We start from the raw sequence: 266673 nt of genomic DNA, 5'->3' as shown, positions 1-266673 counted from the left end.
TATGTTAATTTTTTGTCTCGTCCTTACGATGTAGGTAATATATACATATGTCAATGGTAAAAACCGTAGGTAAGTACCGTGATTTATTAGAACATTTCGACTAATTGCTGCAGCCGTAATCTTAATGTCGTTGTTAAATAGTAGTAAGTACATTCACTTTGAAAAATAACTATTTTACTTATAAATTAAGGAATGAGTGGCCATATTGTGGCTAGAGACATTAGAAAACTTTTTTTTAATTAGCCTCTTTTGTGTCCCACTGCTGGGCAAAGGCCTCCCCTCGCTTTCTCCACTCGACCCTGTTGTCGGCATTCTCCCACCATTTTGGGTAGAATGCGTCCAGGTCGTCCCGCCATCTAAAACTATACGGAGTTTAATAATATTAAATACATACATTCATCAGGCATTCGTGGCTAAGTTAGTCATAGCGACTGCCCCGGCAGCATCGGCAATTCATTAGGTCGCCGGTTCCAGTCCTGCTGAAGGAGCAATTTTTTCAAAAATTGAATTTGAAATAGATTACTGTTCAGAGATTACTGTGGGATATCTTCCTTTCGTACCTTTCAAATAAAACCATGTATACGAGTAAGGTGTGATTCAAAACTGTCTAGCAACACAAAACATAATATTATATAGTTATGCAAATTCTTAAACATACTCTTTAGTGTTTTTTTGAAATGGTATACTTACAGCTAGGTATGCGAACAACAACAGGATGGTGCCACAATAAATATAAGCATTCCTGCAAGTGACGCAGTGTTTTTAAGTATGTAATCACCTAATCAGTCGAAGAATCTGGAACAATTGGCTACATCCGTCGAAGCAATTGGCACTACTCTATTACGCCCTTTACATGTCATATAAAAATAACATCTAAATATGAACTATAATAACTAACTATGAATTATAATAAAACCGGCCAAGAGCGTGTCGGGCCACGCTCAGTATAGGGTTCCGTAGTTTTTCGTATTTTACTCAAAAACTACTGAACCTATCAAGTTCATTCGCTCTCCGACGTTCACTAAGATAACACTACAGTGCATCACTTTTTCATTTGCTAGTTAAATTAAATAACTGCCAAAGGACTTTAATACTTGTTTGCATTCGCATTAAACTGACAACAGATCAGCCAGTTACGAATCACTTATACTGGTTTGCTACTAATCATCGTTGCGCCCAGAGATAAGGAAGCACAGTATATGCACGAGCAACAGATCAAAATGTCCGCTTTTGGAGGACGTTCACCACCTGCAGAAAAAGCATCGTCTAACCCTGATTTATCACTTAACATGGAGACTGCCAATGTCAATATGAGAAAACGTAAAGGACATACGGATCTGGACGACATGACGTCACTCCAATCTGAAATTAAGAATATGCTGAATGGCTTTAAGGCAGACAGAGAAGCCGAAAATAAAAAGTTATTTCAGACGATAGAAGAGTTAAGGGCACAAAACACGGAGATAATCAAGACTAATAACAAAATTGAAAAAATTTTGGAACAATCGACATCATTGTACAACAACTTAAAAGAAAAAGTTGACAAGATCTCCACAGAACATGAAGACGCGCTTTTGAAGATCAACAACCTTGAAATACAAGTAGAAGATTTGCAGAGGGCTCAAAGGGCTACAACTGTTGAAATAAGAAATATACCTGTCATTGAAAATGAAAACCTGCATGACATATTGAGCAAGATCCATGACTCGCTGCAATTACCATTGTCACCAAATCATATAAAACAAGTTAAGCGATTGAAGAATAAGCAAGACACCATCATTGCGGAGTTTGAAACAATCCAGCAAAGCAATGCGCTGTTAAATACCGTTAAGCAATACAATAAATTGCATCCCGAAGATAAATTCAATACGGGAAGCCTGAACCTGGGTATGGACAAACTACCGGTTTTCATCTCAGAGTCCCTAACCCCGCGTGGACGGAAATTGCACTTTATGGCTCGTGATTTGCGTAAGAATTTCAACTACAAACACTGCTGGACCTGGCAAGGAAAGGTGTTTGTGAAGAAAACGGATAGCTCCCAGATCATCTGGATTAAATCGGAACAACAAATTGAAACTCTGAAGTCCTCTTCTAATCAATGACTAGTATATGCCATTTACTGTAAGTTTTTTGTTATTTTACATATTACATTGTTTAATATACTCACACTACACACATTTAACACATACATCACACACAAAAATATGCCGATTAATACACATACATTTTCCAAGCAACAATCCGTAAACTGCAGCTGCTTCAGAATTGCCCATCTGAAAATCATCCACTTATTAAAACCTTTTCAAAATGACAGACATCAGTTTATTATCATCTGATATAGACACTGCTATCAGTGTCGGTAATTCTGTGGCAGTAGATAGTCCGGAAAGTTGCAAAAAACTGTTCAGTGGTTCGAACCATCAGCTTAAGATATTAACACAAAACATAAGAAGTCTTAATCACAACTTTGATGAACTGTTGGTCCTTTTAAAACGTGTTGATATGGAATTTGATGTGATTGTTTTAACCGAATGTTGGCTTGATGATGGTAAAGGAGTACCCCTCATACCCAATTATACAGTTACCTCTACACAGCGTAACTTTAACCAAAACGATGGCGTAGTTGTCTATGCTAAATCTGAACTACCGTTTAAATTTACTGAACCTGAAGAAATAAAGGATGCAAACTGCCTAGTTACAACTCTTGGTACGGATTTCGCCATTATATCTATGTATCGGCCTCCTTCATTTAGACGACCAGATAATTTTATCTATACCTTAGACACATTACTACACAAACTTAAGCGATACAAGAATATTGTCCTTGTAGGTGATATTAATATAAACATAGCTGAAAACAACCAAGACACCTTTTCATCTGACTATTTAGATATGTTGGCTTCCCATGGACTATTATCATCCCATAAACTTCCGACTAGAGGTAACAACTGTCTGGACCACTGTATGGTAAGGACTAAACTTCCTACTATGACAGTGGTATGCGACACTACAATTACTGACCACTGTCCTGTTATGCTGGTATTCTCTAAAGTCGAAACACAAAGGCGTGAACCACTTCAAGTTTATAAAAAAGTGGATTACAGCTCGGTTATAGCGGAGTTAAACCAAGTAGATTGGGACTCTGTAATTCGAGGACCGGATGTAAATTTTGCTACGAACTTGTTTCTGTATTTGGTTAATAGGGCCCTAAAAAAACACACAAAAATAATAAAATTAACGCATAGAAAACGAAACATAAAGCCTTGGATTACACCAGGTATTATACGATGTCTACGACACCGAGATAAACTCCATCAAAACTTAAAACGTGACCCCAACAACAATATACTTAAAATATCTTACAAGCGCTACAGAAATACTTGCAACCGTATGCTCAACGAGCTTAAACGAGCACATCAGAGATCGATGATTAAAAAACACCAAAATAATCTTAAAAAACAATGGTCGATTGTAAAACAAATCTGTAACTTTCATGATACTACTGACAACGAAAAACCTCTTCTGACATTAAAATCTTCTCCTCAAGAGTCTGTAGATCATATAAACACATATTTTATCAACGTTGGTAAACAATTGGCAGACAATATCATCAAAGACACAAATATTTCTGAGGCTGATAGGGTAAAAAATGTCAAATCGGATGTAACCCCATTGCTTTCTATGACTTTATTACCGACAGACGAACAAGAAGTAAGGGCCACCGTTCTATCACTTAAAACTAGTTATTCATCAGGCTGGGATGGAATTTCTTCTTCGTTCTTAAAACTCGCTGTGGACGTGCTCGCATTTCCTATCACTAAGATTTGTAACCTCTGCATTAGTAAGGGCAAATTTCCAGGTGCTCTAAAAAAATCTGTGGTGATCCCTATTTATAAATCTGGAGACAAAAATTGTATTTCTAATTATCGGCCAATATCTCTATTACCTACTCTAGCCAAGGTCATAGAAAAAATTGTGAATAAAAGGCTAAAATCTTTTTTGGAAAAAAACTCCCTTCTCAGTTCCAATCAACACGGTTTTAGGGAGCATAAATCGACCAATGACGCAGTATCGCAACTAACTAATTTCCTCATTGATAAACTTGACAAAAGCAAAAAAACTTTAGGTATATTCCTTGATTTAAAAAAGGCTTTTGATACAGTTTCTGTCCCAATATTGATAAAAAAGCTAGAGAATATAGGAATTAGAGGATTACCTTTGCTGCTGCTTGAGGACTACCTTACGAATAGGAAACAGGCGGTTAGAGTAGGAAACTACCACAGCGAGGAACAGAACATTAATTACGGAGTCCCGCAAGGCAGTGTCCTTGGGCCAACTCTTTTTCTAGCCTATATAGATGATCTTTGTAGAATGGTACTCAAAAACGCTCAAGTGGTTACGTTTGCTGATGACACTGTACTTCTCTTCCATGGGCATTCCTGGTCTGATGTTAATAACATTGCTCAAGAGGGTTTTAGTAAGGTCACAGAATGGTTAAGCACTAATTTATTAACATTAAACCTAACTAAAACAAGGTTCATTAATTTTAGTCTAAGAAATAAAAACAGACCACTAGAAGGCACTATTGCAATTAAAGCTCACTCAAGTCAAAATTGCGCTAATTGTGACTGCCCCTTAATCACTGAAACACCATCCATTAGGTATCTCGGAGTTCAGGTGGATAGACATCTTAACTGGCAGGAACACATTAGTAGTCTTACGGGAAGAGTGCGTAAACTAACCTACATTTTTAAAACATTGCGACATGTATGTGATACGAAACTACTATTCTCCATCTACTACGCGCTGTGCCAATCAATTACAAGCTACTGTATAAATATTTGGGGTGGTGCGCCCAAAACGACACTACTAAAACTGGAGAGAGCTCAAAGACTTGTACTTAAAGTTATGACATTTAAAAATTATCGTTATTCAACGAGGAGCCTCTACAACGAAACTCCTTTTCTAACTGTCAGACAGCTTTTTATTAAGCAATTGATTCTTACACAACACAAAATTCTACCTAACTTTCCTGAATCAAAACGCAGAAATGATATTGTATACTCCATTCCAAAGCATAGCACTAAGTTTGTAAAACGATTCGCTGTAATTCTCGGCCCAACAATCTACAACAAAATCAGTAAGACCACATCCCTAAGAACACTCACATCATATTCCTGTAAATCTAAATTACAAGAATACCTAAAATTACTGAACTACGAAACCACTGAACAATTAATAAAATGAGTAATTGGCATGCACAAACACACACACAAACACCCACACATACACCCCTCCCCCCTTCCACACACACACACACACACACACACACACACACACACACACACACACACACACACACACACACACACACACACACACACACGCGCGCACGCACACACACACACACACACACACACAGACAACTTATTCACACCTAAACACATGAACACACACGATCCTATTAGTAAGGAAACATTAGGTTAACACAATACATGCGCATAATTAGTTTAAGTCTCAGGTATTATTATATTATATACCTAATAGTTAGGTTAAGTACTTTAAGTATAATGTTTATAACACATAAATCTCATAACAACTACTACATTAAAAGTTACCAAGTAGTTACTAATAACTAAAATCACAAAAAGATGCAATTAAGTGAATTCAAGAATAATCTGTTTAGTTTGCATATACTACATGTTTACACTTATTGCAACTAGCATCGGAATGCGGCTCGTTTTTGTCAAGCGACACACGTGTACCGGCAGTATTTAATTTAACTGGTAAAAACAGATGTTAAGAAGCACATAATTATGTTGTTTATTGTCAAGACATTAAGTACATTTTAAAATGTGGATAGCGAATCCTGTTTCCTCCGTGATACAGTTTAATACTAGTACGGGGAACAGATGTAGCTTACTACACTGTTATTTAAATTACTGTAGGTAGGTATTTATTTACCTTCTGTTTACAAAGCATTTTAATATTGCACCTTATTAATCTTATTATAGCAAATCAGGGGCTGTGATCGAGCGGCTCATAAATGTATGTATAACCTCGTCCTGCCCAATGTGCTTAATTTAGGACATATTATATTTTTGGAGTCACGCACACTGGGTATGCAGGGGCAAAACGAGGATATACCTATTATGTTTCTGTAATTATAATCATAATATAATACTACTAAATACATAGCTAATAAACTATATCTATAAGATAAGTAACTTTAAGGTTACCTAAACTAGCCTTAATAGTAAACATATACCTAGTGTAATTGTTGTAAGCAATTATGTATCCTTGATTTTGAATAAATAAATTTTATTATTTTATGTTTATTATTATTATATGGTTCAAAAAAACATTTATAATTGTTAGCTTTGATAAAACCTCGTAAGGCCCATTGTACATTACAATGTAGGTACATAGTTGTTGCAATCCAATTTGAATCTTTCACGAACCAAATGAAGTAGAATTTCCATTGTTACATAGAAATATAAAGTCATACAAAGTCTTACCAATTTACCTATAGAATAAGGTTCAAATTTAAAATGGGAAAACTTACTATGGTGGGCCTTAGGAAGTTAAATATTTAAAGTCCACCGCCTTGTTACTAGACGAAAGGTTAAATAAAGCATGTTTACAAAAACAACATGTAGAGATTGTAGAGGCACTTCTTCAATTAGCTCTCCTCAAATTTGATGCTTTTTCGTTTTTGATACTTCATAAAAAGAAGCTTATTTGGCTAGATGGAATGTAATCCGTTTTCTTGAAGTATCTCTTAAAATACCAGCCATGACATCATAACCTCAACCCGATTTGACTCCACGAATCACATGCTTCCAATGACATATCACGAGTGTGCAATACAGTCAATTGAGACAAAAGTGACAAACAAGTTGATGTTCATATTTTATTGAAGTAGGAAGATGTTGTGAGTTGATCGGATGAGGCATTTTCCTTATACGTATATGGAAACAATCAGGAATCTACATGGATAGTAAATGGAGAAATTGGGACTTTTAAAACATTTTGAATGTCCTCGATTGAATTGAATTGATATAGATGTTAAACTTTCGTGAGACATATTTTTTATATAATAAATGAGAGTAAAAGTGTGTTTTTCAATGTTTGGAATTGAATGTGTCATGCCAAGCTAAGTTGGCAGCGATTTTGATAGCCCAATCCGGCAAATTCTAATATGAAATTATGACGTCGTAAATCGTGTACACTGTACAGGCGGGGCTCATTATGAGATTTCATTAGAATAGGAAGATATGTTGTTTCATGATTTGATGTGTCACCTTCCTTATACGCATATAGGATAAATCGGGTAATTGGATAATGTATTACTTCGTTAAAACGGAATACTTTTAGGGCTTTGTCAATGTTGTTTTTGTCAGAGAGCCTTTTGTGAAAAGAGATGTTTCCTCTGTGTCGCACTTGTAAATTAGTATCTACGTATGTGGCTTAGATACAGTACTATTTAGATTTTATTAAAACAATTTTTATAAATAGATAGAGATAGTCACGTGAAGGAAGAAAGCCGAATAAAAAGGACTGTGTGAGACATGATATGAAACTAAATGCACGTGAATGATGAGATGACGAGCGATAGACATGTATAGAAGAGGAAGACATACTCGCGAGAACAATCACCAAAAATATATTTTCTAAGGTAGGTAAGGTTTATGTTTTTCCTACTCAGAATCACGAGCCATTTTGATCTAGGACAAAAAAACAAGAGGGCATTATTTGAACTTGCGAGTTTTTTTAACACACGAGAAGTAAAATACATTTGCACCCGAGTGTAACACAAAACTTTTCCCCTCACTATCTCACCCTAAACGCCAGTAAAAGTTGTTATATCCCATTCTCAAAGACCCCAGCTTCCTCTGCTCCTTCCACTCAAAACCTTAAAATACACTGCTGTGGAACAAATTCTAACTGCTCCTGTGAGTCCATTAGCAGATGCAGCACTGTCAAATATCTGGGTCTACTATTAGACGAAAACCTCTCTTTCAAACCACATCTAAAAAGTCTATCTAAAAAAGTGAGAAAATTGATTTATGTAGTAAAACGACTTCGTAACTGCTCTCCTTTATCTGTTCTCCACGTAGTCTATCATGCTCTTTGTCAATCGGTACTACAGTACTGTATCGCTGTCTGGGGTAGCGCGGGTAAAACCGCATTTATTGAGCTTGAGCGTGCTCAACGAGCCGTCATCAAGGTAATGCTAAAAAAGCCTTTTAGATACCCCACAGATCTGTTGTTTCGTGAAACTGGGTTCCTAAGAGTTAGGCAGTTATTTATTCTTAACGCAGTTATTAGAGTTCACAAACACATAAATAAACCAGAATTTTTTGACCACATCATGAATTGACGCAGATACAGAGTTCCAGTACCCACTGTCCACACGACATTCGCTCAACGTTCTGGTTATCACATTCACCCATTTGTATACAATGCAGTTAGCAAAGTTTGCAATATAAAAGGTTGTACCTTGAGGATTGTCAAATCTAAAGTAAAGAAGTGGTTTGCTACCCTATCCTACAATGACACTGAAGACATTTTAACCCGGTCTTATGCTTAGATCTAAGAATGGCTTAACTTTAATTTACTCGCACCTATAGCCTCACATACACACACACATACATACACACTCACACACACACTCATACACACACTTCATTATCTTTTTTAATTTCAAATTATTATGTAATCAATTTTAATTATCTCCATGTTATTGTATCACACGGTGGGCTACAAGATACAGGCCTAGCCTAGTTTGCAGTCCACCGGACAATGCCTATGTTCATGTATAACTTTGTGTTTTTTAAATTAATAAATTTACTTTACTTTACTTTACTTTACTATAGCGAGGAAACTACAACACAAAAAATGCGTTTATCACTGCTTTCAGTAGTTCCACAGGTGGTAAATCATCTTTATTACTAGATTCATCTACTTTTATCAATTTTAAAGCAGTTAATTTGACTTTATTCAAGGTCAAATTACTTGACCCACTAGTGGATAAAATGCGTTTTTACTCGCTGGTATTAAAGGACAAAACACGTGTTTCCGAGCTAGTGAGGGGAAAATTGCTTTTGACTATAAATGAACTATGCATAGTCCATACGTCTCTGCAACCCAAACCAACTAGGTATATGTCAAAATACAAAACAGGGCCGTCGCGACCAATAAGCATTCAATTGTCTTCGATGACAATGGATGCAGTAAAATGCGAGGTGTAAATCAACAAACAATAAGCAAACATGCATAAATTATTGTGTACTCATTTCCGTCTCCTAATGATATTGAAGAAAAAAACACAAAATATTTACAGACAGCATACCGCTAACACAAAGTTGTGAACAAGTTGCTGTCACACCAGTTAGGTTTTTTTTTTAATTATCCCGTGGAACACTATTCCACCGCTGGGCAAAGGCCTCTCCCCTTGATTTCCACAACTCCCTCTGGTGTGCTTTTTTCGGCCAGTCACTCATAAAGGTGTCCAAGTCGTCCCGCTATCTTCGCCTAGGCCCGCCACGTCCCCGCTTCTTTGTCGGCATCCACTTGGTGGTTATACTAGCCCACCTATCCTGATGCATGCGGCAGACGTGGCCTGACCAGTCCCTCTTCAGCATGGCGGTCTTTTCCCCTACGTCAGCTATGCGAGTTTTTGAGCGCAGAATAGTGTTTCTTATGCGGTACATCCTTGTGACATTTTATTAATTAAGTAAAATAGAAGATGTCCTAGCCGAAGTCACAATCGTTAAGGTTACGATTACATAGCGTAAGCGATTGTACCGTTGGCTAAATCTAAATACTCCAACAGGAAACACAATACATTTCCTACAAAAATATAACAACAATGTATCGATTCCGTACCAAGATTGCTCATAATTATAGGAACTTTATCTCAACTCAATTCGATTCTAAAACGGCTTAACTCAACTTATGCCCTTTTTGCATGACAAGGTAGACGTTGAAAGGAATTCGTGCAAAAACCGATGCAATTTACTTAATAGACGATCATAATTGGATCGTTTGTATATTGGTGTGTGGGCGCGAAGTTCTTCCTAACGTTGGTATTGTATGCAGATGTCCTGTAGGGTTTTAAAAAACGCGTTATAACGTATACTTTCACATAAGTTTAAAATAATACTATAGCTATGAAAACTCTTGTTAAAATTTACTTATTAACATCACACGTATGTGGTTTTTTTTTTCATGTTTGTTCCTAACTCTTTTTATTCTATTCGCATATCGCTTATAAAACCATAATCAAAACCTTGCATTGTCAAAATCCGGGTCATCCGGAAGACCGGAAAAACCAAGTATGCAATGCAGTCATCACGAATCTTATTTTGTTCACTGAGGGAGTGTTATTGTTTGACCTGTAGTTGTAAAACGGTGTATGCTATAACATAATGGTCGACCAATTAGAACGGTGCATGGCTCACTGCGTGTGCATTTATAGGGTTACCAAAAATATCATATTCAAATTACTTCGTTCTGACACTTTTTGGGACCGGCCGGAAAATCTACCTGCCTACCTAAAACCTACTTATATTCAATGTAAGTAACATAATTATGACTCTGCGACCCAACATTTTTCAGTATAGATGGTGCTTTTGGCTACTAGTGGGCAAAGTGGCTCATTTCTTGTCAGGGCGAAACTTCGGAGGGCCATCTGTACTGGAAAGGAAAACGTCGTACGATACGTGTGCCAAAAGTACTATTTTCGCCCCCGAAACATGCTCTCGTCTTTTGCGCCGTTTATATCCCAGAAACTGAAATGATGACATTGATGACAATTCACTGAATGAATGACAATTCACTGAATGAATGACAATTCATGGACTATAATTTCAGTTTCTGGGAACAACCATAGCCATTAAGCCATAGCCATTGGTCAATACCAATTTCAGGTTGTTCTAAATGAAGCGCGAATTTGACAAATATAACATTTAATGGCATGGCATACAACATAAAGCTTAAAAAGCTAAGCAAACTCAGTTTTTCACGGTTAAAAGTTAGAACGATTGACGAATTTACGATAACGAATAGGTGAAGTGTAGGTTCATGTTTTAGATAAATAACAACAAAGAAAGATTATTTTCAGTAAATAAAAGAAATAACTTTTGCATCAACTCATATCAACTTCGAAACGTGTCAATAATTTGACATTTAAAATAATAACCCTTTATTAACAAATGGTCTCAACGGGCAACCCTGCAGAGTTGCAGATGATCGTGATCCGCGATTCATGACCATGTTACATCATGGTCGCTCCACATCCGACGTTAGGTCGCAAGTGCATCAAAATAGTTGTTTTATAATCTCTAATAACATAATAATTATTATTTATGTGAAATTTTAGTACTCACAATGATACTTGTCTTGAAATTGTTCTAAGTTTGGTCTCACTTTTGATACAGTTCCTCTTTATCATCCTACTTCTATGGATTCATGACACATTGTTACTTTCTCCTATTCAATTGCAAAAATGTCATAAAATTAAAATTTGGATGAAAATATTACGTTTTTAATGACATGACTCTCACTTTAAAATCATGTCATAATTTACACCGAATATGATCCCTTGCCCTTCTATTTGTACTTAGGTAACACTAACCCCTTAGGCCCACTTGCACCAATCGCTTAACTCAGGGTTAGTGGGCTGTCATCTGTCAAATTCCATATAAAATGGTGTGTTAACCCCCGGGTTAACCCTCCATTTTCGTTGGTGCAAGTGGCTCTTAATAGGCTAGTTTCCTATGCTTAAAATAAAATATTTTATGCAGTGCACGAAATAAAGCACCACGTATAATTAGAAGAAAAATATGGACAATAGATATGTTTAAACATAATTTCTATTTAATAAGTCAAAGAGTACATATAAAGTAAATGAAATGACCGTGACGTCACTCCTCAGTATTTCATAGTAATTCCATATTAGAAAATCGTTTTGACAGTTCTTAAAAAGAAGCTGATTTGACTAGTAGGAAACTAGCCTATTGCTAAGAACGACACTGAAAGTTGAACAGTTCCATGCCCCTTTTCACGCCCCTTTTGATAATACAGGCGTGTTTATGTATCGTAGAGGTCCGAATAATGACGGCTGCGCTGATCCTTCAAAGAGATTTAACGTAGTCTGACAACTCCTTTGGAGGTTGCTTATGTTGCTGTCTTGATATTCATCTAACTTATTTCACAACTAGGAATTAGGTAGCCCGCAATTAGGCAGGTTAGATCACAATCCACATCGTAATGATTAATGGTGGCTGATCTAAAATCCATTGTAACTGATAAGAAAATACAATGTCATGGCGGTTACATCATGTGAACGAGCAAGATAGCTTCGATCTAATGATAGTGTTTTTAGTTTTCACTCGATTACGCTAGGCTGAGTATAAACTACAATACATAACATACATACAATCACGCCTGAGAACACATGAAACAACTCAAGTTTCAGTGTCACTCTTGGCAAAGAAGGGGTTGAAAGAAAACGAAACTGTGACACATTGCAGTGACAGGTTGCCAGACTCTCGCCTACGCCACAATTTAACCCATATGCCACAGTCGACTTCTATGACAACCACGAAAAGAAAGGGTTTGGTGAAATTCTTAACCCGACACGGCCGTCACCACATGAGCCAAAATACAATACTTGCCCGCAATTAACTAAATAAATCATCAAATAATAGCTTAAAATGAAATAATATTTGTAGACGCCTACCTACTTCTTTAATTATTTCTATTAGTCAGACAAGAATGTGTGCTGTGTGTTTGCTCCCCAACCCCCTCCCCAAAGAATAAATGTGAGAGAATGAAAGATATCGCCAAAGCTCCTAATTTCCGATGAGCTGAAAGTTGTAAGAGGTCGGTGTTGTAGAACGACTACTGATAAGATAAATATAGGAAAGAAAACTAGGAAGAACACAACCTGCATAATCATGATGTTACACCGGAAAAGTTCAGTATGCAGGACAATTTGTCAAGCATAATATTGAACTGTTAGGCATAAATGCATATGCAAATCATAATGAATATGTTACATGATTGGGTCGCTTCTCTCCTTGATTCAGTATTTCAAGATCCTATAATCTTATCTGGCTTGTCAACTCTATTGAGATTCGTATTGGCATATCTGATATGAACTGATACAACGGAAAACTAGTTTGCAATTCTGTGTGCAACATTTAATGAGACACGATTGCCAAATATAGAATACCTAGATGGATATTTTGTTGCTTGATGATATTTTTGTTGTATAAAGAGATAATGGTGATGGCATCGGCGGGTGCATGGGCCAAAATATTGTTACCTAGTACATGGAACAGAGGCCGCTTTCAGAAGAAAGGTATGTAAGGTGACTTGTTGGGTGGAAGTCATCCGGAAGATTGTGGGGGGTACCTACTGCCAGATGAGATTGGCTTAGGACCGGAATAAGCGTCAAAATTGAAGAGAGGCATTGGAAGCAGTAGCCGACAAAAGGCTGATTTGCTGTTGTAGATTATATTTGTTACCTTGACCCATTAGCACTCTCTTAGACTTGCTGACTGTCTTAATTATTCATGGATTAAATAAAATTCCCACTAGTTACTAACAAAAGGTAAGCCGCTTTTTGAAGAGCGCTGTTTAGGTATGTAACCACTTAAACCACTATAGATTGTCTATCAGAAATACCAAAATACTTACGAACCTAGAGAAATTATCATTATTATCATCTATATATGTATGTATAATATATATTTATGTATAATATATATTTGTTTAATATATATTTTATTTTATTCCGAATATGTATTTATTATATGTATGTATATAAGTAGGTTTATTGCGATAAGTATGAATACTGACTTGTGTTAATTTTCTTATTTAATTTTTAAAATCCTACACCAAACTAAGCTTTCTGTTTAGCCCAATGGTTGACTGGTAGAGAATGCCTCAAGGCGTTAAGTCCGCCATTTGTACTCTTTTTTTGTAAATTTGTGCAATAAAGTTTAAATAAATAAATAAATAAATATATGTACTTTCTGAGAATTCTGGTTTGGATATACAGGGTGGGGCCTGTAACAAAAGCAAAAAATTAAACCGTAGGCTATACTCCTTAAACTGACCAACATTTGTTCAGCAACTTTTAAAAATTAAGACGTCTTGAATTTTTTAATTTTTCATACAAAATAAATATTAGCTTCAATGTACGCCATTATTGTTGTCATTGACGTTATCTGTCACGCTTTAGACTTAACATAATTCGCAATACGTTAACTCTTAGGAAAAACTTTCAAGGGTGATAAAAATCAAAATACACGTTATTTTTAAAAGTTGCTGAACAAACGTTGGTCAGTATAAGGAGTATAGTCTACAGTTTAATTTTTTGCTTTTGTTACAGGGCCCACCCGGTATAGACGACATCGCCAAAGGAGTATGTCACATAATTTGGCATAGCTTGTAGCGTGCTAAAAGAACCTTGTTACAGACCTTCGTATCGAAGGATGTACGCATGGGTGCGCCGCAGAACCACATACAATATGGACATTATGCTATGGAGGTAACGGAGGAATTTGCTTGTTTTTGCCCTTGTTGACTTTATAACACACGCATATCTAACGTAATTGATGAACATAAGATTGGACGTGTCGTGTTTTCATTCCCAGAAAACTTTAATGTCAATGGAGATGAAGTTAAAACTGTTAAAATTCGTCGGATACATTAGAACTTTGACAACAGGCCCCGTAGCCGAATGGCATTTCTGCGACGCGAAACGAAATCGAAACGCCGCAGAAAGGTAGGTACTCTGGCTCTGTCGCGCCAATACGCAAGAGCGATAGAGATAGATAGCTACGAATGAGATATTATCGTGAGCGTTTGTGCATTCGACTACGCACACAGGACTCTCGACATCGAAGCGTCAACACAATGCAGCAATATTTATTCGCTATGTGTACGACTAGTGCTGCCTTCATTTTTTGACCTTTTTAGGGTTCCGTAGTCAACTAGGAACCCTTATAGTTACGCCATGTCTGTCTGTCCGCCCGTCCGTCCGTCCGTCCGTCCGTCCGCGGATAATCTCAGTAACCGTTAGCACTAAAAAAAAAGATGAAATTTAGTACCAATATGTACATCAATCGCGCCAACAAAGTGCAAAAATAAAAAATGGAAAAAAATGTTTTATTAGGGTACCCCCCCCCCCCCCCTACATGTAAAGTGGGGGCTGATATTTATTTTCATTCCAACCCCAACGTGTGATATATTGTTGGATAGGTATTTAAAAATGAATAATGGTTTATTCAGATCGTTTTTTGATAATATTAATAATCGCTCCTAAAGGAAAAAAAGTGCGTCCCCCCCCCCTCTAACTTTTGAACCATATGTTTAAAAAATATGAAAAAAATCACAAAATTAGAACTTTATAAAGACTTTCTAGGAAAATTGTTTTGAACTTGATAGGTTCAGTAGTTTTTGAGAAAAATACGGAAAACTACGGAACCCTACACTGAGCGTGACCCGACACGCTCTTGGCCGGTTTTTTATGTTAAATCTCATCTCAAATAATCTGCATTAAATCTCAATCATCTAAGTAATAAGTCTTAACAGCTACCGATAACATACAATGATCGCGCAGCGCAACATCTTCATCATGTACCCTGACAATATAACCCTAGAAGTCTCAATGTGTAATGCTCCATAATCGATCTTATAAGACCTCCTCTCTACTGGTATTATTTATTGATTATGTATCTGTGTTAAATAGAGCGAGACAGTCCCGGGTTCCTCGTGATAGTCACAGGTGGGTGCGCACGCGCCGCTCGTCACTGTCAAGCGGGATCTCACTTTTTACGTCGATAACGTCAACTGTCAATGTGGAATTTTTATTGGTTAGGCTCGTTTATTAAATGAAACCATTTTTTCAGTACAGATGGTGTTCTTTTTACGCACTAGTGCGAGAAGTGGTTCATTATATGCCAGGTCAAAACTTCGGAGGGCCATCTGTACTGAAAAACGTCGTACGATACACGTGCGAAAAGGAAATTCGTAACTCGTGTCGATTTAAAACACTCCCGTCGGTCGTGTTTCAATTTATCGCCACTCGTTTCGAACTTCCTTTTTTACGCACTTGTATCGTAATGTACTATTTCGGAGGATACAATAACTATCCGCCGTCCGTATCGTGACGGGTTGAGTTTCACCTCCCCCTTTCTTCCCGTAATGGGTGTAGAAGAAGTACTGTGGGGTAAAGGTTTAATTGTGGCGTGAGAGGCTGGCAACCTGTCACTGCAATAATGTCACAGTTTCGTTTTCTTTCAACTCCTAATTTGGCAACAGTGGCACTGAAACTGGAGTACTTTCATGAGCTCTTTCCTAAAGCTAGGAACATACTACGCGGACGTCCGTCGTAAATCGACCGCGGACGGGAATCTGGACAATGAAATTACACATAACCGTGCAAACTATCGGTCGACGGACGTGGACGTGGCCTTGAGCGCATGGACGTCCGATCGAAATCTGGCTCGCTGGATGTTTTGTTCCGTGCACACTGATCGGTCGCAGTCGCGGTCGATTTACGACGGACGTCCGCGTAGTATGTTCCTAGCTTAACCCTCTATGGGATACAGGGTATGTAGCCAAATGGCACAAACGCTCACGAAACGAAACACTCGTAGATATCTATCTCTATCGCTCCTGCGACAGAGCCAGACTGCCTTTCGCGGCGTTTCGTTTTCGTTTCGCGTCGCAGAAATGCCATTCGGTTACGGCACCAGCACGGGAAGCATGGTCGCGCGATAGACGATAAAACATCAGGCCGTCCCTATCGCACTTGTGTGATTGTATGTATGTAACCATGATGTATGTACTTACAATATTCTTTCGTTAGTTATAAAAAGTTTTAAATTACTATGTTAGGGCATAAATTAAGATTTTGGGAGATCGAGTGCCTAACCCATCTTTCTACCACTAAGGCGGAATAATTATACAGGGTGGCGTGGCTATTGGGGCAAAATTAGTACAATTTATGGCCTTAGGCTTGAAGTACCTGGGACAATTTAATTATGATGAGTTCTCTAATTCTCTTCTTTATCCTTTTTTAACCCCCGACGCAAAAACGAAGGGGTGTTATAAGTTTAACGTGTCTGTCTGTCTGTCTGTCTGTCTGTCTGTCTGTCTGTCTGTCTGTTTGTCTGTCTGTCTGTGTGTCTGTCTGTGGCACCGTAGCTCCCGAACGGATGAACCGATTTTGATTTAGTTTTTTTTGTCTGAAAGCTGAGTTAGTCGGGAGTGTTCTTAGCCATGTTTCATGAAAATCGGTCAACTATGTCGTAGTCGGGGGTTTTTTCAAAATTTTAATTTTGTGGTTAGGTTATCATAAGTCAGAATTACCGAATCAGAGCATTAATAAATAATTAATTAAGGCCTGTCATGTTTATGAATAACGCGATTAAGAAATGACCAAAAACCAGAAACTAAATATTAGATTAATATTCGCGATTCGCTTTTACTACGTAAATTACATAACCAAAGGAGGCCAGATATAGTTGACATAATTTTCTTATACGGTTATTCTCATAGACAGAAAAAAATATAGACGGAACGGAAGGTTTTAAACAGGATCTAAATAACCTTAATACCTTGCAGGACACTCCAGACATAATAGAAAGCACAATGGGATTACGCCTATCTTAGGCGTTTAGTGTCCACCAAGTTTAGTAGATATGTCATCCTGTACAGACTCATGAAGACTCATAAACTGAAAGATACTGATATAGCTACACTGCTCGATCTTTAATCAGTACCGTAGTACCGTTTTGTCTGCCAACTTTTTTTTTGGTAAGCAACTGGCTATCACTTTGTGTTGCCATGATGACATCATACACGCGTCATCTAGGGTTTTACAATCTATGGCTATTCTAATACCGTTCCATAGACTGGGCACTAGCCTGTAAATTAGTCAAGCCTGAACAAGCAACTGTGTTGCGGATCGGAACCTAGACCTTTATGTAACGGGTATACTTTTACTGAGCATCTGGCAGAAGTTTTTGAATTTATAATACATTACTCAATGGCGTGAACGTCACGGTAATTGACATTGTATGGAGAATGTGAACAGCACCACTGGGTACGCAGCCAAATGCAGAAGCCATAAACGCTATACAGATGTACTCTAGAGAAAAGAGCTTTTCTTTCGTATTTTTCCGAAAATGTTCGTACCTATTTGTCTTGCTAGTTCAGTCCGTGTCAGTACCTCTTGTCCTGAGACTGACTGAAATAGCATGACACATTCGTACGTTTCCGTAAAAATAAGAAGGCAATTTTCGCACTACATTTGTAAGCAATGTACGCTCTTCCACGCACTTTCGTATTGGCGCGACAGAACCAAACTGCGTTTAGTTTAGATCGAAGTTTAGCGTCAACAATTATTATCATTTTGGCTAGGCCGGCTGAACTTACTGAAATAGGTATTTTATATTTATTTATTATTATTTATTTATTCATAATAAACAATTACACTTATGCTGTACAATTAATGCGCCAAACGGGAATAACCAGTTTGTTGGCGCTGCGCTCAGTTCTAACTTTAATCCTTACTGGTTGATAGGTAACTGTTTACATGTTGTGTCTTATGTGAATACTATTGTTAGTAGAGATAAAGCATGCAACTATGTTAGGACAATATTTTGAACTAAAGTGTTTATAGCTACTAATACCTATTAGTTACATATTTCGCTTAAAGTTATTAATTTATTAACTAACTGGTTGATAGGTAACTGTTTACATGTTGTGTCTTATGTGAATACTATTGTTAGTAGAGATAAAGCATGCAACTATGTTAGGACAATATTTTGAACTAAAGTGTTTATATGTTTTTTAGCTTCCACTTACAAACACCATAAGGACTTATTTTGCACCTTTTTGTTACTGACCTTAAAAGGACTTGGTAATTCAACCGTAAAGGGGATAAAAATGGTCTTGAAACTTTTTAACAACTTTTTAAGGAAGGCAGCAAGTACAGCAAGTATATGTATAATATAAGTATATAATATTATATTGTTTATATATTAGTCATATTATTTGGCCCGTGTGGTGACGGGTTAAGAATTTCACCACCCCCTTTCTTCCCGTGGGTGTCGTAAAAGTCGACTATGGGATATGGGTTAAATTGTGGCGTAGGCGAGAGGCTAGCAACCTGTCACTGCAATGTCACAATTTCGTTTTATTTCAACCCCTTTTTGCCAAGAGTGGCCCTGAAACTTGAGTTGTTCATGTGCTCTGCCTACCCCTTTATGGGATACGTGATTGTATGTATGTATGTATGTTGTATGTATTATATTCAGTACAACAATCCATTTAAGTACGCAAATCATCCTCTATGGTAAAGGAAAGCCTGTCATACAGTAAAGTCCATACATGGTACAGAGAAACCCACTATTCACTTTCGTTCGAGAAACTGCATATATTATTGTTTTTGTCACAGGTGAGTGCATACACTATAAACCTATAGGAGAAACGCTAAAAGAAACTTGGCTGAATGGTCGATGGACAAGAAAAAAATTAACCTAGGATGTATACTCTTCAACTAAGACAATGTTTTGTTCAGCGACTTTTAAAACTTTCGAAATCTTGAGATTACAAATTAAACATTGTTTTCAAGGTACGCTATCACCTGTGGTGGCTTTGTTTGTCAGTCTAAACACGTTATAATATAGCAAATTATATTGCATTCTATCATATTATTTCACAATAATGTCAAGTTATTTTGAAATTGTCTGACTAAAGACTATAAATATTGGTCGACTTGTGGATTAAAGTTTGTACAATATTTTTACAAGACACACTCATCACCTGATTTCATAATTTCTGTGCTCATCGCAGAGTTGAGTCAAAACCTAAGTATACGATTTACGGCGAATTCGACTTTTCTGAGGAACTATTGCTATTAGGTATTTTAGCACAAATAAAACTGACCTGTTAGAATAACCAGGCTGCCAATAATTCGAATCTCATAACATAAAAAAACCAATCTAAGCAAAAACTCCATCTAAGTATCCAAACATCTTACGCCTCGAGGTCTGTTTACACTAGTTTAGTAACTGGACTATCCAGTGCAACCACTGGAACAGCAGGTACAGTACTGGCTAGTGGCTACACGGTAACCTAAAGAAGTAACCGTTAGCGATCAAACGGAACTATAATCGGTACGTGGGAAACGGATTTACATAGAACTGTACGGTTTTGATTTGAAATTTACAATGCCTTCTTTCTTTTCAAAAGAGTCTAGTCAGATAAAGAAAATATGTACAGAAAATCGACTGTGTTAACACTTGAGGAGTGCCCCAAAGATATTTTTATTAGTGTCAAGTGTCAAAATGACATTCGGTACCTATACACAAGATAATACAAATACCTATAATTACTTTAATATGAATTGTGAACCAGCAGATAACTTTGACTAGGTAGGTCGTCTTATATCAATCTTTTCTAGCCAACCTTTGCGTAGTGGAGAGGTGACACAAGAACTATAACGAATAATTTAACTTATAATGTCGTAAATACTATGTATAATTACGTATAATTAGGTCATCATAGTAGCAGACAAGCATGGTCGCACGATAAATGATAAAACATCAGGCCGTCCCTATCTAACTTACAAATAGTGCGGTTCCTATATTCATTTAAAATTCCTCTGTTCATTTAAATGGAAATAATGTAGTCATCCCACTTCTGATACTGACAACATGTTTAACAATTCAAAACATAGCCCATCAAAACTAGTTTCTTCTTCTTCGTCGAAACCTCATGACTGAGGGTCGTGACCACCATAAGTCGCTGTACGTTGCAGTGCTCTCCACTCAGGCCGATCTTTTGCCTTCCTAAAGGAACCCTGGAGCCCAACGCGCGTGACCTTCTTTATTGTGTTGAACCAGCGCGTGGGTAATCCGGCTCTTTTACGATGGCCCTCCACTGGTCCGACGATCAACGCCTTCTCAAGGCTGTCAGGATCTCGTCTGGCCAAATGGCCAAAGAAGCCTATAATTCTCTAAAACTGGTTTACGAAGCGCCCAGACATCAAAAACACGTTGTAAAAAAACTGATATTTTGCAGTCTCAAGTTATGTAAGAAGTGATAAAATTAATGACCAATATAAATTTTTATTAACACAATCAGCGACAAGGGGAAGGAAATCAATAAATTGTATTATAGATAACATCAAAATTATAAAACAACTTTCGTTGAAGCTCGGGCAAATATAAACCAGTTATTTTTAGAGAAAATTTACATAGATGATATGATATGATAAGCTACATTACGTATTACTTAACACGTCAATTAAACCTCCAACTCGTATAATCTTTAGGTACTTAACTTGTAGTGTTAGAGTCCCTTAGAGTCTTTAAAGATGTCGGCACATAAACAAACACATATAACTTTATATGTTGATTATTTTAAACTTCGTTTAGGACTTACATGTGTTATAATAGGTACCTACAAAACACTTTGAAAGCGGTTAACTTTCTTTGAAAGCTTGAAACAAGTAGGTACTCACGACTTATGGTTTTACAATTTATAGTACATCTTGTGGCGACAATATTGAGTCTAGGGGAAATAGTATAAGGGATATTACCAGGTTGATGATGAAAACTATTACTTGTAACACTTTTACTTTATTCGTTAATTACAAACATAATAACAACCAATTTACAATAAATATTTCAAGACTTCTTCACTGCAACTCGTCTGTACTCGAACTCGGCCCCGTCACTGCATGTCCGCCATTTTTATAACAATCCAAGATGGCGGAAACCAGTGACTAGTATGAGTCAATTGATATTCTTTAATACTTTCATCATAAATAACAGTAAGATAAATCACAATATAAGGCATTAATAAATAATTACTCTTACAATAGAAAGCGAAAATTAAAATGATAAAGTCGGATCAAACTAACCTTCCATAAACTTTGCAGCGTCAGAGTGTGAACGTTTGCATATAACACTGATTTTCACAGCACTTGAGAGGAAATTATTTATTATATATTTTAAATACATAATTTATTATTGTAACCGGAAATATTAAACAAATAAAGTATTTTGGCATAGAACAGAGAAATCCTACTTTGATCGCCGCGGTCCTGGGTTCAAATCCCGGTAAGGGCATTTATTTGTGTGATGAGCACAGATATTTGTACCAGATATTTGTAGAGTCATGGATGTTTTCTACGTATAGTAAGATGTCCCCCAATTTATTTGTTTTTGATCCTAGTAGGGAAGAAATTTACTACTTTGATCCCTAACAAGGAGTTATTTAGGGTAAACTCGCGTCATTTGGTGACACGCTTAATTCGGTAAAACAACCAAAAATCGTCTTTCGGAATAGTGCTTCAAAGCTTGTATCACCGAATTAGGCGTGTCACCGAATGAGGCGAGTTTACCCTAACCTCTGTTCGAAACGTTAACGTGAAATCAAATGACACCATATTGACTCGTTTCTTTCCCACGAAACATGTTTCTCATGACAGCATGATCAGATGCCGTGCTTACTTTAATATTTATAAACAAGAGTCACTTCTAAAGAACGGCCAAGTGTCACTGTCGGCCGACAATTTTCACTGTTGTGAAATAGGCCACTGGTCATAAATTTACAAAAAGGATATTGTTATAGCATAGGTAGATATTATATGATACCAAAGAGGATCGAGTATTATTATTATAGAGAGTTAACTGTCAAAGTAAAATGTGTAATCACAGTGCATAGACTGCCATCTCGCACCACAAGCTTAAAACTTTTGAACCTCAGTTTTGACAATTTGGCCCATATTGTTAGCTTGATGTGTTAAAATGTCAAATATTAATATTAGCTCGCGCCATCTAGCCGAGCGTTCCCCAAAGGTGTAACGCCACCTAGGCCACCGTACCTTTTACTCTATGGCTTTGAGGTACGTTTTTTCTTAGACTTTATCCGTCTATACGGAGTTACATATGTCTTTGATGATACCTAAATCTAACTACACGAGTTCAATGACCTGTGCAAGTAACCGAAACTGGTTTAAATTATCCGGCCACAAAAAACGTTGCGAATTACATTGCATGAGTAATGGACTGGCTAACTTTAAATTCCTAACAACTTTGTAACTGATAGGGAAAAGGAAATTAAAAATTCTTACACTAGATAAGTGTGTTAACCTGTTAACAATCATAATAGACTTTTTAAAAACTATAGTATGTACCTAAATCATATTATATTTACGGCAAGAGCGTACATTGGAATCTGATTGTAATATAATTTTAATATCGATTAATACATATATTTAATTTTCAATCTCAATATAAAAGACGGTTAAGAAAATCTGAAAATTTTAATTTTAAAAATGTGCCGGGCGTTCCAAACCTTGACGTTGGTGGAATCATCTACGAGCTATCATAAAGACGTTTATTCGGATTCCTTAAATACTCGAACTTTGGATGGATTTTTCACTTTTTATTTCCTGGGTGGCTAGCCGAATGGCACAAACGCTCACGAAACGCTCACGAAACGAAGCGCTAGTAGATATCTATCTCTATCGCGCTTGCGTATTGGCGCGACAGAGCCAGCGGCGTATCGCTTTCGTTTGGCGTCGGAGAAATGCCATTCGGCTACGGGGCCTGCACGTGACACTAAATATTCTACAATGGTATTCTATTTTATTGTTTATAAAAAAAAAAACATGCATAACCGCCGTCGCTATTGGTCCGGGGGCGGAGTTGTAAACACCGCTTTACCTTGGTATGCCTACAAAGTCTACAAACGCTCAACAGTTCAGAATGACAAAACACTGGCAGTCACTTAGGCCGGAACCAGACAGTCTGAAAAATTCACAAGCTGAATGGGTATTTGTATGCACTGAACTGAACTGAGAGGTTGCATGTACAAATCCCAATTTCAGTTTACGAATTTTTCAGACTGTCTGTTGTTAGTTTGAACTGACAGGTTGCATACAAATCCCCATTCAGTTTATGAATTTTTCAGAATGTCTGTTGCCGGCCTTAGGTTCGCAAAAAAAAGTAAATTTAAAAAAACGCGTTCCGTTTGGCAAGGCGGACATTAATCGCGCATTTTTCCGCCGCTTCTAAATAACTTGATGCACAAGACTTTCGTGTGCGAATCTGCTAATTACTCGGTAGAAAGTCATCGGCTACGTTTTTTAAACGCTTCCGAGCGTTGATTTTTGTACGATACTTTATATTTTAGTTGTTTAGTCGTGCTAACAAGACGAAAGTTGAGCATCGAATTCTGCGCATTCCGTTGCAGGTTTTCTGAAAGTGTATATTTCAGTAGATTTCGTGTCTAGATTTTTGTGCGCTAATTAGGTAATAACTTTTTGTTGTCATAACCGCGAGAGGAAAGTATCATAACTCCACAAATTGCTTGACGTGCGAGACTCGCTCATCATCGCGCTTTTCTCAAGGAAATCTGGCCTACTGACGATCGCAAATTGCTGACATCTTTCTCTTTTCCTCCAATTAAAACTTAATTAGTCCGACAGGGAAAGACGCCCGCTATTTAAGAACTTCGGTACTCCTGGTACAAATACTACAAATAAAAACAAACACAATAAAGTACTTAAAACTAAAAAAAAATACCTACCTAAATCGCCATCAGTGGGCAAGGCACCCAAAAGGCTTGAAAATCGTTGTACCTATAAGTAGTTGACGCGCACTTGGCTCCCATGGCTCCATGTCTCAACGCCAAACGCCGCAAAGATGTAGCTGGTCTAGGTACCAGGCTTTGCGACTCTTGAAACTTTCATCCGAAGATGCCGCAGCGCCAGTAACAATGCTGGTGACTGGAACATGGGACGGCGCCAGAGTATCAACGCAAGTAACATCATCAAGGCACCAGCGTCATTCCGTCAGGCCTCTTGCGGCATATTTTTACCAGTAACAACGCTGGTGACTGGAACTTGGGATCGCCCCAGAATATCTTATCAGCGCATCAGATGGCGGCCCCAACTAGCGACTGACCGCTCTCAAAGGCACCAGCGCGTCATTCCATCAGGCCTCTTGCAATCGTCTCTGGCCATCCTACTGGGTTGGGATGAACTGCCGGCATTAACAAGAGCCCGGCGGATAACATCATTTATAAGATCAAATGACATATTTATTTATTTTAAAATCATGATATCACGTCAATACCTACACATTTTGAAAAAAATTAATTCGTATGCATCATAGTAGTTATGATAGTATTAGATGGCGCTAAAAAATCGAGGTACGATTCTTATTATGAAGTAAGTAAATCCTATATAAATAATCCTTGGTGATATCAACCTAGTAAATCAGCACAAGAAGAATATCTAACCAATTTATTATCTTTTTCAGTTCGTTAAACTAAACAGCTATGCCCGTGTTATATGACGCCTTATTATTACAATCGTTATAATTGCCAGAATAAAACGCGTATTATGTACATAGTTCTAATTAGTTTCATAACTCGGCCTTGGCGGTCCATCAAAACTGGCGTCACTTTCACTGTGGTGTGTGCTGAAACGAGATTTGCTTTCAGATTGCATTTCTGCAATTCAAGGAGTAGAAAATGAACAGAGTAAAGTTTATTCCAATTTTTTTAAGGATATTTGAGGTAAACACGCTGACATAAGGATGGATCTTAAACATTCGGCAAAACTAGTATGTAGTTTTCTATGTATTTGTATATTATATACAGGATGTAACATTAATGCCGGTGATCCATTTAAGAGCATAACCGGTATCGAATAGCGGTTACGAATACCACTTCCTTTTTTAAAAATAAACACCATGAAAATTAAAGGTACTATAGAAGGTAATGTATATATAAGCCGTAGGATTTATCTTCGGCAATTATGTTACATAGTGTATATCGCTGTCTGAGTACCCACAATACAAGCCTTCTTGGGGCTCAGTCAATCTGTGTAAAAAATGTCTTATGATATTAATTTCTTTCGTATTTTTAGTGTTAAAAAATATATGTATGGTTGTATTGTCTGAGGCTAATCATTATCGGAAAGGAAATTAGGCTGTTTTTATGAAGTTCTAAGGAAAATAGAACAGTGTGACACTCAATTAAGGCTGAAAATATATTTTTCATCATACCCGCACTTTAAATGTGCTATTGCACGCAGGCAGAGCGTGAGTTATAGAAAAATCGTTTTCCCAAGGGAATAATGAAATTTCTTGTACCGTACTTCGGCTGCCCTATGCAGAAATCAAGTATCTGCTTTTTGCCAAATTTTACAGTAGAGCGAAAAAACGATTTTGTTTTATTTTTCCTGATTATATGCTTATTAATTAATTGATAGCCTTTTAAACAGACGAACTTTATTATACTAGATATCATTAATAGTGTACTATAATTTTTTCTTCAAAATGGTTAGCACAATCATTTTAAAATACAAAAACAGCTTTCTGCGTAGAATGCGATAAGAAAATTTTAAAGCTTTTCTACAAGAAAGCAAGTATCTTGAACTGTTTTCATTTAGCTTTGGTAGGCTTCTTATTTTTAACTGTATCTAAAACAAAAACTACAGAACGCATTTTCATGCGGTTTTCACCAATAAATAAAATGATTCTGCGGAAAGGTTTTGGTATATAATTTGTTGAGATCTTGTTTAAATTGGTTGAAATATCTCAATTTTTGCTAATCAAGTCGGACAAAATTCTGCTGGCTGAGAGCTTTAATCGAAAACGCTGCCCAAACTGTTTGAGCTGTATCAAAACAATGTATCGCGAAATTGTGTATCTTTCATAGACATACAAAAAAGTCAGTAATAGCATATGTCTATCTTTTAAGGATAAATAACTATAACTATTTTTATGACAGCCCCGTGCGCAGCCGGGGCGGGCCGCTAGTAGATAGGTACCTATATGTATACAATGTATACATTTTAGATAGATGCCTTTAATGTAGTGTATGTCATGCTTGTGTAAATTAGGTTTTAATATAAATGCAATATTGGAGTAATACACGGAAAAGAAGCTCTGGTTGTGTTTGAATGCAAGTTGTTAATCTTAAGAAAGATTATAGGTTTAAGAGATTTATCTGTCACGAAGAGTTCAAAAATACTCCTGAAACTTAATCAAGTACTTACGTTGTGGGAGACTATTTAAATAATAAAAAAACCTCGAAAGCGATTTCCCGTGGAACGCACAATATTAATTAAGTACAGTAGGTAGGTGCCTAAATACTCGGAAGACAAAAAAAATAATGAAAGTTATAGTCTTCCTTAATTATAATATCTAATAGGGAACTTGATTGTAGTTAAAATAAAATATTTTATACCATGCACGAAATAAAGCATAAGAATTATGAGATAAGCCAGGGTAGAAATATATGTATAAAGTTACTGAGTTGACCGTGACGTCACTCAATTCAATGTCATATAAATTCCATTATTAGCAAGTCTTTCAAATTCGTTTTGACAGTTCTTAAAAAGAAGCTGATTTGACTACGAGGCTAGTAGCCTATTTATCAACTAACCAACATGCAATAATTATGTAAACGTGTGTTCGTTATATGTATTTTCGTATTTTGTATAAAAGAAGTTACATATTAAATAAGACAAGTTCCTTGTGCTTTTACTGTTTAGATACATCTGGTTGTTTTTTAATACTAAGACAATTTCTACCCGAAACCCAAATTAATACATGTATTAGTAATTACAAGCTTTTGACATCATAACAAAATGATAGACGCCGAAGTCAAGTAACTTCGCAATGAATATAAATAGTTCTACGCTGAAGTCAAGTAACTTATCAATAAATATCAATATTTCTACGCTGAAGTCAAGTAACTTCGCAATCAATATCAATATTTCAACTCTGAAGTCAAGTAACTTAGCCATCTAATATGAATTGCAAGTATCTTTCGCAAGATACTCGATTTCAAGATAGAAATAGGGTAGATACTTGACTTTAGCGTAGAATACCCCGTTAAAAAAAGATACTTGAATTTTTTAAAGTTCTGTATTTTGAAAAATATACATTATAAAAATTTCAAAAAAATACTAAAAGATGTATTTTGAAAAACTGAATCGAAAGATGTAAAAAACCATTTTTTGGAAAATTTTGAGATACTTGATTTCTGCGTAGGGCAGCCGACTTAACTTTTTCACATCTATTTACATATTGTTTACATTGCGAGTGTGATGAAAAACATTGTGTGTAACTCGGGGAGTATGAATATTACTAAGTCGAGTCTTTAAATCGCTCCGGCTAGCCGTCGCGATTTAACTTACTCTCGTTAGTAGGGATATTACAACCATTTCAGTCGCAAAATCTTCAAATCAGTAACTAACTGTCAAATGTGACATAACGCGTGGTAACGTCGTGCAAACAATGCGACCGTATTGATACAATAACAAAATGTAGTCGTCGTGTGCACTCGTTACGGTAACAAAATGTGTACGAATTTGTGGCTGTCAATGTCACTGTCAGAATGACTTTTAACGACACTTTATTAGTCGACGTTTGCACACATAACGGTAACAACATGTGGACGAGTTTGTGGCTGTCATTGTCACTGTCAGAACGGTTTCTGACAGTGACATTGACAGAATTTGTACACACATGTGTAGGTCTGATTACCGAACTGCTCCTAAACCACTGTATCCGCAAATGACAATCTGAAATACGAAGGTTTCTCAAACTGCCTTGTGAAGTTGTGGACTGGTTGCTTTGAATCATTTAAATATGAGCGAATTAAATAATAATAAACGACGACGACCATTTAAGCACTCTTCGACATTTTATAGAAATGTGGGAAAGTTAAGAAAAGTGCAGAATGATAATACAAATATGTAGATAAGCACTTTATAGTTACTTAATGTATTAAATATATAATTTTTAATTCTTATTGATAAAAATGAAGTGTAGTGTTGCTTTACACAATAAAAGTAGGAATCAAATGAAATAGAGTATTTACTGTGATACTAATATAATTTCTGTTGCGCAATGATAGTTTTTTTTTCAGTACAGATGCTGCTTTTTTTAACGCAGTAGTGCGAGCAAAGCATGCAATGATTCATTTCTTGTCTGGTCGAAACTCTTAGCTTAGATTTAGGTACTGAAAATCGTCGTACGATACACGTGCGAAAAGGACATTCACAACTCGTGTTGATTTAAAACACTCCCTTCGTTCGTGTATTAATTTATCGCTACTCGTATCGATTTTCCTCTTTTCCGCACTCGTATCTACAAGTATTTTGTTTGGGTTACAAAAAAAACACATTATTTACTCTACTACGTTTTAATTATGTCTCTTTAACATTACAAATTTGTGGACACTTATCTATACAAAAATCTTGACAAAAGAAGTACAGATCGCTGAAATTAATGTTGATAGTAATATTAATGACGACTACTTCAACAAGTGTCAATTGTGAAATGCCGCAAAATACTAGTTGCTCTATAGGGGCCATTTTTTTCAAAGTTGTCCACCCCGTTTTTGGCTTGTCCCATACTTTTGATATAATATTTAGCGTATTTAAAGAGTCTAAACTAATGAAGACTATTTTTTATTCGAACCCAAATTTAGTTGACAGTAATTTACAATATTCATTTAAATTTTTATTATAATTATGTATTTGTTAAAAATTATAATGTGATAAAAAATGGGCAATTTTTTGCTGTCCCACGTCAAATATCGTTTTTGTTATGGATTTTATTCTATAACTAATTGTACTAAATATTGATGACGGCATAATTTGAAAAGATTGAGTTATACGCTATTATGTTATAAAATATTTCATGTTAATAAATAAACGTACTATTTAAAATTAAGTATAATTTGCCGAGACGGAATCTGGTAATTGTGGAATTTTCCATTCCGAAACCGCAGAATGACTGTTAAAATTAAAAGAAAGTTCCTAACATTTGGTAGCATTTTATTCAGCTTGGCAAAATTAATTTAAAACTACTCAATACCGTCATCTTGCATTTGCCAGTTGCCGCCAAACACGCATCAAAGTAGCTCGTACTCAGGGGTAACATTTTCTCATTCCACCTCCCGAAACCAAATTTGCGGGTAAATACGTAATATGCAACCTTTTAACATCGATTCCTAAAACAAAGTACTAATATTGAAACCAAATAAGCCAATGAAAAACAAGATTTGTGATTATTTAATAAATAATTAAGTAAAATATCGCCGGAGGTAGCGTTCCGTTACTTCCGATCCGATACTAGATCGTTGGTTTCGTATAGGCGGAAAGAAAAACGTATCGGAATGGAAGTATAAAGCGGTATTCACGTGGTTTTAATGTGATGTTTTAGTTTCATTTGATTGCGGGAAATAAAAGAAAAACGTATGGGATTAAAACTAACTCATCTAAAATATGGTAATCAATCACGGATTACACACTCCGGTTGTTTTAGTCATTACTCGCGATATGCTTTGGAGGTCTTAGGTACCCACGTTCAAGTGTAGACGAGACCTTATCTTTCATCCGTTACCCATACAGTCAGATCCGTTACTGTCCCATGTTTCAAATAGTTTTATTTGCAAAAATTAAATACAATTTGTTATTAAACTACGTTTCCGTTATTTTATATTGAAATAGTAACGTTTAAACTATTGATTACAAGTGATGGCAATAAATAAACTTGTGAAACAGTATAGTAATCTTAAAAATTCTCCTCTATTTTGTACTGAAAGTAACGGAACGGATATATATATGGGTTTTAAAAAATAGTAGTCCGCATTTATGTGAAAATGAAAGTGTAATTTCTTCATTTGTTATTTAAGAATGAATAATAAAAATATTGTAAAATTCCCAAACCTTTTATATTTACATTATCTGCGATTAAATTTGGTTGCGGAACGGAACACTCGCTTCCCCTCAACTCAACAAAAGTCAAGTGAACCTTCTATATTTTATATAAATTTATTTATTAAAGAATCTATAAAAATAGCTTTTAATAAATTTCTATCGGTTTCATTTTCATATCAACTTTTTTCGGGGTGGACAACTTTGAATAAAATGGCCCATAGAAGACCATAATAATATGATCCCCGATCCTTTACAACCCAGCAGCTCGGTACGCACGTTACAATTTTTTTTAATCTTCTTTAGTGAGGGCAACTGAGTACGACAGCATATTTAATTGTTTATAAAGTTTGAGGATACCTGGAAAAAATGAATATAAGAAGCCATTTTGAAAATCCAATAAATATTCACTGCTTTCGGTCACGCGTGTACGCTGCGACCATTTTGCGACCGTTTGTCGACCGTTTGGTGACCGTTTGGCGACTGTTTTTTACATGGAATATTACCGTCTTAATCCATATTTTAACAACTTTATTGGTTTTCTAGGCATTATTTTTATTATTTCAGTATAGTATATGCACCGGAGCACTAAAACTTCACCAATCAATATACTTAACACGCAAACACCGAGTAGTCAATAATATTATTAACTGGTTAAACTGAGGTAAATTGATGGCGCGTTGATAAATTTAGACTTATTTTATGAAATCACTCGAGCAATTTAATTGGCCATGGTAATTAGCCCACAGTATATTACAAATGCAAACAATATTTATCTTTAACAAATTCTTACGCCATTGCATTTAAATGTCAAATGATTTTATTTCTTTTTTACTTTGACGTCTCTGACAGTCGCCATTTGAAAAGAATGAAATGAACGAATGATTTTGGGAAAGTAGTCGCCAAACGGTAACAATGTGTGCACGCGTAGTGCACACTTCTGTCACTTCTGTGACCATTTGTGCCTGTTACCAATCGTCCCCATTTGGGTCGCCTCGACTAAACGTCGACCGTACTGCGACTAAGCATTGAGACCCGAAGACCTGTGTGTACACAAAATAGGAGGATTTGCGTAGGAACGGCGACCGATTATGGTTATATGGGATTCAACTTCCTCCCCTTGTTGCACAATGTACTATTTCAGTACAGATGGTGTTTTTTTACGCACTAGTGCGAGAAGTGGTTCATTATATGTCAGTTCGAAACTTCGGAGGGCCATCTGTACTGAAAAACGTCGTACAATACACGTGCGAAAAGGAAACCCGTAACTCGTGCTGATTTAAAACACTCCCTTCGGTCGTGTTTTAATTTATCGCCACTCTTTTCGAACTTCCTTTTTTACGCACTTGTATCGTAATGTACTTTTTTTTTTTTTATGGGATAGGAGGCAAACGAGCAGACAGGTCGCCTGATGGTAAGCGATCACCGCCGCCCATGGACACCCGAAACACCAGAGGTGTTGGAGGTGCGTTGCCGGCCTTGAAGATGGGTGTACGCTCTTTTCTTGAAGATTTGAAGGATACCAGGTACTATTTTGACATTTTCTCATATTAAAAATAACTCAGCGACGCGCTCTTTCTTGCTACTTGCATTACATTATTTAATTTGACTTAATAATCGATCACGATAGAAAAATACACATTTCAGTGGCTTATTACACGTTATCTTGGATCTTTTTGGGATAACGATAATTTCCAAGGAGTTGAGTGGAGTCAGACCAAGTTAATTCTGCATAACATTTGGAATGACGAATGACAAAATGTGTCAATTTCTATCAAAATATATTAACACATAATGACTCTACCTAACTTCACACTACGCGTGCGCATGTTTTCTTGCAATGCGTTTCTTCACTGGATAACGTGTTACTCTGCTTCGGTTCTTTACTCCTGCCCATGTCAAATTCGTTATAGCTACTAAAAGACTACAGTTACGGCCAAAGGTAACATATTAACAATACAATACAAATATGTATTCTTTATTGCACACTTCGATAAAATACAATAATTCAAAATAAAGAAGCAACACAAACAAAGGTAAACAACAGGCGGTCTTATCGCTAAAGATCGATTTCTTCCAGACAACCTTATTTATTTGTAGCCTTTGTAGGTAACATTTGGCTTGACCTACAGATGCGTCCCATCTAACTTTATATGTGGAGTCAGTCATCCATCCGTCACAAAGTAACCTGTATATAATATGTACCGTATGTTATTTTATTATTTTATTTTAATATTATTTTAATTATTTTATTTTATATTTATATTTTATTTTATTTTATATTTATATTTTATTTTAATTTTAATCTAATTATAATAACTTATTTTTGACATGTAAATGAGATGTACATTTATCAATAAATATACCTGAATCTGAATCTGAATGTAGAAGGAGATAATAATATCAGGTAAGTATTAGATGGTGCGACGACCTGGAAAATTTTTATCCCAACTGGTGGGGAAATGCGAGTGATAGGGTCGAGTGGAGGAAGAGAGGGGAGGCCTTTGCCCAGCAGTGGGACACTAAGCGCGTTTTCACATTATCCGATCCGATATCGGATGTCGGACTGATATCCCATACATTAGAGGCGCCATCTTGGATTTTTCCATTGAAATCCTTCCGACATCCGATATCGGATCGGATAATGGGAAAACGCACTAACGCAGGCAAAAAAAAAGTATTATATTAAGCCGTTAAACTCCGCTATCTTAATTTGCAATTGTATACGAAAAACGGTTATTTGTGGGACCTTCGCTTAGCCAAAATTATTAAGGAGACATTACAGGATAATTATTTTTCATCACACTTGCTCAGTAAATGTGCAATTGCACGCAGTCGTAGCGGGAGTTATAGAAAATACTTTCACCCGGTGGAGTTGCGAAATTTCTAGCATAATCAACAAATTTTAATATTTTTTATTACAAACGCAATGAAAAATTATTGCAAACTCGAGTCTTTAGATCGTTTCGACAAGCCGTCGCGATTCAAAAGTAAGTATGCTCTCGCAAAATTCAACTTACGCCCCATGGTGCACAATGTACTATTATTTTTAGCATCTTAGGTATCACTTTACGCTATGTAGAGCTGAATCTAAAGGAATGTGATAAGGCGAGCCCTTTGGACAGGGCGGGTCAGTAATATATTACCTACTACACTCTACCTACGACAACCTCTATTTACAAACTATGTACATAGTTTCTTTAAAGATATACATAGTTTTTGTGTAGGTCCGAAGGTAGGTATCCTATCTTTTTGTAAGTGTTCAGTGGGTAGTTCTTATTGTACACTATTAGTTATTTGTTATACAAGGGGGCAAAGTTGTATTTTAACGCCGAGTGTGGAATTGAAAAACGAGCAAGTGAAAGGATTCTATAGTTGAACCACGAGCGAAGCGAGTGGTTCGAGAATAGAATCCTGAACTTGCGAGTTTTTTAACACACGAGAAGTAAAATACATTTGCACCCGAGTGTAACACAAAACTTTTCCCCTCACTATGGCGAGGAAACTACAATGCAAAAAATGCGTTTATCACAACTTCCAGTAGTTCCACAGGTGGTAAATCATCTTTATTACTAGATTCACCTACTTTTATCAATTTGAAAACAGTTAATTTGACTTTATTCAAGGTCAAATTACTTTACCCACTAGTGGATAAAATGCGTTTTTACCCGCTGGTATTAAAGGACAAAACACGTGTTTCCGAGCTAGTGAGGGGAAAACATACTTATGACATATCGCAAATAGGTACCTAATACTGTTGAGTATGCTCATATTGCTCATAAACACAAAATATCGCGAAATATTTCAGCTCTTTCTTACTGAAATTTCACCAACACTGTAGATATTCTCCAAATGTTTCTAAAAAACAAGCCCCTAATTGTTTAATTACAGCACAGAGTATTTGTTAACTATAACTTACCTATCAACACTGTATCCGAAAATCATTCAAAATCATAAAAAAAACTTCACTCCGTTATTTTTTTTCGAATCGTTCAAATATCGAACGTGTTCGCGCGTCCGGAGCGGCGGCGGCCGGCCGACTGGCTTTATATTTATGAGTGCGTTTGGACGTGAAAGAGCAAAAAGTTTCACTATTGCGGTTTGTTTACAGCTGAGAGCATAAAACACAGTTTTACTTGTTTTATTGCGGGCTGTTGAGAGTTTATGCTCAATGCGGCACTTTGAAATAGTCGATAAACAGAGCAAATAAGGTTTAGTTGGGTTTTTCCTTACCAATAGATAGATGTTGCAAACAAAAGTAAAATTACTTTATGTTTTGCTGTTAAGTAGTTGCTGTTATAATAAGAACCCGAAATATTACATATCAAAATTCCTTCCTATATCTCAAATAATAATATTTTGCAATCGGCACGAGCATTCCGACATTATAAAGAAGGCGACTGTGACGTGCTTTACCTGGACACCATCCCAGGAATGGGATGCTAACAATTTGCAAACTTCGATGTTCGCGAAAGGTAGGTTCCCTGAGTTGTAGAAGGACCAAAATTGAAAACTGACAACTCTGAGTCATCACACGTTCCACAATATGCATCCTTTTACTTGACATAGAACCACCCCTTTTGTTATAAATCCTTCGCTATAAATGTATCCGTAAATTATTCGCTGCACCAGGGGAAGGTCACTAAACTTCACCCTTTCTCTCCTTTGCACAGAGCGGGAGTATATGCAGCGAACGTGTTAATTCCAGGAGTATGAGAAGCTGAAACATTCAAAGACGTAACAGAAAGATTTAAACTGGCGCCTTTTTCACTAACAAAGTGGGTTTGCCAGAGAATAATAAAAAGCATACCGATTAATGTTAAACACATTTTCTGAACGAAAATAAAACGTCACTATCATGTGTCAATGTCACGTTTATGTTTTGACGTTTTCCTTATAAATTGCTCAAGGTCATAAGACTAGAATTATATTAAGTTTCATCATTTTAATTCATGAAATTCATCGTATTCTTGCGATCTATGTAAACATAAAATTATTTATACATTGAGACCAGGAACCGACCATGAATGCCTTGTCATTCATAAAGTCGACCAAGGGCAAAGTGATAATAGCAACCGTCGTCGCTCTGCACATCACGATTTATGTGGCGAAACCTTCATTCAAGACCGAAGCGGAGAAAAAAGTAATTGCCGAACCGCCGAAGTACTTGCCGGGACAGTGAGTGGCCTCGGGGCTCTAACGAAGCCTGAACGCGGAACTTTAACAAATAGTAAATGTTTTGGAAGAGGTTATCGGTAGTGAGTAGTCTCGTTCAGAACATCGTGGTGATAAGTCCTGCTAGAAACATGAGCAACGGAAAGCCTCTCGTGTACGTGACGCGGTCTGATATGCCGCAAAGTGGCTTGGATCTGCTGAGGAAAGAGTAAGCATTTCTTAAATAAATTAAAATATTTTTTTATTTTCTAATTTGTTACCCAATATTTCCGTATTTGGGCTGTTATGTAATTAGGTTACTTTTAGACATGATATGATTGTGTTGGTTAAGCTAATCCTAAGCTTCCGAGAGCCATGGCAAGAAGCCAGGTCAATACAAGGAAAATGTAGTAGATATTATTGCCACTGAGCTTTATATATTAGTAATTTATTAATAATTCCTTATTAGATATTCGGTCATTATTTTTACTATATTTACAAAAACATCATGTGACATTCCACTGTATCAAAGACATATATGTCTAAGAAGTGTGTCGCGAGATGGCAGTCTGCACTGTGATTACACATTTTACTTCGACACGACATACTTAGATATAATAGTCAATACTCTTTGACTGTATATAGAAATTGTATTTATCAACAATATGAATAACTTGTATCTTAAATATTCATAACAAATTATTTTTTTAGTTTGTTTTATAAATACTAACAACCACTCATTTATGCTTATTATAGATAATAAAGAATTAAATAAAGACATGAATAGTATGTATATTCCATGTACATATATGTAGGTATATTATTTGTTGTAGTCTTTTTAAAGTAGCACCACCCACAATTTTTCTGCTTTGCTGTAAAGGTTAAATAAATAAATAAATTTAAACAACAGAAAGAAATAACCATGACCATTCTAATCTTGTCATCATCATTAACCTTTTTAAAACTTTCCACAACTGTATTTATTACACCATAATTTCAGGTGTGAAGTAAGAATTTGGGAGAAACCTTCACAAGTTCCTCGCAACGAGCTCCTAAAAGGTGTTGCCGGAGCCAGCGGCATCTTTTGTGCGCTCACCGAGAAGATTGACAAGGAGCTGCTAGACGCCGCCGGGCCTCAGCTGAAGGTGGTGGGGACTATATCCGTGGGGCATGACCACATTGACCTGGCTGAGTGTAAGAAGAGGAGCATCAGAATTGGGTATACTCCAGATGTGCTGACGGATGCTACAGCAGAGTTAACTGTAAGTTTTCTTTATAGACTTGACCTCCCCAGTGTTCAAATGGATTTTATTTAAAAAAAAATGGTAAGCCATTATTTCGTGACACTGTAAAAAAAACTATGGAAATTGGTTAATTTCATAAAATTTGCATACAAACTTATCTCAAAGATTTTTCTACATAAAGTACAGTGCTTTCATATTTCGCCAGTTAGTAATTTTGGAAGGTAATCAAACTTTTGAATATGCACTTTCTGTGCAGTAGAAGATAAAAGTTTTGTGAACACTTTAATTGTACCATTATAAGACAAGATAAGAAAAGCCTTTATTGACCAAATAATGACATTTTACAGTACAATAATATAATATAATACAATTCTCATTTTATTTTCTTCTATTAAAAAAAAACCGGCCAAGAGCGTGTCGGGCCACGCTCAGTGTAGGGTTCCGTAGTTTTCCGTATTTTTCTCAAAAACTACTGAACCTATCAAGTTCAAAACAATTTTCCTAGAAAGTTTTTATAAAGTTCTACTTTTGTGATTTTTTTCATATTTTTTAAACATATGGTTCAAAAGTTAGAGGGGGGGGACGCACTTTTTTTTCCTTTAGGAACGATTATTTCCGAAAATATTAATATTATCAAAAAGCGATCTTAGTAAACCCTTATTCATTTTTAAATACCTATCCAACAATATATCACACGTTGGAGTTGGAATGAAAAAAAATATCAGCCCCCACTTTACATGTAGGGGGGGTACCCTAATAAAACATTTTTTTCCATTTTTTATTTTTGCACTTTGTTGGCATGATTGATATACATATTGGTACCAAATTTCAGCTTTCTAGTGCTAACGGTTACTGAGATTATCCGCGGACGGACGTACGGACGGACGGACGGACGGACAGACAGACATGGCGAAACTATAAGGGTTCCTAGTTGACTACGGAACCCTAAAAAGTATACCATTATATCTGATGTTAACTGTACATGTACTAATTTAAACACAAGACATGGCCTTCAAGGAATCCAGAAACCATAACAAATGAAGTTCTAAACCGTGACATGTTAATTACCATAATCATTACAATAGCAATCAACCTTGCCATCATTGATTGATTGTTACCATAGTAGGATAGAATTAACTTTGCTAAAACTTATAATGGATAAACAAATGGGATGGACAGTTTATCATCTATCTAGGTATAAGTTTGTGCACAGGCTATATAGGATCAAAAATCTATTTACATAAACAAATTTAAAAGTGGTTTATTTTGCCTCGTTTATTCTGGTTTATTAGACCTCTTTTTAGGGTTACTAGCTTTATAAACAGATCTGCGATCCAAATACTGTGAGTTCTCTCCCAAGGCAGAGATTTTCCACTTTTAGATTTATTCTAAGATCTCCGAGCTTAGTTTCATCGATTTCAGACGTTTCTGCTTGTCAATAAGTTAAAGGAACTACTTATAGAAACTAAGGGCCAGTTGTATCAACCAAATTTGACAGACACATCATCGTCACGCAGCAGATGTCTATGGAACTTCCCATACAATACAATTTAACGAACGCTTTAACTGCAGACGGTTTGATGCAACCGGCCCTAAAACTAAAGAAACTTTATATCTAAAATGAGGCATCAGGATTTATTTCTAAGAAATATGTTTAAAAACCTCTCACTTTCAAATAAAACCCTTACTTAACCTTTCAGCTTGCACTGCTGCTGGCTACATCTCGTCGCATCCCCGAAGCGATCCACGAAGCCCGAACAGGCGGCTGGGCGCAGTCGGGCGCCTGGGCCCCCGTGTGGCTGACCGGCCCCGGGCTGGCGCGCGCCACCGTGGGCGTCGTGGGCTTCGGCCGCATCGGCCAGGCCGTCGCCCGCCGCGTCAAGGCCTTCGGCACCAAACAGATACTCTACACCGGCCGCACTGACAACCCTAACGCTAAAGAAACTGGCGCTGTTAGAGTAGACTTCGATGACATTTTAAAGAAAAGCGACTTCGTTATATGCTGTACCGCTTTAGTCCCAGAAACTAAAGAAATGTTCAACAAAGCTGCTTTTGAAAAAATGAAGAAAACCGCCGTTTTTGTAAACACAAGCCGAGGTGGAACGGTTGACCAGAATGCGTTGATTGAAGCATTGCAGACCAACACTATTTGGGGAGCAGGTTTGGATGTTACTACACCGGAGCCACTACCCCTAGACAGTCCGTTGTTCAAGCTTAAGAACTGTGTGGTTTTACCGCACATTGGCAGTGCTACTGTTGAGACGAGGAATGTAATGAGCGAGTTGACTGCAAGGAACATTCTGGCAGCTTTAGCTGGAAGCGAGATGCCTGCAGAAATAAAGTGATATTTATAAAGTATTTATTTTAGTACAATTTTACTGCTAGTTGCAAGCCCAACTGCTTTATATTTAAATTCTGTGACTTTTGCAATGTCTGCTAAGGAACATTAAATGTTCATACAATTGCATACATCAAATGTATATAAATAATACAATATTTATAATATTTGTTTCATGCCATTGGTTTTGTTTCCTTGTCCCCACCACTCCCAGCAGTTGTATCATTGTCATGTCAGAATTGACAAATTTTAACATGATAATGCATTGTGCAATAAAAATCAATACACAAATATTTATTTCAAAAATGAACCAATAGGTAATTCTGCAGATTGGTTACCCTTTTTAATCTTGTTTTAGAAATGAAGATATTCAGTTTTGTAACTAATTTAAATGATAAAACACAATCAACATAAAAAACAACTTTATTCCACTTAAACATAAATTAATCATTATGCTCATGCTGAGCCTCCGACTCCCGCCAGTTATTTTGTACCATCTCGACAATCATGCGCCACCATTTTGACAGCATGAAGTAATACACTGAACATATTATGATAAACAACCATGACAGGACTAAGAAGTAATCGGTCTCCTTCTCGACTACACTTGAAACGGGCCCCTGAAAGTCCTTAGATGTCACTAAAAGGACTTGTGGATGTAGACCCGTTATTGCATGAACGAATTTACTGAAAGAATGAATGTTATACTCGGTCCCATTGAACTTTCCAACTGGTCGGCCATTATGGAACATCTTTAGAGTAGGAACACCAACAATACCATATTGTGCATTGATTCCATGATATCTCAATGCATCTAACGCTACCATTTTTACATTTGGATATGACCGAGCCAGTGCATTGAAATGTGGTGCGGCATGAGCACTAAATGGGCAAGCCCTAGCATAAAATAGGACTAGAACGCAATCTGCTTCAATGTCGCGACTGGTTATATCAGGTTTGACTTGCAAAAGCTTAGACAAACTGCTGCCATTTATAATTTCAACTATAGGCTCAATTTCTGGGTTCTGCTCATCATACGTTATCTCTTTGCACTTGACAAGCTTCCTCGTCTCGTTCACTACCTGAGTTTTGTTCTCAGCGGTGACATTAGCGGACGTAACATGGTTGTAAATGTTGATTAGCGTCTTGTCGACATCCGAAACTACGTTCGATAAAAGTGACTCGGATTCGTCGACATTCGGCACGTCTGGTTCAAATTCTTCGAACTCTGGTTCCTTAGCCACCTCGGCCTCTTCTTCCACATCAATTTGCGTTGAAAACCCCACTGAACCTGTAAAATTTTACAAAAGGTAAGTTAGTGGCTACCGGGTCCTAGATTCAACAAATTAGGAAGCATGCATGGAATCACTTACCTAATAAAATAAATACTGTAAAATACAGTTTTGTTCTGCTAAAAAATATCATTGTTAGCGATGTATTTTTTCTAATAACTTTTAACGAAAAATGTTGATCATGTATTGATGTTTACCTATTATTTGACTGACACTGACATCAGTGACATCTGATTTAAAATGTCAAATAGCGTTTCGTTACTGTAAGAGAGAATATAAATAAAATTATATTTTATTTGATATTTTGATAACCTTCATAATAACCAACATTATTTTGTAAAAACTTATGAGGAAACACACGCAATAAAAATAGAGTAGAATTGTATTACAATGAAGGACAAATAACAATAGTCGTATAAAAATATTTTTTCATCACATTTGCTGTTTAAAGGTATCATTGCGTCTACGTGTACTGAAGCATAATGTACTATTTTATTCCCAAGGGAATAATGGATTTAGTTTTAAAAATTAAAACAATCCGTACAATACTTCAGGCAAAGGATGTTTCAATCTGCCAAGGATTTTTATTGCACAACCAAAATTTTACTATTAAGCTGTAAAATATATTATACGGTATGAAAAATACATTTTATTTATGTTTTACAATTTTTTCAGTGTGTTTTGCATTTATTTCGTAAAATTTAACTCAGATAAATTGTTATAATTTACAATCTGACAATATGCTCTCTCTCTACTCGCGCTTGACCGCGGGCGTACGCGAGGCACCCACCGTTGCCTAGCAACGGAAAGTACAACAGATCAAAATAAAGTACAATTTTAGTTCAATTATATGATTTATATGCTTTTTTGAACATTGCATTTAATTTATATGCAGTATTTTTCGTGTTTGTTTTCGTTCAAAAAGTGTTTGTTATCAAAAACAATGGATTTAATATGAATAATCTGATGTAGATCAAGATACACTAGGTACTGGTCGCGCCACCGGTTGAAGGTTTTGCTTTATGACTGTTTCCTCTGTATTTTTCTCTCAAATGTGATGAAAAACATTGTGTGTAACTCGGGGAGTATGAATATTACTAACTCGAGTCTTTAAATCGCTCCGGCAAGCCGTCGCGATTTAACTACTCTCGTTAGTAATATTCAACTTCCTCCCCTTGTTGCACAATGTACTATTGGTACAAAATAATGCAATAACTAAACTTTTTTACCCCACTTTTGGATTGGATCTCAAAATCCTTCAGTTGAAATATTTGGATCAACCTTAAAACCAACACATCCGAAAACTTAAACATTTTTAGTTACTTAAAAGTTAAATCCATTCGATTTAAACTCATTTTGAAACCACAGTTACTCGTATCCAGGAGAATCCTGTGCAACCCTGATGGGTTACGATTAAGGCGATATATTTCCGTAGACGCTGCGCGCACTCGTTTTTTGAAGCCGTTAAAAACATAGGAAAACGCAATGGAAAAATCTGAAAACGATATATGTTAAATTTCAGGATCTGGTGAGTATGTTATGGAGTTGAACAACATGAATGTTACAATTTCGCTCGATAGAAAATGACCCCAAAGTTACCTCCTCTTTTAACAATATGGGAACAACTATGGGACTAATGCTGATTATCTATTTTTTTATACATTTCGACTGTCATAATGATACAGCTCATTTCTATGGAACATCCAATTTTTTTTCGTATATGTTTCAGCATTGGATATAATAAAAGTTGTTCATAATGACCTCAAAAGTCACTATGCAAAGTTTGAATGGTCCTTTTTATTTCACCCTGTCGATCTGTAGATAAGTGCGATTACTAAGAAGTTCGATAAAATTGATTGTCCTTTAGGTACGTCCTTAAAAGCTCCGACAACGCTGACCAAACACACTGTAACTATAAATCATTAGTATTACTTACACAGATGATGAAACCTAATAAAAAAAATAAAGGCGGTGATCGTTTACCATCAGGCGATGAGCTGTTCATTTGCCTCCTATTTCATGAAAAAACTAAGAAAGCCCAGTTAAAATACGGCGATCATTATGACTGCGATCCGTCTGTGTCATGCTACCGCGCGAATTTGAGTCCCCGTGTGCGACAAGCGAACATCGCCGCGCGGGCGGGGCTACCCGGACGCCGCGCACCTCACCCCCTTGGATTGGTTAGTTTGACAGATCATCTCGCCTTAAGATGTACGACCCCCATCGACCTCTAGTTGGTATTGGCGTTAGTGTACGGAGATAGAGGAAGTAAAGAAACATTTTACATCTTCAAATAAAAATAGTTCAAAGTATTTACGATTATAACTTTATTATAATGCTATTCCAAATAAATTAATAAAAAGCTCTCAAAAAAAAAACGCGCGAATACCTAAACTTTCAAACAGTAAGTATCAGTTACGTATTTTGTACTATTGACATTTTGCAATTGAGATTCGAGTTATTTGACTCATTTGTTTCAGTTAATCTACCATGCGAGTGAATCAGTGTTATTTGTAAGATATGACGACGCAATCGGAGCTTTGTATTAGCAAATGCATTACGGCCTCGCGACAAGCGAAGCGATCACGCCAGCAGTCTTATTCTGTATGGACGTTGAAAACTGATTGTTCTGCAATATCCCTCACTTTGTGTTATTTTTATTTTTTACCCCTGTGGTCCCGGTAAGGTCCCGAACCCACAGTTTCAAACACAAGCAGCAACTTTGTTACCGAAGGTTTATTATTTATTACATTGCTGTTGAGATGTATTTTTCGTCTTTTCGACCAAGGATTCAGTAGCAGAAACAAAAACTATGGTGCTTTCAATATAGGATGGCACCATGGTGCCCGTGTGGTGACGGGTTAAGAATTTCACCACCCCCTTTCTTCCCGTGGGTGTCGTAGAAGGCGACTGTGGGATATGGGTTAAATTGTGGCGTAGGCGAGAGGCTGGCAACCTGTCACTGCAATGTCACAGTTTCGTTTTCTTTCAACCCCTTATTTGCCAAGAATGGCACTGAAACCTGAGTAGTTTCATGTGCTCTGCCTACCCCTTCATGGGACACAGGCGTGATTGTATGTATGTACCATGGTGACTACACAAGATAAGCACCCCAGACTAGTCAACATATATACTCTAGACACCATCATGATTCCATTACGCCTTTTTGCCATCGACCCTGGCCAGCAGGGCCGGATTAAGGGTAGAGCGAGTGGAGCAGCCGCTCTAGGCGCCAAATGGTAAGGGGGCGCCAAAATCGAGACTGGAAAAATCCATACAAAAAATTATACGTTGCGTGGGCGCGCACATATCACAAAATGGCGAGAGGAGTCGGAAATGAATCCACCTATTGAAAATGTAGATTTGTAATCAGATTAAGTGAAAAGTTGCACCACATTTCAATTTATAATTTGTATATAGTAGTGTGACTGCTTGAAAAAAGAACAAATCAAAAATATTCAATAAAATAATTTGATTTGTTCCCTAGTTGTACCCCAAAATATGTCAAGGACCGCAGCTCTGCACACGATAAAAGCTTGAAAGTTCGCGGATTCCCCGCTGGCGGGGAATAATTAACATACACCGGTTTCGCGGGGGCAAATCTGTACTGACGTTTAATAGTGCGAGGACACATTAAACTAATTTTATTATTTGATATCGATAAAAATGTCGTACAACCGTTGTGTAATTTCAAGAATTTGAATGAAGAAGAAAACTACATACACAAAAATAAAGTTTTTGAGGAATTAACTTTCTTTAATATTTAATATAATTTTCATAATATACAATCAAAATTGTTTCCACATTTTCTACATTTTCGTGACATATGAATTTTACATTTCTTACAAAAGTAAGTCGTACCTTTATCATCTATATCTGAATGGTCAGGTTTCCAGGAAGATGAATGATCTTTTTTCTTGCGTGGCATTTTTAGCCGCCTTAAGAAACAAAAAGGTAGATTTAATTGATCGGAATGCAAAATAATATTGTTGTAGGTACTAGATGAATTATTCAACGATTCAATGGTTGTCAAAAGTGACTCGACACAGTCAATGTCAGATATCGGTTGTTTATAATAGTTGCGATAAGTATAAATGAAATAGGTTTGCACATAGTTAAACGTATTCAAACTTAGCCATTAGTTTAGTTATGATAATGATGGTTAAAAATGTATTTTTATGGATGTCGATAAACTAAGTCGATATTTAATGAATCACTAGCACTGGTACATTTTTGCCCCCGCGAAACCGGTGTTTGATAATTAATTGAGTCAATAGGAAAAAAAATCGCGCTCGCTTCGCTCGCGCTTACTATTTATAATTATGTTCTCTTTTACTTAAAACAAATTCCGAATCTGCTTTCCTGACTTGGCCACTATAGTGCACCATTTTGCTTGTTATTTCACACGTAACTATACTAGGGTGCGACTACGAAAGTTCAACCATTTGTCCCTTTCGCACTCTGTATGATGAAATCCATAAATCCTGTATTGCGTTAATCTTCAAATTACGGCATTACTATGAAAAAATTTTCGCGCTCGCTGCGCTCGCGATTTATTTTCCTGCGTAGTGAAACTTCTTTCCAAGGGCGCCGAAACTCAAACTCGCTCTACCCTGATCGAGTGCACGGGCCGGCGCTGCTGGCCAGGCCCTTTAACTTGAGGACCACTTGCAGCTTGATACTGACAGAGGCCTATCTTTCGAATGGCGTCGTTGATACTGGCGTGTATCTTCCCTACTACGACAGTAAGAAGTCGTCGTGGCAGTCCAAACTGTCTACCGTAACATCACAGTTTATCTCTTGACTGGTGACTGAAAAAAGTAGGTACCTACTTCGAGAAGGTACTGTAGGTATTAACTAATTAAATGATAACAACTAGTATCATGTAATTACATACTAAACAGCCAGTCTTAAATTCATAATCCGTAATTAAATCCGTATACAAGTTTTATTACTGCACAAACACTAATACAATTAATCTATAGATATCCGAATGGCACAAACACTCACGAAACGAAACGCTCGTAGATCTCTACCTACGCGGCGACGCCTTTCGCGGCATTTCGTTTTCGTTTCGCGTCAGAAAATTCAGAAATGCCATTCGGCTACGGCACCAGGTCAAAACTGTAACTGTATTAATCTATAAGTTTAATATTTTGGATATAAAAGCAGGCTTTAGGTCCCTACGCCAGTCTTCGGGAAGTTAAACTGCATCAGAATACCTCCCCAGGTCAAGCGCACTGCCAAACGAAAGCTTTAGCCCATCGATACGTGGATATATTTTGAAATGCGTGACGCTGTCTTGATATTCGCATCGCCACTAATTTTAAATGAACCGGCAATCAGTGAATCTGAGATCCATTAAGGACTCCACAGGTCTTGCCTTGGCCTGTTCCTGTGAGCATTTCCGACGAGCATGGGTACATCGGTAAACAGTGTGGACCGCGAGATTTTTCAAAGGCAACTGCTTTTTATGAGCTACCTAGTATCCCCACTAATAAGAAATAAGAAATCAAAATACATATTTATGACAAAAAGAGCTACCAAACTCGCTAAATCGTGCGGTAATTGAGAACGGTTGAGAAGAGAAGTGTGACTTGTAGAGGAGACTTCTTTTCTCCTGACTGTACAGACATAAGACATTTTTGAGGGATCACACTTTATACTGGCCGATCAGAGGAGAGAGGCGCGTTATAAAGCGATGGAAACAACCAGCCAGCATTGGTAGTCGGTTAGTAAACGCTACATGTCTGGGTCACCATTATCCACACCGATTTGAAATTTTCCAAAAAAGATTCCGTAAAAACTAGCTATTGATATGACTCACTAAATCGTGCGAGAATAGGTTGAGAAGAGAACGTTACTTACCTGTAGAAGAAAACAGTCAGACGGACATAATTACGAAAGCATTTTCAAAAGCTCACACTTTATACTGGCAGGTGAGCGACAACGCGCACGTTATAAAGCGATGGGAACAGCCAGCCAGCATTGGTAGTCTAGTCGGTTAGTAAACGCGACATGCCTGGGATCTCCATATCCCCACTAATTGGAAAATTTTCTAAAAAAACATACTTACCTACGTCAAAAAGCTTTGGTAAGTATTTAACCAAGTACTTACCAATCGAACTGACTCACTAAATTCTACGAGAATCTGTTGAGAAGAGGAGCATCACTTAAAGAGAAGAGTCAGACAGACAGACGAAAGCATTTTCGAGAGCTCACACATTATACTGGGCGATCACAGGCAACGCGCACGTTATAAAGCGATGGGAACAAGCAGCCAGCATTGGTAGTCGGTTGGTAAACGCGCAGTGCCGCGGCGCGGCCAGTTGCCTCGCGACCGCCGCGCCCGCCTGTCTGTGTTGCCACAATGGCGTACTCGTGGGACAACAGGGTTACGTTTGTGGTTCGATTTCTTTATGGTGAGTGGGTGTTTTTTTCGGTTATATTTCAGTTTTTTTCTTGGTAAGTTTTGGATATATGAAAAGTTTGGATTAGTTTGTGTTTTTATTATTTAATACTTGTTTAAATGTTTAGCTGGATTTTTATAATATAACTAAAATAAACTGGATCTGATTAGACAGTATAAAAACTAAAGAATGATCATAGTTTGTCAGTAGAAAATTGTTATGACCTTTATATTTTTTTTAATTTTCCGCCGACAGCTTTAATGGCTTACCTTAATTTTTCATAATTGCAACTTTTCAAGTTAGGTTAGTCGGGATAAACCCGATACTCACTAACCATATGCCGTTAAGTTTGAAACAACGGTGCAGATATCAACTTTTTAATGCAAAGACATGATGTTCATATCCTCAGTAGCTAACATAGTTACATACTTATCAAGATAAATAAACTTTGAAAACATTCAAACTCTAGCAGATTTATGAACCTTACGAATTTTATCATTAGGTACAAGGTACAAATCTTTCAACACTTTAAAAGTTTCAACACTTTCAACTTAAGTGAACAACTCACATAAAATTAGTATGTATAGGTAAGTAAGTAAGGTAAGTATGTATATCTGCTTCGTTTACAATAAGTATTAGCTTTAGGTACTAGTCGAAATCTAGTAATTTTCATGATGCATGGGTCGTTTCTCACCAACTGCCAAGGAGCTTTATTTGACAGGCATCTCAATACCAATAAAAATGCTACTTTGTTTCTAAATGTAAACATGTTTTTTGAGGGATCTTTTGATAGAAGCTAGTAATCACCACTGTAATGTACCTATGTTGTCTCGATGAATGTCGGATCCCTGCGCAGCCAAGATCTAGATCCCACACATAAATCTAATACCTGCCATCAACTATCATCACTCCAAATATTCTAATACATTGTCACTACTATTCCTACTCAAATGCCATTGCGTGTGATTGATAATCGAATTAGATGGACCATTAAGGGAATAATTGGCAGTTGTGGCTCCGTACATTGTTTACACACGTTTACTGCCAGATCATGTGGCCCTGGTGGAGCGGCCAATTGAAATGTGATAGTTGACATAAATCCTAGTAGCTGAAGGGCTTGGAATACCTTTGAAGACTTTGTAAAAGACTACCACATCAATACGAGTACGTAGACGTATAATAAGTACCTAGGCAATTACGCATGTCTAAATGTCAAAAAGTTTCTTTATAAAATCGTGCAGCATAAGCGATATAGCATCATAGCAATGACTAGAGTTGACCATCTTGTCCAGCATACCCACGTTACTCAACGTCTTATAAAACATTGATGGTGTACACTCAGGTCAGGTGTCAGGTCCCCACTAGGTCAGGGACTTCCATACTGTTTAATCCGAAAGTCGTGCATGCATCCTTATTCTGTTTATTATCCGGATCAGGTACCTCTTTAATGCAGTAGTTAATTGATTCAAAACTAATTTTATTGTCTTGTTTCTAACCATTAAACCACGCTTGTGTTTTTGTCTTTTATCAAATTAAGCAATGATTAAACTCTTTTCGCAAGCAGAATCCCATGGCACCCACGGGTCATAGCTTCACAGCTGCCCCCACCTGTTCTAGATAAAAAAGATACAAGGGCCGCATGCACGTTCAAGGATTATAACTACACTTAACGCTGGTCTGGTTTTATTAGCGTTGAACCCCGGGTTGGTGGCTAAACCTGGAACGTGCAAGTAGCCACCTTAAAGACAAAAGTGCATCAAAAAACTCATCGAGAATAATCAGAGCACAATACATCTCTGAACAATGTTGTCCCAATGTCCTTGAACTGCCGGCGTATTTTTGTATTACAATACGATATATCTGTCGTCGGGTGTTGGGAAATGTTACGAAAGTAGCTCACTCCAATAATATCTAGCTCTATATCTAACTATCGATACTACATTTTACTACCAATAGACCGTGGCTGCGTAGTATATAGAGGTTACTTTTGAATGAAGACTTAGGAAGTAAACTAAACGATGGTTGTTTTGATTAATTATCTTAGAAATGTAAACATGTTGAATAGAGGAGTGGAAAACTAGATTTCATGAAATCATGGTTCTTTGTGGACGTTTACAGTTAATAAGAATCTTTTATGAGAGGCATGACGATTCATAAACCGATTACTTAACAATACAATAAAGAGTTATATGCTTAGGTACTTATTTTATTTGGTAATTTTGTGATGCGCGGAACATGCCATGTTTCAAGTTTATCAAAATTAGGTAACTTCTTGTTTATTTACCCATAGCCTAACTTAACCATCACGGATTTGGTGATCTTGAGTGTAGTACTTATGCAAAATAGAGGTTCCCTTTTTTAATTTATTGAAAGCTATCAACTTCAGTGATTTGTTAGTTTTATAGTTTTGGACATATTCAAAACAATCTGAAATAATAGGTAGCAATTAAATCTAGTTTAAACGAATCACTTTCGACTTCACAAATAACGCGAGATATTTTTTAGACATATTTACAGGAATAGGATCCGAAATCATCCAACATATGCAGTGTATGCAGACTGACATTAGCGTGCCAACATGTCTAGAATTCTAGATTACACTCGTCCAGGCTGCCACTTTAGATTATTGAACTAAAGCATGACGCAATTGACGCATAACCAATATGAATAAGATATTAATAAGAAAACGTTCAGTGATAGCCACGAGACTTTCGACATAGTAATGTGCCCAAACACACAAAGCCAGTTTCTTAACAGCAGTTATATACTGTACTATCAATCGCAGGTGAATGGTGTTTTTCAGAAAAAAGTTACGAATTAAAAAACTAACTATGCTGATACTGTTTCCTATAATGGACCTAATAATAATAATATGCCGAAGTTAACGGAATTCAATAAAAACACGGTGCAGTTAAGCGACTTGAACTTGACTTGAACTTAAATTGAGGAAAGGCCAATGAGGAAGTACTTGTGTTCAGTGAAACTCCTCAGCTGCAGCAACAAAGATTTCCAAGGTCACATGGGTTAGATTATACCTACTTGAAAAATTGAGAGGAAACCTTTTCAGCATAAAAGTGAGCGAGCAAGCTAGCGAGCGATTTCCGACATATTTGACGACCGGTCTGGCGCAGTCGGTAGTGACCCTTCCTGCTGCGCCGCGGTCCCGGGTTCGAATCCCGGTAAGGGCATTTATTAGTGTGATGAGCACAGATATTTGTTCCTGAGTCATGGATGTTTTCTATGTATTGGGTTGGCACAAAAGTAATGACAAAAGACAAAATTCTTCCGATTGTCCGACGTCCGATATAGTCCTGTTCTGATGATGGAATCCACAAGCAATTAAGGGAACTTCTCAATTTTAATAGTGTAATTATGGTGATCTCGGTGCTTTTTAAAGTAAATCATAAATTCTCCAGAAAACCAGAAATTCGATGTAGTGCTACTTAGCCTTATCACAAGTTTGAAGCTACATTTTTACCAACGTTTTTGTATTTTCTTTTTCGTAATACAATGAGGAGGCATAGGCAATATAGGCATACTGACATTTTATCCCGCCGGGCGGCGCCTGTGCAAGTGTCTAGGCATGTCACTGTCATTCATATGTGAGAGAGAGAGAAAAACATCTTCTTCTCGACTAATAAGGTGGCGCCATCTGTCAACCCTACCATCTGTAACCTTTGAGTGTGCCTCCTCAAGTCATTCCAAACGGTGTGTATAAAAGAAAAAAAAAAGCCCAAAATAATCTTTGGGTTTCTTGTATTCCGGGTTGTACCTACATGATTATTTCTTTCACCGAAACGCTGCTGTCATACGTTATTTCATACTTAAGTTCCAAGAAACCCAATGGCTAAAGCCAGGATCTTGATTATTGCAGTGCAGTGACAGCACAGAATATATAATAGTACAAGTACAGAAGGCCCACTGCTTTGATGTTCCCGAAATGCCGCCTTTATAAATACCTACAAAATTCATACAAAGAAACGAGACGCACGTGCGCTGCGTCCGGTGATAGGGTTACCAATGGATCCAATAAAATGTTACACTATTATATTCAAGTCTTGGGTACTTTCTAGGTATACATGCTGTATTTATATATTTTTATTCAAGTTCCAACATCACAAGCCTTATTGAAATTTTCTGTAGGACTTAATCAATAGTAGATCTGTGTAAGAATGTCTTATGGAACTTATTTTATTCAATATATCTATTTTACTAAGTATTATTAGCCATTCCACACGCGGACATAGCTTAAAAAAACCTCGCGTCGTAAAGTAACAATAGAAAGTGCGAACGTGCATTCCGTAAGAATGCGCGCCACCCCTGAGTAGGCCGCGAACTCGCGGCCGCCGGCATGTACTTGTAGCGCGGCGATAGAATCGCGGAGTGAGCCGCCCCTGGTGACAGTGCAGTTGGTTGCAACATATTTTCGTTACTAGGTTACCTAGGTAGGTATGTATTTTCGTATCTGCCGGAACGTCGAATGAAAATATTTCGACTTTAAGTGCGTTTTCTCATCCAATCCGAAATCGAATGTCGGACCGATATCCCATACATTTACGCCGCCATCTTTGATTTTTTCCTTTGGAATCCTTCCGACTTCCGATATGGGATCAGATAATATGAAAACACACTAATACGGCTCAAATGCATGATATGGGAATCCATCCATGATTTCCAAATTATACAATAACTAAAAGGTATCTATCTAGTCGGTAGGATCCTTACCTATGGTAAAGTACAATTTTGTTGTATCTATACATCATAATTATTATGATTTGAATAATTATCAAATAATTTTTATTATCAAATGATAATTATTATCAACCTTTCACTTGTCCTTATCCTATTCAATTGGGGTCGACGCAGCAAGTCTTTTTCTTTCATACCTCTCTATCCAGCGTCATCTTATCATTCACTTGCTTTGGTTTTGTACACAGGCCAGACATTTACTTACTTCGTTTTTTTTTTCAAATGACTTCCCTCCACGCTCCACATAGGTAATTAGGTACATATTTAGGTAACTACTTCGGTAGGTAACTCATCGGAAGATCAGCGCTAGATGTCACTAGCAACACGCCATTTCGTGGCACTTCATTCCTTTCCGTCTTGTTGTTATTATTTTACGTGTATTTTGTCTTGCATGTGTTCACGAAATGGTTATTTGTTATACAAGGGGCAAAGTTGTATTTTAACGCCGAGTGTGGAATTAAAAAACGAGCAAGGGAAAGAACTCTATAGTTGAACCACGAGTGAAGCGAGTGGTTCGAGAATAGAATTCTAAACTTGCGAGTTTTTTAACACACGAGAAGTAAAATACATTTGCACCCGAGTGTAACACAAAACTTTTCCCCTCACTATAGCGAGGAAACTACAACGCAAAAAATGCGTTTATCACTGCTTCCAGTAGTTCCACAGGTGGTAAACCATCTTTATTACTAGATTCATCTACTTTTATCAATTTTAAATCAGTTATTTTGACTTTATTCAAGGCCAAATTACTTTACCCACTAGTGGATAAAATGCGTTTTTACCCGTTGGTATTAAAGGACAAAACACATGTTTCCGAGCTAGTGAGGGGAAAAAATGTTTATTCTATTCTTATTCCACTTTAGTATAATTAATTACAGGTTGTTATTTTTTTATCTTTACTTTATATTTTAATTGTATTTTTTATGTAAGCAATCAAGTTTTTATTTGTCGACTACTTATAATACTTCATTCACGTGTTCTACATGTAGGTACTTTCAGGAAACAGCAATACATTCAAATGTAAATATCGTTACGACTAGAAGAGCAATAAAATTACTAGTCATAAATTCGGTTTATGGCTTTCAGACGTTCGTAGGAATTTTCATATTCGCCATATTCGACATTAAGTAGTCGGGCTAACCCCAATAACACGTTGAAATGTGATGTCGTTTAATAGCTTCATCAAGTTTTAAATACCTCTCTTACCGTAGAGAAGTTTATGGAATTGTGAATGTGCCAGTAAAAGTTCTCGGTAGGCATAGATGATAATATTGATAATAAACACCAGTGTGTACTCAAACAGCAAATGTAGCGATCGTCAAAATAAATCCTAATTTTAAAGAGTAGATATGTTCTGATGTTCTCAATTGAAACGAACATGAGAATTATCTCGAGCAAATTTCCAGTAATTTTCCGGAAAGTTTGAGAATTTTCCGCAACTTGTACCTACATTGCGAATTGCTCCACGTTGCAAGAAAATCAGTCTCCAAAACGAGAGCACATCACTTTTCCCAATCCGATTAGATAGGTATAAAAAATAAAAACGCCAAAGCGCAACCCTGGATCAATCTCTTTTGAGTCAGTTCAGTAAATGAAACTTATTCAATCGCCGTGGACTTTTCAATGGCTTTCTCATTTGTTTACAATCTAATTTGGTTAAATATTGAATTTTTCGCAACATTCCTTTTCCGTGTGGTGACGGGTTAAGAATTTCACCACCCCCTTTCTTCCTGTGGGTGTCGTAGAAGGCGACTGTGGGATATATGGGTTAAATTGTGGCGTAGGCGAGAGGCTGGCAACCTGTCACTGCAATGTCACAGTTTCGTTTTCTTTCAACCCCTTATTTGCCAAGAGTGGCACTGAAACTTAAGTAGTTTCATGTGCTCTGCCTACCTCTTTATGGGATACAGGCGTGATTGTATGTATGTATTCCTTTAATAAATGAAAGTTGAATTTACTGTAGGTAGGTATTAACAGGTATCAATGATTACAAATGTATGGCCCCATCTAATTGAATAGTACAAAGAGCATACGAAATATTAAGAAAGCCGCTTTCATTTTACATTAAATTATTTATATGGCCCTCTGTATCAATTTCGTTGAAAATCACAACCAATTTGGTAATCAACTTGTAGACTATTATATTACCTACCTACTTACTTATTAACTATGAACGCAGTAGCGTCAGGATATCGAAGCTATATTTAATAGAATATTCATGCAACTACGAATTAGCTCCTATGTTTCATGTTCAAAGAAAACTAGGTGAGTACCTATATCAAACCGAATTCTACAACATAGGAATTAAAATGATTATCAACTAGTTTTTTCCCGCCGCTTCGCCCGCGCTACAAAGAGACAAAAAGTACTCTTCATCCCTTCAACTATCTCCACTTAAAAAATCACGTCAATTCGTCGGTCCGTTTTGCCGTGAAAGACGGACAAACAAACAGACATACACACTTTCCCATTTATAATATACTAGCTTTTGTCCGCGGCTTCGCTCGCGTTAGAAGAAGACAAAAAGTAGGTAGCCTGTGTCACTCTCCATCCCTTCAACTATCTCCACTTAAAAAATCACGTCAATTCGTCGCTCCGTTTTGCCATGAATTAGTATGAATAGGTAGGTAATCAATTACCTCAGGACCTTAATTTTTTGTAGATAAGCATGATTATTTCAACACTGAATTTAATCAAACACTTTAATACAATACAATAACCGTCGATAACGTAAGTTTTTATGCTTATGTTTTTTGAAGGTAATGAATTTTAGCAATGATTCTGTCATACCTCAAACAGGTGAAACAAATTTTTGCAATATTTCAGCAACATTGCCCGCCGATTGGCATAAATCTCTATCTCGACCGCGCTCAATCTTCAGTGTCAATTATCGTCGGAGGTTCCCAGGGTCTTGGCATGGACGTACTGTTAGATTAATACATCTATTGTCCACCCCGCCAAGTGGCAGACCAATTTGCGCGCCGTTGCGACACTGATTGTGCTGAGCCAAATTTTGTTTAATTGTAATAAGATGATAATTAATTTGAATTAGGTGGCGATGATCGCAATGTATCCGATAATGCTATCGGCTACATTGTGCTCCGAATATTTTTATAGTGTACTAGCATTTGCCCGCGGCTTCGCTCGTATTAGAAAGAGACAAATAGTAGCCTATGTCATTCTCCATCCCTTCAACTACCTACACTTAAAAAATCACGTCAATTCATCGCTCCGTTTTGCCGTGACAGACGGACAAACAAACAGACACACACACTTTCCCATTTATAATATTAGTATGGATTCTAAAATTACCTGAGTTACCTAGCCTATGTCAAAAACCGGGCAAAGTGGAAAAGACTGAGCCAGGAAACCGGACCGTGGCGCTAGGCCGGGAAAACGCTACGCTGAAAAAGAAGAATATGCTAAACATTTAAGATTAGGTAATAGGTATCCTCCTTAACATTTTCAATCTATACTAAAATTGTAGCTCTAGCCAAAACTATACCGACGTCATTACTGATTTCGATTCACATATATAGTAGCACAGTAATTTGGAAAACTAGAGAGTATTTTTCTAAATGTATTTAAAAAATTGATAGAGTAATGTTGGAAGACCCTGATAAGTCTGTAGCGATTTTGATAAGTAATAAATTATTCAAACCTTATTTTAAATGTCAAAAATTTTGTGTACCTAACTATGTAATTAATAACCCCTGTTCAGTATTTAAAATTATAATCGGAGATATGACTTAACTCTATAATTAAATCATTAGTTGCAGTATCCCAGTTTCCCTATATACTTATTGAAACTATTAAAAGTTAAGTGTGTGCGTGATGATTTCCTGACAGGACTATATAATAAATCATAGATGAAAAATGAGCTCACTGTGTGTTTCATATATTATTATGTACCTTGTTAAACATAGCTGTACTGTTTATTTATAACTAATATTTTCAAAGTCAATAATATTTGTTCTATTTAAATATGTAGGTATATGTTTTCTACCTACCTAAATCTTTCGCCGAGTATTTATTGGAGAGATCTGCTGATTGTCTGATGGCAGGGCTTGGCAACATTACCCGCTATTATAATAAACATAATTGTTATCTTGAAACTTCCTCCTCCAACCAGAATTGAATTTTGGAGAACTACAAACTTCTGTGTAAGATGTCCCCTATTAAGTATTTATGTTATTTATTTAAGTATTTAAATGATTAGATATGTTTACAGTTCCATTTTATTTAGAGAATGCAAATAACTCGAGTTTAGCTTTGACAACGCAAAGTCAAGTGAGGCCATTGAATAAACGAATAAAAAAGCCTTTTTATTATATTTAATGCTGCCAGATGGCATTCCGAAATATTAAAGAATACTCCAATTATAAAGCCCTTTCAGTCATAACAGTCATTAGGAAAATCATACAATTGCTTAGCTTTTGTTTCACATTTCTGCAAAATTTGAAGAGAAATCTTTACGTTAAGGACTTTATACGCATGTCTCGCTTCCCCTATAGGCACTGGTCCCACCACGAGCTAGTAAACTATGAGCTATCGGCTATAAAAACGAACAAAAGATAATCACTCCCGTGTAAATCAAAGAGACACGGCGATGTTTATAGCTACTCGCCCAGCGGTGAACTATTACTATCTTTTGATTTTAGATTTTATTTATGACTGTCAAAAAGTAAAAAAAGTTATCAGATCTCATGTATAAACGTAGAGCCAAACATTTAACCCTACACACGAGACGAGAGACAAGCTCTTACTTTAGACAAAGTTTACACTTTAATCTCCCATCCTTTCGGTCACCTGGGAAAAAATCCAATAAAAATGGAAAGTTTCTGCCGGAATATAGACCGTGATTACCTTTTTGATTTTTCTCGAGCTCCCGATATTTTCGTGATCATGATGCATGCAACTGCGTTGAAATATCGGGAGCTCGACAAAAATCAAAAAGGTAATCACGGGCTATATCCGGGTCAATATAAGTCTAATAAAGACAGAAATTTTCCGCTTTATTCTAAGCTTGTCATCGATTGTCGTTTCTGCTTATTGAAAAGTATTTTATCTTTTTCCAGACATCGACAACAATGGCTACCTCGACGCGCACGACTTCCAATGCCTCGCGCTGCGCTCCTGCGTCCTTGAGGGCAAGGGTGACTGCTCGGCAGCTCGCCTCCAGAAGTACCAGCACATCATGCTCAGTCTGTGGGAAGAGATCGCCCAGCTGGCGGACTTCGACAAGGTTCCTGACTATGTCGGTTGCCCCCTCCTTTACATACGCTACGCAGACAACAAGGCCTTTTAGGTTAAGTTGGGGAGGAAATGCTTTGGGCTAGATTTGATCAGACATAAATTGTTAACATTTTGCACCCCAAGTGGGTATAAGTTGGAACCGCAGGTCCAACGCTAAGGAACGATATATCGGTCACGGACCACATATAATATTTAAATAAAGTTTGATTTCGATGTTGACCCTTTTGAAGTCGGAGTGACATCGTTTGTATTTGATATGACGTCCTGTAAGTACCAGGTTTCATGACAAAATAAACTTCTACTCGTAACAAGTTCGAAACATTTCCCTCCCCGTATCACACTCCACACACAGTCTACTCTACTTTTACTCTCCCTTCTTCCAGTAGTTGCATGGACTAATTAAGTGTAGAATTTCTTCTTACATATATAGTAGATAAATTAGTTGGAACTAACTAGTACCTGTTGTGTTACGATGGTACTTACTACTAACATATCACTTAGTAGAAAGAGAAAATCAGGTTCATTGTGGAATTTTCATCAAAGGAAGGCATGCCAAGAAAAGTGGCTTGATGAACCCCAGCCCTAAACCAGGGGTTTCCAATTTTTTTTTAAACACGCCTCCCTGTTGCCTAAAAGGAAACGTCCACGCCCCTGCGACCAATGGACACATTACACATTATCGAACTTACACATTACACATTAGTCGTCACGTCACTTGTATCACGACCCCGCGCTCCCTTTATAATGTTGCACACTATGACAACCCCTGCCTTAAACGTAATAAAATAATTACAGTCGCGTTTTCTTCTTCACTTTATATTTTGGTCGTTTGTGTTCTTAGGGACCATCCCCACTCAAGAGACGTATGTCCTGAGGCGCGGAACGGACGTCAGCGCCACGCCGCCCGAATGTAATTTAAAAACGTCTCCTCAGTACATTTTGTATAGGAAGGACGCGCAAGGGACGCGCAAGGGACGTCGCTTGGCGCGCCCCAGGCGGCGGTGCGGAAGGAGACGTTTTTTAAATTACATTCAGGCGGCGTGGCGCTGACGTCCGTTCCGCGTCTCCGGACATGCGTCGCCTGAGTGGGGATGGTCCCTTAGTAGGCAAGTACTAAGTTTTTTTATACCCGTGAAATTTTTCCGTTGCTTTTCTATGTACCTAAAGTTTAATAAAAACCGGCCAAGAGCGTGTCGGGCCACGCTCAGTGTAGGGTTCCGTAGTTTTTCGTATTTTTCTCGAAAACTACTGAACCTATCAAGTTCAAAACAATTTTCCTAGAAAGTCTTTACAAAGTTCTACTTTGGTGATTTTTTTCATATTTTTTAAACATATGGTTCAAAAGTTAGAGGGGGGGGACGCACTTTTTTTTCCTTTAAGAGCGATTATTTCCGAAACTATTAATATTATCAAAAAATTATTTTAGTAAACCCTTATTCATTTTTAAATACCTATCCAACAATATATCACACGTTGGGGTTGGAATGAAAAAAAATATCAGCCCCCACTTTGTACATGTAGGGGGGGTACCCTAATAAAACATTTTTTCCCATTTTTAACACGCTTTTATTAGGTCGTCGTGTATGTAACTATGTATGTAATGGAATCTAAGGAAGCTAATTTAACCATCTTCCAGGAGTCGTAGCGTAATGAAAATTGGCAGCTATATGTAGTTCCGATGACAATACAATAATATGGTACTGTTGAGCTGATCTGATGATGGAGTCGGAAGATATGAACTGGAACTACATGATGGAACATCGTATCATAGCCGTTTTTGGGTTTCTTAGAAAAGTCTTGTAATGAACTTTGACTACAATTAGGTTTCAAGGTCTGATGATGAAGCCGAAAGATATGAACTGGAACTACATGATGGAACATCGTATCATAGCTATTTTTGGGTTTCTTAGACAAGTCTTGTAATGAACTTTGACTACGATTAGGTTTCAAGGTCTGATGATGGAGCCGGAAGATATGAACTGGAACTACATGATGGAACATCGTATCAAAGCTGTTTTTGGGCTTCTTAGGAAAGTCTTGTAATGAACTTTGACTACAATTAGGTTTCAAGGTCTGATGATGGAGCCGGAAGATATGAGCTGGAACTACATGATGGAACATTGTATCATAGCTGTTTTTGGGCTTCTTAGAAAAGTCTTGTAACGAACTTTGACTACGATTAGGTTTCAAGGTCTGATGATGGAGCCGGAAGATATGAACTGGAACTACATGATGGAACATCGTATCATAGCTGTTTTTGGGCTTTTTAGAAAAGTCTTGTAATGAACTTTGAATACGATTAGGTTTCAAGGTCTGATGATGGAGCCGGAAGATATGAACTGGAACTACATGATGGAACATCGTATCATAGCTGTTTTTGGGCTTCTTAGAAAAGTCTTGTAATGAACTATAACTACGATTAGGTTTCAAGGCCTGATGATGGTGCCGGAAGATAAGAACAGAAAAAAAGGGGGGGGGGGCTCGAGGGGGGGAAGCATGAAAGAAAGATCAACGTAGTATTTAAATTAAGTTGGGTTAGCGTTTTCTTGTGACCTTTAAGAGCAAACAAAGGGGGCTCGGGGGCGAAGCCCCGCATAAAAGAAAGATTAACGTAGTATTTAAAATAAGTTGGGTTAGCGTTTTCTTGTGACCTTTCAGAGCAAACAAAGGGGGCTCGGGGGCGAAGCCCCCGCATAAAAGAAAGATCAACGTTGTAAAAAGAAAGATCTACGTAGTATTTAGAATAAGTGGGGTTAGCGTTTTCTTGTGACCTTTAAGAGCAAACAAAGGGGGGCTCGGGGGGCGAAGCCCCCCGCATGAAAGAAAGATCTTTAGTATTGAAGATAAGTTGGGTTAGCGTTTTCTTGTGACCTTTAAGAGCAAACAAAGGGGGGGGCTCGGGGGGCGAAGCCCCCCGCATAAAAGAAAGATAAACGTTGTATTTAAAATAATTTGGGTTAGGGTTTTCTTGTTACCCTTAAGAGTAACGAAAAGGGGGGCTGGGGGGGCGAAGCCCCCGCATAAAAGAAAGATTAACGTAGTATTTAAAATAAGTTGGGTTAGCGATTTCTTGTGACCTTTAAGAGCAAACAAAGGTTTTCTTGTGATCCTTAAGAGTAAAGAAAAGGAGGCTCGGGGGGCGAAGCCCCCCGCATGAAAGAAAGATCAACGTAGTATTTAAAATAAGTTGGGTTAGAGTTTTCTTGTGACCTTTAAGAGTAACGAATCGCGACTTCGCATAAAATAAAGATAAACGTTGTATTTAAAATAAGTTGGGTTAGGGTTTTTTGTTACCCTTAAGAGTAACGAAAAGGGGGCTCGGGGGCGAAGCCCACTGCATGAAAGAAAGATCAACGTAGTATTTAAAATAAGTTGGGTTAGCGTTTTCTTGTGACCTGTCAGAGCAAACAAAGGGGGGCTCGGGGGGCGAAGCCCCCCGCATAAAAGAATGATCAACGTTGTATTTAAAATAAGTTGGGTTAAGGTTTTCTTGTGATCCTTAAGAGTAAAGAAAAGGGGGGCTCGGGGGGCGAAGCCCCCCGCATGAATGAAAGATCTACGTAGTATTTAGAATAAGTTGGGTTAGCGTTTACTTGTGACCTTTAAGAGCAAACAAAGGGGGGCTCGGGGGGCGAAGCCCCCCGCATGAAAGAAAGATCAGCGTAGTATTTAAGATAAGTTGCGTTAGCGTTTTCTTGTGACTTTTAAGAGCAAACAAAGGGGGGGGCTCGGGGGGCGAAGCCCCCCGCATAAAAGAAAGATAAACGTTGTATTTAAAATAAGTTGGGTTAGGGTTTTCTTGTTACCCTTAAGAGTAACGAAAAGGGAGGCTTGGGGGGCGAAGCCCCCCGCATAAAAGAAAGATTAACGTAGTATTTAAAATAAGTTGGGTTAGCGTTTTCTTGTGACCTTTAAGAGCAAACAAAGGGGGGCTCGGGGGGCGAAGCCCCCCGCATAAAAGAAAGATCAACGTTGTATTTAAAATAAGTTGGGTTAGCGTTTTCTTGTGACCTTTAAGAGCAAACAAAGGGGGGCTCGCGGGGCGAAGCCCCCCGCATAAAAGAAAGGATAAACGTTGTATTTAAAATAAGTTGGGTTAGGGTTTTCTTGTTACCCTTAAGAGTAACGAAAAGGGGGGCTCGAGGGGCGAAGCCCCCCGCATATAAGAAAGATTAACGTAGTATTTAAAATAAGTTGGGTTAGCGTTTTCTTGTGACCTTTAAGAGCAAACAAAGGGGGGCTCGGGGGGCGAAGCCCCCCGCATGAAAGAAAGATCAACGTTGTATTTAAAATAAGTTGGTTTAGGGTTTTCTTGTGACCCTTAAGAGTAAAGAAAAGGGCGGCTCGGGGGGCGAAGCCCCCCGCATGAAAGAAAGATCTACGTAGTATTTAGAATAAGTTGGGTTAGCGTTTTCTTGTGACCTTTAAGAGCAAACAAAGTGGGGCTCGGGGGGCGAAGCCCCCCGCATGAAAGAAAGATCAACGTAGTATTTAAGATAAGTTGGGTTAGCGTTTTCTTGTGACCTTTAAGAGCAAACAAAGGGGGGCTCGGGGGGCGAAGCCCCCGCATAAAAGAAAGATAAACGTTGTATTTAAAATAAGTTGGGTTAGGGTTTTCTTGTTACCCTTAAGAGTAACGAAAAGGGGGGGTCGGAGGGCGAAGCTCCCCGCATAAAAGAAAGATTAACGTAGTATTTAAAATAAGTTGGGTTAGCGTTTTCTTGTGACCTTTAAGAGCAAACAAAGGGGGGCTCGGGGGCGAAGCCCCCTCATGATAGAAAGATCAACGTAGTATTTAAAATAAGTTGGGTTAAGGTTTTCTTGTGATCCTTAAGAGTAAAAAAAGGGGGGCTCGGGGGCGAAGCCCCCCGCATGAAAGAAAGATCTACGTAGTATTTAGAATTAGTTGGGTTAGCGTTTTCTTGTGACCTTTAAGAGCAAACAAAGGGGGGCTCGGGGGGCGAAGCCCCCCGCATAAAAGAAAGATTAACGTAGTATTTAAAATAAGTTGGGTTAGCGTTTTCTTGTGACCTTTAAGAGCAAACAAAGGGGGGCTCGGGGGCGAAGCCCCCGCATAAAAGAAAGATAAACGTTGTATTTAAAATAAGTTGGGTTAGGGTTTTCTTGTTACCCTTAAGAGTAACGAAAAGGGAGGCTCGGGGGGCGAAGCCCCCCGCATAAAAGAAAGATTAACGTAGTATTTAAAATAAGTTGGGTTAGCGTTTTCTTGTGACCTATAAGAGCAAACAAAGGGGGGCTCGGGGGGCGAAGCCCCCCGCATAAAAGAAAGATCAACGTTGTATATAAAATAAGTTGGGTTAGCGTTTTCTTGTGACCTTTAAGAGCGAACAAAGGGGGGCTCGGGGGGCGAAGCCCCCCGCATGAAAGAAAGATCAACGTTGTATTTAAAATAAGTTGGGTTAAGGTTTTCTTGTGATCCTTAAGAGCAAAGAAAAGGGGGCTCGGGGGGCGAAGCCCCCCGCATGAAAGAAAGATCAACGTAGTATTTAGAATAAGTTTGGTTAGCGTTTTCTTGTGACCTTTAAGAGCAAACAAAGGGGGGCTCGGGGGGCGAAGCCCCCCGCATAAAAGAAAGATCAACGTTGTATTTAAAATAAGTTGATTTAGGGTTTTCTTGTGACCCTTAAGAGTAACGAAAAGGGGGCTCGGGGGCGAAGCCCCCGCATAAAAGAAAGATTAACGTAGTATTTAAAATAAGTTGGGTTAGCGTTTTCTTGTGACCTTTAAGAGCAAACAAAGGGGGCTCGGGGGCGAAGCCCCCGCATAAAAGAAAGATTAACGTTGTATTTAAAATAAGTTGGGTAATGGTTTTCCGGTGACCCTTAAGAGCAAATAAAGGGGGGCTCGGCAAAAAAGAAATACTTAAATTTTGTTTGAATTAGTTGAAATGTGACAATATTTTCTAATCGAGTCAAACAAAATCCCACTAGCTGAGAGCTTCAAAACAATGTATGGCGAAAGTATGTCTCTCTAAAGTCTTCAAAAAGTCCGCGATGGCACATGTCTATATTGTCTATCTTTTACGGATAATTTACTAGGTATAAACATTTTTATGATAATACCGTAATAAGAAGGTAGCCGCTAGTTATTATTAAGTAGCAATTAGCAATAAGTACACGTTAAGCCACAAATGGCATGTAAAATCCGCCTACTTGAAATAAATTTATGTATAAATGTTAAAAGTATTTCATTATTAATGACTAAAAAGTATAAAATAAATTAATAGTTTGAAAAACACTATAAAACACGCTTTTATAAATGCACGTAAAAGCCAAAAATAAATTATGGATCGTTCAAGTTGTCTCTATTTGTGAGCTGAAGTTTAAAAACTATGTGCTTTTAATTATAATATTTGATTGTAAAAGCGTGGGGCGCTGGAACAGGAAAGACTTTCTTGTAAACAAATATACTAATCCGAACTTCCTGGCGAATGAAGTTGCATAAGAACATAACGTTTACATATGCCGCCTAAGGGTTACCAAAGAGAACCAAAGATATCTCGTCCACGAACAAGAACTCTGCATCCTGTCACTGTAGACACTTTCCCCTTTTGTACTTTGATTACCGGAGAAAAGCGGCGTTCTAAGTGTCGGTGACTGTCGACTCTCCTCGCTACTAGCGCATATTTTGTCTGAGTTCGACAAACTGGTACCTACTTTGAACACTGACTTTTAATTGATTTGACTGTTTAATGTAGAACCTACTAGTCATGCTGCAACTCCAGTTAGCGCGTCAATCTGTGTAACCTCTTTCCCGTAACATAGCATAATTTGATTTAGCAGCAAGTTATACAAAAAGTCTTTCCTGTTCCAGCGCCCCACGCTTTTACAATCAAATATTATAATTAAAAGCACATAGTTTTTAAACTTCAGCTCACAAATAGAGACAACTTGAACGATCCATAATTTATTTTGGCTTTTACGTGCATTTATAAAAGCGTGTTTTATAGTGTTTTTTAAACTATTAATTTATTTATTTTTGCACTTTGTTGGCGTGATTGATATACATATTGGTACCAAATTTCAGCTTTCTAGTGCTTACGGTTAGTGAGATTATCCGCGGACGGACGGACGGACGGACGGACAGACAGACATGGCGAAACTATAAGGGTTCCTAGTTGACTACGGAACCCTAAAAAACATGTGAGTGGGTAGTATATGGTTCGTTGTAATGAAAATGTACCTACCTCTATATCATCCTATATAAAAAAATATTGGTTATAATATAAATATAAAGTCCTTAGAGAAGGCAACGCCTGTCAGCCTTATGCGAATTGAGACGTACATCACCGGAAAAACTATAGTGAGGAAAAATGTAAATAGAAATAATGCTACGCGGAACTAACGCGTTTGGGGAGTTGAGATACTCTGGGAAATCACATTTCGAGATTCGGTACTCGTGGTAGGCTCTCTGGGATGTAGGTAAAGTAGATGGTGGAGATGTCATATCGTCTCTACACCTATATATTGTCTATTGTTCTTTGCTATGTTTTACGTATGGTAGGTAATTATGTACATAATGTATGTTACATTCATGAATTTTTTTTACGGCTACATTTATAAATCAAAGGACATTTTTTTTGTGTATGCCAATATCATCTTATTACATGGATTAAGTGATGTGCCGTTCCCGGGAATATTCCCTAGGTGGGAAAATACCCAGAAATATTCCCGGGAATATTCCCTCAGTAAGGAAATATTGGGGAATTTTGAAATTGAATATGTTTATATGTTATGTTGTCGAAGATTCTATTGAAACATTATAATAAATATATATACCGAGACATTAACTAGTGTAACTCGCATACAGAAGTAATTTCCCAATGTTCCCCGGTAAATTCCCATTCTTCCCGGGGCTTATTCCCAATGTTCCCGGGTAAATTCCCATAGTTGCTGGGAAAGTTGAAATAAAACCCAATTTAAAAAAAAATATTTTTTTTAATTCACTAAATTAATACAAATCATCACAGTTGAATTTAAAAATCACAGTAAATTATGTGCCTTGTTTGTTTTTGTAACGGTGTAGCACTAGCACTTAAATTAAATAATGAATGCCGGATCTGGCATTATTTTGTGCTCGCAAATCGCTCTTGCAATAGCTTCGTGGATTCCAACCTGAACAAAAAAAGAAATCATGTTATGTTGGTCCTGAAAAACACGTGATGGTAATTTTTTTATAACAGTGGCAGTGCAACATGTGATGTTTAATTTTATAACTACTGAATAGCGTAACATTCTATTTACATCAAACGACAATATTATGTTTATATATAATAATATATCATGTCTATACCCTCCTGTACGATTGGCATGTTTAGCTAGGCTGTTAATGTTAATTTAAGGAATAAATAAAGAATATTGTATTATTATCTCGTTTTTAACACAGTTAAATTACCACGTGTTGCACTGTCGTGGACATTTCGGTCATGCAATATAATATATAGTATATATTCTATTGTAAACTTACTGTTTCTGAAGTGCTCATGCTGCTCATCGATGTACTTGAACTATCTGTGATATCGATCACAGCAGAGGCTTGGCTTGTCTCTCGATTTTGACTGCCGGGTGGTGAAGAACTCGATTCACCGTACGATTCACTAAAATCACTGGTGGACTTAGGTCTTTCACGGTTTTTAAATAAACACAACGTCACAAGGTGTTTTGGGACATTTGCCTAAATGGCACGCGAATTTTGTAGCGTTTTTAAATAAATACACATTATTGCAGTATTTACAACAATACGTGACTTTATTGTTCACTGTGTGAGTAGTAAAATGTATAAACACTTTACTTTTCGGTCTCATGGTTTGAGCACATCTACGCACGTGTTACAAGCAACAGATATATTGGATAACTAAATAAGTGCAACACGGTAAATGCTTTTGGAGGAAGCAAGATAACCTATATATCGAAAGAAAGAGATAGAGACATGAAAGCTCTAGTAACAAAACAAAGAAATATTGCACATAAGTGCATCACGAAAGGGAAAAATTATTTTATGATTGAACAAAAACTTATATTTAATTATGTATAATATTAAAGACGTTGTTTTTAATGAGAGTCAGTTAATAATTGAACATACTATTAATTTTAACAATTTTTTATTTATTTTTAAATGTATTTAACTTCAATTGTATATTCCCCTGTTTTGGGAATATTCCCGGAAACAAGGGAATATACCCGGGAATATTCCCAAAGGGAATATACCCATTCCCGGGAATATTCCCATGGCACATCACTACATGGATACCTCCATGAAGACATGAATAGATTTCAATTATATTCTTGCCATATTTCTCTTCCTACCGCGTCCGTAGGTCACCGCCATAGTAACAAACTAACACAACGCAATAGCTACTGCACAGTTTACTTATTTATCGGGTGAATATTTGGCGTTTTTACAGCATTTTTCGTCATTATTCTCAACAGAAAATAATGTTTTGAAAGGGAGCATAAAAAAAATTAAAAGAATCAAACATATCTTTTGATAACAAGTTTGTTGAAGCTTTTCTCTCGTCTCGACATCGCATCGACTTGGTAATGTTTAGTACCACAGAGATGAACGTATTTTTTATTTTGACGTTTATTATAAAACAAGCCCAACCCTGAGCTAACTTTTCTCCCAAGTCTGAGAAAAGTTAGCTCAGATAGTGATGTGCAAGTTGCGGAAACTTTCCAAAAAAATCATAAACTTCTTGAAAAATTCACGAAACTTTCACGAAAAATAAAGGGAATTTAAATTTATGAAATGGAAAGTTTCCATCCATACAATTGTCCATACAAAGTATGGAAAGTTTCCGAAGTTTTCCTATGTGAAAATTTCAGAATTTTGGAAACTTTCCGTCGGCACATCAGTAAGCTCAGATGAACTCACCGCCTCCTACTATATTAAAACCATACTGTTGAGAACAATGTCACTAAACGCCGTTCAAACGCTGAATCATTCACCCAACCACCACCCACTGACAAGCTTAAATTTGCAGGACGGTACCATCTCAGTGGACGAGTTCAAGCAAGCAGTCAAGAACAGTTGTGTAGGGAAGCGGTACGAGGACTTCCCTCAAGCCATGAAGGCGTTCATTGAGTCCAACTTCAGGATGATTGATATCAATGACGATGGGGTTATGGGGGTGGAGGAGTACAGATATGACTGCGTGCAACGGATGGTGGTGGAGGATATCAAGGTCATCGATGACGCCTTTGACACGTTATTAACTGTAAGTATTGAAATGAAATTGTCAGATTTAACACCAGCACTACCAGCAGGGTAAGCACATGATTGTCGAGAGAGTATAAATAAAATAAAATAAATAAATATTGGAGACACCTTACACAGATCAAGTGAGCCCCAAACTAAGCACACTTGTACTATGGGTGCTAAAGCGACGATATACATACTTAAATAGATAAATACATACTTATATACATAGAAAACATCCATGACTCAGGAACAAACATATGTGCTCATCACACAAATAAATGTCCTTCGGGACCGGGATTCGAACCGAGGACCGTGGCTTAGCAGGCAGGGTCACTACCGACTGAGCCAGACCGGTCGTCAAGTAAGTCGCCGGAAGATAGATCAGACGTCGTCTTCTAATTGTATTAATAACATAAGGACGGGTAGATAGTGCTGACGATAGGTCTGGATTAGCAGGGTGTCTAGTCTCTAGTCATCACAATCGCTTAATGTTTTTTATCGAATGAAACGCAACTGTCTTGTTACTACAATAGACAAAGAGAATACTTTTTGTCTCGTAGTTCTGAATTTATCTAGGTAGTTGGAAATAAAGTTTGGTTAATATCTGATATGTAAACAGGTACCTCAAATTGTAGATACCCTTAACTAAGGCAAAGTTTTTAAGAGTTATGTGCAAGTTATTGGCAAATTATCATTGCAACAGTATTTCCGAGATAAACAACATTTCATGTAGGTGGGAGAGGAATCTTTAAGTTTAAGGTCATGCCTTTTGGTTTTTGTGGTGCGCCGGAAAAAATAGCTTAATAATAAATTCAAATCAGTCCGCCTACTTACTACTTAATTGTTTACTGCGTTACACTGATTACGAACACTAGCTGTAACATAACATCCTTACAAAAATCCATGAAATTGTACAAATAACACGATAATTACTTCACTAAGGTATCATTAAAGAAAACCAATATACCAAAAGTCATTTCGTATATAAATTACAGAGTTCCGCTGCCTGAAAATTGTTAAAAAACGTTGTTTCACCGTATTCCAATGTCTTACGGTAAAAGTTCGTATACTTATTTATGGTCGTAAATCCACAAAACAAACAAAGTGTTATACGTCACTTATAGGCGTCTTATTTGACAAATGATGGTCGAACGATAATTATACCTATTTTACTTTGTGACAGACAGGTGATAGTGTTCCCTACTTTGTCAATTGGCCTTCTGCTTGTACGACACATACATTTTTGATGGGGTTTCCGCTCGGCTATTTATAAATTTACACTGAAAAACATGGAGCGTAATATGGAGTGACTGTGTTGTCAAAGGATTATGAAGATTGGCATTAAAGAATAAGATGTTCACCACTGCCACTCTGAGTTTTAAATGTTTTTATATTGAACATACATATATAAATATAACTCACGCCGTCACGCCTGTATTACAAAACGAGGTAGACAGAGTACATGAAACTGCTTAAGTTTCAGTGCCAGTTTTAATAAATGAGTAGGTTGAAAAAATGAAATTGCATTATTGTGTTTTTCTAAATAGGAAATTGACTATACCTAATCTTATTAATTGTCTGACGGTCTGTATTCAAATTTCAGAATAAGTACAGGTATCTATACTTATAATAATCTATATTCATCAAAAACCAATAAAAATTACCTAGATTTAATAAAAACTACACTTTTCCATGTACACCAGTCTGTTCGACTTGTCAACATGACAAGCTGCGACATCGTCACGTATTCGGATTTCTTCATCCTACATTTTAAACAGAAATCCCCACATACCAAAATGCTGCCTTATATCTCTTTAAATATAGAAACATTTCTAAATCCCTTTTAGACGTAAACTAGAAAACATTGAGGCTAATCAGAATATTTTACACCTATCACAGTTTTGATCGGAGTAAATCTTCTAATCTCTTTGATTCTACCCAAAGCTGTCTACGTAAATCTCATGATTATATTATTAATGTGTTTATGTAATATTAAATTAACGTGGGAATGCGTGGTAGGTACTTGCTAGAATGTGACGAAAACACGTTTTTCACATTTACTTGAATTTGTACTGATCGTTATGTTGAAACTGAATTTTGTTTACAAACAATCTTGATGTCTTCTAAATGCTACTTGCACCAACGAAAATGGTGGGTCAACCCTCGGGTTAACCCACCATTTTATATGGAATTTGACAGATGACAGCCCACTAACCCCGAGTTAAGTGATTGGTGCAAGTGGGCCTAAGAAGAACAAGTTTTTTAAAGGAAGACAGTTTTACTAGGTCGTTAGGAAAGTCTTGAAGTACATTGATGTTTTTAGTGTTACAGTTTTTTGAAATCAACCTTACGCGCTCTTAACTATTTTTTATCGACCAGTGTGCATCAACAATTTTTTTTATTAGATTAAAAGAAAAATGCCTCATTGGCTCAGTTGGTCCCAGCGGCTGAACAAGAAAGTCGCAGGTTCGAGTCCTGTCAGAGGTGTACATTTTTTTAATTTTTCCTTTAACTTAAAAATATTTACTCCCGTAAACAAAACAGCACGAATCGGTTTGTTTTATGCCTCGCACTTGCCCACACAGCTATGAAAATAACAACCCAGGAATAGGGCGTTTGGCAAGGCTCGAAGTAGATTGATGTCAATGACGACGCACGGGCGATTAACACTCGATCGGCAGGATTGATCACTTGTGTGTCGCAAACTATAGCAGAGCCGAATCTAGACCTTTTTCGAGCGCTAAAAGTAGAAAGTGACGAATTTGGTGACCCTTGGATTTGACGAATTTCGAATTTGGTGGCGGTAAATTGTTCCAACATTTCGTGGCAGCACATCGGAAGCCGCCACGAAAAGCGGCCGTACTATGTTGCGTACCAATAAGTCTAAAAGCACCTCGTATATTAGCCTGTTTTTCGAATAAGTAAGATACGATACGATACGATAATTTATTAATAAAAAGATATTTTACATGTTATATTTATGGTACAAGATGGTTATATTTATGGAATTACTCCAAAAAGTGACGCAAAATGTAAGGTACGTTCTGGCGGCCATGTTTAAATTACAGTTCAAAAATGGTGTGATGTGTGAGCGAAAAGGAACGGAGAAACAAAAACGGGCGCAAGCATTTTGAACGCGCTGTATATCATGCTGATAGGCGATTAACGTTCGATCGGCAGGATTGATCACTTGTGTGTTGCAAACTATGGTGGACTTTGGAATGCGATGAATCGATGGCCCCTTGGTCAACTCCTTCCTTAGTACTTGTGACCAACTGACTGTTTTTTATGACTCACAAGACTTCGCCCATGTGGAACGCTTATCTAGTTTGACACGCAGCTAAAACCGAACTAGAAAAGCTTCACTGCCATTATTTGTTCCTTATGTAAATAGTAAAATAACAGTTTTGAATCCACGTTTAACCTAAAAACGTTCCTTTCTTTTCTTTGTAATAAGGTTGAGTAAGCTATACGAAGAAAGTGAAAAAACAAAAGAAGTGAAGAGTCGTATTTGCTCGAATAAGCCAACGTAAGCACAAGAAAAGAGGGTAAAAGTAATAAGGACAAAGTTTATTTAGAAAGCAAACATAACCCCACTTCACATCAGCAAATACGTTGTGTTTGTTTTGACGAGTTGTATAACTTCAAACCCTTTTAAGCGACAAAATTAAGCGGTCGAAAGTTAAAACGAGATGAAATTGTTTAAGTATTCAAATTGTTGTTAAATAATCAACCTCTCCCTGGGGAAAACTTATTAACTTAAAGTACCTATTCATTTATTTATATGTAAGTATAGCCCTTTATTCTGAACATGTCTGCTGTGTAGGTTACATGTGAAATTGTACATATACTATGTAGGTAAGTACATACTAAACTTACTATGCCAGTGTACCGTTGGCAAAAGCTTCTTCGTTTTTCCAGGTATTCTTCTTTCTTAGCACCCTTGACCAGAGTGGTCCTATGTCAGCCACCAGAAATCAGAAATATTAATTGCGAACCAATTATTTAATAACCTAAACCTAAGTATAGTTTTAAGATTGATAAGGTTCATATTCATTTCAAACACTATTTCTTATGCAGAGAGGGTAAAGATACACACATACAATATTTACAATGTATATTAAAGTAAGTTACTATACATTGTAAATATTGTAATACTTCCCTACTTTAGCATAGCAACAAAGATTGTTTACTCGACGACCAACAATCGAATTATATCCTGAAAATATACATTATTTACATAATAAATTTCCCAAGTGACGCTCATGTTACGTAGCTCCCATGTTGATAAAAAAACAGGCCCATTCAAATTATACACTGACATCAAAACGATACCTGAAAGATATTATTTAGTTATCATGCATCTCGCCAATTGAGCCACCAGGCCAGCCAGCGAGAGGCCGTGAGTTCAAGCTCCACCCAAGGCAGTACTTTTTTTGTAGTGGCATCTATTGCAGAAGGCAGACGTTTCTGATTTTCAAAAAGTTAAAAAATACTACTAGAGTCTATGCGGAAAGTGAAGAGACAACACAATTTATAGGGACTCCTATATTTTCACGACTTTGCTCTTTCCGACCGAGTAGACTCTACAAGAGAGTACTCGTACGAGCTAAATGCACGATATTTGGTTGATATCTTTGTCATAATAACTATTCAGGTTAGTTTCGAATTGGTCTTAAAGCAACAGAATGAAGAATTCTATTAAAACAGTCCCGCCTACCGGGTTCAGAATAAAATGCAACAGTCTCGTTGGCCGCGCGCCAGACGCGATGGAATCAGCTTTCTTTAATTATGCGGTAATAGTAATCAATCTTTCTAACTAGCTACCTGATAATAATAAAGTTATCTCATAGCAAACAATTAAAACTCAAGAACGTGATCTAAAAAGACTAACATTAAATCCAAATAGAATCATATACTTAGGTACTGATTTGTTAGATTAGTCGGTATAACCTCCGCAAAACCGTTTTTTTTTTAGAAATATCTGGATATTTTTCAGATTTTTCACGGTGATAATCAGTTTTTTTAGGACAAAGCGTCTTTTATGTCTTTTTTTGTGATGTGTTATAAAACTGCTTGTCCAAAAGTTCCCGCGACCTTCGTCAGGTCGTCAGCCCACCTCGCCAATAGCCCACGTATGACGTACCTACACTACACTACCTACTACCAACACCATTGACTCATTCCCGTTTGTCACTGATGACGCCAAGGAACAAATGATGAACAAAATTGAACTTTCGACAACTATCATCGATAGAGGACGCCAGATACGTGGGTGACGAGTACACCCATATTTTGAGAACGACGGTCGCACAAAAACTCCGTTTTAGTACTGCCAGTTCGTGGCTAGTTCTTTGTCTATTGCAATTATCTGTTAGTCAAAAAAATGTTTTCACTAAAATGATAATAAACAGCGGATAACTGGAGTATGCTAGGAACTAGATAATACATCCAAAATACAATCCGTGACGCAACAATCCTCTTGTAGGTGGGCGGATTAGGACTGAAAGAATGCTTTTCTTTTGGAAACTGTCGTCTAGTTTTCGTGGCTCTATTGACAAAAACATGAAGCAGCATCGCTTATAATTAATATCGACTTTAACATATTTTGTTAAATACTACATGACTTACCTCTTATCTCATAATTCTTATGAATGTTAGAGTTACTTCGATAACGTCCATCAAAGCTGAACCGTTACCGTTAACGTTCATCAAAGAGAGTCCATGGTGAATACTTGGCCCTTAATTTGACACAAACAACTCATGGTCCTGCGTTCAAGCCTCTTCGCTACTAAATAGTACTAAATATTTTGATTACAAGAAGAAAACAAAAAGAGGGTCAAAGGTCATGTATGTCCTGTCATACACTGCCAAAGTAAGGGCCGAACCTAGTTGGTTCGATGCTCATGCGCCTGAAGATAGCTTCATCCATCCATTAACGGTTTAACCATAGTTATCAAACTACATTTAGCATCATTCTTTATTATTTACAAACCTCTTTTTCTTTCTAGGATGATGACAGGAAGAAAGGCGGCCTCACCTTAGCCAGATACCAGGAACTCTTCGCGCAGTTCCTCGGGGACGAGAAGGAGGACTGCCAAGCGAAGCACCTCTTCGGCCCTCTAGAAATATAACCACCTTAGTTCTATAGCAAGTTTAGCCCTTATGGCTTTAGCTGTGCCTGCTACACCTATTAAGCACCCAGTTGCACATTAGATATTGCCGGTCAAACAAGTTTGTCACTAGAAAAAAACGAGAAATTCAAATTTTCTATACGACGAAAAACATTAGTACCTTTTTTCTTAGTGACTGAAATGACTTGACAGAATTTTAGGTAACCGTTTATGACTTATGTCAATTGAAATCAACTTGGATAGACTTACATGGGCAATCTGGGCAATAAGGAATAAGAATTTTAGTTCGTCATAGAGATTTCGGGAATCCACAATTATTTTAGTACCAGGGTGGCTAGCCGAATGGCACAATCGCTCACGAAACGCTCACGAAACGAAGCGCTAGTAGATATCTATCTCTATCGCGCTTGCGTATTGGCGCGACAGAGCCAGCGGCGTATCGCTTTCGTTTGGCGTCGGAGAAATGCCATTCGGCTACGGGGCCTGGCCTGTTCGCCGGCAGACACGTTTCTATATTTACGGAATACGCAACGTCGGCAAATGACGCCAAAAATACATCATCGCTGCGTCGATAGTCGTGCGGATCGGTAAACAAACTGACCATAAACAATCACATAAAATTGATTTACTTATAATTTGTCGTGTGTCACAAAAAATTGCCGAACAAACGGCGTCCGCGAGGGACGGTTTTCTTAAATTATTTATAACAAACAAATAAACATCGATGAAAAAAGTATTGTGTACTGAATAAAACTCTTTATCGAGCATATTTTTTGATTCCATTTTGTAACGAATAGTCACGAATTTGTGTTCTGATTTTGTTACATAAATGAAATCAAATAAATTGATGTTTTTTTTATTAATTCCTGTCACCTATGACTTCAATAGTTTAAATTCCTCGACGGCTAGTTAAATCACATTATTCTTAGTATTAGAAATTTTAGTGTGCGTTTTAGTTTTTGATAGTTTTAAATATACTCAGTTCTGATTATCCCGTCCCAGCACATCACAATGTGATTTTACTTTAAGATATTTTAATATAATTGCTGCAGTGAGATTTTACTTTAATTTTTGTAAGTTTTATTTTGTTTGTGAATTATGGAATGTTGGTACCTTGTTTTTACTGTTCCTATGGTATCATTATAATTATAAGGAACGAACGAACTGGTTTCTTGTTATTTTCGTTTATATATTTATATACAATGGCAGTACCTACTTTAAGGAATACGTGGGAATGTACGGGCAATGTGAATGATATGCTCACTCATACAAATGAATCTAGTCACAAATGTATCAATACTTATTATAATTTGTAAATAGTAAATACTTATTGTTCAAAATATTAATTGATGTTATAAAATTATAAAATAAAAATTGTCTGAAACCTCTATTTTGCTACTTTTTTCTACACTAAAACGTAACACAATGGAGTAAACTAATCGTGTATAAATTTAATAATTACAAACAAAGATTTAGTTTGCCATTTATTATAAACGCTATTACATAAAATTTATAAATCACGCAATGTATCATTATTTACACAATTCGGAGACCATCCGTAAGCCAAAGTACAATAGATGCAATAATACAAAAAGTTACAATTTGCGTTACATTTGTTATTATACACTTGGTGCCTTAATCTATTTTTTTACAATGACTTTATTCTAAACCTCATAACTCACCATGTGGCTTATCATGCCTAAAGGGTGACCACAGGCTAGCCGAGGCGAAGACGTGGGCTACGATGAAGCGAGCCTTCACAGAAGGTGCCTGTTCAACTTTGATTTGAAGGTTGCTGGATCATTTCAATCGGAATGGTTACAACTTTTAAGGTAACTGTCCCATATTACGTGTCGGAACTTAAGACGTTTCCTACTTTGAATACAAACAATTCTTATCCTTAGTGAGTTAGACGTTTGTAGAAAAATTGCCATAGGGTGATAATATTTTATAAAAAGTACAAGTTTCTAGTCGTGACTTAAGGTAACTGTTATTTTATTTTAAGGATGAAAGTCTTCTACGATGGATTTAAGACACTATTTTGCATCGTAACTTCTAATTTATAGAAATTACCGTTGTTTTACTTAACCCTTAGTTTGCCCATAATTCCGGGATACAATTTTGGTATGGCTTCAATTCCGGGAGTCGTTGTACGTAATTACGGGATACCTTTAAAGTCCACGTTGTTGAAGCATAATGTAAAAAAACGAATTAAAAATATTGTTTACATAAATATATAAATGCACATATCGTTTTGATAGATGCTTATACAGAGTGTATTTTTTATAATTGGCAATGTTTTGATGGGTTGGGGTGGGATGGGAAATATGATATTTTACGGTATAACTATTGTATGATATAATGACAGAGTGTTATAAGTTTTACTGTCTGTCTAAGGCATCGCTTTCGAATGGATGAACCAATTTAGATTAGTTTTTTTCGTTTGAAAGCTGAATTAGTCGAGAGTGTTCTTAGCCATGTTTGATGAAAAACGCTTTACAATGTCGGGGTTTTTTTTTTCAAAATTTAATTTCAATCCAGAAGCTATTGCCGGTTATAAAAATTGCACGGTACTCGTGAAAATTTCAGTTTTTTGGTACTGGTGATCACTGAGCTACACCGTATACATATATGGTGGTGATACGTTATTCAAGTATGTATATATAAATAAATAGTACTCAATAAATAAATATTATAGGCCGTTCTTACACAGATTGACTGTATGACTAATTTGTACTATTTTATATTTATATATGTCTATCCTATTATGTATTATCCTCATGTAAATTTTAGCTTTCTAGTAGTAATAATGATTGAGCTAAATCGTAGACGGACAGACTGACTCAAACCAATATGCGGTATAAAGATTTTTAGCTAACTAAGGAAGTTTAAAAACATAATAGTCGGGTCTCTATACCTTATTTTGTGTTTTTATATTTTAATATACTTTATATAGGCATACCGGAATAAGATACACTCATATAAAGTCGTGTACTTTTAATTACGGCAGTCAAAACGAAGGCTATATTAAAAGACAAACAAATTTTTTTTCTTAGTACATTGGAAGATTATATAACAATTATACTCAAAACATCGAAATAAGTAACCTTTGTGCTTTAATTTTGTGAAATAAAACAAATTTAATGTCGATGCCACACTCCAATATTTCGCACGTATTACTCAACGAGTATACATTTCGTACTCAATTATGAGACTAAAATCTAAAAAATATATGTACCGTAATTATGTCACTATAATCTGTAATCTTTACTCAATAAATTTACATCAAATATATAAATATACTTCACCGCAAATAGTAATAAAACATAAAAACATTGCGGACTGTGTTTCCGTTATTACGGGATACTCCCGCAATTATGTACACCGCGTCAAAATGGTGTACATTATTCCGGGAGCGGGTATTTTAATTAAAATATGCTTGAAATTAATTTGAAAAGATGATATAAATGTCTTTTAATAACTATAAGACAATTATGATACAAATTTAATATAAATAAACTTACTCGCATCACAGTAAACCCTTAAGAAGTTCCGCTGCCGCGTTAAGCTCACCGTCAAACACGCCCATAGAAACCACTGCGTGGTTGCGACTGACGCGTTTGGAGGTACCTCACGGCTTCAAAAGATATGATAGATATTCGAAAATCGACTTTTTCGGTTCTATTTGATCTATAGTTAATAAAATACTGCCTTAAATTAAGATTTTACTGATAGTTTCCTTATTTTGCGACAAAAACCAAAGTATCCCGGAATAATGTACCACATTTTACTATCCCGGAATAGTGTACAGTTACCTTACTGCGTTTCAACTTTGAGGAGCAGCGTGAGATAAGAGATTTTTTCAAAGTAGTGACGAAATAGTCATCTCGAAGCGCTGAGGTTGCACCAGATGTGAGTATACCATGCAGTCAAGGAATGTCACTGTGTCAGTTCGTACTTTTTACAATAAATATGATCTTAAATAATTGTTACTACGAATTGGCACATCTTGGTACATCTCCTGGTATCTATCAACTTGCAAACCTCCAAAAAAATGGCAAAATTAAAAAATCTGGCTAAAGTTAGTTGTTGGTCAAATTATTTAATTGTTAACCAATCAATACAACCGACTATTGTTGTGTCTGTTTAGATTAATTCCTTTAATATATTTAATTTCATTAAGCCAGCCATACTCAAAGTGTGCTCCGCGGAGCCCTAGGGCTGTGAATTTTGGTTGACTGATCTGCGATTTCAACTCTCTTCCACAAAACCTTGCTATAAACTATTTTTAGGGTTCCGTACCTCAAAGAGGAAAAACGGAACCCTTATAGGATCACTCGCGTGTCTGTCTGTCCCTCTGTCACAGCCGATTTCTCCGAAACTACTGGACCGATTTACTTGAAATTTGGCACACGTATGTAAACCTGTGGCCCAAAGACGGACATGTAATTTAATTAAATGAAATTTAATCACAGGGGTCACTTTTGGGGGGTAAAATTAAAAATTAAAAATCAAAGTTATTAAAACTATATTGTGTTACATATCAAATGAAAGAGCATTTTATCAGCATCTGAAATATATTTTTTTATATTTTTTGTTTTGGTAATTTAGAAGTAATTTAAGAAAATAAGCAAAAAATGACCATTCCCCCCCTTATCTCCGAAACTACTTAGCGTAAAATTTTCAAAAAAATACACGAGATAGCCCTCTCCATGTAGATTACAGGAAAACCTATTAGAAATCTACAGTCAAGCGTAAGTCGGACTTAAGAAAAAAAAACTCAGATTACGAATTTCACTCACTGCCGCTGCAAGTAGTTACTAAACGTCTTAAAATTGTGTAATCGAGTTGGACAGGTATAAAGAAATTCATTTCTGTCTTTTTCTTTTTAGAACTTGTTCAATTTTTTTTTCATTTGTACAAAATGACTTAAGTTCCTACTAAAAAGGAGGCGCTTAAGACCGTTTATAAATTGACTGAGCAAAATTTTATTCAAATCGGTCCAAAAAAAGGTGTCTGTTGACGAAAACATAGAATTTGTGCCACCGAAAGCCCAAATCTGAAGTCCATTTTGCTCTATCTCTTATCGTTTCCGAGATATATACGTAAAGTCTTGAAAGTTCGAAACGTTAACTTTGCCATCATAGTCGTTCAGGCGCTCATGAGTTCTTTGCATGGAAAAGTCGAAAACCGACTCGCACTTGACCAATGTTCATAGAACGTTGTGGTTTTTTTTTATTAGCAAAAATGACTTAAGCGCCTTCAGAAGTGTAGGTGCTTAAGACCGTTTGTAAGTTAAAGTTAGCTGTGATGGCTCAACGAAGAAAGAAGATTTCAGTATCCTACTTATCAGGGCGAGCGGTAGCGAAGCCCTCCTATAGTCGACAAAGTTCCGAACCTTGTGGTACATTTTTTGAAAAAACTATCACGCCTATGAAGTTGTGCTTAAACATAGTAATTTAATTATTTTATTGTCATTTAAAAAAAAATCAAATCTCAGTTTTGTGTTCAATATTGTACTACTAACGCCATCTGTTAGGACTCTAAGGAGTAAGAAAACATCGTTTACTATTTTGTATAACTAACGCCATCTGTTAGAAAACTAAAGAGGTAACGTTGTATTTTTGACGTCTGTCAACTATGACGATCAATCGAAACTTGGCACTGGAAATGGCGCGTAATTCAATTTTTCTATGGGAATCAAAACTTAGCCCCTACATTTTTAATATTATGTTATGGCTCGTCAAAGTTTAGGAAGCCAGCCAGAAGCCAAGGGAAGAAAGTGAGGGAGAGAGAGGTTATCAACACGGTGTTTTCACTCAAAAGAAAAAGTAAATTTTATTTATTTATTTATTGTTGAGAAACCCAATGTACTTAGGATATGTTTAGGAAACTCAACGATAGAGTTGTTCGCTGTCGTTCGCTAGATGTCACTGTTACCCCCGCAAACTGGGCAATGACTTGTTTTCGTAAAATGTATAAGTACCTGCAAACTAGCGAACGGCATTCTATGGTTCAATAACATATATTTAAATTGTATTAATTTCATCTTTTTTAGGGTTCTGTAGTCAACTAGGAACCCTTATAGTTTCGCCATGTCTGTCTGTCTGTCCGTCCGTCCGTCCGTCCGTCCGTCCGCGGATAATCTCAGTAACCGTTAGCACTAGAATGCTGAAATTTGGTACCAATATGTATATCAATCACGCCAACAAAGTGCAAAAATAAAACATTGAAAAAAATGTTTTATTAGGGTACCCCCCTTACATGTAAAGTGGGGGCTGATATTTTTTTTTTTCATTCCAACCCCAACATGTGATATATTGTTGGATAGGTATTTAAAAATGAATAAGGGTTTATTAAGATCGTTTTTTGATAATATTAATATTTTCGGAAATAATCGCTCCTTAAGGTAAAAAAAGTGCGTCCCCTCCCTCTAACTTTTGAACCATTTGTTTAAAAAATATGAAAAAAATCACAAAAGTAGAACTTCATAAAGACTTTCTAGGAAAATTGTTTTGAACTTGATAGGTTCAGTAATTTTTGAGAAATATACGAAAAACTACGGAACCCTACACTGAGCGTGGCCCGACACGCTCTTGGCCGGTTTTTTTTTATTCATTTAATTTAAGGATTCCCTCAGATACTTTGCTTTCCAAAAGGGTTCCATGAGAAAATAAGTTTGAGAACCGCTGCATTAAGCTAATGTAGTGGCCATAAAAACCCTCATTGTAAAAACTTCCCTAATAGAAGATCAATTCAGTTCGAAATAGTTATTTACAAGAAATATACATCGAAAAATAGATCTGTAGATGTTCTGTTCAATAGTTCTGAGAAGTTCTAACAACTAAGTTTTGGTTAAAATAATACTTTCTTAAACTACACATTGGTGGATTATAAAAATCTAGTTACTTGAAGCATTACTCCGTCAAAAATTATTGGAACTTTAAAAACGTTTTTAGTTATATTTTCCTTGAACCACTCAAGGATACGAAATGGTGATTAAAGAGACTCCATAAGACACTGGTCCCACCGCGAGCTAGTAAGCTATTAGCTATCGGCTATAAAAACGAACAAAATATAAGCACTCCCGTGCAAATAAAAGAGACACGGCGATATTATAGCTCACCGCTGGGCGAGTAGCTACAAACATCGCCGTGTCTCTTTTGTTTACCCGGGAGTGATTATCTTTTGTTCGTTTTTATAGCCGATAGCTCATAGCTTACTAGATCGCGGTGGGACCAGTGCCTTAGACACCGTAAAGGCACATCTCTTCGCCTGGCTTACTAAAGCTGAAATCAACGACCAGCTTTTAAGCGAAGCTAATTTCAGCTTTTACAAAGCCAGGCGAAGTTCGGTATACTGAAAAGACTTAAAAGAGATATGTTTTTGCGGTACCTTTCGTTACACAGAGGACAATAAATAACCAATGAATTTTAGACGAAGTAACGGCTCAGTTACAGATTGTAGATAATATTTATTTTAAACTATAGGTATATCAATTTGAAGTCAATTTTTACTAAAATAGCTAGATTTGGACATGTTTCCTAACAACAACGTAAACTCACTATACCTACTAGTTGCCTAAATATTTGGTTCTGAAGACTGGTAAACTATTCTGGCGTTTGCCACGTTTTTTAAACATAAGAGATAAAGTTGGACCAATTTAACTCTGCAGGGGTACAGCATTTAAAATCAGAATATTTGGCAATGTCGTTAAGTTAGATTCTTATAAAAATATTTTTATACATTTCTAAAACACTTCCTCAAATTGTGTTCAAGTTGCTGAAAAGTTATATTATAGGGATTCAATAAACACAAATATTCACAAGCCAATAGCCATAGCCACAGAATTAAGCAAGAATCCAACTACTAAGACGTAACTGGTATTACACCGATTTTAACCAGTTAAATTCTATTTTATACTACTAATTTTGCTGCTACGGATTTGCAGTTCAACGACAAAATATTAATAATTTCGTAAAATAAAAACAGTTTATTTCATCGCTTGGGGTGTTTTAGGCACTGGTCCCACAGCGAGCTAGTAAGCTATGAGCTATCGGCTATAAAAACGAACAAAAGATAAGCACTCCCGTGCAAATAAAAGAGACACGGCGATATTGATAGCTCACCGCCGGGCGAGTAACTATAAACATCGCCGTGTCTCTTTTATTTACGCGGGAGTGATTATCTTTTGTTCGTTTTTATAGCCGATAGCTCATAGCTTACTAGCTCGCGGTGGGACCAGTGCCTTAAACAGACTTAGCGTAGTCAAGTAATAAATGATAATATACGTCTCTACATTTATTGCAAAGACTAAAAACTATATAGAGACGGTTCAAGCTAATTTTGAAGCGAGTTTGATATCTCAGAGCGTAGAAGTATTATTAAAACACACCTACGCTCTTCGGTCTCAGAGGTACAGTCAACCAACTGGAACCCTAGGCCACTGTAGAACTCTTTCAAAGTGACGATATCAATCGGATCGTAAGAAACCTCTTACTGTTTTTCATTTTGACATGGTTGTAGAGTGGCCTAGGGTTCCAATTGGTTGACTGTACCTACAGATCGCTGCACAGGTAGCTTGGACATATTCTACCATTAACAACTAACAGATAGATACATATTAGTAGAGCTTTTAAAAACCTTAACACTATTTTAGCTTTCACATTTATTCCATTTATAAAATGCACAGCCGCCACGAATGTTGATATACAAAGAATCTTAGCTACCTACATTTTACACTAATTTGACATATCAAGGCACGGACATAGTACAAAGAAAAATAAATCTATAAAGAAATAACGCAATTGACCATCATGTTATGATTATTGATTAAAAAAAATAATAGTGTGTTAGGCCATTTCATTCCAAAAATTTCCATTGAGTTATTTCCAGTAAGTAACAGAATATGTAAATTTTTCGTAACACAATGGAACCAATTGTTTATGCACTAAGGCCACTTAGGTAAATTGTACTTTAAAACTCGAAAATAAAAAAGTATAGTCACTTTTATAAAAAAACTTAAGTCCTTATATATCTATGCCTTATTTGTCAACTGTTAAGATTAAAATGCAAGCCGTTTTTTTACGAATTGCATTGTCATACAACTAGAAACTTGGTTGGTACAGTTATCGTCATAAATAAGTGATATACCTTGTCGCTTTTAATCGTTTGACAATTTCGTATGATTTCAATCAAGAAGTTAATGTGACAAGGTATAGAAAACATCATTATTTATGCCGGTGACTGTACAAGTAATACGTACCATTAGCTAATACACTGATGTTGCGTATCTAATTCAAAAAAATCGTAACGTGTTCAATTTGATACATAAAATTGAATTTGATATCAATATCATATCACACTCCGAATACGACGACGTCCCTTAGTCTTATCATTTTATAAAACATCATAAGAACGAAAGAGAGACCTAATTTTTATTCCCGTGCTGCTTGAGCAACAAGAGCACGGGAAATCATAAGAAATCTACTGATAGCTGCTCTATCTACTAACCAGTGCACTCCACTCCTACAATCGCCATCATAATTATTATCAATACTAAAAAGGTGCTCAAAAACATCTGAACACGCACTATTAAGGCAAAGTCGTGTACTGATGATTCTGAGTATTTTTTGTATATGATCACTGAACAACTGGTGTATAGGTGTTTTCATTTCACTAGGTACAACACTGATATTTACAAATTAGCCTTCAAATTTTTTGTAAAATATTAATACTTCTAAGGCCCACTTGCACCAACCACTTAACTCTGGGTTAGTGGGCTGTCATCTGTCAAATTCCATATAAAATGGTGGGTTAACCCCCCATTTTCGTTGGTGCAAGTGGCCCTAATAGGGTTATTTCACTCTTTTTGTGTAAGGCAGCTTCACGTGTAAGGCAGCTATATGAAAAAAAACTGCGTTATTATTATTACATTTGTTTATCATGCCCTAAGCTTATTAGGCTTCATCAGAAGTTTGGTATACTTGTAGGTACCCACCTAACTTGCCGTCTATTTATAGCCTAGGCTAATTGATAAAGCTAAGAAAATAGCGCCCAGTAGGTACCCCATTACCGAGATTTTCTGGAATATACCAACCAATACCTTTCTTTCGGAACACTATTTCTCAGAATACTGGGATCTCAAATGTAGGAAATAAATGATAATTGGCAGGATTTTGCATCTAGAACGATAACAAATGAACGATTTTTGCTGTACCTAAAATAACTTGGTGTTTATAGCTCTTTTTAATCACAAAGTTTATTGCGATATTTTAGGCTACATAATTAACTATTTTAACTAACAATAAATTTAATTAAAGACTAGTATATACACAACACTAGTTTACCAGTCGAGCCCAAATGAAAACTATTTAAAAAACTATATTATTATAAAATAAAGGATTATTTATTATATTAAATGTTACTATAAATTAGGTATTATTGGAAAATCCACAGAACTAAAAAAATCTCTGTTTTCCATTAAAAAAAAATACAGTAATCAATATGACGGTACATATAGTACATAAAAATGAATCATTACCAGTCATTATACTAAATAATATTTTTTTAAATATCATCATTATTATATTTAAATTATGATACATTAGCCCATTTTATAGGTTGTCAATTTCACAAGGAAATTAAAAAGACGTACCTACTAAATATAAAGTATTCTGTCATACTATGTACAACAATTGGTCTTTGTAATTTTCTTGTTTTCCATTAAAATACAATTTGTCTAAGTACACAAACATACATATTTGTGAGTAAAGTGACATAAGGCATTTCAGGACTTTCACAATTTCAGATACGTGCAATCATAATTATTAAGTAACTAAAAATCCTAAAAAAAATAGGATATTAGATACTTAATGTCACTCAATAAAATTCGATACATTTTTTATGAAGTTTTATATTTTAACGTTTTTTTGGTTACCATTTAATTTCTCGTCTTACGTACTTCAAATGTTTGCCCAATTTTCGTAACACAGTGGAACTATTTAAATTGTCAAACTATCACAAGCCTATATTCTACTTTATTTGAATAAAAAAATAGTATATATGTCACTTTACTACGAATTTTAATTAACTACTACATACATATACGCAACTCTGCACTTCCTCGATACCAGGGATACTTTTCTTGAGGAGTAAGTTAGAAATAAATAGGTAGTTCTTTTTTTATACGGAACATATTTCATATTACCATACTACCTTGCCCCGCCTTACCTGTACCTTGTTGGTACGTACGTAATATTTTCTTGCATAGGTGTAACCTATTCTCTGAATCTTCAGATCAGGTCATTCAGCTTCAACTATCCAAGCAAGTGCAGAGCCATATCTTAGAAACATCAAGCTACCTACATCTGTCGATTTACTGAGTTTCAACTGTCGAGTCTCAATGGTGAGCGTGTGAGTGAGTTTCGTAAAATGTCTACATATCTGTGAGGTGATCTACACTTCATTGGTTACCGTGTGTAAACTTACACCTCATTGGTGTAGACCTCAGTGACCGTGTGTAGACCTACATCTCATTGGTGAGCGGGTTGATAGACCCGCTGGTGTGCGCTTGCGGCTCGGACTCGTCTAGACTGCCGTAGGTGCCGTAGCGCCGGGACACGCGCCAGCGGCCCCGCCGATTTCGGGTTATGCCTAAAAACACTCGCTATTGCAATTACAGTGTAAAATGTACATAATTGCAGACTTTTCGTCGGCGCAAATTACTACTAGAATGGAACCTCTCCCACAAGTCCTTGACGTTTTAAAGTACGTTAGGCGGTGGCGTAATAGTCATGGAAAATTACATCGGACGGAGATAGTAAACAGCACCTCCAGGCGATTAGTGAAGAGTCAAAAATTACATAAATAAGCAGTTAAAACTGAGTAACGTATTCAAAAAACGTCAAGAACTCATGATAGAGGGTAATTGGATACATATCTTGATACCATAAAATCCCGTCTCTTCGCCTGGGAAACCTATTTTCGCCTGGCTTTATAAAAGTTCAATTTACCGCCTAGTTGTGAGTACAGGTTCAATAAAAATTACTACAAACATTTAGTTTGATCAGGCAAACTTTGCGGAACCTGCACTAAAAACTAGGCGGTCATTTCAATTTTTATAAAGCTAGGCGAATATAGGCACCTACCTTAGGCGATAGACGCGGTTTTGTGGTACTACAAGGGCATTTTCGTGAGAACAATCACAAAAAATATTTTTTCTAAGGTAGGTAGGTAAATTTTGAGCCCTTTCGATCTAGGACAAAAACAAGAGACAAAAAATTGGTCCCAAAACTTTCTATTATTTTGCATATTTCCCACTTTGTAACCGCCGTACAAAGTGTTTGAAAAATGGTAACGAAATGGAAAAATTAAATTTGGGACGCTTTTTTTACCTAGTAGGATCGTAAGGGCTTGTGATTCTGAGTAGGAAAAACATTAAATTTACCTATTTAAGAAAAAAAAGTTTTTGAATCCTTTTTCGCGAAAATGCCCACAGTCTTGATTATAGCAGGCTCCGTAGCCGAATGGCATTTCTTTTCTACGACGCGAAACGAAAACGAAACGAAATAGATATCTACGAGCGTTTCGCTTCGTCAGCGTTTGTGCATTTGGCTGCGCACGCGGTATCTATGAAATTAGGTATGCGTTTTGTATTATTTTAATGAATCTAACAATTAGGTGTCAAAGTGAATGAATACTAGCAAGCAATGAAACCTTGTCAAGCTGTTATAAATTCTTACTTTAGCGATCTGGGGCAAGCGCGGATCCAGCTTCGTGCCCAGGGGGGGGTCACGTGGTAAAGGCCCGGGGCCCCAGGAGGGGGTCACGTGGTCTATTTGTATGGCCAACTTAGGCTCCAGCGGGGGGTCATGACCCCCATGACCCCCCCCCCTGGATCCGCGCATGATCTGGGGACTGATTTTTGAATTTCGAACGCTCGAATTCGCCGTTTGAATGTCTGTGGAAAACAACGTAATGCTATTTTTGAAAAAGGACAGCTAGTAATTTTTTAATCTGATGGTACTGACCACTCGTTTTCGATTCTGTTTAGTAAAATTTAAATCGCTAGTAGTGGAGATATTATTGAACGAAATTCACGAAATCGAATGATCGACATTTAAAAATCGGCCCCCTGATATGCCTGACTCCAATAATCCCGAATAAAAGTATCAATTATACCTTTCAAAGTAACTCCAGTTTACCAGCATACTTACCAACACAACAGTCAGATACAGTAAGAGTATACCAAACATACTTACCGACTTACGAATGTACAATAAGAGTTTTGAATGATTCACGGTTATTTTCATTAGACTTATATTGACCGGGATTAGAGATGGGTAACTACCTAGGTAAATACCCGACGGTGGGTATTTACCGGGTAAATACCTGATATTTACCTACCCGCGGGTAAATACGCGGGTATTTTCATTTTTCTTCCAAATTTGACGTTTTTAAATGGTGTTTGGGCTAAAATAGATTAATTTAAGTCAGTCTTTGTAATTGTACACATAATGTTTATTCAAATTGGGAACGAATAGGTTGCTATGAGATAAAATGTGATTTTAGTGTATCACTCCAACTATAAAAATCGTGTAATATCATTCTCTGACATACGGAAATAATTTCAAATGCTTTTAGTATAAATTATAAGTTTGATAAATTAAAACTGTAAATAAAAATATGTGAATAAAAATATTTAAAAAAAATCTTTTTCAAGCTCATAACTCATACATAGTATGTTTTATGACAAAAATGCATATAAACTTTTTTGTAAGAAAATTGTGTCTACTTTAGTTCGTACATACAATACTTTTCGATATTAATGATAGTTTCCATGAAATATGAAAAAAATACATTTTACCCCCCCCCTAACCCCACCATAACCCCCTCCAACCAGTACTAGGAAGTTTATCTTTATCGTATAAATACGACTAATTAAAACAATCTAGAGATGGGCCGAATATTCGGTAAATATTCGGTATTCGGCATATTCGGCAAGATTTTCAATGTTCGTATTCAGCCGAATAGTTCGGTTACATTGCCGAATATTTACCGAATAAACAAAGTAAATAACTAATGAAGATCTTACGTATTCCATTGCATAATAAGCTCCTATTTTTGTAACTTTCAAAGAAACTACTAAAAATGCGTCAAAATATAAACAATTGTTTTGTAAAAAGTTAAAAAAAACCGTCGTTTAAGAGTTGAGAAGAGTTCAGAGTTGTTTTAACTAAGTTTTAGTTATCCACTAAATCATAAGAACATAGTTGTAGTATGTATAACAATTATCAATCATTTCATAGTTTTAATCATAACATTCGCTTTAAAAATATGGCGTAACCGAATATTCGGCTGAATGTTCGGTTCGGTAAGAGCTGAACCGAATGTTCGGCCGAATATTCGTATTCGGCAAAGTCCATATTCGGCCCATCTCTACAATCTAAAAAGCACACATAAAACATATTTTGTTAATTATTTTTAAAAATATACATTAAAACTTTTGTAAACTTAATTGTCTATTTGACTGAAGAGTTTTGTTTTAAATTGTGTATAAAAATACAACCACTAACTTAGTATTTATCTCCATTTTAACACAAATCAGCATGTCCAACATGAAATCAATCTACCCGTCAATTTGGGTAGACACGGGTAAATACCGGGTAGATAGGTATTTACCGGGTAAATACCTGGGTGGGTAGATTGGGTATTTACCCACGACCCATCTCTAACCGGGATATAGACCGTGATTACCTTTTTGATTTTTGTCGAGCTCGACAAAAATCAAATGGTAATCACGGTCTATATCCCGGTCAATATAAGACTTACGAATGTACATTCCTCTAATGCGAGTAAAAGCGGTTCTACCATTTATCGTGTTCAGAATTAAATCATCATCATTCCCTTGCCCTTTTCCCATTATTTGGGGTCGGCGCAGCAGATCTTCTTTCTCCATTTCTCTCTATCAGCCGTCATTTCCATACTAATACCTTTCACTCTCATATCGTTGTTCACACATTCCATCCATCTTTTCTTAGGCCTTCCACTACCATTGTATCCATCCACTTTCATATTTACCACTCGTTTTATAACATTGCTTTCATCCCTCCGCATTACATGCCCATACCATGCTAATCTACTTCCTCTCAATTTCTCTGTCACTGGCGCTACTTTCAGGCTTCCTCTTATATACTCATTCCGAATCCTATCCAGTCTTGTCACACCACACATCCATCGCAACATTCTCATTTCATTCACATGCAGTCTTCTCTCATCATTCGTCTTGGTGGCCCAGCACTCACTTCCATACAGGACGACAGGTCGGATAACTGATTTATAAATTTTCCCCTTCAGAATTAAATGATTTACAAAAATAACTTAGAGGTAATCAAAATTAGTTACTCGCGCGTAGACGGTCAAACAAATCTTGGCACTTAAAAAGGCAGCTTTGAAAACAGTAGGGCTCACCGGTCAATTATTAAAACGGTTTACTTCGCATAGAAAATTCAAAATTCGCTCCTTTTTTAGTGACAAGATTTGCATGAACGCATTACAAAACTTAGCAATTATTTCGTTCGCGTTTGCATTGAAATTCCGGAAACTTAATTAACTCTCCGGGATTTCAATGCAAACGCGAACGAAATTGCAAGATCTAGACACTAAGTTTGATTACCACTTCTAACCTATCTATAGGCAATTTACTGATGAATATTATACAGTAGCAGAGTGTGTGATCATTGATGTACCAATATGCCGGATGTGAAACAGGATAAGAGCGGTTTCATATTATACTTTGAAAAGTAACATTTTTAACATTTTGAACCAAATGTGCCGTAGGAAAAATAGCGCACTACGCAGACACGACAGTGATATGCGTGTAGAAATGCATTTGTCTGAAACCGCCCTAAAGATATTAGATCTCTTTAGTCTCATAAATGTGACGTTATCTAGGTAAAGGGACCTTATTGTCGATGGCGCTTACGTCCCGCGGCGTCGTATTTGTACACGAACATCGCTAACAACGCCGTAAGCGCCATCGACAATAAGGTTCCTTTACCCAGATAATGTCACAAATAAGGTAGGTACTTGCAAAGACTAATAAGTTCTGTTAACTCCTTTGTTTTATTAATATTAGCGATTAAAACATCACTTTACCTCCACTTATTGTAGTTACTAAAATAGCTACTTAAGTCTTTACATTTACCTTTTACCCAGTAGCTTTTACGTTTAACCGCAAAGATTTGCCCTAACAAGACCATATTCAACATGAAATGTTAATATGTATTCTATTTGAATTTGATTATGAAGGTCATGAATAATTGAATAATGTACCAGATTTTTATTCCCATTTACTACGCTAGAAACATGATACTTTATCAACATTAACACTTTCGAAACCGGGCTCTACGCGGCGCTACGACATTTTCGCTACATACGGGGAAACCCATGTAATCGGCTACGCTTCTACGAGCGGTGTACCCGACAGTCGGGTTCTTGGTAGCGAAAGTGTTAAGCGCATTTTACTTGTAGCTTTAGTAAAGAATAGCTTTCTTAATAAGCAAGCTACACGTCAACATTTTGATATTACTTAGTTTTCTATTATTATTCGTGCACTTTATAACAAATTAAAGTGCAGTCCGACTTGTATTGCAAAACGATACATATTGCCTTGAAATAAAGTGCACAATTTCATTTATGCCCATTTGTGCCATTTACATCAGTTTTTATTTTGTTATAGATTTTTTTCGGTAGATATCGATAACATTCGGTGTCTGTAGCTCTTGTTTCATTGAGTTATGAAAAGTATGGGACTTAGGTATTATTTATTAGTATTAAAGTACCTGTGACATTAACTCAAATGAAAATTATATATCATAATTTTGTGGCACAAGTTTCGATTTTTATTTAAATATCCCGAACAGAATTAGGAGTCCTTGAAACCAGCCAAATGTTATCCAAATCTATAGAAAATTATTCTACAAAAAATAAAAACCGACTTGTTTATACTAGTGGTCTCTCCGTGTATGCGATCTACTGTGATCTTGCTTTATAAACTTAGCCTTACGTTGCTTGGCCCCGGGCTCGAAATAAGGGGTTCCTTCAAGAAAAAATCTTTCATTAATATATTAATTATATTTTGGACCTTGTTCTCCAAACTTATGATTATGAGTGACATGGTTTTGGCGATGTGGCAATCCCATGCAACTTCTATAGAAAAGTCAAAATTATATCCGATGCAGACAATTTTACAACTCTCGCTCGCTCGTAAGGTAATATCTTGTTAATATTTTTACAGCATCAGATAGATTTTGGCTCCGCCATAGTAACACTGGTGTCACATGCAAGGTGCTAAAATAAAAATAAAAGAACAAAATAATTAGAAAAACATAATTTATTGCTATCACAATATAAACTGTGGGTCGGTACATCACTAACATTACCATTACCTTTGGATATTGCGGAAAAAGCCCTCTAAATTAAGTACTAATTTTAAGTAGGAGATTCCAGTGCTGGGATGAAATTCTCTAACAGCAACATTTGCTATATTTCCTAGTTATTTTAATAGGAACTTAGAGGGGCCAACTAGAATAAAATCAAAAACAATCTCATATAAACTCAAGTCGTGGATATAATACATTGTAAGGTGATGACTAATAATAAGAATTTGTTCATAATCTCCATGAGGTTAGAGACGAACCTGCAAAGAGACGCTCCACTTTAAATAACCTTACTCACGGAGCCCGACCACCTTAAGCTTGCCGCCTATTTGACCAACAAGACAATGTTTATTGACACTGACGATTCATATTAGTGACTCAGAACGCGCCCCTTACCAAAACATCTACTACTCTTGTGGCACTGGTCCCTCCAAGAACGAGTTAAAAACGGCTATAAAAACGAACAAAAAATAATCACTCCCGTGTAAATAAAAGAGACGCGATGATAGCGCGCGAGTTATAGCCCGTAATCGATGAGCTACAAATCACTCGCTCTCTCCTTTCGCTTCTGGTGGGACCAGCGGCTGTATATCGAGGGTTGTGTAGATTAATCTTCATTTATGTGAAATTCCATGACTCAACCTCGTTTCATAGATCATTCTGTTTACTAAAACGATAATGATGCGCGCTTGAGTGGCAAGACCGAACATACGGTGTTGAGAGTCAACCAATAGGAACCCTAGGCCACTCTAGGACTATGTCAAAGTAACGCTATAAATCAGATTGTAAGAGATCTCTCACTGCTTGTCATTTTGACATGGTTGTAGAGTTGCCTAGGGTTCCAATTGGTTGACTGTATATGTACATTGTACAATGCTTCAATCTTGTTGAGCCATTTAGGGTTGAAGCTAAACTGGACAGTCCATACCATAAGTATTGAACCAATTTAGCTAAGCCCCTAAATGGCTCAACAACGATTACGTAGGTGTTTTGGAGAGCGTATATTAGATATTTAAAAAAAAATTTGCGTTTGTTAAGTACTATCGCAAGGTACTTTTACTTATACGACTTGTCAGTGTCAAATGAAAACTGTCATGAATGGAAAACAGGGGCTTAGTTAGTTCTACTCTCATGAACCCTTTGTTAGTTACTTAGGAAAATATTAAAATATAAATTAATACAATGTGCACAGCGATAAAGCTTACTTATTTTAAACGTGCAGAGAAACTGACAATAAATTAAAACCTATGAAAATGACGTCAGATGTCATCCGGGCGAACATGTCCTAATAAACTCGAGTAAAATACCTAATCAATATTTTATTAGGTAATAAATATATCGAAATTCCTGGTTTTTATCGTTTGTTCCCAACGACGCTTTTTCAATTTGAATTTTTAGAATACGACCACTTTGATATATTAACAATGTCTTCCTTCTACTAACATATATTAGCATTTATCGCGTGTCTTTTTCTTTTCGCACTCGACAGTATCTATTCAGTTAGAAAGAGATATAGTCTGGAACGATGAACACTTAAGTGTAATAATACGACTTAAGGATATTACAATACAAAAATTGATCCTAATAACCGACATGACCTAATGAGACATAGTAACCCCTCTTAGGTAGTAGAAAAAATCTTGGCTAGACCATGGCCATATCTTTGATATAAATTCTTTTATAACTCGTGAATATTGTAGGCGAAAGGGGATATAATCCCGTACCTATCAGATTAAGGAATATTTATATCTAAATTTATTGATTTATTAGTCAATTTCTCGCTTTGATTGGCAGTTAGGATTTCCCAACGTTAACCAATATTTCCGTATACAAAAGCACCTAAACTATAGCAAATATGTCTCATATATTATATATTATTTTGCGTAATTATTTCGGGAGCCATTTTGTGAACGTATGCAAATCAAAATGGCCGCCTGGTAGGAAATATTTGTATTGTGAATAAATATTACTATACTAACAGCAGATATTCATAACGAATATCGAAAAGTGCACGACACTATTAACATAAAGCAAAAATAAATTAATCTCGTCTGCCAGCGAGAATCGTGTCTCAAACACATAATAATTACAATTGGAATATATTCATTAAAAATTCTAATAAGCTTGAAGCCTAACAATCCTAACATATAATATCGTGGGGCCACCTACATACAGCCTTGGTAATTATATAGGATAATTCCTAATATTTGTTTATTACCACGTAAAAATTTATAATAATAAAAAAACTAATTTTGAAGGTTATTTCACAATAATAAAATTGTAAAAAAACAAAAAAAAATTCTTCGCATAAAATAATGGATTCGCAATAAAAAATAAGCAGTTTTTATTATGTACCAGACTGGGTATTACTTTTTATATAAAGAAAAGGAACAATTGTAAATGTGTTTAAGGCTGTATTTACATAAAGAAAAGGAACAATTGTAAATGTGTTTAAGGCTGTATTTACATAAAGAAAAGGAACAATTGTAAATGTGTTTAAGGCTGTATGTTAAGATGAGTGAGCGTCCACCTTTATTAAATATATCATCTACATAATTATATCAATTATTCTGTTGTCCACTGCCCTAGATCCACACAATCTTAAGTACCGAAAACGTTTAAGTACCGCAAAAGTGCAAAAAAATCAAGGCAGTGTCAAGCACGCACAACATCCAATACATAAAAATAACTTAAATTCGAAAACAAATAGGAATGATCGTCATCTATACACATCTAAAACGATCGGTACATGCATTACAATATAAAAATATTCGTGTTTTCTATACATAGTAAAAAGGAGTCCCATGAACCATTCTTTGGTTAGAAACCGTACCCGCAAGGAGAATTCACAATTTTGAAAATTTTATTGTGAATACTACTTTACATATAAATGCTTTATAATGTTAATGGGAAGAAAACCATATTCCCATTAGGCTATATATCTGGGAAATAACATATTTCACGGATGAAATATCTTATTTTCTGAGGGTCAATCCCGATTGGATGGTAGTCATCGTTTCAAAGGCACTGACCCTGCTGGTTGGTCTATGAGAAGCGTTACCAGGCACTGAATTATCAACAAGTATGGCGGAAGCAGTATTAATACAAAGCTTTGTTAGTTGGAAATAACTACGTTAATTTACTTTTAATTTTACTTTATATTGCACGGACAATACTGTTCATTCTCTTTACAAGTCACTCTAAATTTTACATTCTAATATCATCACAAATAAGCTAGCTTGCTTTAAAGCTAGCCTTCCATTTCACCTCTAAGTTTACAATTATTTTCTATCCAAATACTTAGTTATTTCAGTGTCCACCACACTTGTGCCGTAGCAAAAAGAAAAAATAATTTATAAATTACGATCAAGTCCGTTTACAGAACAAAAAAATTATAAATCAGTCCACCATTTTGTGGCCAATACACTGGTGAACAAAATGGCCGCCAAATTCAACTTGAATGACGTTGTTCATAAAATGTACATACGTCAAATGTTATTCGACGTTTATAATAGTTTGTCCCTTTCATTTTGACAAATATTTAGTAAAAAAAGGGACAAAAACGTTTAATGAATAAGGATATCTCCTTTATACCGCATCATAAATATATTTTTCAAAATTAAACGCATCTAAATAGGTAGCAAAACGCTATAGTAAAGCCCGGGCTACATAAGCTAAGTGGCTAACGAGCTACTCCTCTCATATATAAGGCTATCGCCTTTGTAAAAAGTAGCTAAACTAGCTTACGTTCTCATAAACGGACCAGAATCCCAGTATATTTTTCTTTTTGCGTGTCAGAGCCGGGCGGCGCCTACGCCAGAAGCGTGTCAAAGTTATAGAGTCTCGCGGTGGGTCCACGGCCGCCACTTACTCTCGTGAGCGAAGTCTCGGCGACCGCCTCCTTGCCTCGTTGCATCTGGTTGGCTAGCTTCTGCTTGTTCACTGGGGACCCTGGAAATGACAGCCGGTTCACCTGCCTGACTCACTTCAAATGGAAATTGTCGAATACTCGATAAATAATAGTTTATAAGCCACAGTATTCCTTATCAGGACACTAAAAGGCTGGTTTCGGATCGACCAAAGCAGAGATAACTTCATCAAGCTGCACCGACAAGAGCCCTGCTCTTAAATTGCTTAATAATAAAGTATACCTTGTGTGTTTTATATGGGAAAACTGTCGCATATTCGAGTTTTATCGACTTTATCGTTCTGTGAATCATATCTTAACTGGTTTCTATTGTCTCTTATTAAGAAACATTAGTACCTACTCATTGCCAGCTTCTTCAGAACATAATAAGCGGCGGGGGTCGAACCCACGATCTTGGATCATGTGATTGAATAGGGTAAAGTTTAGTGTAGTGTTAACACTATAGCACAAGATAAAAAACAAATAAGTGTTATTGAAAAAAAATATCTCTGAATATTCTGGAAATAATATTAGATTTTTGACTTCCATTGAATCTTTATGAAGTGAATTTATTTTTTGATTATCCACATCTAAGAGAGCGCGCACACGGGCAGCTTTTGGCAGCGACTTTTTTGTCGCGACCATGGCCTAGTATGAAAGTGCGCACACGAGGCAACGCAACTTTTCATACAAATACGAAAGTCGCCGAGCAACTGTGTCGCCCGTGGGCGCGCACCCTAATGCTATACTGAACTCAACACATTATACTCAGTTAAACTAAATGTAATATCGTAATATAGGAGACCAAAACAAATAATGACACATTTTAATAGATACTTTACCTTTACAAGAGTTAGTACACTAATAATGAGTTACACAATAAATGCGCATGATAAAACATAACGTCAAAAGGTGAAAAAAAATTAGACTGACATAAACAGTAAACTTCTAATACTAACTATTATTTGACAACTGATACTTGCTAAAATGTTTAAAAATAGTTCTACAAAGTTTACTTTTTTTAAATAAAATTTCGATAAACATACATTATTCCGACATTTTCTGGTATTTGCATCTGACGCCTTCCATGGTAGCGAATGGGTCCTTCCATTATTTGAAAATACGTATAAATAACATATTAATCATTAACTTTTAAATTTACTTTCTTGGTTATTAAGAAGTTTCATCAGTTTATTGTCAGCCTATAAAATATCACTAGTGATCGGTATACAACGATTTAATTTCAGGGCAGCGTAGTTACTCTACTCTATAGCAAAGAAAAGTAACAATTTGGCCGCAGAAGGTCAATCTTTAGAGCTGAATTTCAATTTATGAATTTTATTCCCTAACTCACCCACACTGCCATGAAATTAGAACGTTGTTACCGATCTAAATATAACACGAATAAGAGAACAAGGTCCAATATACAAGCAAGAAAAATATGTGCAAAATCATAGCATGAACGCATGCAAGGCGACCCTTCAAGATATTTGTCAAAAAAACTGTAAAAATGAGTGAAGCCAATCTGGTAAACTGTGTGAAAAATGTGCATTGAAATAAAACTAATTTTGCTTTTATATTACCCCACAACGAAAAAAAAAACAAAAACAACGGGCTGAATGATCTGCCATACTTAAGAAACATTGAAAACTAAACAAAGTTGTTATTAAACTGTCTCAAAACAAAATAAGACGGAAACGTATGAACAATTGGATACAAAACGGATATTTGTTAAAACAAAATGCAAAACTTCGTTTATATTATACCTACATATGTATAGACAGACAGTCGTAGTTTAGATTCACAAAATATATACCTAAAACGGACAATGCAATATGTCTAAAAACAGTGACCGAAAAAGCAAATTACAGTCAAAATATCCCATTGATAAAAAATTGCACAATATCCGGCATCAAAACGTCGTTTAACTTAGCTTGCTTCGACTATTCATCCGTAACCATAGTATTTGTTAACTTAGTTCACTTCTGTAGGCCTAGCACACGATTGCCGCGAGATAGATCACACGTCTTCTTTTAACCGTATTAATGACATAAGGATGAGTAGTCTATCTCGCGGCGATATACTCTCGCGGCAACCATGTGCTGCTTGTCATACTCCCAATACACTGTCCGCTTTAGGTACGCGTCCATGTTCGGGTTTTAGAAGACGAAAGAGACATTTTACCCGAACTTTCACGAGTCTGTGACTATGTTGTATGTAGTGTACTCACCTATATAGCTGAGCATGACTGGCAGGAATATGAGTCCGTGCGCCGCACCGAATAGCACGATGCCCAGGTACATTCGGAAGTAGAACACCTGACGAAAGAAAATATTGTATTCTAAACCTTTAACAGCTTTTTATCATAACATTTGAACGTTTTCTGTAAATTATGGATGGTTTTCATGCGTACCTATACTGTCAATATTTAGCATAATATGCATTTTGTATTCCGAGATATGGTGTCATACTATGGGGTAACAAAGTACAGGCTATAATTATCTACAGATTATCTGGAATATCTGACTGTTGGCTATAGCCAGGACTATGATGCACCCGATCTTAGTGAATGAGTATACTTCGCATATGTACCTTGTATTTTCAGTTATGGCATCATACTATGGGGTTACACAGTACACTCTACTGAGACATTTTGAGAGCCAAGTCGCCTGGAATATCTGACTGTTGGCGGTGGCCAGGACTCTGATGCCGCTGAACTTGGTGAATGAGTATACTTCGCACATGTATTCTGAGAAATGGCCTTGTATTCTGAGATGTGGAATCATTCTATGGGGTTACATAGTACGCTCTATTGAGGGCTATTGCGAATGGGGGATGTCTGAAAATTTTAAAATCGCCTGATATTTTTTCTGGTGACAGGAATAAGCATTTCTATTTACAGAAAAAAGTTACAGATTTTTTGGTGGCACCATACATTTTATAAAAATAAAAACGTGTTGCTCGACTGCGCGTACGACCCACTTCGGCAGTTATGAGATTTGTCTTAGTCTTTAAAAAAATTCCATTTTGAATCTGTGCTGGCCACAGACACTGACAGTTGATTGTCAGCTTGACATTTTTCTCGGAGAATTCATAACCATATCTGGTGAACTATTTATTACTGTTTTCGACTCATTTTCTCTCCCTGGCCTCTGATTTTGCCTCCTTCTACGACTACCTTCGCTCTCGAACCCCGGACCGTGATTTTACTGGCTTAAAACGACGACCTTTGATTTTAAACCCTGGACCTGATTCTACTTGCATTAACGAAGACGTGTGCTTGCCCTGCTTGCTGCCGACGGCCTTTGCGTTGAACCCCGGACCTGATTACAATTTTTAAGCCCATTGAATTGGGAAAACGTGGATAGGTACTAGCGATTTTGTAAGAGCTAGTTCATCTAATTTGCCAAAATGTGGAACAGCGACAAACACAATGCCTGTGAAGAAGAAATTGATGAAAGATGCAGAGATATTTTGGACAGAGAATGTGTATCCCATTAATTTTGAAAAGTGCAACTACATGTTATTAGAGTGTAATAAACATAAATTTGTCTTGATCTATATTAACATTATTACTCATTTTAGCACCCATAAGTACGTTTTCACATTATTCGATCTAATACCAGATGTTGGACCGATATCCCATACATTACAGGCGTCGTCTTGGATTTTTTCCATTGAAATCCTTCCGACATCCGATATTGGATTGGGTAATGTGAAAACAGGCTAACTCCTAGTAGTGATTCATAAGCGCACCTGCCTACAGATGAGAACTAGAGAAGGACCTGTGCCCTAAACAAATAACTTTAGATTGTTGGTTTATTGTCTGCTTTAAGTAGTTAGTGCTCAAAAAGGAAATGAGTTTGCGGTGTGACGCCTACTGCTTTTCACATCACCCATTCAGAAAGGGTACTTTTCGGCCCTGTTAGGAGGGAATTAAGTGACACTTTTCTGTTCAATAACTCTGTCTGGCCTGTATAAAATATTAACGCCACGGAAAGTGTTTGCACATAAGTAATAATCAGTAATCAGTAATTCTTTATTGCTATCATAGGTACATAAGTTGGTACATTTCAGTAGGTATAGCACAGCTATGAACCCTGTAAGGGCACTGCAAATATAGTTCTTAATAACTAAAAATCTTAATACTTACAATCTTATAAATCTTAATACCTATATAATATTGCTATGAGAACATTTTTATGTTGTAACATATTTTAATATTATGTATAAAAAAATTGTGTTGATTAAGTGCATAATATTTTTACAACAGACCTGATTCATATTTTAGTATTTTGCTTATATGATATGAAAAAAAAAGTGTCAAATGGTAGCAATAGTAGATTGTGCAACAAGGGAGAAAAATGAGATATATGTCTTGAGTGTAGCAAGGTATTCTTAAATTTAATCCTGAGCGTAGTGAGGGATTCAAGTGTTAAGACACAAGGTGGAATTAAATTTGCTACACATATTAACATCAACTTTTAGGAAATTTATATATAATGATATGTTATATGAACATAAAAAATGGTATGTTATGTAACCATGTAAAAAAAATGTGTCCTTGAAGGGAAAAGTATCACTTTGGTCCCTAATAGCAAAGAGGAAAAGTGCCTCTTTGCACCCTCCTCGCAGTGCAGGGAAGAAAATAACCCTTTCTTTTCGAATCCCAGTCACTACACTCAGTATTCAATTACATATAGAATACTTCACTTTGTTCACAATTCAATTTATATCCTCGCTATAAATATGCAATTTTGCTCCCTCGTAACACAATCTACTATAGTGCTGTTAATCATGCTTTAACAGTATGGAGGGCCATAGAAGAATATGGAAAGCCATAGCCGACTGAATTTGATAGTAACTTGACAGTAACTCGACACACATGACACACACAAGTAAAATAAAACAACACAATAAAATAAATCAATTATATTTTATTATAGGACATTGCAAATTATAAAAAAAAATGTATTTTACCATATTTTTCCTATTGGTCTATCCAAAAAATACACATTTTATAAAATGCCACCGTGTCAGATATTTAAGGCTTTCTTTTTTATGATATTATTGCCAGCGTGTAACTGCATTTTAAGGTTGGTAAACAAGACACGGTATCTTACACTCAGGTGGTCTTCACAGCAAAATCGCACTCTGGTTGGGCAGTTCCTGCCAACCTATTGACACCAACTTTCCTTCAGCTCCTTTCTTAATATGAACAATTTTAAATCTGGGTTTTTCTGGTTGGTTTTAGAACAAGTTGGTATAAAGCATGTTTTGGGATCCTTATATCGTGTTTATGTACTTGCATTCATTATAACAAATAGTGTCCGGAACTTAAAAGCGATGATCGTCCTTATATCAAGCAAAATCAGAAGTCAGGGAGGCAAAACGGATCGTAAACAGTTCAGCAGGATCAGGTCCAGTGTTTAAAAGCAAACGTCTTCGTTAATGCAAGCAGAATCAGGTCCAGAGGTTAATATCAAAGGTCGTCGTTTTAAGCCAGTAAAATCAACGTCCGGGGTTCGAGAGCGAAGGTAGTCGTAGAAGGAGGCAAAATCAGAGGCCAGGGAGAGAAAATGAGTCGAAAACAGTAATAAATAGTTCACCAGATATGGTTATAAATTCTCCGAGAAAAATGTCAAGCTGACAAACTGTCAGTGTCTATGGCCAGCACAGATTTAAAATGGAATTTTTTTAAAGACTAAGACAAATCTCATAACTGCCGAAGTGTGTCGTACGCGCAGTCGAGCAACACGTTTTTATTTTTATAAAATGTATGGTGCTTCCAAAAAATCTGTAACTTTTTTCTGTAAATAGAAATGCTTATTCCTATCACCAGAAAAAATATCAGGCGATTTTAAAATTTTCAGACATCCCCCATTTGATCGTGATTGTAATTTTTTTTGTTTTTACTTGGCAACGACACTCTAAAATAAATATCGAAATGTTTCGTGTTAGTTTTTTTTTCGGGCTATCGTTCACTTAGTTTCCTACATCTGGCGACCGTGACAGGACAAAGAAATGTACCCACATCAAGATGTCTGTAGATTTCTAGCGTCACAGAGCTAAATTACCTGGAATAACGGACTATTGGCGGCGAGCGTGACGATGAGTATACCTTGCATACGTACTTTTTATTTTGAGATATGGCACAACACAGAACAAGCCTCCTGCTACAAATTACCTGGAATATCTGACTGCTGGCAATAGCCAGGACTATGATGTCCTCGATCTTAGTGAATGAGTATACTTCGCATACTCTTACGCATCGTTCTGTTCTGAGATATGGCATCATACTATGGGTTACACAGTACAAGTCTCCTGCTACACTTTACCAGGAATATCTGACTGTTAGCAGTAGCCAGGACTATGATGCCGCCAAACTTAGTAAATGAGTACCTATACTTCGCATATGCACCTTGTATTTTCAGCTATGGCATCATACTATGGGGTTACACAGTAAAAGTGTTCTGCTACAAATTACCTGGAATATCTGACTGTTGACTGTAGCGAGAAAGATGTTGTCACAAAACTTGGTTTTTACTTTGCATCTGTACATTGTATTCTGAGATATGGCATCATACTATAGGCATACACAGTACAAGTCTCCTGTCACACATTACCTGGAATATCTGACTGTTGGCGGTGGCCAGCACGATGATGCCGCCGAACTTGGTGAGCGTGATGCCGCTGAGCACGGAGGAGCCCATGCGCGTGAGCGCGGCGCTGGCGCGGGCCACGCGCGACGCCCCGGCAGACACGCTGAAGCTGTGCACGAGGTGCGAGCAGAACTCTACCGCTATACCCACGGCCATTACCTGATGAATGTGAACATATTTTTAGATGCTAGATAGCTTAGGGTTTCCCCAAACCTATCAACGCGGAATCGACTCTAGTCGACCAAATATCTCTCGTGAAAGCCAAACGCGTCCGTACGCATGTTCATGCTAAAGAATGATTTATACATACATACATACATACAATCACGCCTGTATCCCTGGGTAGGCAGAGCACATGAAACTATTAAAGCTTCAGGGCCACTCTTGGCAAATAAGGGGTTAAAAGAAAACGAGAATGATTTATGGTCGAGGAAATCTGATTCCACGTCCAATATCGGATCGAATTTTGTGAAAACACACCTAGGATCAGTTACATCAAAGCAATATTAGACGATAAAATGTTTGCTATAAGTTATTGTATAGGAAATTCCTTGCTACTCTGCGGAGCAAAGGTTACAAACAGTTTTTTTCAACCGGTTCTTAAGACTTGAAGGACGCATAATATTCTCAATCATTATAAAACTCTTGGAAACCTTTAGAAAGTTTTTATTAGTAAAGGATTGTTCTAATTAAGGTATTTCTTAATGTATCTTTAAAAGTGACTTACCAAATTGACTAGTGACACTGCATTCAAACTAATACCCCACCAATACATAAGCCCTCCTATATTGACTACGATCATAGTGATCGTTATTACTACCACCTGAAATGAAATAAAACAACATTACTACATGAACCTTACATATCACACAAACACATAAAAAAAAATCATTTATTTCAGACATAAATTTCAATCATGCAAAACATATAATTAAAGTTTTGAAAATAAAGTTACAAGGCGGCAAGATGGCCTAACTGCGCCTAATATACGCACGCATAACTTAAAAGTTAGCACAAAATTAAATTAGCAAATCAGATAGTATATTTGAGGCGTGTTATTTCAAAAGGACTTATTTCTATAAGTCAATTGAGGTTATTTTTATCCATGTCTTCCTAGAGAAAGAACACTTGTTGACTTATAGAAATAAGTCCCTTTGATAAGACACTCCTTATTTAATAGCATAACATATTGAATTTTCAAATCATTAAAACCTTGTTTCAAACCATTTAATATAAGGGAAATATTTGTTAATTTTACTGCATGAATTTTAATCACGTTTCTATTTCCAAAAAGCAAGATAAATTGTGCCGTTATCTGTGTAAAGGGACCTTATTGTCGGTGCCGCTTACGTCCCGTGGCGTCGTATTTGTACACGAACATCGCTCATAACGGCGTAAGCGCCATCGACAATAAGGTCCCTTTACCCAGATAACGTCACAATTATAACTAATTCAACTCACCAAAGCCGAGAAGAGATCGAAACCCATCAAGATGAAGGTCACGATAAATATGGACAGCACACTAATGCCCATACTCTTCAGCGTATCGGGCCACATCGTCAAATACTGCTCATAGAACACGTAGAACACCGAATACGGGAACACATTCACCGTCGTATTCTTCCCTTGCTCCTTTAACTTGGAGTTTATGGTGTACGTTAAGTTGGCTGCTACATTTCTAGCCGCTTTTAGTGCCGAGTAGTAGTCTGAGCTAGTTTTTAGTACAGTGTGGTAGGTTTGGTAGTAGGTGGCGCCGACTTCGCTGGATTCTGTCTTGTTGATGATTCTAGTTTTGTAGTTGACGGCTTGCGCGTAGGCCGCGTGGCCGCCTTTGGGGCAGTCGCTGTCGGGGTTGTCGCGGAGGAAGAAGGACACGTAGCGGTCGAAGTCGCTGGGGCTGGGTCGTTGTTCGGGGGGGACGAGAGGTATGTTACACGGTTCGCAGTTGCCCGTCACTGGAATTAAATATTCGATTTTAAATAAATAAATAAATAAATACTAGGGTACACCTTATACAGATCAAACTACTCCCAAACTAAGCAAAACTTGTACTATGGGTGCTAGGCGACGATATACTTATATAGATAAATACATGAAATGAAATGAAATGAAATAAATGTTTATTCAAAACTAAAACTTAAAACTAAATTTTAACTTCTGCCAAACCAGAGTTTGGTTTGTTGGCAGACATACTTATGTACATAGAAAACATCCATGACTGAGGAACAAATATTTGTGCTCATCACATAAATAAATGCCCTTACCGGGATTCGAACCCGGGACCGCGGCGTAGCAGGCAGTGTCACTAAGCGCTAGGCCAGACCGGTCGTCAAATGAAATTAGAATGATTTTAGAATGCTTGTTTGTTATTGTCAGCCAAGGAGTAAAATTCCTTGCCGGCGGCTATATTTCTGAGCTCATATAACCCGGCAACCTTCAAATCTAGGGTGAAAAGGCATTTTCTGGGCGAGCTCACTTAATCCACGTCTTTGCCTTTGGCTAGTCTGTGGCCAAGAGTAAGCCCATTTATTAAAAAAAAATTAGATCGTTTATTTGGGTGTTGACATGCAGTGAGTGCGAAAATAGGTACGTCAGCCAGCTGAGAACTCACGACTGTCGCTCTCATTAGCCAGTCTAAACCCAGTTGCCGGGGCCGAAACCGGCTGGCTGATGATGATGATGATTACTCTAACATAAAGAGTATAAGAGCTACTCACGTATAGCGACGTCGTGCGGACAGAAGCTGCCGTTTTTGTATTTGTAGCAGCATTTGTCGCCATCGGACCAGTCGAACATATCATCCAGCCAAGAATTGGCCGGCTGACCAACGTAGGTCTCGTTCTGTGTGCGGTATGCTGTAAAAAAAAAAAGAAATTTGTGAAAACTATCAATAAATGTTAACAATCTCAATTCAATTCAGGGATTCTTTTAACCGAAGTACCTTTCAAGGACCGTTACGAAGCATATAAGTCCCATGTTGAAGTTTTTAAGATATCGGTTTGTACCTCAGACGAAGGATACTATAGACTTGACGCAAGGGTACACCCGTAAGGGACAGATATAGAATAATGGAGCGAATTTAAGAATCACTTTAAAAATGGCTGACAGTTTACCATACACAACCTACGTAATTTGGGCAGATAATAAGCTTGACAAGTCACGTCCTTATTGTTTGCCACAAACTCGTTTGTGGCAGCGGCGGAAAAGTGAAACTATGACAAAGACAAAAAATAACATTTTGCTCTCTATTATAATTTGTATGTGACCAATTGACCATCTCGTTCGGTAGTGGTATTATTATTTGGCTGTCTAGTCTATAGTATCCTTTGTTTAAGGTTTGTACCAACCTGAATATATCTGCATAGCAACACTGTCGTCGTTACAGAACCTAGTGCCACATATCATGTTCTGAATATCCTTATCCGAATAGTCTATTCCATTGGTTCCTTCTGTGACGACGAAGTACACTGGCGGGCCGATGTTGAGGTATTTGTTGAGGTGCTGGAAGTACTTTGTTTGGAAACTGTCGTGGGGCATGGAGAGTTCTTGGTCGAGACCGATTTCTATGTGTGGTGCGACCTGGGAAAGAGAATAATAAATTGAAATAAGCTTATGACAGATATACAGGGAAGAGTAATTAGTAGAAACTTGAATCCGTCCTTTTCAAGCTTTAACTGATGAACCACTTTAGATTCAATTTAAGATGGAGGTAGTTTAGTATCCCATAAGATAGTCTTTATCCCAGAAATCACTCCTGTAATCCTATGAACAACACCAAACTTATTTGACTGTCATTATGAACTGTAAAGTATTAAGCTGTAGGCTGATGATTATGTCTTTAAAATATAAAGGGAATGAAAAGAAACTATTTTCTATGGAAATAAAATATACTTTTCTCAAACATGCAATGAAATATTGTCTTTACGTTCCTTAAAATGGGCTGGGAAGTATCGCTTTTTGGGCGCAACAACTCGAGAGGACTGTAAAGGGATTTCATATTATTTTTCAGGCCTAGGCCTGCAAAGTAACTTTTTTTTATAAAATATTGTCCTTTAGAGCATTTTTTTTTTTATTTCATTGTATGTTTGAGAAAAGCACTATACATGCCTCGGCATGAAAACGGATTCCCGGCCTCGTATCCCTATCCGGCCTCGCTCGCACGCTCGCTCGGCCGTATATACCCACTTGGCCGGAAATCCTCATTTTCCCGGCCTCTGATGTAATGTACTATATCAAACAGTAGCGGGGAAAAAGTTGCTGCTTTAAATACTTACTGCTACAGAAGAGCAAAGCCACGCGAAGAATATAATCATGACGGAAGCTCTGACTTCCCGCTTCATGAGGAAAGGCACGTATACATGTTTGAACAAGTTGTACAGAAGTCCGTCGTACGCATCTGGCATGTCCACTTTGCTGCCTTGCACGCAGCAGAATACGTCAAATCTTGAACAAGAAAGGTACAATTAAACTTTGACATTTCAAATAAGAAAACTGTCGGTAGCTACAATCAGATTTTTTTATAAATTGATACCATAGACCTCTTGCCGGCGGCTAGACTTCCGAGCTCATATAACCCGGCAGCCTTCAAATCAAGAGTGAACAGGCATCCTCTGGGCGAGCTTATTCCATCGTAGGCCACTTTGCCTTTGGCTAGTCTGTAGCCAAGAATAACCCCATTTATATTTTTTTTAAAACTCTGATGATGGAATTAGAACATAATTGGGTCATTCTCCAGATTTGTACCTCACTGTGTCTAAACTCCGTCTAATCATGCTAAATGTCCGAAATTTATTTTATTTGTCACTCTTTAAAGTGACGACGAAATTCGCGAAATTTCTGTGGTAAAACACGCTATGTATATAGCAATTGTTTCACGCGAAAGATTTCCATAAAAATGAATGACATAGATTTCAAATTATATGACGACCGGTCTGGCTCAGTGATGACCGGTCTGGCTCAGTCGGTAGTGACCCTGCCTGCTGAGCCGCGGTCCTGGGTTCGAATCCCGGTAAGGGCATTTATGTGTGTGATGAGCACAGATATTTGTTCTTGAGTCATGGATGTTTTTTATGTATATAAGTATGTATTTATCTATTTAAGTATGTATATCGTCGCTTAGCACCCATAGTACAAGCTTTGCTTAGTTTGGGGCTAAGTTGATCTGTGTAAGGTGTCCCCAATATTTATTTATTTATTATTATTTATTGATAGAGTATTGTGGATTGATATTTTTTACCGATCTTACGGATTACTACACAGTAATCCACAAAAATCTGTCCTACTGTATAAATGAATTGATAAAGTTACCTGTTAGCGTTCTGTCGCTTAGTGTCAATAGCCATGAGGGCTACAAAGCATGTGACTTGCAGCAGGAAGTCCACTAACAACGCCACAGCGGCGTACAGCGCGAAGGCGCGCACGGCCGGCATGTCGCTCAGGGCTCCGAGGAAGAAGCAGACGGATTCAGAGATGGATGTCAGGAACATTGAGGGTCCGACTTGTCCCAGCCTGTAGAAAAAAATATTTACAATAGGCTAGTTTCCTATATAAGTATATATTTTGAAATAAAGCACCACATAATTAGAAGAAAAATATGGACAGTAGTTATGTTTAAACATAATTTCTATTTAATAAGTCAAAGAAAAAGATATAAAGTAAATGTGGAATAAAACCGTGACGTCACTTTATAGTATTTCATAGTAATTCCACATTAGCAAATCGTTTTGACAGTTCTTAAAAAGAAGCTGTTTTGACTAGTAGGAAACTAGCCTATTGTTGCTATTCTTAATAAACATATCACACGGTGAAACTAACTAAATCTCGACGAAAAATGGTGAAATTTAGTCCCATTAACGTAACTCATTTGAACGAGTTATACTATAGGTGTCAATTACGTAGTTAAACATTTTACATTAACATAAGGTTTCAGGCTTTTATACGTTTTTTACTGTGGTGCTTTTGATACATGGTGACTAGGTGCTGGAATACCATTCCGCCACAAAGAAGGGAACATACCCAAACTGCGTGACCATATTTGTGCCGACGATAATACGTAGCCAATAAAAAAACACACACACACTACATTTCCACACACACTGCATTTTTCACAAAGAAATGTCAATCTGTTGTGATTCCATGTCTATTATAAAGTTTCAAAGTATCACTTACGTTCTCCCGATATGTTGAGCTGCAGTCTCATCCTGTCTCCTCGGCTCTCTCTGCGCAGTTTGTACCAGGATGAAGATATTGTCGACTCCCACAGCCAACACCAAGAAGGGAATGACTTCGACAATGATAAGTGTGGCGGCCACACCGACATAGCCGAAGAGACCGATGGAGCAGACTACGGACGCGAGTACTATGAGGACGCCTGTGGACATAGAAGAGATCATGCTATGTATCTGTTAGATAATATATTTGAAGTTACTGACCAAATCTATCTTTTGAATAGGAGCATTTTCAGAATTTGGGTCCCCCCAATTAGCAAAAGTCGTTAACAAAAATTAACTCGCTGTCAGTTTCGTGACGACAATTAAGCATGAAAGCTGTCTAGTAATTTACTTTTTTCACATTCTGAATGTAGATTATCGCTTAAAGTTTATGTAATTAACACAATATAAAAATTTTACCTTCCAATAAAATTGTTATTATTTTGCCTGGTATATCCGAGGTCTTATATAGAGAGTACGTCGTAGACGTCGCATCGGACCGATAGATGGCGCCATCGTTCGTTGTAAGTCGCTCCGGCGTCACACCGCCGCGATGTTGGTAGTCCCGTTTTCCCCACCTGCAACATAAGGCTCCTACGCGCCCCGGCCCGCCACCAGCCACCCTCATTGTTGAGGAGAAGTGCCGACGGTATATTAAGCCTACCAGGAAGGCATCACTCAGACCTCGGATATACCAGGCAAAATAATAACAATTTTATTGGAAGGTAAAATTTTTATATTATTTGTGCCGTTTGTATATCCGAGGTCTTATATAGAGACCTGTTTATTATCTCCTGGTGGCGAGTCAGCTGGCGCGCAAGCCTTTGGTAGCCCTATTGGCATAGCATAGAAGAATAAGTGAATCGGTTGTTGAACCGATTTGACAGATGTATCAGTCGAAATCGCCTTCGATCCGCGAATATCTCGGTGCCAGAAACGCCTAAAGAGATTTTCGTGATGACGTTTAGCTTTAGTCAGCGAATAGTTAGAGAAATGACATTATTATACATTGTAGGCGAGGCTGACTTGAACAAGATACAAAAACCTTAGATACACTTTTATTATTAACAGACACGTTATTTTATCAGGTTATTATAAACCCAATTTCAGACACAAAGTGTGGAAATTAACTGTAAAAGTAGTGTAACTATCTGTACTGTAGCAGGGTAACGTAATTGATACTGCTTTTGTCAACCCTTCGTAAAAATTATCTAAATCAATATTAGCTTTGATATGACTATTTAAAGTCCAACGTCTTACGTCCATATCAAACACAGAAAAAGGTCATCACTCACGCGCCCGAGGGCTATTTGTTACGATACTGGTATTTTCGATCAGACTATTTCGCGTCAAGCGAGCGCGGTTACAAGCGAGACTCCTGAACTCTGAACTCTTTTTAGTGAGGGCATTTGAGGATACTGATCGCTCGGTAAAACTAGCCTAGAAGATGAAAAGTACGAGCGCTGTCGATTGCTACTACACTGGACGGAGGTATCAGTCGATTTCTTCAAGTCAGTCATTGACTCTTAGGGTAATCCATTACCTAATCCAAAACCCGATGCGACGGATTTCTACTTCGTGCAATGAAGGTCGACAGTGTAGACTGAGAGGTGACGTCCGTGTCGCATCGCTGGTGGTTGCTGAACACGTCGTGGTAGCAGGTCAAGGGGTGAATTAAAACACCGCCACACATGCGCGCTTTGAGAGCGTAGGCGGAGCGCAATAATGGCGGTGCACCGCACAAACGCTGGCGTTGCGCCCAGTGGGCACTAGCGGGAACTAACGAGCGCGGATTGCGAGCGCAACGCGCGCGGGACGCGAGCGGAATACGCGCGCATTCAGCGCGCTGATAGCGTAGCGTTAGCGAAGCGGAATGCGCTTTATGTGTGGCGGAGGCTTAATACGTACCGTTGTACGGCGTAATGCAGGGCTCTCGCAGACGAAGAGGTACGATGACGGGCGAAGCAGAAGAAGGCGAGGTCACCGAAGGTCACTTACTTGGCTCCCAGGGGGTGCATACTGACCTCGTACGACAGTCTGTTGGAGTCAGCAGTTACTGTCGTAGTTACTCGTAACCGAAGAGATGTAGTCCTGCCATCGTACAGCATAACATAACATACAACCGAACTGTGCATAGCATATAGTGCTATGCGAACCTTAATCCGGCTGCATGTCACTTCAGTCGCCAGCGCCACCGCCTGTTGAAGATTATTTTCCATCGGAAGAGCTTTACTTTGTACAATATTCCGATTATTTAAGGTCTTATCGGGCTGCAAATGCAAGCAAAACAGGAGCGATTGGCCTACAGCTATCGGCAGCTGTACGAGGTAATGCTGGAAACTAACCTCCCTCTGTAGACTACGAAAGTTGTGAAATTGATGAAATCAGGTTCTACGATCGAATCAAGCTCTATATTAATTCAGTATAGTCGAGCCAGATGATAACTACTGAAGTCCTCCTGAGTTCCTGGCCCCTTTCGCTTTGAGCTGGAATCTCAAGTTCACTAAGGCGAAGCGGGTTTATTTTTCCCAATTTGTTTATTAGAGGCTCGGCGAATAAGTTAATCTCTCGAATGGACAGGGGGCGCCACAAGCCTCCGGGAAATCGTCGTGTACTTGGAACCCCCGCGGCCAGATTACCGATCGGTTTTGGTGTCCGCCCGGTAAACAGACGCACGCTCAGGATGCAGCACGCTGGCTCGAATTCAGATCTGGACATTCTGAAAGAGTTTTTTTTTTTAAATCCGCAAACCTTTACGATGTCTTTGACCTACACAATGAGCGACGTACAGGAATCACAGGGTCGTCTCGCGAGGCGCCTCTCCGATTAGATAGCTCGCGAACATCGTCAGGACACCCTCGCAGCAGTGCGGCTCCTCGTCCGGTTATTGACGTCTTACCTCGTTCAACTATGGGTGGCCAAGCCACGTTAGGACGTAGCATCTTTAGAATTTATCTGTTCTCACTTCGGCGACGGAGGAGTCATTGGTCAAAATAGAGTGTAAATACTGTCGAAGTACTTCACGGGAACTGGTGTTCTCACTTCGGCGACGGAGGAGTCATTGGCGGTGAGATTGAGACGGCCGTCGTCAGCTCGAAAGGCGTCTTCGATGCCCCTGTCGCGTCACGCAGTATCGTGCTCGGTGGCCCTCTCGAGGTCGCCGCCGTCAGCGCGGGAGGCACCGGCGCCAGCATGACAGTCAGCTACATCGGTGAACAGCATCAACAGAGTTCGCGGCGTCGTCACGGCAGACGCGGCAGGAAAATTAGCGACGCCTTCGCGGCAGCCGCAGTATTGCGCTCGGTGGCGCGATGAAGGTCGCCGCGTCTGCAATCTTACCTCGTGCGATCGAGGCGACATCAAGGCGCCAGCATCAGCGTGTCGGCCGACGACACCGGTGGAAAACTTCAAGTAGCTTGCGGCGATGTCACGGCAGACGCAGCAGAAGGATTGCGACGCCTGTGCAGCGGTTAACAGTATTACGCTCCGCATCACCACTGAGGCTTGTCACGGCAGACGAACGCTCTGCATCACCATCGAGGCGCCAGCATAAGCGTGGCGGCCAGCGATACTGGTGGACAGCTTCAGCAGGGTCGCGGCGTTTTCACGGCAGATGAGCGCGCTGCATCACCATCGAGGCGCCAGCATAAGCGTGGCGGCCAGCGATACTGGTGGACAGCTACAGCAGGATCGCGGCGTTGTCAGGGCTGACGCACGCTCTGCATTACCATCGAGGCGCCAGCATAACCGTGGCGGCCAGCGATACTGGTGGACAGTCAGCAGGATCGCGGCGTTGTCACGGCAGACGAACGCTCTGCATCACCATCGAGGCGCCAGCATAAGCGTGGCGGCCAGCGATATTGGTGGACAGCTTCAGCAGGCTCGCGGCGTTGTCAAGGCAGACGCACGCTCTGCATCACCATCGAGGCGCCAGCATAAGCGTGGCGGCCAGCGATACTGGTGGACAGCTTCAGCAGGATCGCGGCGTTGTCATGGCAGACGAACGCTCTGCATCACCATCGAGGCGCCAGCATAAGCGTGGCGGCCAGCGATATTGGTGGACAGCTTCAGCAGGCTCTCGGCGTTGTCAAGGCAGACGCACGCTCTGCATCACCATCGAGGCGCCAGCATAAGCGTGGCGGCCAGCGATACTGGTGGACAGCTTCAGCAGGATCGCGGCGTTGTCACGGCAGACGGACGCTCTGCATCACCATCGAGGCGCCAGCATAAGCGTGGCGGCCAGCGATATTGGTGGACAGCTTCAACAGGATCGCGGCGTTGTCACGGCAGACGAACGCTCTGCATCACCATCGAGGCGCCAGCATAAGCGTGGCGGCCAGCGATATTGGTGGACAGCTTCAACAGGATCGCGGCGTTGTCACGGCAGACGAACGCTCTGCATCACCATCGAGGCGCCAGCATAAGCGTGGCGGCCAGCGATATTGGTGGACAGCTTCAACAGGATCGCGGCGTTGTCACGGCAGACGAACGCTCTGCATCACCATCGAGGCGCCAGCATAAGCGTGGCGGCCAGCGATATTGGTGGACAGCTTCAGCAGGCTCGCGGCGTTGTGGCGGGGGCAGGTAGCCGCGCTGGTAGCCTGCATATTGACGACAGATCACTAACGGCGCGGCGCTCGCGTCGGGGCAGCAGCAGACATACTTACAGCGTCGCACGCGACGCCTATGTGGCGGCCACAACGTTGTTCGGCGGCACCGCAGAGATGGCCATCGTTAACGAGGAGGCAACTTCTACGCAACTTCGGCGGCGCCGACGCGGCGGACAACACTGCCGCGGTCAGTGGCGCTATCGCAGCGCTACAGTAAGTTCCGGCGCCGACACGTGGCTTGGGGCCTCCGCACCGAATCGGAAACCGAACATGTTCTTTCTAAAATAATATGAATCTGCTCACCCATTCGTCGGAGAAATTCAAACCTCCTTGGAGCGCGGTATTCCTCCACCGCGCCCTCCGCCGCCGCCGCCGCCGCCGCCGCGCAGCCCGCGGTCGCGAAGCACGTGGTCCCCGGAGCACGTGGTCCCCGGCGGAGCAACTTACCTACGTTACCGCTTATATTCTCGCGCGAAACTTTTAATACGCGGATAACACTTCCTACTTTAGTCTCGGAAATGCGAATAGTTTAAAAAGAAAACTGATTAACGGTAACGATTTTTGCAGCATGGAACTTTCTTACAAAAAAGTGGGTAGAATCATAAAGCACCGCCGTTCATTTCTATCGTGAGAACCCCGAAAGACGAATAATGATCGCTAGCGAGGCATAATATATCTCATTATTCAAGAAGAACGAGCGTAAATTAAAAGGGAAGAAAGAATTGACGGTGAAAATTGAAATTGAAAAATTTCATAATTCTGAAACGTTATAAGCCACTTTTTAAATAAAAACACGAATAACTCTGGTTTGACCAGGAGTAACAAGGAAATAGAAACTAAAAGATTAATTTCGAGACACCATGCTGTAAAAATGTTCGAACGGAATACGCGACAACCGGTCACTTCGGCGTTCGACGAAACAATGAGGGTGGCTGGTGGCGGGCCGGGGCGCGTAGGAGCCTTATGTTGCAGGTGGGGAAAACGGGACTACCAACATCGCGGCGGTGTGACGCCGGAGCGACTTACAACGAACGATGGCGCCATCTATCGGTCCGATGCGACGTCTACGACGTACTCTCTATATAAGACCTCGGATATACAAACGGCACAAATAATAACAATATTTTTATTGAAATGTCATGCTTAATTATCGTCACAAAACTGACAGTGAGTTAATTTTTGTTAACAACTTTCGCTAATTGGGGTGTCACAAATTCTAAAAATGCCCATAGTAGCAAAGAGGATAGAGTATTAAAGAGAGTTACTGTCAAAGTAAAATGTGTATTGTGTAATCACAGTGCATACACTGCCATCTCTCGACACAGGCTTAAAACTTTTGAAACTCAGTTTTGACAATTTGGCCCATATTCTTAGCTTGATATGTTTTAAAATGACAAATATTAATATTAGCGCCATCTAGCCGAGCGTACCCCAAAGTTGTATCGCCATCTAGCTCACCGTACCTTTTTTGTATGGTTTTGGGGTACGTTTTTTTCTTAGACTTTATCTGTCTTTACGAAGTTATATAGGTTTTTGATAGTTAGTGATAACTTATGAAACAAGGTGCCATGTCATCATCCTCCTTGCGTTATCCCGGCATTCGCCGCGGCTCATTGGAGCCTGGGGTCCGCTTTAACAAACAAGGTGCCATATATTAATAGTATTTTATGCTACAGGCGTTTAAAGGAGGTCAAAAAAGATGAGTGGCGTGGGTAACAATTTGAGGCGAAGCCGAAAATTGTTATTAAGACGCCACGAGTATTTTTTGACTCAGTTAAACACCGTTGCATACAATACTTTTTCTACGACCATGCACTTAGTTTTTAATAGTGTTCTTGAATAACTTTCTTGAAATTCACACTGTTTCCTGTATTTTAACGCAAAGGTTTGCACTGTCAGCTCAGCTGCCCAAAGCCTTCCCGCGCACGCGCGCAGTATCGTTATAACAATGCGTTGCCATGGTTACAGAGCCAAACAATACGTTTTCAGTTTTTTCGATACTGCGCGCATGCGCGTAAAGCCGGCGGAGGCTGGCTTTGGGGAATAGACTTTTATGTAGGGTTTTAAAGATCTATGCACGACCCTGTAAATAACGAATAACAGTTCGGGAGTAGAAAAAGAAAATAACGAACGTGGTGAAAGCCGGCTTCGAACGTCTTTAGCAGTGTGACTACTAAGAAAACATACAAATCAAGATATTATTTGATTGAGTTGAGTCTGCCGTTTGTGTTTAAGAGGGGGTAGAGCAGGGAGAATTTTCAGAATCTGTCAAATTACCCCATTACACACACAAACACCCTTCACTCACACTACCTCAATTTACTGTGAAAGGTCAGTGACCCTTAATTTTTTTCAAGAGTGTTAGTTTGAGTTTGTAGTCAACTACTGACCTCCTTTGAGAAATTAAAACTGTAAAAAAGGTAGCATACAAGAAGACAGAGAAAAAATACGCATCATCTAGCTTTCCTTCTCTGTTCATGTCTCATGTGACTTAAATTTACCTAAATATGTAGATAACGTTCCTTATTCAATTGATTGTTTATCTAGGTGTATTTCAAATTACATTGCACTTCATTTTGCGTTACTTTTCTATACTTAGATTAAAAATCGTCAGCCTGCCTATCCCCGCAAACATTATTCAAAGACGTGTGTGAAGGGCTAAAGGCCGATACCTCCAGGCAGACAATTATGGTCGCGTGATAAATGATAAACCATCAGCCCTATCACACTATTTGTAAGTGCGATAGGGACGGCCCGATGTTATACCATTTATCGCGCGACCATGATTGCCCTGCCGGTCTTCGGAGGCCTGTGCTGTGCATTACGTATATGCGGGGTGTATTAAAGACTAACAGATAGGTACTTTATTCTTTTTGGTCGTTAGGTTTTTTATCAATTTATCATTTATTTTGATACAAAAATAAAGTATGTGTATAAAATAAAAACCTAATGAATAGAGTACAGCTAGCAGCAGTCATGTCAGAGACACAAAGAAAGACAGGGAATATCGACGCATATCTTATCTTATCCAATACTGCCATCGGCATCTGCATCAGACTCTTGATCTTACCCAATTTCCGAGTCCCTTCTCTTAATTTCAGTTCCTTGAGTTGAAAATGTTGAAACTCATACTTAGTATTAAATAAACCACAAATACATATAAAAATCACAATATAATTTTAAATTATGGCTTAGGCCCTGTACCAGTTGCAGTCACCACGTCTGTAAAGCCCCTTGTAGTTTCTTTTAAATGGAAAAATACCTAGATGTCATGTCATACACATCTGTGATGTAACTGAAAATTAAAAAACATCGCTTAGAGATAAGGTTCAAATTAGCATGGCAAAAAATACAGTGCAGTCAAAATACCATCAAAATACGAAAAAGCATATGTCAATGTCAATATCACTGCCGTATGCCGTATTTCAGGCCATAAGGGCTGTTTTCTCAAATATGAAAAAATCTCAAAAGCAGAACTTTAAATAGTATTTTATGCAACAGGCGTTTAAAGGAGATCAAAAAAGACGAGTGGCGTGGGTAACAATTTGAGGCGAAGCCGAAAATTGTTATTAAGACGCCACGAGTATTTTTTGACTCAGTTAAACACCGTTGCATACAATACTTTTTCTACGACCATGCACTTAGTTGTTAATAGGTTTCTCGAATAACTTTCGTGAAATTCACACTGTTTCCTGTATTTTGACGCAAAGGTTTGCACTGTCAGCTCAGCTGCCCAAAGCCTTCCCGCGCACGCGCGCCGTATCGTTATAAGGCGTTGCCATGGTTACAGGGCCAAACAATGCGTTTTCAGTTTTTTCGATACTGCGCGCATGCGCGGAAAGCTGGCGGACACTGGCTTTGGGCACAGTATAAAGCAGTAATAACTCTTCTAACAAACTTCACTCCACGCGGTGTGTCGAAAACTACTCTCCATATGCACCGAATACATGCGAAACTGGTAAGTATTGGGCTGGACAGTCGGGGCCGCGTTGCGCGCTGTGTTGACGTGTTGAGTTCGGGAAAAAATGACGTCAGCACCGAAGACATATTTTCGTTACTGTAGTGTTTATGGGTGTATGGAGAAAATGCGGAAATGTCAGAATGTTCTTTAGAATTCCTAGACACCCAGAAAAGTAAGTGGTTGTTATATTTTTGCAGTGTTAGGTACATTATTGCTTACGTAAATGGCGTAAAAGTGAGATTTAAAGCTAGAATGACACATTAAAATCAATAAGGATTTATCTGTAACGACATTTAGGTAGATGCTGCGATCTATCTAGCTCGAAAGTTTGGTACCTACTTAAATATTGTGCAAACATCTATTCAAACATTTTATGTAAATACGATTTCGTCAGTTTTTATGAAACAAACACGTACTTGAATCTTTATTAGATAAAAAGGTAGAAAGAGCGTTGGTACTAGCATAGCGCCATACACAGTTACTACGAGTAGGACAGTGGCACAGGTACAACCCTGCGTGACCTTGCGCAGTAGTAACGACCGCGTCGCCGCTGCCGGAGATTAACTACTGATTTATCCTTATACTGTGCTTTGGGGAATAGACTTTTATGTAGGGTTTTAAAGATCTATGCACGACCCTGTAAATGACGAATAATAGTTCGGGAGTAGAAAAAAGACTTTCTAGGAAAATTATTTTGAACTTGATAGGTAGAACAATTTTTAAAAGTTGTACAAAAAAAATCTGAACTAAGTTTGTAACTATATGAAAAGCATTTTTTATCTTAGATTGCATATTTTATATACATATTATCGTAACGAATTTTCTTTCAAATAAAAAGAGAATTATTAGAATAGGTTGACGGTATCTACCGTAAACTGGGGTTACATTGACCAATTTGGGAATTTAAACGTAACGTAACTAAGGAAGAAAAAAAATGGGACCATCAACTTTTTAGGGTTCCGTAGCCAACTAGGAACCCTTATAGTTTCGCCATGTCTGTCTGTCCGTCCGTCCGTCCGTCCGTCCGTCCGTCCGTCCGTCCGTCCGTCCGTCCGTCCGTCCGTCCGCGGATAATCTCAGTAACCATAAGCACTAGAAAGCTGAAATTTGGTACCAATATGTATATCAATCACGCCAACAAAGTGCAAAAATAAAAAATGGAAAAAAATGTTTTATTAGGGTACCCCCCCTACATGTAAAGTGGGGGCAGATTTTTTTTTTCATTTCAACCCCAACGTGTGATATATTGTTGGATAGGTATTTAAAAATGAAGAAGGGTTTACTAAGATCGTTTTTTGATAATATTAATATCTTCGGAAATAATCGCTCCTAAAGGAAAAAAAAGTGCGTCCCCCCCCCTCTAACTTTTGAACCATATGTTTAAAAAATATGAAAAAAATCACAAAAGTAGAACATTATAAAAACTTTTTAATGATAATCGAATGTAATCCCTTACAAAAGTATTTTATGTCAAGAAAAGATTAAAAAAAAATGGTTCGCAGTCAAATGTTACAACTCTTTAACGCTATTTTGGGGTTACTTTGATCAAGAATAAAAATTAACATCTTCGAAAAACCAACTTTTTTGCAATTATTTCAATATTTATCACAAGAAGCGATCAAATTATCAGCCTCAACAAGTACCGTGACAAAATCAGACAATAATTAACTATGTGTCATTATGGTCAATGTTACCCCATGCAAGTGATCAAAGACACCCCACAGAGTAAATCATTACTTAGTAGTAAATACCTAGTTTGACTTTATGATACAAAATTCAATACAATGGTATAGCTAAACACATTTCTGGCAACCTAATATTCACTGTGAACCTTTTACTTTAATACCCACTACGTTAGTTTATAAGTTTATTTAAACATGAAAAATAGCAATAAACTATGCTTATATTTTGACACGTTATCCGCACTGCCCACGACCATACTTATTCACCGCGTCAGAGCACCATCTAACTATAAAGGTTGGTTAAGGGTTATCATAATATGTGTAGATTTCATTACCGACCACTCATAACATATTTAATCCTTATTTTTTGGTAAAATAAATATAATACGCTCGTGACAGGTCATATTTTGTTCGCAATCCGAAAGAGTCAACCCTTTTCCCTATTCACCCCCTTCCCGACCCTATTCACTCCAACGTTAGGGTGAGCGAAAATTACTAAATAAAACGACATATTTTCAAAGACAAACCGAAGTTCACACTACCGGAAGATTTTTTTGTGTAAAAAATTAGCATGGCACATATAAAAAACGGCTATCGACGTTCAAAAGTCGGTTTTGGCCCAATTCACCATAAATTACGTTAGTTATACCCGTTCCGACCCCATGAACCCAAAATCTTCAGAAAACGATGTACTATGTAGCCCAATTTTATTTGGTATTTTGGAGGTAACTAGTAAAAATAATTTAGTTTTACAATTGTGCGAAAATAAATTCTCATCTGGCCGGTTTTTTTAACCTGGCCTGATGGCCTAGTGGTAATAACGTTAGCTGCGTAAGCTGAAGACCCGGATTCGATTCCCGGCTCAGCCACCGTGGGCCTTGTCGTTTTTTCTTTCGTGTATGATATCTATTTCAAATATGTATGTATGTATGTGAACACTTTATTGTACATAAGACAAGTTAGGACATAAAAATACAGTATAGTTATGATGTACAAAGGCGAACTTATCCCTATAAGGGATCTCTTCCAACCTTTGAGCGAATTGAAAATGTATTATTTATATAAACTTGAAAAAGAACAAATCAAAAATGATTCAATAAAATAATTTTATTTCTTCTGGGATATGGGTTAAATTGTGGTGTAGGCGAGAGGCTGGCAACCTGTCACTGCAATGTCACAGTTTCGTTTTCTTTCAACCCCTTATTTGCCAAGAGTGGCACTGAAGCTTTAGTAGTTTCATGTGCTTTGCCTACCCCTTTATGGGATACAGGCGTGATTGTATGTATGTATTTCTTCCCTAGTTGTATAGTTTCATACTTATGATTTTTATTTTAAAGTAATCCGTCTATATTATAGCAACCATGGGTGATTTTTGCGGACTTAAGTAGAAACGTGGAGGTAGACAGAAGTGTGATTAACATTTCTAAGTGTTAATTTCTTGTATCTAGTCTAACTACGAAGCAATACATTGACGTATAAATTGCGTCCATATACAGAGAGGTCATTCATAAAAATACCACTTTAGGTAAGTTATTGTATACAATGTGACAAGCATTGACCACACATCCCAATTCACCCCTCTTCCGACCCTAATCAGCCCCTTCGTAAACCTATTCACCCCTTTGCGACCCGATTCCCCCCATTCCTGATCCCATTCACCCCTCAGGCCGCGGATATTTATTCATCCCGTAAAAATTCCCCAACACAGTTGCATCGCTTTCTTCATGAAAACCATTATAAAAATGAAAATATGTCTTATGATTTTCTGTTATACATAAACTTTAGAAGTGTATACACATTCAAAAGGATAATGAACGATTAAAATGAGTAAAAATCCAATAAATTTGAACGTCAACTTTGACAGACATGAAACTGTAAATAAAAATGTGTGGCTTGCACATTTTCACTGTAATTTTAAATATGTAACACATTTTTTTTTAGTAACATATTGTGTATAATACTTTTCATTCAACAGATAACTGTTATTGGCCTAAGACTATGTAAAAATACCTATGTAAGTTGAATATTTACGGCTGTTGTCCTAAATACCAATAATAATAATAAAAAAAAAACATAATATATTATTTTCCTACTTTGATTGCGGAAAATAGAAGGAATATGTCAAGAAATATAATAACATTATATACCCCCGGAACCCTTTTCACCCCAAATTACGATATTTATTAAATTGTCAAGAGTGAACAGGCATCTTCTGGGCGAGCTCACTCCATCGTAGGCCACGTCTTTGCCTTTGGCTAGTCTGTGGTCAAGAGTAAGCCCATTTATAATTAAAAAAAAAAAACCGGCCAAGAGCGTGTCGGGCCACGCTCAGTGTAGGGTTCCGTAATTTTCCGTATTTTTCTCAAAAACTACTGAACCTATCAAGTTCAAAACAATTTTCCTAGAAAGTTTTTATAAAGTTCTACTATTGTGATTTTTTTCATATTTTTTGAACGTAGGGTTCAAAAGTTAGAGGGGGGGACGCACTTTTTTTTCCTTTACAAGCGATTATTTCCGAAACTATTAATATTATCAAAAGACGATCTTAGTAAACCCTTTTTCATTTTTAAATACCTATCCAACAATATATCACACGTTGGGGTTGGAATTAAAAAAAATCTCAGCCCCCACCCTAATAAAACATTTTTTTTTCATTTTTTATTTTTGCACTTTGTTGGCGTGATTGATATACATATTGGTACCTCAGCTTTCTAGTGCTTACGGTTACTGAGATTATCCGCGGACGGACGGACGGACGGACGGACGGACGGACGGACGGACGGACGGACGGACGGACGGACGGACGGACGGACGGACGGACGGACGGACGGACGGACGGACGGACGGACAGACGGACAGACGGACAGACGGACGGACGGACGGACGGACAGACAGACATGGCGAAACTATAAGGGTTCCTAGTTGACTACGGAACCCTAAAAATTGTCATTATGTAAAATGTCGGAAACTACGAAACCCTACATTGACGCGCTCTTGGTCGATTTTTCGTCTTAATGCTATGTAAGAGATAATAAAAAATTACACCTCCCAATTTATAATAAGTTTTTTTTTGCAAAAAAAATATTTATTGCTCTCCGAGACATTTTTAAAAACCCCTGACTCAATGGGTATACGACGTTTCATAACAGAGTTCCTATGATCACCTTTCTGCTCCATCATCAGATTAGCTCCATGATACCATAATATTGCATTGTCACTTGATTTACATAGGTGTGCAAAATTTCAGCTCAATTGGAAACCGGAAAGTGGGTCAAATTTAGCTTCTACGTTTTGACTCAAACTAACATACCTACTAACAAGGCAAGTTGAATAAAAGCTTGTATAAAGGCTCGTTTTCGTGAACTGTCAAATCACCTCATACAATTTACGGCTGTAAGGCAACCAGGTAGGGTTTATTATTGCACTTTAATTACATATTAATGATTTCTAGCCCGTAAGATATATATTTGCTTTAACAATGGATAGATATTTATGCGGGTGAAAGTGTAATTTAGGTTTTTATAAAGAATAAAATATTTTTAAGCGACCCGATCAGATATGTATGCGGATAAGGACCCTCCCACATCTACCGTCTTGCGATCGTAGCGTCGGGCCAACTGTATGGCTAAGCCGCGCTGACGCGGCGTCTTTTTCCATACAGTTGGCCCGACGCTATACGCTCGCGAGACGCTAGAAAGAGAGACGATGTTTTTGCCGGTCACGGAGCATCACAAATTTTTGCCGGGAACATGTCGTCATATACTTATGTTATGGCCCACTATAGAAAATCAGATATTTTTGCACGGCTGTTCATAGTCATTTATGCTGGTCACCAGCTGGTGTTCCATGAATATTTGGTTTAGTTGAGTGGAGAAGTGCCATTCAAAACAAGCGCTTTGTAAACAACGATGTATTTAGGTGATTTATAATTATTATTGTTTTCAACTTACGGTTACGTGTTCGCGGTATGCACAGAGTAAATCTTTAATGAAATTGAGTCATTTTTTTTATATACACAATTAAATTTGAACCAGAAGCACTATACCTATACCCGCTCGCATTCCCCTTTTTTCTATTCTAAGTAAGAATCGATTAATACGTATCTGAATATGTATGAATAAATTAAATTGTAATTGTTTACATACAACCTGTGAAGTTTGGTTGACAAAATTTGACGTACGTACTGTCATATATATTTTTAAAATGACGTACTGTTAATACCAGCGTAATGAAAATGTATTCCAATGAGTAAAACAAAACATTAAACTTTTTTCAATTTAACCGAACTAGAATGAAATCATTTATACTCATTCGGTTGTGTTCGTTATTTTCTTTGATAATGTGATATATTTTTATTTATTTTTTATGCACAAGCCATGCACCTTTAAATTTTAAATGAGATTGGATCTCCACCTGACATATTTGATTTACCCTATTTATTTTGAGCACAGTTTTACACTGGTATGGTTTTTCGTGTACGTACACTATTTTCTGTCAAAATATTTGTCAAATTTAATTGTCAACGCGGAGCGACCGGCGACACGTCTGCCTCCGACGAGCCGCTCACGGCATCTAATCGAAAGGAGAATTCTGACAGCAATGGCGAATGTATGGAAATTTTACGATAGTTTAAATTTAAGGTAAAATTTCTTTGTTGCCTTTGAGAGGAAAAATATAAAAAACCTCAAAACTTCTAGTCCATTTATCTGGCTTTTAGAATCACTTAATGTTATAACTAAAGTATTGAATTTTTTTAACAAAGTTTACTAAACGGCGACATACGTTTTTCTCATTTTAGGTCAACTTTGCGTGGGTTTATTTATTATACCTTTAATAATTAGAGATTCTGAATAGTCAAAAGTTGTAGACACACTCTTTAAGATAATAACTCCATTTATTTTATTTCATTTAATTTAGAAATGTGAGCAGCATTTGTTAAACGCCGAATGCACTTTTCGAGGATTTCGTACGACCCCCTCTTAAGATAATGTACCACATGATAAGGATTTCAAAGGACGTCAACCTCAGTGTGTGGTTTTAATTTTAATCACGCGTTCTTGGGACAATGGGACATTACTGACAGACGAATCATAACGATCTTATAATGGTCTCGATTTTTTTAGGTACGGAATCCAGAAAAATAACCTCAAAGTCCAAGAGTGACTTTACTGTCAATCAGCAACCTAGCACACGTTATGAACCGTCCAAGAGATATTGTGATATACGCGAACATAATAAAGTACAACACAAGTATAGTAGACGCGTCTGACTTGTGACTCCTTGTATTCGCCTAACGTCCCTACATCGTTCAAATCCTTACTAATATTATAAATGGGAAAGTGTGATTGTCTGTTTGTTTGTCCGTCTTTCACGGCAAAACGGAGCAACGAATTGACGTAACCTTTAAGTGAAGATAGTTGACGGGATGGAGAGTGACATAGGCTACTTTTTGTCTCTTTCTAACGCGAGCGAAGCCGCGGGAAAATTTAGTATTATATAGCTCACCTCCAAGACCAAGAGTGACTTTACTGTCAATCAGCAACCTCGCACAAGTTGTGAAGCGTCCAAGAGATATAGCGATATAGGCGAACATTATAAAATACGACACAAGTATAGTAGACACATCGGACTGAGATTCTTTGTATAGTTCGTCTTCGATGGACCGTTCGGAGGTGTATGCGATGTCCATGTACGGAGGCATCTCGTTTTTGGTGTAGTTGGTCATGAATGTGATGAAGTCTTTCTCCCATTCAAGCGCTGGGCCCAGCTGGAATAACATAAAAAAACATGGTTTAGAACGAAATAATGATTAAAATTAAGAATATACATCAATTAAGACTTAAGACATAAATAAAATTATGACATCAAGCCTGCCTTTGGTAACTAGAAATAGAAATATGTTAAGAATATAAAAAACATAGTTCTCTTTCAGCTTATGAAGAAATCGGTATAAACAATTTTTTCACCAGAGACATCAGCTATTTTGAGAAAACTGTAGGTGAACGAGTTTCATTTTTGATTGTTGACTGTTTACACTATGGGGGGTACGTTTTTACATCACCGTGCCAGTGTGTTCATCAATGTGGCTAGTCGATATTATACGACGTAACGTCATCGTCAGTTTACTCAATTCGCCTTTAGCTATTTGTCGAATTAAAAGACACGCGCTCGAAATATAAATGTGTAGACATACCAGTTAGTGGGTTATCCTACTAACATACCTTGGCTTTGTGTTTATTGTTAACCAAAAAAAGGTTAGAATGGGAGCATTGGCCTCGTGGAAACGAGACTGAGCAGTCAAGTTGTTCGCCAGGAGCCAAGAAACCACCCAATGCGACGGCCGGCAGCACAGGACCGTTGTATATGGACATACACTCAGGATCATATGTTCGTATATCAAAAATATTGGGTAGACAACATACCTTGGCTTTGTCATGTTTGTTGTTCACCAGGAAGGTCAGGATAAGAGCAGTGGCCTCGTGGAAACGAGACTGAGCAGTCAGTTGTTCGCCAGGAGCCAAGAAACCACCCAAAGCGACGGCTGGCAGCACAGGACCGTTGTATATGGACAGACACTCAGGATCATATGCGTTTCTGTATCAAAAATATTGGGTAGACAACATACCTTGGCTTTGTCATGTTTGTTGTTGACCAAAAAGGTCAGGATAAGAGCCGTGGCCTCGTGGAAACGAGACTGAGCAGTAAGTTGTTCGCCAGGAGCCAAGAAACCACCCAAAGCGACGGCCGGCAGTACAGGACCGTTGTACGTGGAGAGACAGTCGGGATCGTAGGCGTTTCTGTAAACGGAGATTTTTAAGTTTCTATAATTAAATTCCACAAGTCGCCGTTTTAGTATCCAAAAGAGACAAAAGGTTCGTAATCTTCGCTTCAAAACCTTGAGATCCAGTACCATAGTGACTTTTAATACAATACACAATATTTTTGTGCAAAAGTCGAGATCGAGTAAAATAGCGGATCGAACACAGTGGACGGTGACGCAGGGCGAGCGGCGCGAAGCATAGGTTTTTTGGACGAGAACGAGTGAAAAGCTAGTTCCATCGTAGCTTAGGGGACCATAAGCCTTGATCGCGCTTTTGGATATTAATAACTAGCATCCTTACATGTTACACCATACGATAAATTAAAAACAGACGATGATATTGTAATCTGCGCCCCGAAAACCTATAAAAAGACTTCCATGTTACAAAAAAATTTCAATACTCACTGTGTGCACTTCAAGATCTTGCCCAAGTACGCATTATTCTCTACATCGAAGTTATCTTCTGGATCGTTCTGGAACCATCCCCAGACGCTCTGAATGGCGCACTTGTCCGCGGTGACGGTAGGGTTGATGGCCGACGCGAGCGGAGCGAAGCATACGTTTTCTAGGCGAGACGTGTTGCCGAGGTCTGAAAGAGATTTCACGTATAAATGTTGGTACTGTAGCCGCAAGGCTATATAGCCGCGGCTATGTATTTAAGTGACAAACCAAAATAATATTATTTTGCTTTATACAATTTAAATTGTATTTTCATTTGTAATAATTTGTTAAATTTATTGATCTTTGTACAAATGTAGGTACCCATTGACTTTCATAAGAGCATTATGTGAATGCCTAAATTGAGGAATAAAGAATTTCATTTCATTTAATTTCAAACCTTAAAGGGATAAGTTCACTTTTGTACGAACTGATTGTATTTCTATGTATTGTGTTATTACATGTTTAGTGCAATAAAGTGTGTTACTACTATTACAATCGACTTTTCTTCTTAAGAGTCAGCCCTTTTTCAGTAAACCCTTCTATAAAAGAAATACTATTTTCAAATTTTCCTATCCTTCATAAGGTGTTCAATTGACAATATTTCATATTTTTGAGTACTACTTTTTATTGTTTGGTTTGAAAGAACTCAATACTAAAATATACACGTATTTTTTTATTTTTCCAAAAACTGCTATTTTAATGAGAAATTCCCTTTTTATTACTGCTTCGAGCAGAAAGAGCGTAAGTTACAAACGTCAAGACACAGCTTCGTGACGTCACATGTGTTGTTTCATACACCTAAGAAAACGACAAAATCATTCCTAAAAAAAAAGTTTTAACAGTCAGCTTAAACAGTCTGGTATGTCTGATTGTCAAGTGTCACTGTCAACCACTAGTGAATGACTACGAATCATAGACTAAGCCATGATTTTTTTAATATCTTTGCTACGAACTGTGACTTAAACAAAGGATACTATAGACTAGACAGCCAAATAATAATACCTCTACCGAACGAGATGGTCACATACAAATTATAATAAGAGTGACAGAGAGCAAAATGTTATTTTTTGTCTTTGTCATAGTTTCACTTTTTCGCCGCTGCCACAAACGAGTTTGTGGCAAACAATAAGGACGTGACTTGTCAAGCTTATTATCCGCCCAAATTACGTAGGTTGTTTATGGTAAACTGTCAGCCATTTTTAAAGTGATTCTTAAATTCGCTCCATTATTCTATTCTATATCTGTCCCTTACGGGTGTACGCTTGTGTCAAGTCTATAGTATCCTTCGTCTGAGAACTGTGATAAGTTTCACTGTCAAACTCAAGTGACATCCCAACTGGAAGATTTTTTTTTATATAGTGGCAGCTCTAAATCAGCTATTTGACGTCATTTCCCCTTTAAACTATTTTTAAGATTTTTTATACTAAAAATGCGGAAAAAAAATTAAAAAAATGATTTATGTGATCTACAAGCGTATATCTCGAAATGGTTTTCGATTTAGGAACATTGAAAATTTTGAAACGTTGTCAATTGTCCATGCATGATGCACGTATACTGATACTACTGCTAGATGAACATGGAACTCACCCATAATTCTCTTCTGCAATTCGTACACCTCTAGCATGAAGGTGGAATTGAACACGGCGCCAAAAGTCGTGGTCTCGTTAAACTCATCGACATACTCAATCTTTGGCAGGCCCTTAGCGCTGAAAACAAAACAAATACATTAGTATGTACAATGTAATTTATGCAAACTATCCAATAAGATATGCGATAGGGTGTTAAGCTAAGTTCAAGTTCAATGTGACATGTAAAATTTCTGTCTGACATTCATACTAATTCTTCAAAATCCTAAGAGGTTTTGCAGAATCGCCTAATACGAATCATCATCCTCCTTGCGTTGTCCCGGCATTTGCCACACGGCTCATGGGAGCCTGGGGTCCGCTTTGACAACTAATCCCAAGATTTGGAGAAGGCACTAGTTCTTACGAAAGCGACTGCCATCTGACCTTCCAACCCGAAAGGTAAACTAGACCTTTATTGGAATTAGTCCGGTTTCCTCACGATGTTTTCCTTCACTGAAAAGCGACTGGCAAATATCAAATGACATCTAAATATATAAAAGAAGAAGCTGACTGACTGACTGACTGACATATCAACGCACAGCCGAAACCGCTGGTCCTAGAGATTTCAAATTTGGCACGTAGGTTCCTTATGTAGTGTAGAGGAGCACTAAGAAAGGATTTTCCAAAATTCACCTCCTAAGGGGGTCAAATGGGGGTTCAAAGTTTGTATGGGGAAACAAGATTAGTTTGACTATTTTATTCGAAACTTCACAGGAAGATTCCTTAAGACATATGACTGAATACGTATTTCAGGTTTTTTGAAAATTTAACCCCTAAAAGGGTGAAAAGGGGGTGATGAAGTCAAAAAATCAATATGGGTATCGTTTTTATGGTTTATCGGGTCGCTGATCACGATAAATACAACGTTTTTAAAATCTAACGAGGCGGAAGTGAAATACCTTCTCCCCTGTTGTGGTGCAATGGGGTTTAAATATCAAAAATATATATAAAAGAAGATATTAACTGACTGACTGACATATCAACGCACAGCCGAAACCGCTGGCCCTAAGAGATGTCAAATTTAGCACATAGGTTCCTTATATAGTGTAGAGGAGCACTAAGAAAGGATTTTTCAAAATTCGCCTCCTAAGGGGCTCAAATGGGGGTTCAAAGTTTGTATGGGGAAACAAGATTAGTTTGACTATTTTATACGAAACTTCACAGGAGGATTCCTAAAACATATTACTAAATACATGTTTCAGGTTTTTTGAAAATTTGACCCCTAAAGGGGTGCAAAGGGGGTAAAGTCAAAAACACAATATGGGTATCGTTTCTATGGTTTATCGAGTCGCTGATCACGATAAATACAACGATTTTAAAATCTAATGAGGTGGAAAAGAAATTTTCTCCCCTGTTGTAGTGCAATAGGGTTAAAATATCCAAAATAGCCATAAGAGGAGCATTAAGAAAGGATTTTTCAAAGTTCACCTCCTAGCATGATAATTTGACAGGGGCAAGGACAGGGACAGGGATAGGGACAGGGACAGGGACAGGGACAGGAACGGGATAGGGTTACGGTTAGGGTTAGGGATAGGGATAGGGTTAGGGATAGGGATAGGGATAGGTATAGGGATAGGGATAGGGATAGGGATAGGGATAGGGATAGGGATAGGGATAGGGATAGGGATAGGGATAGGGATAGGGATAGGGATAGGGATAGGGATAGGGATAGGGATAGGGATAGGGATAGGGATAGGGATAGGGATAGGGATAGGGATAGGGATAGGGATAGGGATAGAAATAGGAATAGGGGACGGGGACGGGGATAGGGATAGGGGAGGGACGGGGATAGGGATAGGGATAGGGGTCGGAATAATCGGTCGGCAATCGATATCTAGGCAGTGTAAAATGCAGGTGGCTCAGTGGTAAGAGATTAGTACGTAGGCATCGGCGAGTATCCCGCATCCGTGATAACTATTATATTCAATGTGCTGTAAGAAGATCGTTGTTTGCTTGCCTTTTATATGTTTACGTTTGCAATAAGTATAAGCAAAATGGAAAAAATTGTAAGCGATAATGCAAGGAAGTACTTTTTACCCTACCGACCATAGCGTCGAGATACTGGCTATGTGGGTTGTATGAAGTTTCCCCAGTATAAATATTTATATAGGTAAAATACATACATATTCGTACCTACTACCTACGCTGTGGTCGCTGTGTAACAATTCTACAATCATTGCAAGAATTTCTTTTAAAACAATAGTAATATGTGTAAGGTACAGTCAGCCAAAAAGCAGTGTAAGGTTCTTGGCTGACCGTACAGCAAATAGATCAGTTACAATGGCCCCCCAGTCGAGAATTGCCTACAAGAAACCTACTCCAAATGAAAATCTTATTTTTTGTAAACGTTTCAATAAGAATACTTTTATTACGCGGGCGAAGCCGCGGGTAAAAGCTAGTTTCACACATAAATTCCGAAAAACTCATTGATGCGAACCCGCGACCTCCGGAACGAAAGTCGCACGTACATACCGCTAGGCTACCAGCGCTCAATCGCCTAATACGAATGTCAGTCTGAATGTCAATATAAAAGTAGCCAAGATTTGTAGTAATAATAGATTATTAATAGATACGGGGTTGGTTGTGACATGCCTGTTGCAACCGAGGCAGTGTCCAACGTTATCTTATGTAATATCTTACCTGATGATGACCATTTCAGTCCGGTAGAAGGGTTCGAAGTGCGAGTCGAAGTATTCTCTCTCTATACGAGAGCGGGAGGTTGGTGAGGCCCAGAGCTCGACGGGGTTGGTTGTGACATGCATGTAACAACCGAGGCAGTGTCCAACGTTATCTTATGTAATATCTATATCGCCGCGGTCCCGGGTTCGAATCCCGGTAAGGGCATTTATTTGTGTGATGAGCACAGATATTTGTTCCCGAGTCATGGATGTTTTCTATGTATATAAGTATTTATATATTATATATATCGTTGTCTGAGTACCCACAACACAAGCCTTCTTGAGCTTACCGTGGGCCTCAGTCAATCTGTGTAAGAATGTCCTATAATATTTATTTATTTATTTATTTTATCTTACCTAATAATGACCATCTCAGTCCGGTAGAAGGGTTCGAAGTGCGAGTCGAAGTATTCTCTCTCTATACGAGAGCGGGAGGTTGGTGAGGCCCAGAGCTCGACTGGGTTGGTTGTCACTTGCATGTAGTAGATGCCGTGACCGAGACCCACGACCACACAGAGACCTGGGGGAGAAAAGTGGTTCATTATTTGTATCATTAGAGATAAATGAAAAGAAGCCCGATTGCTCCAGAGCAAACAGTCGTTGAAGCCAAGAGAGAATCAATCATACATACATACATACAATCACGCCTGTATCCCATGAAGGGGTAGGCAGAGCACAGGAAACTACTAAAGTTTCAGTGCCACTCTTGGCAAATAAGGGGTTGATAGAAAACGAAACTGGCATTGCAATCATATTAGTATAATTTACTCTTTTCGAGTTGTTTGCCATTTTCTTACTTTTCTGAAGCCACAATTACTGTCAAAGTACGAAGGTCAAGGCTTAGTTTCCATTTCTTGCTTGACTGAAGCCAGTCGGTGGGCTGTCTGAAGCCACATCAAAATACTAGGAAACTACAAAGAGTAACTTACCAGGAAAAAGAACTATCCAAGGTTTAGTCAAATGGTATCGCCATGGTATCAGCTTGGTTTCCGTGTCAGCCCCAAGTTTCTCGAAGAAGGTAGCTTCTTATAAACCACCAGGTTGGTCGATGGACCGAGTCTATTTCCATTTTCTTGCTTGTCTTAAGGCATATCTACCAGGAAATTGTAAAGAACTTACCGGCAAAAAGTACGATCCAAGGTTTCGACGCCATGTGGTAACCCCACCATTGGAAGAAGTCTTCCAATTTGGTTTCCGTATCTGCTCCAAGTTTCTCAAAGAAGGTAGCTTCTTGTAAGCCATCAGGCTGGTCAATGGAGCGGGGATTGGTCGCCATCTCTTGCTCATTGTCTGAGGCCACACCTACGCATTGAAAGAAGGTTATTTTGACTTAGGAAAAATTAAGGGTCAGTTGCACCAATAGTTGACGAATTGTTTACGACACCACAGTATAATAAAGAGTATACAGTACGGCCACTCCCGCTCCCCGCGGAAGGTGCCGCCTACCCCCTCTCGGTTACCTCAAAAACGCGAACAGTCGACCTGTCATATTTCACTCATACAAGCATAGTACTTTACCTACACGAGCTTAGACTGTGTGCCAGGAACGCGCCTCTTTCATATATTTGATCGCCAGTTCCGAGGTGTGACGGCACTAAGCATTATCAAACATTTGCGTTTTTTAACTGAGGTAAATGGTATGGTGCAACTGATCCTGAATAATATACTATAACTATGTATATATCTATGTTTCATTCTTATTGTACATAATTAAAGTGCCTCTATGAAGTATATAAATTGAAATCTTGATGTAGCATAACCAATAAATGCTTCATGAATTAGAAACACAGTATTTTTTTTATTTGGAGAGTTTTTAATTAGCTAGTGCATTTAAAGAGTAAAAATAAATTGATTCATTAGTAGCAAGCCATGCAATTAACTCGTTTGTCCAAATATTTTGATACCATTGACCAGCGAAAGTTAGTCACTCATGTAAATATTTATTTAATTCTGAATTATTTTGATTAGAAATCATGCTTTGACATTTGCTAGACTTTCAGTTTTTATACATATAATATACCTACCATAGGGATGAAATTAATAATCTTTTTATATATAACTGACAAAAAACTGAAAATCTGTCGAAAGTCTAATGTCATATTCCACGCCCAGAGAGATTGCGATGACGTTTTCCTCCTTCCTTTCCTAAGCTTATATAAAATGTGACGAATCACACATTAAAAAGTGCTACAAATCATTCCAACTGTTTCTAAATTTTGGTGTACTTGAAAAGGGCTAGCAAAATATGGGCTGACAGTTACTGATTCAATGCTTATTGGTTGAATCAGTTATGATGGCGTATTAGATATATGAATCATATATCTAATACGCCATATAATAAGATGGTTAGGATAAATTATTTCACATCAAACATAAGATGATTAGAAAAACTAGATCTAATAGCATTTATTTTTAGACAAAAGAAAATAAGCGGAGAATCAAGAGTTGTTTGTATGTAAATTGACAGCCGTGAAATCGTTTTAACAGTTCTAAAATAGAAACTGATTAGACTACGTAGTAGCAAAGACATATATAACTCCGTATAGACAGATAAAGTCTAAGAAAAAAACGTACCTCAGTACCATACAGAAAAAGGTACGGTGGCCTAGATGGCATTACACCTTTGGGGTACGCTCAGCTAGATGGCGCTAATATTAATATTTGACTTTTTAACACATATCAAGCAAAGAATATGGGCCAATTTTCAAAACTGAGGTTCAAAAGTTTTAAGCCTGTGTCAAGGATGGCAGTCTATGCACTGTGATTACACATTTTACTTTGACAGTAACTCTCTATAATATTCGATCCTCTTTGCTAGTAGTAATAGGCTAAGAACCCGTTATTAGGAAGGAGGAACAGTCTACTGTGTGTATGTGTGTGTGTGTGTGATACGTACTAGACCTGTGACTGTGCAGCGGGCTGGTCTCGGGGCCGCCGCCGCGCCGGTCGCCGCGCCACCCGTCTGCCCGAGCACCGATAGCGTTAGCACATGCCGCCCTGTACCGCTCACTGACTAGTGCACAGCTTCACACTCGACACGTTTACCATTTAGGCTAGGCCGGTTCACACAGAGCGAGGCACCTCGCGAGAGTCGCGAGGCAAAGCGCCCAAAACGTGCCTCGGCTTAGCAGGGCTAGCATATGATTGGCGCCGCGACATTGACTTCCCGACTTTTTGTCATTAATGGGCATTTTCAAATTTTGGGACCCAAAATTAGCGTAAGTCGTTTACAAAAAATTAACTCGCTGTCAGTTTTGTGACGACAGTTAAGCATAAAATCTGTCTAAAAATTAACTATTTTCACGTTCTGAATGTAGAAGATCGCTTAAAGAAATGAAATAACTAATAAATAAGAAATTTCATGACTAACTATCGCGGTAACCGAAGACAATATTATCGCTTAAAGTTTATATATAACTAACACAAAAACAATATTTTTATTGAAATTTCATGGTTAATTATCTTCACAAAACTGACAGCTAGTTAATTTTTGTTAAGTGTTAACGAGTTACGCTAATTTTGGGTCCCAAATTCTGAAATTGCCCCAATACAGATAGAAAAAAAGACGGGTAATCCATGTCACTACGAGATACCGCCACGTCAATCATGTGTTCGCCGCTGGTATGTCTTTCCTCCGGAAAAAAACTTTACATTGGACGTTTGTCGCGCGAGCAGATTGCCCGCTCTGTATCGCCGTGGTTGTTATGACGACACGTTGTCACTCACTTTCGCCACAGTATAAGACCAGAAGTAACTCTTCTGACAAACGTACGGCGCGCGATATGTATGTGTGCGCGCCGTGTTTGTACGCAACACATGTAAGCGGATGAGGATGAACGAGAATAAATCTTTCTCAGTCGCTTACATGTGTTGCTTACGCACACGGCGCGCACACATACATATCGAACGGCGTACATTTGATAGAAGAGTTACTACTGGTCTTATACTGTGCTTTCGCGATCTTTATTTTAAAATTCATCTATGCAATGGACTAGTCAGTAAGAGTTAAATTGCTTTGCAGAATCCCACACCGTTTCAAGAGAACAGAAACGTTATGGATATAAATAATATGACTAATTCATCTTGCAAACAATTTTGAAGCTCAGCGTGTCGGTAAAGCTTCAAAATGTGTGCACGACAAAACCTTCACCCTACGGAACTCAACACAAGGTTTTATGCACATAACAGGTACTACAGTTGTCATTAAATCTATCAGAAGAGCTATGGTGTTCACAATATGTCTCTAATGTCTTGACAATGACAGTGGGGAGTGTTTTTTTTTTTATTATTATTTATTTGACGACTTAAAGTCCTATTAACTGGCATGAAAGTAACGGACGCGGTGACACAGAAAAAAAACCTTGTGCGGAGTTAAATTGATATTACACTGCATGATTCACCAAGAATGTGTGTAGGTCACAATGTTAATATTAAATAAAAAAGGACAAATAATTGAAGACAGGGGTATATGTATTTTATTTTTTATAAGTATGCAGTGTAAAACCAACGTTCGGCAGATTAAATCTCTAATATAAATTATACTCGTAATTTCTGCATTCATATTTGAGTCTAATGTCGAATAAAGTTAGTAAATATAAAATCGGATTTATGAGACTTGGATGTTAAAAGACTAACCATTCCAAGTAGAAATACATAACACTATTTGTGAAGGTACAGAGCAAAAACGGGAAAAGTGACACCTATAATTAATTTTCGAACGAAAAAAAGTGAGATTATGTGACCGATTTAATCGAGTGTCTTGCGTTCGTTCGAGATTTTGAATTTCGAACCACATTTAGAAATTGTTTAAAGATGGACTCCTGTGGCCTACTTCACCACTGTGTCATTGACACTTGACACAATTCTGTGCCTATTTCTGGGTTATTACACTTATAACGTCAATATTTCCTAGTTGAACAGGCAACCAACTGCGAAGTGTCACTGTCGGGCGACAATTGTCAGTATGGTGAAATAGGCCACTAGATCTATCGACGCGTTTCTTACTCTGTACAGACACGTTAAGGATCATCACCTGAATAGTAGATATAGGTTTACCCCCTTATTCATAAACGTACCCTAAAGTTATCAAGCTGATAAAGTTCTTTTGTCCCTTTCCGACGTATTGGTGTGATAGAAAGGGACAAACGAACTTTATCGGCTTGATAACGTTAGAGTACGTTTATGAATAAGGGAGTTAGTGTTAATAAGTAATAACTTTTTCACCACAGCAACTGTTAAAGGCTTACTTTGCTATTCGAAAACAGATAGCAAAATTGCATTTTATCTACAAGAGTGCAAAGTAATTTCATACAAATTTTAACTTGATGTCTTAAGCTGGCCGGTAGAATTTACCTATAAGTGATGATTTTGAATCATAAATATTGAATAAATTGATGGATTTGATTTAATTTGATGTTTTATAGTTAGTATTTTTTCCGTGTTGGTGTGGTGAAAAATTTTGTGTTTCACTCGGTGGTAAAGTTTGTTTAACCTTCGTGCCTTGAAACTCTCGCAACGCTCAAGATTCCACTTTTTGAACCACTCACTACGCTCGCGGTTCAGTATTTGAATCTTTCGCTTGCTCGGGTATAATTGGCACGTGCGGTTAAACAACTACTTTACCCCCTTGTATAACAAATAACTATAAAAGTCTCCGTCACCCCCTAACTACATGTTTTAATGTCAATGTAACACACAACCATATTTGGTGTAATGAAAAGTGAACTTTATGTCTTACTGTATAATATTTATTATGAATGTGCTATACAATTTTCATCTAAGCGCGCGTGTCAAAACACGTGTTTGCAACTGCATAAAATACTTGTCACGTGCGAAATTGTCTGTTAAGGATTAATGTTTATTGTATAGTGATGAAATGATGAATAATTATCTTATCTCTTTGTGTAATTACTCATGTTATTGTTTAGAAATGTTTTAACTTCGACTAAATTGAAATAATGTTAAAAGTAATTTTAAATGTTTCTGTGTAACAAGATTTTTTTTTTTAATTTATTTCTAATAACACTACAAAGATGCTTGCTGCTGATATATCGACGACCGGTCTGGCCTAGCGCGTAGTGATCCTACCTGCTAAGCCGCGGTCCTGGGTTCGAATGCCGGTAAGGGCATTTATTTGTGTGATGAGCACAGACATTTGTTCCTGAGTCATGGATGTTTTCTACGTATATAAGTATGCATTTATCTATTTAAGTATGTATATCGTCGCTTAGCACCCATAGTACAAGCTTTGCTTAGTTTGGGGCTAAGTTGATCTGTGTAAGGTGTGCCCAATATTTATTTTATTTATTTATTTATTAATACAAATCGGCCGGCATGTCTGATCTCTATATTTTTATTTACACGGGAGCGACTGTCTTTTGTTCGTTTCTGTCGCCGACAATTCCTAGACCTGGGGGGTTACCATGAAGTGCTAAAGCCGTTCAGTTTAGGTTGAGAGAAAGGGACGAAGCTATAGCAGTTCCATAGCTTCGTCTCTCTCTCTCAACCTAAACTGAACGGCTTTAGCACTTCATGGTAGCCCCCCAGTGCTTACGGCTCAGCCACGACATCGGTCCAAGAACGGCGGCCATACATTGGAGCGAGACACGGCGATGGGACTTTTCATTCGCACGTACGGTTGCCGCTCACCGCTGTCGCGCTTAGACCAATGCGGCCGGCCGTTACGCGTGTGACTCACCGACAGTGTTCTCGCCCTGGTTGCAGCAGTAGACGCCGCTGAGGAAGAGCGAGGTGAAGATGACGAAGACGATGGCCATGATGACCGCGTAGCCGTCCGCGCCGTGGATGCTGAAGGGCTTGGGCGGCGCGGGCGCGGGGCGCGGCGCGGGGCACGCGTCGTCGCAGTCCAGGCACGAACAACCTGGCGTGTCCTGGAAGAGATATAGGCCTTGAGGTGAAGGAAAAACAAACAATTTTAAATAAATATTGGGCGGTGTAGAGCCTAGGGGCCTACTAGGGAGCGAGGCACGCATGTTTCGCAGTGTTATGGTTTTATTGCTATAAAAATGTCCTTACCTTAGTAAGCCTAAGGCCGATAGTCAACTATCATTATGTTTATCATAGAAATATGATCATAGCCGTCCATGCCGTCCTTTTTCTTCATGTTGGAGAAAAAGGGAGACATATAGACCTCTGCAAGGTTTAGCACATGATTGCCGCCAGAGTATGTCGCCGCGAGATAGACTACCCCTCCTTATGTCATTAATACAGTTAGAAGAAGACGTCTCATCTATATTGCGGCCATCATGTGCTAGGCCTAATTATCATATTTCTATGGGCGCTTGAACAAGATATTACTGTCATTAGACACGCACCCGATCTAGTTTATCTAGAAGGGCACGAACCCTTGGTCCCTATGAATTAAAACAGCACTGGCTGTACAAGTTTCGCTATGGTTTTGTTGCTACAAAAATTACCTTACGCCCAACACTAAAGGGAGGGGTAGGCGGGTTGAACAGTGTGTAGTCAGAATTAGGCACAGACTCTATGTAATTAATCTGGAAGGGCACGAACGGGCCCTTAGTGCCCATTAACTAGAACCAATACAGCAAATTTCGCTGTGCAATAGTTTTGATGCTATAAAAATGACCTTACCTTAGTCAACCCAACACTGCAAGGAAGGGTAGGCGGGTTGAACAACGTATAGTTTGCGTTAGGCACGACCTCGATGTAGTTAATCTGGAAGGGCACGAACGGGCCCTTAGTGCCCATGAACTCGAACCAGCGTTGCGCTGTGCAGCGCTGAGCGCCGTACTTCAGGCACAGGAAATCCATTGCCAACTTGTTGGCTGAAGGCATTTGCACCTGAAAATTATTATTTTTGTTATAATACATTCTGATTTGGCTTTGGACCCAAATGTACCTATTTAATGTTGTCTTCGGACTATAATTCTAGTGTTAAATAGAGTCTGGCTAATGAAAGTTGATCCCGAAAAAACGTGGCAATTTCAAAAAAAATTGAGCTGGCAACACATTAATAACATAGTTTCTTTTTTATTATTTCTAATTTATTTACAGCACTTACTTTACTAATTTTTATGGTGTTATTCATTATTATTTATAGATTTCGCTGTTAACTTTTACTAAAATTCGTTAAAGTGACAGTCACACTGACAGATGACAATCGAATTTTGACATCCAGAGTTGCTGTTTTAAAAAAATACTGGGTTCAACTTTCATTAGCCAGACTCTAAGCTACTTGAGACACAGACTTTAAAAAAAAGGTGAAATAGGCTACTTGGCCTTTTTTTAAAGTCTGTCTTATATGATTAAGTACTGTCCAATTAACCGAAATAAAATATTATCATATTTTATTATGACTTAAAAACAGCAAAAAATATTTTTAAAGTATACTTTTACGTAATCAGGTGAAAACAACACAGTCCTGTTAATCTATAGGTTATCTGTGTATCAGGTAATTCTATTCGAAAACAAAATTTTCTAACTTTTTAAGTATGAAGGCATAAAGTTCAATATGTCAGTGATTGTTTTGACATGCAATAAGGTTCGAATTCGATGACGTCACTCGCAGCGTTTTCAGTGGCCAAAATAAATAAATAAATTATACACACTTTTAATCGAAAATACGTAGTCATCATACGCTTTTAATACCCAAAATCTATAAATATTGTTATTTTATGTCAAATGCTACAGAAGACAATCATTTATTGGGCCAAATTCGATATGAGTCTAGTAGCCTATTGACGCACTAAAAATATAATGAGTTAAAAACAGTTTACGCGTTCGTGACTTCGTGTACATATTAGCACGGAGGTGCGGCGCAGAGGCGGCACCATGTATTCGCGCCCTTACTCACGAAGATGTGAACCTTGATTCGTAATGTCATGTTACTTATTAGAGGTCTTGACAACTCTTCATACAATTTTCATACAATTTTTACTTCACAATTTAGAAAAATCATTATAAGTATGTTCTATTTACCTGTTTACACGAGTTGTATGTGGCCTCCTTGTATGTAGCAGACAGATAGTAGTCCAACTCAACAACATTGAGCGCCGTTCCTGTTGACAAACACAATTGCATTAGAGACAATGGCGGCCTAGGAATTATAAAACTGTCCCACAATCAACAAGGTAAACTTAAAAACAGAACTATATGAAGGAAGAGAGAATACTAGCACACATTATTCTCTCCAGACGTATAAATATGGTTGTGAGACTCTTGACCACAAATTAGGTCAGACAGTTTACACGGTCTTTACATCTCAGTGACACGTTATGTCAACTTCACGCGCTGGTTCACACGTGTTGGGCTCCAGGGATCCTTTAGAAAGGCAAAAGATCGGCCTGAGTGGAGGGCACTGCAATGCAACGTACAACGACTATATGTGCCATTTTCTGGGCAAAGGGACCTTATTGTCGATGGCGCTTACGGCGTTATGAGCGATGTTCGTGTACAAATACGACACCGCGGGATGTAAGCGGCATCGACAATTAGGTCCCTTTACCCAGATAACGTCACATATGGTGGTCACGACCCTCAGTCATGAGGTTTCGACGAAGAAGAAAAGGAGAGTATGTCAATTGTCAACTTACCATTTTTGGTGGGGGCGACAGTCTTAGCAACTAAGAAGTCGCTCTGTGTCGGCGAGCACGTAATAGCGCAGATATGCTTCAAAAAGTTGTTGAAGCATGTCGGACACCTCGACACCAGCTGTTCAGCTGTTTTGATCTTGTCTGCGAAGTCCTTTAGCTGGTCGTTGTTGCAGCAGACGTTGCCACCGAGGTATTGGGGGCAGTATTTCTCGAGAACCCACTGGAAAGAAAGAGAGCAATTTTGGTTAAATTTACAGACTGCAAATAGTGCAATAGATATAAAATGCTGTATTTCTATTTGCTCCCTCCGGACACAAGTATAAGTAGAAATAGGTTTACAATGTATACATGAATCATTCGCAATTGTAAAGTGGGTCGGAGAACCTGCCACATGTACTAATCAAGATTTTTGAACGGGCTGTCACGGTGGTAACCAGTCTTTATCGGTTTCATTTTAAGTAGGTATTATCAATCAAGATAAACCCATTGACACAATTGTTTTATATTTAAAAAACAATTATTATCGCGTATTTATAAAATTAATCTCGCTTCTTTTATTCCAAAAACGCAAAGGTGCATTTTAGAAAGTTGACTAATCCTTCAAAGAATTATCTTTTTCTTATAAAATCCTTTGTACTTTGGAAGACAAGTGACAGCCTGACAGGTAGTTATCGATAATCGTTATCAGTCAAAGACAACAAAAAAAATTGCATTCCTGACCAACGTACAACTCATTAAAATCGTAAAATATCACTTTTCCTCGATCATTGAAACCATTGCATTGGAAGTTGATAAGAGTGCTATAAAGTATGCAAGTAGTTTCGGCACATAAAGAAAATCATAGAATTTGATTTTTCTCACATAATAAAAAGGAGGAAAATCAAATTTTTATTGCTTTAATTAACTGAAATATTGGTCTTTGACTTTTATTGATTTGGCTTGCTAATTTTATGGCTAGTTTATTTACAGTAATCACTACTAATCACAGTGGATAGTCAACGAGTACCTAATAGATAAAAACGTCACAGTTTTCAAAGAAAATTGACATTGATGAGGACATTTTTTCATCGCATATGTCATTTAGAGTTAGCTTGATCCAACTCTACATGATTTATACGTCTGTGCGACCGGTAGCCTAAACCTAATGTTATCATAACATATCGCCACGTCTCGGCTCGGCTGCTCGTCTACAATAATAAATAAGTACATGTTTGTTTTATTTATATATGAGGTTATCTCCTACCGGATATTTCGTAGTTTCGATAAATAACATTCGATCGTATTTATTAAACTAACAAAGGCAATATACATGCTATAATAATCGTATGTCCATTTTAAATTAGTTATGTTTAACAACATGTTTCTTCAATATTTTACTTATACGGATATCAAAAGGCAAAATTATCAAAAGAATTGTCTCTTACGAACAATTTAAATTCTAAAATAAATTAAAAATTCTATGAAATATATTGAGTTGGAATACTGTAAACTCTAAAGAACTACATAGAAAATATCTATGACTCAGAAACAAAATATGTGATCATATGAATGCCCTTGCCGGGAAAAAAATTGCGTCTGAATTTTCTAACATTTTACATCATATGACGAGAAAATTGAAAATTCGACATGTTAAATATAGTGAGTGTGTGACTATCACTCATGCATACCAAAAGCAATTGGTTTTGACCCTGTGTCAGATCTGATATGAAGGTTTTACTACTATAACCTGCTACATAAATATTCATGGTCTACGATGAGTCATTGTTCGCGGAGTTATTCATGCTTAACTTGGTCGTCTGTTTCATTTAACAATATCTTAATAAACAAAGACAGTTAGTGACTCATGAATCTCATCGATCGAAGACAACTAAACCACAATATAATAAAGAGTACTATCGTACAGTATGGCCACTCCCACTCCCCTCTGAAAGTGCCGCCCACCCCCTCTCGGTTACCTCACAGTTACCGCCTGTCAAAAACGCGAACAGTCGACCTGTCATATTTCACTCATACAAGCATAGTACGCGTTCACCTACACGAGCGTAGACTGTGTGCTAGGAACGCGCCTCTTTCATATATTTATTTTGATATCCAGTGTCCGAGGTGTGACTAAACTAAATGGAGTACACTTGGCAGTTATCTGAAAATATTATGAATATGTGTGTTGACGGGTTAAGAATTTCACCACCCCCTTTCTTCCTGTGGGTGTCGTAGAAGGCGACTGTGGGATATGGGTTAAATTGTGGCGTAGGCGAGAGGCTGGCAACCTGTCACTGCAATGTCACAGTTTCTTTTTCTTTCAACCCCTTACTTGCCAAGAGTGGCACTGAAGCTTTAGTAGTTTCATGTGCTCTGCCTACCCCTTTATGGGATACAGGCGTGATTGTATGTATGTTGTATGTATTATGTATTATGAATACACCCATCCTATAGTTAAAGTCTGACCAGAAATATATGACTATTGTCAGGAGGGCGCTGTTATTCTGATCACAGAACTAAATCAAGATAGAAGGAAAAAGTGTATCTACTTCGCGTGCGAAAAAGTTAAATAGCGAGCAACATTGTTCGCCGCGCAAGTCAGTCTGCTCCCGACCGCTGCCCGCGAGTGACATACAGTGAAAAATACAAAATGGGTCGGTATTCGATAATTAACTGTTCAAACACCACCAATAAAAGCAAGGGTGTTAAACAAAGTGTTTCCTATCATCGGTAAGTACCATTTGTCCTAAAATATTTTTTATTATAGTATTTTATGCAACAGGCGTTTAAAGGAGGTCAAAAAAGACGAGTGGCGTGGGTAACAATTTGAGGCGAAGCCGAAAATTGTTATTGAGACGACACGAGTATTTTTTGACCCAGTTAAACACCGTTGCATACAATACTTTTTCTACGACCATGCACTTAGTTTTTAATAGTTTTCTTGAATAACTTTCGTGAAATTCACACTGCTTCCTGTATTTTGACGCAAAGGTTTGCACTGTCAGCTCAGCTGCCCAAAGCCTTTCCGCGCACTCGCGCAGTGTCGTTATAAGGCGTTGCCATAGTTACAGAGCCAAACAATGCGTTTTCAGTTTTTTCGATACTGCGCGCATGCGCGGAAAGCCGGCGGACACTGGCTTTGGGGAATAGACCTTTATGTAGGGTTTTAAAGAACTATGCACGACCGTGTAAATGACGTATAACAGTTCGGGAGTAGAAAAAATAAAAAACACGATTTTCCTATTTTTATCATCAAAACATTAGCTGACGTACGGCCGTCAAACTAGTTTTCCATTGCGGCTTTAATTTGACAAGTCCGACTTGGCATGCGTTTAAAACAAGCGATATAAAAATAGGCTATTCAAACTGTCGAGACAAAGTGAAGGTAGATTTGTTATTTTGTCCGTCGAACTCACGTCGAACTTAAGAATAGTGGTGCACCACGGAACTATATCGTCATGTATGCTGCGATTTCCTTATTCGATTTAAATCGATTTTGCGAAGCAGTGGAAATTATAATTATGTTTTTATATTGTTATGAAACTATACATATAAAGTACGAGTGAAAAGTAAATTTAACTTAAAAATAGGTTACAGTATTAACGTTGAATTTGTGGTCGGCAGAAAAACAAATACAAACATAATACGCTCTATATTTATTATGAATAAAAATAACTCTAAAAATGTGTTAATGGTTAATTATATTTATATATTACTAAAAGTTGTAACAAATAACATGAGGATAATGCTGTGAGTACATGGTCGATTTTCTTAAAAATATTACGAAATATTAACTAGTATTAATACCTAACTACTAAAATCTTTGTTCCTGGCCTTAGGCAAATTATATACCTACTAGTGAATTGTTTGTCATCACACGAATACAGGTATATACTTACTTCATTTCACAACGAAGATGAACATCCGATATTTTTAACTTCGGCGGGCATCCCGCACTCAACCTCCACAATCGATCGAATGGGTTACGCGGCGACAACGTTCCCATCACTAAAGTACACTCGTGACGTCATAGGCTCGACACAAAACGTTACACGCTCGGTTTCGCTGTTAATCGCCGAGCATTTTCCTTCTATCTTGATTTAGTTCTGTGATTCTGATGTATGGAGTGAGAGTGACAGTTCTATCAGTTTAGTATGAAGAAAATAGTTCTAATGAAATTCCGCAAGATGGCGCGTAGTCAAATATTTCTGGCCAGGGGGCCGATTTTTGAGTCTCACTGTCACTAAAATACCGGTTGAAAACGGTGAATTGCCTATTATTTTCAGTGACAATTTTCTGAATTCGAACGCCGTGAGATTCAAAAATCGGCCCCCAGCCGATTTTTGAATCTCACGGCGTTCGAATTCAGAAAATTGTCACTGAAAATAGTAGGCAATTTCGGTGACAATTTTCTGAATTCGAACGCCGTGAGATTCAAAAATCGGTCCCCAGGCTTTAGAAGAGTTGTAAGTTGTGAAATTTAATAAAAACTTTCTAAGATAGGTACGAAGTTACGAACGAACTTTGTTTTGAAAATAGAAACCATGATTTCCATACATGATTCTGAACTCAACGAGCACTAAAATACCAGAATCTGTGAGAATCAGGTTTTTCAACATATTTTGTGAAAACTCAACTCAACATAACAATAGGTCTAGCTCAATTTTTATCATTAAATAAACTTCGGTTCAGTAATTAGTGTCATAACATAAATGTAATCATTTGGGTAGATATTAGATAACTAATTAGTGCACGAGAAATAAACGTGAAGCCGGTTGTAGCGAATATTTTTTAATTATTGAATAGACCATTTTTTTAGTCTAGGTGTATCTACGGTTGGCGGCAGCACTGTCGTTCAGCCAATAAATCTGGTGCTCATAGTAAAATAGAATATTAAAATTTTCATGGAAACATAACATGTCATTAGTTTTATCAACCAGACAAGGCCCTTGATCACTAATCGTTTATTTTGAATGTTATATAGAATAGATCATAATCATAAACAATAATCGACTGTGTCATTATCATTAAACTCATCATTTCCTAAACGTATGTGAAATTATCTATGGTCAGTTAATATGCGACATTTGTATTAGAAATATTTTATTTTTTAAATGGGATTTCCCGTGCCGTTATCGTCATACAAGGTATACCTCTATAAAAACGGCAACGGAATGGACTTTCAAAACTTATTTTCTTTTGCAAAATTTTCAATGCCTAGTGTGGAGGTCAGCAAAATTGTAAGCTTGTGTGTTCATTTGAAATAAACAATTTTTATTAAAAAAAAAAAAAAAAAATTATTCCAAAATGGTTATTATTATTACCAAAGACCTATATAACTTCGTAAAGACCGATAAAGTCTAAGAAAAAAACGTACCCCAAAACCATACAGAAAAAGGTACGGTGAGCTAGATGGCGATACACCTTTGGGGTACGCTCGGCTAGATGGCGCTAATATCAATATTTGACATTTTAAAACATATCAAGCTAAGAATATGGGCCAAATTGTCAAAACTGAGATTCAAAAGTTTTAAGCTTGTGTCGAGAGATGGCAGTCTATGCACTGTGATTACATATTTTACTTTGACAGTCATTCTCTATATACTCGATCCTCTTTGTTATTACGAATTTGTTTAAGGCACATCAGAATTCATAACTGGCCCAAAATAAACCTTACATTTCTTTAATAAGGTTTTAAGCTATCAGTTCACGGCGCATATGCGAAGTCGTATAAATGCATGTGTTGTGCAGGAACACTATACGTTTAAATAGATTACCTAGGTATGCGTGGCTAATGTAATATCTATAACAGTAACCTCTAGAGGCCAAGGTTGTCAAGGGACGTAGACAAATGTACACTGAGAGAAAAAACAACCAGTTTCCATGTTCGTTGAACAAGTTTTTTGGTTAAAATAGCGCCTACATGCTCTTTGGTTCAAACAACAAGTTAGATTTTGTTAAGTATAACTAGCACATTCTACAAGTTACTTGTCATTTGAATCAACAAGTCGATTTTATAAAAGCAACATGACACATATTGTTTTGAACATATGTTTGGCTGATTCAATCAAATATCTTTTAACCAGTTTGACCTTGTTGTTCGAACAAATTCGACTTGTGCCATCAATATCATCAATATTGTGATTTATTCCGTTTACTAAAATACTTTTGTGTCAAACGGATAAACCCGCAACAAGTCGAACTTGTTAAATTAAATTCTCTCAGTGTATGCTACGAGATAACAAGTAAACTCTTCACTGTTGTAATTATAAATTATCGTTCTCAAATCTCTCTCTATTTGCCTAGTCACATCCCATACCACTTGGGGTCAGCTTTCTTCGTCAATCTCCGCCACACTCTTCGGTTTTGGATCGTCGTGTCATTGACTTGGATTTTCTTTAGGTCGTTTGTTGATATCTGTCGCGCTTCCTCGTACCAGTGTACTGAGGACGTTTCTGGCCCCATAGCCGACTGGCATTTCTGCGAAATCAAACGCCGCAGAAATGCAGTCATGTGATTATCGTTCCCAAATATTTCAAAATCAAGTCACCATTTTTTTAAAGATCTAGGTACAAAATGTTTCTGGAGAAACTGACCACCACGTAAGTGGTGAAGATGAAAAGGATATCGCGTAAAGCAGTGGTGGAAAGAAGCAACATCAGATGGATGGATTCCGAACTCTTCGGAGCACTCACAATTATTCATTATCTTTACTGCGTAAAAGGATACGTCTCTACTATGACTGATTATTTAGAATTAGAAGCGTTTCATGATATCTTTTGATAAGACACCTGCCGACCTGCGTAACACTCAGCTGTTGACAACTGATACTTGTATCTTTTATATTACAGTTCATCATGAGAAGATATTTCATAAAATCTTCTCAGAAAAAAAAAGGAAACAAACACTAGAGTCGTTTATCTAAAGCATGGATTACAGACACTATTTGAAGCGTTTACAAAGAGCGCGTGGTCACTAGATATATGTACAATTTTACTGGTAAAATACCAAGATTTGAGCTGCGCAATTGAGTAGCATCTTGTAACATTACATAGTATGACAGCCAAGGTTGAACCCTACAACTTATTTTTTATAATATTCCAAAATTACATGAGTGCTGGTTGTAAACGTTGACACAACTGGATCAATCGATTGCGTTCCCATACTAAATTACTACTGTATATGTGTGGTGAGTTAGAGTTTGCTTGAATGCTCAGTCTAGTAGTTAAGGTAGTCTTTGATAGTAACTCTTCGCCGTCTCGTTGAGGCATCGAATAATCTGGAAATGCTACTACATATAATTCGCAAATCGAAGAGAGAGAAAAGTGACCCTCCTGAAGTTTGTATGCAATGATATGATAACGAAAAGTATTAACTAACATACCGATGCATTGGGCGTGAGGATTCGCAACGAATGTGAATACGTTGTCCATTCCAATAATAATAAAGAAATCATTGGTTTAATAACCACTTATGTCAGTTATGTCCAAATGCAACTTTCTCTGGTATATTGACGATTTGCGGCATCGGAGAATGTGTGAATGCAGCTACTTTCACTAACGACTTCTACAGATGAATTGGAGATTGTAAAATTATTGATTTTATATTGACAAAAATGTGTAATGAATTTAAATATGAGACGGAGTGGTAACTTTGAGACTTAGGTCGATAGTCCACTATCATAATTATGTTTATCATGGAAATATGATGATAGGCAACATACCGGCGTTGTTACGTTAATAGTCATTCGCGATAGAATCCTGACTCAAAATGGTATGGTAATGGTATGAAATGGCAATAAAAATAGTACAAAGCATTTTATGTATTGCACAATTGAACAAAAGTCCTATAATTAATACTGTCTGTTTAAGTAATTGAAGTTGGTAAATAATTATGTAAGAAGTAAATTATATGTTACGACCCAGCGCATCCTTTAGGAGTCAGAGCAAGTACATAACGTGTGGATTTGATGTGACATATAATAATTGGAAACATCATCCACAAGGACAAACATCTAATATATACTTATCGGAAATTTGTTTATACGTTTAATATTCTCCCTTTTTATATATGTTTAATTTATACTTGTGTATGTCAAAATATATTGGTTGGTTGTATAGTTTGTTCAAGGTTTTATCTACGTTCTTCGCCAATACAAAATCTCCTAAATGTAGCCAATGTATTTTCCAGCTAGAAAACTATAATAACATTTATCTCTCTCCCTGTTAACTTAACCATTGTATAACCTTTATTGTATCCAACATTTATCACAATTTTCAAAGCTTTTAAAAAAGAAGCTCGAACAGCTCCAGTTGTCTAGTCTATGGCATCCGGTACGACAAGTCATTAACTTTTTTGTGCACCAACATTGTCACGTTACTCTCAGAAAATCATCAGAAAATATTGTTTTATTAAATTGTTTAAATAAATATGCAGTGAATAACTATGTCAAAGTTATGTAGACAAGTGATTACAGTGAAAATGAGTGTGATTGACAGGCAAAATCATGTTCTTAGCGGTGATCCGCCTAATGTAAACAATGCGCCGGCGGCGGTCCGGCGCTCACTCCACAGCGACTCGTATTCAGTTTTGGGACTTATGTTTTAAACAAGTAAGGTAACAAGAACCTCAGGTATGTTGCGTTTATTGTTATATAATAACCAAACAAGATTATTTAGACAAATCTCAGTGTCATACATTCATATATCGAAATGGCGGAAGAGTACAACTTCCGTTTTGTTTTACTGTCAAACTCTATTGTTTGGATCAACACCGTCTCATGGACAGAGTATCATACCGTCTCTTTCTTTCGCTGTTATTAACCATACTTTAGAAAGAGTGGGTTATACTTTACCGTACTAGTAATACTGACTGACGCTTTATGTGTGCCAGACTTTATGACCAAAACGTTTGAATTGTTTATATATATATTTTTTTTTCTATGCTGGCACTTTCCGGTTGCCCATAAACTATGTTCGTTTTTTCTCTCGTTTGAATACTGGTCTCGAAGTAAAACTATCGTTAACAAGTGCGTCGAAATTACTCTTATTTTTTCGCGAGTGCTGTTAAAATGGGAAAAAGGAAGAGAGATAAAGAAAAAGATGAAGTTTATATTAAGAAAAAGATAAAAAAACTTCAAGAAAAGCTGCAAAGACATTCCGTCGAACCAGATCGCAGTTCTACTCCTCCTGTACAACCGCAGTCGAAGACTCCGCAGCAGCCGCCGACAGAAGACTCTTCACCATCACCGGCGTCTTCACCGTTGCATACTAGGCCACACGATGACCCTGATATAAATGCAGGTGCGTTTATGGTTAAATATACATAGTTCAGATTTATACTGAGGCTTCTTCTTGTCAACATCTCATACATATTAAACCGACCAATATAAGATGTAGCAAATACTGGCTAGGCAGAGTGGATATAAGACATGCCATTGACTATTATATCTTGTTTAATAGCAGGCGCTATCACAATGCGGATAGACAATGCTAATACAATATACAACTTTGCGCTATCACTTGCGGATAGACAGTTTAATACAAAATACACATTTTGCGCTATCACTTGAGGATAGACGAGCCTACATTCATGTACAACTTTGTCATAATATTACCTATTATTACAGAAATTGTGGACGATGAACTCCCTGAGGAGTTCCTACTTGCTCTGGGGACTGAAGGTCAGGAACAGGCAGAAGTTGGAAACCCTATCAGACCTGAATTGGCCTCCCGCTGGACAAAAATTATGAATGACGGCTTGGGTAAAGAGGCTAGAGAAGCAATTGTGAAAAAATACCCTCCACCAGCCAATTTTTCTGCTGCAATAGCACCGATAATTAATCCAGAGATTGCGTCTACACTCTCAGATCCCTCGGTCAAAAGAGATAAAAGGATTATGATAAGACAGGGCTTAACAGGCACATTATTGTCTTGCCTAGGAAAATGCTTAACTGACGTTTTACTAGGAAATATTAACTCTAAAAAGTTAATTGAAGAAATCAATGACGCTGCGAAGTTGGCTGGGGAAATCCACCACCATGATTCAAATTCGAGAAAATTCTTTTGTTTGGCTGGAGCGAATAAAACCATCCAAGATGCTATTCGTCATCAAAAGACCGATAAGTTTTTATTTGGTACAGATTGTGCTGACAAGATCAGAGCTGCACAAACAATCCAGAAAACTTCAAATACTATTAAGAACCATCCAGAGAAAGAAAAGAAGCAGCAGAAACAAGCAGCAAATAACAAACAGTTCAAGCAGTTAAACTGGAAGAGCCCACCACAATACAGTCAGCAGTATCATCGGATGCGTGGTGGGCAACAATACCATCAACCCCGGAAGCACTACAACCAGCCTCACCGGAAAGAGAGACACAGCTCCCACAAGCAGAGGTCCAGATATCACCGATAGAACCTGAGGTACATGCAGGTAGACTTAAACATTTTATTGACAATTGGCTTGAGATTACTGATGATCCAATAATTTTGAAATGGCTGGAAGGGTACGAAATTCCATTTCATACTATTCCTCCGCCTCATGAGGCAATACAAAAAGTGTGGCATGGAAAGGAAAAAGAAAGTATGACCTGTGAAATCCAGAAATTATTTAAACTTGGTGCAATTTCACAGTGTTCTCCAGACCCCAATCAGTTTACATCTCCAATTTTTTTAGTACCAAAACCCAATGGTTCATTTAGATTTATATTAAATCTAAAAAAGTTGAATGAATATGTAATAACACATCATTTTAAACTAGAGGATATTAGAACTGCTTGCAAATTGATATCAGAAAACTGTTTTATGGGTTCCATTGATTTGTCAGAGGCATATCTTTCCGTGCCAATTGCGGAGACACACAGGAAGTTTCTAAGGTTCCAATTTGATGGACAATTATTTCAGTTTAACGCTTTACCGTATGGCCTATGCTCAGCTCCCTATGTTTTCACTAAATTAGTTAAACCAGTTAGTACCTACCTCAGAGAACAAAATATAATTTTGACATGCTACCTAGACGACAGTATTTATTTTAACCAATCATATAATGGATGTTTAAATGATATCAAAGTAGCATGTAAACTATTTCAGGACCTAGGGTTTGTAATTAATTTTGAAAAAAGTTCTTTGACCCCTAGCAAAACATGCAAGTATCTGGGATTTAATCTTGATTCTACTAACCTCTCCTTATCAGTTCCACAGAAGAAACAACTTAGTATTCTGGAAATTATTCAGCAGTTCAAATGTAAAAGATCCTGTTCAATAAGGGAATTCTCCCAATTACTGGGAAAACTTAACTCTGTTTGTCCAGCTGTTCCATATGGCTGGGTTTATACTAAACTACTAGAAAGAGAAAAATATCTTGCATTATTAAAATCCAAGGAGAACTATGAAGCCAACATGATTCTTCCTAATATTATTTTTTCTGAACTTCATTGGTGGAGTCAAAATTTACACAAATTCAACATAATTAAAAATCACGATTTTTGCATTGAAATTAACACCGATTCGTCGAAAACGGGCTAGGGGCAGTATGTGCATCAAATAGAACATCTGGATCATGGTCAAAACTTGAACAAGAAAGTCATATAAACTATCTAGAGATAAAAGCAGCTTTTTTAGGTCTACAATGTTTTGCTAATAATTTACATGACTGTGAGATTCTTTTAAGAGTTGATAATACAACTGCAGTAGCTTATATAAACAAGATGGGTGGCATTCAGTTTCCTCATCTCAATCAAATTACAAGGGAAATGTGGAAGTGGTGTGAGGAAAGAAATATTTGGATATTTGCTTCCTATATAAACACTAACGATAATTTTGAAGCAGATGAACAATCCAGAAAAATTAATATTGAATGGGAAATTTCCCAGAAATATTTTGATAAAATCATACAAACATTTGGCCACCCTGATATAGACTTATTTGCGTCAAGGATTAATAATAAATGCCTGAAGTTCATTTCCTGGAAACCTGATCCATATGCTTTCACCGTAGATGCCTTCACTGTCAATTGGAGTGATATTTTCTTTTACGCCTTTCCTCCTTTTTCCTTATTGTTAAAATGTCTAAACAAAATTAAAAGGGAAAAAGCGGAAGGTATACTAGTGTTCCCATATTGGCCCTCTCAGTCATGGTTCCCTCTTCTAAAATCATTGTTAATTACAGACCCTTTAATATTCAAGCCTAATAAAAATTTACTGTCGTCTCCTTTCAGAGATGTCCATCCCCTACATCGTCATCTTACCCTGGCTGCCGGGCTGCTATCGGCGAGGCGTACAGTAGGCGCGGAACGCCAAAATCAGCAATTCAGATAATGTTAAATTCTCTTTCAAATAACACGCTGAAACAGTATGATACTTCTTTCAAACAATGGTGGCTATTCTGTAAGCAAAATAAGATTGATTTTTATCAGGCGTCTATACCATTCGTACTTAAGTTTTTAACAGAGCGTTTTGAAAATGGAGCCTCTTATGGCACAATTAATAGTACTAGATCCGCTCTATCTCTTCTTATTGGACCTAGAATAGGAAATGATGATAGGATAAAACGGTTTGTTAAAGGAGTATTTCGATTAAAACCTCCTACTCCAAAATATAATATAACATGGGACCCTAGCATTGTCCTCAATTATTTAAAAGGCTTGTACCCTAACGAAGTTATAAGCTTGGAACAGCTTACCCATAAAGTGGTGATGTTACTTGCCTTAACGACAGGACACAGAGTCCAAACATTATCCTTAATTAAGATTAATAATATTCAATTTACTCATGAGGGAGTTCAAATTTTTATACCAGATTTAATTAAAACTTCAGGAAAAAACAGTAAACAACCATTATTAAATTTAAAAATATTCAGTAATAAGATTGAAGTCTGCCCAGTCACTACTTTAAATTCTTATATCAAAAGAACACAGTCTATTAGAGATACTAACAGTCTTTTAATTACGCATAAAAAACCTCACCATGCTGTTTCTACCCAGACTATAAGTCGCTGGATAAAAAATGTACTTAAGGAGGCAGGCATAGACGTTAACATCTTTACAGCCCATAGCACTAGACACGCCAGCACATCAGCTGCAAGCAGATCTGGTATATCCATAGATATTATCCAAAAAACAGCTGGTTGGTCAGAAAACTCTATTTGCTTTGCTAAGCATTATAACAGACCAATTTCTTCAGAACCTGACCAGTTTTGTAGTACGATATGTAACTTGATATCAGACTGAATGTCATGTTGATTATAATTACATTGTTATCTTAAATGTTACTGATTTAATAAACAGCTTTATTTCTTAATCAGATTGTATGATTATGTACTCGCAACCCTATCTTTGAACATCTACAATGGTTAAGTTAACAGGGAGAGAGATAAATGTTATTATTAGATTAAACGAACTTACCTTAAGTGAAGTTCTATCTTAATAACATGATTCTCTCTCCTGTTAAGAGAGTCCCATCCCTTCCCTTGTGTATATATGCTAATATACTTTTCCCATTTACAGGGTTGCTCTAATAATCTACTGAAATATACTTTAAACGAAATGACTTGTCGTACCGGATGCCATAGACTAGACAACTGGAGCTGTTCGAGCTTCTTTTTTAAAAGCTTTGAAAATTGTGATAAATGTTGGATACAATAAAGGTTATACAATGGTTAAGTTAACAGGGAGAGAGAATCATGTTATTAAGATAGAACTTCACTTAAGGTAAGTTCGTTTAATCTAATAATTATATTTTGTTACATGCGGTTAGGTGCACGGTTGATTAACTATTAACTGTCTCTTTCGCACTTATTGTTTAAATAATAATCATATCGGTAACACAGATTCTAGCTCTACAAGATTCTTTCGTTTCGTTCACTCTTAATTTCATAGTCGCGTAGGTAAGATAATATACTAAATTAAGGCTCAATCGGATCCTGCTCTTAGGTTTGACACAGAACTGACCTTGTAAAAACTTGTAAAAATCTAGTTTTACAAAACTGGTTCTACTATTGACTCAAATCTGAGGGTGTACCCCAAATAAATATAAATGATTACCTCTATCGCTGTTGCACATTCGTCAGATAGAAAAACTGAAAACGATTTCGATTTTCACAGTAAGCCTTCTATGTTTCAGTTGTATGTTCTGTTTCGTGTTACACGTGATTACACGTTATATATTTACTACTGTCCCTTAGCTGAGACGTAACGTACCACAAGATTTATATAACATACAAACATACATGATTTATATTGCATAAACCCGAGGGATTATAGCACGTTGTGTACAATGTGTCTATATACGAGGATAAACGACGAGTACTATGTAACATCTCATTTGGATCATCTCCTTTGTTACCTAATTGAATTAAATCATTGTCAAGGTCACCATGTTAAAACAGTAGCTGAAAATCGCCAGCAACATCCTGAGAAACCATATCGAGGTACTTTATTATTTCTACGTTTTTCTTATACATCCACTGTCTCTCTTGTTTGTTTACGAATAACAATAATTAGTTATTTACCGTTACGTGATATGATATGATTCACTAGTAGTTAGTAGAATTACGGATGTATCAAGGACGGTGCGTAATATGATAATCATACTATGATGCTGTTATCAAGTTCTTTAGACTTCCTGATTGCAACTCGGGTGTAACTAATGTAAACACTTATGTTATGAAAAATACGTGACAAAATGAGGGGTGAGTGGTAAAGATCTGAATGTGATGATATGTTTGTACATATTATGAAAAACACGTGAGGCTCAGGAACGACGGGTAAAGATCTCAATGAGATAGGCTTGTGCCGTTTCGTTCGTTGATCGGAGCGCTCCGATCTCGTTCAATCGCTCCCACGAACGTCTTTTGCTCATTTAGTTCAGACAGACCAGTGACCACTGCGGTCGGAAAGATCAGAACGAATGGGACCAAATAGTGTCAAAATGATATGAATAGTCAACAGATAGTAACATTCCGGGCCGAAAGGTAAGTAACCGAAGTTTAATATGAAAACTTGACTTTTTTGGTGCTCTGCTAAGTAGCTCTCGCTCTCGGTCGGCGCAGTCACACACTCGTTCTTGATCCAAACCGCTCGCGTTCGCCGATCCTATACTGAACTAAATGAGCAAAGACCGATTCTCAGAGCACGGAAAGATTCAGTTCATTTCGGTCATTGATGGGATTTTATTCCTAACTGTTCATAGTTCGTGAACGACACAAGCCTACAATGAGATATGTTTTGTATGCAAATATCAAAGCTACAACGGCGGCTTTCAAAATGTTTAATGTTTTAAAAATTAAATATGCGACTAAGGCACTCGTCCCACCAGAAACGAGTAAGCGATAAGCTATCAACGATGAAAACGAACATATAGTCGCTTTCGTGTAAATAAGAGTAACCATGATTTGTAGGAACAGCTTCGCAGTCGTCCCGAAATCGGGAAACCGATGGAAATGGCGTTCTATGACCGGCCTGCTATTTATAGACGAATATATTAATAATTAATTATAACCTTTGATAAACCATAAAAGTTGACGTCTCGTCTAGTTTGCCATGAACCTCACAACAGGTAAACCTTGACCAAAGACAACATTGAAACTAGGCTATAGATTATGTCACGGGCACCGGAAAAACATTCGTCCATCTTACATAAAAAGATATCGTTATCTGATCTTACAATTAGTTTTTTCTGTAAGGTCAAACGCCTTGAGTGTCATTGTTAAATTCGATGTTGTCAAGTGCTCTTAGTACCCCCACTTCTACCTCCCCAGGTAGGAGTATTGGCAAGCAAGTGGAAGGTCCGAGCATTACAGGCTGCGAAAAAAGTCGTCTATGTTGTATAGGATCCATTGAGTTGTACGACTTTTTTCTTACCGCTCATTTTCGACAGTGCCCGAAGCCCGAATCTCTGCTGCGATTTTTCAATCCCCCATCAACCATCAGTTGAGTAGCTCGGGGGGTAATTTTTGAGCTCTAGTTAGATTTATATTATTTGTTCTAGTTCTTAATTCTCGTCATATAAAACAATTTAACCACGAGTTCTCCCACAGCGCACTTCGCAAGTTCGCACAGAAATAACCAAACAAACTTACCGTACGTGGCCAAATGCACAAACGTTCACGATAATTCGGTATCGTAGCCAGCTATCTCTATCGCTCTTCCGAGTTGGCGTGACAGGGTCAGACTGCGTTTCGATAGGCGTCTAGCGTCAAAGATTGTCATTTCGGCTAGGCCAGCTGACCAGAACCAATAAATTCTCAGAATGTTTGTAGTTTTGCTTAAAATAGGTACAAACGGATATCGGATGTTGGCACGTTCTATCCAAATCAAATAAGCTGCAGGCGTACAGTGGCGGAGCGTCGATACAACTCGATTCCCAACGGGTTCCCTAAAATTCTCTAGAATCTGTAGAAGCCCATACAAAACAGATTCCAAAAACCCCTCCGGCCTTACCAACGAAAATTTTCACGCCCCGCCACTGCAGGCGTATGAATCGCGTGATGGATGACGTTATTCGCGTGATAAAATAAGCGTCACTTCTGATAACATACTATCGAGAAATACGGGTTCTGTCAGTGTCATGTAGTCAAGGAGAGAAGAAAGACCATAATTTATCATAAAGGCGTTGAAATTGCTGACGTCTCAAAGCCATAGGATTAAATGTGTCTTTTTGAAGAGATAAGTGGCTGTTTATCTACCGTACAATCTTGATCAAAGGGTAAGTACGAGTAAGGTAAGGCCTGAGCGCAGGGCGTGCGGTGTACATGTCAAACAATTGAAGCCCATACTTCATACAAGTGTCCAGAGTCGACGCTGCATAAGAGTGCACGTGGGCAAGTCCACGTCCACTCAGTTTGCGTAGCCGAATGCACAAACGCTCACGATAATAATATTCTCTTTCGTAGCTATAAGTATATTCTCTATAGCTCTTGCGTATTGGCGCGACAGAGTCAGACTACATATCTGCGGCGTTTCGGTGGTGTTTCGCGTCGCAGAAATGCAAATCGGCTACGGGGCCAGGCCTTACCTTAAATGTGCCGCACCATTTCTTTTCTATGATACAATTGCCATACGATCCCAATAAATGCTCAAAGAATAAAAGTCATTCAACAATTAGATACTTTAAGGTTCAAGGTTTTCTGAGAATCTATTTTCACCGCAGTGCGAAACGTGGCAAAACGGTTATAAACAGCATTCTGATCGGTCGACGTAACCATCATAATTGATGTAAAAGAGCCCAACGACGAAGGTCGAGTAAAGAGCAGATTTATTAACTAACGTAACTGACCATGGATGGTTCTTATCATTTCGCACTACGGATCATAAGCGTTCAGTTCAGTCACTTGAGTGTGATATTGGTCAGTACAGTGACTATCAAATATATCGGAGCGGCCATGGTGATCACAAATATAGGAGCACGAGTCTATTAAGCAGTTTTTACATCGTCAAGTTTTGAGACGCAACTAGGGCTATTAAGAGTGAGTTGCAAATAGCTGCATCTCTTTCTTGCATAAGTTTACCTTTGTTTCAAAACTTGCAGCAATAACTTGTGTGTGAAAGTAGCCTAACCTATAGCTTTAGAGTGCGTGTGATATTTTTGAGCACCTCGGGAGATGACCAATTTGAATCCTAGGCCACTCTAGAACCCTCTCTTATTGACCCCGTGGTCTATCAGCCATACAAATCACACTGATGTTTACTGTGCAAAGGTTCTACAGTGGCCTAGGAATCAAATTGGGTGACCGTGCCATCATCATCATTTCAGCGTTAATCGCCCACTGCTGAGCATAGGCCACCCTTCGTGTACGCCACTTATCCCGATCCTGGGCTAGCCTCATCCAGAGGTGCCCCGCAGTTTTCCGAATGTCGTCCACCCAACGTGCCAACGGATGCCAGGCGCTTCTTACATCAGAAAGCGGCCACCATTCTGTCGACATTTGGTCCACCTGTCCTACAATGACTGTACCATCTAATTATATCCCGAATACAAAGTATGCCTTATAACAACGAAGTAAGGTGGAGGAATGGTCAGTGGAGTGTGTTAAATAGTAAATATTACGGCGATTCGCAAACCATTTAGACAATTAGCGTAAGGTCGGGAATCGAGGCGGTATTGGCAAGTGAGGTTGAAGCAATTTAATAGTACTAATAGGAGAATTGAGATCAATATCGAAGAGTATATTGGTTGCGATTCCCGGGTGGCTAGCTATGAGACTTATCACAATCTATAATAGGCTAGTTTCCTACGAGTCAAATCAGCTTCTTTTTATGAACTGTCAAAACGATTTGCTAATATGGAAATTACTATGAAATACTGAGGAGTGACGTCACAGTCAATTCATTTACTTTATATCTTTCTTTTTGACCTTTTAAATAGAAATTATGTTTAAAAATAACTACTGTCCATATTTTTCTTCTAATTATGTGGTGCTTTATTTCTTGCACTGCATATGTTATTTTTAGCATAGGAAACCAGCCTATTACCAGGGTTGTTGAGTCACCCAAGCGACCGTTACCATGGCAACGAGTGAAACGCTTTTTTTACCAATTAAGAGATACACATTCTAAGTTTTCCAACGTCTCATACAGGCCTTAAAGAAGGTGCAGCGCTGGATAATATGCAAGTAGTTGTCAACTGTAGGCTATTTAACCACGGTGACATTGACACTGACAATTCTGTGCCTATTTCTGCATTGTTATCAAGCGTCACTATTTCCTTGTTAAATGAATGGCGAAGTGTCACCGTCCGGCGACAATTGTCACTGTAGTGAAACAGGCCACTGATATCAGGACTGATGTCTGTAGTTTTTTTTTTTAGTATGAATAGGTAGACGTTTGACCACGATCACACCTGACGGTAAGTGATGATGCGGTCTACGGTGGAGCACGCTTACCTATGAGATACCTATTTACTCTTGCTTTAAAGAGACCTGGATTGTACTCATGTGGAAACACAGACTCAGGCAGGGCATTCCACTCCTTGGCTTAGTTTCTTTTCATATCAATTAGTCTACAATCTCCTCTATACTTTCAAATTCAAAACATGAATATTTTTTACAAAACTTTTCAAAAGCAGGTTTCTAAAAAGAAACAGCTAACAAGTTTTTCCAAATGAAAACAACGTTGACCTTTTTCGCCAACCTTCACTCGACCCCGTATCTTTTATGCCTTTAATTGCACGTAATATGAAAGAGCTCTGAGCTCCGTAACTACGTAACTGTAGGGTTGCCAGAACAAATGGCCACAAAATCGGAACAAATGGACATTATAACCTAACAAGATTAAAATTTTGAGAAAACCCCCGACCGCGACATAGTAGACCGATCGTCGTCGAACTTGTAACACCCCGTCGTTTTTGCGTCGGGGGTTAAAAATAGTACATTACGATACAAGTGCGAAAAAAGGAAGTACGAAATGAGTGGCGATAAATTAAAATACGACCGAAGGGAGGTACGAATTTCCTTTTCGCGCGTGTATCGTGCAACGTTTTTCAGTACAGATGGTATTTTTTTACGCATTAGTGCGACAAGTGGTTCATCAAATGTCAGGACAAAACTTCGGATGGCTATCTGTACTGAAAAACGTCTTATGATACAGCGAAAGGCAAATTCGTATCATATTTATTTTGATAATAAGAGACGAAATAGTACATTACGAATACAAGTGCAAAAAAGAGGAAGTTCGAAACGAGTGGCGATAAATGAAATCAACCGAAGGGAGTGTTTTAATCGACACGAGTTGGAATTGATAATGACAAACAAAAAAGTATTTAAGCTTAAGTGTAACTTTTAACTAAAGATTTTTTTGTTACTTTCAAACGCCGAAGCAGCAACGTTTGGTTTTCGATGTTTTTGCAAAATAAAATATCTGATTTCTTTAAATTTTTTCGAGAGTCTAGCAACACTACGTAGAGCTCCAAACTACGTAGAAACAGAAGCGCGCGTACACCCGTACTTGTAAACAAGACGGGCGAATTAAAATTTGCATGTTCTTCAAACTTCATATTTGTTGGAAAAGCATTTAGGCTCAGTTTTGTTGGGGTATTCCGATGTTGGCAGAGCGCCGAGCATTCGTGTGGCGAAGTCAACATCACCATAGACTAAATACACCAGGTACTAAATATATATACGAACAAAGTTCCAAAACTATGTATACACGACTTTATTCCTTAAACGTTAAGGTTGTGGATATATATTTTTGGTAGTTAGTCCGCATCTATATTTTATACCATGACTGTATTTAGCCAACGTTACAATCCGTTACGCTTCGTAAGCGTATCATATCTAGCTCTATCGCTCTTCTATTGTGGCGCGACAAAGCCAGACTGCGTTACGATTGCATCGGTCAACAATTGTCACTTTGGCTAGGCCGGCAGGACGTGACTTGTGACATGATCGGTCATGGTCCAGCAAATCTGCTGAAACATTGAATTATAGAAAAAATATGGTGGCGGTATGTTCTTCCTACACCTTTGTTGTTGCTAATAGTCATCAGAAGCGCCTGGCATCCGTTAGCTCGTTGGGTGGACGACATTCGAAAAACTGCGGGGCACTTCTGGATGAGATTAGCCCAGGACCGGGATAAGTGGCGTACACGAAGGGAGGCCTATGCTCAGCAGTGGGCGATTAATGGCTGAAATGATGATGATGAATAATGGGCATATTTTACCAGGTTAGCCAGGTAAGCAAATTTGTGGATCCTTCTGGAAGATACCCAAAATAGTTAACAGAAGACCTTCATCGTTAAATCTTTTATCAGATTTTATTAATAAGTATAACTAACAGATTATGAATATTTATAAACACCACAAAAGTCTGAGTCACTGTTGAAACTCAAATTGGTGTTTTAATACTTTTAATGTCTTTGTTTATTAAGATAATGAATATTTTACGGCATGGCACCACATTTCGTAATCTTTGTCAAAAATTACGCCATAAACAGCCGGATTCCACGCATTCTTCATTATTTTTATAGAACGTCAGAGGCACATAACTGTATGGCATGTGTAATATAGGCCGGTCAACATGTTTTGCAACTCTAGACGTTTCCATTGCTCATATACTCGTACGGATTAAGGGTAGAGCGAGTGGAGCGGCCGCTTTAGGCCAAAAAACAGGGGCCCATTTCTCGAACCTACAAGTTACAATTTATAAGAGGTTGTCAATGTCTAATATGGCAAGTTGGAAAGAGACTTCCGCTTGTAACTTATAATTTTCAGGTTTGAGAAATGGGCCCCAGGGGCCCATTTGTAAATGTAGCTTCAGGAAATGGGGCCCTGGTAGTGCTTCTTTTTTAACCGACTTCAAAAAAGGAGGAGGTTCTCAATTTGACTGAATGTTTTTTTAGTGAAAGTTTTTTAAACACCGCGCCAAAATTATATCTCGTTCTACCCTGATTGATCATTGAATGATCGGGCCGGTACTGCTCATATATTTAGTTGGTAAGACAACTTAGACATCCCTATAATAAGTACATATGTACATAGCACCTTGGGGCCCTCAATTTCGCTACGAATAACAAAAAATAAAACCGCCTTCAAAAAAAGCCTGTTACAAAACACGGAGAAACTAAAAAGCCAAAAATAATAAACCTTCGAATTCAGATTTCTTATCGGATTGCAATAATCTAAACATCCAAATTATAAACAAATCAATTATTTTTGTAGTCGGTACCAGACCTGTTCGTCGCCTTGCTATTTCCTGTTTGGGGGGATTCTACAGAAAAGTAAACCTTGAAGTTTATTTTAATAGTATTTCGTAAACCATCAACTAATATATTTATCGATAAAAAATACTTCGAATTTCAAACTTCCGTAAAAATAAAAAGTATACTCATATTTTTAATTTTTTTATAAACGTACAAACATTGATTAATGAACCTTACGTATTTATGGTACTTTTTTTTCATATTGGCAACACTGTGGCATCCGTTTTTTTTTTCAAACTTTGCCGCGGTTATTGTCATTAAAATTACGTTGATTTTAATTACTAATCAATACGTGCTGGCGGATTTTAATAAACGTAAGTAATTTTGTTGTAAAATAAAAATGAATAAAACCAATAACCAAGTGGTCCAACCCGTTACGAAAACATACATAAGTTTTGTTTTTCAAGACTAACTTTGAGGTTATGTTTGAAACTTATAAATTAGTTCTAGTGTAACAAAATAAAACTTTATGTATACTGATATCAAATTTCTGTCAATAAAATTGGAATCTATTAGCTGTTGAAATCGGTCCCACCCGTGACAATTGTTTCGTCACGGGTGGGACGGTTTTATAAGGTGGGTTTACTTAAGCATAAGTACTGATTTAAGAACGTGTTTGTGCAATTTACAACTATTTCACGTGTTATTAACCGTTTTTTTATAAAGAAACAGCTTGTATTTCAACAATTTGTGTTACATGCCCCAGGATTTTGGTATTATTGGATCCTGGTACTTTTTTGCTACATCCCATGGCAAAGGAGCCGTGGATGGGGTAGTGCAATAGTAAAAAGAGCTGTCTGGAGCCAAGTTAAGCAGCGGAAAGTTGAAATAAACAACGCTGAAGATTTTATGGCTGCAGCGTGTAAGACCGTCAAAAACATCAACATCTTACATCTGTCAGAAGAAGAAATCGAGACTAACAGGAGAATCCTAGATTGTAGATGGGAACTCGCCACTGGTATTGATATAAACTTTTTAACAAAAAATAAAACCGCCTTCAAAAATAAGCGCGTTACAAAACACGGAGAAACTAAAAGCCAAAAATAATAAACCTTTCAATTCAGATTTCTTATCGTATTGCAATAAGCTAAACATCCAAATTATAAACAAATCAATTATTTTTGTAGTCGGTACCAGACCTGGCCCCTATTTCAAAAAGGCTACAATTGTCAGTGACATATGTCGAGCAACAATTGTCGATGACAGGTGACAAATTACAATTTTATAAAATATTTTCTATAGAATATCTTACAAACATGACAGGCATTTTGCTACAATTGTATGTATTACAATTATGTTGTGAAACAATAATTATTATTTCTAGGCGACATATTTGTAGAATTGTCGGTGAATCTCGACAGGAGGATTAAGATGTGTCGAATTGTGTGACAATTGTAGTAATTTGTGGTTGACATACGCGTTGTTCAAAATGGCTGCCCATGCGAGTGGTATAGTGACACTATTAGTGATAGTGACAGTAATTCCTACCTATATACTTAGGTTTTCGTACTTAGGAGTTCCTGTTACTTCGCCGTCGATATAAGTTTCAATAATGCTACGTAAATCTTATACTTTTAAACGAGCAATTCTTGTATATTTATTTATTTATTTATTTATATATATATTTATTTACACTGACGATCTCCGAAACCGCTCTAACGATTTCGCAGAAATTTGTTATGTGGGGGTTTTTGGGGGTGAAAAATCGGTCTAACTTATCCTTAGGTCCCGGAAAACGCGAATTTTCGAGTTTTCATGCGTTTTTCTTCGCGCGCCATCTCGTGTGCAGTAGTTGTACTGTTAAGACAGAATTCTTTCGGTTGATGTAAGTACTATTTATTGCAAATACTAGATGGCGACACAGGTCAAGGCTAAAACGAATAGAAAAATACACTATTTGAGTTTTTGTGGCGAAATGCGCGCCATCTCGTGTGGAGTAGTTGTGTTGTTAAGGCTGAGAATTCTTTCGCTCGATGTAGGTACTATTCATTTTTGAACTAGATGGCGACACATGTCAAGGATACGAAACAGAACCGAGCGAAGCTCGGTTGCCCAGATATATGAAATTAAATTTGTAGCAAACTACGGATATCTCAATTTATTTTTATCATTGTACCATCGGCAGCAATGTTAGTACCTTATTACAAGGGCATAAAGCCTACCGATGATTAGTTAAGAGTGTTGCTGTTAGTAAACGCTATTGGCCCCTTCGTAACATTATTAGTACTTAGGTATATTTTTGAGATTTCTCTGCGTTAATACATATTATTATACTAAATTGTGTTTTTAAACTTATGTATCATAAAAAATACTACATAACTATGTACCTAAATAGCTATCATTAATATTATTTTATACAAATACCCTCAAATTAATTTAAGCGTTTTTAAATGAACGAATTACCTTCGTATTTAGGTACACCGAATTCCAAATTCAAATATTTTTAGTTTAGTTAAGCATTTTAACTATTAGTTTAGAATAGTTTTAATTTGTTTAATTTGTTATTTGAATATTTTTATTGTAGTACCTAATGGTCAATGTTTTTACTTCTTCTTTTATCCACGTTTATAAGAAATAAATTTTATATATCTTAATAATTCAAACTTATTAAATACTTAGTATAGTGCCAAATTAGGTATATACACCGTGTTTCACTTAACACTAAAAACCTGAAAACAGTTTGTTCAGAATCGAGAGTAGAATCGATTGAGCTATATCTTGATGGGGGTAATATTTTTATTTAAATTAGTATTATTAGTTATTTTTTACGTACCCATTCTATTGTGTATATCGCATTGCTAGAGGTTATTTACCTTTTTTCAGTATTTAGGGGTATTAATACTGGCCGGTTACTTGGACTATTATTTTTTCCGCTACTAGTTTGACGTTGTTTGTCAGTTTAATCTTAATGTTTATCATAAGTCATAACAAATTGAACTCGTACCTAATTACAACCTTGTCATTTTGAATATTGAGTTTATTTGCTTACTACGATTACCTGTCCAATTTGAAGTTTACTGTGACAAAGCTTTAAAGTGTTTTACAGTGACATCTTAGCTGTCTATTGGTAAACCTTATGTCGTTGCAGTAACGTACACAAATAAATAGTCTTATGGTTTATGATGGTAGTTAGCAATTATTTCATTGAGTGTAGAGCTAAAAGTCAAGTAGAGCTGTACAGAAAATTAAAAATTCAATTAAAAAAAAAGTAACGATCAGATTAAAAGATGGATACTCTAGATGAGTTTAAAAAAATAAAAATCAGTTGGGGTGTCTGAGGTTTTGAGTGATACCGGAAACACCGTGTATATCTTAGATATTTCTATTTCTTTGCCAATTTGCCATACACCCGTTTCAATCAAACGTTGAGCTATTCCTTTATATTTAAGTATTAACTTTCATTGCGGATATTAATTTGTTATCAAATTTATCAAATAACACGAATTTGCGGTCGGAAATCAATTTTAAGATAGTCATCTTTCTTATTATATCCATACTGCAATATTGTTTTTGAAACAAAATACTAACACATAACCAATGCCTACTTGATACACATAAATAATGTTACCGAAGAAAATTATATAATGGTGGGAGAGGATTTAGGTAATGAATAGTTTTAAATAAGTTTTATCGAAGTTAACAAAGGCATTTATATTTATAGCCAGCCAATAAACATAAAAATATCCATTAAATAAATTTACTTATTGCCATTTGAGTCAACTACTATTCATAATTTGATACAATTATCCCTATGGTTAGTTGTGACAATTGTATTCTACAATTGTCGCACCTGTCAGCGTGGTGAAACCAATAATTCTACATATGTAATATTTTGTGACAATTGTCGCACCTGTCACCTATATGAAATTGGGGCCAGGTTCGTCGCCTTGCTATTGCCTGTTTGCCCCACCCAACCATACACAGGCTGGTACCGACTCCAAAAATAATTGATTTGTTTATAATTTGGATGTTTAGCTTATTGCAATACGATAAGAAATCTGAATTGAAAGGTTTATTATTTTTGGCTTTTTAGTTTCTCCGTGTTTTGTAACGCGCTTATTTTTGAAGGCGGTTTTATTTTTTGTTAAAAAGTTTATTTATTTGTTGATTTTTAGTGGTTCCTAGTGATATTATATGTATCAGTCCGAATACATGTACAGTAGTGAAAGAATTATCCTTTAACTCCTAACCATTGAGGAGTTGACCTTCCATCATCAGCTCAGCCACATAAAATTATTACCATCAGACGTAAATACTGGTGTACCTTTGAAAAATAGACTAAAAACATTACATGTGCCTATAACATTTGAAGAGTTCCCTCGATTTCTCCAGGATCCCATCATCAGACCCTGACTTGGTGCCAATGGGACCATCTCGGGGTTATACTGGTTCGATCAAAAAAAAAATTTGAAAATCGGTCCACGATTCTCGGAGATATCGAGTAACATACATACAAATAAAAAATAAAAAAAAAAATAAAAAAAAAAAATAAAAAAAAAATAAAAATAAAATAAAAAAATAATAAAAAAAAATAAAAAAAAACATTCAGTCGAATTGAGAACCTCCTCCTTTTCTGAAGTCGGTTAAAAATAGGTTCATTTAGACGGTGCGCAAGCTCCAAAGCGAGTTTCATTACTGCATATTCGTCTGCTGAGTTGGACGTGAGTAATCTCAGTCTGCAACACCGCAATTAAGCTCCCGTGAGCAGTGAGCTGGTCTAAATGAGCCTAAGGGCCCATTTACACGCGCGATTGCACGCGATTTTAGCTACATTACGGCCTGTTGAGGTTATAAACAATTCGACACACCAATCAAATATCGCAATGTACGGTATAAGTAGCTCATAAATTTTCTTCGTTTCTTCTCTTACGTACCTTTATTACCTCGTTGCACCAAGGTAACATATCATAAGAAAAATTAAACAATTATGAAGTCGACTGTAATGAGACTCGCATGCGACTTCTCGCACCCTATAAATGTGGCCTTCAATGAAGTGTCACCAGCGACTTTATTAAATATTCTGTTTAGCATTCTTAATTTGGTAGACTATTTGCCAGACGTTCGTGTTTAGAGGGCAATGAACTTGGATATGTAACAAAGGATATTAGGATTAGGTAGGTATTGGTTTTTGTCCTACGTATCATTTATTTCCGAACGAGGGGTTGGGTACATTCGATTACCATGTAACAGTAGATTCGACAAAACTCCTGGGTAAAAAAAGTCTAGTCATGATTTTTTTGAAACTACTTTATGGACTCCATAGAATTGGAGTTTGGAACTATAATAGAGTTATATAGATTATCGTATTGATACTTCACAATCTATTCATCGAAACGGCGATGTATCTTTACGACTATCCGTTTTACGTTTGCGATAAGTGACGTCATAAACTTTCGCTAGCACATTCAGGCCCCGTAGCCGAATGGCATTTCTCCGACGCCAAACGAAAGCGATACGCCGCTGGCTCTGTCGCGCCAATACGCAAGCGCGATAGAGATAGATATCTACTAGCGCTTCGTTTCGTGAGCGATTGTGCCATTCGGCTAGCCACCCAGGCGTCTATGCCGAAAGTTCTCGAACGCCTCATGTAATCAATCCAAGCCAAAATTTAAGGAAGTTTTTGGAAAAATAAAGAAAATATCAAATGTCATTCTGAATTATACCCACTTTGCCTACTTCAGTAGACACACAGGAAAAAGCTTGGGTTAGATAAATACTTTCAGTTTCTAACATAAAATGTTCCTCCGAGACAATCAGCGATATCTAAAGCAGATGACAGCCATACACACTACTACATTGCATTTCATTCGTATTTTAATTACTGTATGATCAAATTCGTCCAGAGCCAAAAGTACTGATATTTATATTTATACTCATGTAAAAAATTATTGTACGATCATTGATATGTTATTGTCTGTATGTTGTACGCCATGAAATTAGTTAAAAGTTTTCCAATACAACTGTGATGTTAAGTTTAAGGGTAAAGAAATTATGATAGAAAGTTTATTTTATATGTCGGTGTATGAAGAATTTTGTCCAGCACTGTAATTAGTCATCAAATGTCTAAAAAGTCAATATGTAATGACTGTCTCTTTTTAACCGCCTACCAAATCTCAAAGGAAGGGGTTCTCAATTCGTCTGTATTTTTTTTTTTTTAATGTTTGTTCCTCGATATCTCCGTCGTTACTGGACCGATTTTGAATTTTTTTTTTTGATTGAATGTATATGCATACAGATTGGTCCCATTTTTCTCAGAACCCAGTTCTGGTGGTGGGATCCTGGAGAAATCGAGGGAACTCCTCAAATCTGAAAGGCATACATATGGTGATTTTTGTGTTTTTAAAGGAACAGCATGCATTTACGTACGGAACAGTGACATTTGGTGCAGTGGAACTCCTGATGATGGTCAGAATGGAACTCCTCAAATCTGAACGGCACACTTATAGTGACTTTGGTATTTTTATAAGAACAGCATGCACTTACGTCCAGAACAGTGACATTTGGTGCAGTGGAACTGCTAATGATGGTCAGAACGGAACTCCTCAAATCTGAACGGCACACTTATAGTGACTTTGGTATTTTTATAAGAACAGCATGCACTTACGTCCAGAACAGTGACATTTGGTGCAGTGGAACTGCTGATGAAGAGTGAGCCGCCCCTGGTTAGAGTTCCGTTCTGATAATTATTCTCATCTGTAAGTACTTCAGAATCATCCAAATTTCAAAATTGGTTCAGAAATAATATCGAATAACAAACATTAAAAAATATACAGACGAATTGATAACATAATCCAACATTTGAAAGTATTTATCACCAGAACCCCAAAGGAAGGCGGTTTTTTTTTTCTTAAAAAATATTTTTTATTCATGGTGAAGTTGTCGCAGAGTTAGCTTACATAAGGGTACGTATTGTTGGTTGGCTTGGCAACAAGCCGTTGGCTAACACTTATTAGTTATTAGAACACATGGACATCGCAAGGCCAAGCAATGTCAGGCGATATGTCTTTGCCCGCATGTCGATTCGGACCCGATTCTGCGAACGCATACACGCCATTCCGAAACATAGATTCAACGAACAGGGGTGTAGGAGATGGCTTATTGTTGAAATACCTGAACCTTATCTGGGTATTGTTATATACGTTGGTGATATGTGATAGTATATCGCTGGGGCTATAACGTTTAGAGAACTGATGCCCATTCGAAATCAAGAACACAATGATAGGTGCATTTAAAATTAAGTGTCTTCGTTCTGTGAGCAAGAGCTCAGGGTGTCAGCGATGGGATGGGAGAAGGTTACGCAAGCTGCCTAGACAGAACCAGGGTCAATGGAAGAATATGATTCAAGCCCTTCACCCCAAAGGAGGGTAACAGGAATAAAATGTGAAAGAGCCGTAAGAGGATACCCATGAGAAAGAAAGAAGTGAGTGCTGAGATGACGAAAGATAAAGAAGAATGGAAGAGGAAGACATGTTGTACCGACCCCGCATAACGTGGGATAAAGGTAATAGGAAGAAGAAGAAAACACAATCTTCTAAGTCGTATCAAAACTTGTTCTAATGTATAACTAATGGTTAAATTGGAAATGGTCTCTAGTTTTGTTTAAACAAAGAGATATTAAAGTAAAATCCATAAACCTACGGACCAAATTGACAAGTAAGTGTGAACGAATGTTGCCACAGTTTGGCCAGTGTCGTTCTTATCGATATTAAAATTATGATTACATCGTAGATTTAAGGTGCACCCAGACGGGACAATGAAATTGGCAATTTGATCGGCTAATCAATATACCAACTTTTTCTGTGATTTCGACAGATCAAAAGGTCTGTAGACCTCTAATTAGAAATATATTTTTTATTTCGAAGCAGCAATAATATTATTCGAAAATTATATAGATATTTATGACATACTTGCCATAGCGTGACAGATAATTGATTATCGTCGGACATGGTATTTTATTTTTTACCTACAGGCTCGGAAACCTTTTTATGTTTTAAAACTAGTGGGTAAAAATGCATGGCATCCATCCACTACCTCGAAGATACATAGAACAAACCAAAATGAGTACCTCTTATTTGAAACTAATATACTTATTCTTGATTTAAACTTGTCTGTTGTATGTACTTTACAACTTGTCGATATATTGTTATCGACATATACCCTTCCCTATTTTAATTTTGCTGTTCCTGGTATCATTTTTCCTGTCAGTCATTTGTCAATTTAGTCCGTAGGATTATGAATTTTACTTTAGTTGTCAAGTTCATTGATAACAGAAGCATCATATTTTAATAGTCAACACGTGCCATGGTTAGTGATGCCGACATTGCCGACGAAGTGAGATCATTTCAGTATTGCGAAATATTTATCAATTTGTTACTTTATTAGTTAAACTAAAAATATTAATGCGGTTTTCCATACATTAAAGAGTCCTAATATGGTGCTATTGCACTACCTGTTCAGTGTTCACCCAGTACTCCATGAAACATAAAGGCCAACATAAACAAAGGCAAGGAACAAGAAAAACAATAATTTTAAGACGTATCCCAACCACCCAACTACATATAGTCCAAAAGCTACCAAGTCCCAAGTGACCCAACTATTTTACCGTAATATCTTCGTTCAGGGTGGAACTGTTTGTTATTCCTTTTTTTTTTCGCTCTATGGTAAATTATTGAGGCAAAACAATCAAAACGTGTTGATCTTAGTAGGGACTTCGGTGTCTTTCAAGTTGATATTGACTAAAATAGTACAGATTCTAAAGATATTTACTAAGTACTATGCAGAGAAATAAGATATATACAATGTAGAATGATATCCGCTTAGAAAAGTATAAATAACAAAACCTGTCGTCTCGTGCATAAAATGTGGAATTAGTTACATTTAAACGGCCGTTTATAGTAATTAAACAGTCGGCATTCGGTATAATAGCGTATAATCGTAGTATGGTAATTAATATAAATGCCCAGTATTCAGGTAAGGGATTCAAGGCAGACGGGAGAAATCTATTAGGGCTGTGCATGCACAGGTTGCCTACTGTGTTTTTTACGCGCCGTCCTTAATTTTCGTAACTTAATATTTCTGAGAAGATAATGCACCCGATGGGTGGACAGTGTTAAGGAAGTCTGCCAGGGATTAACCTATTATTAGAACTCCATAAAGCAAAGAATTTGCTGTGCAACTTTCAACAACGAAAGGACTGAAACGCATGGCAACAGTTCAAATGCCTTTGTGCATTCTAAAATCTTAATGTTCGTTAGTTAGCTGGATGATCAGTGATCACGAGTAGGTCAAATATCAAGCTTTATAGCTTGTCAGGGGGTACGTAGCATAATGTCGAAAATCAAATGTCCGAAGTACGAAATTCCGAAAGACATGATTTCGAAAATTAAAATTGCTAATGTACGAAATTCCTAAAGATGCATGTCCTACTACACTCTTAATCAAACGATCTCATTTTCGAAAGTCAATATTTCTTTGTCCAAAATACCTTACACCAATACTTCGAAAGTCGATATATCTAGTTCTTAAAATTGCTACTTTCAAAAATCCTAATGATTATTTATCGAAGAGAATTCATATCTATTTCATGTTCAGTGTGGGGACTTGTAGGGTTAGGGCTGTAATAGTTTCCCGTGCGACATAACTAGAGATGGGCGGCGGGAAAATACCCGGGGTAGATATCGGGTATTTACCGGGTATTTACCCAATCTACCCGATATTTACCTTTTCTACCCTAATGGGTGGGTATAAATAAATATTGTAATAAAATGGGTCATAAATTGAATTTAATCGTGAAAAAATGTTTTCTTGGTATTGTATAATATATTTATATTTTATTAATATAGTTCTATAAACATTTATCGAAGTATTCGTATTGAATAAGGAATTTGTTAAATATCATTGACATGCTTGTGTGTTTGTTACCTCCTCCTCCTAAACGGCTGAACCGATGGGGATGAAATTTTGTGTGCTTATTATAGTTCCTCTCAAGTAACAATTTCTGGTCCTATAGTGGTCGAGGACACCAAATTAAATCACACTAAATGGTCCTATAAATAGTCTATATTGGTACTGTAGAGCCGATTTGGCGCAATTATGCAGCCATTTAGTGATATAATAGGCCTATAGCAGTATCATTCGTGACGTTTAAGGTCGTTTATGGTGATGTAATGATGACTATTGTGCTAATTTGTTGACATAGAGGACACAGTAACGCTATTATAGTATCAATTTAGGCTATAGTAGCATTTGAGATTCCGTTATACAGGTTATTTTGTTCTATAATAGCAGTTGCCGTCCCTTTTAATGCGAAATTTCTAAAATAATTTAATATGTGTAATATTTAACAAAAACTGTTCTAAACGAGGAACTTAATGAAATTTGGCGTGTGAACTTGTGAAGTTTAGTGTCAATTAACATAATTTGGATTTCGTATACTTCCATCATTACTGCAAAAAGGTATGCGATGGAAATTTTACCATTAAAAGAATATTAGTTTAATGGAGTATTTTAAATGCGCCCTCGATTTATACATGTTTTGAATAAAATAAATAAATATAATTTAATACAATAAAATTATTGGCACCATAGTTTCTACTATGGATCCAAGAAGTAAAACATACGCTTTTATAGTTCGACTATATCACTTATCATACGCATTCACTGCCATAAGCCCGCCATCGTGGATTCAGTTAGGGTTGCATGAGAATTTAACTATGATCCAGTTTAACTTATAAGTTCTTTATATAGAAAACAATACTTGTTTTCAATGTTTTACTATAGAAAGATCTTTTAAACAGTATTAATAAATGTTGTTTTCTTTTTAGTATGACAAATCTAAACTACAATTGGTCGCTATGTGTATTTTTAAAGTTAATTTCTAGAAAAACACTGTACGGAACCAGATACCGCATCTTTGGCCTGATTTCATAATTACGATGTATAAACACCATAAAGCAGCCTTTTAAGGTCAAAATAATCATTTAAAAGTAATCGTTTTCTACTCTTATATATCTGATTTGGTTTATAAAACATATAGTAAACTCAGCTATAACGCTATTGTGTTTTAAAAGAGATACCGAAACCATTATTCAACAGTTCTGTGATATAAAAGAGTCATTGTGGCGTATACGGCGATGAGATATAAAAGGCATTAGAAAACGACTATTAACGCTTTTCAAAGCTATATAAACGTATCCTGAAAACTTCATTATACAGCAAAATAGCTCTATAATGGTATTTATATCACTACTGTTTTCCAAAGCCACTATATCCCAAAATAGTGGTATAGTTAGGTTTTAAATCTGTTAAAACACAACTACTAAAAATACTATAAGCGGCTTGTTGGGAACCTTAATAGCGCAAATTGATAGCATAACAGTGATTCCTAACACTATTAAGTATACAATAATATTGTTCTTTAGTAGGTTATTTGATCCTGTTATAGACCAGGCCTATAGCGGCTCTATAAAATGGTGATATAAACGTTTACATCAGTTCCTAATAACACCTTTTAGCTGTATAACACAACAACTATAGCGGCTTGTCGGGAACCTTAATAGCGCAAATTGATTGCATAACAGTGATTTCTAACACCATTATACAATAATATTGTTCTATAATAGTCATATTTGATCCTGTTATAGACCAGGCCTATAGCGGCTCTATAAAATGGTGATATAAACGTTTACATCAATTCCTAATAACACCTTTTAGCTGTATAACGCTACAACTATAGCGGCTTGTCGGGAACCTTAATAGCGCAAATTGATTGCATAGCAGTGATTCCTAACACTATTATACAATAATATAGACCTATAGTAGTCATATTTGATCCTGTTATAGACCAGGCCTATAGCGGCTCTATAAAATGGTGATATAAACGTTTACATCACTTCCTAATAACACCTTTTAGCGGTATAAGCTTATAGAGCAAAACGGTGTTACTGGAGGCTTTTATACGACAGGCGGTCACGCCGAAAACCTTTATACGACATCTATAGTAGCTTTTAGCGTCGAAAACCAAAATTATAGCACTAAAATGTTACTTTACCAAACAAACAGCTGTTTGTTTGGTAAAGCCTACTATCTAGCCGAAATCCAGTATCTAGCCGAAGTCACATAGAAGGCATTATTATAGTCCGAATTCAAAGCAAGTGTTAATTAAAATCCCACGTGGACGTGGCGCTTGTTTAGCTAAGTACAAACTAAAGTATAAGTATCCCATAAATAAAAATAAAAAAAAGTAACTGACCGGTCAAGTGACTAATTGCACCCTTTCAATATGGATGCACCTACCTGGCGTTTTGCAAAGCTGTGACCTCATAATTGGCTAATGAATTTGCATTTGTCTGTCCACCGTGTAAGTTATTTGAATACTTAGTGGGCCTAAAACATCTGGGGAATACAACTTTTTAATTGAATGTGGTAAATTACACATGATATATTGGAATATTTGGAATTTCTGTTAACATTTTAATATTAGTTAATCAAATATATATTCATTTTAGTAGAAAAATATATTTCAGTCATGTAAATTAAGAATAATCTTTAATTTCATAGATTATATTTTTTACCCGCTCATTTGGGTAGATACGGGTAAATACCGGGTGGATTGGGTAGATATGGGTATTTTCCCGGTATTTACCCGTCAGCGCCCATCTCTAGACATAACAAGCTTAGAATAAAACCTTAATGTCTTCATAAAGGTGTAATTTGTACATTTTAAAATTAATTTAACAAGACACACGACAAACATCTTTCGAAATTTCGTACTTAATAAATTTTGAACTTAGGTCAACTAAACGTAGGAAAAAGGTCGATAGTATTTTCGTACATTAGCAGTATTGTCCTTTCGGCTTCTTAAAAATAGGCCAATTAATCATAGGACATGCATCTGTAGGAATTTCGTACATTAGCAATTTTGATTTTCGATATCATGTCTTTCGGAATTTCGTACTTCGGACATTTGATTTTCGACATTGTGCTACGTACCCTTGTCAGGTATGTCTGTATATTTCGTCTTTGAAAACTTGTTGAATAAGCAGCAATTATATCCTAAGCTAATCAATCAATCAATCAATCAAATATTTTATTTCTTAGAATGTGGTACATTGTAGGTTGGTAATACATTTTTTGATCAGCACATCCTGCCACATACGGCATAGAAATATTAATGCATGCATGTCATAAAATCAAGTCACTTGCTTATATAAAAATTATTCTTTAAATATCATAATTATTAATTTTAAATAAAGTGTAATTATATTCAGGTTTCATAAAAAAAAAATACATTTATAATTAGTTCATATTCATATTATTTACAATTAGGCGGCATCTAAGAACTCTTTAATGGAGTAAAAACGTTTTTCAATTAAATATGCAACCAATTGCTTTTTAGGGTTCCGTAGTCAACTAGGAACCCTTATAGTTTCGCCATGTCTGTCTGTCCGTCCGTCCGTCCGTCCGCGGATAATCTCAGTAACCGTTAGCACTAGAAAGCTGAAACTTGGTACCAATATGTATATCAATCACGCCAACAAAGTGCAAAAATAAAAAATGGAAAAAAATGTTTTATTAGGGTACCCCCCCTACATGTAAAGTGGGGGCTGATATTTTTTTTCATTTCAACTCCAACGTGTGATATATTGTTGGATAGGTATTTAAAAATGAATAAGGGTTTACTAAGATTGTTTTTTGATAATATTAATACTTTCGGAAATAATCGCTCATAAAGGAAAAAAAAGTGCGTCCCCCCCCTCTAACTTTTGAACCATATGTTTAAAAAATATGAAAAAAATCACTAAAGTAGAACTTTGTAAATACTTTCTAGGAAAATTGTTTTGAACTTGATGGGTTCAGTAGTTTTTGAGAAAAATACGGAAAACTACGGAACCCTACACTGAGCGTGGCCCGACACGCTCTTGGCCGGTTTTTAAATTGATGAAATTGAAGGTTTCTTATTTCAGACGGTATTTTATTGAATATCCTGGGTGCCATTCCAAAGAAGCTATTTCGCATTAATGCTGTTTTCATGAGTGGAACATACAACTGACCCTCATATTGAGGACGTATAGGTAGCCTACGTTTCTGTGTTACATAAATAAACAAGTCAGGATTTCTTTTTAAGAATTATCGCATGGTAACAGCTCAAATGCCCCGTCCATTCCAAATGTCGAACCTGCCAATCGTTAGTGATACCCTCCTGGTTTGGGCTTACCGCGAATAACAAAGCTTGCGAATTTGATCAGATAGACTGACAGAGAAAGATTTGCGAACTCAGAGTTCGTGGTAGGCCCTCTGGTCACAGCTTGTACATTTGACCTTTGAGAGCTCGTTGAGATAGCACGTTACGGCCTAAGTCTAGATAACATTGATGACTGTGAACGGCTTATTTTGCCGTGATAACTTTATTTGAGGCATACATTGTTGTTTAATGGACCGATAAGGCTGTGATTTTGTTAATTGAATGAATCTTTATTTCAAGTCAAGCAACTATATAAATACCAAGTATTGAATGAAGGTCGATCTTGATATTTCACAGTTCTTCGATATGAATTGAAATGTAGTCGCTTTACATTATATTTTTTCAAAAAGCATGACAACTTGGTAACAAAGCCCGAAAGTAACATAACAGCCTTGGTAACAGAGTCTGTTCGGCAAGTCAAGAGTCATGAACCGTATGGGGTCCAATACATTCCACGACCACGACCCTTGACTTTCCGAGCAGACTCTATAAAATCATCAAGTTTTCAACGAAAATAACATAAATCTTATATTCAATTCAATCTTTTTGTTACTATTACGTTAAAGTATTCATTTTGCGCTAAGTGCTAAACAGGATTCTGTTCTGATCTATAGGTAGTTTTAAAATTCCTCTTTCTCTAGCCTTCGTCTGCCCATACCGAACACGACACATCGCACCTTTAGAATAATACCGACCTACGTGTTCATACAACTTGTATGAGAATTAGGTCGATACAATTCTAAAGGTGCGACATATCGTTCTAACCTTAAACAACCAACAACGAAACAAGGCCTAGTTCAATGCAGCCTAAACTAGGACTCTGTGACGTCACTCGCACTAAATATAGGCACTAAGTACGGCTGACCCAGTTCACTTGGTGCCCTTGGTGGGAAACTGCTTAATCCAACTTGGATGTGTGCCAGGACCTTGAAAGTGGGTTGAATATGCCTGATTGTCTGAAGACATGCATTGGTGCCTTTTAAAAAGGTAATTTTCTAAACTGTCCATTCTGGCCAATAAGTCAGGCCCAAAGGGAATATTAAATATTTGTATTTCAGGCACTTGCATATTGGGACATTTGGGACATATCCAATCCACGTCACCGAGTTCCACGACCCAATGTACAGTCAACCAATCTGAATCCTAGGCCACTGAAGAACCCTTTCACAGTTAACGTCAAAGTGACTGTCATAGTAAATAAAGGACGGCGTCAATACGAGAGGGTTCTAGAGTGACCGAGGATTCTAATTGTTTACTGTACAGGGCCTCAAATTTTTTGAAGCTACTTTTGACTCAGATTCTGCAAATCAAGGGTGAACAGGGATCTTCTGGGCGAGCTCACTCCATCGTAGGCTACGTCTTTGCCTTTGGCTAGTCTGTGGTCAAGAGTAAGCCCATTCATAATAATAAAAAAAGATCCTGTATTACAGCTGAAATCGAAAGGAAGGGAACATTCTATTTTCGCGGTAAGCAGTACTGACGTATTTTCAGGAGAATTAATACTAGTGCCGAAAAGATAATGTCAAATGTAGGCTAAAATTGGATAAAGCTACTTTCGACAGTTTCGACTTTAAGACCCCTTCCAAATACATCAAATCAAATCATATTGGTATGGTATTAGTTCAATCAAGGAAATGCCTTAACATTTCGGTATTGAAAATTAACAGAGTGGTATAAATCGAGGTTATTTTTACTCCGAACAATTTTATACCAAGAATGAAAGCCATTAAACCGGGATTTTCCACTTAACTTCAATACCTCCCGCCGTGACTGAATGTTAATGATACAAAGATACTATAAATAACCTTTGGTATCGGATCCGGGCAGATTGATTTTCATCCAATCAGGTTATATAAAAGCGCCCGGTTCCGATGAAGCTTTATAAGATCCGATCAATGATGAAAGTCTGAAAATCTGAATAATGGCGGGTCTAAGCCGACCGGTCGGTTTTCTTGAGCTTATTGTATTGTACAAAACAAAGTTATTGTATTAATAATTATCAATATATCATTGAATTAAAGTCTATATCCCAATGCTGCTTACGCTAAGTGAATATTCCCGAAATTGAATGATTGTTTTTTTTTTTTTTTTTTTTTTATGGGATAGGAGGCAAACGAGCAGACAGGTCGCCTGATGGTAAGCGATCACCGCCGCCCATGGACACCCGAAACACCAGAGGTGTTGGAGGTGCGTTGCCGGCCTTTAAGATATATATCTGATAAAATGTGATATTGAACTTTTTAAACGTTTCATATGTTTGTTTATCAGACCCTCGGCATGTAAGCGACATGGCAACTAGCAACTGTACGGTAGGTGAGTACCCGACAACGTTAAAATTCAAGGCATCTGTTCCATTTACCCATATTTTCCTTAAAACACGTCCCGAACAAGATCACCTTCGCCGGTGAACTTGGAACTACAAACTGTATATGCCCACACGGCTTAACGACTTATTACGTGGTAGAAGAGGAAACATAACACAGATGGTGCGATAAATAAAAAATTGTACACAATATTGTATGAAATACCTATAAGGACACAACACAAAATTAATTTAAACGGAACAAGATCTTGAAGGGAGTTATTATATAGTTCGAGTTTGACTACGCGCCTGCATATGAGACTTAGCAAAAAGAGATTTTGGTACATGCCTTATTTTATCGATCGGTAGAACTTGTTGGCATTGGCATTGACCTGACACTAACATATTAGCTAGCTTGCTCGATATAGAAAAACGTATAAGAAGTCAAACTTTATTTTTAACTATGTGGTAATGCTGTTACGCATAACTCATCATATCCCTAAAGTAGTTGCCTTCAAGTTTTTGTTTTTTCTACCTACTTATCTACCTTTGGAATTGAATAAGAACGGTTACAAGCACATAGTTGAATGAATAGGTCATTCAGGATAAAAGAATGAAATGGTTTGTGTTGTATCAAAAGTCAAAAAGCTCACGGAAGTAGGAGACAGCTGTGATTACACACTTAAAAGAGAATAACTCTTCAGTCTTAGCTTTTCTGCACGGGAAGCATGATCGCGCGATAGACGATAAAATAGCAGGCCGTCCCTATGGCACTATTTGTACGTGCGATAGGGACGGCCTGATATTTTATCGTCTATCGCGCGACCATGCTTCCCGTGCTGTAGTAAATTAAAATATCTTCTTTTTCGTGGGTCTCCTTTTTTGGATTCGATTAGAATTTGAAAGGAAGTCTTTCCAAGTAAATTGTTTTCGTCTAGACAAAGTAAGTTACCTCGTGACTAACTGCTATTAGTTTACACGTAAGACTTTTTGCAAATCGATTTCATGAATCAGTTAAAGGGAAACTTTGTTGAAATGAAACTATGTAGACCGATCGGCTGAGCTGAGATTAACTGCCAACCACAATCTTGTGATGAATATTATTTAAGAAGCCCACTGACTATCAGTTTACGGGACGGTAATGGCCTGTCAGTTATTCGGAGCTGTTACTTTTAACTTCGAACTCACAGTCCGATATTTTCCAGCGAACTGATAGTAAGTGGACCCATAGGAAGCAGAATATGCAGTTGTTTTTCGATGAATATAGTAGATACCGAACTAAATAGGTACTTACTGAACCTATACTTTATCAATTATCATAGATTATTATAAAATAGTATTCAACTATCACAATTTTTTTTGAATGGGGCATATTTTTAAGGTAATCTTGGGCATTGGTTGATCATAATGGTTTATCTTTTTTTTACTAAATCATACCTATAAACGCATCACAGACCGAAATAGGACAAACCTACATAAACTATGTCTCGGTAGCCGACTGAGCATTAAATGGAAACACGTTTCAGCTTTACGATCTAGCTTTAGGCTATAAACTGTCTGCAGTTATGCCTATAAACACTGAACTTAGAAGTACCTACATGTCTAAGAGGGTTGGTCAAAAAGTTAGCTGCTAAAAATCTACTTTCATTGATGCTGCTTGAATAATATGTTTTATATGTGGAGGCGTTTTTATGGAGGTTCTAAGCTGTGGCTGGATACCGTGAAAGCGGACATGAAAGAGAATCTGACACCTGAGGGCGCCGAAGACCGAGTTAATTGGCGAAAATTGAGTCACAAGCGGGTGCTAGGGCACTAGACTGGGAAAACGCTAGGTTAAAGAGAATATATTTTCCCCTCACTAGCTCGGAAACACGTGTTTTGTCCTTTAATACCATCAGCGGGTAAAAATGCATTTTATCCACTAGTGGGTAAAATAATTTGACCTTGAATAAAATCAAATTAACTGCTTTAAAATTGACAAAAGTAGGTGAATCTAGTAATAAAGATGATTTACCACCTGTGAAACTACTGGAAGCAGTGATAAACGCATTTTTTGCACTGTAGTTTCCTCGCTATAGTGAGGGGAAAAGTTAAAAGTGTTACACTGGGGTGCAAATGTATTTTACTTCTCGTGTGTTAAAAATCTCGCTAGTTCAGGATTCTATTCTCGAACCACTCGCTTCGCTCGTGGTTCAACTATAGAATCCTTTCACTTGCTCGTTTTTCAATTCAACACTCGGCGTTAAAATACAACTTTGCCCCCTTGTATAACAAATAACTATTGTGAAAAATATTTCAGTAGACACTGTAGACAGTTAGGCCCTTATTTGTGTCCAATTTAATTCAGAAGACTTGCTCCATATTTCCTACTTTAACACTTCAAGAGCTTATCAACTTGACCTTTACAAAATATACGACTAGTGCGCAGTTTTTTTTTGTTACATCATCATCTAATCCGATGGCTTAAAAGGAGCTAGATAATGCTATGACCACACATTTCTGGCGTTCAAATATTGATTTTAATCTCATCGTTCCCTTGAACTTGCAGTTCTAACTTTATGCTTTTAATCACTATAAAACCTGCTTTGTTACTAACTTCGCTCACGATAAAGCTTAGGGCGTTCGTATTTTGCCATTATCATGCGACAGCAGCATCTTTTTGCTTTTAGTAGAAGCTTTTAGTGTAAGCTGGAGAAGTGAAAAGTGTCCACCTGTCCACTAGTAGGGATTTAATATTTTCTCCGAGCTTTCTTTACGAGTTGGGGAATATGGGAAAGGAGTCACGGCTTTGTCTTCATTACAAATATTCCTATTTTGTAACCTCATAGGCATTGAATATAAAATGGTGGAAACGAGGATTCTGTCACTAATAATCAATTTAAAATACATCCCGAAATCTCGAGGGTTCAAACTGTTTACAGAGATTGGTGTCAATGGGTTATCCGTTTTTTGAGTAACTTAGTACTTCTTAATCATGTTATTAGGTTGATATGATTTGACCTAATAGCTTGTTATACGTATAATGAACTTCTAATTACGACGTTCCGAACTCTTTACAGCGTTCGCTCGTAGTCGTAGCCAAAGATCAGCGTTTTTTTAGTAAGTATCGCGCTAACCATACAATTTTGTAGGCGTTCTTGTGAGCGTCAGGACCCCTGGACCACTACAGATATTTGATGTTTAGTACATACTAAAATTTAATACCTATTTGATACTATTTGGTACCTGAGTACATATATTTGGTACCTCCTCTGATATCGAAAAATCGAGCGAATAAAGTGGCCAGACGAATTGACGTCAGGATGTCTGGACCATTTTTGGTTTACATAGTTCTAGACAACACTACTAATTGATATCTTAGTCAATATTTACTACCTATTTGGTACCTGTCAATATATTTTTTTCAAATTTTTTTGGCGTACCAGAAAAAAGTTATGATGGAATTTAAAGTTGTGAGCCCAGCCGTGGCGTTGAAGTATGTAGCGCCTGTCAAAAGAATAGAGGCAAATCCGCCTGCCCTCCTGCGCGTCAACTTAAATAGGAATTTATTTTTAGGCACTCTCATCTCTACTGACTAGTGGCATTAATAGTCGAAATATAAAAGTAATTAGTGTAATTACACTAGTTTTCCATTTTCCTCCTGAGAGAACCTCCTACTGTCTCAATAACGTCTAATGTCATGTCATGTCCCTGAGAGACATCTCCTGGCGGAGAAATTTGTAAATCAGTTTACCCCTGACTAGGGCTTGCAATATCGGACGATTTTCAATTCCGGAACTGGTTTTCGAGATTGGACTTCAATTCCGGAATTCCGGAACTAGTTCCGGAATTGAACAATTTTTTTTGGTTTGGTTTTCTGGTGGGTTTTTGATGAAATAATACAATTTTAAATTGAAATTTATTATAAATCGACGTTTAAGACAATAACTCCGTACCTGAAAGGCATATAACACTGAAATTTTCATTTTAGTAATTTTACAGGAAAGCCCATTTTGTGTCAAAATCGGTCTTGCAAGGTATTTCGAACTACAGTTAACGATACAAACGAGGTTTTAGTGCCAGTTTTCTGATAGTGGTCAACGTTAAAGTTATTTTTTTATCCATTGTCTATCGAAATAATATAAAAGTAATAATTTACAAGAATGGCATAGCGTCTTGTTCACGTAACTGTAATAAAAGAAATATTGAATTACCTTTATCAGATTCGAGTAGGGACAAAAGATATCCAAGCTAGCCCAAAAAGACAGATTTTATGATTTATTCCTAGGTACCTACATACAACTTAATTTTTTGTAAAAAAATAAATCATTATTTTCGTATTCATCATTTTCCATACATTTGCTTCTCAAATCTTTTGATTTTGAGGTAAGTGGTAATAGACTTAGATAGAGTTTAGTAAAATATGCACACGTCTTTGTGAAAAGTGTATAAAGTAACTACGACTTGCTTGTGCTTGTGAATGAATGTAATACCAAATACTACGATTTGCGTCTGAACTTTCTTAAGTTTCTTTATGCCTAAAATGTTCAGTGCTATGAGAAAAGAAGTAACATTTTGAGTTTATGCCGCTTTAATACCGATTAATTTAGATTATTACTGAAATTTAAGTTCGATCTAATAAATTGAGCATAAATAACGCTAATAAAATAATAATGTACCTAATGTTATTTATTTATATTTAATTGTCCTTCAGTATTCGAGCATAACACTCAACTCCCGGCTAGTAATTTTAAATTATCACAAAACACAACTGTCTATAACACATATTTACTTTAAACTGATTATATATTTCACTCATTAGCTAAAACAATTGAGAGCAAAACCAGAAAGTGACAATGGTATAATATTAGGGTTAAAACTACACTATCTCGCTCTAACTAGCCCTGGATGCAACCCTTTGGTCCTAAAATAGGCACTACCTGAATCCGAGCAGTGTCTAACTTAATGAATTTACATATCTTTTATAGACGCGGTGGTAGTTTTGTAAAATAACCAGGCTGATATTACACGTTTTCGTCCAAAAATATATCTTTTTTCAACTCCGGAATTTTCGAGATTATGTGTTTCAATTCCGGAACTGTAATATCGGAAAAATTGTCCGAAATTCCGGAATTTCGAGATTCCGGAATTCCGGAATGCAAGCCCTACCCCTGACAGCCGGTTATTTTTGCGACTGTTCAGCAGCTGTAGAGCTGTATGGCAGATTTGGCGGCATTGTGGTTGTAGGTACTGATAGTAGATGATTGATTTGATGTTTGTATTTATTCTTAATTCATAATAGACACTAATCGATGCAAAAAACAAATGTTACCGAAAGCAGTGGTTTATTTATATGATAAACCCCTATAACGGAGCTCGTGGACCATAGACTGGTCCACATCATCAAAATACATCCTATATACCAATATTACCAATGACGCTGTTAATTATAACAGTTTATGCTATTTCCCCCCTAGAATTTGCCCAACTGTTGCCACGTGTTTAGGTCTCTCAGGAGGAAAATGGAAAACTAGTGTAATTACACTAATTACTTTTATATTTCGACTATATTAATGCCACTAGTCAGTAGTAGAGATGATGTGCGAGTGCCTAAAACTAAATTCCTATTTAAGTTGACGCGCGCAGGAGGGCAGGCGGATTTGCCTCTATAATTTTGACAGGCGCTATATACTTCAACGGCACGGCCGGGCTCACAACTTTAAATTCCGTCATAACTTTTTTCTGGTATGCCAAAAAAATTTGAAAAAAATATATTGACAGGTACCAAATAGGTAGTAAATATTGACTAAGATATCAATTAGTAGTGTTGTCTAGAACTATGTAAACCAAAAATGGTCCAGACATCCTGACGTCAGAATGTCTGGCCACTTTATTCGCTCGATTTTTCGATATCAGTGGAGGTACCAAATATATGCACTCAGGTACCAAATAGTATCAAATAGGTACTAAATTTTAGTACACTCTAAAAAATGAAGGCCAACTAAGAGCAGTTTTCTCTTAGTTGACGTTAAGTTAATCACTACAATTACGATCTTATACAATTCAAATAAAGCTGATTACTAAAACAATAAAGGAATGTATGATTGAACTAATAACTTAGGTGTTTTGTTATTCCTAACCAATGAACACCTTGAATCAATTATTAACTTGTTAGGCAAAACTATGTAACATAGGTTGATTCAATCCTGAACTAGTTCATTAAAACAGATAAGTATGTTAATAGTTCTGAACATTTTTATAGTAAATTTGATTATTTTATCTTTGTTGATTCAAATAAGATTAGGTATTTGAAACAACTAAACATAGGTAGATTCAATCCTGATCGAATTCATTAAAACAGATAAGTATGTTAATGGTTTTAAACATTTTCATAGTTGATTTGATTATTTTGTCTGTTGGTTCAAATAAGATTAGGTATTTGAAACAACTAAACGTGTAGGTACATTCAATCCTGAACTAATTCATTAAAACAAATAAGTATGTTAATGGTTTTAAGCATTTTCATGCTTAATTTGATTATTTTGTCTTTGTTGATTCAAATAAGACTTGGTATTTGACATAAACTAAATCTAGGTTGCTTCAATCCTCAACTAATTCTTTAAGACAGATAAGTATGTCAATAGTTCTAGACATATAAAATTTTGAAACAACGAAGATACATTTCTCAATCCCATTATGATCAAATTGTTGTATCAATTACGAAATGAATTGAGTTCTACTAAGAATGAATTGTTAAATCCATTATCATAATAAACAAATTAAATAATTGGTAATCTGATCAATCAAGTGAATAGTAGGGGTAAGCGTTTGTACATCCGCCTTCCGCCCGCGCCCCTCCCGCAGCGCGTGCGAGTGTTGCCAACTCGGAATAAAATATACCAGATCTGGGATATTTTCACGGCTCTTTCATCGAAAATTTTTATTTAGCATTGGGCACATATTTTTACATATTTGGTCTAAGGCATCAACTTGAAAGCAACCATATTTGTCATCGCCATATGGTATTCAATTTTATTATGAATTTTCGTGTGTGGCGGACGTCAATGTAATATAACAATTTTCAAAATAAATGGAAGGGTGAGTTATTTACGGATTGCCATGCTGATCCTATTAAGCTAACCATGCTTTTCATATTTGATAGCCCACTATGAAAGTGTTGTCAGAATCGTTAAAGTTATTTAATAATCGCAATAACGCTTGCACACTGTTATCAAAAACGCTGCAGCGTTAGCATAGCCGGACTCGATATGGGTTCAGTTTTGTATTCTTCATGAGTATCCAAGTCAGGAACGGATCCACCCCTTCCCAGAAAAAATGCTATAATTGGCTCAGCTCAGACGCAGTGCCGGATAAAGCAGCGCAGAGCCTGTAGCAAGTTCTATCTAGAAGCCCTAAAGGGTGAAGCCACACTAGAGCAATTTCGGTTACGCTATATATATACGCGTGATCACGTGACTCGGCGTGGCGCGTGAGGCTTCATCTTAAAGTGCAAGGATTTTAAGCATATAATTATATAGGTACATGTTAAGGCAGAAAATTCAAGCATTCCAAGGCTTAGATTGCTTTAGTATATTTATTTAATTTGTCCTAATTTGCGAGGAAATGAGGAGAAATAATCAATAAATTATGACTTATAATATACATACATACATACATACAATCACGCCTGTATCCCATGAAGGGGTAGCACATGAATCTACTCGTTTCAGTGCCACTCTTGGCAAATAAGGGATTGAAAGAAAACGAAACTGAGACATTGCAGTGACAGGTTGCCAGCCTCTCGCCTACGCCACAATTTAACCCATAGGTATCCCACAGTCGCCTTCTACGACACCCACGGGAAGAAAGGGGTTGTGAAATTCTTAACCCGTCACCACACGGGCAACATATAATATATTACTTACAATATATTGACACTGGGGCTAATATATATTTTTATTGACTTATAATATAGTTTTCAGTACAGATGTTGCGTTTTTTACGCACTAGTGTGAAAAGTGATTCATTTCTTGTCAGGTCGAAACTTCGGAGGACCATCTGTACTGAAAAACGTCGTACCATACACGTGCGAAAAGGAAATTCGTAACTCGTGTTGATTTAGAACACTCCCTTCTGTTGTGTTTTAATTTATTGCCACTCGTTTCGAACTTCCACCTTTTCGCACTTGTATCGTAATGTACTATTACATAATTATGGTATGTATTGTAAAACGTTGTACGATACATGTACGAATAGAATAAGTATTATAGGTAATTCACTACTCCTGTCGATTTAAAAAACTCTCTTCGTTCGTGTTTTAATCACAACTCGTTTCAAATTTCCCATTTTTCGCACTTGTATCGTAATTTACTATTGATTACTTTACTATTGATTACTATCTATTAGTTAAAATAAAAATTCCATCAAATATATTGCTAAAAAACAACAGACTCGTAACCAAATAACAAAGGTGAATTTTACTGCACATTAGGTATCATTTGACGGCATTTCAATTTTAGATAGGTACTGAATTATTTTTAATCATTTATGAATTATTTTTAATCATTTATTTTAAGTACCTTTATGCCTTTAATTCGAGGTAGACTCATTTAAAAAAAAATGTTAACGTATTTTAGACATCTTCTATACATTAGCCTAGCGTTTTTCAAAATCGGAGTTGGCAACACTGACGCCGAAGTGATTTGTCAACGCGTCTTGTGTTAATTTTTTTGCGGTTATCTATCACATCACAGATCTAACAACTTACAAGTTCCATGGAGTAAGTGATCGAATCTTTAAAAACATGGGAGTTGGAGAACTTAATACGAAAATTCACCAGTAAGTACAATGTATTTTTTTCATTATTTAGTCAAGTTGCTAATGACACGAGGCCAATAGCTTGCTGGGCTGCGGCCCCGGCCGATAATGGATGCAATCTCGTAATAATACACATTTAAATTTCTTGTCTATAAAATACACATTTAAGTTGGCTCAATTTTCGTTGAACGTCCGGCAAGTGCTGTTCGCGGCGCGAGCCGATTTAGACTTGGTATGGTAACTATAGTTCCGTCAAAATGAGAGAGACCGGAATTATTTTTGCGAGGGGATCTTTAGCCCGAGTCAAAATCGGGCGCAATCGCCCGTTTGAGTGAGTTTTGATAGTGATTCTGTTGTGTATTTTCTTATAGTTGGATAGTTTCTAACAAAGCGTTGCATATTTTCCAGCCCCGGAATCGGACGCTAATAAAACCATGTTCCGATGGTAATAGGCGACGCCCAGCGTGCCCGGGTGTTGAAATAAGTGCAAAACTGCTCTCCGCTCGCCTTTTGTCCACCAACGGTAAATTGTACATTCTTTAAAAACCTTGTCAAATTGTCACTTAGGTTATGTGTAATTCCAAATTAGCAGTAGGTCGTTTCACAGAACGTGTTGACGTTCGGAATTCGAATTCCGGGGCAATTCCCTTGTCCTACGGGCGATCCAAGTCTCACGGACGCCGTCTTTGGAATTTTACTTAAAGACTGGTATACACATTTCAGGGTTTACGCCGCGTCGCCTAATCCTCGCGCCGGTCGCCAGCATTCCCCGCTGTGTTCCGGTAACCTACAGGCGGCAAGCTGACGCTGCCGTCATCCACACGACACCATCTCTGAGGCGGCTGACGTGGCAGTCGTGGTGGTCTGAGGCGGCTGACGTAGCACGTTTGAGGTTAGACCTTTCCAATCACTCTTATCTACATCATCGAACCGGCATAATTATGGTTCTGGCACCCTCCGTGTTACTATACCTTTTATTTTAATATCCGCCGTACACCGTTTCTACCCGTAGTTTTAACTCAAGAGTTCGCTGATCCACGTTTGTTCCCTTAAATAATTTAAAACCTTAGTCTCATGTTCAAGTGTAGCTAGCCCTCGGCTCTGTAAACTTAGTAAATTAGAGAGTAATTTCATAATATAAGGCAAGGCTCAGTGGAGTCCTTTGTAATAGATTAATTAACAGAGAAATAATTACCTTTTGCCCTTAAGAGTTGTTTCAATTTTAAATCTTACATGTCTGCTAGCATAATGGCCCCCCAATTATAGATATTGTAGCAATATTGAAAAATATTAACTTTGAGTTAAAAAAAGATGTAATACGGTTCCTCTAGGGCCAAATATTTTTCCACGCTGTTCATAATTTTGTAGTATGGTATGTGATATTAATTGTATCATTCATTTCCAGACCCTGATGGATTTTTCTGAGTTTAACATAAGCACAGACCTAATAGTTATAGAAACTTCAGAAAAGGAAAACTTGTCCTCGGAAAAGGAAAATGTGCCATCTGCAATTGCTGAGAAAAAAGCAGAGCCCAGTTATAATTCCAGGGTAAGCAGTTTCTAACAGACTTCTTTACCTAGAAGGAGGAGGTTCTGTATTTTATTGTAAAAAACATTATAAGAATTACAATTCAATAAATGAATACTGCATAGGCAGACCAACATACCAGAGAGAGATTTTATTCCAACCATTTTTGAAGTAACATACTCATCTTATCACAATAATATTTTTAATATAACTGCATTGTTAGGCAAGATACCGGGCTGGCCTAGCGAGTAGTGACTAAGTGACCGTCCCTACTAAGCCGCAGTTCTGGGTTCGAATCCCGGTAAGGACATTTATTTGTGTGATGAGCACAGGTATGTTCCTGAGAATCCTGAGTCATGGATGTTTTTTATTTATATAATTATTTGTTTATTAATTATATCGTTGTCTGAGTACCCACATCACAAGCCTTCTTGAGCTTACTGTGGGACCCAGTCAATCTGTGTAAGAATGTCCTATTACATTAATTAATTTATTTATTATTATGATACATTATACTGTGAGTGTATAGGTTATGACTGTAATTAATTGTATTATAATTATATTAATTAAAGAGGCAAATGAAAAGTAAAGTTTCTAAATATTTTTCAGATTGTGGAAAAGTCATTGGACTCTGCATCACTATTTTGAAAATATTCTGCTCTCAAAAAACCACAAGGATATTCTTTGGTAAATATAATAACATTAACTACCTAAGTCACTTTTTACTATGTAACTTTAAAATAATTATTATATGTATAACTTAATACTGCATTCGTTTCTTTTTACTTTTTGTTTTTAATTGTTTGTTTTATCATTCCAGCGGCTTAACGACTTCAAAAGCACATGAAATTTACTAGGACAATTTGTTTATAAATTTTCCATCAATGAAAATAAATCTTCAGGAACAGCTGAAATACAAAAAGTCGAACTTACTGCACTTACCAATTGTAAGTATATGATAAAATTGATAAAGCAGATGTTGTCTATGTTAAAATAGTTAGTTTCACCACACCGACTGGCAAAGGCTCTCTTTAGTCTTCAAAAACAGATAGCAAAACTGCATTTTGTCCACAAGAGTGCAAAGAAATTTCATACAAATTTTAACTGGATGTCTCAAGCTTGATAGATTTGATTTAGTTAGATGTTTTACAGTTAATATTTTGTTTGTGTCAGTGTAGTGTAAAATTTTGTATTTCACTCGGTGGCAAAGTTTGTTTAACCTTCGTGGCTCGTTTCAGTTGCCCCACTGTTCACTTACCCGCATTGATCTTTCCTTATATTATATCGTTTGTAATAATATTTTACTAACTAGTCCCATTTTTATAGCGCCCTATGAGGAAACAACGAATATAGCCGGATTTCTCACCATTCCATTTTTGCTGAACACTGCGGCAGTCCGCCAAAAGAAGAAGCGAGGTTCCGGTGCAAGTCAAAATTGGAAGCCCAGTAAAATGGAAGTAAGGGAAGGTTTCATAAAGCATATCCGCTCTAGTGTAGAAATTAGCCAGACCATCGAACTTCGCATAGCCACACTTCAAAAAATAGGATTGTCATGCCAGCCATACATAATTGTTGTGGGTGAGTCTCTTGAAAAAATCGAATCATTTCTAGTTGTTGTCAGCAGATCGATAATCTATGAAAGACAGTCCATTATGAACGCAGTAGATACGTGCTACAAAATATATAATACAATGAAAATATAATACATTGTACTTACTGGTGAACTCTGGTATTAAGACGATACAGGAGTGATCTATTCACAACAACAATCGTGTGGACACAGTGAGTGCAGTGTGCTTACCTCCATCGGTCGACACAGCCGTGCTACCAGAACTCTACACAACAACTACAGCAGCAGACTGCTCTGCGCCCCCCTCCCCCGTCCTATCAGCGCGCGCGCAGCGGGCGGAGCGGCGAGCGGCGCGTTCAGTTTGCGGAGTCTAGCCGTCGCGTGAACTCCTATACGCCTGAAGAGGGGCCTCCGAATTGGCCCGAAACATGTCGCAGCAATAGCGATATAATAACGTGAGTACAACCGTATTTCAATTAATTATTTGAATATGTCTCACGGAAGTTTAACGTGTATGAGTGATCTATTCTCCATACAAACGCTCTCGACTATTTCCTCCCTGGTTTTTCAAGATACAGCAATGATTTTTTTCAAGACAGATTATAATAATTTTTATCTGTGTCGGACCGTTTTGATTTTTTGAGATTCTTATTTTTAAAGACGCTAGAGCCCATCGAAAATTTTCAAAAACGGTGTTATTGATTATGGCGTAAAAAAGGTGTGGTATTCAAAATTGGTAACAATTAGCCACAAAAACTGAACGGTCCGACACTGATTATTTCATTGTTATTCAGATTCTCAAATTTAGTTACGATTGACTTAATTTTGAAGGGGGAAACAGTCGAGAGCGGAACCTCGATTTTAAAGATTTTTTTCGCAATATTTTTTAACTGAGTTCTTAATGGACATTTTTTTTCGATAAATCTAGTTAATAACACTTGTATATTAAATTTGAATTCCCAAATTGAAAGGGGGCTCCTTTCCATTTTAGCATTTTCGCTCCTGTAGCGTCTTAAGTTCTCCAACTCCCATGTTTTTAAAATTTCGATTTCTTCCTCCATTGAACTTGTAAGTTGTTAGGTTAGCTGTGATGTGATAACCGCCGCAAGAAAAAAACTATTTATTCTAAGTAGGTAGTAGTAGTAGGTGCCAAGTATATTATTAATAAATGTCATTTTTTTATAACTTTTGTTTTATTTATGGCGTTATTCATAAACGCATCACCAGCCTGAATTAGATACGAATCGTTTTATGTTATCTGTCAAGTTAACGTATGTATTTGTAAATAGGTATAAAACATAATTTGTCTAATTCAGTCCCGTGGTGTTTTATGACAATTATCAATAAGGGGTTGTTGTCTTAGTAAATGAGACAAAGTAAGTCATAGTACAATTGAACATGAATGATAGTACTGAACAAGCTTCTCAGTTGAAATGTATAACAAAACAAAGATTCAAATTGAACAATATCATAGTTCACTCTCACAAAGTGTGTATATCGATGTAATCATGTCCTTAATTGAACTTATTTGGTTTTAATGGTTACTACAGTAATGCCTCATGTTAATATTGACCTACATCTTGGTTGAATCGATTAAACAATTCATGTTCAAATAGAAAAATATCTTAGTTCAGTCTCACAAGGTGCGTAAGTAGATGTAATCATGTTCTTAGTTGAACTTATTCGGATTAAATAGTTAATACAGTAATGCTTCATGTTAATATTGACAGATGTCTTAGTTGAATTGATTAAACAATTAATATTCAAATTGACCAATATCTTAGTTCAGACTCACAAGGTTCGTAAGTAGATGTAATCATGTTCTTAGTTGAATTTATTTAGGTCAAATAATTAATACAATCATTCTCCATGTTAATATTGAGCAACGTCATAGTTGAACTAACTGGTTTGCGTTAGTTGATACAGTTACGTATCATGATAATAATTATCAAGCGCTTAGTTGAACTTACTAAGGTAATTTAGTTCGCCTAATTATTTTTCATGTAATTATTGAACAAGATCTTAATTGTCTCAGTTACGTTGCAAAAGTAAGAGCAATCAAAATTACCTTATTCCATTTGTCTAAGATCTTATCAGGCTCGTATGGAATCAAGATGCTTGACTACGACGATCAAAATATTGATAGGAGCAAACAAATTTTTTTTAGAGTGTATGTACTAAACATCAAATACTGTAGTGGTCCAGGGGTCCTGACGCTCACGCGTTCTTCTACTAATTTTAGGAATTCATAATTATCAGGACTTACCTTGTTTTTTTCGGGTATAGGTTTAGCCGTGCCATTATAAGCGCAGTTGTAAGGCGCGTCACACACGCCGTACCACGTGCAGTGTCCTTCAGCGGTCGCCGAGGGGACCTGCAAGGACGAATACATTTAAAATGCGGACTTTGGTTGTTTTGAAACTTGGAGGTTGCTTGAAAGTGTTCTGGGAGGTTAATACAAAGGGCTTCTAAACGGGCCATCCCTTTTGTACTCACTTGTTAGAGAGAGACACCATTACCGCCTACTTATTGAGGTGAAAATATGGCCCGTTAAGAGCACTTTTAAGATTTCAGAACATGAAGGTTGCTGGAAAGTCGGCCATGTTAAGGTTGAATTTACTTATATTACGGTACCATGGCAGCTAAGGTAAACATTTGTCTTCGGTAATTTCCAGATAAACTAAATAGTAAAGGTTAAGGCCTGATTTAGACGGTGTACGAACTCGCATGCGATTTTAGTTACATTGCGGGCTGTTAAGGGTATATACAATTTTGCACATGGATAAATTAGAAACCTCTATAACTGTTACTCAAGCTAAGGTCCCAATCTGAATGAGGTAGGATCTGTATCTCAAACACTTTTATTAATTAAACACTTGAGTACTAAGAGCAATTGATGTCTCACTTCATGTTCAGATAATTTTAAGTTTGGATTTAATACTAATAGTAAGTAGTAAAAGAAACTCTACTTTTATTTGATTTTTACGACTGTCTGGCCTTCAGAGGTTCGTATCGCTCGAACAAGCCCGTCTATCCCATTCCTGTCTAGAGACAGTCCAATTTAAACCCTATCAACATCCATCACATAAATCGTCTAGGCAAACTTATTGGCTACCCAGAGACCCAGGCTGAATTAATTTAATTTTAGACTTCAGCCTAAGTAAATTACGTAATTTAGAGATATCTACGATCAAATACGATGTTTCTGAACAGTTACGCATTTGGTTGCGCCAGTCGGTCTGAATCGGTCGTAAATTCAAAGAAATTGAGCTGAAAGCTAAACTTATTTGCAAATACACAGAAGATTTGCTTTTAGCTTTTACGTCTGATATAGCATCGTTGTGTAAACAGCGCATTTTAAGTCTGAATTGAATACCTAAAGGTCAGCTTAGGCATGAAGTTTTTTTCTCAAACTCATTTTCTAGGATCAGGCGGCCGATGGTATTGGTAAAATCCACCCAATCATAAACTAAAGTTTAACAGTAGTAAAACAACGATTTTCACGTTTTATTTATTCCTACTTTCCTAGAAATGTAGACAAATATTACTTACCTACCTACCTACGTATCTTTGGAAAAAAATATGAATCCATGCTATGATTTTGACGTCTACAAATTATTTTAGGAAATCATCTAGAATTTCAAAGTCGTTATGTATATAAATCACATATAAATACATAAACATGTGCATTGAAATAAACAAACCAAAACATTTAATGCGCATACAAAATACCAACGAAAATCAAAACTGAACACTGACGTCAAACCAAATGGCCAACATATGATATTCTGCCGCACATACATTAATATACCAATTTTTGGAATTGCATTTCCATAGGATAAATCAAGCCAGGGTACACATACACATATGTACATTCGTCATAAATGTATACATATATCTATAGACGTATTTATATTATCTAATGGTGCTCCCACACTGGCTGTTATAAATGTTATATTACACGGTGTTACAGAATACAGGGACAATCCGATTGCGCGCTGTCCCTGTCACACCATATTATATAACATTTCTAACGGCCCAGTGTGGGAGCATCATAATGTAGTCTACGAATGACTTGACTTTCCGATAACTTTGGAAAATTTTATTTCTATTTGTCAACGTGTTAGAATCAACAAACATTGCTCAGAATGCGATACGTTATATACATTACATATAGTTCTTATTGTATGAATCGCTTTACATTTAATTTGTAGTCAGTCGATATTTTGCCAAAGGGGATTTATACCGACTCATTGCGTCATTTTTTTTTTTTCATTTTTAAGTATTCGGTCGAATCTATTTCTAACTTCATCTACAAGACTGGAAACCAATTGATTCCCAATGTATATGAAATGCGGGCATTAGCTAGTCAAATGGGCGCAAAATAGGCCAGAGCTGATGCGGGCCCGTTATTCCAATGTTAAATAAATGAGAGGACAAACAAACGGATGTGATTTCGGGAAAATATGGGAATTAAATTTCAGTTTCGATATAACTGATTGATAGATTATGTTATATGCGGGAGATATTGGAGTGAGCCAAAATGTGGTAAAATTGTCATAATAAAACAACGAAAGAAAAAATAATTGCCTGGTATTTTTATAGCATAGTAATATTAGCTTCGTCGCATTTAACCATGTCAAAATGACAAGCAGTAAGAGATTTCTTACAATCTGATTTATAACGTCACTGTGACATAGTTTTACAGTGGCCTAGGGTTTCAACTGGTTGACTGTACATATAGCTAACCCGTGAATTGATTTTGTAGCTATAAATGCTTTAGGTATTAAAAAGACAGACAAGTTTTTCAACTAAGTGCTAAGGATTCCTCATGCAGTCTTACGGTCACCAACATTAATGTCAATATTTTTAATAAAAACTGACAGTGAGTTAATTTTTGTTAACAACTTACCGAACTTACGTGAATCTAAGTATTAAAAGCACATTAATGACCACGCCTCCAAAACATTATCCTCAATCCTCATTTCAGGCTAACATAACTCGACGCAGTCTTGATTTATTAGGCACTAATTGACATAGTTACCTTTATATAAGTTTTAAAAAAAATGAGGTTCATTTTGTTAATGTGTTTTTAACTTCATTTGACTATCCATTAGAATCATAATTTAAGTCAAGTATGTACTTTCTACTTACAGGTATTTCTTTAGAAATTTCAAGGTAGCGGGTGAAGGAATATCCCCAAAAAGTATCCCAGAGTCACTCTTTTAAATTTTAAAACCTAGTCTCAATGAATCCTTTATCAGCCTTCAAAAGAACCTCCCATTTCTTTAAAACGTTTCACGTCCATCTGCGACAAAAGGTTAATTTCCTTTAAAAATAACATTTTCTTTTTCATCACGTTTTCATGTCAGTTCGTCGACCGGTCTAAATACAGGTGGCTACCCTTCGCTATTCAATAAGTTGAACTATGGAAAGAACTACTGAAGGTTCAAAGGATTTCGTTGCGCGTACAGTTCTTTCACCCGGGTTATTGATGATTGAATGAATAGTCTGCAGGTTTTCTGAAAGGCTGTAAGAGATTGTGTTTGTTTAAGTTCAAAGGTTATATGAATCTGTGAGAATTTTGGGGTGGAATAGTGATTCTGAGCAATTAATTTAGGTACTGTCGTTACCTTCTTTTAGTTATTTAAGCCTCCGCCACACATAAAGCGTTTTGATAGCGTAGCGTTAGCAGAGCGCAATGATAGCGGTACGCCGCCGGACCAACGCTGGCGTTCCGCTGGCAATCCGCGCGCATTCCGCTCGCAATCCGCGCTCGTTAGTTCCCGCCGGCGTCCGCTGGGCGCAACGCCAGCGTTCGTCCGGCGCACCGAGCCGTGTGGCCGAGCTTTTACAGTCGAATACCTTCAATATTTTGATTGGTGAATAATTAATCCTTTGGCTACAATGCAACAATGTTTTTAACAGGGGAGAGTTTGATCATAATCATTTGGGAATTTCAATATAGGAAAGTTAAATTTCACAGAATATCATTCCTGAGAATCCTGATATGTCACACGTCACACCTACTCATGTTGAAAGTTGAAATCGTCTTGAACAAATAAAATAATTATCATTTACTTTCTTTGATAAGAATGGTAAGTGTTGTTGTGAGCATTGAAAGACAAATTCAATTTTAAATTATTAGATTCTAAATATAATGGACTGAGAGGCCTTTGTAAAATGATACGATAATAGTATTTTATGCAACTGGTGGTTAAAAGAGGTCAAAAAAGGTGAGTGGCGTGGGTAATAATTTCAGGCGAAGCCGAAAATTGTTAATAAAGACGCCACGAGCATTTGTTGACTCAGGTAAACACCGTTTCATACAATACTTTTTCTACGACCAAGCACTTACTTTGAAAGAAAATTATAAATTTAACAAATACCTACTTTCAGCCATCTTAGTTATGTAGTGGACCGCCTACCATATTGAATATGCAGTTTGAGTGCAAACATGAAAATAAAACTGTCTATGGTATGGTTCTCTGAAGCCTGGCCACTAAGACGAATCGAGCCGCGTCGAATCGAGTTCTCATACATTTGAATGCGATTCGACGCGTCGCCAATGAACGCAGCAGAAAACAAACGAGACTCGACTCTGCGAATGCCAGGCTGTATTACATACAATATTTTAATTTTCTACGATGAAGTGATTGGTTTGTTAAGTTGGTAGCAATGTGTTACAGAATTTTAACAGCTATATCGTGCTACTGCTACAAAATGTTTTCAGGGTATAGACTAGATAGACTTGTCCTGTCCTGACATCTTTTATGTAGGGTTTTAAAGTTCTATGCACGACCTTGTAACTCACGAATAACAGTAGGGGAGTAGAAAAAACACTTAACGCAATAAATTCGCATTGCTCAATTAAAGATTGCGTAAAAACCCACTTGAAATGCTAGTGGATATGGAAAACTGATTATCCGATAATTATCGTTTGTAGATAAAGGATAATACCAAAGACACCGTAACTCCGTATAGACAGATAAAGTCTAAGAAAAAACGTTCCTCAGTACCATACAGAAAAAGGTACGGTGGCCTAGATGGCATTACACCTTTGGGGTACGCTCAGTTAAATGGCGCTAATATTAATATTTGACATTTCAACACAAGATAAGAATACGGGCCAAATTGTCAAAACTGAGGCTCAAAAGTTTTAAGTGATTACACATTTTACTACGACAGTAACTCTCTATAATACTCGATCCTCATTGAAGTCATTGATAATACTAATCTAATCAATTATAGGAACAGGTGTGAGTGGATGATGTTATTCAATATTTTTATAGGCCTCTAATAAATGACGCAAACGATCGACAAATACCATTGCCTATTACTTTACAGACGTGACTCTGACAGTGGAATGCCTCTCTTCACCTTTATACGAGGAAAGACATCTTGTGCAGAAGAAAAGGTCAAAATGTTGATATAATTTGTCGTATAAAGTTTGCATTGCGTGGTATAAAAACGTGGATGACCTAAGCACTTTGCGCTTCATACAGAAACAGCACATTATAATTAAATAAATAAATATTATAGCCATTATAGGACATTCTTACACAGATTGACTGAGGCCCACGGTAAGCTCAAGAAGGCTTGTGTTGTGGGTACTCAGACAACGATATATATAATATATAAATACTTATATACAAAGAAAACATCCATGACTCAGGAACAAATATCTGTGCTCATCACACAAATAAATGCCCTTGCCGGGATTCGAACCCAGGACCGCGGCGTAGCAGGCAGGTTCACTACCGACTGCGCCAGACCGGTCGTCAATTATATTAATTACATCTATTCGGCCATATGTTCTACACTGAATCCAATTAATTCATCAATCATAACAAATCAAAGTCCTGTCCCGAGTCGAAGACACTTGAACATAATTGCATGGATATAGCTATTAAAACTTTGAGCGTCTCGATTAGGTGAAAAGTTAAAGTGGCGACATTGACCGAAGCGTGGTGGCACGGATCGATATTTCGTGGACAAAGAGTATATGTACAATCCCCTTTCATTTCATTAGTGTACTAATGTACTTAGTGAGTGAATTGAGTGATGTTTAGGAAGTTCGGGTGTTTGGGTGACAAGATTGTATTACTATAATGGCATTATTTGTATTCCTTGACATAACTAGCAAAAGGCATATATATACTCAAACAATTGAAACCCCTCATATCAAATCACCACCTAAAGGAAACATACTTTTCATACATACATTCAATTTTGTCTTATGGGATTATACTGTGGGGAAACGCAACGGAATTTGAACGTGTATTAAAAATGCAAAAACGAGCAATTCGAATATTAGCAAACGCAAAGTACGATGCTAGCTGCAGAGAACTTTTTAAAAAGTTAGAAATATTGACATCTGTATCGACATATATCCTAGAAATTATAATGTATGTAAGGAATAATCCAAATGAATTTGATCGTATTGGTGATGTAAGTAAACGACCAACGAGATATCCCGACGACTTAAGACAAAGCAAATGCAGATTACAAATTGCTAAAAAGTGTCCTAAAATTATAGGGCAAAAACTTTACAACAAACTGCCAAAAGTAATAAAAACTGAGACCAACTTCAACACTTTCCGTCGCAAAGTAAAACAGCTACTACTTGACAAGACACTTTATAGCATAAAAGAATACCTAAATAATACCTATTAATGTGCCTAGCCATGTTCGTGACTTCCAATTAAGTATTAGTAAATTATATATGTATATTAAATGTCTATATTAGTAAGTTATAATTCTTAGTAAATGTAAACCTAACTAAAAAAAAAATGGTTATATACCTACTTGTAAGATTGTTAGCTTTTAATGCGTACCTAGTGTACCTGCCTTGACGATCTCTTTATGTGTGCATGTTTTTGTTAGTTTTTAATTAAAAATATGTATGGATTTTGAAAAATAAATAAATCTGAATCTGAATCATATCTAAATAAACAAATATGTTTTAGTGTCAATTAAAAATTACTGAATAGGTACAAAAATGAACTGTCATACGGACCATCACTGGTTATAAATATAATAGTATTAATAGTGCAGTGATTGAAACTCCTGCAGAGTTGAGGCCGGCGGCGGCGGCAGCGGCATCACTGTCAATTATTTTGATAATTTGTGTTGTTGTTACTACAATTTAGATGTTTAATCCGTCACTACCGAGTACATTGACCGACAACACCCGCTGTGACCTTGCAAGATTAATGCAGTGTACATCCGAATGTCACCTTTATTATCCAATAACTTGGCTAGCAAGGGCTCATCAAATCAACCTCAACTCGTCGAGGTGGCATTGACCCGAAGCCCACTTTAAGCACTGATCAATACGGGCTCGTGAAAATATAAATGCCCCCCATTTGGCGGGAAGTGTGAACGTCGAGTTTAACTCCGTCCGATCCTAATCTGAACCCGTTAAAATATGGTCCGTAGTAGCTGTAGAACTATTTCTATGGTAATTTACGCAATAGATCCGATCGCTGTCATCAGTAGGCCTAGCACATGATGGCCGCGGGAGTATGTCGCCGCGAGATAGATGCCACGTCTTCTTCTAACTGTATTAATGACATAAGGACGGGTAGTCTATCTCGCGGCGACATACTCCCGCGGCCATCATGTGCTAGGCCTACAGATCTGTTTCCGTCATTCTTCAATCCTCCCCTACCCCCATTCCTGCACCTGGGGCCCATTTCTCAAAAGTTACAACCGGAATTCTCTTTCCAACTAATCATATTAAGACATTTACAACCGCTTGTAACTTGTAACTTTCAGTTTTGAGAAATGGGCCTCTGGTCTAATGTAATTTTCGTATCTTAACACATTCACTACCAGACAAAAAATGGCGCACTACGTCAGAAACCGGTCGTAATTTATAACCGGCTGCTTGTATGGCGAGAACCCGTCCAGCGGGTTCTCCGACATCTGAGCAAAGTTCACGAGTGCCCACCAGGCGGGTTCTTGGTGTCGAACTCATTTACTAGTTTCAATTCAGTGTAAAGTTGTGTTGATATTGACCAGTCCTGCGCTATAGACACGACTTGGATCGATATACGGCTAGAAAACATTACTGGCCCATTCTGGTGGCGATTGCGTGACACGATTTGGAAAACCGAGTAGATTAGAAGTCTACACGTGGAAAAAGGTAGTCAATAATGTATACAATTTAGAGTATTTTTATTATAATATGTTGAGGTATGACTTTATTATGAGATTTCCGCAATTTTCGAATATAACGCGAGCGAAGCCGCGGGTAAAGCTAGATCTTATATTATCAAGGGGTCCCTACTCCCTAGACCAGTAACATCCATACTAATATTATAAATGGGAAAGTGTGCGTGTCTGTTTGTTTGTCCGTCTTTCAGGGCAAAACGGAGCGACGAATTGATGTGATTTTTTAGGTGGAGATAGCTGAGGGGATGGAGAGTGACATAGGCTACTTTTGTCTCTTTCTAACGCAAGCGAAGCCGCGGGCAAAAGCTAGTATTCATATAAAGCTACCGAATGATATATCGTCACTATACTTTTAAAAAATCTCGTATCTCACGCTGTTCCTCAAAGTTAAAACGCAGTAAGTCTATATGCATTCCATACATACTTACTACAATTTTCTTTTCATTGACAGACGAAGATACAAGTTTTTTTATAAGTAGTGACGATATGAGACCATACAGTAGGTGCCTCGATAATATACAGAAAGGATACAGGACATATATCTTAGGCCCGTAACCCGTAAACCACAAGTACGTCAGTATGTTAAGTGACGTGAGTAAGATCAGACTGGGTGAATCATGTCAATCATCATGTTTCCTGTTTTATAAGCCTGTAGACATTAAATACATTTTACGATTTAACTATATAAGTAATGTGTGTTTTAGTCACAAAGCACCCAGGCAGTTTTTAAGTCTTAAGGAAAATGGTGTTCATGTTCAGTCATAATAGGCAAAGTAGGCACATTTGCAATAATATCTAAATCTAAGGAAGTGGAAGACCTAGGCGAACTTTTCTCGACCAAATGGGGCAAATATTGCAAAAAGGTCAGGTCAAAAGTACTCGAAACCGACGAGCGTGTATGAGAAACGTTATAAAAGTGTGTGACGCGAAAGTGGTTTGTCAGGATCGTAGTAAATGGAAATCCGTGATCTCTTCCTAACCCTCTGGGAAACAGGCGTGATTGTTGTTCTACATTTACAATAATATCTCTCGAAGGGCGCAAAAACATTGGAATCTTAGAGGGTGCGCCCGCCGCATTACAATATTGTTGCAGAAAAAGTTCCAATAATGTATTCATAACCTTAACGCATAAGCAATAAAGTCATAATATACTTATACATATTTTTGGCACTTAGTCCGCATTTATATTTAATACATTTGACCGTTCATAAAAAAACACCTTATAAATCTTATAATACACACGTGTAAGCAACCTACCCACGACGTTGATATTATATAAGTGACTACGCTACTGAGCCTTTACCGTGAGTTAGGTACTGAAGATTTTAAAATATTCATATTCATATTCATATCATTTATTGCATACACATGTGTTTACAATAGATGTTTTTATAGATTAGGTCACAACATGCACCCGTCAGGGTATAGCAACATAGAAACTTACATACTAGATTCATTCATTAACATGCTTACATTTATTTGCTTATAATAGTAAATACGTTACTCGATAACAGCAAAAGTCACGGAAAATGTTACAATTTTTGGTTAGTATGTAATTGTTTGAGGGCGATTTTCACTTTCCACGTCCAATGAATGACATCCGTTAGGTTAGGTTAGGCATTTCTGCGACGCCAGACGCCGAAATGCAGAAATCTCTCTCTATCGCTATTGCGTATTGGCGCGACAGAGCGAGACTGAATTTCTGCGGCGTTTCGCATCGTCGCCGGGGCCTGCGTGGGCGCTGGGAGCGGAGCGTTCGGTGTGGCGAGCAGCGGGCGGACTGGCGTGCACCCTATGCAACTTCGACTCAGGACACTTGTATGAGCTTCAAGCTTCAATTGTTTGACATGCACGCCGCACGCCCAATATGAGCGTGCACTCAGGGGCCTGTTTCTCGAAAGGTACAAGTGCGCGAACTGTCAAATCGTACGAGTTGTCATGGAAACACGCTTATAATACAAGGCTTGTACCTTTCGAGAAACGGGCCACTGATCTTACAGTTACGCTGCTATCAAGTAATGTGTTCTAAAATGTGCAAATCCCATGGTAGAGGCGCTGGTATAAGGTGAGTCACCGAGTATAGCGAGTTCAATAACTGTATCGTGTTTGTCTCCGCGAACGTCAACACTGACCCAGTTCTGGTGTTTAGTTTGGATGCATTCTATTAAGAATGTTATTTCCTGAACTGAATATCAAACTGCGATGTTAATTTGGTTTGAGTTTAGTTATTTGACTGTAACTGTAGATATATCATGGCCAATTGGTCAATTAATACTTATACTTATAGCAGTAGAAAGAGTGTACATCCACATCTCGACTCCACATATTGCTTGAACTAATGTGCATACATACATTCATACACTTAATCACGCCTGTATCCCATAAAGGGGTAGGCAGAGCACATGAACTACTAAGTTTCAGTGCCACTCTTGGCAAAAAGGGGTTAAAAGAAATCCAAATTGTGATATTGCTGTGACAGCTAGCAACCAGTCATTGCAATGTCACAATTAGGATCTCTTTCTCCTTCCTCTCGCCTAATAAGCCACAATTTAACCTATATCCCACAGTCGACTTCTACGACCCCCACGAGAAGAATGGGGGTGGTGAAATTCTTAACCCGTCACCACACGGGGCAACTAATATGCAAATACGAGCAAAATACATAAAAAATATGATACGCAGCTACTCAACCGTTACAGCATATGAACATATTGTAAAATGTTCACACATCGCATAAAATACCGGTTTGCTACAGAGATGCGTTTTATGACATGGCAAGATTACGAGTCTGCAATTAGAGGATGTTAAACAATGGTCCATTGTATATAATTGTCATTTGTTCATCAATGTCAGGCAATGATGATGCGAATGCAAGATATTTTTTATGGAAAAAATCGATAGTCACAAAATAATCTAAGATTCTTGACGACCGGTCTGGCTCAGTCGGTAGTGACCCTGCCTGCTAAGCCGCGGTCCTGGGTTCGAATCCCAGTAAGGGCATTTATTTGTGTGATGAGCACAGATATTTGTTCCTGAGTCATGGATGTTTTCTATGTATATAAATATGCCCCCTGCGCGCGCGACCGCCCCCGGCAAACTCGACACTACGTCAGCGATAAGCACGCGCGGTTTGCTGATGTTGTGGGTCAGCCTCGAACAGCTGACCGGGTCAAGGCACCTACTAAGGTGCGTGATGAACGGGCCCCACTCAAGAAGTCCTCCAGCGTCAGTGTGGATAAGGAGGGATTCACACTGGTGGAAAGAAGAAACAAGACACGTAGGCCGCCTCGAAAGACTGTGTGTGGCACTGCAGAGCCGGTTAATTCTGGTCTACGGGTCGCAACACCGAGTAGGGCGCTGTATGTGTCTCGCCTGCACTACTCCGCCGTGGCAGACGAGGTGGTGGACTACGTTCGCCGGAAGACTGGCTACACGCTGAGGGTGCAACAGCTGCAGTCGCGTCACTACGTGCACTTCAGCTCGTTCGTTGTGCGCGTGCCGCGGCCGCTGCAGTACACCATCGCGAGCGCAGACTTCTGGCCGAAAGGTGTGGTTTTTCGGCGGTTCCGGGGCAACCTGCCGAATCCTACACCGGGGCAAACGACGCAACGGAGCCACGCTGTTACGTCATCGCCCAAATCAATTGTTTAGTTGTAAACTTTTATTGTTTGTTTTTCTTCATGTTCTTATTTAGGTACTGTTTTTTTTATTTAAGTTTCATGACGCATTGGATTTATCTGTAATGTCATTGAAATATGTTTTCAAATAAATAAATAAATAAATGTATTTATCTATTTAAGTATTGTATATCGTCGCTTAGCACCCATAGTACAAGCTTTGCTTAGTTTGGGGCTAAGTTGATCTGTGTAAGGTGTCCCCAATATTTATATTTATATTATTCTAGGGACTGATTGAAATAGATAGTAAGATATTTTTATAGGTTGTCTATTGTTTGCCCGACAGTCATTTAACATAATATTCATTTGCCCGAATCTAACTTGCCTGAATTTCATTTGCCCGAATGATTTGTTTACCATAAAAATCATATGACATACTCGTTGTTTATCCGAATATTACCTTCCATAATCATACAATGCCATACTATTTGTTAGCCATATTATTAAGTGCAATAATATGGTTTCATAGAATATTCAAACGCCATAAGCAATTATTGCCATATTAATTGTTGCCCATATTATTACCTAACCTAACCTACTTTCTGATAGCAGTTTCATTTTCCAGGGGTCACAGTTCTAACCTAACCTACTTTTCCAGCAGTTTCATTCTCCAGGGGGTCACAGTTCTAACCTAACCTAACCTACTTTCTGATAGAAGTTTCATTTTCCAGGGGGTCGCAGTTCTAACCCAACCTAACCTACTGTCTGATAGTATTTTCATTTTCCGGGGGGTCACAGTTCTAACCTAACCTAACCTACTTTTCAAGCAGTTTCCTTTTCCAGAGGTTCACAGTTCTAACCTAACCTAACCTACTTTCTGATAGCAGTTTCATTTTCCAGGGGGTCACAGTTCTAACTTAACCTAACCTACTTTCTGATAGCAGTTTCATTCTCTAGTCCTTCTAGTACCTATTATAGTAGTTTTCGATTCTGCCAAAGCACATTATGGAAATTGACTTTTCTGGACGCTAATTTGTATGACAAATGATGGTATGGAATGTGGTAATTACGGATTTCGATGATTCTGACAAATGACATTATGGAAACTGATTTTATGGGAAACAAAGTTTCCGGCACTAGATTAATATAGTAAACAATGATTATGGCATAAGATGTTATGAGAAACAATATTATGATTGTTGAATAGGATGGCAAATAAAATTATGGCAAATGAAATTCTGACAAATGGGGGTATCCCATTTTTATAAACACCTTAGTCACTAAACATTTTGAAATTAATGGATCTGGCTGAGCGTGACATTTTTCTAAGTAGTTTTTCAAATATTTAACTACCGTCAATGAAGTAATAAAACATATTGATGTTATTCAAATATTCACAATTATGCTATAGTGTCTGTAGAAAAATAACCTGTCAAAATTGACAAGGCAACATTTTTGTACATATGAAAATCATTGACAGCTAAACAGACAGCAGATTATTTACATATTTGGCTTTTATTTTTACTATTTTTATATTTATTTAATAATTAATAGGCAGTTTATTTACCAGCATAATGTAAATCCATAAAAGAAAGACTATGTCAGAACCAAAATGTTTGAAAAATTACGCCGTTCGGACTCATACAATTTGACAGCGCCATATCAACGAGGTTATGTTAATGAGGGAACTAATCAAATTATGTTATTAAACATTTTTCGATTTGTTTTTTAAGTAGTAACACTACTAAATATAATTTTTAAAATGAAGTAGATACCATACACTAAAGAAAAAGCGATCGAGCCCACTGGTAGCGATGCCGTGAATCGAACCCGGGTCTCCACCTCTATGCTAACGCGGCTGACGTGTTGGACCGCTGCACCACCTCGTCCGCCGAGGTACCCGTCGAAATTACTCCAGTGTATGTTATCTCTGAAGGCTAGGCGCCTTTGATGACCAACTCTAAAGGCGAGCAATTTGTGCTTGACCTCCTATATGAATCCTTTAGCAGGATTACGATATTGAGGTTATGTTAGCTACAGGTATTTTTATAAATTGGTCATTGTAACCAAAATAAAGTACTAAACGCTGTACGCATGATAAAATGCGTTTATCAATTGATCGATAGGCATTTAATAATCTGTATACATATCTATTGCTCCATTTTCAGTCTAGACGAAATTATCAGGCCTATACTAAATATTCATACGATATGACCAGCTTGATAGCTTAATTGCATCTAAACCATAGAGGAATAAATAAGGGAAGAGTTGTAACTCCATACATCAGTAAATGCGAGTTATTTGTAGTGACATCTATCGTCATTCACTCGTCAATCACGCGCCAACTAGCGTAAATTATCAGTACTGCTACTCGACACTAGGTGCCGACAGTGTTGCACCTGCCAAAAATGTAATATTAAAACAGTTTATACCTTATATTATAAGGTGAAGTAATTGAAAGCAAAGTACTGATTAATACTATTGTAATATTAGCTAAAAATTGTTGAGCAATAGACTTTTTGTTCGTCGTGACATCTATTGACAAGTAGCAGTACTGATAATTTACGCTAGTTGGCGCGTGATTGACGAGTGAATGACGATAGATGTCACTACAAATAACTCGCATTTACTGATGTATGGAGTTACAACTCTTCCCTTACTTATTCCTCTATGATCTAAACCAAAGAAAATAACTCCGTATAGACAAATAAGTATCACATAAGATCATGTACGGTCGCCTAGATGGCGCTACGCCCTAGATGGCGCTAATATTTGACAGTTTTAACACTTTTAACACATATCAAGTTAAGAATGTGGGTAAAATTGTCAAAACTGGGGTTCAAAACTTTTGAGCCTGTGTCTTGCACTGTGACTATAAATTTTACGAGTAGTTTAAGAATAAACTCAATTCTCTGAACGAAACATAAAACAATACTAACAACAATACTTTACGGTACAAATTCCAACGTAAGCCGTCATTGCAGTTATTTCCTTGACAATCACAAAGGCAAATTACACTTTAATTTAATTGTTATTAAGTTCAATTTTACTGTTAAGGGTCCGGAGGGTTAGAATGAGAGTGTTCCGGTTGTCAGTGAGTCACCTTATCCTTTGAAACAAAATATTGCGTAGTGAGTTCTGGTTACTTTATTTTATACATACGGTACATTGAGGTAATTTCGAAAGTCACATAAAAATCACCATTATTCCCATCATATCAAGATTCCCCTTTCGAAATTACCTGAGCATTTTTGTGCTTCAAAATTACGAAAATGCACCCTAGAATGGCTAGAATATTCAGATTTTCCTGGAATATAGGTAAAACAAGCAGGCAAGTATGGTCGTGCGATAAATTATAAAACATCAGGCCGTCCCTATCGCACAATTTGTAAGTGGGAGAGATAGGGACAACCCGTTGTCTAACGTCTTCTTTTAATTTAAGTTAAGAGATCCCATCCATTTGCCTTTCATCTCATCTTTATTCAAGACGCTCATACACTTTGGTACTCAGTAATAAAATAAATCAGATTTATTTTATAATTTAATAAGCAGGCAGAAGTGATATAGACTGTATCTTTACAGTTATAATTTAATTTAATAGAACACATATACATGACATTACAGTGACAAACTTTAACTAATGCGCCATGCAGACAATAATGACATAATTTAAATTACAAATACAACATTCAAACAATAAACATAGGATCAGATAAATATGAAAAATTACAATTTAAAGAATTATAGTATGATTAACATACCAAAATACAATTCAATTCAATAAAATACAATTAACAATATTTTTTTATTAGACTTATATTGACCGGGATATAGACCGTGATTACCTTTTTGATTTTTGTCGAGCTCCCGATATTCACACAATATTTTTTTTTTTAATAATTTAAATATTTTTTAAATAGAATACAATTCCATTCAATAATGTGATACCGTTGTGTATATACCTGTTGTTGTACTACGAATGTGTAGTTTTTTTTTAACTGATTGTGGAATATGGAATATAATTAGGTACATTTCATGTATAGTTTGTGGAGGTTAAGCTCTCTCAATAAGGCTGCTGTTATACCGTTGACGAACTCAAAATGCAGTGGAACACGGTTGTGATGTATTTGCCAGGGCCGCGACCTTCCGACCCGACAGCCTTGCTTGGCTGGCGCCAGTGGCGCCAGGTCGGTCTGACTGATAGGTACGTATTTATTCTTTCATTTTGATTTTGGGACAAGGATGTTACGAGTAACTTATAGCCTGACCTGACATAATATTGTCACTGGTGTCGGCAATATTATCGCACAAAAAGGAGGCCGCTTATTATCTGATATACTTAACCTTATTTCTAAGACTCATAGATATTAATGCAGCCTGGTTTTTGGACGATGTTATGAGTATTGCCTGTGACTGCACGTTTAACAGGCTCCTTTACGACGGGTACTAAATCACGCGTTATGACATTACGGTGTTTACAGCGGTGTATTTAAAGCTGTGCCGAAACCATGGCGGTCAACGTCTTTGCATGCGATTCATCAAAACAACGCAGGAAGGCCAGGAAGCCAATCCCTCGCAAGCAAAGATTTTGCGTGTACGCAATTTTTGATTTGAGCCCTTCCGAATCGAAACTCCAATATAATATACATAGCTTACCTTTACATACCTTTTTATCAGTTATCAATACAGCATATTCGAGGCATGAAGAGGTAATTGATAAAACAATCGTGATTTTACGGTGATGGAAACTTTTCTACAGAAGTGCGCATATAGAACCGTTTTAGAATATAAATGAAACAAATAGTGGTACCTTTATTAAATGGAAAACCACATTAAGTAAAACCTACTATAAGGAATTATCAACGCAGCAGGAGCAGAAACCTTGAATGGGGTCATAATAGCTTTTGTTTGCTCTTTTTGAAGACGATTCCGACGATTTATTTACAAAGGTTAATTACTTGTTAAATAATTTCAGCAAATGAGAATGATATTCACGTGTGAATAACCTTTTCTTAATTAAACGCTTGTTTTGGCTCATCCATACTAATATTATAAATGAGAAAGTGTGTGTCTGTTTGTTTGTCCGCCTTTCAGAGCAAAACGGAGCGATGAATTGTCGTGATTTTTTAGTGGAGATAGTTGAAGGGATGGAGAGTGACATAGGCTACTTTTTGTCTCTTTCTAACGCGAGCGAGGCCGCGGGCAAAAGCTAGTATTTCATATAAATTCAAAGGATTGGTCGATGTATGCAACTTACTTTTGTAACCCGTCTTTCTCAATTCGCCTTGATTCGACAAAGGAAAACCAAAATACTTTAGATTCCGGTCATGTGCCCTCAATGACGTATCGCCAACCTTGGTGCGAATGCAACTGTTCATATTATAAACACTACATACCTATATGATTGCTGTTTCCGTGTTGACTCTAGAAATCTCTTAGCAAATGTGTGATGGCTACAAACATATGCTTCTTTTGCGTCATCTGTGGTATTCGTTGTAAGTAATTATTGTGTATCAGTCAGGTTAGCCACTAGTATTTTAATTTTATGGTTTTTAAATGTCGTACGTATAACTTTTTTTTTTATACCACGTCGGTGGCAAACAGGTATACGGCCCGCCTGATGGTAACTTCATTATTTAAACCAAAACAGTGATTTTAAAGGGTTTTCATTATTGGTAAAACTTTTCCGTTGGTGAACAAAACTGAGCAAGTAAGCAGATCCCGTTCCATCTTATTCAGACCCCAACGGTCAATGTGGTCGTCCGTTACCGCTAGCGCAAGGCAGTCATGCTATTACTACCTCCGCGGATATAAATTCATAAACGTGCTAAAAAGTTGTACCTTACGTGTGTGAGATATATTGATTTCAAGACAGTGAGAAGAGCATCATAGTGAAAAAAACCGCTTCAAAAACAATACAGTATTAGGAAAGTTATGACGAAAAACATTTTAAAAAATAACTCACAACGGCCTTTATAACCATGCGAGTCAAGTAGCGAGCAGCGGCGGCGAGGTGAGTCATCCGCGGCCGACCGGCCGGCCGCTTAGGGCCTGGCCACATGGGCGCGTTGCGGCGACGCACCGCAAAAATTCTGCGTTGCGTTGCCGCGCCGCCAGTTTTTGCGGCAGGAAATCTGCGGCGCGGCACCGCGACGCAAGAACTCGCGGTGCGTCGACGCACCGCAAAACTCGCGGCGCGGCACCGCAACGCAGAATTTTTGCGGCGCGTCGCCGCGCCGCCAAAACTGGCGGTGCGTCGCCGCTGCTCGCAATTGTGAACTGTTGTGTTCGAATTAAACTTCGTGTCGTTTATATTTAAACCCTTTACTTGGTGATGGATTTTTTCCAAGCATCACAAACATTGAATCAATAGTAGATTTAGTACAGTTTTTCACGATAAAATACTAAGCAATATTCGAATTTTTCAATATGCTATTAAAAATCATCTTTTTTTAGTTACGTTGTTTCATATTAAAAAAATGGTGATAGATTTTTAGGGTTCCGTAGTCAACTAGGAACCCTTATAGTTTCGCCATGTCTGTCTGTCCGTCCGTCCGTCTGCGGATAATCTCAGTAACCGTTAGCACTAGAAAGCTGAAATTTGGCACCAAGATGTATATCAATCACGCCAACAAAGTGCAAAAGTAAAAAATGGAAAAAATGTTTTATTAGGGTACCCCCCCCCCTCCCTACATGTAAAGTAGGGGCTGATATTTTTTTTTCATTCCAACCTCAACGTTTGATTTATTGTGGCATCGTAGCTCCCAAACGGATGAACCGATTTAGATTGATTTTTTGTCTGAAAGCTGAGTTAGTCGGGAGTGTTCTCAGTCATGTTTCATGAAAATCGGTAAACTATGTCGGGGTCGGGAGTTTTTTTCAAAATTTAATTAAATAAATAATTTTATGACTTTTATGTAATTCCCAAAAGATTTGACAATTTGTAAATACATAGGTAAAGAAAATATTCGTTCTATCTGAATATGACGATAGGTACGTACTTATGTTAAAAATAGAGCGCTTTCGAACTACGTCCGATCCGAATCCGATAAATTCGTGAAAATAAAATTACGCACTATTATGGACTATGGACGGAAATCTGGCAGGATTTTGGAGTAGGCCCTTGAGGCAACCTGCTAAGATGCTTCTCTTATCATAGTCAACCTCAGGTCTGCAAGCTGGCAGCTGGGGAGCGGGGCTAAATCGACAATCGATTATATTTTTAGACGATACAGGACGGTTCAATTTCCATACCAACGCTCTCGACTATTTCCTCCCTGGTTTTTGAAGGTAGACTGATTTTTTCAACACAGATTATTCTATAAATTGAAATAGACATCATACACGAAAGAAAAAACGACAAGGCCCAAGGCAACAATTAGTGCTTGCACCTCCTATATGAATCCATTTGCAGCATTACGATATAGCGAAAGACTATTTTTAACCCCCGACGCAAAAACGAAGGGGTGTTATAAGTTTGACGTGTCTGTCTGTCTATTTGTCTGTTTGTCTGTCTGTGTGTGTGTGTATGTCTGTGGCATCGTAGTTCCCGAACGGATGAACCGATTTAAATTTAGTTTTTTTGTCTGAAAGCTGAGTTAGTCGGGAGTGTTCTTAGCCATGTTTCATGAAAATCGGTCCACTATGTCGCGGTCGGGAGTTTTTTCAAAATTTTAATTTTGTTGTTAGGTTATTAAATAACAAATCAAAAAAATAATCAATAAAATAATTTGATTTGTTCCCAGTCAGATTGTTATTAATTATTAATCTTATCTGTGTTGGAACGTTTTGATATTTTTATTTTTAAAGACGCTCGAGTCAATCAAAAATTTCCAAAAACGGCCTTTTTCATTATGGCGCAAAAAAAGTGATACTCAAGATTGGTAACAATTAGCCAAAAAACCTAAACGGTACGACATAGATTTGATGAAAAACGTGTGACCTGTGCCTTTAAAAAAGTAAAACAGAAAAACGTACGTCGTTTTCGTACGTGTTTTCGCTACGATCAATATGCAAATGGATAATTTAGTAGGCAAGTTTTATTTAAATCGATTAAATCGTAAATAGTGGCTTGCAGCTAAAAATAATGTTCAACTGGAAAAACCTAGGTACGTTTTTTCGCTAGAATCTACATTTTAGTAGGAACATTTCTTAAAAATAGATTAAAATTAAACTGGTACAGATTTTTTTAATTAGCCCGTTATAGTGCCCTACTGCTGGGCAAAGGCCTCTCCCCTTGATTTCCTCAACTCCCTCTGGTGTTATTTTTCCGGCCATGCAGTCACTGATAAAGGCGTCCAAGTCGTCTCACCATGCATGCGACAGACCAGACGTGGCATGCACAATTTACACTTCAGCATGGCGGTTTTCTTCCCTACTTACTTTAATATGTACAGATCATTTCTGTCGTAGATCAATTTTAGCTGTAGACCACCGTTAACGACTAACTTACGAAAAACTAAAAAATGTTTACAGCATGTCGGTGTGTACCTTAAACAAACCATGAAAAAAAAACCGCCTCCTAAAAATAAGCGCGTTAGAAAACACGGAGAAAAAAGAAAAAAATAATTTTACATTCAAATCTGATTTCTTAAGACGATACAATACAGGTCAGTTCTCCATACAAACGCTCTCGACTATTTCCTCCTTGGTTTTTGAAGATAGAGCAATGATTTTTTCGACACAGATTATTATTATTTTTATCTGAGTCGGACCGTTTTGATATTTTTTGCTATTCTTATTTTAAAAGATGCTAGATCCAATCAAAAATTTCTAAAAACGGCATTTTTCAATATGGCTCGAAAAAGGGATACTCAAGATCGGTAACAATTGTCCAAAAAATCTAAACGGTCCGAATACAGATTATTTCATTTTTATTCAGATTCTCAAATTTCGTTCCGTTTAAATAAGTTTTGAAGGAGGAAAAGAGAGCGGAACCTCGATTTCAAAGATTTTTTCGCAATATCTTTTAACTGAGTTGTTCTTAATGGATTTTTTTTTCGATAAATCTAGTTAATAAAACTAGTATATTTAACTAAAATTCCCAAATTGAAAGGGGGACTCCTTTCCATTTTAGCATTTTCGCTCCCGTAGCGTCTTAATGATTCAGATTCAGATTCAGATCATAAAAGTAAAATATTTATACGTCAATTTATAATACATAGTATAGTATACATGCAGATCATTGTTACTTAATTTGGTACATTATTCATAATAATCATAATAAATTTGTAACTTCAAATGATTTACTTAGCAAACAGTGCTTAAGTTAAGTTATTATATTTACTACATTAGTGTTAATACATTTTACATTTTGTTGATACATCTTTCAATTAATTAGGTACTAAATTACATATTTGATGTGTTAGGGCCAATGGGTTTGTCACTTGCAGAAACTCAGGTACATTGTAACATGCAAGGTCTATTAACATAGTCTTTAGTTTTCTAGAGAATATTGGATTGCTTTTCGCGTTTTTTATGTTTAGGGAACATGGTTGTATATGTTGGCACCGACAACACTGAGCGCCGCACGGGCCTTCGCTAGCCGTCGGGTCGGAGCTATTAGCAGCGGCTGCCTACGCGACGTTCTGTTAAGAGTTTTGTAGTTATGCAGGTTCTCGCGTACATAGTTACAAGCTGTCAGTATATATATACTTGGCAAGGTCAGTATTTTATGGCTTCTAAATATATCTTTCGCGGGATGGTCGAGTGGTTTTCGGTCAACAATTCGTATGAATGATTGCAATAATCTAAACATCCAAATTATAGACTAATCAATTATTTTTGTTAGTAATTAAATTCCGTTAGGCCGTTTTCACATTATCCGATCCGATATCGGATGTCGTAAGGATTTCAATGGAAAAAATACAAGATGGCGCCTGTAATGTATGGGATATCGGTCCTACATCCGATATCGGATCGGATAATGTGAAAACGCACTTACGATTCATTAAGTTTTGAAGGAGGAAACAGTCGAGAGCGGAACCTCGATTTTGAAGATTTTTTCGCAATATCTTTTAACTGAGTTTTTCTGAATGGACAATTTTTTTCGATAAATCTAGTTAATAACACTAGTATATTTAACTATAATTCCCAAATTGAAAGGGCTCCCTTTCCTTTCCATTCCATTTTCGCTCCTGTAGCGTCTTAAATACCTAAAAGTACTTAAACACCTAAAAGTACTTAAATACCTAAAAGAACAACCAGCGAATCGTGTCATCACGCACGCACACAAGGGTAGCTTAGCTAACAACTGCGACACGGCCAACCATAGGTAGTATACACAAAGACAGGAAAAATGCTCTGAGGAAAATGATATGATATATAGTATTGTAAATAATATATTATTTTGGTTCAGCGTACTGTAATTATTTTTAATTTCTGTACGATTTTTTTTGTAGGTACTGTACTGCACACAATTACACCGTCATATTTAAAATAGATACCTAACTTAGATAAGTACTCGACACCGATAGCGATAAGAAGCTGCAGGGCAATCATGGTCGCGCGATAAATGATAAAACATCGGGCCGTCCCTATCGCACTTACAAATAGTGCGATAGGGACGGCCTGATATTTTTATCATTTATCGCGCGACCATAATTGCCTGCCTGCTGTCTATAAGGCTGTCCTTTCGTCCTTCGTTCATATTAGAGATGGGCCGAATATTCGGTAAATATTCGGTATTCGGCATATTTAGTTAATCCCAGCATCTCCAGAGGTCCGACAGGTTTTCTAAATATATATTGTTTTTTTTATTCGAGGTGAGATTTTAAAGACCAGTTCTTCGAAACTTGCTATTGTCATTCTGAAATATTCTTTGAACTTCACTTCACTTGTCTTTAATGCCGCATATTTCCTTTCAAAATGAGTTCCGTCATTATTCATTTTATATATATATATGGGTTGACCCAGCATCTTCTTTTCGTCTCCTTTTTTTTTAAGCGCCTCCGTAATACGAGCAAGAGCAGAATGCGCGTAATGGGATCCATGTCTGGACTCTGGATAAAGACTGATCGTGAAGTTCTGCACTGTGTATAGTTATCGAGGCGCGGCGACGCACCGCCAGTTTTGGCGGCGCGGCGACGCGCCGCAAAAATTCTGCGTTGCGGTGCCGCGCCGCGAGTTTTTGCGGTGCGTCGACGCACCGCGAGTTCTTGCGTCGCGGTGCCGCGCCGCAGATTTCCTGCCGCAAAAACTGGCGGCGCGGCAACGCAACGCAGAATTTTTGCGGTGCGTCGCCGCAACGCGCCCATGTGGCCAGGCCCTTACTGATAAACGCAGCGCTGTAGCGCTGCAGCGCTTTAGAACGCGCGCGACCTCAAAGCTCTCAGCGATTTTACGGGAGAGGACGTTTTAAGCGCAACGATGAATTGCTTAGCGTGTAATTCTGGAATAGACCGAATGGATCGGCTTTCTTGCACTAAATGTTCAGGATGCTACCACTATCAGTGTCTGAATATAACATCAGCATTTTTTAGAGAGCAAGAACGCAAGTTGAAAGCTGGCTGGACATGCCCTGCGTGTGAGTTAATCACACGCCGCTGCCGAAATGATAACACACCAGCGTCACCAGCAGGCATGCACAACATAACTCAAAAAATAGAAGATGTGAGCATGAATAGTGATTCGGACATATCTAACCTACTAAGTAATACAGCCCTAACATGCACTCCGCCTCGTCATCAGATAGAAGAACCTCACCCTAATGATACAATTAACGACAACATCTCTTTTGATAGGTTCAGTCAACTAATTAAAAATGAGTTCGAAGCAATGAAAGAAACCTTGACGGAGTCTATTACAAACAATATAAAACAGGCTTTATTTGGTGAATTTAGCACGCAAATAAACAGGCTCAAAGAAGATATTTCAATTAGCTCGGCAACACTGACCAGAACTCAAGAGAATCTTCAGCAAGATATTAATTTAGCTAGCGAAAAAATTCAGTTATTAGAATCAGAGAATAAAAAACTACACTCCAAACTAGCTGCAATAGCCGATCAGCTCGGAAACAAATCGCAAGAATTACCAGTAGTAACGGAACACGACAAAAAACTCGTACTTTATGGGTTAAATGAATACCCAAACGAAAACGACTACGTTATTATAGAGCGCATCACCAATTTTTTCTTAGAAATACTCGGAACGGATATCAATGGATTTATCGAGAATGTACGTAGAATTGGCAAACACGGATACCGTAGACCGATAGAAGTTGAGTTTATAAGTAAAAGGATGCGAAATTATATTCTGAACAATAAATATAATTTAAAAAATACAGGCATCGTAGTCGCAGAATTCATGAATGCTACAGCTTTAGAAAACCGACGTACACTCAGAGATACACTCAAGAGCGCAAGAAAGCAAGGACTACACCCAATAGTTAGAAACGGAAAGGTATTTGTAAACGGTACAGAGTACAGGCTGCCACTCTCTAGTCCACCCAAACAAGATCGACCGTCCAATGCGGTACTACACACCTCTAAACTGAGTACAAGTGCGACAACTCTAAGTTCTGCAGCAAAACCTAACCCTACCAATACCAATAAAAATGAGGAAATACATTTAAAAAAAGACTCCTCTACATTTCGTTCCTAACATACATTTTTTCTTCCAAAACATGCAAAGTTTATGGAACAAGACTCACATATTACAGGCATTTACAGAAGAAAAAGAAAAACAATTTCAAATATTGTGCATCTCGGAAACTTGGTTAAACAAAGAAAAAGAAGAACTTTTGGAAATAGCCGGCTACACCATCAGCTCATCATACTCTCGCTCCCAATATGTAGGTGGAGGCGTGCTAATAGCCTCAAAAAATGGACTTGAATGCCGTGATCGCCCTGATATAACATCAATGTCTTTAGAAAAAATCATAGAAATAAGTGCGGTTGAGCTCCCGCAAATAAACTTTTTAGTGTTAAATATATATTTGCCAAATAGTAAGAGAGAACCGGAAATATATTTTTCATGCCTCACAAATATTTTACAATTAATTAATCTTAAAGATAGCAATAAAAACATTATACTAGGAGGAGACTTTAATATAGACTTTCTCACAGAAAATAGCGAAAAAAATAGACTGTCAAATTTAATGTTATCTTTCAACCTCCATCAAAGAGTAAGAGAGCCAACTCGTGTCACACAAACTTGTTCAAAATGCATTGATTTAATATTTACCAACTTTAACGTCAAAGATTCTACAATAGGAGTCCATGATTTCGGTTTTTCAGACCACAGAGCTATCTTGCTCACAATACCAATTACAACCCCAAATATGCAAAACTTAACTGTTTTTAAAAGACTTTATAATCAAAATAACATAGGGAAGTTCAGAAATGAAATTGAAGCGGTAAACTGGAATGAATTACTTTCATACACTCGCGATGTGAATCAAAATTATAATACATTTCAAACCACTTTAGAATCAGCTCTTAATAAATGTATTCCCAAAAAGAATGTCAAAATTAAACCAAAACTTAAAAAGACCCATTTAACTCCGGGGCTGAAAACTTCATGCCATAATAAAAGATTGTTAAAACTCCTTGTATCCCAAACTAAAAGTAAGGTACTGCGATCTTACTATAGGCAATATTGTAAAATATTAAAAAAAGCAATTAAAACGTCAAATAGGCTAAACAATAAACATAAACTAAATAAGTCAAGTAACAAATCTAGAACAATGTGGCAAATAATTAACACTGAACTTAACAAAAACCGCGCGAAAAATAAAAATAATTTTCAGATCAAAAGTTCAGATAAAAGTATTATACAAGATCCTATACAAATAGCCGATACCTTTAATAATTATTTTACTGACATTGGAAATTCTCACTTACCAACCAGCAGTACGATGCCCTTAACCAATCCAATCAATAAATCGTTCTTCCTTAGTCCAGTAGAGCCCAAAGAAATAAACTCAATATTAAAAAATCTTAAAAATAAAACGTCATTTGGAGTAGATGAGATTCCCCAAACTTTGATTAAAACTTGTGCCGATATATTAACTTACCCCCTAACTTGGCTAATAAATCAATCCTTCTCCGAAGGAACTTTTCCAGAAGCACTCAAAATCTCTCTTGTAAAACCAATTTATAAGAAAGGTGATAAGCAAGATATAAATAATTATAGGCCTATAGCGTTACTTCCTAATGCGGCAAAAATATTTGAAACGGCAATGGTTAAGCGACTCTACTCATTCTACGAAAAATTCAAAATTCTACACGAAAACCAAGACGGATTTCGACCAAACCGTTCTACATCTCTAGCTATCTACAAATACGTGCAAGAAATCATAAATGCAATAAACGACAAAAAATACGCTGTCGGGCTTCTGCTCGATATGAGCAAAGCGTACGATAGAGTTCGCTATGATATTCTATTAGATAAATTATATAGCACTGGAATCAGAGGAATAGCACACAAGTGGTTTGCATCCTACCTCAGTAATCGCTCTCAGATTACTGAAATAGAACATACAAACTATGCGACAGGTCAAATAGAATATTTCAGATCAGATAGAGTAAATCTTAGAGGTTCAATTCCCCAAGGTAGCGTCCTCGGATGTATTTTATTTTTAATCTATATCAATGACCTACCAAACGCAATAGAACATCATAGCGCTCTTTTTGCAGATGACGTTTCGGTGCTTTTTTCATGTTCTAATGAGCTCTGAAATAAGTTAAAATCATCAATGAAAAATATCGAGAAATGGCTAGACCTTCATAATCTTCAACTAAATTTAGAAAAAACTAAAATAATTCAATTTAAGCCCTATCAAAAACAACCACTATCCATTACGTTTAATTATAATGATAAAACTTTAGAATCAGTAAACACAGCTACAGTATTGGGCATCGACCTCGACACTAGCATGAACTGGAAACCTCACATTGAGAGATTAGCAAAAAAGCTTTCCTCCTTTAAATTTGCCCTAGAACACCTCAAACGAACGACCGACTTCCAAACAGCTCTTTCTGTCTACTATGCTTATGCCTACTCTAGAATGTCATACGGTATCGTACTGTGGGGAAATAGCTGCGAGACAGAAAAAATTTTCATTCTCCAAAAGAGGTGTATCCGAATACTCTCAAACATAGCTCAGATGGAGTCATGCAGGCACCACTTCCGGGAACTTCAAACGTTGACCCTCACTTCCATGTACATTTTGGAATCATGTAAATTTGTAAGAAATCAAATGAATTTATTTACTCCGACCACATCAAAAATGAAAAGAAATAATCGCGACTTAAAGAAACTGAAATTGCCCCTCTCAACATTAAAAATAGTTACGTCAAGCCCCCCGTATATGGTTATAAAAATTTACAATCACCTACCAAATTCGATCAGAAGTATAGAAAAACTGCCACTCTTTAAAAAACGCTTAAAAGTATATTTAATTCAAAAATGTTACTATAATTTAAACGAGTATTTTGAAGACACAAACGAGGAGTGAAAATGTTGATGGCTCTCTCCCTTACATTAAAAATAATGTATGTGCATGTTAGTTTTAAGTATATTGCTGTGCCCTTGCAGGGTGTCACATGTAAACCGCACTATCTATTGTACCACCTAATTATGTAATGTGATTAATGCAATAAAATAATTTGAATTTAGTAGACATGGGAAAAAAGCAAACGGGCGACCGGCTGATGATCAATTGTTACTCAGCAAATGGACGCCTGACTTCAGAGGATTCGAGTCTGTTAAGTACATTCCGTTTTTGAAGGACGTCTAAACAGCATTTTCTCAAGAAGCCGAATCAGTTCGTTTCTCTTCAGAAAACATCCAAGTCAAAACATGCCTCTTACGTACTTAATGTGTTTGGCGCCGTGCCACCGTATTACCGTAATCTACAAACACAAATGCATTAACATTCATTGTCCCTGATGTCTCATTAGAATAATCAGTGTCAACTTCTGTTTAAGCTGTATTTAGACTTGCAATATCATACAGTTTATACACAACGGAACGCGAATACAATTATATTTCTAGAGCCTTCTGTGCCTTGTTGCCAATTTAAGGGCAGGGCTCACCAATGGCGCGTTCGGTTGTTCTCGTTCGAAACGGACTGCAATCTGGACCCCGGAAGACCCCTGGCCCCGTAACCGAATGACATTTTTGCTACGCGAAACGCCACCAAAACGCCGCAGAAATGTAGCCTGGCGCTGTCGTGCCAATACGCAAGAGCGATAGAGATAGATAGCTACGAAAGAGATATTGTCGTGAGCGTTTCGTGAGCGTTTGTGCATTCGGCTACGCACACTGGGCTAGGAGGTAGATAGAGCCATCTGATGTTCATATCTCAACTACATACAAGCATACAACAATAGCTCAAAAGTGTCGCAATGACGACTTATTGACACATGTTACACCTCATCTTATGGTTAATGCCGAGAGACATCGAATACGCAGACTTTCAGAATATTCAAATCAGCCTCAACTAATTGCGTAGACACGGGCGTTCAGACGCCGGTTGTAATGTATAGCGTTATATATTAGATGTCACATTGCTAGTGTAACGTGCCATAGCGGTGCATATTTATTATACTTTACGTAAACATTTAAGAACTCATTATCACTATCGACTTAGAAACACGACAGAAAACATCTAGAGCTTTCTAAAACAGTTTAGCGACAATTATGATCAAACATTTGCTTGAGATAAATTAATCTTAATTGTCCATTATTGTTAGTCATTGGAAATGATTGACGTACATGCAACTCCGTGCTGGCAAGTTCAAAATGATTTTATAAGGTTATGGGCCCATATACGACAATCAGCATTGATTACTGATGAAACAGTTTCTTGTATGAACAAACCATTTTAGATTAAAATCCTGACTCTTTATAATTTACATAGATTTAGAGGTCTGATTAGACTGGGAATGAAATGGTTTAAATAGGTAGTTGTCAATACAGGAGTCTTTGTTCAACGACACATGTGATTGGTCATTAAGATGACCATTTGTCTTGATTATAAATTGAGTCAATGATTACATATGGTGATGTGAGAATATTTTATCTGACTGACAATAAGGTAAATGTGTTAGGCAGCGTTCACACTCATGAGACGCATGTCTTGCGGCGCGGAACGGACGTGTCCGCCACGCCGCTTGAATGTAATTCAAAAAACGTCTCCTCAGTAAATTTTGTATAGGAAGGACGTAAGACGCGCCTCCAGGCGCCGCAAGACATGCATCTCGTGAGTGTGGACGCTGCCTTAGATTGAGTATTTATATTATGAGGAATTAACTAGATTTGTATCATGAAGCAGCTAGTATTTCTGTTCTTGTAGCTATGTAATTATTATATTTTTCTGTTTGATTACTTCTGGATTTGGATAATAAAGACATGTATTATATTATATCCATCATTTGAGCTTTTATATTAGGTAATAGCAGAGGATATCATGATACAGACAATATTTAAAAACAGACCCTTGATTGTGGGACTCTAAATCGTAGAAAAAATTATCTAAAAATGCCTGTAACTAGCATGTGTATTGCCTAACAATGTTATCAGTTCCATACAAGCCTTATGGCAGCATGCATCACTTGCTTATCAAAACAAAACATAGGTAATTTGCTTAGACCGTTGATAAGAGAGCTATTATGTTTTTATTTGCAGTATTAAACTTGGCATTCGGCTACCAAGTTAGAAAAACTAGCATTTTATAGTCAATTAGTTTTTGACACCATTTTTAAACTTACATAAGGGACCATCCACACTCATAAGACGCATGTCTTGCGGCGCGCAACGGACGTCTCCGCCTCGCCGCCTGAATGCAATTCAAAAAACCTATTACAAAATGCACTGAGAAGACGTTTTTTGAATTACATCCAGGCGGCGTGGCGAAGACGTCCGTTGCGCGTTGCGAGACACGCGACGCCTAAGTGGGGATGCTGCCTTAGGTATTCTGATCAATATTGGTTAAAATATAATGCATTGTTTTGTTTAAATTAAAATTATTGTTCAAAAAACTGAAGACAAACATTACCTAAGAATATATTTAGCTAATGAAATTCATGAAACAAAACAAAACTTTCATATCATTAGATAAGAGAAAGATAAATTTAGATCAAACACGCAAATCATTTCAACTTTGTATAATCATAATACAAATGTGTTCTTGACAAATAATCATATTTTCACATTACTATTATCAGTGAAAATTTTCCATTACAATGTCATTTATTTTCTAATAGCACAAAAGAGTGGAACGCAGACAAAGGATCTTGACTTTCCTTCAACTTGATATTGTACGGTCACCGTCATAAATAAGTGATGATTTCTGTACCCTGTCGCTTGACAATTTCGTCTGACATTTCAAACACGATGTTAAAGCGACAAGGTACAGAAATCATCACTTATTTATGCCGATGACTGTACAGGACAACTAAGGGACAAGATTTCGGATATTTTCTCTCTATTAATTCCTAACAAAGATTTTTTGCTTATCTGTTGAGTCACTTCCAGTAATTGTCTCTATTCTCTTGTTTATGTGTAGGTATCTTTGACGACCGGTCTGGCGCAGTCGGTAGTGACCCTGCCTGCTGTGCCGCGGTCCCGGGTTCGAATCCCAGGAAGGGCATTTATTTGTGTGATGAGCACAGATATTTGTTCCTGAGTCATGGATGTTTTCTATGTATATAAGTATATATACATTATATATATATCGTTGTCTGAGTACCCACAACACAAGCCTTCTTGAGCTTACTGTGGGCCTCGAGTCTATCTGTGTAAGAATGTCCTATAATATTTATTTATAAAAAAAAAAAAATTATCTTCCAAATTGTAACCAATTTCCCATATCAATCAACATCATCTCTATATTTGGAGCATTATTTGATAGATTGAATGATTGAACAGTTAGTAACAAAAAGATAGTGACCACTAAGTGGCCAGATATTGATATACACAAACATGTTGCATTAGTTTTATTTGAGTAACAAAGGTGTCTAACAAAATAATTGGGCACTTTCACCAACACTATACTCTGTACTTTTAGATATTTATGAATGTAAACAAATAATGTACATTTTTTAGTAGTTACAATATTGGCATTTAACCAATCAAATTCACTGTATTTAACCTTCTTATAGTAATGTCTCCATTTACTCTCAACTTGCTTAAGCATAAGAAGCCTTTTGGTGGTAGATTTTGATCCAACCACCAAATTCAAACTTCACCTTCTTCAAATCAAGGGATGCCAAATTCATCATTTTTTAATTTTGTTTCCCCTTGAAAAGTCTAGATCTGGCGCTGCCTAGGTAATTTTGCCAGGGTAATTTTGTTTGATGTACAAGGTTCTTGTACAGCCAACCAATTGGAACCCTAGGCCACTGTAGTCATAGTGACATTGTAAATCAGATTGTAAGAAATCTCTCACTGCTTGTCATTTTGACATGGTTGTAGAGTGGCCTAGGGTTCCAATTGGTTGACTGTACATGTAGACACATCTTGTTGGCGTGGAAAGTCTCACAAATAAGTTGGAATAGTTTCATTGGTATCATAAAAATGAAATGGTATGAATTGTAATCTTTATTGTTGTACTCTGTTATGCAATCTTGTTTATTGCAAAACACAATAACAATATCATTATTAGCAAAACAATTGCGGGACAATAATAGGATTGTGGGTGGAGTCAGTATAAAAAAATAAATGTTATTACTTTTATTTTATAAGTCTTTAAGAAATTTTAGCCAAAATGTGTCAGTGGATAAAAACGTTACTTAATTTAAACAGGAAATATTTGAATACAAATGTTTTGAACTGAACAATTTAAGGAAATAATTACAATGCATCTAAGTAAAAAAAAAACAATTTTCATACTCTCACTTCACAAGTACCCGATTTCTAATATTTTAGATATAATATAAAACATTTATATTTACGGATGCCAACCAATTAGTCACGTGCCTAATAAATAGCACTGCAATTAGAAAAATGTCTACTCGTTTCGCGAACGTAGAACTGTTTTGCAAAACAATGATGTAGGTAGGTCTGTACGTATTAAATCAGGGCCACGATCTACCTCAGATTACACGCAATTCACATCCAAAACTTCCTTAAGAATAAGTTTCCAGCAAGATATTCAGTGCGGAAAAACATTATTATAATGAAACCATCGTAACTACTTACGTATTGCGCTAGTTGTGCCAGAAGCAGAAATCCCAAGGAGGCACGGAGAAAACGGTGCAAACATTTAGCACTGTAATCAGCCATTGCTTATAACCGTCACTATTGTCCTTTTATCACCAGATTTGTCATATCATAGTTAGACACCAATATAACGTTTTATCTGTAAATTACACGAGTTGCGTAGTTTTCTACTTATTCCATTGAATTTTATTGAGTGACTGATTTCGATTCGCTCGGATGACAGGCAACACGCAAATTAAAATCACTATTAAAATGGATGGGTTTATTGTTGCCATTAGTAAATACAAGTAAAACTATACAGTGCTCTACAGCCTTAGAAAATGCAAAAAGCTAAAAAAAACTAACGATCAACTACAAATTAGATTAAATTTGGTATGATATATACTAATAACTTTTAGTTTTTAATCCTTAATTAGAGTTTTGTATTTTTTCTGCGTTGTTTTTCTATCATTATTTTTGACTGGTAATTACTCAGCTGCATTGTCAAAATTGTCAATTGGCAGTCGTTCAAAAGATAGACATTCGGTATATTACATGGAACCCTTTTTTAATTGTTCATTACTCATGAAGTCCCAATAACATTTTGTATGATAAAACACTATCTAAAGTATATTATTTTTTACTTTCTTAAGAGTTAATCATATTTTCAAAAATCTTAAAATATTGATTGACAGATTTAAGATCTTGTTAGAGTTTCGGAACGGTTCTTCAATGGTCCTTCATTATTGCAGTTAAAATACTTATTTATATTGTTAAACTAAAATCTAATAGGTAAACTGCGTGGTTTCGGAAATTGACCGTGATTCTCGTTGTCGCTTCGACAATTCATTGGCTTTTTATTTCTAATAGATATAAGAACTCACCGGTTATGGGGTGACTGCATCTGTATTGAAGTAATGGAAGGACAGAGGCAAAGGTGCGTTTATGTTACAGCGCGCCAAAAGAAGAAGCTTATTGAGCTAATAAAGCAGAACCCAGAGTTATTGCCCAGTAACATCCGGAAAGGCCAGTACAAGGAATGTCAAAAAAGATGGCAGAACATAGCAGTAGAGTGTAATTCTTTAGCCGGCGCCAAGAAGACTTGGAGGCAGTGGAGAAAAGTACGTTATTATTATGTTGTAGAAGGCAACCTGTTACATCATCATTTGTATCTCTTTCCCACAATGGTGATAGACTGAGGGGTGTGCATTGACACTAATAAAATGTGAGGGTGTACCCCTTGTCTAATAGGCAGATGATTTTATACATTACTATTATTTTCAGACTTGGCAAGATCTTCGGTCAAAGACTAAAAAGAGGAACTTGGGTGCTTACAAACAGCTACCTGCAACGGCTGCAACAATCAACAATTACTTGACACCAGAGGAACAGGAAGCCTTAGGAATTAAAGATTCTCCTACAAAGAGTGAGAGCCCACCAAGAGAGGAGACTCCAGAATTTGTCCAGTTAGACCAAGACATACTACAGGACAACAGCTTCAATAACGATATGGAATACACAGCATCAATTAGTGAGCCTGAATCTCCCCCGGAAACAAAAGTTTTCACCTCAGAACGGAGAAAAGTAAAAGTTAAGAATAATAAATACAAAAGCTCAAAGCATTCCAATTGCTATTTCAACTGTGATGCCTTAACTAACATGGAGGAGCGAAAACTACAGGTCAAGGAAGACTATCTCAAATTTAAAAAGGAATATTTGAAACAAAAGTTAAAATTAATCAAAGAGCAGACAGAAGCTTTGAAGAGTATAGCAAGAGAACTTTCCAAGTGATAATATAAGTCTAGATTTAGTTTTTTTTGTACAATGCTGAGTATCCAAAAAGTTACAATAAACAATTTAAATGGTCTTTGTGGTTTGGTTTGGTGGTTTTTAATGGTCCTCGTGTCTTATTTGTTTTTTGAAACTGCATTAGCTGATGTCACTGTTTACTCCCAGGTCAAATACGCTGCCTTATATGAATTTATATGATGGCCAACAAATGTTGTCATTAAAAAAAGGCGCAAAATTCAAATTTTCTAATCCATAAATATAATGAATTACACCGACCATGTCATTAGAAAGAAAAGGGCACGAAAAAGAATAGAAGGTCCGTTTTTCGCGCCCCGAGTGCTTACCTTGCCAGAGATAAATTCGGTGTGCAATCACCATGATTGCATTCTCTGTCAAACGGAACGAGCTGTCATTTCAGTTGACAGGAGACAGGAACATCAGTCAGTGACACTGACATAAACGACTTTAATCTTTATTCTCATTTCGAGCATTTCTGCATTTTCCGTATATTTTTCAGTGTTGTGTAATTAGAAGGTTTTTGTTTCAATATTGAGCAGTTTAGAAACAATGTCCGTGTTCTTTCAACATAAGTTTAAAAAATAAAAATGTCTAACAAGAAATATAGTAACTTTGTTAGGCCTACTTCGCCAACTGAAGAACTAGTTATATCCAAAAAGAAGTTCCAAATCAACACGTCGATAAGTGGAGAAGAAGCAAGAACATTATATTTAGAAGAAGTGGATAAAGCGAACAATGTTCAGCCGTCATCAAGTAAAGACAATGCTATAACAAGTTCAAGAAGACGAGCATCAAAACGTAAGTGTGACCCAATATCAAACAAAGACCTATTCATAGCAGTACAAAATAACGATATTGATACTACGATAGAAGCGTTGGACTCATCTCCTGATAAAATAAATATCATGGATGATTTTGGATGGAGCCTACTTATGATAGCTTGTCAAGCTAACTCCATAGATACTGTGAAAGAGCTGTTGAAGAGAGGCGTTGACACCACAGTTCGCGATAAAGCTGGCAACTCTGCCCAGAGTCTCGTAATTCAGAATAAAAATCTAACCATAGCTGATATACTAATAAGTCATAAGCATAAAAGGGAAAAGGAAATGAAAATCAAAGTTCAATCAAAAACCAAAGTGAAATTAAAAGAGTTTCATTGTTCTCTCTGCAACCAAGTGTACCAAGATGAGCAAGAGCACTTGTCATCTACTGTACATAATATAAATGCCAGCAGAGGAAAGAAAATACCAACTAATTATGCTATCCCACAAACTAATAAAGGATATCAAATTATGTTAAAGACTGGGTGGGATAGAGATTCTGGGCTAGGTCCTGAGGGAACAGGAAAGAAATATCCCATTAAGGCTGTGCAAAAAAAGGACAGGAAAGGTCTAGGAAATGTGAAAAAGGAGGAGCCAAAGGAAGACACAGTGAAACATAAAACAAGGAAGTCTTTGGTTAGAGAATATGAGAGTAATAAAAAGATGGAAATCAATTTTAGAAGAGAGTTTTACTAAAATTGTCAACTTATTTTTTTTATTATGAACTAATAAATGACTAATAATAAATATTTGCAAGAATTGACATTGGTTTTGTGTTTTTTTTTAAAGTATATTTTGTATTTTAAGTATGACCATCTACAATATCTTTTAGCAACAATTCTTTCAGCTTCACACAGCATAACTAAGATTTTACTGACAATGTTTAGCTAAATTGTGTCACTTTTCAAACCTGGGTAAATCCATTCTGTCTTAAGGTTGAATATATGAAAAATATATGATCTGAAAGATAATCAACCTTATAGCAGAATGGATTTACCCAGTTTTGAAGTTAAGTGACACAATTGCTGTTTACAGACAGAAAAATCGGTAATAAGGTGAAATTAATAAGTTATCTTTATCTGCACATTGAGATCTCTTGACTAATCTGTGGTCCAAAGTTTAAGGAGTCAAAGAAACAATATCTTGGTAAACATGTATAATGCAAGGCACTTAAAGTTTATCTGTGACATATGTCCTATTATCTGAAATAACATTGCATAAACTAAAGAATATTTAACTACAATAATAAAAATATATCACTAATATTTGTGGCTTAGGCAGAGATACTGGAGACCCTTACAAAGCTAACAAGTTTGATACCTCAAGTAATAAAGTTGTATACTTTAGTATACAATAAAATCCTCACACTGACGGTATTTATCAAAGTTATAGGCTTTAAAAGAGAGGCAATTTAAATTGTACACAACACAACTAAGTGTAAAAAAAAAATACTTCTATGACTTTTTTTTTTTACTGAAATCTGCATCATTTTTACAATATTGCATATCACTTGGAAGGGTTTACCCCCATTAAAACAAAATTAAATTTGCATATAGTAAGACTAAGTAAGAATTTGAAAGATTAATGAAACATTGACAAAGTTTTCATCTAAAATCTGTCTAGCACAATTTCGATTTCTATCAACCCCTTTTTGCCAAGAGTGGCACTGAAACTTTAGTAGTTTATGTGCTCTGCCTGCCCCTTTATGGGATACAGGCGTGATTGCATGTATGTATATATCTGTCTAGCAAGATAAAGTCGAGTTGGACTGACTTTGATTGTGGTTCGAATATACTGCAGATATATTAAAATAATAAACTTAAATATTTTTCAGTTTTTATCACACAATGAACTTGTAAACTAATCTTGTAACCACGTACATTTTCTTTTGAATATTTCAAAATAAACTTAGGCAGTGTTGTAAACAAATTGTAATAAAAAATAAACATGATCTCTTACAATTAATCCCTGCCAAATAAAGCTTATCTATTTTGGCATCACATGCAAGTAACAGTCATGAGTCAAGCCAAAAAAATATATCTGATTTACATCTTTCTATAGTTAGATTTCATTTAAAACTTAGAGGAATCTTATACTTAGTATACTGTACATATAATTCTTGATCTAGTTTCTGATAACACTATCAAAGGCTTGGTGCAACCCAGTCCAAGAAGTTGATGGCTAGCTCAAAGCCCACAAAGCATGCCGCATTAGCCGGAAATGCTCGGAGCATGACCGGAGTTACACCCTTGTACAGAGCTGTCGGGCCTTCTCGTTCTAGGAGCTGCTTGAACACATCTCGCATACCATTAGGATATGTCCCTTCAGGTGCTGTCTGCAGCCTGCTCTTCAACACATCAGCTGGCATGCCTACCAGCCAGTTAGCTATCCCAGCGCAGCCCCCAGCCATGATAGTGGCCAGCATTTTCATTTTAGAGCTTGCATCGGCCGGTACCAACACTTCCTTCACCCATTCATAGGTCATGAAGTACATGCCACTGGCTGGCACATCTCTTAAAATAGTTGCTACACTGCCCTTGTAGATGCTCTTCATGCCGCCCTCGCGGTATAACTGTCTGGCGCAGTCGACCATGCCAGCGTACTTCTGCGGCGCGTTGCCGCCCTGCTGGATCTGCAGCAGGCACTTGATGCGCTCGCCTGGCGCCATGATGGATGTCGTGAAGATCCCGGAGAAGGCGCCCGCGGCGAACAACTCGGGCTTAGAGAGCACCTGGTCCTCAGAACGAGCTATCAGTTTCTTACCGAGACCGAACCCAAAGAAACTGATCGCGAAAATCGGCGCTACCCCGGTCAAGGGCGCCGACATGCCCTTGTACAACCCACGAAAACCTTCCTTATTGATAGTCTTCCTGAAACAGTCGAAAGTACCGCTGTACAGGGGCACTTCGCCCGGTTTCGGCAGTGGCATAGTTTGCAATCTCACTTTCACTGTATCCATGGGATGACCAGCTAACACTGTGCATACGCCACCGAATCCACCACTCAAAAAGTATTTAATCGGGCTGCTTTTTTCAGACATTTTTGGATTTGTATCGTTTGGTTCGAAGGGAGAATAGGAACTACAAGTCTACGTGGCTCAGGGTCAACAGCTATAAAGCTGTTCTTGTCCTGAGTTTCAATTTCCTACTCGATTACAGTTTAAAATCTAGTTGATTGAAATGTCAAAGTCCAAGTCCGCTTTCGTGTAATGCTTTCCATTTTACGTATGGATCGCCCGAAATAATAAGAATAATGTCGTCATAGTAGACACTTATTTGTAAAATGGAACGTTTTACTGTTTAAGATAGCTATTAAGGCTCTACTCAAGTCTTATGTTTGAAGAATAGGACTTTTTTATATATTTCTCAAACGATAAAGACATATGACACTTTGACAGTGACAATGACAGTTTGAGAAATCAAATCAGTTGAAAAAATACCAGTGCGCGTTACGCGGTTATACTGTTACTGTTTTTCTTTTAGAACTTAAAAGCGTACATTTCCGGTCGTAAAAAGTTAAAACCAAACTGAGCAAGCTATTATGGCTTGCTCAAAGGAAGATATTGAGAGAAAGCGTCTCGCTGCGTTACAAAAGCGTCAAAACAAGGCACAAGATCAAAACAAATCTATTGTGTGTTCTCCATCACCAAGCAGCACACCGTCCCCTCGGACTCCTCTAAGCCAACCTTGGGCTGGTCCCATACGGAACTCTGGTAACTTTGGTGCTGGCAGTAGAAGTTTTCATCCTTACGCGAAGCCGGAAAGCAGCGGAGCGGAAAATAGTGTGCCGGTTACTAAAGTTGTGAGTGGTACTGTTTACCTCATATCTGAAGAGAGGTTCGAGGTTAATCCGTCGGAGTTCTGCCCTCCGCTTATTAATGTGTTTAAAACTATACCTTCTAAGAGCTATGGTAAGATTTTTACATAATTAACAAATATAAAACTAGAAAGAATATACATTGATTATGCTCATTTAATTTGTACTATTTCCTGTATTAAAATTATTGGTTTTTGCGTAATTATTAGTGCAACTAGGCAACACAATGTAACTAGACTAATGCAACTTTTACTTAGGGTATATCCCCTTATTGACACACCTGAGTAAAAAATATGATTACCTACATATTCCTTCCATGAATTATTGCCTTAATCTGTGTATTATCTGGAATATAATAATTATAAGATTCTCATTGAAACTTCTTATACTTTATGAATTATTGTCATTTCAAACTGAAATACACTAAAGAAAAAGCGATCAAGCCTCATTTGACCAAAATGTGACTATAAACATTACGTCAATATATTTCTAGATCCCTCATCCAAGCTATGGAACTTCTCCATAAATGACTACCAAGATCTGATGTCCAAGGTGGCGCCACTAGCCCCCCACATAGTGCTTGGAGCCCTGCCGCAGTTTGTGCTGAAGATCCTTAGGACGCAGATCACAGACCCGAGGACTTTGGATTTGTCACCTATTGAGTCTACACTTCGGCATAAGTTGATGCCATTTCAAGAAGATGGAGTTAGGTAATTCATTGCAATTTGGTTTTTAATGAAAAATTATGAAACCTGTTCTCTTAAAAAAACTCAATAGTAATATTTTTAAAATAAGGGAACATACCCAAACTACTTGACACGTTTAGGGGGGGAAGGGGGTCGTCAAAATACTATGCTTGGTCACAGAGGGGGAGGAGGGGTTTAATTTCTTGTCACATAACTTGTGGAATATTGGCCCAGCTGTGGCCAGCAGTGGGACGCATAATTATATAGGCTGGTGATGATGATGAAGGTTATGGGATGAAAATCATTTCTTAAAGGCCGGAAAAATAGATTACAAACACGCGTCATTAAAATCAAATATTAAATTAGATATAGACACACGAATATTTATTGACAACTTTCTGCAAAAATTGATTTAAAACCTCATTTATAAATACTACGTGAAAACTACGGGGGGGGGTTGGATCTTGGCATATACTAACGCTTAGTCACCCAGGGGGGTGAGGAGGGCAAAAAACGGCACAAATATAGTCGTAGTTTGGGTATGTTTCCTAACAGGTTACAATGCTGGCATAGCTAAAATCATATCTGGGCACCGTTAATCAAATAGTTAACTTCGATAATCGTTAATCCGTTACTTAAAAAGTTAACTTCGTTAATCGTTAAAGCGATACATTTCGGTAGATTTAACGGAAGTTAAAGTTAATCGATAATCCGTTAACACGTCATAAAAATAGGACTCCACTGTAAGTATTATGTATTTCTATTTACTAAGTATCCACCAAAACCCATTAAAACCTGTGACGCCAATCGGCAAAAAACCGAAATGTAACAATTACGGTCTCTTCGGGCTTTTACCGCCGTTGGTTGGCTAAATCCTAGGTTTTACTTCGGATTGGTAATTATTGGGTCATTCATGCGGTCGCGATCGTGGTGCGTCGGTTCTTCGGATTGAGATGACAACTCGATGCTGTGGGCCACGATAACTTGGTAGAGTAATCTTAAGGCCCGCGCCGGACTCTAACTCGATGCGTCGGTTGCGCGATTTGTCTGTCATGCCTGATGATTGCACTCTATTCCCAGGTTAGTGATCGATCTAGCATGCCTAATAAGATTTAGGAGATCTCGAATAGGTAAGTGATCCAAAGTCGCCAATTGGTCTTTAGACTGTTTATAACCGACGGATCTGCTTTTACCGATAAAACCTAGGTTTTGCCGTACTATGGGCTTTTACAGCAGCAGTAAGAACGTGGTTTTCGCGGCGCAGCGAGCCGCTTGGGGTGCTGGATTAACGATTAACGGACTCGATGAAATTTAACGGAAGTTAACGAATCCGTTAACATTTTTTTAAGTTAACTTAAAAGTTAATCCGTTAATCGAAATGTTAACTTCGTTAATTAACGATTAACGGATTAACGAGTTAATGCCCAGCTATGGCTAAAATACATTACAAGAATTTGTAGAGAAAAGTTTATTAATGTCATTAGCATACTGAGGAAGTTGAAGTTTACCCTGTCTTTCTGCTATGTAGTGTACAAGTATACAAATCTGAAAGTAAAATAACAAGAAGACAAATCCAAATATAGGTGAAAAGGCTTTGTATAGCACAATATCGCAATATGCAAAAAATAAACACCTATCTGCTATATAAAAACAAACTATAAATTAAACCAAAAATAAACTGAAATTAAATACTCAATATTTTTAATTTCCAGATTTGGCATAGCACACCGTGGACGCTGCATGATAGCTGATGACATGGGCCTTGGGAAGACCTTCCAAGCTCTGGCTATTGCCAGCTATTATAAGCATAACTTTCCTTTGCTTATCGTGACTACTTCTTCTATGAGGTAAATAATTAACTAATACAAATCATGCGCAAAATACAGCAATCAAAAACTATTGCTTGCTGTCAATACTTTTGCTAGGTCTTAACTCTTTTAACACTTTAAAATTAAAACCAAATGTTCTAGCAACATTTTGACCATAATGAGTTGTTGGCCTTTTTCTTATTTCGGCACAATCGTTTTTCGTCATTTCGTATTTGGTCATATTCTAAGTTGGTACCGACATAACATTACGAAAAAATACGAAAAACATAGATTAACATTGTCACAGAGTAAAGAGTGGCTGACGAAAGCAGAATCGGACAAATTTAGGAACGTGACGAAAAACGCACGAGACGACCTAAGACTATATCATATGGAAGACGTTAATACATCGCATTCAGTGACATGTTATGAATCATATGGAGATCCATCACCAGTAGGCCTCTCATGATTGCCGCGAGATATACTACCCGTCCTTATGTCTAATGACACAATGATACAGGTAGAAGAAGACATGTCACTTATCTCGCGGCGACATAATCTTGCGGCTATCATGTGCTAGGCCTACAGGCTTGAGTACTACAGAGTAGAGATGATGTTCTTATAGGGCCAGGCAGAGCTGACATCTGCATGTAGTTTGATACCACAGAGTGGCATTGTTGCCATAAACTTCCATATTTTAACATTGAAAAATTTTGAAAAAACCCCTGACTGCAACATAGTAGACCGATTTTCATGAAACATGGCAAGAACACTCCCGACTAACTCAGCTTTCAGAAAAAAAATACTTAATCTAAATCGGTTCATCCGTTTGGGAGCTACGATGCCACAGACAGACACACACACACACACAGACAGACAGGCAGACAGACAAACGGACGGACAGACAGACACGTCAAACTTATAACACCCCTTCGTTTTTGCGTCGGGGGTTAAAAATAAGACTAGGGTAAATCTGACTACTTCATATTTTGATTTGTTTGTTTATGAATAAAAACAAGGTTTGATAATCTATGTTTCAGGGAAACCTGGCAGAGTAAGATCCATGAGCTGCTGCCCACCATCCCGATGATGAATATCATCACACTCAGCAGTAATAAGGATGCACAACTCGTTGCCGACAGACAGGTATTCTTCATTTTATGGCATTATTGAATATTTTGTAGTTGAGACTAGTGAGTATATCTCCCACATTACATTCTGGGCTCCATATCTTCTCCCAGAAAGTTACTAGATCGAGTTTGGTGTCGTTTTCATATAATTCGAGGACGGGCTATTCATTTCTGGAACAAACTTTTTGCCCGTTCATAGCGAAAAAACGCGGCTATTACGAAACGAGCTAAAAGCGAGTTCGACTTGTTTATCTTATTCGATTAAATGATAGACAGGTATGTACAATCAACCAATTGGAAACCTAGGCCACTCTACAACCATGTCAAAATGACAAGCAGTAAGAGCTTTCTTACAATCTGATTTATGACGTCACTGTGACATAGTTCTACAGTGGCCTAGGGTTCCAATTGGTTGACTGTACGAGTAACAATAAAATCAAGTGGTTGACAACCAATTTTTATTTTATGTCATGTTTATTTTTAACCCCCGACGCAAAAACGACGGGGTGTTATAAGTTTGACGTGTCTGTCTGTCTGTTTGTGTGTGTGTCTGTCTGTGGCATCGTAGCTCCCGAACGGATAAACCGATTTAGATTTAGTTTTTTTTTGTTTGAAAGCTGAATTAGTCGGGAGTGTTCTTAGCCATGTTTCATGAAAATCGGCCCACTATGTTGCGGTCGGGGGTTTTTTCAAAATTGTAATTTTGTGGTTAGGTTATTATAAGCTTATTTTTTATACTTCCAGACTCAAATTGTGATAGTAAGCTACAAGATGGTGACAATACACAAGGATCTGCTCAGAGACAAGAAGTTTGGGATTGTTATAATAGTGAGTACATGCGTATATTTGTTACAGTAACTTTTATATGATTTATAATTAATTAATTACATATAGGTATGGCCTTTTAGTCTTCGAAAAAAAAACAAAACAGATGCAAAGCTAAGAATTCCTTTCAATCGAAAAACCTACACGACATCGAATCGGTACATTAAGAACCTTTTCATCACTTCAAATGTGCTATTGCGCGCAGGCGGAGCGTGAGTTATAAAAAAATCGTTCTCCCAAGAGAATAACGAAATGTCTCGTACCGTACTTAACTTTTTTACATCTATTTACATATTTTTTACATTGCGAGTATGATGAAAAACATTGTAACTCGGGGAGTATGAATATTACTAACTCGAGTCTTTAACTTACTCTCGTTAGTAATATTCAACTTCCTCCCCTTGTTGCACAATGTACTATTATGTTACATGTATGTCCGTCTGTCTTTCTTATGTCATTTTCAAATAAAGTTACTATTTTTCTCTGTGTATTGTGTCCAGTGTCATACGAGCTAAACATACTTCCATACAAAATATAAACATACAACATCCATACTTCCATACTAATATTAAAAATGGGAAAGTGTGTGTGTCTGTTTGCTTGTCCGTCTTTCACGGCAAAACGGAGCGACGAATTTACGTGATTTTTTAAATGGAGATACTTGATGAGATAGAGAGTGACATAGGCTACTTTTTGTCTCTTTCAAACGCGAGCGAAGCCGCAAGCGAAAGCTAGTATTTTATACATATATTTTGTGACATTTCAGGATGAATCTCATCAAGTGAAGACCCCAAACGCCAAATGCACTATAGCACTCAAGAGCATCTCAAAACTGAGTGCAAGAATGATTCTGTTGAGTGGTACGCCCGCACTGAGTCGGCCTATTGAGCTTTACACTCAATTAGAGCTTATTGAGCCTAAGCTATTTAACTCCTATAATGAGTACGGTATGTATCCATTTTTAATACCCTTTAAAAAAATTATGATATGATTACGAGTCTAGGCTTGTGCCGTTTCGTTCGTTGATCGCAGCGCTCCGATCTCGTTCAATCGCTCCAACGAACTAGTTCGCTCTTTTAGGTCTTTTGCTCATTTAGTTCAGCCAGACCAGCAATTACTACGGTCGGAAAGATCAGACCGAATGGCAACGAATAGTGTCAAAATGATACGAATAGTCCACAGGTAATACCATTCCGGGTCGAAAGGTAGTAAATAACCGAAGCTTAAGCGAAGAAAAACCCATGACAACACCTGGTTTCAAGGCTTAGCCGTAAAGCGTGCAAAAAGACACAACCGCGATACTGTCACCTCGGCGATTGGATCTTAATTTAAATGTCAGAAATGCGGACGTTCATGTCGCTCCCGGATAGGTCTTTATAGTCACGAGAGGAGTTGTCTCTCACATTCAGACGCTGTTTAAATCGTCTGTCAAGATGTACGAGGCCTTATGATGAACCGAAGCTTAATATAAAAACTTGACGTTTTGGTGTTGCTCTGCTAAGTAGCTCTCGCTCTTGCGTATTGGCGTGGCAGAGCCAGACTACATTTCTGCGGCGTTTCGCATCGCAGAATTGCCATTCGGCTACTGGACCAGAACTGTTTTCTTCATACTATACTGATCGTTCACCGCATACCTACACGAGCAGAACAGCACCGTCTTGACAAAAGTCACATATTTCTGCTGAGCAGGGTTAGCACATGATTGGCGTAAGAGTATGTCGCCGCGAGGTACTACCCGTCTTCTTTTAATAGGCTATTTGCCCCTCTTTTTAGGGTTCCGTAGTCAACTAGGAACCCTTATAGTTTCGCCATGTCTGTCTGTCCGTCCGTCCGTCCGTCCGCGGATAATCTCAGAAACCGTTAGCACTAGAAGGCTGAAATTTGGTACCAATATGTATATCAATGACGCCAACAAAGTGCAAAAATAAAAAATGGAAAAAAATGTTTTATTAGGGTACCCCCCCTACATGTAAAGTGGGGGCTGATTTTTTTTTTCATTCCAACCCCAACGTGTGATATATTGTTGGATAGGTATTTAAAAATGAATAAGGGTTTACTAAGATAGTTTTTTGATAATATTAATATTTTCGGAAATAATCGCTCCTAAAGGAAAAAAAAAGTGCGTCTAACTTTTGAACCATAAGTTTAAAAAATATGAAAAAAATCACAAAAGTAGAACTATATAAAGACTTTCTAGGAAAATTGTTTTGAACTTGATAGGTTCAGTAGTTTTTGAGAAAAATACGGAAAACTACGGAACCCTACACTAAGCGTGGCCCGACACGCTCTTGGCCGGTTTTTTAATGTTTGTCTTATATTATTACTTACTGTCCAATTAACCGAAAAAAAATATCACTATATTTTATCATGACATATAAACCGCAAAAAATATTTAAAAAAAAATACTTTCAGGCAAAAACAACATCAGCCATGTCATCTAATGATTTTCTGTGACTGAAGTCATTCAGTGCGAAAACAACACTTTCTGACACTAAGTACGCGGCATAAAGGTCATTATGTCAGTGATTGATTTGTCGTGAATTCTATGACGTCACTACAAGGCCGACAGCGTTTTCGGTGGCCAAAATTAAAAACAAATTACTCACATTTTTGAATTAAAAATACGTAGTCATCGTACACATTAAATACCCAAAATCATTAAATATTGGTTTCTAATGTCAAATATTACAGAAGACAATCATTTATTGTGCCAAATTAGATATGAGTCTAGTATTAGCCTATTGTATTAATGACAGAATAAAACCGGCCAAGGGCGTGTCGGGCCACGCTCAGTGTAGGGTTCCGTAGTTTTCCGTATTTTTCTCAAAAACTACGGAACCTATCAAGTTCACAACAATTTTCCTAGAAAGTCTTTATAAAGTTCTACTTTTGTGATTTTTTTCATATTTTTTAAACATATGGTTCAAAAGTTAGAGGGGGGGGGGACGCACTTTTTTTTCCTTTAGGAGCGATTATTTCCGAAAATATCAATATTATCAAAAAACGATCTTAGTAAACCCTTATTCATTTTTAAATACCTATCCAACAATATATCACACGTTGGGGTTGGAATGAAAAAAATATCAGCCCCCACTTTACATGTAGGGGGGGGGGGTACCCTAATAAAACATTTTTTTCCATTTTTTATTTTTGCACTTTGTCGGCGTGATTGATATACATATTGGTACCAAATTTCAGCTTTCTAGTGCTAACGGTTACTGAGATTATCCGCGGACGGACGGACGGACGGACGGACGGACAGACGGACAGACAGACATGGCGAAACTATAAGGGTTCCTAGTTGACTACGGAACCCTAAAAACGGGTAGTCACTATAGTCTATCTCGCGGCGACATACTCTCGCGCCAATCATGTCCTAATCCTGCTTTACATGGCGACAGAGACTGCTGGTTAAGGCACTGGTCCCACCAAGAGCGGTTAAAGCGAGTTATTAGTTCGTAGCCGAGCTATGAGCTACAAATCGCTCGCTCTCTTTTATTAAACGGGAGTGATTATCTTTTGTTCGTTTTTATAGCCGATAGCTCACACTGAGAGAAAATACAACCAGTTTTCATGTCAGTTCAACAAGTTTTTTGGTTAAAATAGCGCCTACGTGCTCTTTGGTTCAAACAATAAGCTACTTGTCATTTGAATCGGCAATATATTTGAATCAACAAGTCGATTTTATAAAAACAACCTGACACATATTGTTTTAAACATACGTTTGGCTGATTCAAACGGATAAACCGCAACAAGTCGAACTTGTTAAATTCACAATGCAAATTTCTCTCAGTGCATAGTTTACTCGCCTTTGGTGGGACCAGCAGTGCCAAAAAAGTGATCGAGTAATTAGTAATTGTCTCTCTTTTTAGGTAAAAGGTACTGTGCAGCTAAGCAAACCAACTTCGGCTGGGACATGACCGGGCAGTCCAACTTGGCCGAACTTCAGGTTATACTGCAAAAGCGATTCCTCATCAGGCGCACCAAGGAAGAGGTCCTCACCGAACTGGAGCAGAAGACCAGGTAAATAATGGCAAATTTTCAAAATATTGCTTAAAAACTGAAAGGGACTTGTTGCTACCTACCGGTGGCGGAAAATTGTTCCAGCATGTAAACGCAGCATAGCGAAAACGGCCTAAAGATAAAGTACGTATTAAATTATGGCTAATACACACACGTAAATTCACGCCTGTATTCCCAAAAGGGGTAGGTTGAGCACATGAAACTGCTCAAGTGGTTGTGGTTAAAATTGTGATACTACAGTGGCCAGCCCATCGCCCACACCACAAAATATGGCTTGCTTTTTGCTGTGATATTTGCAATATAATGTCTCTGGAACTTTTACGTGGTGCGTGTAATCTTAACACTTGCGCAACCAACCCGCCTGGTGGGCACTCGTGAACTTTGCTCAGATGCCGGAGAACTCGCTTCGCGGGTACTCTCCTTACAAGCGGGATCAAATCTTGGAAGTCAAATTTGGCCCACTTTCCGGTTTCCGATTGAGCTGAAATTTTGCTCACATGTACCTAAATCACGTGACAATGCAATATTATGTATTATGGTATCATGGAGCTGATCTGATGAAGGAGCAAAAAGGTGGTCATAAGAACTCTGATTATTTTTCATTAGAAAAGAGCAGTAGATGACTGTTGAAAGAAAAAGTACCGTCAGCGATAAAACCTTGTGCCAAATATGAAATTTTTTAGGAAAAACTTATTTGTCTGGTAGTGAATGTGAATTATTGTATAAATTATATTGACATTATATTGTACGTAAACTAAAAACTGAAATAAATGTCATATACAAAGAAAAAATGACCAAGGCCCCCAAGTGTCCAAAGCTGGATTCGAACCAGCGTCCTCTGTTATCGCGACGGATGCCTCAACCACTCGGCCATTCGGTCACGGTGGCAAGGGTCGAAATTTTCAAGTATATGACACAATTACCGAAGGCTAAGGCGCCCCCGCAAAAAAATACAAATTAAATTATTTTCTATGAGGATAATTTAATTTGTTCTAAGATATATTGTACGTACTTGGAAATAATTGTTAATTATTGCATCCCTTGCTTGGTAGAACATAAGAACTGCTTTTCAATGTAATATAGTGTAATAATCTCACTATGTATTTAAAAATATTTTAAGCGGGTTACTCACGTATTAAGTCGATATAGCGTTCGACATGTTTCGGTTCAATTTCGAGAACCTTTCTCAAGAGTAGCGACACCCCGCCTTTACATGTCGAGAGCGCGACGCATACGCGAACGCTATATCGACTTAATACGTGAGTAACCCGCTTAAAATATTTTTAAATATGTATGAGTCTCACGGGAGTTTTATAGTTAAAATCTCACTATGTTCTTGCAATAAACTATTGACTATTAAGAGCGCTATGACAAAAAAAGGCGATATATTGTAAAATGTACAATATTTATCGGCAAAATTGTACACTTTACTCATACTAAAAGACAGTAAAAGTACTTGTTTCAGTTAGAAAATCTTATTAACTGTCGGTTCATTAAAAAACATATGGAAGAAAAAGCTTTTTCAATTAGTAATGATTTTTTTTCTGATGCTCGTTTAGGAAAAACCGCGCGAAGCACAGATTTCGGAGCTCTTATTATGTACAATTTGATAAGCTCACTCTCATAAATGCGGTAAATTTAAATTCCTAATATCTTGTACTTTAGGCCCATTAAACAATATTTATCATTTAATCCTTTGAAATTGAGAAATTGAAAGTAAAACGAACTCAATTTTGTCTTGAAAATACATCGAAATAAGTGATCATTTCTCCGAAAATCTACATGTTATTTTAGTATATAATTAATCTGCACAATGTGCTTAAATTGCTGTTATCCATTTCTCGTTATAATATTTTATCATGATTTTTTGCCAATTTTTTGAAAACTAGCCTTCCTGTCGCTATTTTACCGGCGACGGACGCCTGCGATTTCAGTGCCGCGCCGGAGCTCGAGGAGGTGAGACGTATGTCGCTTCGCTCTCCGAGTTTTCATCGCAAACGTCGAGAATATTTATCGTTGTGTGGGTCGGACGCCTTGTTTATACACGGGCTATCCTCGCATTGTGTGTGTGTAAACAGCGACCAACGAATTTGATCCTAGATCCGTAAATATTTGCTTTTGTAATATTTTGTTATGTTTGAATGTTAAAGTATTACAACGTTATGATGATAAATATGCGAAAATTACAATACGGTCAAGATAAGACACATCAAGATGGTACTCGGGATCTGATGATGGAGCCAGAAGGTGGTCACCAGTACCAGTGAACCATGTAAGTAAACGACTTCGTGTTTAGGCTCGTTTGGTTCGTCTCAACAAGACCTTTGACAAGAGGTGGTACTCAGGGTCTGATGATGGAGCCAGATGGTGGTCACCAGTACCAATGAACCATATGACTAAACAACTTCGTATTTAGGCTCAATGGGATCGTCTCAATAAGACCTTTGACAAGAGGTGGTACTCGGGATCTAATGATGGAGCCAGAAGGTGGTCACCAGTACCAGTGAACCATGTAAGTAAACGACTTCGTGTTTAGGCTCGTTGGGTTCATCTCAACAAGACCTTTGACAAGAGGTGGTACTCAGGGTCTGATGATGGAGACAGATGGTTGTCACCAGTACCAATGAACCATATGACTAAACCACTTTGTGTTTAGCCTTATTGGGTTCATCTCAATAAGACCTTTAACAAGAGGTGGTACTCAGGGTTTGATGATGGGACCAGATGGTGGTCACCAGTACCAATGAACCATGGAAATAAACCACTTCGTATGTAGGCTCATTGAAATCCTCTCAACAAGACCGTCGACAAGAGGTGGTACTCAGGGTCTGATGATGGAGACAGATGGTGGTTACCAGTACCAATGAACCATATGACTAAACCACATCGTCTTTAGGCTCATTGGGATCGTCTCAATAAGACCTTTGACAAGAGGTGGTACTCAGGGTCTGATGATGGAGCCAGATGGTGGTCACCAGTACCAGTGATCCATGTAACTAAACCATTTATTAATCAGGCTCATTGGGTTCTTACTTCTTCTTAATAAGACCTTTGACAAGTCAAGAGGTGGTACTGAGGGTCTCGATGTTGGAGCCAGATGGTGGTCACCGGTACCAATAAACCCATGTAACTGAACCACTTCGTTTTTTTATGTTATTCAAATATGCGAGTTGATTTTTGGTGACCACAATCTCTCTCCATCATCAGACCCTGAGTAACACCTTGAAGTAATTAGAATTATATTTGACTTATTTTATCATCATATTAATATATACTTTACTTTAATACTTATCATATAACAAAAGCAAACATTTGGGATGGGATCTACTTAAATATGATCACAGTTTATAATTATTACTTTAAATTTTTAAATAAATTTTAACGTAATTAATATTATTTTGCGCTATATATATTCTAGTCTTTTCGTACAAAATAATGTTTATTAGAAATCAAAAGGTTATATCGAGATAGTAGATTGTGGTTGTTATCAAAATTCCATAGGAAGGATCAAGATTGTTTTGTCCATTATTGTAGTGCGAGCGAGTGATAAGACGTGCTAGAAAGGGTCGGTATATTGGGCTCGCGCGGCGGGTAAAATACCTAATTTCGCCCGACGCCGAAATGTTATAACGCTCTTAATATTTTGGTTCCAGAGAATCAGTGCTCCTAGATGAGACCCTTCTAGAATTCAGCAAGGAAGACAGAACAGGTCTCTCGCAGATGGCGGAATCCTACCGATCGTCGAGAGCTTCGGAACGGCATACTGCGCTTTTGAACTTCTTTGGCGAGTCGGCCCGTGTCAAGATACCCGCTATATGGTGAATATTTTCATTTACTTTTTTCCATGAACGTTAAAATCTACAGTCAACAAAAATATTAGCCAGGGCTCGGATACCGGTTAAATTTTCGAACCGTTATCATGTACTTGCGGACAAACCTTTAAATTTCGTTTTCGCTCGAAAAACCGCTATTTTTAAACCGGTTTTTAGGGGAATGCTGTCATAAAGGTTTCGTTCGATTAACCGGTTTAGAACAAAATAAACCGGTTTATTCCGCAGTATGATAGGTAATACTGTTCTAACCAAACAAAAAAGTCGCTGCGTGAACGTAGGTATTTACGCGGCGCCGGTGCGTCTTGCCTCTCGTCGAATAAACCGTTTATTTCGGTTAAAATAAAGTTCTCATAACGTTCGCGTTCTTTAGAAAGTTCGGAGTAAAATCGAAATAAACCGGTAAAAAAAAACCGGTTCCGAGCCTTGATATTAGCTTAACGAAAAAGGAGTATCTCTTAAAAATTGACAAAACAGGTATCAACTGTGGCCCATTTCGCAATAGTGACAATGGTCGCCCGACAGTGACCCTTCGCCGTTCATTGCCTGTTCAAACAGGGAAATAGTGACGCTGATATTACTTAAGATAGAAGCTTGTGCCAAAAATGTAATTTTTGAAAAAAAAAATTTAGTATGGGTTAGCACAGTGTTACTGGCGAATTCTCAATGTAAATTGAGACTCCAGTGCCTGTTAATGTCTATTCTTACGGGTAGATGTTTGCTATAACGCCACCCTAAGGCAGTTGAGAATTGAGGGAAGGCATGGATAAATTCGCACACATCCAGCAGGCCTCCGCGGCGCAGTTGGTAGCGTGATGGCCCCGGCAAGGCCAAAGGTCGTAATTTGGAGTCCTGCCGGAGGTGTGAATTTTTCCAATTTTTCCTTTAATTTAAAAATGTAAAAAAAAAACTTTTTTTTTTTGCGCTATTTTCGTCATAATTGTTGGTTTATTTTCCAGTAAATACATCCGCCAACTGCTAAGCAGTTTCTCGGACAAGTTTCTAGTGTTCGCCCACCACCGCGCCGTCATCGACGCGATCTGCTCCACGCTGGACGAGGAGGAGCTGCACTACATCTGTATCACGGGTTCGACTCCCACCTCGGCTAGAGCCGTAAGTAAAACATAGAAACATAGAAACGTTTATTAAAATAACAAAGTGTTACATATTTTTAAATTAAAGGAAAAATGGAAAAATTCACACCTCCGGCAGGACTCGAACCTGCGACCTTTGGCCTTGCCAAGTGTTACATGTTATTCTGGTCCCCACACTAGGCACAGCTCATAATGAAACATTAACATAACCACAAAAAATTAAAGAAACCCCCGACCATAGTGGACCGGTTTTCATGAAACATGGCTAAGAAAAGAACACCGAATTCAGCTTTAAATAAATATCTAAATCGGTTCTTCCGTTTGGAAGCTACAATGCCATAGACAGACATTTTTATTATTATTATCTTTATTGGGAAACAAACAGCTTACAATTTTACAGAATATAGGTGACATGACTACTACATGAGCCAAAACAGTTTCCACTAATGGAATAAAGCAGAATTGCTCGAAGGGTACTTAATTTTAATTATTACTATTACTAAGTATATTATCAATTAGTGTATCAATTAGTGTATAGTGTATCATATAGTCAAGTATATTATCAAAACAAAAAGCAACAACATAGATATACACAGACAGACACGTCAAACTTATAACACCCCGTCGTTTTTGCGTCGAGGGTTCAACACCAGACAAAAAATGGCACACTACGTCAGAAACCGGTCGTAATTTATAACCGCTCGCTTGTATGGCGAGAACCCGGCTAGCGGGTCCTCCGGCGTTTGAGCAAAGTTCACAAGTGCCCACTAGGCGGGTTCTTGGTTCGAAGGTGTTAAGTAGTCAGGGTCAATGTAGGGAACAAATCAAATTATTTTATTAAATATTTTTGATTTGCTTTTTTTAAGTAACACTACTATATATTAATTATAAACTGAAATAGATACCATACACTAAAGAAAAAGCGATCAAGCCCACTGGTGGCGAAGCCGGGAATCGAAGCCGGGTCTCCAGCTAACGCGGCTGACGTGCTAAACCGTTACACCACCTCGACCGCCGAGGTACTCGTCGAAATTTCTGTAGTGTATGTATGTTATCTCTGAAGGCTAGGCGTCTTTGACCAACTCTAAGCACAAATTGCTCGCCCTTAGAGTTGGTCAAAGGCGCCGTGCCTTCAGAGATAACATACACTACAGAAATTTCGACGAGTACCTCGGCGGTCGAGGTGGTGTAAATGTTTAGCACGTCAGCCGCGTTAGCTTTAGACCCGGGTTCGATTCCCGGCATCGCCACCAGTGGGCTCGATCGCTTTTTTCTTTAGTGTATGGTATGTATTTCAGTTTACAGTCAGGATCTATAAATGGTTTTCTTCTTTCTTAGGATTTAGTGGACAAGTTCCAATACGTTGAGTCCTGTCGGTGCGGGGTGCTGTCTATAACAGCAGCCAACAGCGGGCTCACACTCACTGCCGCTAGACTAGTGCTGTTCGCCGAATTACACTGGAATCCTGGGGTACGTACCGTCATCTCATATTTCATCATAAGATCATAGATAGACCACCACACCTAGACTAGGGTTGCAAAAAAACGGTTTTTTTCTGGCTTGAAAAAAAAAACATGAAAAAAAACCGTGAAAAAAAACAGTTTTTTTTCTGGAGTATGTTTTTTTTTCTAAAGTACGAAATCTCAAAATTTTAAAGTAGTTAATACTTTTATACGGTTTTTTAGACTTAATGTTAACTATTAAACGAATTTAATCAAATAACTTTAATTTCTGGTCTTATAAAAGAAACATTTACGAAATCTGTAGTTGGTAGTTATCACTTTTTACTGTTGGCAACACCACCACCTCCCCACGCTACACGCAGCATCGGGGATTCCCCAATAAACGTTTGTATACTGAATGTTAATTGAATTAAAATTTACGTTATTGTTATTGAAACACGTTACAACTCACGAAAAACCGTTATTGTCGTATTATTTGTTCATCTGAAAAAAAACCAAGGTGCTCGGTTTTTTTTCATGTTTTTTTTCACAATTCTGAAAAAAAACATTTGGTTTTTTTTCTATTTACAACCCTAACCTAGACTATACAGAACAGCGTGCCGAATGGCATTTCTCCGACGCGAAACGAAAACGAAACGCCGCGCCAGTTAGTCCGGCTTTGTCGCGCCAATACGCACGAGCGATAGAGATAGATGTCTACTAGCGTTTCGTTTCGTGAGCGTTAGTGCCATTCGGCTACGCACCCAGACGTATAAAGCTGAGTTTAGACGTGCAAGTTATTGCTGCAAGTTTTAAGACAGAAGTATATGCAAGAAAGAGATGCAGATATTTGCCACTCACTCTTAAGTAGCATTCGGATCCCAGCAGCCGCGACCGGGTCGCGCCGCACCGCTTTGTAGGGATTTATATGCGATAGTTTCCGGGTCGCGACTGCAGGGATCCGAATGCTACCTTTACCTATAGTTGCGTCTCAAAACTTGCAGCAATAACTTGCTGGTCTAAACTCCGCTTAAGCATGGTTGCGCCACATCTCGGACACTGGCGATCAAATATACGAAAGAGGCGCGTTCCTAGCACACATTCTAAGCTCGTGTACGTGAACGCGTACCATGCTTGTATGAGTGAAATATGACAGGTCGACTGTTCGCGTTTTTGACAGGCGGTTACTGTGAGGTAACCGAGAGGGGTGGGCGGCATTTTCAGCGGGGAGCGGGAGTGGCCATACTGTACTTGCCTTGTTAGTATGTTAGTGTGCGTCAAAACGTAGAAGCTAAATTTGACCCACTTCCCGGTTTCCGATTGAGCTGAAATTTTGCACACATATGTAAATCACGTGACAATGCAATATTATGGTATCATGGAGCTAATCTGATGATGGAGCAAAAAGGTGGTCATAGGAACCCTGTTATGAAACGTCGTATCCCATCGAGTAAGGGGTTTTTAGAAACGTCTCGGATAGCAATATGACTGTTGAAAGAAAGGTACAGTCGACGATAAAAGCTTGTGCCAAAAATGAAATTTTAGCAAAATCTTATTTGTTATAATGTGTAATTCGTCTTGTCTGTGTTCACGAATGACATTGTATTCTATTCTATTATTTTGTTTTTTGTTATTTATGTGTATTCTTGCTTTGTTATGTAAATAGTTTTATTTTTCTGTCTCTTTTCGTCCTCTTCTTTTTTATTGTTGTGTGTTTTTTATCTGTCGTGGCATCACCGAATGGGCCCTACGGAAGACCAGCGCAGGCTTCCAGCTAGCATCATGCTGAGTTGGGTTCATTTTGTGATGCGCACTTAATTTTCTGTTCTCTTTTTTTTTTTCTTGTGTACATGTACGAACGTGTTTGTGAGCGTCATGAATAAATGTCTTTTATCTTTTATTCTATTCAGATTTTGACGCAGGCGGAATCGCGCGCGCATCGAATAGGGCAGCAAGGAGGCGTGTGCGCACGATATTTGTTAGCGAGAGGGACCTGTGACGACTATATGTGGCCTATGTTGCAAGGGAAACTCAATGTAAGTAAATACCTTGCTGATATACAACATTCACACACACTCACTCACAACTCACAGATCACACAGAACTCACAGATGTAAGAAGCACTTGGCATCCGTTAGCTCGTTGGGTGGACGACATCCGGAAAATTGCGGGTCACAACTGGATGAGACTAGCTCAGGACCGGGACAAGTGGCGTACTAGAAGAGAGGCCTATGCTCAGCAGTGGGCGATAAAGGGCTGATATGATGATGATGACGATGATATAGAACATTGCCTTGTCTAACATTGCCTAGAGTTCTAATCATTACTATTTACCTAAGCAACACTTGCTTATTCAATATCGTTTATGTTATAAATATATTACCTACACGGGAATTGCGCTTATTTTTCGACCTCGACCTCGAACTGTAACCTCGTTGCCTGGCTCAAATAAATAAATAAATATTATAAGGACATTCTTACACAGATTGACTGAGGCCCACGGTAAGCTCAAGAAGGCTTGTGTTGTGGGTACTCAGACAACGATATATATGTCGGGGTATTGGGAGGCCGAACAGGCGTATCCGAAGGCGTGTTCGACATATTCATGTCGCGTGGGCGTGCACATGCAGGTGTTCATGAAATAACACTCAAACGATACTGTTAAATCACTGTGTTTACTATTAAAATTAATTTACGACAAAAACATTCGATGATCACAAAAATAAATCACGATTACAAATCATAAGCAAGAGCTAATGGGTTTGTAAGCGACCATCTCGTGCGGGGCGCAGTCAATGAATGACGTCCCTCGCAGCCATGACACTTACAACTCCATTCGGGATTACCCGCTCTTAAAATAAATCAAATGTCATAAACAAATCGCAACTACCCGACAATTAAACAATTTGAAAAAACAATCGAATCAAATAAACCGCGCGCCTTTATATATAATATATAAATACTTATATACATAGAAAACATCCATGACTCAGAAACAAATATTAAAATTAATATTAATATTTAATATTAAAATTAATATTTAAAAAAAACCCTGACATGGCGTACCGATTTTCATAAAACATGGCTCCCGACTAACTCAGCTTTCAAACAAAAAAACTAAATCTTAATTATCCGTCCGAGAGCTACGATGCCACAGACAGACACACAGACAGACAGACACGTCAAACTTATAACACCCCGTTGTTTTTGCGTCGGGGGTTAAAAATAGTGATTTATTGCCGAAAAGCCTTTTATAATAAGCTATTTATAATGCAGCAATTCCTGAAAAGCTTGTACATTTGGATCACGTCTTTGATTTTGATAATTGGTAGGCTGATAGAGTCCATGATGCTGAGCAAGATCTACTAGGTTTCCCAAAATGTCCTAGGCAGTTTGTATGAAACTTTCCTTTTTTGTTACCGAAAATGTATAAAAATCTGGTAACAAAAAAGGATGGTTTCATACAAACTACCTAGGACATTTTGGCAAAACATCCATAACTCAGAAACAAATATCTGTGCTCATCACACAAATAAATGCCTTTACCGGGATTCGAACCCAGGGTCACTACCGACTATGCCAGACCGGAGCAATAACTTGCACGTCTAAACTCAGCTTAACATCTTTTCATCCAACAGGTACTGAACAACGTGGGTCTCAGTGGTGACTCGTTCGAAGGCACCACCACCAAACACCAAGTAAGTACATTAATACTATTTTAGATCGTTATAATAGGGATGACGACTGCATTAAAGAAATGGAATTCTGTTTAGTCCGTCAGATAGATCGTCTAAAAATACTGAACACATATTTTTCGCTTTATCTAATTAATGAAAAAATACAAAGATACAGGGCATCAACGTTCCGGAGTGCTTGTGACGTCACTTTTGGGTAAGAATTGTACCTAGGCATGACGTCACGCGAAACTTCAAGGCACTGTATCGTCGTCATTTTTCGTTTACGAGAAAAAGAAAAAATATGTGTCCAAAATTTTTTGATGATCTAACTGACGGACTAAATAGTTTTTTTTTGTCGTCATCCCAATTTATTAACCTAAAAAATAATGTTTCTTACATAGAGTCAGTCAAATATATGTTAGCAACGATTTTGCCACGCCGGTGCAAAATTATGGCTTTTTATCTTAGCCCGACTAACTTTCGTCCAATTCAAAACTATTCTTTTCAGGAGAGCAAAACCAACATAACCCAGTACCTAAGCCCGCAATGTCCAAAAAACCCCAACGACTACATTCCAGGCACCAACATAAGGAAGGACGCTCAAAAACCACAAACACATAAAAATAACTACAATTCATTTGCCGAGTCTAACCCACAGACATATAAAAACAACAACTGTTCATCTGCCGAGTCGAATCCACAGACAAATCATGATTCTAGTGTTAGTCAAAATTTTACATCATTAGGTGACTTTGACGAGCCTTTTGATGTGGACGCTGATATGACTAAGTCGTTTTTGGATGATGATGAAGGTGATGAATTGTTGGCAGCGTTGGACTTATGATATTAGATTAAGATTGTTGAGTTAAAAATAATTCTACTATCGCAGAATGCATAATTGACAACGTTTCAAAATTTTCAATGTCCCTAAATCGAAAACCATTTCGAGATATACGGTACGCTTGTAGATCACATAAATATTTTTTAAATTTTTTTTCCGTATTTTTAGTATAAAAAATCTTAAAAATAGTTTAAAGGGGAAGTGACGTCAAATAGCTGATTTAGAGCTGCCACTATAACAAAAAAATCTTCCAGTTGGGATGTCACTTGAGTTTGACAGTTACACCTATCACAGTTCGTAGCAAAAATATTAAAAATTTCATGGCTTATTTTATGGTTCGTAGTCATTCACTATTGGTTGACAGTGACACTTGACAGTCCGACATACCGGACTGTTTGAGCTGACTGTTAAAACTTTTTTTTTAGAAATGATTTTGTCGTTTTCTTAGGTGTATGAAACAACACATGTGACGTCACGAAGCTGTGTCTTGACGTTTGTAACTTACGCTCTTTCTGCTCGAAGTAGTAATAAGAAGGGATTTTCTCATTAAAATAGCAGTTTTTGGAAAAATAAATAAATACGTGTATCTTTTAGTATTGAGTTCTTTCAAGCCAAACAATAAAAAGTAGTACTCAAAAATATGAAATGTTGTCAATTGTGGACGGTCAACCAAATCTTGGCACTAAAAAAGGCGCGAAATACATCGCTCGTCGATGATCCCGCCAACGTCAAGGTGTATGAAGAGAATTCGCCGCTAGACCCTACATTTTTCAAATTTTCCGTCTTTTATTAGTGCCAACATTTGTTTAATGGTCTATAATTCACAATCACACAGATATTTCACTCATTCGTGTCAGTTCTTATGAATTGACCTGTATTTGAACTTTCTCTCAGTTTCAGTGCAAAGAAATAAAAAAAACATTATTTTACCTTTTTTCCAAACGTTTCTGGCAGGTTCCATTAGCCGTGGTCGCGGAAGACCAGTCAACCTGGCCTGTGCAACTTAGCCGAAACGTTGCAAAAAAGGTAAAATCTCAGAGCAAAAAACTTAAATCTGTGGGTAAAATAATGTTAATTAATCGCGTTCGACCTGTGTCTGACTTTAAATATGTGTACAGTCGACTACAAAGAGATGTATATGTCGCAGTAAGATAGATAAAGCCGTTATATAGTTATAACCCTAGGAATATAATTATACGTCGTAACATAGTTAAACGAAAGCGATTAATTGCTATCTTACTAGGAATATAACTATAATACGTTACTAGTTTAGTTATATAGTTATATGACTGGATTCAGTTTAGTGAAATGATTGTAGGCAGGAGTGCAGCGGTGCGGCGGAGGTATAGTTATAACCCTAGGGATATAAGGGAGCGATTCAGAACCATCTTACTAGGAATATAATTATAATACGGTATTTAAAATTGCAAACGGGACTTAATCGCGTATTACTATGTATTAAGTCCCGTTTGCAATTTTAAATATGTGTAAAAATGGTGAAAGTTTAAATCAGTGTTTTATAATACGTATAGCGGGACGATTTGGAATAACAACACCGTCACTGACGTTAGAACAAAGTTTATTTTGTATCGATCCGAACATAGTACACGAGGTTTGGTTACTAAACAAACGAATCCAAGCTATATTAGTTAAAACGTAACAGTGGCCGCACTACACTGCTACAATTATACTACTGAACTTAATCCAGTTATATAACTATATTACTTAACTAGAGACGTATTATAATTATATCCCTAGACTAAGTTTAATCCAGTGATATAATTATATAACTAAACTAGTAACGTATTATAATTATATTCCTAGTAAGATGGTAAGGAATCGCTTTCGTTTAGCTATGTTACGGCATATAATTATATCCCTAGGGTTATAACTATACCTCCGCCGCACCGCCGCACTCCTGCCTACAATCATTTCACTAAACTGAATCCAGTCATATAACTATATGACTAAACTAGTTTAGTATTATAGTTATATTCCTAGTAAGATAGAAATTAATCGCTTTCTTTTAACTATGTTACGACGTATAAATATATTCCTAGGGTTATAACTATATAACGGCTTTATCTATCTTACTGCGACATATACACTTTTTCACCTTATTACAATGCAATAAGGTGAAAAAATGGATACATCTCTTTGTAGTCGACTGTACAAAGCGCGAGAACTTAAAATGTTAAATAAAAACTCACAATTTACAAAAAATGATATTTAATGGTCCTTCGAGCCGGGTACAATATTTGTAGTTTGTACAAGGTACCTATTGCAAGAGTAGGCACCTTGTACAAACTACAAAATACTTATGAAAAATACTAAAACACAAAAGACTGAATACAATATTTATCAGTTGAATATTAATTATTGGACGTGATTAAAGTTCTTCTCCTAATCGGTGTTTCTCTATGAACTGTATTAACATAATATTTTTGTATTATTTTTTAATTCTTTGTACCTACTTGATATAACAACTCAAATAAAAAATGTTGTCGTTATTACATAGTCATAATTTATAATTTCGATTTCCTTACATTCTACACCTACATGTACCTAGTACATACCTACAGTCAAGGCCTAATATTATCGTGAAAACTAATTTAGCGTAAAATTACTAAATGTAGTTGCTATGCTAACTTACTAAAGAGTTAAGTGGGCAAGGCGTTCAAAATTAAGTACACGCACACACACACACATTTATATAATACTGTATATTCACCGGCACCGGGATGTAAGTTGAATATTTCCGATCAGCACAGATTTTTTTAAATTACATAATAAATATAAATTGAAATAGATATCATACACGAAAGAAAAAACGACAAGGCCCACTGGTGGCCGAGCTGGGAATCGAACAACACATGATAGCGGACGGGTGGTCTAGTGGTAATGACATTAGCCGCGTAATAAAGCTGAAGACCCGGGTTCGATTTCCGGCTCGGCCACCAGTGGGCTTTGTCGTTTTTTCTTTCGTGTATGATATCTATTTCAATTTATATATATTAGTAGTGTGACTACTTGAAAAAGAAGAAATAAAAAAAAACAATAAAATAATTTGATTTGTTCCCTAGTTGTACATGATAATAAAGTCGTGTATTAGTATATACCTTTACATATTTTTGGTGCATCGGCCGCATCGATATTTTGGACCTTGACCTTATCTACTTGTATACTTCGTTTTCTGTTATCTACTTATAGGTTATTAAAATGTAAATATTCTAGAATAACGTATTTACTGAAATACGCTTGTTTATTTATCATTCTAATAATACAATGGAGTTTAAATTAACCTATTATTTGGTTATGATATGCTATTTCATAACAATTATGAGACATCTAATTAATTTGACGACCGGTCTGGCGCAGTCGGTAGTGACCCTGCCTGCTGTGCCGCGGTCCCGGGTTCGAATCCCGGTATGGGCATTTATTTGTGTGATGAACACAGATATTTGTTCCTGAGTCATGGATGTTTTCTATGTATATAAGTATTTATATATTATCATAGCTGGGCACCGTTAATCAAATAGTTAACTTCGATAATCGTTAATCCGTTACTTAAAAAGTTAACTTCGTTAATCGTTAAAGCGATACATTTCGGTAGATTTAACGGAAGTTAAAGTTAATCGATAATCCGTTAACACGTCATAAAAGTAGGACTTCACTGTAAGTGTTATGTATTTGTATTTACTAAGTATCCACCAAAAACCATTTTTACCGCCGTTGGTTGGCTAAATCCTAGGTTTTACTTCGGGTTGGTAATTATTGGGTCATTCATGCGGTCGCGATCGTGATGCGTCGGTTCTTCAGATTGAGATTTGAGATGACAACTCGATACTGTGGGACACGATAACTTAGTAGAGTAATCTAAGGCCCGCGCCGGACTCTAACTCGATGCGTCGGTTGCGCGATTTGTCTGTCATGCCTGATGATTGCACCCTATTCCCAGGTTAGTGATCCATCTAGCACGCCTAATAAGATTTAGAAGATCTCAAACAAGTGATCCAAAGTCGCCAATTGGTCTTTAGACTGTGTTAGCGACGTGCTCAAACGGTTTATTTTAAGTTGTTTTTAGGGTTGTTATTAAGTAATATTACTTTATGGTTGAAATTTGGAGGTAGATATACGTGTGACGCAGCGACAAGGTTGTAACGGTTTCTTTTCCGACCGCTCGTCAGTCGGCTTGTCTATCCGCGCGCGACACACGTACATACTGCTTTCATTGTGGAACACCCTCACCATCAACAGTGGTCACTTCGACCGGATTTATGTTCCATACTCCGCCTACGAAGATGGTTAATACTCGCAGTACAACGCGCAAGGAACGCGAAAGAAAGGCAGAAGAGGATAGACAACGTCAGCTGCAAGTACCTTCGCAGCCAACTGAAGGAAATACAAACCAGAACAATGACGAAATGAAGATTAACGTCCCCGCGTTCAAACTGTCGGGTAGCAGCGTAAAATCAGAGCGCCGTCCGGCGCCACGAACGGCCGCTTCGCTAACGGGGCCGAAGTCCAAGTCGTCATCGTCGTCTGTCCTGGCTCGAAGAAAACAGCTGGAACTAGAAGCCGCTCAAGAAAAAGCGCGTATCCAAATGGCCCTCATCGACAAGAAGCTCGAGGCTGATTTAGCTAACCTAAGAGATGAGGAACAAGAAAACTACAGTCCACATGATGATCTGCACACTGACAAACAGAGTGAAGTGGAGAAGTGGCTAGAACAGAGCCAACGCGAGCTGGAATCCGCCGCGCAGCAAGTCCCCGATCATGGTACACAGCCGGACCTGCCGTGCCCGCCGCCGGTCGTTGACCCCGGCACCTCTAATGGAGCGATCCATATGCTCGCAAGTGCACTACAAAATCTAACCGCAAGTACAGCTAAACAAAGTACAAACAAAAACCTGCTAAGCCGATTATGTACTCCCAGAGACCTGCCTAGCTACTCTGGCGACCCTTTGGACTGGCTACAATTTAAGCAGGCCTATCAAGAGTCTACAGAAGTGTGCGGATTCAGCCCGAAGGAGAATCTATGGAGACTGAGAAAATGTCTACACGGAACTGCCCGAGAAGCAGTTTCAGCTTTAATGGTTACTGCCACGTCGCCTGACATTGTGATGAAAACCTTGGAACTGGTATGTGGAAATCCAGAGAGCATCTTAACTCGCATCATGCAAGGATTACGGAAACTACCATCTATGTCAAACGAGTACAGTAAAGACATCGTATCATTCTCAGTCAAAGTTCAGAACTTCGCAGCCGTACATGCAGTCGGCCGCAAAGAATACCTACACGACGTAAACATGGCAAATATAATTTTATCTAAATTACCTACGGTCATTATATCGAAATGGTCTGACTACAGTTTCCCTATAATAGAAGAAGGCAAGAAACCACGCTTGGAGATACTCGGAGACTTCTTAAACATCGAAGCAATCAAAATAACTACTACAGCGAACATTCACGTCACTGACCAACGGAATAGTTATCAAAATCACTCTAGAAACAAAAGTGATAATAATAACACAAACCGCCAGCAAACGGTATTACTACAATCGGCGGCGCCCAGTGACAACAAGTGTTTATTTTGCCGCGGTGCTAATCACGAGTTAACTAAATGCAAGATGTTTAAAAAGGCGTTAAGGAAGGACCGGTGGCGTCACGTGAAACGCCACGGAATTTGCTACAAGTGCCTGGTGTCCCGTCACGACCGCGAGACGTGCCCCGCGCCCGCGTGCGACAAGGACGGGTGCGGCGAGGCGCATCATCAACTATTACATTATGTGCAAAGTCGCGATAACGATAAAGATGCAACTGTGGAATCTTCACGTACACCGGAAACAGCTGAGTCGGGCCCTACCACGGAAACGGTATCCTTTATAAACTTAAATACCCAAAAAGTGTTCCTAAAAGTAGTGCCGATAAAAATACGCGGACCTAACGGTGTGTTTACGACAGGTGCATTTTTAGATGACGGAAGTAGTATCAGTCTTATCAGTAAATCGTTCGCCGAGCGCGCCGGCCTGCGCGGGCGCACCGAGACTATGCGAGTAAACGGTGCATGGAAAGATAGCCAGTTAGAGTGTACTGCTACAGTTATATCTATTGATGTATCTAGTTATAATGGTAACGATGTATTTAATATAGATTTCCGTGCTGTAGATAATTTAGACATTCCTAAGCAGGACTTTAGGTCCATTGATTGTAATAAATTTGCCCACTTACAAAAATTAAAGGACGAATGGTCCCCTAATGTAATTTCTAGTGTACCTGAGGTTTTAATTGGGCAGGATAATTATAATTTAATTAAGCCGTTAGAAATATGTGAGGGTAAGCCCTTTGAGCCGTTCGCTACGCGTACTGTCTTAGGTTGGTCCATACATGGGAAGGTGCGCGGGCCGCACGGCCGAGCGACCCGCCCCGCCCACAACCTGCTGCTGGTGGCGGCGAGCGGCGGCGGCGCGCCCAGCGCGAGCGCAGCCGACGGCGCGCTCCAAGACCTTCATGAGGAGGTAAGACGTTATTTTTCCATCGACTCCTTAGGTGTGTGTAACAAACCTCGTCAGAACAGCGATGATATTCGCGCTTTAGCTCAGCTAGACCGCACGGCGACCTTCGCTGCCGGCAGGTGGCAAGTGGGCCTGCCGTGGCGCGACGAGAATAGCGTGATGCCTGACAGTTATCCTAACGCTCTAAACAGGTTAAAGGGAGTTGAAAAGAAAATGGCGGCGAACAGTGAGTATGCCCAAAAGTACACGGATCGAGTAAATCATTTGTTCCAAAATGATTTTGCACGAGAGGTCATTGACCCACAGTCCACGTCCCCTCACACATGGTATTTGCCACATCATGCTGTGAATAATTTAAACAAAAAAAAACTACGTCTTGTTTTTGACTGCGCAGCAAAAAGTAAAGGTATGTCCTTGAATGATTACCTACTGCAAGGCCCCGACCTACTCGCGTCCCTATTCGGCATCATGGTACGATTCAGAGAGAATAGGTACGCTGTGGCCGGGGATTTGCGTGACATGTTCCTAAGGGTCAAAATACGACCCGAGGACCAGGACGCACTCAGGTTTTTATGGAGGACGGACTCTAAACAGCCAGTCAAAACATATGCTATGACGTCACTAGTGTTCGGCGCTAATTCGTCCCCTTTTATCGCCCAGTACGTCAAAAATAGGAATGCACAGCGTTTCGCGTCCACAATGCCTGCTGCAGTTGCCGCCGTCTGCGAGCAACACTACATGGACGATTACTTGGACAGTTTGCCAGACGAAGCCGCGGCCATACAAATGGTAAAAGATGTTACTTTTATTCACAAACAGGGCGGGTTCGACATGTGTAACTGGACGAGTAACAGTAAGGCAATATTGGACAGCGTGCCAAAAGAAGCCTTAGGCAGTGCAGCCTTAAGGTTCAAATTAGATCGGCAGCCTGAAGGTGAGAGAACGCTTGGTCTTATCTGGTTCCCCGCTACAGACGAGTTTGGGTTCGATCTGTCGCTCAAACGTATACCTAGCGATATTATTAGCGGTAAACAAGTACCTACCAAAAGGATCATGCTTCGCGTAATTATGTCGATCTTCGATGTGTTTGGTTTCTTATCACCATTCACAATTCAAGGTAAGATAATGTTACAGTCTTTATGGCAGTTATCCATTAATTGGGACGAAAATATTCCAAATAATATTTTCGTCAAATGGACCGAGTGGATTAAACTTTTAAAAGAAATGCATCATGTACGTATACCTAGATGTTATTTGAGTCCTGTAGGCACGAGCGGTTTAGGTATAGGTGTAGGTATAGGTAACCTATCAGCTGGGTCGCCGGTCAGTGCTACGACGCGCGTAGCAGATGACCCCTCTCCCGCGCGCCCCGCAGTCGCCGCGCAGCCGGCGCCTACTACGCCGCCACCTACCTGTCAGGGCTACGCGGCCAGTGCTACGCCGAGTATGCGGGCACCGACTACGAATATGGATTATGGTAATAATTTACAAATGCATATTTTTTGCGATGCGTCCACTAAAGCTATGTGTGCTGTTGCTTACTGGCGCTGGATTTATAATAATGAAATATACGTGGCCTTCATAGCAAGTAAGTGCAGAGTCGTACCAGTGAAACCTTTGTTGACTATACCTCGCGCAGAGCTACAGTCAGCTCTTTTAGCAGCGAGACTTGCGGACAGTCTACAAAAGGATCACAGATTAGCGGTGCAGCGCCGTTATTTCTGGAGCGACTCAACCACATTTCTTTACTGGGTTAAGAATGACGCGCGCAATTATAAAACTTTCGTAGCGAACCGGTTGGGGGCTATTGATGAGCTCACGCATAGCAATGAATGGCGGTACGTACCTACCAAAATGAACGTTGCGGATATCGCAACCCGCGATACTTACGATGACACTCTTTTCCAAAGCGAGTGGTTAAAGGGACCTTCGTTCTTGAGGAGTGACGAGTCATCTTGGCCGCATAACATCGTCAGCCCCGTAGCTGATGAACCTGAAAGATCAGAAATAATAAATGTAATTAGCGACTTACCTGCTACATACTTACCTGTATTTAATCCGGAGCGTTTCTCTTCGTGGTTGCGGCTGGTGAAGAGCACATATCATGTGTTAGTATTCGTGCACAATAGTCGTAAGCAAACTTATGAAGACTCTGAGCTTATGCGTCGGGCCGAGCTGCTTCTGCTGCGACAGGTCCAGGAAGAATGCTTCGGCGCGGAGCTGGCTGCAATCAGAAAAGGTATGAGTCTCGATAAGAATAGCCGAATACTTACCTGGTCACCTTACCTGGATGATTGTGGGGTCCTTCGCTGCGGCGGCCGTATTAATGCCGCACAGGGTGTCACTGCCGAAACCAAGTGTCCGATTATACTGGACGGGCGGCACCATGTGACGCGATTGCTCGTGAAGCATTATCACGTGAGGGCTGCACATGATTATCAGGAGACAGTAGTGAATAATCTTAGGGAAAAATATGCAATCACGAGGATAAGACCAACGGTTAAACATGTAGCAGCGAGATGCATGTATTGTAAAATTCGCAAGGCGCAACCGCATGTACCTGTAATGGGTGAGTTACCTCCAGGTCGAATGGCGCATCACCAGAGGCCATTCACGCATTGCGGCCTTGACCTGTTTGGCCCGATGGAGGTGGTGGTCGGCCGAGGACGCCAAAAGAGGTACGGTGTCATATTTACCTGCCTTACTGTAAGGGCGATCCATTTGGAGATCGTGCATTCTCTCACGACCGACTCCCTTATTATGGCGTTACGACGCATGGCGTCGCGTCGAGGATGGCCAGACTGTTTCTACTCGGATAATGGTACTAACCTACGGGGAGCCGATTCCGAGCTGAAACGATCTGTCCAGGAACTCGATAACAAAGCAGTCAATGACTTTGCATTGACTAATGGTTCAAGTTGGAAGTTTATTCCTCCCGCGAGTCCACATTGGGCTGGAGCGTGGGAACGCCTCATACGCAGTGTTAAGAGGAGCCTTAGCGTTGTCCTGAAGGAGCGGGCGCCGAAGGACGAGGTCCTCGGCACCTTCATGGCTGAGGTCGAGAATATCGTCAACAGCCGCCCGCTAACCCACGTCTCCGTGGAACCGGGCAGCGATGGTGCTCTGACACCCAACCACTTCCTTCTCCACTCTTCTCCTAATACCCCCGCTTTAGGTGCCTTCGACGACTCCGATTTGTTTCTTCGGAAGCAGTGGCGAAAGAGCCAACGACTGGCCGACATGTATTGGCAGAGGTGGGTAAAGGAATACTTGCCGGAGCTACTCCCTAGAAGGAAGTGGAACAGCGAGCAAACTCCACTCAAGGTAGGAGACCTAGTTCTAGTAGTTGACCCAGGAGCACCACGCAATGTGTGGCCGAAGGCAGTCGTCCAGCAGGTGTTCCCAGGTAGGGATGGTCGGATCAGACTGGTTGAAGTAAAAACCAAATCCGGTGTCTTCAAACGGCCTGCGGCGCGCGTCGCTAGAATCCCTTTGGTTAATGAGTGCTGAGCCAGCACTAGGGTGGGGCGTGTTAGCGACGTGCTCAAACGGTTTATTTTAAGTTGTTTTTAGGGTTGTTATTAAGTAATATTACTTTATGGTTGAAATTTGGAGGTAGATATACGTGTGACGCAGCGACAAGGTTGTAACGGTTTCTTTTCCGACCGCTCGTCAGTCGGCTTGTCTATCCGCGCGCGACACACGTACATACTGCTTTCATTGTGGAACACCCTCACCATCAACAGACTGTTTATAACCGACGGATCTGCTTTTACCAATAAATTCTAGGTTTTGCCGTACTACGGGCTTTTACAGTAGCAGTAAGAACGTGGTTTTCGCGGCGCAGCGAGCCGCTTGGGGTGCTGGATTAACGATTAACGGACCCGATGAAATTTAACGGAAGTTAACGAATCCGTTAATATTTTTTAAAGTTAACTTAAAAGTTAATCCGTTAATCGAAATGTTAACTTCGTTAATTAACGATTAACGGATTAACGAGTTAATGCCCAGCTATGTATATTATATATATCGTTGTCTGAGTACCCACAACACAAGCCTTCTTGAGCTTACCGTGGGCCTCAGTCAATCTGTGTAAGAATGTCCTATAATATTTATTTATTATTTATTTATTTATTATTTAAGTATAGCCTATCAAACAAATCTGTCACTAGAAGGAATGAAAATTGTCTATGGGACAATAAAAAATCGCGCATACATTTTTGCCGCTCTTTTCTAGCGACGAAAACAGCTTGACAGATTATAAATATGTATTAAGTTAATTGGATAAAAACGAAATATCCATATATCGATAAGATTTGTTCAAAATTGAAGTTTTCCAATCTATTGACAACAAAATGACCACGAAATTACGAAAGTGATCAATTAGAATAGTCTAACATATAGTGATTCGTTTCAATTGCTTCTGAATATGTTTATTAGTAATTATATTAGTGCTTATATCGATCCGTCGAGAATGTACTGAGATCACTTGACCCTGACGTTAGGTACATATTTACAGCCAGTTTGTAAGTGCTAAGTACATACATAACAATAATTTTCCTGTTCTGGCTATATAGTTGTGAGAAAATCACTGGAAAACAAAGATTTCAAACTGAAAGGTAGGTCCTTCCATAAAATGCTGACTCCAAAATGTGATGGGCATTTTTTTATGAGATAGGAGGCAAACGAGCAGACAGGTCGCCTGATGGTAAGCGACCACTGCAGCTCGTGGACACCCGAAACACCATTACCTATTTGGCATTACGTATCTAATGTAAAATAATAAAATATGAAAGTCTGTAGATACTGAAAAATAACTCTTAAGTATATAACTAGGTAAGATACAGCGGGGCAAATCTCGACTGGGGAGCAATTGTAACTAATCCATTTTTTCCATTATTAGACTGATGTTGAGTTCTACATGTATCCACTGAACACGCTTACATGGACCAGTTACATTTGCCCCCAGTCGAGATTTGCCCCGCTGTATCTTCCTTATCACATCAACACAAAATCACAAGGTACAGCGGGACAAATCGTATAGACTTATAAGGTGACCACAGGTCACTATTATTGGACGCTGACCATCAGTTCCTGATAATTTACTCTATTTACTTTATTTCTTTTGCATGTTCAAAAGACTTAAACTCGATTCTTTCTCGTGATACTTAAAAGAACGCGTGAATTATTGATGTTACGTATAATGTGTTAGGTTCAATGATATCTAAGAGGTTATCTATTTCTCGGAGTCAGGTAAAATAGCAAATTTATTATCACATGTTTATTTATAACAATATATAAAACTACGCACTTACAATTACATCTCTTGACATAATATAATATACGATGATATAACTGGGCCTTAAAATTATTAGCTCTTTGGAAGACATTTTAGGACTCCATAACATTAATAGGGTATTAAGGTAGACCGCTTAGGTCATATTAAAAAACTTTGGGTGACTCCGAAACTACGAAAAAATAACTCTCCCATAACAAAATGTCAAAAGGCATTTTCGCGAGAACAATCACCAAAAATTTTTTTCTAAGGTAGGTAAATTTTATGTTTTTCCTACTCGGAATCACGAGCCCTTTTGATCGAGGACAAAAAACAAGAGACAAAAAATGGTCCCAAAATTTTGTATTATTTTGCATACTTTCCACTTTGTAACCGCTGTACAGATGTAGTGGAAAAGGGTTTCCTTCGGAAACGTTCGTATTTGTCATGCTAGTTCAGTCAATGTCAGTACATCTTGTACTGACACTGCTGACAGTGCTGACTGACAATTCGAAGGCAAATCATTTCGCATTACATCTGTACAAAGTGTTTGAATAACCTAACCACAAAATTAAAATTTTGAATAAACCCCCGACCGCGACCTAGTGGACCGATTTTCATGAAACATGGCTAAGAACACTCCCGACTAACACAGCTTTCAAATAAAAAAAACTAAATAGAAATCGGTTCATCCGTTCGGGAGCTACGATGCCACAGACAGACACACACACAGACAGACAAACAGACAGACAGACAGACAGACAGACAGACAGACAGACACGTCAAACTTATAACACCCCTTCGTTTTTACGTCGGGGGTTAAAAATGGTAACGAAGTGGAAAAATTAAATTTGGGACGAATTTTTTTACCTAGTAGGATCGGAAGGGCTCGTGATTCTGAGTAGGGAAAACATTAAATTTACCTATTTTGGAAAAAAAGGTTGTGAATCTTTTTTCGCGAAAATGCCCCAAAATCACTCCACCAATATACACGGTGAAATAAAAAGGACCGTCAAAACTTTGCATAGTGACTTTTAAAGTCATAATGATAAACTTTTATTATGGGACCAAAAATGTTTGCTTGTTTCAGTTGTTTCATACATTTCGCCTGTCATGGAGCCGCTCATTTCTATGGTACAGCAAAATTTTTTTTCGTGATTTCAGCATTGGTCCCATAATAAAAGTTGTTCATTATGACCTCAAAAGATACTATGCAAAGTTTGAACGGTCCTTTTTACTGTTTTTATTCCACCCTGTATGTATGAAACAGTAAAAAAATTCAGAGTCTGAAGTTTTCAGTGGTCGGTGTAGCACCTTATATATAATCATAATTAATATTTTTATCACATGAATGGCACTTCACGAAACTCATTGTCCTGAATAGATGTACAAATAAATAAAAAACTATGCCAAGACTGTCAAACAGACTAAACACTAACACATAATAAAATACAATACTGTAAACGGGACGATTGGCTAGTACAACCACTGGTAAAATATCTCTACTAAGTACATAAAGTCAAGAAGCATAAACTTAGGTAATCTTAACTTATCAAAGGCATAACCCCTTATTCACAAAACTTTACAAGCCTCAATTAGTTACCTACTTTCATACGAATACAATCACAGGTATCGGCAATAGAATTGAACAAAATTTATACTTATAGTCGCTTCCGTGTAAATGGGCCATTTTTTTTTCAAAGTGTCCACCCCACTTTTTTTTGGATTTGGAAATTTTTAAGTGTTTTCCACTCAGAATCGCGAGCTCTTTCAATCCTAATAGGAGAAAAAAAGTGTCCCAAGGTTTTTCCCATTCAGTTACCATTTTTTCATACATGTTGTATGGCGGTAACGGAATGGAAGGTTCGAAAAAATGTATGGAAATCTTGGGACATTTTTTTTCTCCTATCAGGATCGAAAGAGCTCTCGATTCTGAGTGTGAATCGCGTAAAAATACCCATGTTACAAAAAAGTGGGGTGGACAACTTTGAAAAAAATTGCCCAAATAAAAGAGAGCGAGCGATTTATAGTTCGCTCGGCGACGAACTATACCTCGCTCGCGCTATCATCGCGTCTCTTTTATTTACACGGGAGTGACTATCTTTTGTCCGTTTCTACCGCCGATAGCTCATAGCTTACTCGCTCTTGGTGGGACCAGTGCCTACTTTTATTGTACAGGAAATTTCATAGACCTTCGCAACATGACGTTGATTGCAACTGGCCCTAAGACAAACAATTGTAGTACCTAATTGAGTCTTATAACACATGATCACCACTTTAGCAAGGTCCACCATGAACCATCTTCAATCCAGGATTACTGTTACTCGAGCACCCGAGCACACAATGGTTAGCATACGTGTTCCCATCCGACCCACACACCGGCATATAGTTCCTGAAGCACACACAGCTTTTCTTAGGCACCTCTTCTTCTGAAACCTCTGCTACTTTAACGGTCAAATCCTCACAGGGGCCTTCGGCTTTTTTACCCAAAGGCTTAGTCTGTGCCGCGCATTTTAATAAGCACATGTTACTGTAAGTGACTCCATCAGTTCCGCAGACAGGTTCGAAGTTCCTAGTGCAAGTGCAGGTGGGTAGACTGGGTTTGGCTACTTTGAGTTCTTCTTTAGTTTCGCAAGGGCCGTCATGTAGCTTGATCAGGACGGGGTTTCGAGCTCGTTCGCAGCCTAGGGCGCACTTGTTGGGGTACGTGGTTCCGTCGATGCCGCAGACGGGTTTATATTCGAAGGTGCAGATGCAGGATGTTTCTGCTTGTGATCGGCAAGGGCCTCCGTGTGATAGCCTGAGGTTTTCATGGGTTTGAGCAGCGCAGTCGAGCATGCAGCCGTTGGGGTAGGTTTCACCGTCTGAGCCGCAGACGGGAGTGTAGTCGCGAGAGCACACGCAGGGCGGGAGGGCTGCCGTGCTGCTGATGAAGCAGGCAATAAGGAGGGCTGTTGACAAAATTGAAGGTTAGTCGTTGGTTACATTTTGATTTCCGTTGTGATCAGTTTCAGAATAACGTTCATATCAATTGTCAATTGTATTCTAAAGATTCAGTTAAAGTCATGTCCAGCTAATGGAATTATAGACTTAGTTATTGTGTTGCAGTCTATTTTGATCCTAAGTGACTAGCATTATTTCAGTCATGACGTGTCCGAAAAATCAGTCCGAAAACAAAACCAATAAGAAGTCGTTTAAAAATAACAAGGACGGTTTTAAGGAAGTACAATTTTTGTCAATTTAGGGCCAGTTGCATCAACCGCATTTGACAGACACATCATCGCCACGCAGCAGACGTCTATGGAACTTCCCATACAATAAAATTTAACGAACGCTTTAACGGTGACAGACGGTTTGATGCAACCGGCCCTTAACCTACATAAGGTAATCGTAGGAAATGATGTAATGTAGGTAAGTATTTATTCCCAGAATAAAGTTATCAGTTACCGAAGAAGCAACAATTAAAGGACATTACAGGTAGTTACAGTAAGCGACAGGTACTTTAGTCACATTGTTATTGCAGCAATTAAGTTCATTACACGATAACGATGCCTTCAGATTTTCCGACCCATTACGTATCAGTAATAGCTAATAATAGTGCTAAGACAGCGCAAGGATAATCGATAAGATTTTTGAAATATTACGTCACGGCAGCAGGGGAACTTGGGGAAGGGTGGAGTCGTACTAAAAAATATTAAATTGATGGATTTGATTTAATTTGAGATGTTACAGTTAGTATATTTTTTGTGTTGGTGTGCTGAACAATTTTGTGTTTCACTCGGCAAAATTTTGGTATTTTTAATAATTAATCATAGTATGTATGTATGTATGTAAACACTTTATTGTACATAAGACAAGTTAGGACATAGAAATACAGTATAGTTATGGTGTACAAAGGCGAACTTATCCCTATAAGGGATCTCTTCCAGTCAACCTTTGAGCGAATTGAGAGTAAGTAAGTTTGATGTGTATTATTTTTTGAGATGTCTTTTTAATGAGTTTTTAAGGCCAGACAATGTTATTGTTGCAACGATACAGGTCAAGATGGACTTGTTCTCTCGGCTCATGTCGTAAATTTCTCAATAATTTAGCAATACACGGAATACACGCGCGAAAACAAGTAAAGCATCAATGAAACTGTTATCGGTTATCCTTGACATTATGTTGATGGTGCATGTCTGATCGGGGAGATACTCGTAAATCTATCTCTGTATAGAATGCTATTGTGTCCCGTATTTTTAGTGCAACATGGATATGTATTTAAAACACTAAAAATACTTGATCATTGAATAAATGTGACTAATTATAATGCAGGCCCTTTAGCACAACTTGCCTTGTAGCGCGCGAGTCCATACATCAAACGCGACTGCAAGTATGGACTCGCGTGCGACAAGGCAAGTTGTGCTAGAGGGGCAGGAGAAATCAATCAATGCAAAGATTTGTGTAGGTCACTGATTTAAACTTTCACGTTTATTAGTTTTATTACACATAATTATTTTTAAAATCGGGACTTAGTTAATCCCGTATGTAGTCATACGCGATTAAGTCCCGATTTTAATTTGTCAAGCTTGAAGTTCTCAGTCCCCTCACGCCTTTCGTCGCGCGCTAAGCGAACGTTTCATATCCCCTACGCTAACACTAACTTTAGGAAGAACTCCTTAAATAATTATACATATGTAGTACTAAATCTTCAAATATATTTCAAAAATTTCTGTAACTTTGCACGCATGTACTTTGCCCAGTTTCTATCTGTGGAAACTTGTTATTGGCTCATTGTTTTTATGTTATAAGCCTTATTGTAACTTTAGCTGTAAGTTTTCCTAACAAATAAAATAAATAAATTTAAAAATAATTATTTGTGTAGGTACCTATAGTTTCTTTTTTTTTTTCATCTATAACAATCTAGAATTTGTATGGTACCAACACGCAAATCATGAAAAAAGGACTGGCATTATGTTAATAATATAATTTATTATGAAATAAATTCGAAATAATAATTCTAGCAAAGATATCGTTTCAAAACATGTAGGTATAGAGCCGTCGTGCTAGTTTTAGTCCATTTGACGAAATTTTAATAAAAACTAGGATTTGCCGAACATGTTTATTGCAAATTTAATTAGTCTAAATCTAAACAATATATTCACTTAAAAAATATTAAATTACATATATGCACAGGGACGAAAACTGGAGTATGTCAACTAGCACATTGACCCTAAGTTTCGTTTTAAACAGCAACGAACTAGGTATCTCAATCTTTCATCAGTATTTTCACACAATACTTACCAAACTTATACATCTTCGTGCCGATATAATCCCAACTCAATCGAACTATAGTCACTGACAGCCGGTCTCCGAATGCCGCCGGCCGCTCGCCGCCCGCATATATATCTCACGAGTACTTCGCGACTGTGGTTCCCCGGTGCGTCATCATTGACATTATGTAAAGCTGATTTTGACCTAAAGCTCTGCACCTGCAGGGTTAGCGCATGATTGGCGCGAGAGTAAGTCGCCGAGAGATAGACCCGTCCTTATGGTACTCCCAGAATGGGATGTTATATTAATGTTGTGATGTGTTATGAATGTGTGATGGCGCAATGGCGCGCTGTCCCTGTCACACCATGTTATATAACATTTATAACAGTCAGTGTGGGAACACCATTAATACAATTAGAAGAAGACGTGTGATCTATCTCGCGGCGAACATACTCTCGCACCAATCATGTGCTAACCTTGCTGTAGGCCTAGCACATGATTGCCGCGAGAGTATGTAACCGCGAGATAGATAACACGTCTTCTTCTCACTGTATTAATGACATAAGGACAGGTAGTCTATCTCGCGG

At 37.7% G+C, this 266673-nt stretch overlaps 10 protein-coding genes and 1 long non-coding RNA gene across 18 annotated transcripts; 7 read left to right on the top strand and 4 right to left on the bottom strand.

Moving 5' to 3' along the window:
* The first annotated feature begins 35716 nt into the window (after positions 1-35716).
* LOC125231256 (glyoxylate reductase/hydroxypyruvate reductase) lies at positions 35717-39704 on the top strand. Its single transcript, XM_048136646.1, has 3 exons — positions 35717-36170; positions 36942-37203; positions 38886-39704. The coding sequence occupies exons 1-3, from the start codon at positions 36022-36024 to the stop codon at positions 39528-39530; spliced, it is 1056 nt and encodes a 351-aa protein (XP_047992603.1). The 5' UTR covers positions 35717-36021; the 3' UTR covers positions 39531-39704.
* A 224-nt stretch (positions 39705-39928) lies between these two features.
* LOC125231255 (thioredoxin domain-containing protein 15) lies at positions 39929-41038 on the bottom strand. Its single transcript, XM_048136645.1, has 2 exons — positions 40897-41038; positions 39929-40814 (listed from the first exon to the last, which is right to left on the bottom strand). The coding sequence occupies exons 1-2, from the start codon at positions 40946-40948 to the stop codon at positions 39967-39969; spliced, it is 900 nt and encodes a 299-aa protein (XP_047992602.1). The 5' UTR covers positions 40949-41038; the 3' UTR covers positions 39929-39966.
* Positions 41039-47100: 6062 nt separating this feature from the next.
* Positions 47101-73750, top strand: LOC125231331 (sarcoplasmic calcium-binding protein 1). Of its 2 annotated transcripts, none has more exons than XM_048136775.1 (4): positions 47101-47237; positions 57053-57219; positions 67234-67467; positions 73463-73750. In XM_048136775.1, exons 1-4 carry the CDS (start codon positions 47186-47188, stop codon positions 73583-73585), a joined length of 576 nt encoding a protein of 191 aa, XP_047992732.1. In that variant the 5' UTR covers positions 47101-47185; the 3' UTR covers positions 73586-73750. The 2 variants fall into 2 exon arrangements, with proteins under 2 accessions (XP_047992732.1, XP_047992731.1); XM_048136774.1 differs by having other exon boundaries at positions 57053-57231.
* An 11049-nt stretch (positions 73751-84799) lies between these two features.
* Positions 84800-223470, bottom strand: LOC125231018 (NPC intracellular cholesterol transporter 1). 3 transcript variants are annotated; one of them, XM_048136357.1, is made up of 24 exons: positions 223242-223468; positions 191567-191674; positions 139197-139416; positions 138583-138662; positions 137236-137445; positions 136319-136511; positions 132518-132583; positions 130741-130923; positions 129979-130141; positions 126906-127024; positions 125283-125466; positions 124683-124854; positions 123563-123824; positions 107764-107965; positions 106903-107103; positions 105870-106038; positions 104943-105174; positions 104313-104450; positions 103057-103550; positions 102323-102418; positions 101560-101754; positions 97164-97251; positions 94898-94977; positions 90963-91286 (listed from the first exon to the last, which is right to left on the bottom strand). In XM_048136357.1, exons 1-24 carry the CDS (start codon positions 223323-223325, stop codon positions 91275-91277), a joined length of 3951 nt encoding a protein of 1316 aa, XP_047992314.1. In that variant the 5' UTR covers positions 223326-223468; the 3' UTR covers positions 90963-91274. The 3 variants fall into 3 exon arrangements, with proteins under 3 accessions (XP_047992313.1, XP_047992315.1, XP_047992314.1); XM_048136356.1 differs by lacking the exons at positions 90963-91286; positions 94898-94977 and adding an exon at positions 84800-85240 and having other exon boundaries at positions 223242-223470; XM_048136358.1 differs by lacking the exons at positions 90963-91286; positions 94898-94977; positions 132518-132583 and adding an exon at positions 84800-85240 and having other exon boundaries at positions 223242-223469.
* LOC125231019 lies at positions 147403-152600 on the top strand. Of its 4 annotated transcripts, none has more exons than XM_048136361.1 (3): positions 147403-148477; positions 148804-149596; positions 151389-151590. In XM_048136361.1, exons 1-2 carry the CDS (start codon positions 148246-148248, stop codon positions 149586-149588), a joined length of 1017 nt encoding a protein of 338 aa, XP_047992318.1. In that variant the 5' UTR covers positions 147403-148245; the 3' UTR covers positions 149589-149596; positions 151389-151590. The 4 variants fall into 4 exon arrangements, with proteins under 4 accessions (XP_047992318.1, XP_047992319.1, XP_047992316.1 ...); XM_048136362.1 differs by having other exon boundaries at positions 148804-149606; XM_048136359.1 differs by lacking the exon at positions 148804-149596 and having other exon boundaries at positions 147403-147786; positions 151389-152600.
* On the top strand, positions 186937-189438 carry LOC125231021. The gene is made up of 5 exons (XR_007177583.1): positions 186937-187094; positions 187608-187751; positions 188340-188417; positions 188551-188677; positions 189057-189438. It is a non-coding gene; the product is annotated as an uncharacterized LOC125231021 (long non-coding RNA).
* A 531-nt stretch (positions 223471-224001) lies between the features above and the next one.
* Positions 224002-225108, top strand: LOC125231020. The gene is made up of 3 exons (XM_048136363.1): positions 224002-224033; positions 224112-224362; positions 224526-225108. The coding sequence occupies exons 2-3, from the start codon at positions 224159-224161 to the stop codon at positions 225030-225032; spliced, it is 711 nt and encodes a 236-aa protein (XP_047992320.1). The 5' UTR covers positions 224002-224033; positions 224112-224158; the 3' UTR covers positions 225033-225108.
* Positions 225109-225498: 390 nt separating this feature from the next.
* Positions 225499-226571, top strand: LOC125231059 (G patch domain and ankyrin repeat-containing protein 1 homolog). Its single transcript, XM_048136402.1, has one exon. It carries the CDS (start codon positions 225638-225640, stop codon positions 226565-226567), a length of 930 nt encoding a protein of 309 aa, XP_047992359.1. The 5' UTR covers positions 225499-225637; the 3' UTR covers positions 226568-226571.
* A 443-nt stretch (positions 226572-227014) lies between these two features.
* Positions 227015-229064, bottom strand: LOC125231060 (congested-like trachea protein). The gene has a single exon (XM_048136403.1). The coding sequence runs from the start codon at positions 228909-228911 to the stop codon at positions 228015-228017; it is 897 nt and encodes a 298-aa protein (XP_047992360.1). The 5' UTR covers positions 228912-229064; the 3' UTR covers positions 227015-228014.
* Positions 229065-229142: 78 nt separating this feature from the next.
* Positions 229143-250176, top strand: LOC125231058 (SWI/SNF-related matrix-associated actin-dependent regulator of chromatin subfamily A-like protein 1). Of its 2 annotated transcripts, XR_007177589.1 has the most exons (14): positions 229143-229781; positions 230181-230397; positions 232086-232220; positions 233222-233327; positions 234056-234139; positions 234903-235083; positions 238009-238159; positions 241813-241977; positions 242949-243102; positions 244422-244553; positions 246436-246561; positions 248164-248223; positions 248711-249098; positions 249697-250176. XR_007177589.1 is itself a non-coding variant. In XM_048136401.1 (13 exons), the coding sequence occupies exons 1-13, from the start codon at positions 229412-229414 to the stop codon at positions 249044-249046; spliced, it is 2217 nt and encodes a 738-aa protein (XP_047992358.1). In that variant the 5' UTR covers positions 229143-229411; the 3' UTR covers positions 249047-249195. The 2 variants fall into 2 exon arrangements, 1 of the variants encoding a protein (XP_047992358.1); XM_048136401.1 differs by lacking the exon at positions 249697-250176 and having other exon boundaries at positions 248711-249195.
* A 12630-nt stretch (positions 250177-262806) lies between these two features.
* Positions 262807-266227, bottom strand: LOC125231126 (serine protease inhibitor dipetalogastin-like). Its single transcript, XM_048136482.1, has 2 exons — positions 266117-266227; positions 262807-263784 (listed from the first exon to the last, which is right to left on the bottom strand). The coding sequence occupies exons 1-2, from the start codon at positions 266127-266129 to the stop codon at positions 263111-263113; spliced, it is 687 nt and encodes a 228-aa protein (XP_047992439.1). The 5' UTR covers positions 266130-266227; the 3' UTR covers positions 262807-263110.
* Between the last annotated feature and the right edge of the window lie 446 nt (positions 266228-266673).

The sequence above is a fragment of the Leguminivora glycinivorella genome, chromosome 11, assembly GCF_023078275.1.
Source record: "Leguminivora glycinivorella isolate SPB_JAAS2020 chromosome 11, LegGlyc_1.1, whole genome shotgun sequence".
Lineage (NCBI taxonomy): Eukaryota > Metazoa > Arthropoda > Insecta > Lepidoptera > Tortricidae > Leguminivora > Leguminivora glycinivorella.
The sequence above is the reverse complement of the archived record's forward strand: the minus strand, read 5'-3'. Positions and strand labels throughout refer to the sequence as shown.

What these genes read in the sequence shown, in the direction of transcription:
- LOC125231331 (XM_048136774.1), top strand. Translation starts at nt 47,186, where the DNA reads ATGGCGTACTCGTGGGACAACAGGGTTACGTTTGTGGTTCGATTTCTT. An exon ending in TGTGGTTCGATTTCTTTATG is followed by an intron (nt 47,238 to 57,052) that starts GTGAGTGGGTGT and finishes ATCTTTTTCCAG; the next exon opens with ACATCGACAACAATGGCTAC. An exon ending in TCGACAAGGTTCCTGACTAT is followed by an intron (nt 57,232 to 67,233) that starts GTCGGTTGCCCC and finishes TTAAATTTGCAG; the next exon opens with GACGGTACCATCTCAGTGGA.
- LOC125231020 (XM_048136363.1), top strand. Translation starts at nt 224,159, where the DNA reads ATGGAAGGACAGAGGCAAAGGTGCGTTTATGTTACAGCGCGCCAAAAG. An exon ending in CTTGGAGGCAGTGGAGAAAA is followed by an intron (nt 224,363 to 224,525) that starts GTACGTTATTAT and finishes TATTATTTTCAG; the next exon opens with ACTTGGCAAGATCTTCGGTC.
- LOC125231018 (XM_048136356.1), bottom strand. Translation starts at nt 223,325, where the DNA reads ATGGCTGATTACAGTGCTAAATGTTTGCACCGTTTTCTCCGTGCCTCC. An exon ending in CTATACCCGAAAAAAACAAG is followed by an intron (nt 139,417 to 191,566) that starts GTAAGTCCTGAT and finishes CTTTCTTTCCAG; the next exon opens with TGGGTTCTCGAGAAATACTG. An exon ending in AAGATCTTGAAGTGCACACA is followed by an intron (nt 124,855 to 125,282) that starts GTGAGTATTGAA and finishes CTCCGTTTACAG; the next exon opens with AAACGCCTACGATCCCGACT.
- LOC125231059 (XM_048136402.1), top strand. Translation starts at nt 225,638, where the DNA reads ATGTCTAACAAGAAATATAGTAACTTTGTTAGGCCTACTTCGCCAACT.
- LOC125231058 (XM_048136401.1), top strand. Translation starts at nt 229,412, where the DNA reads ATGGCTTGCTCAAAGGAAGATATTGAGAGAAAGCGTCTCGCTGCGTTA. An exon ending in TATACCTTCTAAGAGCTATG is followed by an intron (nt 229,782 to 230,180) that starts GTAAGATTTTTA and finishes ATATATTTCTAG; the next exon opens with ATCCCTCATCCAAGCTATGG. An exon ending in AACTCGTTGCCGACAGACAG is followed by an intron (nt 233,328 to 234,055) that starts GTATTCTTCATT and finishes TTATACTTCCAG; the next exon opens with ACTCAAATTGTGATAGTAAG.
- LOC125231256 (XM_048136646.1), top strand. Translation starts at nt 36,022, where the DNA reads ATGTTTTGGAAGAGGTTATCGGTAGTGAGTAGTCTCGTTCAGAACATC. An exon ending in TTGGATCTGCTGAGGAAAGA is followed by an intron (nt 36,171 to 36,941) that starts GTAAGCATTTCT and finishes CCATAATTTCAG; the next exon opens with GTGTGAAGTAAGAATTTGGG. An exon ending in ATGCTACAGCAGAGTTAACT is followed by an intron (nt 37,204 to 38,885) that starts GTAAGTTTTCTT and finishes TTAACCTTTCAG; the next exon opens with CTTGCACTGCTGCTGGCTAC.
- LOC125231060 (XM_048136403.1), bottom strand. Translation starts at nt 228,911, where the DNA reads ATGTCTGAAAAAAGCAGCCCGATTAAATACTTTTTGAGTGGTGGATTC.
- LOC125231255 (XM_048136645.1), bottom strand. Translation starts at nt 40,948, where the DNA reads ATGATATTTTTTAGCAGAACAAAACTGTATTTTACAGTATTTATTTTA. An exon ending in TACAGTATTTATTTTATTAG is followed by an intron (nt 40,815 to 40,896) that starts GTAAGTGATTCC and finishes AAAATTTTACAG; the next exon opens with GTTCAGTGGGGTTTTCAACG.
- LOC125231019 (XM_048136359.1), top strand. Translation starts at nt 147,715, where the DNA reads ATGCGCCGGCGGCGGTCCGGCGCTCACTCCACAGCGACTCGTATTCAG. An exon ending in GGGACTTATGTTTTAAACAA is followed by an intron (nt 147,787 to 151,388) that starts GTAAGGTAACAA and finishes GTCTCCTTTCAG; the next exon opens with AGATGTCCATCCCCTACATC.